The sequence below is a fragment of the Carettochelys insculpta genome, chromosome 1 (assembly GCF_033958435.1).
Source record: "Carettochelys insculpta isolate YL-2023 chromosome 1, ASM3395843v1, whole genome shotgun sequence".
Lineage (NCBI taxonomy): Eukaryota > Metazoa > Chordata > Testudines > Carettochelyidae > Carettochelys > Carettochelys insculpta.
This window is the reverse complement of record NC_134137.1, coordinates 33,159,823-33,403,615: the sequence shown is the minus strand read 5'-3', so window position 1 is coordinate 33,403,615 and position 243,793 is coordinate 33,159,823. Positions and strand designations below refer to the sequence as shown.

The following is a 243,793-nucleotide window of genomic DNA, read 5'->3' as shown; positions in this document are numbered from 1 at the left end:
GCGGCGTACGGTGTGGGGGGGGGACTCCTCCTTTCCCCTGCTCTGTCCCTTCGCACTTTGGGCTGGGGGAGGTCTGGCTCCGCACCGCGCTGGCGCCGCAGCCCCCCTGCCCCCATCTCCCGGGCCGCTCAGCAGCTGCGGTCCCCGGGCTCTCCAGCCTAGCCCGCAGGTACCCCCCATCCCCCTCCTCCTCAAGGATCGCCCCGCCCCTCGCCCGGGCCCGGGCGGGCGGCCCAGCTGCAGCGTGGCCGGCTGGTCCCAGCCTCCTAGCGGCCCGGCTGGCCCTGTTTCTCCTCCCCTTGCCCGCGGCGTTGCGGGGTCGGTGGGCTGGCTCTTCCCCCGCCCCCTCGCGCTGCACGCCGGGCGGACATGGCAGCCGCCCGGCCCCACCTCCGCAGCCCGCAGGCAGCCGGCCGGCCCCGGGCCCCGAGCGCGAGCGGCCGCCAGCGAGGCTCGCCCCTCGCGGCCCCCACGATGGAGAAGAGCTCCAGCTGCGAGAGCCTCGGGCCCGACCCGCCAGCCGCCCGCCAGCCCAGCGTGGACTCGCTCTCCAGGTACCGCGGGGCGGGGCGGGGCGGGGCGGGGCTGGGCTGGGCTATGCCTTAGCTGAGCAAAGCTGCGTGATCCCCCGCCCTTCCTGCCCTGCTTGGCGGCGGGCTCCCGCACTCCCAGCCCTGAGGCGGGGCTGCGGGGGAAATGGGTGTCTGGCTCCAGCGGTGGTCCGGGGTATTCCCCCGAAAGAGATGTGGGTCCGCGGAAATCCCATCCAAATAAACCTGTTGCCACCAAAGCACAGAAAGAGTGTGGGAGAGCGGTGTAAGCGTGCAGCTTCTACCCAGCAGGGGAGAGAGACTGAGGTCCCCTGGCGGGCAGGGCGCCGTGATCCTTGGCGGAGGCTGAAGCCCTCAGTCATCGGGTTTGGGTTGCTGGCTCCTGCTGAACCGGAATATGAGGATCAGGCGCAGCAGCTGTTTTTTATCTGTTCATTTGCAGTTGCACCTGTATTGGCCTTTTTGAAATGGACAAATGAAAAACCTAATTAGTAACTTGAAAAATTCCGGTTTGTTGTGATTACTTGAAATTTTGTACAGGTTATTGCAAATGCTTAATTACTTATTGTCCTAAATAGAACTTTAGCTTGAAAATCAGTAAGAGCTCTAAGAATATTGTGTGACGATCCAATTCAGAACTTCTTAAAAATCTAGGTGGTTTATCCATTGGATCACTAAAGAAGTGATGATGGTGTGGGGGTGTTTTTATGTTTGGAAAATTGCACTCCCATTGAATTTTTATCAATAATTATGCTTCTGGGATATGTTGATAATGGTCATTGACAATAATGTGTGACTATTTATATTGTAGCTGTTCTTCACTTCAAATGCTTGACTTTATGTGCTTATTTATTTGCTTATGTCTAGCTGTGTTGGTCCCCAAATATTAGCAAGTCAAAGTGGTTGAGGTAGTATCTTTTTTGATCAACTTCATTCACTTTTATTGGAAATTAGCCCAATAAAAGATATTAGCTCACCCACTTGTCCCTGTTACTAGCTAAATAATGTTCTTTTATTGTCATTTCAGTGTAATTTACAAGGTTCTCAAAAAAGCAAAAGAAGTTCTATCACATGACATCATATTTATACTCATCAGCAAAAGTTGGAACCTTTAAATTCCCTGACAAGGACCTCTGCAACTTGAGCTGAGTTACTGAGGGAAGTAGTACGTTGTCATCCTCTAGTATGGGCCAGCACTAAAAGGGAATGGGGCACTTAGCTAGTGGGTTTTACAGATGTTTGGTGACCACAGAGGAACAGTGAGAATCAGGAATGTTAGGGTCCACTCAAAGCTCTGGAAGGGCATGAAGGTCTCATCTTGCTGAAGTCTTCTGTCCACCCACTCTTGTTGCCCAGCCATTCCTAGTTCTCTCCTCCCAAGCCCTCATCCATGGCCTGAAGTGGATCCCGTTGCTGAATCTCAGACCTTCACTCCCCACATGGCAAACACTCTGACTCCTTGTCAAATCTGTCTCCGTCCACCCTACTGGTTCTCAGTCTCCTTGCCCAACCAGTCCCGGTTGCTTCAGCTTGTCATCGAATTTCATTTTCTGCTCCTGCCCAGCTCCCATTCTATCCCTTTTCTCTTCTTTGATCCCAGTCACTTCCCCCACTGAATTCATAGTTTCTTTCTGTCTCTATCTTCCCCCTCACCGCCCCCCACCTCCAGTGCCACTTTTGGGCTGCCTGTCCCAGTCTACTCCCCTTCCTCTCTCACACGTCCAACTCTTGACTACTCTTCATTAAAATCAAGACACTCTCTCTCCCATGCTGTCTTGGTCCTGCAGAGGGGTGTTTGTGTATCACTGTGGTATGGCTCTGCTTTGAGCTAGGAATTTGATTCCCACCTCAAAGAGGCATACCCGTCCAAGGGCTGATGGTTTAGGCCAGATCTACAGTAAAGGGAAAAATCGATTTAAGATACACAATTCCAGCTGCTGTCCCCAGAGTGAGAGGTCAACAAGAGAAACTTTCCTGTCGACTTCCCTTACTCCTCGCGACTGAAAGGAGTACCAGGCTTGACAGTTGAGCCCTCATCATTTGACTTAGCGTGGCCCCACCAGGCTTGCTGAATGGAACCCTGGAAGATAGAGGGCCACTGAGTTGATCTTCTGGTAAGTGTAGATGTACCCATAGAAAAAGGTTTCTAACCTTCAGAGCAACAAAGTTCTGAAACCACCTTCCCAGGAGACTGGGGGAGCAAATAAACTGAACTGGCTTCAAGACTGAGCTTGATGAGTTAATGGCAAGATGGTCCAAAGGCAAGATGCCTGCCATGGCCTATAGCTGAGGTGCAGCTGCTCACAGCAAATATCTCCAGTAGTTGGTGATGAGACGCTAGGTGGGGTAACTGAGTTACTACAGCAAAGTCCTTCCCCGTTTTCTGGCTGGTGGGTCTTGCCCACCTGCTCAGGGTCTAACTGATTGCCATGGAATGGGTTGGAGAGGAATTTCCCTGCAGGTCAAATTGGAAGACTTTGTTATTTCCATCTTCCTTCTCAGCATGGAGCCTACGTCACACGTAGGCTTAAATGGTGGATGAAGTTTTTAAACAGTGATCTGAGGGCTTCCATAATTAAGCCAGAGGTTGAGGGGTCTGTTTCAGCAGAGCCTGAAATATGCAGGAGATCAAATTACATGATGATCCTGTGTGGTCTAATTGAGCTAGCATTCTAAAACTAGCCTGTTGTTGCAGCAGCTTGAGTAGCAGTTGGTGCTATCCCTCCCAAGTTTGTACCCATCCGAGAGGCTAAGCTTGTGTGCAAGGCGGCTTGCCTCTTCCACTGATGGCGAATCCACGACTGAAGTCTATAGTCATCTGGCCAGCTCAGGCAAACCTAGTGTTGGTATGTCTCCTTGAGCTGGGACTCACACCCACAGTTCACAGGGTACACAAACACTGATTGCTAGGAGAGATGGCAGGGTGCCATTTGATTTAAAGGGGAGAGGGGTGTGAGAACATGGGGTCAGACTGAGGAGAGCGGTTTCAGCAGTGTTACCGAGCATGCTCAGTACAAGCCAAGGAGCAAATTGCAGGGGACCGACCCCATCTACCCTCCCTGCCCACACATCATGTCTTTCCGGGGGCTACCAAGGCACTGGAAAACTCTAGTTTTTTGTCAGGTAACTTAGCAGATCACAGAAGCACTGTATCTAATTCAGAAGGAAAGAACAGAAAAAGCAATCCTCATGACCCATCCCCTGTTGCCTATTCCCAGCTTCTCGTAACCAGAAGCTAGGGACATCACCCCTGCCTATTCTGTCTTGTAGCCATTCATAGACCTATCCTCCCTAAACTCATTTGTTCTTATGGCAACCCTCTGATAGTTTGGGCCTTTCCACCATCCCATGGCAAAGAGATCCACAGGTTGACTGTCAAGAAGTAATTTATTTTGTTTGTTTTAAATCTGCTGCCCATAAATTTCCTTGGGTGACCTTCTTGTGTTATGTTAATTAAGGAATAAATGACATTTCATTATTCTATTTTTCCACACCATTTGCGATTTTCTAGACATCTAACATTCTCCCTCACCCTGTAGTCATTTTTTTTCCAAGCTGAAAAGTCCTAGTCTTGTTAATTTCTCTTATGCGGAAGCTGTTCCTTACCCCTAATCATTCCTGTTGTCCTTTCAGGACCTTTTCCAAATCAAATATATCTTTCTTTTAGATGGGGTGACCAGACCTGCATACAGAATTCAAGATATGGGCATACCATGATTTTATATAGAGGCAATATGACATTTTCTGGCTTACTATCTGTTCCTTTCCAAATGATTCCCAATATTCTGTTAGCTTTTTAGCTTTTAGACTGCCACTGCATATTGAGCAGATGTTTTCAGGGAACTATCCACAATGATTCCAAGATCTCTTTCTTTAGTGGCAACAGCTCTTTTAGACCCCATCATGTTTGTATGTACAGTTGGGGTTGTATTTTTCCATGTGCATTACTTCACAGTTATCAAAACTGAATACCTTCTGCCCTTAATGTTGCCCAGTCACCCAGTTTTGTGAGATCTCTGTAGTCAGCTTTGAACTTAACTATTTTGAGTAGTTTTATATCATTGGCAAATTTTGCCACCTCACTGTTTATCCCCTTTTAAAGGACATTTACGAGAAATGGTCCAAATGCAAATCCTAGCAGCACACCTCTCATTTCTGCTCTTTCCCCTCTCTGTCTTTAAAGTGGAGTACAGTAAACCTTTGAGATATGCAGGGATTGTGTTCCTGCAACCCCCGTGTAACTCAAATTTTTGCACAAGTTGAGGGGAGATGGGAACCAGGCTGGTGGGCTGGTCAGTTTCCTGGCTCCCAGAGTGGCCTGCATCAGTTTCCTGGCTCTGCAAGGGGAGGGGAGCTGCGAGCCAGGCTGCTGCCTGGTTTCAAGCTCCCTGCCACTCCTGAGACCGGGAAACTGCTCCTGACAGGAGTGGCAGCCAAGAGTCAGGCTGCTGCCTCTGATAGGAGTGGCTTACCCGCTCCTGTCAGAGACAGCAGCCTGACTCTTGGCTGCTGCTCCTGACAGGAGCGGTTTCCCGCTCCTGTCAGGGGCAGTAGTTGCATTAACCCGAGACATGTGCAACTTGGTTGTGCTTATCTTGAGGGTTTACTGTACCCAGCAATGTTTACATGATGATCTAACCATCCTTCAGTTACTTGAATGACAAGCCTTTTGCTGTTATCTTAATCACCCTGCCTCCCTCTGTTTATAAACAAGCTCCCAGACCCAAAGACTATACCACCCTATCCTGTAAACCTACTGACTTCTGTATTTACCAACATACTGCCAGCTTTCATCCAGAACACAGTATGATCCTTTGTCTACAGCCAAACCCTGAGAGAGAGCCATCTTTGCTCCAGGTCCTCAAACAAACACCTACAGGATCTCTATCAGGCATTTTTAAAATTACAGTACCCAAATGAGGAACTGAAGAAACAGGTTGACAGTCAGGTAGGTACCTAGAAGTTACCTAATAGAGGATAGACCCAACAAAGAAAGCAACAGAACACCACAGGCCATTACCTTCAGCACCCAGCTAAAAACTCTCCTATACATCATCAAGGATCTACAACCTATCTTGGATGACAGCCCCTCATTCTTACAGACCTTGTGAGGCAGGCCAGTCCTCGCTTACAGACTTGACTTAGGCTACCTCGACACTTACCAGGAATGTCGATGACTGCTACGCAATTTTTGGTGCAGCAGTTGTGTACCTAAAATCGATTTTGCAGCCATCGACTTTGGTCCCTGTTCTCACTGCAGAATGTCAATGGGAGCGCTCCTCCTGTCGGCATTCCTTACCCTTGTGGCTCACAAGGAGTTCTGGGGTTGACATTAACCCTGGAACGTGCCGCAAAATGGGTCCCCAGAAGATTGTTCCTAAGAGTTCAATCTTCCGCAGCCACTGTAGACCTGGCCCTACTTAACTTAAAACTTTGTACTCTGGATGGAGTGTAGGTCCTCTATGAGTCTCCTCCAGTTCACTCTGAGACCTGTGCCAGCGGGAGCTACAGCTCCTGGTAAGGTCACCCAAACTGGACAGGTCAAAGGGTAGAAACCAGACAAATTTGGACTACCTCTCCCCCATGTAAAAGGGGTTGCCTTAAGGTTAACAACTCTATCCATAAAAACCAAAAGTTACAGAAACATCTACCAAGAAACCTACTCGCTTACAGACGGTCCCCTCAAATACTACCGACCACACACCCTACAATAGAGACCTAAACCAAGAACCTATCCCTGCAACAAACCACACTGCCAACTCTGTCCACATATCTACCGTTGTGACACCATAATAGGACCTAATCACATCAGACATGCCATCAGGGGTTTGTTCTCCTGCACATTTACTAATGTGACATATGGCATCACATGCCAGCAATGCCCTCTACCATGTACATTGGACAGACTAGGCTGGCTATACGCAATACAATAAATGACCACAAATCAAACGTCAAGAATGGCAGCATACAAAAACCAGCAGATGAGTACTTTAACATCCCTAGACACATAGTAACAGACTTGAAAATTACCGTACTTGGTGGGGGGGGGGAAAAACCTTCAAAAACAGACGGCAGTATGAAACTGCTGAGCTGGGATTCATATGCAAATTTGACACCATCAGAATGGGTCTGAATAGAGACTGGGAAATGGCTCTGTCATTCCAATAAGTAAATTTCGCCTTTAGGTAGTCTCACCTTCTTATCACTGTTGAAAGTGAGTCATATCCACCCTGATTGAATTAGTCTCATTAACGCTGATATAACACTCATATCTCTGCATGTATGTGGATATCCCTATCATGTGATTCTTTTCATGCATCTGGTGAAGAGAGCTGCAGCCCACAAAAGCTTATGCCCTAATAAATGGGTTAGTCTTTAAGGTGCCAGGGGACTCCTTGTTTTTGTGAAATAGCCTAACCCAGCTACCTCTTTGAAATATAAGAACCAGTTTGCTCTCTGTTGTATGCAAAAGGCAAGGAAGATCTTGACCAGGAAAGCTGATCCTGTCCTGAAGTGCTTCAGTCAAAAAAGAAACTTGGCCTAAGGCACAAGCGCCTTTGAAAAATTTACCTGTGGTAAACTATTGCTGGGTTTCTGTTTATAGGATTTTGTTAAAAGTAACTACCTGTTTGAAAACCAGGCATGTATAACAGAGCTTGGACTTCCTCCAGTCATTAACAACGTCTGACAAAGAATGGAGAGAAAGGAATAAGAATCATATATATCTGGTTTATTACACTGTGACTGGAGTTCCAGGGGAGCCTGTTGAAGTCTCTCAATTAGGGTGAACTGCAAGGAATCACAGAATCAAAAAATACTAGGACTGGAAGGGACCTCGAGAGGCCATCGAGTCCAGCCGCTGCCCTCATGGCAGGACCAGGTACCGTCTAAACCATTCCTGATAGACATCTATCTATCCTGTTCTTAAATATCTCCAGTGATGGAGATTCCACAACCTCCCTTGGCAATTTATTCCACTGTTTGACCACCCTGACAGTTAGGAACTTTTTCCTAATGTCCAACCTAAACCTCCCTTGCTGCAGTTTAAGTCCATTGCCTCTTGTTCTTTTTGGCCTCTGAGGATAGAATAAGTTTTCCCCCTCATCCTTATGACACCCTTTTAGATACCTGAATACCGCTATCATGTCACCCCTCAATCTTCTCTTTTCCAAACTAAACAAGCCCAATTTTCTGCCTTTCTTCATAGGTCACATTGTCTAGACTTTTAATCATTCTTGTCGCTCTTTTTTGGACCCTCTCTAATTTCTCCACATCTTTCTTGAACTGCGGTGCCCAGAATTGGACACAATACTCCAGCTGAGGCCTGACCAGTGCAGAGTAGTAGTAGTAGACGACATCCTTCAGTCTACGTAGACTATGGATTGCGCCCTTCATAGTTCCATTTGGGATCATCATTTGCAGCATCGTCTGTGACTGTGAAGGCCCACATGAGAGTGACAGTCCTTGCTGCATCTGTTGCATGTGTAATGGGTGTCTGGCAGGTCCTTCCTGTGCTTTCTGTGGGCTCGCTTCTCCTCTGCTAGCTGTCTGATCCTCATCTCACCCTTCTGAAGGCCCTTGTGTAGTTCCTTCCTCCATCTGCTGTGATTGTCTGCCAGCTCCTTCCAGCTGTCCAGCTCAATGTCTGCCCCCCGAGGTCCCTCTTGCAAACATCTTTGTAGCACAACTGGGGGCATCCGGAAGGTCTTTTCCCAGAGGCTAGCTCTCCATACAGGATGTCTTTTGGGATCCTTCCATCATTCATCCTGTGGATGTGGCCAAGCCAGCGGAGCCGCCGCTGCCTGAGGAGGGTGTGCATGGTTGGGATTCCAGCTTGCTTAAGGATGGCAGTGTTGGACACTCTGTCCTTCCATGATATTCCAAGGATGTGCCTGAGGCAGCGCAAGTGGAAGATGTTCAGCCTCTTTTCCTGGAGGGTGTACAAGGTCCAGGACTCACTGCTGTAAAGGAGGGTGCTGAGGATGCAGGCTCTGTAGTCTTGCATTTTGGTGTGGGTGTACAACTTGATGTTATTCCACACTCTCTCGCTGAGTCTGGACAGAGTTGTGGCTGCTTTTCCGATCCTCCTATGTAGCTCAGTCTCCAGTGACAGGTGTCAGTGATGGTGGACCCGAGGAAACGAACTCGTGGACGACCTCTAACGTATAGTTGTCAATACTGATTGATGGAGGTTCAGCAATGTCCTGACCAAGTACATTTGTCTTCTTTAGGCTGATGGAAAGCCTGAAGTCCTTGCGTGCTTTGGAGAACTGATCCAGCAATTTCTGAAGCTGGTCTTCTGTGTGTGACACTATAGCAGCGTCATCTGCCAACAGCATATTTCTGATGAGAACTTCCCGCGCCTTAGATTTAGCTGTCAGCCTTGCAAGATTAAACAGTTTCCCATCAGATCTTGTGTGCAAAAAGATGCCCTCTGTTGAAGATCCAAAGGCATGCTTCAGGAGGAGTGCGAAGAAGATCCTGAACAATGTCGGAGCAAAGCGCAGAGTAGAGCGGAAGAATCACTTCTCATGTCTTGTTCACAACACACCTGTTAATGCATCCCAGAATCATGTTTGTTTTTTTTGCAGCAGCGTCACACTGTTGACTCATATTTAGCTTGTGGTCCGCTATAACTCCTAGATCCCTTTTTGCTGTAGGCATTCCTAGACAGTCTCTCCCCATTCTGTATGTGTGAAACTGGTTGTTCCTTCCCAAGTGGAGCACTTTGCATTTGTCCTTATTAAACTTCATCCTGTTTACCTCAGACCAACTCTCCAATTTATCCAGATCATTTTGAATTATGACCCTATTCTCCAAAGCAGTTGCAACCCCTCCCAGCTTGGTATCATCTGCAAACATAATAAGAGTACTTTCTATGCCAATATCTAAATTGTTGATGAAGATATTGCACAGAAGTGGTCCTAAAACAGACCCCTGCAGAACCCCACTTGTCATACTCTTCCAGCAGGATTGAGAACCATTAAGAACTACTCTCTGAGTATGGTTATCCATCCAGTTATGCACCCACCTTATAGTAGCCTCATCTAAATTGTATTTGCCTTGCTTTTTATAAGAATGTCATGTGAGACCATATCAAGTGCTTTACTAAAGTCTAGGTATACCACATCTACCCTATCCACAAGGCTCATTATCCGATCAAAGGAAGCTATCAGATTGGTTTCACATGATTTGTTCTTTGCAAATCCATGCTGGCTGTTCACTATCACCTTACCACCTTCCAAGTGCTTGCAGATGATTTCTTTAATTACCTGCTCCATTATCTTTCCTGGCACAGAAGTTAAGCTGACTGTCCTGTAGTTCCCTGGGTTATTCTTCTTCCCCTTTTTATACATGGGCACTATATTTGCCCTTTTCCAGTCTTCTGGAATCTCTCCTGTCTCCCATGATTTTCCAAAGATGATAAATAAAGGCTCAGATACCTCCTCTATCAGCTCCTTGAGTATTCTAGGATGCATTTCAACAGGCCCTGGTGACTTGCAGACATCTAATTTTTCTAAGTGATTTTTAACTTTGTTCTTTTTTTATTTCAACTTCTAACCCTACCCCTTTCCCACTAGGATTCACTATGTTAGGCATTCCTTCATCAAACTTCTCATTAAGTCATTCAGCATCTCTGCCATTTCCAAGTTTCCTGTTACTGTTTCTCCCTCCTTACTGAGCACTGGCCCTACCCTGTCCCTGGTCTTCCTCTTGTTTCTGATGTATTTATAAAAAGCCTTCTTGTTTTTCCCTTTATGCCTGTAGCTAGTTTGAGCTCATTTTGTGCCTTAGCCTTTCTAATCTTGGTCCTGCATTCTTGTGTTGTTTGCCTATATTCATCCTTTGTAATTTGTCCTTGTTTCCATTTTTATATGATTCCTTTTTTATTTTGAGATCATGCAAGATCTCCTGGTTAAGTCAAGGTGGTCTTTTGCCATATTTTCTATCTTTCCTACTCAGCAGGATAGCTTGCTTTTGGGCCCTTAATAATGTCCCTTTGAAAAACTGCCAACTCTCCTCAGCTGTTTTTCCCTTCAGTTTTGCTTCCCATGGGACCTTACCTACCAGCTCTCTGAGTTTACCAAAATCTGCCCTCCTGAAATCCATTTTCTCTATTTTGCTGTTTTCCCTTCTACCCTTCCTTAGAATTGTGAACTCTATGATTTCATGATCACTTTCACCCAAGCTGCCTTCCACTTTCAAGTTCTCTACCAATTCCTCTCTATTTGTTAAAATCAAATCTACAACAGCTTCCCCCCAGTAGCTTTTTCAACCTTTTGTAATAAAAAATTGTCTCCAATGCAATCCAAGAACTTACTGGATAGTCTGTGCCCCACTGTATTGGTTTCCCAACATATATCTGGATAGTTGAAGTCCCCCATCACCACCAAATCCGGGGCCCAGCATGACAATGTTAGTTGTTTAAAAAAAGCCTCATCCACCTCTTCCACCTGGGTAGGCGGCCTGTAGTATACTCCTAGCAGGACATCACCCTTGTTTTTTACCTCTTTTAGTCTAACCCAGAGACTCAACATGTCCATCTCCTACGTCCATCTCCACCTCAGTCCAAGTGTGTACATTTTTAATATACAAAGCAACACCTCCCCCCTTTCTTCCCTGTCTGTCCTTCCTAAGCAGGCTGTGCCCTTCAATACCAACATACCAATCATATGTATTATCCCACCAAATTTCCGTGATGCCAACGATGTCATAGTTGTATTTATTTATTAGCTCTTGCAGTTCTCCCTGCTTATTACCCATATTTCTTGCATTTGTATATAGGCATCTGAGATATTGATTTGATCTTGCCTCCCTTTTTTGCCCTGACCCTCTTTTCACTCTGACATTGTTGCCCATGCTGCCTCCCATTTCTGACCCATCTCCCAGGTTTCCATGTTCTCCACTTACCGGTGGGCTTTGCTCCCCTGCCCCCGTCGAACCTAGTTTAAAGTCCTCCTCACTAGATTAGCCAGTCTGTGTCCAAATGCTGTCTTTCCCCTCCTCAAAAGGTGAACGCCGTCTCTGCCTAGCAGTCCTTCCTGGAATAGCATCCCATGGTCGAAGAAGCCAAAGCCCTCCTGGTGACACCATCTTCAAAGCCAGGCATTCACCTCTTGGATGCGCCTGTCTCTGCCTGGGCCCCTACCACTGACAGGCAGGATTGAGGAGAATACCACCTGCACCCCAAACTCCCTCATCCCTGCCCTCAGAGCCCTGAAGTCACTCTTGACCTGCTCAGTGTCACACCTCGCAGTATCATTAGTGCCCAGATGGATGAGAAGGATGGGATAGTAGTCAGAGGGCCGGATAATCCTTGACAATGCCTCCATAACATCTCGGATACGGGCCCCCGGCAGACAACATACCTCCTGAGATGAAATGTCAGGGCGACAGATGGGCGCTTCCGTCCCCCTCGAAAGAGAGTCTCAGACCACCACTACGCTACGTTTTCTCCTCACAGTGGTGGCAGCAGACTTCCCAGCCTTGGGGGTACGAGGCTTCTCCTGTGCCATACGGGGTGATTCTTTGTCTTCTGTATCAAGTACAGCGTAATGGTTTCCTAGTACCACAGTGGGAGGGTTCTGAGCAGGGGTGGAACACTGCCTACTGCCAGAAGTAACAAGCTGCCAGCATCCACCCTGATCTATCTCCTCCTCCACCAGTGGTTTATCAGCCGTCTTGTGTACTGGGAGAGTTACCTGAGCTGTCTCCACATGAATACTATCCAGGAACTGCTCATGGAGTTGGATACTCCTCAAGGAAGGAAGGGGGCATCCACTCCCCAAAGCTGATGGTTCTTCTCATGTTTAGATTTTACTAAGCCAGCACAAAACAGCCTCTATGATACCTTACTTATTACTCTAAAGCAGGGTGGATTGAGTTACATCAAGATTATTTAAATAATTTATTTAAATTACCAAGAGAAAATCATCAATTTAAATCAAGTTTCCCACTGAGATTTTTTTGTATATTTCATAAACAGTAGAGCAAATCTCATTACAAAAACATGTTAATTTGCAACTTAGTACAACATTTTACAATATCTAGGAGGGTATACTTCATGTAATTTTTTAAGATATCTTGATTTGTATTAATTTAGAAAATAATACTTGTTACCTGTCTCAAGCTGCAGGTGCAGCAGGAGTACATTAGAAAGGATAAGAACTAAATCTCTCACAAACACAATAGCACTTTTATTAAATGAAATCTTAAATGTTAGTTATGTTTCACATTGGCAATTGCAGCAGTCTCCAGTGTTGCTAGCTGACGGTTGTCCTTAAAATTTTTTTAAATAAAATTTTATTAACTGTAATGGATGAATCATCACATCACTAAATGTATGATGTCTCTGAAACATCTACAAGTAGCTCTCATCTTTCCCACTCCCACTGAAACAGAAATACATGTTTTTCTGCTACTTCAACTCCAGATTGATTTCTTATCCTGGAGTGAATAATACTGAAAGATGAAAATAGTCTGTGCCTCCAAAGAAAGCTAGTGATGTGAAAAGTTGGCTTAGCGACCAGTGGAACTCTGTTTCTGGATGACTTTGTAATGATTTCCATCAATATAGGAGAATAACTTTTGTTCACAACATTATCAGTAAATAGGTACTGATTCAATAGTTTCTTTCCAGCCTTGAACTTGCTTATGACTGGCATAGTTGAGGCATTTTCCTTATGATGTTTCATTCTTGCAGCTAGGCCCTGCATCTCTTGCTTGCTCTACTTACGCTTGACACATTTTCCTTTTTTAACTAAGCAAGGAATTTCTTCAAAATATTCCCCGATAGGGTCTCTCTTATGACCAGAAAGCAGCACAGTTTTTCTGTTGTAAAAGTCACGCGTGGGGTGTGTATGTATGTATGTATGTAGGAAGTTGTGTGTACTTCCTCCCATTCCACTCCACTGTTCCTTTGTATTCTGCCTTTGTTCTGTCCTATATATTGTCATTGTCTTTAAAACAGCATCTTAACTAACTCCTCTGCCTTGCTTAGCCCAGCTCCACCACCACATGTGCACAGAACCACATGGCTAACATCTAACAAGATACATAAGTAAACACACATTAATAGGTTTGCATTAATAAGTTCTAGCCCAGGAGTCTGCAAACAAAATAGGGAGAAGAGCCATTTTTTCAAATTCAGTTTCAAAATCAATACATCAAGGGCCGCAATGCATGTCAATGAGACAGTCCTTAATAAATAACGTCAAACTGTGCATTTTGTCACCCTATTTTAAGAACAGTGCGCACACAATGATTTGTACCAGTTAGAAAGTTAAGTTACCCCCATCTGGCTAACCTGCCCCGCATCCCCAGGTTTAACTCCTCTCAGCCCCAAACCTGTGCTCCCCATCCCAGAGAGGTGTGACCCCTCTCATCCCCAGACACGCCCTCCCATCCCCAGGCTTAACCTACCTCAGCTTCCACTTGCCCACCTGCTCTTCCCCCCTGCACACTCTCTGGGGCTCCCTGCCCCCGCTCCAACTTCTCAGGCGAGAAAGTGCCTTCAGCTTTCCCACCCACTCCCCACCCAGCTGCGCCAGCACCAGAATCACTGGTTCCCGGGGCTGGGCAGGGAGCTGGGCTGGGTCCTGGGGGAGCTGAGCTTGCACCAGGAAAGAGCTCCAGGCTCTGGCGGCTGCCAGTGGAGATGGGGAGGGGCTGTGACTGTGGAGCAAGGAGGAGCTGTGGGGCTCTGTGCTGCCCCAGAGGAATCACTGGCTCCATGGGGAGGGAAGCTGCACTTGGCTCCCAAGTGGCCTCCTCCCAGCCTCTTTCTCATCCTCAATGGGCTCCTTAGCCCTGGCAGGGACATATGCGGCTGCTCCTCCCCCCAGCTCTCCTGCTCAGTTCCCCCATGTGCGGCACCGGCAGCTCCCTGCCCTGCTGCACTGAAATAATGGAACTCAGTTTAATTGGTTTAATGGTCAGATTCCTCCTACCGCCTTGCTGGCTGTTAAACCAATTAAATTGAATGCCGTTATTTCCGTGGGGGCAGGGCAGGGAGCTGCAAGAGGAGTCAGTAGCGGCAGCATCTGGAGCTGCAAGTAGCTTCTCAAAGAGTTGAGTGCGGCTCCTGAGTCACAGGTTGCTGACCCCTGTTCTAGCCTATCTAGCATTGGATGGCCCTGATTACCATTTACACGTCAGAAAAGTATGTTGCTACAAGTTGACTCTGGGCCTGTTAACTTGTAAGATGCTCAACCCCTTCTGGCTCTGTGTCATACCTGACATAAGATTTGTTGCATATATAAAACAGTGGTATCAACAGTGGTTTTTACAGTAACACTATAATCAGTTAATCTCACACACTATTTTCACAAGGCAGTTGGAATGATCTCCAGAACTGGGCTCTGTTCTTGCGTCAGAGAGCTGTGAGTGAGACTAGTAGTTAATGAAAGGGGGTGTATGGAGAGGGAAGTGTTAAATTATCTCCCACCAAAGAGTGTTTGCATTCCTTGAGGAAATCATACCAGCTAGCAACCTCCACCAGTTACTTTTTTAGAGTTCTCAATCTACAGTTTTGTTGTTCTTTGCTTACTTCTTGGAAGTAACACTTTAAATTCTTAGCTCTTTCACTTTGGTGTTTCTGCTTTCTTTTCATGTCGCTCTGCATGAGGATAACTTTAGAACTCTGAATCTCTCTTTTTTGTTCATGTTGTCTGCAAAACTGGATAGTTTTCATTTCACCTTTAAAATGTATCTGGCTCCTTCTACAAGTCCATTTTGTTGTAATAAAAGTCCTGTAAGGCACAGTCCAAAAATGCTGGATGGCTCAGCACAGGTGGAAAGGTTTATTGCTCACTCAAGAAGCTGGATTGTCTTAATCTTATTGAAATGTATTTATCATCTGAGAAAGTTGGGCCTCATGCTTCAGGACCCTAGAATTTGGAGTTCATAGTGACCCCATTTCTGAAGTTTTGACATCAGGAGAATTATTTAATTACTTCAACTCAGAAATAAACTTCTGAATTTGGCTTAACCATTGTTAAAACATATTGGCTGTGTCTACATTACACTACAAAAATAACTTTGCGGTTACTTACTTCCAAGTACAACTTCAAAGTAAGCATCTTCAAAGTTGAGCGTCTACACACACCCTACGTCAAAGTTAAATGTCAAAGTAGGGCACAGCTCCATTCCTGAGAAAGTAGTAAGGACTTCAAATTTGGGCTCTCTACTTTGAAGTAAGGGAAAATGCGTGTAGACTCTTTGCTGGCTACTTCGATGTAGTGCCTAACTTGGAAGTTAGTTCCTAGTGTAGACACACACATTGTGTATAAAATTAGACAGAGAGCTCTCAGTGAGTTATGTTCATTTTTAAATCAAGCTATATAACCACATACAAGTGACATGAATGTATTCCAGCTAGAATTTTAAAAAGTCTATTATCCTATTGAGCAGCAGTTGTCCAATGAGATACAGCAACAGCCTGTTCTATCAACTGAGAAACAGGGTCGTAAGGCCTATGTGGAGTTTTGGAGGCAGCCGAATATAAACAAATCATGTTATGGGAGAAGGGGTGGCAATTAATCTTCTAACCCTGTTTTATGAAGAATACAAATTGCTCTAACAGCAATAGTTTAGAGCAGAGGTTCCTAATGTGAGTATTTGCAACCGCTGGGGAGTCATTCTCTCATTTCTTCCCTCTCTTAAAATAGTTACACTATTTTACTCCTATGGTTGCACTGTAATTTTGATAACTTGGATTGAGTGTAAACAGATGCAGCGATCCCTGCTTACTCTGCAGACTGGCTGACACAATCACTTTCAATGGTGGGAAGGGCCCCATTTGTCTTGATTATAGCCCTGTGGACACCTGCTCTGATGGCAATTTAAGGTCCTATTTGAAGAATTTTCCCCCGAGGATGAGGCTAACGTTGGAAAGAGATGGATTTGTAATCCATATGGGGCTTTTTCTCAGAATTTTAGACACCAAAGCCACATTGCTGCCAGATGTGTCACACTGGTTGATTGAGTTGCTGTTCAATGACTCATTGAAGTTATAAGTTAAAAGTGAACTTTTTTGGCCAGTTTTAGTATTCAGTAAAGCACAACTATTCATCACTTTCTTCACAGGCTCTGAGAAGGCTTCTTCCATTTGATTCCTTCTCTGTGCGTGAGGCAGGATTTTCAAGAATGGATAAAATTAGAAATAAGTATAGTCACTGCCTGGATATTGAGAAAAAAGACACTTTTGTTTCTGAGAAATTTCATGCTGGGTCTGCAACCTGTTAATGATTCCAGACAGGCACATCCATTCTTATTAATCATCAATGTTAATCAATGAAAGAAATTTATTATGCTTAATTAAAAATATGTTTTGGGTGCAAATTTGTACAACTACTACACACAATTTGTGTGTATTGCTAACATAATGATTGGATTATAAATTCTTATAATTCACTTGTGTCATAGGGAAGGTCCATTATCAAGGACTGATGATTTGTGAAAATACTGCTACCCTAAAACGGGGTGCCGGTTTTGAAAAGTGTGAGAATCACTGACTGAGAAATAATATAATCGTCCAGGTGCACTCAGACTAGAAGTCTTCATCCTATTTAGGTAATGTCTGCTTTCATGTACATTCAAAACACCCTTGAATCTGAGGTTCCTACCTTCTGCCCTGAACTTGTCTTCTGTTAGGTACATGCAAATCTCTTTCTTCATGCAACTATTATTGAAAAGATGAATGTCTCCAAGGGACAATGTTATGAAAACTGCTGTGTTTGACCATTTAAAAATAAAAAACTGTTGGCACTCATGTTTCTTTAGTTCTTGTTTTTAAAGCGTTTGGGGCTCTGTTTTAATATATATTTTTGCAGAAATGTTAGATATGTACCTGGTGTTTTTTTTTCCAGGAGTGCCTGGGTGCCTGACTGCTATTGATTAGACACCCAACTCCCTTTAGATGTGGCCTGTCAAGTCTAAAAAGACAAGGGAGACAGAAGATGAGAAGGGGGAATAGAGTCACAGAGAGATGCAGTGACTTGCCTAAAGGCACACAGCCACACAGCCATTTAGAGGTAGAGCTAGGACTGGAATGCAAGTCCCTGACTCTCAGTCCAGTGCCTGTTTGCTTGACTGTGCTGCCATTTTTAGAGATGGTTACTGATGTTTCATGTAATAATCTGTTGCCTTATCTAGAGGTTATTGAAAATTAAAAAATAATTCTCCAGCCTGCTTATGCTTCAGAATTACCTGTTTTATTGACGAACTACATAATATGGTACTACTTCCTAGCACCATAGAAGTCCTTGGCTGCAGTCACAACTTGCCGGGGCTTCTTTTTTTCAAGGGCACGTTTCGTCCATTGATGGTAACTCATGCTAAGAACTATTGGGTCTTGCTCAATATTATCCTTCCCTCTGCTGTTTAGTCAGACACAAGTTTGGACACAATAAGGTTATCTCTTTTCCATCATCTCAACTGTATGTCCTGCTCACAGAAGTTGTTGGTTACACGATTTCCTCCCTTTAAATCAATGTCCCCTTAGCTATGCTCCTGTAATTACCTATAACTCTTATTTCTGTTGTTTTCTTAACGCTGTCCTTTTTTTCTTTTTCATTTGTAGCTTCTGTACAAAGATGGGAATTGATTCTGAAAACATAAAGAAAAGTCAAACCCACCTTCTCAAGCTATGCAACAGTGTCTATATCTATACTGGCTCCAGCTTCTCCTTTCTGATTCTTTTCTTCTTGACCTACTTTGCTGCCACTTTGTTTGTTTAGCGCTTACGTTGCGTCGGGTGCTGTAGAAAGAGACTTGAAAAAGATTAGAGGGGTCGTGGCGGATAACCAGTTGACCATGAGTTCCCAGAGCAACACTTTGGCCAAAAGAGCGGTGCTTGGATGTATAAAAATCTCAGGTAGGAGTAAGTGGTTTAGGAAGAGCACGGAAGGTGAGAGGGGAAGTGGGAAGAAATGAAACGAGGAGTTCTGTTACAATTAAATTTCACTCGTAGTAATCAGTCATGCTTTTTAAGACTGTTAAAGGCAGACCCAACATTCACTTTTAAGAGCAGTAACCATCAGTATATTTCTGTAAGGGTTGATTGAAAAGAAATCAAGAAGACCCAGAAGAAAAATCAATGGAACTTTTTGTGTTCTTTTCCCCACCCTTTTTCTGTCATCTCTATTTTCTTTTGGCACACAGTTTCAATTATCTAGCCATGTAACAGTGGGACTTCCTCCTACTTTTCTCTAATCTGTTACATTCTGTTACGTATTTTTTTTCTATTACTTTCCGACCTCCTACCTACCTTTTGGAGTGAAAGAGCTAGTGGTTCTCTAATCCTCACCCCCAGAATACAGCAAATTACATATGAAGTGCCGTACTAGTCAGTAAAGTGACTATGTAAAAAAAATCACAGTTTTCCAGATTTCTGTATGCTCAGTCATCTGTTGACTTTGATGAAGAATGTAAATGCTCCCTCCTTTTTATTCATGTTAGTCCTGGAGAGCCAACACAGCTAAGACATATGGAGCTGGATTCTACTCCATCTTGTGGCTCCAAATCAGACTTATTTATTATGTTTCAGTCAGTTACACTTGTGCAAACCAACTGAAACCAAATAGAGATTGTCCAGGTGCTGTTGAGTGCATAAGTTAAAGACTGTGGCTCCACTGAAGTAATTGGAGTCTTCTTACTTGAGATGATCTTCAGAATAGAAGGACTTTCTTTGATCCTGATGTTAGCCAGGTTAAGAGTTGCAAAAAGCAAACAAACCCAGAAGTCATCTTTGTACTTGTAAATTGAACACACTTGATCCAGAACCTGCAATCATGCCTTTTTAACAAAATCACTCTTCCGACTAAGCTGCGGTTTGAAATTCAAATTGTCCTCATAACTGAAAATACCAGACCCACTGCCTTATTGAGAAGGAACAGCTGTTTTGTCCCGTTACTGGGAGAGCCTTACATCAGTGTGCGGAAGCTCAAAGGCCCAGATCCTCAAAGATATTTAGGTTCTTAACTTCCATTGATTTCAGTGGAAGAGAGAAACCTAAGTACCTCTTTGGACTTGGACCACAGTAACTGTATAAATGTAAGCTTTAATAAAGATGTGTCCCCAGAGAGTATCTCAGTAGCCTCTGAAAGTCATGACCAAGCATGCAGTGTCCGGGTAAAACCTGAGAAGACTTTTCTGAGAAGGGAGTCCCACAATGGGAGGGGCAGACAATCTCTTCTATGGTTCTTCCAAAGCCCCAGTCAGGAATTTGGAGGGGATGTCTCCAGGACAATGTAGTGCTGGATGAGCCCTTCTTGGGAGGAGGAAAATGTAGTGGAGTTTCCTGCTGGATGCCATCAGTTATGGGCTTATATCTGCTATCAAGCAGGTGATCACATGTGACTCATCACTTGTTATGTAATTACATAAGAACTTCCATGCTGGGTCAAACCAAAGGTCCATCTAGCCCAGTATTCTGTCTTCCAACATTGGCCAGTGCCAGGTGCCCCATATGGAATGAACAGAATAGGTGATCCATCCTCTGTTGTCTGTTGCCAACTTCAGCCTATGGACAGCTAGTGACATCAGGATAGCTTCTGGTGATCTGTTTGGAGGCAGGATCGTAACCATCTTCTCCATTGGTTGTGATAGAACAGCTATACTCCATTGCAGCAGATAGGTATATTTTTAAGTTTAAGATGTTTTGATTCCAGCCCATAACTCGAAGTGGTCTTAGGTAAGGAAAGATGGATACCCTATTGCTGCATTGCTTAAGAAGGTACCTCCAACTCAGCAGAAGAGGTACCCTGGCCTTGGATTTTTTTTCTCCTCTTTTAGGAGGGGAGGTGCTTTTAAAATGATGTTCTTATTTAGGCATGTATATCTATTGGCAGCTCAGGAAAGAAAAGTACCTATATTCTTTAGTAGAATAAATTCTTTTGGGGATGGGGCAAATATGATGTTCATTATTTATGGAGATAACCTTTTCTGTTAGGTGAACACAGTTTTGCAAGACTTTCCCTGGCACATAGATGAGGCAGTTGATATATGGAGAGGGTTAGGACTCACCTTTTTGAAAAATGTTCACTTATTTTGTGTCTCTGTTTTTGAGTGCCCATCTTGAGAGATACAGAACCAGCATTTCCAGCCACAATTTAGACACCTTCAGAGGTGGCCGGTATGTTGAGTGTTAAGCGCTTTTGAAATCCTGCTGGTTTTTGAGCTCTTTTTGTTTTTTTGTTTTAGGAAAAACTTTATTTTGGTACCTATGGAAGACAGGCTTATTAAAAATCTGGTCCAGGTTGTGGGTGCTGAACACTTGGAAATATGGACAATGGGGCCTGATTTTTTTCAGAAATGTGGAGCACCCAGATATTGATTTAGCTAGGGACACATAACAGTTCAGTGGCTGACCTGCGATTAGAATGTAGACGTCTGATCCCTCTTCCATGCTTCAGCTTCAGTCAGAGCACCCTGCATCTCAACATCTAACTGCAGTAGCTGGAGAATGTCTAGCACTTTAGGGGGCACCCACCTTTATCTGTTTCTAGGGGTCCGCCGTCATTCTTTCAGTTTAGACACATATGCTCATCCTCACACTTTGTGGGTTTGCGAGGTCTTTTACCAGTGAAAGGGCCTTACACAGCAGTATTCTACTTACCCTCTACTTATTAACAGCCACCAGAAACAGAGTGCACGTGCTAAGCATGCAATGCTCACCGCTCCCAATAAGACAGGTGAACTTTTCTTGATCTGTCTGGGTAACTCTAGTTTCTGTATGGTGTCACTGACAGAGTGTTGAGGCCTAGTGGTTGTGATCTTAAAACTGTTTCCTGGAGTTGATTCCCAAAGAATTTCCTTATGATCCTCATTTTGTGTAGCGAAACTTGAGTCTTGTTTAGCTATTGCTTAACCAATCATTATACTAAAATTTTACTAACCAATCCTATCATAATGTGATCTAATTCACTTGCCACTTATACATCACCACCTTAATTAATTTACACCAAGCAAAATTAAGGATACACAGACAGAAACAATTAAAGAACCAGACCAAAATCATGCGGACAGAAGTACAGACGTGGACATCCAAATGTTAGAACAATAAAGAAATGAGAGTTTTGCATCCCCAACTATTGACAAGTGGTTTCTTCTGTTTCTTTATTCTGGTGATATTGGGTGCCATTAAGACAAGGTTTCCATAAAAGGCTGATATTACACTATTTTAATGTAATTTGGTAAAACATGAGGATGTGACTTCCTGGTTCTCAGCTAATGGCTGCTGCTTTTTCTGGCTGATTGGCTGGCTGCAAAGGCCTTAGACTTTAGGCCTTACAATAGGGCTACAGGCCTCATGGTGTCAGAAGAAGGTCTTATCTTTACACTTACCATATACTATTGGAGGGTTTCTACTGCATGAAGTGGGACTCTCCAGATAGAGATGTATTTGAATTGTGTTCAAAAATACATGTTCTTCTTTCTTTTAATTAATCCCATTCTGGGGTTACAAATGTCAGTGATTAGTCATTTGCTGGTATTTTAGTGACTAATATTTTAAAAAAAAAAGATTAACAGCATGTTTGACAGGACTGCTCACAAGGGGTAGGGCAAAGGGGGCCGTTGCTCAGGGGCCTGCACAATTTAAAAAAGCCAGGGGGCACCCGGCTGCCAGAAGCACAGGGGACTACGGCAAGCTTCCTGTCTGCCTTCACTCTGTGCTGCTTCTGGAAGCAGCTGGCATCACATCCCTATGGTCTCTGCAGAGGGCACGGGGTCTCTTTGTGCTGCCCCTTTCCTGAATGCTGACTCCACAGCTTCCATTGACCGGTAACTGGAGCCAATGGGGACTGCGAGTGGGGTGCCTGCAGGCAGTGGCACATGGAGAGCCCCTGGCTCTCCACCCTAGGAGCTGCTGCCAGAGGGGCGTGCTGGTTGCTTTCAGGAGTCACCTGAGGTAAGCGCAACCCTCCTCACTCACTCCCCACACCTCAATCCCTTGCTCCAGCCTAGCACCTGCACCCAAATCCCCTCCCAGCAAAACAAGCAAAATGAAGTGTTTCTTCGCATAATACACAGTCAAACTGTGGAGCTTGTTGCTAGGGGATGTGGTGAAGGCCAAAAATAAACTGGTTCAAAAATGGTTAGATACATTCATGGAGGATCCATGGCTAATAACCAAAGTGGTCAGAGACGCACCCCTTGGGTTTGGGTGTACCTGTCTGCCCCACTCAGAAACTAAGAATGGACAACAAAAAATGGATTGATAGTTGCTCTGTTATGTTTATTCCTCTGAAGCACTTGACATTGGTTACTGTTGGAAGACGGGATACCGGGCTAGATGGACCATTGCTCTAACCCAGCATGGCCATTCTCTATGCACTGAATGTATGGAAGAACTTGGAATAAAACACAATTTTCTTAATTCTTAAGCTTGTGCTCTGATCACTGGACCATGCTGCTTTGCTATAAAAGAGCTTGCGTGAATTTGAGTTTTGCAGTGTGGTCTAACGGACTGGTGGCGTAGAGGTAGCTTCAGTCACTTTTCAAAATGGGCCTAAGTTACCTGGGTCATACAGGGCTACGCAGAACAGTTCCCTAAATAACATTACAAACCAAAGTCTGAGTGACTTGCTGGAGGTCGTATAGGAGGTTTGTGGCAGAACAAGGAATTGAACTTGGGTCTCTTAAATACTAGGTGAGTGCCTTAACTATCCAACAGTCTGTTTCACTCTCACTTGTTGGGAGAAGTGGTTCATTTGCCCTACTCATTATTCATCGTAATTGCTGCTATGTTTGCAATCAAAATAACTAGTGATGAGGGTGGGTTTTGCAAAGCTGACACTGATCCACAAGGAACTGGATCAAGACCAATGAAGTTACTTCACATGGGTTATCCATTTACTTTCAGATCATAACAAATTTTGATCCTTCCTGATGTGGGCTGAATTTCAACTGTTGATGCAGAGGGAAAATGTAGTATATTTCCAGTATCCATCTAAAATTGTTTGCATCAAAATGTCGTTTTGGCTCTTCCCTTGCAGCTGAGTGCCATCCTCCACCAGCCAGGACCCTGTTACTAGTCTGACTCCTCTTTTGTTTCTCTCGTGAATGCAGATCACAATGTCGTCATCTTCCATGTGGTACTTCTGATTTGGGTCTACGTCATCCGTATTCTTCTGTTTTTACCTTCTGAGCTGTAAGACTCATGAAAGCATGATACGGAGGGCTGCTTGTTGTTAATTATGTGCTGCGTTTCAGTTTGGCTTTGGGTGTTGGCTTTCTATCTTTGGAACTTTGTTAATATTTCAGACAATTGGCATGTTGTTTAGCAAGTGCTGCAGGCCTTTTGTGAAATTTGTTAAAAAAAATAAAAGAATGACTAATTGAGCATGAACAGTGCTGGTAAGACTGTAGTCCATTGTGTAACTACTGAGAGCAAAATTTGCATTCCTAGAAAAGCTTGTTCGCGGTCAAAATATAGGGCACTCTCTTTATTGCTCATGGGAGAACATGTACTATATATTCAGCTCAGGATGCTGCTTAAAAGGATCGACTTTGTAGAAAGTGACATTTTCTTTCCTTGAATCACTGAAGTCAGATTGAAACCCTGGTGTACTTGGCAACAGAAGTGAATCTTTCTCATTCAGGCAAGTATTGTGGGGGCTATTTTAAGTCTGTCACACACACGCACAATGATTTGTTTGCTGAAATGGCTTCTTTTAAGATCATGTTTAGTACTGACGCAGCCAAATCTTTTGAAGGGAAAGGCTACAGTCCTATGTTATCCAACTGTCTGCCTCTTTCCTGGGCCAGAGGGCACCCAGCAATTGGCTCTTTCTTATTTCACAAATATATTTGTGGCTTTTTTTCCCTGAGACATGTACATCCAGCAGAATGTAAAGAAGGTGTCGAACAACATTCAGAGAAATCGTGACTTCTGCATAGCTCTTAATGCAGCCAGTTGTATGTTGAGTACATGTATCGCATAAATACCATATGTGGGGCTTTTGTATGCGTGCACTTTATATGTAAATATGGACTAGTGCGGTCTGTATGTGCATTTGGTTGTGGGTCGGGTAATTTCTTTTTCTGGTCCATTTTGCTGTGCAGAATGAAAGTCTGACTCATCAATGAATGGAAGATAGTGCTTCCTTTGTCCCTCTGCTCTGTTTAGGGATTTTTTTTTGGGATCCAGGCGGTCTGTTGCACTGTGAACATACAGTGCCTGCTACAGTGGGGCTCCAGTCTCCCTTCTGGCTGTTAGGTGTTTGTGTACACATGTCACTTAAAATAGTCATCTTTGTCTGTTGTAGCTTGGGATCCTGTTCTTCAGACCTTACACACCCAAGTACTCCTTACTCCTGCTAATAGACAAAGCAACTAGCTGCTTTAGAACTCTGCAGAACCATGCCATTAAGGAGCTATTGAGTAGTCCCTGTCATTCTTGCGTGACTGGGGATTTACGCCCATCACGAGCTGCTAAATGGGAAACCTGGAACTAGAGCAGGGTGGACTTCATGTCTTTAGGATAGCATTGGCTGCGTGAAGCAAAGCTGCGCTATCTCAGAAGAATGTATTCTGTTCTAATAAGACCCAAATTTTTTTTTCAACATTTCTTTTCCCTTCTGTGAGGGAGAGAGAAGTAGGGAAGGGTATTGAAAGGGAAGTGTTGCCATCTTGGAAGCTGAAAATGAGTTGTAAGTGCTTGGTAACTGTGTTTATGCTTTAAAAGAAAATACACAAGGTACTAGAAGTACTCCTACGCATGGCCCAACTACAAAATTCAAACCAAGTTGGGTACTAGTTTTCTGGCATCTGAAGTTTCCAAATTAAATTGTTTTTACCACTAGTTCTGATTAATTTGCAGTTTTCACCTTGCATTTTCAGGAATTCATGTAAAGAGAAACTTTGAGAAAAACAGGAAGAGGGAAAATGGAAAGTGTTTTCTGCGGTGCTTCTGTCCTGTATGACCTCTGTAGCTGAAACGGCATAACACAGCGTGGCCTTTTATCACCTGTTTTCCGTATCTGTGCCACGGTTGTAGACACAAAATACACCGTTTGTTACAGTGAAAATGTGTTAGCTTCTATCAACTGTTTTCCGTATCTGTGCTATGGTTGTAGACACAAAATACGCCATTTGATACAGTGAAAACGTGTTAGCAGGCTATGCTATTAGTGTCAGAGCAGCTGACACACTTCTGCAAGCAAACAGCAGCTACTTGTTGCAGCAGCCGCAGCAGCCTGGGACATTCATAAAGAAAGCACTGGCAAGACAATCTGGCATCATGTGACGTTAGTTTGCTTGTGTTCCTCATGAAAATGAGCCTGGCCAAGATTTTCACCCTTGGGTACCAAATTTGGTTTCTTGACACATTATTCAGATACTCTAAATGACTGTGGCCCTATTTGCAGGTGTTCTGATTTTATATTTAGGTGCATAAATAAGGCTTTAGGACACTAGTATTAGGGCATCTGTTTGAAAATCCTGGCCATTATTTTTTTCCCAGAGAGGCAGAGGCATCTGTCCTACTCTCTCATCCTTCTGAAGCTGAACAAATGTAACAAGATTTTCAGCCCATCCCAAGCTGCGCAGGATTGGTTGAGGCCAGATGTATGCTTTCTTCTGTCTTTGTTGGTTAAGGTACAGAAACAGCCAAGATGGTGCTTAGGAAATTACCACTGCAGTGATCACAGGTCCTGCGGGTTGATTCATCTCACACAGTCTCTCACAGGGACAAAACAGTGTTCTTATAAATTCTTACCAGAGTTGTCACAATGGTTGAGCTTCACATAAATCACTAAACTGTGTTGCTACAACTTTATTTTCAAGCCTGTGACCTACGAGGAGAAGTTATGTTACACATTTGGGCTTTAATGTCACAGAATAACCCTTCCTGGAATTCCCTTATGTTATCTGTTTTCTGCTGGGAAAAATCTAAATTTCAAATTATTTCAGTGCAAAAGATATCCAGGACAATCAGTTTTTCTGCAGCAGGAGAAATCTAGGCACTATATGGAGTGAGATTTCATTACTGATTAAACACTGTAGCAATCTTCATCAACTTTAAATTTTCTCTTTCCAACTTCAGGCTCCTTCGTAATTTGGCTGACTTCAGTTTCTGTGCCCTTCCTTACTTACCTGCTCTTATTCCAGTTTATTGTGTCACTTGCATGTCCTCACACTGCCAGATTGTTTGCTTCTTCCAAGACAGAATCCATGCTTTCTTCTACACATGGAATACCCTTACTGGATGAATCTGGAGGGCCAAACTGTACTCTTTCCAATCTCTTGTACAAGAATGTGAACTAACAATGGGTAAATAAATGGGCAAGGACTGATCATCCTTTCTTTTTAAACGATATATGTTTTATTTCTCTGCTTCACCCGTTGTATGCAGCTTGCATTTTTAGAACGTGAGCGCTTTGGAGCAAGAATGCAACTTCTGATGTTTGGAAAGCATCTAGCCTCTTGTGGGTAATCCTAGTAATGATCAGCACTCTACCAACAGCTGCACCACTGAATTTAGCTCTCATTATAATTCCCTCATTAGCTGCATATATATCTGCTTCTTGTAACCCAGGGCTCAATAATGAGAGTAAATATTAAAGAGGGGCACTGCTGACTCTATCTGCTGGACAAATCTTGGTCAAATTTATCATTTGAAACCTGGTTTTTAGAAATGCATTTCATAGAATCATAGAATCACAAAGCTGGAAGGGACCTCAGGAGGTCATCTAGTCCAGCCCCCTGCTTCGAGCAGGACCAACCCCCACTAAGTCATCCCAGCCAGGACCTTGTCAAGCTGGGACTTAAAAACCTCGAGGGACGGAGAATCCACCACCTTTTGTGGGCAACACGTTCCAGTGCTTCACCACCCTCCTGGTGAAATAGTTTTTCCTAATATCCGACCTACATCTCTCCGTCTTTAACTTCAGACCATTGCTCCTTGTTCTGCCATCTGACACTAGTGAGAACAATTTTTCACCCTCCTCTTTAGAGCTCCCCTTCAGGAAGTTGAAGGCTGCTGTTAAATCACCCCTAAATCTTCTCTTCTGTAAACGAAAGAAGCCCAAATCCCTCAGCCTTTCCTCGTGGGTCTTGTGCTCCTTAACCATTTTTGTTGCCTTCTGCTGAACCTGCTCCAGCACATCCACATCTTTTTATACCGGGGGGCCCAAAACTGGACACAGTATTCCAGATGTGGCCTCACCAGTGCCAAATAGAGGGGAACAACCACTTCCCTAGATCTGCTCGAAATCCTCCTCCTAATTCACCCTAGTCTGCCGTTGGTCTTCTTGGCTACAAGGGCACACTGTTTATTCATATCCAGCCTTTCATCCACCATAACCCCTAGGTCCCTTTCCACTGTCCTGCTGCTTAGCCAGTCGGTCCCCCACCTATAACAATGCTTGGTAGTCTTCCGCCCCAGGTGCAGGACTCTATGCTTCTCCTTGTTAAACCGCATCAGATTTCTTTTGGCCCAATCCTCCAATTTATCCAGGTCACTCTAGATTTTCTCTCTACCCTCCAACGTATTTACCTCTCCCCCTAGTTTTGTGTCATCCGCAAACTTGCTGAGGGTGCAATCCAGTCCCTCTCCAGATCATTAATAAACATGTTGAACAACACCGGCCCCAGAACTGAGCCTTGTGGCACTCCACTTGAAACCGACCACCATCCAGATATTGAGCCATTGACCACTATGCGCTGGGGCCGACCGTCAAGCCAGCTTTCTATCTGTCTTATAGTCCAAGGCTCCAATCCCTATATCCTTAACTTATGGACAAGAATGTTGTGGAAGACTGTATCAAAAGCTTTGCTGAAGTCAAGGTGTATCACATCCACTTCCCCCTGTCCACAGAGCCTATTACCTCGTCTTAGAAGCTAATCAGATTTGTCAGTCAGGACTTGTCCCTGGTAAATCCATGTTGGCTACTTGTGATCACTTTCCCCTCTTGCAGGTGCTCCAAATGGATTTCTTGAGGATCCCTTCCATTATTTTCCCAGGGATTGAGGTAAGGCTGACTGGTCTATAGTTCACTGGATTGTCCCTCTTTCCTTTTTTAAAGGTGGGCCCTATGTTTGCCTTTTTCCAGTCATCCGGTATCTCTCCCAATCTCCAAGAGTCTTCCAAGATAATGGCCAAAGGTTCGGCAATGATTTCTGCCAATTCCCTCAGTACCCTTGGGTGCGTTAAATCCAGACCCATGAATTTGTGTGCATTTAGTAGATAACTCAGAACTTGTTCCTTCCCCACAGATGGCTGTCCTCCACCTTCCCATATGACATTGTCTAGGACCATAGTGTGGGAGTTGACTTTGTCGGTGAAGACTGAGGCAAAAAAAGCATTGAGTACTTCAGCTTTTCTTACATCATCTGTCAGTAGGTAACCTCTTTCATGCAGTAACAGCCCCACACCTTCTCTGATAACCTGTTTTTTGTTAATGTGCCTGTAGAAACCCTTCTTGTTACCCTTCACATCCCTTGCCAGCTGCAGTTCCAATTGTGCTTTCTCCTTCCTGATTACTCCCCAGCATTCTCCACCTGTGTGTTTATGCTCCTCTTTAGTCAACTGTCCACATTTCCATTTCTTATATGCATCCTTTTTGAGTTTAAGCTGACTAAGGATTTCCCTGTTAAGCCAAGCTGGTTGCCTACCATGTTTGCATTTCCTACTATGCAGTGGGATGGTTTGTTCCTGTGCCTTCAGTAAGACTTCTTTAAAATACTGCCAGTTCTCTTGAACTCTTTTCCCCTTCATCTTTGTTTCCCAAGGGATCCTGCTCATCAGTTCTCTCAGGGAGTCGGTCTGCTCTTTTGAAATCAAGGGTCTGTATGTTACTGCTCACCTTTCTTACTTTTGTCCAGATCCTGAAATCTACAATCTCATGGTCACTGAGATCCCACCCACTTCTATTTCTTCTACTAGTTCTTTCCTGTTTGTGAGCAGCAGGTCAAGTTGCACATGACCCCTGGTCGGTTCCTTCAGCACTTGTACCAAGAAGTTATCCCCAACGTTCTCCAAAAACTTCCTGGATTGTCTGTGTGCTGCTGTATTGGTCTCCCAACAAAACTCTGGAGGATTAAAGTCTCCCATGAGAACCAGGGCCTGTGATTTGGAAGCTTCACTTAGCTGTCTGAAGAAATCCTCATCTACCTCATCTCCCTCATCTGGCGGTCTATATCAGACACCAACTACAACATCACCTCTGTCGCTTCCGCCTCTAAGCTTAACCTAAAGACACTCAACTGGATTTTCTCCCTCCTTATACTGGAGCTCTGATCAGTCATGCTGCTCCCTCACATAGAGCACAACTCCTCCTCCTTTTCTCCCCGTCTGTCCTCCCTAAACGGTTTATAACCTTCCATGATCATGCTCCAGTTATGCGAATCATCCCACCAAGTCTCTGTTATAACAACCACCTCATACTTTTCTGACTGTGCCAGGGCCTCTAATTCTTCCTGTTTGTTCCCCATTTAACTACTCTGTCAATATAAAATATAATTATCAGGGTGAGGTGTATGAACATACATAGGATGACAAGAGTCCAGTTTTCAAAGGGACACTCCCATATTGAAGCCCTCCTGAGGTTGTCCGCACTTTTCTGGAAAAAAAAAAATCAGGACAATTTGCCCATCTCCCTCCCCTGACTCCCAGATCACTACTGGTGGAGCCTGTTGCTATCCAGTTCCTTGCTCGCCAGCCACCGCCCCCCAGAGGTGGGTGGGGAGGTTCAGTGGACAATGATGGGGGAGGGAGATATGCAAACCTGGTGGCAGAGTGAAGATGCCTTAGGTGAGGTCAGCCACTCCCCCTGCTGGTCCATCAGTGAAATCTCTGCTGTGTGCTAGCTCTTAGCAAGCAGGTCTCTGTCCCTTGTCCCATCTCTGCCCAGAACGGGCTGTCCCCTGTCGTGAGTGTGGGCGGGCGTCAGGCAGCAGTCAGGTACGCGTTGCCTCTGTTGCCTACCTGCAGGACCCCCTCATGTCTCCTTGCACCCCTCAGTCCCACTGCTCCTCCATATATTCATCAGTGGGGCGTATCCTGTTCCTAGCACTGTGCAAAGAACCAGCCTCTGGACAGACACACAGCTCACCAACAGCCTGGCTGGCACGCTCCTTCTGGGCAGTGGGTTTTGGGGAATGCAAAAATACTGCGGGCAGGAAGGGCAGGGGGTCAGCAGCCAGTGGGGCCAGAGTGTCTTGGGGGAGGGTTAACGGGGGTGGCAGCTGGAACCCACAGTAGGGCTCAGGCCCCACTGCATTCACCAGTAGCGGAATAGGGAATGATGTGATCCCAGCCTGCTTGGCACCACCAGGTTGTTGAGGGGAGGGAGTAGGACCACCCTCACACTCACTGGCGGGAAGCAGAGTGGAATTCAGCAGGACAGGGCCCCATTGCTCTATTCCCCCCACCACTACTGTGGGGAGGCGGTCAGCTCCTGCTGCCAGTGCCAGACTTCCATGAGTCTTCCAGGCCATGTTGCTTAGGGTAGGGAGCTGGGAAAAGGGATGGAGTGGGGGTTGCCAGGGCCGGAGGTGGAATTAGTTAAACCTTTGTAAACCCCTGTGTGGATACTTGCAAGGGACAAGCCAAACTGATTTAACCTGGTTTAAGCTGATTGAAGAAGGGAGGGCCCACAGAGGGGTTTGCACTAGTTTAACTAAACTGGTATAACCAAAACCAACGCACACTGCACACACAAGGCTTTGCACAAGTTAAGCCTTGCCTAAGTGAGGGAGTGTTCTGGGATTCTGCTTGACATTACTTTGTTCCAGGACTTGCTTCATTTACTGTCCATGAAGCCCTGGATGTACAAGTGATTCTATGATAAGATCCAAAATACAGCACTGCATTAGCATGTGTTAATTCCTGGAATGAAGTGGTTTGGAAATGAAGTGATAGGCAGTTTTACCGTGTACCGTAAACGAACCACAGTGAATTGTTTCTTAATGTTTTGTTTTAAATAATTTATTTTTGAATCCATTTCTGAAAGTTCACATGGAAATAACTGTTCATCAGTTGGCAGTAGGATAAAATGTTACCATAGCACTTCTATCCTTGTAGCCAAAATGTTTACTCCTAGCTGTAGCCACATTGTGCTGTAATCCTTTTTTTAAAATGTCACCAGTGCAGTATTTCCACAAACTTGAAAACAGGGAAGTGGAATGTTCTTGTAATTCAGTGTTTGTTTCTTTTACATGTTTAACCGAAGAAAGAGTCATGTAGCAGGGAGTAAAAAAACCCCAAAACAAAAAACGAAACCTGTGAGACAACTAATAGGTCTCCAGACTATGGAAGAACCTACACTTAGGCTATGTCTACACAACGAAATAAAATCAACTTGTAATAAATTTGACTTTTTAACCTCGATCTTATAAATTCAAAGTTAATTGTGCACAGATGTTCTGGAAGGTCGACCTACCATTTCTCATGTCTCCATTGCCTTATCCAAGTTAGATTGCTTAAGCAATGCATTGTGGGCTCCTATCCCACAGTGCCTTAGCTCTGTTGCCTTCTGGTGAAAGGGGGTTTAACCACTGGGTTGTGGAGGGGAAAAAAATTCCCGCAGTTGCTTCTGGGTGTTCAATGTCACTATCCCAGAATGCAAAACACTGTCCCAGAACTCAGAGCACCTGCTAGCTGAAAAATGAATGGGAGATCTCACCATTCTTTGACACAGTGCTGGCGGAAGCATGGATCCTCAAATGTTTTAAGTTATTGCAGATTGTGGCAACTTCACATAATGTCATGCAGTTTGTCTTTCGACTACAAAGGCACTGGGCTCAGATGATGATGAAGATGTTGGAGAAGAAGTTGCTCAACTGCGGACCAAGAACTTAGAATTTTTGGCCACCCTGAATTCAGTGCTTACAGTGGAGTGGCAGTTTTGAATTTGTGAAACCAGCACACACTGGTGGGACTACATTGTTTTGGAGTCCTGAGATGACCAGCAGTGGGTGCAGAACTTTCACATGTGGAAGTCCACTTTTACAGAACTTTGTGGCCTTGTGGCTGGGTGGGGCCAGGAGAGGGGAGGCAGGAGTAAAAAGAGCTGATGCAGAGCTAGCAACCAAAGTGGAAACAGCTGAGGAGTAGGCTGCCCTAAATCAATCAGGAACAGCTGATCCTACTCGGGGCTACCTTTATAAGCTCTTCTCCACGCAAGGCAAGGGGAGGAGGGTGAAGGAGAGTTTGGGAGACTAGTGAGGAGCAGGAAGGAGACGGAGAGAAACAGTCAGGGCTGTGAAAGAGGAGAGGAGCCTCAGCATCCCAGGGGACTGTGCTGCCCCAACCCGGGGAGTGCCTGGAGCCTCACTGGAGACTGGAGGAACTGGTCAGCTGAAGAAGCCAAACTAAGGAGGAGACCAGCTGCCACGACTACCCCTTGAGGAAGGGAATACCAGGGAGAAGCGTCTGGGGGAAGTGACCCAGGGAGAGAAGCTGCAGGGGCCAGGGCGAAGTAAGGCAGCCCTCCCAGGTAGCAGGTGTCCAGGGTCCCTGGGTCGGAACCCGGAGCAAGTGGGTGGGGACCGGGTTCCCCCCCAGACTGCCCCCTGCCCTAGCCCCAGCAAAGATAACATGGTGCAGGCGGTGGGGCCAGTGGACTAAACAGAGGGCCTGGGGCCCAGGAATGAGACCGACCACACCACAGGCCCCCATCCTGAAGCACAGCAATACAAAAATGAGACCAACTGCAATGGTTCAGAAGTGAGTGGCAAGCGCTCTGTGGAAGTTTGCAATGCGTGACAGTTACCAGTCAGTGGCAAATCAGTTTGGGATGGGCAGATCTACAGTGGGGGCCACGGTGGTGTAGGTCGCCTATACAATCTGTTGATGTCTCCTGAGGAACACTGTGACCCTGGGAGATGTACAGGCCATAGTGGATGGCTTTGCTGCCAGGGGGTTTCCTAACTGCAGTGGGGCAATAGATGGCACACACATTCTCATCATGGCCCCGGACTATCTGGCCACTGAGTATATAAACAGAAAGGGATACTTCTTGATAGTGTTGCTGGTTTTGGTAGATCATGAAGGTTGTCTCACTGAAATCAGCATGGGATGGTCGGGACGGGTTCGTGATTTACACATCTTCAGAAATTCTGGGCTGTACAGAAAACTCCTGGATGGGACTTCTTTCCCAGACTGGAAGATCAAGATTGGAGATGTGGAAATGCCTATAGTAATACTGGTTGACCCTGCTTACCCCCTTCTTCCTTACCTCATGAAGCCATACACAAGCACCCTGAACTGCAGCAATGATTACTTCAGTTTCAGACTCAGCAAGTGCAGAATGGTGGTGGAATGCATCTTTGGCTGTTTATAAGTGAAGCTGAGGTCCCTGTTGACCCATGTGGACCTTTCAGAAAGTAATGTCCCCATTATGGTTGCAGCATGCTGTATTCTGCATAATCTTTGTGAATCTAGGGAGGAGAATTTCACAAGTGCCTGGAGTGCAGAGGCTGATGCCATAAGCAGGGCTTATTTGCAGCTACCCACAAAGGCATTCTCCAAAGCAAATGCAGAGGCAGTGGCAGTCAGAGAGGCAAACAGAGGCTAGGAACACCCTCCATGACTATCCTGATTAATAGCCATTGATGGACCTATCTTCCATGAATGTAGCTAGCTCTTTTTTAAATTCTACTGTAGTCTTGGCTTTCACAGCATCCTCCGGCAAGGAGTTCCACATGTTACCCATGCATTGTGTGAAAAAATATTTCCTACTGTTTGTTTTGAACCTGCTGCCTATTAATTTCACTTGGTGACCCCCCTAGTTCTTGTGTTGTGAGAAGGAGTAAATAACATTTCCTTATTTACTTTCTTCACACCAGTCGTGGAGCATTGTTGGATACATATGGGACACCTCTGGAGGCTAATAAAGTCAATTAAAAGACATGACATTTGCACACTAGCCTTAATTCGAACTTTTAAATTCAAACTTGGTGCTACGTTGACTCACTTCTCACAATATCGACCTTACCACTCCCTAAAATCAACTTAATGGTATTTGCAGCAAAGACAGTGACTTTGTAAGATCAAGCTAACTGCTTTAAATTCGACTTTACCATGTAGTGTAGACACACCCTAAGGCTGGACTTTGGCCCTTGGCCAAAGGTGGGGTTGGCCTCTGCAAGTTATGGGTGCAGGTTCTTTCTTCCTACACAGAGCCCCGCTGACTTCACTCTGCCCATACAGAGGTCATAGCTGCGTTGCAGCCTTGGTGAGCACCTTGGGAGAAAGAGAGATCTGTTGTCAGGCTGGGGTGTCTAGCATTCAGGATACTTTGTTTTTATCCTGTAGTCACCTAGTAAGATCTCCTATATAGGTTTGAAATGAGACTTTTAGTTTTAGTTAGACTCAGAAATGCACAGTTCTGACACACGTTTGTTGTTTCTTTGTAGTGCTTCCACCTCTCATTCGGACCATTCCATGCATACAAAATCGGCTTCAGCTGTGTCATCTGATTCAGTCTCCACCTCCACAGAAAACTTTTCTCCTGATCTGAGGGTATGTATTCCTCTTTGTGGGGCTACAGTGAGATCTCAAGTACATCATTTGGTGGCAGATTAAGTGTAGAAATAGAAAAAAGACTCCAGCCTCCACATTAACAGCATGTTTTATTTAGCAGAAGCTTGGGAAAGGTACAGAATCTGATGGCTGAAATAGGAGTTAATTTAATCTCTACACCATTGCTTCCTTTTACTGGAGAAACAGTCTGCTAGAGCAGTGTTTCCAAAGTTTTCTTCAATAAAGTACCCCTTCAAAAAAACTGTAAGTACCCCTAGACATCTCTTGTATGCTGGTAATGGTACGTGTACCCCTGGTTGACAAACACAGTCCTAAGGTAATATGAGGCCTTGAAACAATTGCCATTCAACCTTGCCAGATTACTGTACCCTTTTCAGGAGACAGATTTGTTTTGCATACCACCAAGTTTATACCTCACTTAAAAACTGCTTATGTGCAAATGCATGCAAAGATATCATAGAAAGCTAGTACTGAAAGCATGCTGGCTTTTTACTATCTTTCATATCCGGGAGCCCCGGGACCGGGAGATTGCTGGATATTCAAATATTCTGGATAACAGAGAAGTATGCCTAGCAATGCATAACACTAAACAAAAACAAGATTAGATAATAAGGAACAAAGAAAAATGTGTGCAGAGTACTTTATGTATCAACAACAGTAGTATTGTACACTGTAAATTCATACTGTATTTATTTGTATTTACTTTCACTATACTGTACTTATGGAAAACATAACTAAAATTTACTTATGGTTAAAATGCTGTTTATTTGAGCGTTCAGGATAATAGAATGCTGGATATGAAAGAGTTTACTGTATTATCAAATAAGTAAATTGGAATAGAAATATTGTACTTGCATTTCACCGTAAGACCTATAAAGCAGCAGAAACAAGTCATTGTCTGAATGAACATTTATACTGTACTGACTTTACGAGTGCTTTTATGTAGCTTTTTGTAAAACTAGGCAAATATCTTGTTGACTTGATGTATCCCCTGGAAGACCGCAGTGCAACCCCAATGGGACATGTACCCCTGGTTGAGAAACACTGTACTAGAGCCATGTTTTCAAAGACTAAACAACCCACATTGGGCATCTGATTTTCAAAAGAGTTCAGCTTCCAAGAGTTCAGCCCACCTAAATAATGTTTAGATTCAGTGCCCAGCTGCTCCCCAGGCATCTATTTTTTTTTTGGTGCCTCAAGAGAAGCTGGTCCTCTTTGAAAATATGGCCCTGTTTGTCGGCATGGACCTCTTGAAGTATCTGGCGTCCTAACATCTGTCTTAAAATAGCTTGTACTTCAATGCTCACTGGCAGATACGAGCTGGTATACTCCCAATAAAACAGACCTTTCCTCCAATAAGTAGTAGTAGTAGGCATCCTTCAGTCTAATTAGACTATGGATCTCACCCTTCATAGTTCCATTTAGGATCATCATTTGCAGCGTCGACTGTGACTGTGAAGGCCCACATGAGAGTGACAGTCCTTGCTGCATCTGTTGCATGTGTAATGAGTGTCTGGCAGGTCCTTCCTGTGCTTTCTGTGGGCTCGCTTCTCCTCTGCTAGCTGTCTGATCCTCATGTCACCCTTCTGAAGGCCCTTGTGTAGTTCCTTCCTCCATCTGCTGCGATCGTCTGCCAGCTCCTCCCAGCTGTCCGGCTCAATGTCTACCTCCCTGAGGTCCCTCTTGCAGACATCTTTGTAGCGCAATTGGGGGCATCCGGAAGGTCTTTTCCCAGAGGCTAGCTCGCCATACAGGATGTCGTTTGGAATCCTTCCATCATTCATCCTGTGGACGTGGCCAAGCCAGCGGAGCCGCCGCTGCCTGAGGAGGGTGTGCATGGTTGGAATTCCAGCTTGCTCAAGGACAGTGGTGTTGGATACTCTGTCCTTCCATGATATTCCAAGGATGCGCCTGAGGCAGCACAAGTGGAAGACGTTCAGTCTCTTTTCCTGGCGGGCGTACAGGGTCCAAGACTCACTGCCGTAAAGGAGGGTGCTGAGGATGCAGGCTCTGTAGACTTGCATTTTAGAGTGGGTGTACAACTTGATGTTGTTCCACGCTCTCTTGCTGAGTCTGGACAGAGTTGTGGCTGCTTTTCTGATCCTCCTATTTAGCTCAGTCGCCAATGACAGGGTGTCAGTGATGAGCTAAATAGGAGGATCCTCCAATAAAGATCTCTTAAATTGAAAAATCAAACTTGAGTACCTAGAGACAAGCAATTACATCCAGAACTGGACACCTAAATAAGTGGTCTGATGGTCAGGATGCTGAAAAGTACCTGCAGCTCACAATGAAGCCAGTGGGATTTGTAGACCAGTGAGGGGCTGTGTCACCACATGCCCTGCAACTTGGTGTGCAATGCTTTGCTGCTGTAGCTGCTGGACTGAGCTGCTCACAAACAGCCTGACAGCATACAGGCCAGACCCAAGTGACTGTATAGCTGCAGCCTTGGTCCAGCAACTCTGACCCTGTCAACGTGACGTAAAATACCAGCCATACTCTGGCTTTTGCCAGACTTGATTACTATTTACAGGGTGATCCTGACATACTCCCAGGCTCAATTTTTTCCCTCAAAATGTGCATTCTGTACTGCTCCTCCTGGACAATCCAGACATATTAGGTTTGTTGCCTCTTTAAGGGGATCAGCATACAACAGGCTGTTTCCTGAAATGAAATTAACCAAACAATTCAAATTCACAACACTGGATTACTTTTAATAAAAGAAAAAAACAAATGTATTTAACTACCAGGAGATGTATTTTAATTGAGTACAGGTATAAGCCATAAAGTCAAAAGTGACTACAAAAGAAATAAAGATAAAATGCTTCCTAGTAGTAAACTTAAGAAATTAGACTTGATTCAAGGTGAACTCCCTTACCACGTTTCCCATTAACATTGCTGACCCAACAGGCCAAGATCTGCTCCCAAAATCCAAAGTCACTTGTGATGTTAGGTGAAAAAGAGAGATGACAGGGAGACAGAACTTGGTGTGATTTTGCTTCTCCCTCTTATCATTCAGTTACCCTTTGAAATGCATTTTCCTGAGGGTTACCTTACCCCTTCTTAAAGTTAATTCAGACAGTGTAATAAGGCGATGTGCTAGCCGGTGGTGAAAGAAGATGCACACTCTTTCTTCTCACCTGTCTGCTAATATGCAGATTTTTCTTGTCTCCTGTCTTCCCCTTCTTACTGTCTGAGGGCTCCATCTATAACTTATATGTCACTTAAATTATAACTTATATGTCACTTAAATTTTGTCACTACCTCAGGAGGATTGCTAACCTCTGATGTAAACTGAGGCAACACACACTTCTTTGGCTGCCTAATTGGGGCAATGTGGGTATGTGTTACCACATTATTCAGGGTCAAATTCCTAACTTTACAAAAATGGTGTTACATGCATTTGACCATCATCTTTTTGGCCTGTCAGCTATTAGTTTTCAAACATTATCTCACGAGGCTTATTTTGTAAAAGATGATTGCAATGGGATGGAGAGTGTAAAGAAAGGAGTGTATTCCATCATAGGGTGGCTTAGCACTTTTGAAAATCAGACAATTTATTTAGGTACTTAAAATTGATTACACAATTGTGTAATGTGTATACTGGCTTGAGAGAGATTTTCATGTACAGGTTGAACCTCTCTTGTGTCCAGCACCCTTGGGTCCTGACCAGTGCCAGACAAGAGAATTTTGCAGATGATGGGAGGTCAATATTTTCTATCTCATTACCAACACTTCTACTGCTTACTGGGTTCCTAGAAGACATTCAGGGATAAATTACATCTGAATAACAGCACAAGAACACTGAGAGCCAGGGTTGGTGGCTGTAAACAAACTTATGGGACCAAGGGAAACTTGGCCATATCCATGAATATTAAATATTGAGTCTGTTCTGGTCTGGCTATGATCTGAAGAAGTGGGTCTGTCCCACAAAAGCTCACCTAATAAACCATTTTGCTAGTCTTTAAAGTGCTACTTGACTGCTTTTTGTTTTGATAATGTATGGACTAGCACGGCTTCCTCTTTGTTACTAGAAAATCCCCTAGTTTTACAGTTACAAGGACCTGATTGTTTCCATTTGAAGGAGGAAGCCTTTCAGGCTTCTGAGCCATTTGTGCTTAAATGTAAGACTGCAGTTTGAAAATGAAATATATGCTCCTGTTTTCCGATTCCTGGTCTTGTAGCTTAGACCATGCGAAAGACTAGAGTCTCCGTTACAATTTTAATTGCACTCACATCAAATTTTCATTCTTTCCCTCACTTCAGAGCATGTAACTCTAAGTTAAATTGACCAAGGTATCATTTGTACGTGTCCATATGTGCGCATATATATGTATTTATTCTTGGGCTACAACTCCACAAATGATTGAGAGAAGAGTGGAAAAACAGCAATGAACATAAAAAATGAATTTCTATTAGACCTCATTTACTCAACTGAAAGAATTCTCTTTAAACTGTAACTCCTACTTTTCAGTGGTCAGGCACAAGTCTAATAGAAATCCATAAGTACTGTTACCATTGAAAATGCTGTGAACACCTTAAGATTATCTTCCACAAATGGAAAATCAAGTACCACTTAACAAATTACTAAATATTGCTCTTTTAGGGTTCAGTGCTCTGTGCTGCGGTGCACTGGTGTCCTGCGAGGATTGTCAGAGTGCCTTGGAAATTTCCTCAATTTCCATTCCCCCCAGGCTCTTTGCAGAACAAAGTGTGTGTGTGTGTGTGTGGTGGTGGGGGGGGATTGATGAAATTTCACATCACACTCAAATGACCCCAAGCCAGATGGGGGCTCAATCAGCAAGGCTGCCTGAGTCCCTGCTGGTGTGAGGTCATCAATTTCCCTCCCACAGCCACTTTGCAAAGCCCCCAAGAGGGGAAAATGATGACCCTGTGCCAGCTGGTAATGAAGAAGCTATGCTGCATCAGTTCCCCCATGACTCTGCAAAGAGCTGAGTGGAGGAGAAATTGATCAGCCCTGCACTGGGTGGGAGCGCTAGCAGCAAGGCTGCCTGATTCCCAGCTGGCTCAGAGTGGGTCAGTTCTACCCTTGCAGAGGCATTGCAAAAGCTGCTGCTGGGGGGAAATTAGCCAACCCTGCACCCTGTGACAAGGTGTCTCCATCTTCTGTAACCATAGAAAACATAAGTCAACGTGACATTCATGAGCAATCTATTCAGCTGGAAAAGGTGGGTTGCTGTGGAATTGTTTGTCTCATCCAAGTGTGCGGTGCTACTGAAAAGGGTTGGAGCCACTGCTCTAAATTGCCTGGGATTTTCACCTTCCTTTCACTGAACTGGATGTTGGGCTTACTCAGCATTGTAGAGGAGGTCTGTCAGTGATATGGCTTTAACAAAGCCCATGTCAGGAAAGGAAGAATTTATCAGTAAGTACATCAAACAACCAATCTTATTTTTATTAATACCACGTTCGATCCCCTGGGTTTTGATTGCACCAGAGAGTGTGTTTTGCTAGTGTTTCACTCTCAAGCAGTTATTATTATAATGGAAGGAATTCTGCGCCTTTGTCTAAATCTTTGATTGCAAAATCTGGTTTATATCCTGGACTTTTCCACTTCCTGTACTTTGCTCACTGACCTTTTGCTTTCCTGCTTCACAGCTTGCCAGAAGTGGTGTGGTTTTACTTTATTTTAGCGACAACTTTGACAGCTGCCTTGGCAGATATGTGATTTCAAATTTCATACACTTGTAGGTTTGTTTGTTTTATAATGTAGGGGTTCTTAACCTTTTTTACACCTCCCATCATTCCCCAAATGAATCAATGAACTAATCAAGACAATGAGAAAGCAATTGCGATAAATTTTGTGGGAGGCACCTCACACCTCTCCTGTATCCCCTCTGCACTTCCCCTGGGGAGGTGCACCCCACAGGTTAAGAACCCCTGTTTTAATGCAGTCTTGGCTTTTTTTTCTTTGTTTGCTGCCTACAAAAATCAGAGGAGTTTGCTTAATGGCTCTTCATTAGGGTTAAGTATGCCTTCCCTACTTAAACGGCATGTTTTTGTGTTACTATAAAATAATAGACTTGCCTCTCCCCACCCCTAAAATGCAACACTAGGGATGGGAATTTAAACACGTACATTCAAAAATAATTGTAAACAATCTCAACAGTCCTCATACCAACTGTACCACACATACACTTCAATTCCTAATTTCCCCCAAATGCCACTTCCCCTACTGTAGCCCACGGTCAGGGAGTAAGAGAGTTAAGTTTTGTCTACACTGCAGAGTTTTGTCGACAAAACTCAGCTGTTGTTGACAAAACAGAACAGATATATGGTAAACTCCTTCATATCCAGCATTCTGTTATTTGGACCTCTCAAATAAGCAGCTTTGAACCATAGGTAAATTTTAGTTACATTTTCCATAAGTACAGAAGTGAAAGTAAATACAAATAAAAACTGCAAATACAGTACAAGTTTGCAGTGTACAATACAACTGTTGTTGGTAAATAAAGTACTCTACGTACTTTTTTGGTGTTTCTTAATATCTAATTTTGATTTTCTGTAGTGTTGTGCAAGGCTAGGTATACCTCTCTCTTATCCAGAATATTTGAATATCTGGCCACCAGGGGCTGGTGGATATGACAATGTTTACTGTACATACTATAATGCTCCTCTTGACGAGAAACTTTCGGGCTTTGCTGACAAAATATAATCTCAACAAGAGGCAGGGAGCTTTTTGTGGCACGGTTATTTCAACTAAGTGTCAGTGTAGACACTGCAGAGAGTTATGTTGCTGTAAACGATCCAGAGTGGATCGAAATCAATGTCCATCTCACCTGGTATGTTGTCTGTCACAGCGACCACTGACAGATGCTGTAAGCAGTCATTTTCAAACTTTCTCTATTGGTGACCCTTTTCACATAGCAATCCTCTGTGTGATCCTTCCCCCCTTATAAATTAAAGATGATAATGGTGGTATTTTACTGGGGGCTTGGTGTGTTCAGCCCCCCCAGAGCTGGCTGACTGTGATCCACATGTAATCGACTTCTGACCCCCAAGGGGTCATGACCCCTAGTTTGAGGACTCTGTAGAGAAAGGTGTAAGGATGGGAGTGGATTACTACACAGTAGGCAGAGGAGGGATAATCTGCTGCCATCCTTATTGTCAGTAGTTAGAGATTGACCTAAGCCCTAAAGCAGGAGGTTTCACATCCCTCCCGCAATATTTGTTATCCTTGTTAATTCTGGATGTTCTTAATACCCACATAAATGCCCAATGCCGTATGGAATCTTGTTATGTGCCTGGCCTCTGACTTCCTGTAGTATGAATTTACTCACATGTTGTGTGTGTGAGGCTGTGGGCAATGGAAGTATTTCCTTTTAGTGGTTTCAGGTTTCCCATTTTTTAATTTTACTGAGTGTCCCCTTGCTCTTGTGTTAAGGGACTGAGAGAAGCTCCTAATCTCCCTTTTCTAGACCTCTGCGTATAGTTATGTTATGTCCCCTTTTGTTCTTCTTCTTCCTAAAGCCAGTCTTTTCCATCTGTGTTCTCAAGAGAATTTTTCTTGGCCCCCCAGTGTAGAAAGCATGTTGTTGCATTGGAGAGCGTTCACCGGAGGGCAATGAAAATGATTAGAGGGTTGAAGCACGTGACCTATGAGGAGAGGCTGAGGGATTTCGGCTCATTCAGTTAGCAGACTGAAGGGCGATTTGAAAGCAGTCTTCAGCTTCCTGAAAGGGGGCTCTAAAGAGGCTGGAGAGAGACTGTTCTCAATGGTGACAGATGGCAGAACAAGGGTCAAAGGTCTGAAGTTACAGAGGGAGAGGTATAGGTTGGATATTAGGAAAAACTGTTTCACCAGGAGGGTGGTGAAGGACTGGAATGTGTTCCCAAGATAGGTGGTGGAATCTCTATTCCTAGAGGTTTTTAAGTCCCGGCTTGACATAGTCATGGCTGGGACAATTTAGTTGGGGTTGATCCTGCTTTAGGCAGGGGACTGGACTAGATGACCTCCTGAGGTCCGTTCCAGTCCTAGAATTCTATGGTTCTATGATACTTGTCATCCTCTGAACTCCCTGTAGTTCTGTTATGCCTTTATGACATGGGGAACCAATGCTACACATAGTATTCCAGGTCAGGCTGCACTGTTGACTTGTATAAAGGCATTCCAAAATTGTCCATCCCATTTTTTTTAGGTATCCTGGCATCTTATTTGCTGTTTGGTCCACAGCTGAGCACTGTCACACAAGCCACCTTAGATGTGTGGGGCCTCTGGGTAGATGGTTCTGAAATCTGAACAGAACTTAAGGGAGCATCTTATTTTGGAATCTGAACATCCTGGCTCTTTGGGGAGCTGGAAGAGGGTAAATTTCACCTTCCCCTTGACATATTCTTAGGAGATTCAGTGGGATATTAAGATCTTCTGTTTCTGTGTGGGAATAGTATATGTGGGAGACAGTAAACACAAAATGTTTGGGGCTTATGATGCTCTTATAAAGAGAGTGCCTTGTAGGAGGATTAAAGAAAAGCATCTTTCAGCTTTTGAAGTGATTCTGTCAGTCACTGAAAATACACTTGGGGTGTGTGGAAGCTGCTACGTTGATCTGTCACTCCTACCTCTGCTTGATCTGTTGCTCTGTGTCTGAGTCAGTTTAATTCTAGAAATTAAATTTCTGAGACAGTGTAAGAAGCATCTTTTGTAACCTCCACAAAACAAATTGCACTAGTGCTTTCAGTGGTGATTTTTCAGCAAAATTGTTAAAGTCCACAGGGGGAAAATACAAATCTTTTCTCCAGTGTTCATGCCTGCAGACTTCTCTGGGCAACAATTTAATGCTCTATGTGTGTGTGATGAAGGTGGAAGGGACGAGAGTCTACGAGTGATTCCTACAATATGCATCTGCAGTATTCTTAAGTCTTTGACGCATCTCATAATAACTCATAGAAAGCTTCTTATAGCAAACATTCTGATACCTGGATCTAAGATTAAATCCACTCTTTGCTGCAATTTACAGATTTTTTCCACTTGATAAATCTGACATTAAGCAATATTTAGCTGCTAGAATCAGCAGTATAAGCTGCAAGCAGTGTTGGATTTTTCTTCTGACTAAAGAAGCTTAGAATATGATGTAGGGACTGTACTTTTTCCCTTTACACATGTATTAGCATAAGATATCGACCTGCTGCCAGACAGGAACAGAATTAATTCAAAGTGAAAAATCCCATGATGTTTTGTGTAGTTAGGGTGAGGTTTTAGAAAGCATCTAAGGGACTTAGGAGCACGTAAATCACTCAGATGCTTTGGAAAATCCCACCTTAAAGTCTTACAATCAAGTACGTTTAGCTCCTGCGCATTTCACTAGTCATTTTATACCTAGTGCCCTGTCACCCTTATGGGACACATCCTTGGGGATTGCCACATTGATTTAGCTCTTCACTTACAAGGAATAGTAACAGAGAGGAAGCCGTGCTAGTCTATACACTATCAAAACAAAAAGCAGTCAAGTAGCACTTTAAAGACTAGCAAAATAGTTTATTAGGTGAGCTTTCGTGGGACAGACCCACTTCTTCAGACCATAGCCAGACCAGAACAGACTCAATATTTAAGGCACAGAGAACCAAAAACAGTAAGCAAGGAGGAGAAATCAGAAAAAGATAATCAAGGTGAGCAAATCAGAGAGTGGAGGGGTGGGGGGGAAGGTCAAGAATTAGATTGAGCCAAGTATGCAGACGAGCCCCTGTAGTGACTCAGAAAGTTCCCATCACGATTTAAACCATGTGTTAATGTGCCGAATTTGAATATAAAAGCCAGCTCGGCTGCTTCCCTTTCCAGAATGATCGCTATACTTATCTACACCCTTCTAGTTTCCATCCTGCACACGTGACTAGATCCATTGTTTACAGTCAAGCTCTTAGGTACAAACGCGTTTGCTCTGATCCAACTGACAGAGACCAAAAACTACAAGAACTTTACCAAATATTCATAAACCTGAATTACCCACCAGGAGAAGTAAAGAAACAAATTGACAGGGCCAGACGAATACCCAGAGACCAGCTACTCCAAGATCGGCCCAAAAAGCCAAGAACAGAACACCACTGGTCATCACCTACAGCCCCCAACTCAGACCACTGCAATGAATTATTAAAGACCTACAACCTATTCTTAATCAGGATGCTACACTCCAGAAGGCCCTGGGTGACATGCCTGTTCTCTCCTACAGACAACCTCCCAACCTCATGAGGATCCTCACTAACAGCCACAGCCTATACCCCAGGAACACCAGTCCTGGAACCTTTCCCTGCAACAAAGCCTGCTGCCAGCTTTGTCCACATATCTTCTCTGGAAATACCATCACTGGACCTAACCAGATTACTCACAGAATCACGGGCACTTTCTCATGCTCCTCTACTGACATCACATATGCCATCATGTGCCAACAATGCCCAGATGCTTTGTATATTGGACAGACTTCTAACTCCCTTAGACAAAGGGTCAAATGGGCACAAAACAGACATCAAAACACTCCAGATCCACAAACCATTTAGTCAACATTTTAATGGAATGGGGCATTCTGTCAATGACCTCAAGGTATGTGTGTTACTGAAGAAGAATTATCGCACCGTTCTGGAAAGGGAAGCAGCCGAGCTGGCTTTTATATTCAAATTCGGCACATTAACACATGGTTTAAATCGTGATGGGAACTTTCTGAGTCACTATAGGGGCTCGTCTGCATACTTGGCTCAATCTAATTCTTGACCTTTCCCCCCCCACTCCTCCACTCTCTGATTTGCTCACCTTGATTATCTTTCTCTGATTTGTCCTCCTTGCTTACTGTTTTTGGTTCTCTGTGCCTTAAATATTGAGTCTGTTCTGGTCTGGCTATGGTCTGAAGAAGTGGGTCTGTCCCACAGAAGTTCACCTAATAAACTATTTTGCTAGTCTTTAAAGTGCTACTTGACTGCTTTTTACTTACAAGGAGGTGCCTGAAATTCCCTACATTTAAACTTTGGAGTAGTTCTTGATAAAAGGTTTAAATTCACTCCCAAGATCTCACCTGCAGGTAGAAAGCAGTGGATAAGGTGGTATGGAAATTGTCAGCCAGTTCCTATGTACATCCTTAATCTCCATTTAAGGCCTGTGTTTCCCTTTATGAACAATAAAACTGGGAAGAGCAGAGCTGCTTTTTGTGGGCAGAGGGTAGAACCAATAACAATGCTCCAGGGAAGTGGAAAGGGGAGTGGTTTAGTGGTGGTATGGCTCCCAGGAAACCTCCACCACAGCAGCCCTGGTGGGACACACTGCTTGTGTAACTTCTTTGAAATGAAAGGCAGATAAAACTAGTTAGGAACTGTCTGTACACAGTAGCCATTACGTAAGCCTGTTAAAGATGGCACTTGTAAGATACCTGTGAGTAAAGTTGCCTTACACTTTCTGTAAGAATACTTGTTTCCATTGGTTTATGATTTGCTGTTCAGATTGAGTTTTTCCATGCTGGCATTATTGTCCAGGCTATTTTTTTGTTATTTTAAGCATAGGCTGCTTCGAACTGTTTCTGAGAATTAGGGTTTGGGAGTTTAGCAGGGAAGTTGTCCTAGAGGTCAGGGGAGGTGCCTTTTCCTGTCCTGATTTGACATAATCCTTTGCTTGTCAGGAAATGTCACGCCAGAGGCCCACTGACAAGGCAGTGGAAGGAAGCCTGTCCTGCCACTGCCCATGCTACATCTGTTTTGTGGGTATACCAAGGATGTTGCTGTCCTGAGCTCTCAAGGTGGCAACCTTCACAAACACTCAGTTCCCTTCAGTAAAAGCAAGGCTGGTGAAGTGCATATTTAAATGAAACCATATGCTTTTACATTGCTTCAGCTCTTGTCAAACATGTGCTGCACATATCCAAAGCCGTGTACACTTCCTGCATTGGCAAGGAGACTCATCGAATGATCTTTGCCATCATAAATATTATGGATTTATAACAATGAGATAGGGAAAGAGATGTCTTCAATATGTTTTCCAAACATATCTTATGTCACAATGTATCACACAACACTGTTATGTTATTGCAGACTAGTACTATGGTAGAAGAGTGCTAAGATTATGAAGTCATGGTCTTTGTGCTGCAACAGTCTTGGCCAATGTCACAGAGGAAATCTCTGGATGACTGCTGGGCCCCACTTCGAGTGCCTGAAAAAGAAGGAAGGACATTTTTTTTTCCCCTTAGAAACCGCTAAATCTATCCTCTGCCCTAACAGAGGTAGGAGCCCTATACAATATATTATATGTGATTACCATAATGCATACGTAGAAGGTGTGGAATTATGCTTGCATGGGCAACTTTGATTTTGGCATTTCCTGACTTCCAAGGGCTTGACTTTGCAACCTTAACATTCTTTTGGTGTAGTGTTTTCTATGTAAATCCACAGAAAACTTCCTTTTCCACTTGAACTAAAATAATAATTAGCAATGGAGTAACCTGTTGTCCTCTATGTGAACCAACCAATAGAAAGAAATGGGATGTATAATTTGCCTGCGGCTTACATAGCTTGCTAGACATCAGAGGAATGTTGTGAATCAGGAATCTTGAAACCTGTTCATGCCTCTGGAGGGGAGTGTGGCTGAGAGGTTGCAGACAGCAGAACCAAGTACACCATTTTGGTACATTCCTTTTGAAAGAGGTATAGCAGCTTAGTGGGTAAGACACAGAACTACCATACTAGCGGTCTCCTGCCTGATTCTACCCCTGCTAGAGCCCCTGTACGCCGCTACAGCTTCTGCAGATGCTCTAAGTTATTCCAGGAGTCATCCTGGCCTCCAGATGAGCCCAGAATCAGGGAGGCGCAGAGGAAAACATTGCCGGAGACTACTTTGTGCAACCTCTCAGTTAACCTATGTGTAAAATATGGAGAATGATATTTGCCTGAAGTAGTCAAGGTAGGATGCCTGAAGAATATGGGTTGGGAGAGTCACTGAATTATTAAAACATTAGTTAATGCAGGAGCTGAGATGAAAAGTCTTAGGTCTGGGTTACAATTTGATCTCTGTTCCAAAGCTCCTTATTTGAAGTGAAGGACATACCTCAGGCATCTGTTTATGAATGTCTGTAGCTTGTGATTTGAAGACTTTTTAGTACACCAGGTCTCGCATCCATACAGGAGCACACTCTTCACATTTGTGTTGAAGATCTGCAGTTTCGTCTTCACAGAGATTTGTGAGCTCCATATGGGATGAATGGAGCTGTTTCTTTCCCTATCCTGACATCGATATCCTTGCCTGTTCCTCCATCTCTGCCCATAATACTCCCCAAGTGGGTGAACTGCTCCACAGCTCAGGGAGCTACAGCTCCTGGAAGGGTTGTCATCGTCGTTCTCATCGTCGTCATCATCACCATCATAATTAATGTCTCTGGAGCTGTGGAATGTACAAGGTTGCCTAGCTCCTGGTGGGAAGCAGGTGGCCAATGTCTGAGAATCCAAGGCAGCTGCACCCTCTTCCCAGGAGTAAAAAGCCACGTGCAGCTTCCTCTGTTCCCGATCCTCCTCTTGGTGGAGAACTGGGAGGTGAGAAGCCCTGGGCAGCTACCCCTCACAGTGAGGAATGAGGTGCCAGGAGCTGGGGCAGGGAGACAGTCCTCCAAGAGCCTGTTGGACAAGAGGGAGCTGCCAGTGGATCTGAGACTGGACTGGAAGCTTTCCCACACTTCCTCTGTTAGGTCACTGGAAGCACGCTTGCTGAGGTCAGGGTCCACGGACCCAAGTAGGGTAGTATGGACATCAGGCACTGCAGTCAATGTGGCAGCTATAAGTTTGGCTAACACAGGTCAACTTCCTTAGTTGTATAGGTGTAATTTGACTAATGAAGTGGCACTTAAATTCATTTCTGGTGTATTATAACAACCTGCAACCCACCAATCATCTCCTTTTGTTCCCTGATTGCAGATGTGTTAACAGGCCACTCTACCTTAAGTGATCCCTTACGGTATGTGCTTACTATTTATTGTTAAAGAAATGGTTTTACCTTCCACTTAGTTGTAATAGCTTTCCCAGACCTAAGTCAAAAAACTACAAGGGACCTCTGGACGTCATCAGATTCAGTCCCTGAACTCACAGCTGGACCAAGCACCTTCTAGACCCTTGGCTTGTGTACACTGCCACTTATGTCAGTATGGCTACGTCTACACGTGCAGCCAACATCGAAATAGCTTATTTTGATGTTGCGACATCGAAATAGTCTATTTCGATGAATAACGTCTACACGTCCGCCAGGGCCGGCAACGTCGATGTTCAACTTCGACGTTGCTCAGCCCAACATCGAAATAGGCGCAGCGAGGGAACGTCTACACGTCAAAGTAGCACACATCGAAATAGGGATGCCAGGCACAGCTGCAGACAGGGTCACAGGGCGGACTTAACAGCCAGGCGCTCCCTTAAAGGGCCCCTCCCAGACACAGTTGCACTAAACAACACAAGATACACAGAGCTGACAACTGGTTGCAGACCCTGTGCCTGCAGCATAGATCCCCAGCTGCCGCAGAAGCAGCCAGAAGCCCTGGGCTAAGGGCTGCTGCCCACGGTGACCATAGAGCCCCGCAGGGGCTGGAGAGAGAGCATCTCTCAACCCCCCCAGCTGATGGCCGCCATGGAGGACCCAGCAATTTCGACGTTGCGGGACGCGGATCGTCTACACGGTCCCTACTTCGACGTTGAACGTCGAAGTAGGGCGCTATTCCTATCTCCTCATGAGGTTAGCGACTTCGACGTCTCGCCGCCTAACGTCGAAGTTAACTTCGAAATAGCGCCTGACGTGTGTAGACGCGACGGGCGCTATTTCGAAGTTGGTGCCGCTACTTCGAAGTAGCGTGCACGTGTAGACGCAGCTTATAACTTACATCACTCTATGGTGTGAATAATGCACATCTCTAAGGCTATGTCTACACTAGAGCATAAAGTCAATTTTAAGGCACTTAGCTTGATTTTACAATGTGACTGTCTTCACTGCAAATGCCATTAGGTTGATTTTAAATGGTGCTAAAGTCATCTTTTCACCCTACTGCTCCCAGGAGGTGTAACACCAAGTTCGAATTTAAAAGGTCAAATTAATGCTAGTAGAGGTATTCCATATTGCCCCACACATGTCCATTCTGGTCGTTTTCACCTCTGCTGGTCTCCAGGCATGCAGGAAGTAGGTAACAGGAAGCCCGGGAATTTGAATTCATTTTCTTTTCTGGCTAGCACACATCAGGAGCACATCTCAGGAGCAATTGTATCTAGCCATCATGAATTCTCAGGATTCTAGTTCTGATCAGAGTTCTCGGGGTCACAAAAGAGCCCCAGCATTGAGCCATCAGGAGATGCAGGATTCATTTCTATGGGGGCAGAGGGGGGCAGGGCAGGAATGAATCTGTGCTGAGCAGACTGCAAACAAGCAAAAGAAATGCGGATATTTATGGGAAGATTTCCCAGGGCATGATGGAGAAAGGTTACACCAGGGACACTCAGCAATTCCAGACCAAAATCGTGCTCAGGCAGGTGTATCAAAAGGTTAAAGAAGCCAATGGGCGATCTGTGTCATCTCCCAAAACGTGCCACTTCATGAGCAGCTTGATGCCATTCTTGGAAGGGACTGAACCACACTCCCTGAGGGTAGCATGGACTCCTCAGGAGACCATGCTCAGCTCTCTGGTGAGAGCAGCAAGGGTGAGGAGACGGAGGCCAAGGAAGAGGAAAATGCCAGTCAGCAAGGAATTCAGCAGACAGCTGAGGAAGCTGATCCTGCCAGCAGCCAGGAACTCTTTGTCACCCTGAAGGCAGTCCCCTCCTCGCAGGATGCTCCAGAGTCCGTCAGTTCTGGAGAGGGCTCTTCTGGTGAGTATGTTGTTTAAACTGCTACAAGCAGATTGCATTTGGATTGGGGTAGTTGCTTCTGTTGAGCATATTTTTTAAGCTGCTACAACAGTGTTGTGGGTGGGGTGAGGTGGATCTGTGCATCCTGGGTCCCTAGAACAGCTTGTTAATATTTCTGTGGATGGAGCACTTATACTTTTTGGAGATCTCCATGAAAGTCTCAGCCAGGTACTCCTTTATTTTTCTCACGAGGTTTTTGGAGAGGCCTGGTTTATTCTGGTGTCCACAATAGCACACCTTGCCATGCCAAGCCAGCAGTAAGTAATCTGGCATCATGGCATCACACAGCATTCTGGAAAATTTTCCAACTCAGTGCTCACACAGTATGAGTATATTTTCTTTTTCACTCTCTGTTTTTCTTAGGAGGCTGAGGTCTCTTTTTGTAACCTAGAAGAAGCACAGGAAGTTTCATTAAAGTTTGTCCCTTTAACATGATCTCACTGCTCCCTGGCCATTTAAATTTCCCAGGACTGCCCTGCTGCACCACATGGCTGGTGGGCTCTCCATCTCCCTCCTCCATCTAGCTGACAGGCTCTCCTGGCCCTCTCCCACCACACTGCTGGAGGGCTCCCTGGCTTTCCCTCGCCCCCAACCACACAGCTGCACAGGATTTAGGAGAAGGTACCAAGACAGTTTTCTTTTTTTCTGGCTTTACATTTTACAGTACTGCCCCCCCGCCACTAGCCTCCCTTCACCCAGCCACGTGGCTGCTGGGCTGTGTGGACCGTACTTCCAGACACCAGCATGTCCAATGCGAGCTTTCCCTGCTTTAAATGGCTTTTTCCCTGCATGAGAAAAAGGCTCCAAGGAAGTTTTTTTCTGCACTTTACATTTTACAAGGCTTTGTTTCAACCTCCTACCCCAATCCCACTTAGCTGTCAGAATCTTACCATGTCCCTAGTGAAATGGTCTGGAGAACTAATAGCATCTATTCTGCTCAGGTTGATTCATTGTCATCTTTACGAAGCCAAAAGTGGCCTTGGAAAACAAAAGTTGCAGGGATTGTCAAACATTGAATGGCTCAGTGTGTTGTGTCACATTTAAAAATTGTATCTAAACTTTAAGCTTGACTGTTTTCAAGAGGAGGCAGTATGAGTGGAAGAAATAGAGTTGTTGTGATGCGTCACAGGAAAAGATCAAAGCTGGACCTCATCCTGCTGCAGCTGCGAGAGACACAGAGGGAGCAAACCCAAGCCGCTGCTGGCAGAAAGTGGACCCAGGATTGGCAGCAAAGCATGCTCCAAGGAAGGAACAAGGACTCAGCAGAGCTCCTGATGGCTGTCAAGGAGCAAACTGACATCCTGCAGTCCATGCTGGACTTGCTGGGGGCCACCTACCACAGAACTCACAATTGTGCGGCCTCCTCACCCTGTTCCCTGACCTCCCCTTGTTGGGAGACCTGACGTGTCTCATGGTCCACCTCCAGGACCACTGTCCACTGAAAAAGGCTCACATTCCCCCACACATAATGGCAGGATTCCCTTTCTTTTTCCCACCCCTTAACCCTCACCCCCCTAAATAAAAAAGAAAATGCCGTTGTGAAAACCACAGTCTTTTATTGGTTAATGTGGAGTTGGGTGCAGTTGAAGGTTCTTTCGTAAAGGTCAAGAACACATCATTGTCAGGGTGGAGGTGGTATCACAATAGTTAAATACAGCAGATTCATGTGGCTGTCTACTCAGTCATAAAGCTATTTTTCAAAGCATACCTGATTTTCATTGCATCTGTACGTGAATTGCTGATTGCCCTTGTGTCTAGCTGTTCATAAACATTACCCAGACCATCTGCCTTTGCCACCCAGGCTGACATGAAAATTTCCTCCATTACTTAACAAATAATATGGAGAATACAGCAAGCTGAAATCACAGTGAAGATGTTTGCTTTGCAGAGGTCCAAATGGTTCAAAAGGCACCTGAATCTGGCTTTTAAATGGACAAAGGCACATTCTGCATTTACTCAGCCTATAGTTGAAGTGATCCTTGCTGCAGTCCAGGGTACCTGTGTCTGGCTTCATGAGCCAAGGGAGCAGAGAGTAAGCAGGGTCACCCAGTATCACTGTGGGCACCTCCACAGCTCTAATTTTGATTTTCTGGTCTGGGAAGAAAGTCCCATCCTGGAGCTTTCTTTTCACACCTGAACTTCTAAAGATGTGTTCATTGTGCACCTTTCCCAACCATCCCACATAAATGTTGGTGAAACAACCTTTGTGGTCCACCAACTTCTGCATCACCAACGAGAAGTACCCCTTGGGGTTTAAGTATTGTGAGGCTGTGTGGTCCAGGGCCAGGATGGGGATGTGCATTCCATCTATCCTCACCCCAGTTAGGAAACCACATGGCAGCAAAACTGACCCCTATGTCCTGCACGTTTCCCAGAGTCACACTCTTTTGCAAAAGAAGGGCATTAATTGGATTGGCTGTCTGAATCACTGTTGTCCCCACTATAGAGCTGCCCACCCCAAATTGATTTTCCACTGACAGAAAGCTGTCGACAAACTTCCACAGAGCAGTTGCCACTTGATTGTGAACTATCAAAGCAGATCTCATTTTGGTATCTCAGTGCTTCAGAGCAGTGGGACAGCAAATCACAAAGTTCCATGAAAGTGGCCTTGTGCATGTGGAAGTTCTGCAGCCACTGCTGTTTGTCCCCTACCTACAAAATGATGCAGTCCCGTCAGTGTGTGCTGGTTTTATGCCTCCAGAACTTGTGTTCCACTGCATGCAACGCATCCAGGGCAGCCAGCAGCTCTGCATTCCTTGTTTCCAGTGCTTCAGTGTGATCCGAATCCTCCTTATCCTCCTGCTCACTTTGTCTAATAAAATATTTCATGACCCTTTGGTAAGTGGCCATAACACACCATGCAAAGGCTCTAAGCTGTTCAGGAGCCATGCTAGCACCATGCAGCAGTGTGATCCATGGGTAGGCTTTGGAAAAATGGTGTGAAGTTCTTTAGGCTGTTTGTTTTCCAGCTGCAGGAGAGGGGGAGCAATGCACTCTGCAATTATGACATTAGACACCTACAAGCACTTGTGGCACATTTTTTCCCAAAAACCCAAAATGCATCAGGGCTGCAAGCACTATGGGATAGGTATCCACAGTGCATTGCTGACACAGTCAATTCTAGCAAAGGCAGTGGAGATACACTTTGTTGACTTTCTGGACATGTGTGGACACTCATCTTTGACTTTATAAAACCTAGTGGTAAAATGTCAACTTCAATAAATTTGACTTTATTTCATAGTGTAGATGTGGCCTAAGCAATAGAAGTTACATCAATATAAGCCCCAGTGTGGACAGCTCAGTGTCACCAGGAGAGCTTCTTATGGGGATGGAATAATAGTATTTCTAGTGTAGACTAGTCATCTGTGTGGCTTGAAAGCTTCTCTCAGTCCCCAACAGAAGCTGGTGCAATAAAAGATATTACCTCAACCCCTTTGCTTCTTCATTGTAAGGAAGGCCTTTGGGAAGCATCCAGATATGGCAATTATTTTGTTTTTCTTTTGCTCCTCTTTTTCTGTTTTCTAAATAGAAGATGAGGTTGGTCAAACGGGAAGGGCATTTCCCCACCACCAGATTACATCCAGCAGGTGTCAGGAGAACAGGCTATGATGGGAACTGGAACTGCTTTCTTCTATAGAACAGTAGGCTATTGAGGCACAGAGGTGCATAGGACTGAATGGTCACAGACTGACCTATGCCTTTCCTGTCAGCACACACGTTTCTGGAATGTCACAATCATGGTGAGTGAGCAGCCCATGTGCCCACCTGTGCGACAGTGTTTTTTGTTGTTATTTGTTTTGTTTGTTTGTATTTTGGCCAGAAGGAATGGAAAACTAAAGATTTTGCTCAACTGCTGTCTTTTCATAGCTGCAGAGTTCCTGAATTTTCCTTTCTGCTAAACAGAATCAGTGGAAAAGGCTATATTTTTTCCAGCTAAACATTCAGTAGGCTGGAACAAGAAGCCCTCCAGGAGGGCAGTACTCTAATCAGAGTCTTCATAAGGGCGACTGCATTCCGTGCTTTGGCTAGATTTGATGTTCCATAGGTTTAGTTGTCATTGCACTAGGAGAGTGATTTTTTTAATTTTAATTTTTTTATTTTTATTTTGTGACTGGTGTGTGATAGTAGACAAATAGTTGTCATTACACATCTGGGATTTCTGCTTTATTCAGCATTATGTGATATTAGTAATGTAATGTAAAAGCCAGTTTTTATAGATTGGTGTGTTTGTCACATTTGTTGTCCAGCGCGCTGATTTTTTTACCTTTAATTTTATGTTACTTACCAGTTCATTCACAGAAGTTAAACTTGGTCTGCCTCAGATTGGAACTTTGAGTTTCATTAATGTGCATTTTTAGGATTTGTTTTTTTCTTTCATGGGGAGCTTAACCTTTCCCTCTAGGAGTCTGTAACCAATGGAAAATAATAAGTGGATGCAGAAAGGCCACTGCATTGTCAAAACATCTTGGAGAGCCATCATTCAATAACAGAACATTAGTCTCCCAAGACACCATTAGAGCTGAAGAAAGCTCTGTATTTAAAATGTTGGACTTGTTTGAATAGATATTTTCTGTGACCTCCTGTGCACAGGGAGGCTGATGTGCTCAGCAGATAGATGATGGCTTGCTGCAGGAGGCTGTTGAGACCATTTTGGGGCACCAAACCACATACATTTGAAGAGAGAGAGGACACGATGGGGCTCCCATTTAGTGAGCCTCAGCAGTGAATTGCTTTGAATTTCTAACCCTCAGCTCACATTCCCATGCCAGTTTGAAGGGGTCAGCAGTCACTGCAGCCCAAGGGACTGTGGAGGTGGAGGGGAGGTTAGTCAAGAAAAACCAAACAAAAATAACCAGGAAAACACTGCTTGTGAGACTACACTCCCCTCCAGTGGAAACTATCTTCATGTCCTTGGTGGCCATATTTATTTAAAAAGAACCTAATCGTCTGGCCATAAACCTTTAAAAAGCTCTCCGAGCCAGTGGGAAGCAGGTAAGTGGCTTTTTCAAGCCTTTGTTATACTTACATGAAACATACCAGATGCAGCGGTGAGTGAATTTTATTTAGTTTGCTTGCTTGTGTTTGTTCAAGGCTTGGAAATCTATCACTGAAAGACAGTTGCATTGTACATTTTGTCACGATGGTCCCCCAGCATAGAGAAAACCACAGCCTGATATTCTTTATCTTAATTATAATTGGTATGAGGGTTTTATTCCCTAACACCAAGTTGAGAGACTGTCTTCAGCCTCACATTCTGTTCCAAACTGAATGGAACACTGTGAGATAATTCCTATGGGCTGATTTGCCATTGTACAGAAAGCTGGATGTACTATTTTGAAATGATCCATATGCCATTGGTGTTTTGTTCTTTTCCCATTTTTACTTTGTAATAGCCAAAAGATTAAGATGCAGGCATTTCCATGGGATTAATGGCATGCTGGGCCGAATGGTTGTATTCAGCCCATCTGTTCAGTAATCCCCAGAAAAGTCCTTACAGCTTAGTCCTGCAGTTGTCCTGCTATTTGGGCTATAGATAGTCTGCTCATGGTGTTCCCCAGTGATTCTAAAATACTCAACAAAAGCCAATATTCTTCCTCAGTTTATAGTTTCTTACATTTCCAGTAAAACAAACAAACACATAAATACTTCCAAAGTGCCACTGAATAGTTCTAAGTGAAAGCTGAAAATCTCTTCAAAGACGTACAATATTTGCAGTGCACTGTGGGATTTACCTAATAAACTTAATTTCTCCTTTATGGTTGATCTAATTTAGCATTAAGGAAACAGAAGCATCTCACTAACAAACCTGCAGAAAAAAGAATGCCCTCAAAATCTGCTGTGTCTATGCAAGACAGTGAGGTATTATTTTGTTCTCAAATAAGCTTCTAGGGCTTGATTCTGCAGCTGTTCAAATGAAGCTATGTCTATCAGAACAATTTGTCAACAGAAGTTTTTGTCGGAAGATATCTTCTGACAAAACTTCTGTTGACAGATCATGGCCAAACTGCCAAGTGGATCTCAAGAGCTTTCCGCTCTGTCGACAGAGAGTAGCTGGAATGTTTGGCCGCTCTATCGGCAAAATAACCAACTAGAAGCACAGCGGACAGGGTTGCACAGTGTCCTGGAAGCCCCGTCTGTCAACAGAAGGCCCCCGGAATGTCCAGACTGGCTTTTTGTTGACAGATCTCTGTCAACAGAGGTGTTCTTCCTTGCAGCGAGCAGGGTACAGCTGTCGACAAAAGTGGTGTGTTCTGGTGACTTACTGTCGACAGAATGGCCATTTTGCTGACAAAACCCCCTAGTCTAGTCATAGCCTAAGTGAAGAACTCCCATTGACTTCAGTGATGGAGAATTGGGCCTCTGGTATTTCCTGTAGCAAATACAATAAGATTCCTGCTTCCATTTTTCCCCTAAGATCTTTTAGTTCCCATTTTACAGTATCCTGGGTTATTAATAGATTTTAACACATACATCATGGTAACATTGCCTTACCTAGAGTTTCACTGGAAAGAATAAGTGCCATGGGAAAACTACACATGGCCACAGAGAACAGTAGAATCAGGAGGAAAGAATGATTTTGTCCAAAGGCAGCTGATAGTCCAAGGAGGGGAGATAGGGAAGGAGGCTGTAACTCTTTATTTGGAGTGCTCAGAACTGTAAGCCACTGTGTTATCCCCTGCCTCATCAAGAGAGAGATTTGTGGAATTAAAACTGTATGTGTCAGTCCCTGCTACACCAGTTTGTCCACTGCCCCAGCAAACTCCTTGAGACTCTGCCATTCTTAACCTTGTCTTGCAGGTAACATGCTGTGAACCCCAGTTCCCAAACACTCTGGAAGAGTGTTCCTCTGCAGTACCCAGCCCCTGTCTTAGAATGTGCCAAGGCCACAGACCCTGAAGAGAAAGGATACACTATGCAGAAGATGCATTCCTTACTTAAATGTAGCAGCACTAAATCAAGAGTAAGATTATTGGGAAAGAAGAGCAAAGTGACGCTAAGCAGAGACAATAGAAACAGAAAATAGTTACATCTAAAATGCTTCCTAATGTCTAAAACGTAACAGGTTACAATCCTGGTTCAGGTAGTTTTGCACCTACCGTCGTTTCTCAGCATCCCCAGTCCCACATGGTTGGGGGATTCTCTTGTCACATATTCCAAGACCACAGCCCCTTTTGCCCCTTAAGTGATGGACAACAAAGGAGTTCCCTTTCTTTCCTTTATAGCCCCAAAAATCTTTTAATTGTATCCTTCGAAACGTAAACACAGACTGAGTTCCTCTCCCTATTCTGCTTCTTCTGTGGGGTGCAGGCACCTTGCCTCTCCTTCATCCCCAAGTCAGTGTGCTTTCTCTGTTAGCTTGACCAGTTCGTTTACCTTCAATGCAAATATACTTTCTTTGCCCTTCACTTGTAATCAGGCCGAGCTATTTTTCATGCGCCTGTTAGCTTGATCCGTGCAGACATGTAAATCCACATGCCGTTGTCTAGGGCAGGCTTGTGTATCAGCTACATTCAAACCTATTTCCAGACCACATACACAACTGTGACTACACAACCCATACATGTATCCCTCAGTCATAGTTGTGACCGGCCTGTCACCAGTTTTTATATGCTACCTTACAAAACATCGTTTAGCTAGATATCCTCAGTGTGTTTTGTGCACCCTTTGTCAACTGGCATGCAGGAGCTCTTAAGACTCTATGAGGAGAATCTTGGGATACCTTGCTAGAAGAGCATGCTGCTTATTGCGTTCTGGGGGTGTTAAACAATGTCATATATGCAAAAAGAAAACCCTAATTGTGGTTATGTACACTACTGTAGTGCCCAGAGAATTGGGGCCCTGGGTTGCCAGGCACTGCACAGACACACAGTAAGAGACAGTCTCTGTCCTGAGAGTTTACAGTACAAGGCCCTGATTCAGGAAAGAATTGAAGTGTGCACGTACCCTCAGAAGAACTGTGTTTTTAAAAATCATTCTAGATAGAATAATTGGGAATGTTTCCTTGCATAACCCATGAAAGCAATCCATTAGATAAATAGTTTAGTGAGAGAGCTTAAAGGATTACGACCCTTTTGGTACTGAATTTTGAATCCATTGATATTTTATCAGCAAATAAATTGTTAGCTGGAAGATTAATTTTTAAATCCATTTTAGATCACACCCTTCTCTGTTACTCTCTCCCCCTGGGCGCACACACATACAGTCCCAGGTGTCAGTGTCAAACTGGCCTGTGCAAAATTGACAAGGTAACTTTGAAAAGTGAATGAATGAGAGCCAGAGTTTGGGAATGCAAAAGGTATTACTATTTATAATGTTTGTTCCAGTGTGCTGAGGGACCAGCTGAGACTGGTAGCCGCCAAGTGCAAGAAATAGGTATAAACTCTAAGCAGAGCGAATAGAGTAGTGGTTTGCAAAAGTCATGTTTGTGTCACCATGTTGGCCCTTTTAGAAGTGTGGTCTTTTTGGTGGTGGTTGTTTAAAATCTTTAGAGTGTGGGGCTTAGTGAAGAGAGGATTAGTTGGATGGGGAAGCCAACAAAAAGGCCAAGTTTGGCTTGGTGAAAGGAGGCTGTTAATCCTGACCATAATGTTGGCAGTAGCCATTAAATAGCAGTTTCATTAGGGAACTGTAGCATCCCCTTAAGTTGCATAAAAGGAGGACGTGACTTCTCCCTGTTGGTAGAGTCTCAACTCACGCATAGCCCAGATTAGATCACGTGGCCTTGGCTATCATTTCTTGATGGCTTACTGTGCAGAACTGTCTGCGCAGATGTCAGATAGAAACAACAAAAAAGAAGTTCAGACAAGTGCAAGTAAATTGTGTATATTAAACAACTGAGATTTCCTCCCTTTGTCTCCTCCCTCTGCCAGCTTAGTAACTGTACTTCAGCTCCAGTGCTTGGGGCAGGCTCTCCTTTTCCTTGCATACTAAGCCCCTTTCCATGTCCTGTTTAACTTCCACTTATTTTGGGAGACCTCCTTTGGGGTTCATTTCCAATTCCTCTCTGTGTGAGGGGTTGTGAAGTACTTCGTTTTTGGTTTTGTCTGTATTACATTCCAGTTCTGCAAATGCTTACAGCTGACTGTCCTGTTAATGTCAGTAAACTGGCTTCGGTAGATAGTTAGTTTCTATCAAACTCCTCATAAAGCAGACAGCTTGTTATGTTTGTGCTTACTGCTAGTAAAAGCGTTCTTTTCCAGGAAAGGGAGTGCAACCGTTTCCATCCACTCTCCTGTGCATTTCCAGTACGGCTGCTCACTAACTTTCCCCATATGTCCTCTCTTGCCTGCTAATGATCCTCACTTGTGCTAAAGTTTACTAACCCATAGGGTGTTGCATAGACATGTCAGCCAGCCCTCACTCTGCAGTGGTGAGCTTTAGTGCATCTGGTTTTAATAGAACTTTTCAGATGATAAGAATTTTCCGGGTTCAGATGCTACAAATGTCAGTAAGTGATGGTGGCATCACACAAAGCCAAGTGTCCTTTTTTCTGTTGAAAGAGAAATCTGTTCCAAAGGATGCACGCCCCCCATCTGCTGGAAAATAAAGGAAGGTTGGGCCAGGTTCTCAGTTCACTCTGTTCCCTTTGTGCTGCTTCAGCAACTCCCAAAGGGACAGACAGGCACTGGTAGGGTAGATGAGGATCCACCTATGAAGGGGGAATGCCCAGGTGATACAAGGTGAAGTAGATGGTTCTCTGCTGTTCTCTCATGGGGCCCTAGCCCCTTGACATAAGAAGGACTGGGTGTTGCAAACTCTGACTTCAGTCTGGTGTGTAACCTAGTTTTGACCTAATGACCGGACCTTCTTATCAGAGTGCTGTGGGTGTTACTGTCCATGCTATTTACCAATCATATGCTCATCAAAGGGTTAAGGTTTTGATATATGAAAATTTAATTTAATTCTTTTCTTTTTCTGTGTCTTTTTGTGTAGGTCCTGAGGGAATCTAATAAATTAGCTGAAATGGAAGAACCTCCTTTGTTGCCAGGAGAGACCATTAAAGACATGGGTATGTGAACTAGCGCTAATTTTGTTTTTGTTTTTTATGATTAGACAGAATTCCCATAATCCTTAGTTTGTGTCAAATTGATTCATTGTCTCCCCTGGCCTGTGCAACGCTAATTAACCACAGTCTGTCCACTAGCCAAGTTTGCCCTGCAAATCAACATTGCCTTTAACTGAGAAAAAAGGAGAATAGGTAAGCTTAGGGTTCTTGAGTTTGGTATTGTTCTGTGGTTTTTGCATTCAGATTCTCTGATGTGACTGAGGACTATAACTTTGCTGGTGAATCCTGCGGAATTAAATTCTGGTCACATCTCTCATGCTTTGATTTGTCTTGGGGGGTTCTAAAATGGTATGTCTTCTAAATAACAGCATTGGATAGTAGACATGGCAGGTCTCTTACCCCAGCCTCTTCTTTTCCCCCTAAAAATAACCATGAGTAGTCTTAGAAGAATAGGCCATGACTGATAAGCTGCGCTAACACTCATGTCCTTCCCCAGAAATCTCCAAGCATCGAGTAATAATCAGTGGTTGGAGATACTCTTTTAAACCATCCTATGCCACATGGGTGCGTGTTATTTTTCACATGAGGGTAGCTGTTAAATATCTTCAGTTTTTGAGAGAGTGGAGACATTTTCAAGGAAATCTAAGGAGAGCAACTTCACTTTCTTGGCTGAGTAGACATACTCTGGAGAGCTCCTGGGGAGCTATTTAAATATATAGGTAAACTAGTATTCAGGTCTGTAAAAGAGATTTCAGAATATATAGATATTATAAGCAAAATACAGGAAGATAACAAGCGCTGTGGAATATAATAGGGAATTAGAGAATTTTTAAACCAGTTGATAGGATTCCATAACTGAAATACCATTTTTGACTCAATGCTGTTGTTTTTAGAGTCCTTCCTATTGTATAGGACTTTTCCATAAGGGTAGATTTTAATGTACTTTAATTTTTTTTTTCCACGTAAATGATTTAGGCTGTATCTACACTACCACCCTCCTTCAAAGGAAGGGTGGTAATTAGGGTGTTGGGAGTTTACTAATGAAGTGCTGCGCTGCATACTTTTGAGGAGTAAAGAGACTTTGAAGTTGTCCCAGGACTTAAATGTACCGGTGGGTGAGCCACAGCTAGACACGAGCTGCTACGTCGAAGTTTAGAAGTGGGGGGGGAGGGGTTGCTTAATGAAGTTCTGCGTATACAGCTCAGCACTTCATAAGTAAACTCCGAACACCCTAATTACCCTCTCCATTGTTTGGTTTCCAGTATTTCCTTTTCATTGTAAAATTCCTTGGGATTGCTCCATGAAAAACACTCTAAGAACTAATTAGAACTGGTCAAAAAGATTAAAAATTCACACACTGAACAAAATGGTTGATCAAAGTTTCAGTGAGAAAACAGGTTGCGATTGTCAACATTTTTCCCGCCATAAAAAATTCCCTGCTCCCTCAGTTACTCCAGTTCCCCACCTCCACCACCTCTCCGATAACAAGAGCGCTGAAGTAACCAATCAGGGCTCTGTGTACTCTACCAGGGTAGGAGCCTGCCATTGTAATTCCTGACTTGCCTCAAGGGGTCATTGATGAGCAACACAAATTGCTTCAGATCATGTCCCCATCCTGTCCCGACGATCCCAGAGCTGACTGTATTGATTCCCCATGCAATGCGGGCAACTCAGTGGCAGCCACACTCTGTCACCGAACTGCCCAACAAGCTGTCCTGCTGACTTCACTGGCGAGTCACCCGTCTCGGGCCCTAAACAACCCATGACGAATGGCTCCCTTAGGGTTTGGAAGCTGGAGTTTCTAAAGGAGGTCTGGTCTTTGTGGGCTGCTTGGATTTGGCAGCTGTAGTGAATACGTCTTTTCTGAAAGGATTGTTTGTGTCTCAGGTGGCGAGGGAGTGCTGGTACCCATCACTGCAGAGCACTAGAAAGAGTTGCCATTGTACAGAGCCTTCAGAGCGCTTTGGTGACACAAGGTGTGGTGGGGCATTAATTGGAGTGGGGGTAAAAAAGCCACTTGACGGTTGGCGTTTTCATTTGACACGAAGTAGCAGGGTTGGCAGGGGAAGTGTTCCCAGCAGAGGGCCAGTGGCACCACTTGCCTGGAACGAATGAGAAGCATTGACAGCCTTTTCAGAAGGGGACTGTTTTGAGTCCTCACCACTGAAACCAAAAAAAAATCATTTGTGGTGGATTGATTAATGCCTAATTGAACATTAAAATCATTGGCAATTGGCAAATAAACGCCTTCAGTCAGATCCACAGCTGGTATAAATTGGTGTAGCTGCCTTGACTTCAGCAGAGCTATGATTTATTTGAAGTCCTTACCCTGCAATGGACTTGATGCAGGCAGACACACTGAGGCCAATCCGATGCAGAAATGACTCACTGACTCAGAGTTAATTGAAAGATCAGCACCTAAGCATGCTAAAAGCAGCGCTGGGGAAAGTGGCTTCTGGTATTTGTGACGGTATCTGAACTGATATCATGGCCTGATCATGATCAATGTTTAATTTGATGCTGATTTTTACAAAATGTTAGCTCTTTGCCCGTCAGGGCAGCGATGCTCTCTTTTCTATGGTTGTGTAGCATCCAGCACAATGGGGTCCTCCCTGACCTCATTAGGGTGTTTAATAAATAGGAATCGCTTTATTTTTATGAATCAGCTGAGCAACTTCTGGTTCTTTGGTTTTGTGAACTGTTGTTTTCTTTTGTTTTACCCCCTTCTTTTTTCTAGTTACAAAATTGAGAACACATTTCATCCATCTCATCGTGTACACCCATGCAGAGATCAAAGGATTGATTTTGTGTGTGTGCGTGTTAGCAGCAAAAAAAAAAGGGGGGGGGTGCTCAAAAGGCTCTTAAAATTACACAGGTGTACTACAAGATTTCTGTAGGTGTTAAGTGTGGTGCATGTTTTATGATAACACTTCAAGGCCCTTTCCTTTGCAAACTTCTGCCTTATTCCTGGATGATTATTGCCTAAACTGTGATACTAAAAGCAATGTGTGTAACCTAGAGATGTGTTAATGTAGTGGTATTTGTATACAGGTTCAGGTTCGTACCTGAGCACAGATAACCTTTCCTTTGCACCCTTACATTAACAGTAATAGAAATTGAACTCAAAATTCTCAGCAGGACCATGCAAATCTTGATCACACCTGCAAGCACTTGCTCATGCAAGTAGTGTTATTGATTTCGTTGGGCCTGCCCAGTTGAGGCTATGTCTACACTGCAGGGTTTTTCAGCAATAACTTGTTTTGAGGTTCTGACTTCAAAATAAGATTTTTCTGGAAAGAACATTCACACTGCAAGAACATTCTGAAATGGAGTGTTCAAACTAGAGAATCCAATTTCAAAAGAGCAATGATGGGATGCCTCCCTGGAGGCCTATTAATTGTAATTACCTCTGCTTAGTGCACACTGAGTTAATTTCGAAATTGAAAGAGGGGGTTGGCGAAAGTTGTTCATTTTGGAGGAGTTACTATTTCAAGTTAACTAGCCTGTTATTCTAGCATAACAAGCTTGCAGTGTGGACACAAGAGTTTTTTTCTGGAAACAAAGGGGTTTTTCAGCAAAAAGCAAAAACAAAAAACAGTGTAGACAAGCGTTGAAAGTCATAAGCTGTAAATGTAAGTTACTATAGTCAGGTTTTTGCTCTCATTGATTAAACTTAAATGTGCACTGGCTGCTTTTCTCTTTCTTTCACTTCTAAGCCAAAGATGTGACTTACATCTGCCCATTCACTGGTGCTGTGAGAGGAACCCTGACGGTTACAAATTACAGATTATATTTCAAAAGCATGGAAAGGGTAAGCTTGGTAACCATTTCATTCCTGTCTCCTGTATGTTCCGTAGCCCTGGGCCCTGTTATGACTCTGTATAAACAGCAGTTATATGTTTTGTTGGCTGGTTTGGGGTGACCCCCCCCATTTAAATTAATAAATGTCAATGGTCTCCAGGACCCTCCGTTTGTCCTAGATGCTCCTTTAGGTGTGATCAACAGAGTGGAGAAAATTGGCGGCGCTTCCAGCCGTGGTGAGAATTCGTATGGACTGGAGATCGTATGCAAGGTAAATGAGCTATGGGAGAAGGGTTTTGGTTTTGTTTTTTTTAAAGGAAGTTGTCACTGTCTGGTAGGTAACACAACTAAGAGGTCCAGCTCAGGTCAGACTGCCAGAAAATGGGGCCTACTCACCAAATGGGGGGTACACACTGTCATAAGATTTCAGCAAGCTAGTAACAAATGTAGGCTTCCAAAATACTGTGCTGGTTGTTATGGAGCCCAGACAGTTCCCTTCAGGCCCTTGTGCACCATCTAGACTAACCAGACTTCTGTGCTAAATTGTCATTAAAACCAGAAGCAATCACATAGATTGGGTTCATCCAATTTCAATGAACCAGACCCACGCCCTTGGTCAAAATATACTTCATCTCTTACTTAAAACCCACGCTGGTAGCCAATTCTTCAGTAAACTAAAATCTGAAAATTATTTTTAAAAAAGGGAAGGAAGTTACTAAGTGTTTAAAGTGAATCAAATACATTACAGTTGATTTTAGAGTTTGTAGACCAGGATAATAGCAAGGATGTTAAACCTGCTGTAAGTCTCACAGAATCACTGAAAAGACTGGCTGTGGGAACTGGGGTGTATTTTCAGTCTATTGTTCAAAGCTTCCCCCTTTGTTAGAAATTGCAATCCAGATGTGTGGAGCAGGAAAGAGGCAAAGAAATGATCTCACAGTCTCCTTTTATATCCTCAGCCAATGTGCATGGAAAGTTACTGTCCCAAACACGGCGTCAGGGATCACATGTTCCATGTGCCCTGCTGAATCACTGGGCCTTCACTGTCTATTGATCTCTGAGGCATCCTTAGGAGGGGCCCACTGGAGCAGCTCCAACAGGAGAGGTTGTGTGTGTGTGTGTGTGTGTGTGTGTGTGTGTGTGTGTGTGTGTGTGTGTGTGTGTGTGTGTGTGTGTGTGTGTGTGTGTGTGTGTGTGAGAGACAGACAGACAGACACTCTATACCTTGGCAGTGAGGCAAATCTTGTGGCATTTGGGAGATCCTAGTTCAAGTGCCAGCTCTGAATCAGGATATTGCGGGATGGGTTTTCACCAGAAATTCCATCCTGGACCTGAAAAACTTTCCAGATGAAAGGTTTAGGAAAAATAATATATTTTCTTGCAAAGTTTTGAAAAGTGTTGGTGTCAGTGACTCAGTATTTCCCAACCAAAAAAGATTATTTGAAAAATTCCCTGCCAGCTCTAGAGAGCACACAAATCTCCCTCCAGTTTATTAACCAGTCTTCCCCTCTTATATATAATGGTGGTGAAGGAAGGATATGAAAACAATACCTGTCCAGTCATCTTGGCATTACTTAACCATCCAATCTTAATACCACCAGCATATCATTGCCTAAAATCTAACCACTGCTTAGTCAATGAATATATAAAACTCCTGCCTATTGTGGGTCACAGCAAGGAGTTTCGGGTTTGATGTTGATCCAGGAACATGTCATTTTGCATATGCACGAAATGGCGCCCTGGGAGATCGAACTTAAGCGTTCAGTCTCCCATGGCTAGGGTAGACCTTGCCAAAATGCAGTCTTCTCTGGTCATCATGTCCCCTGAAAGTTCCTCTGCAGATACAGTCAGGGCAGACATCTATTTTCGTTTGCTCTTTCTCTGATTTTTGTGTTTTAAATCTAGCTCCTCTTACATGAAGAGGTATATTCATGTATATGAAGCCTGTAGTCTCACCACCATTTTCCACTGGTTACTGAAGGCTCTTAAATTGTTCATTGCAAATCTCTGTGTTTTAAGTGAGGAATTGCTCCCCTTTGGGTGAAACTTAGGAACCTGGCTTTGTCTAGCTTCAGAAGTTTGGTTTTGTAGGAGAGTAAAGTATGTTGGTCTTGGTGGTATAGCTGTGCCATTTACTGTATTCATAGGAACTATTTAGCTTTAGAAACTAGGGTTGTAATTCTGTATTTCAGTTCTTTTTGGATTCCTCAGAATCATTGTGCACATGCACATTGTTTTTAAAGTTTGCTAACAGTGTAATGTGATGCTTTGCTTAACTTTTCTAGGACATTCGAAACCTACGGTTTGCTCATAAACCTGTGGGACGAACTAGGCGGTCCATATTTGAGAACCTAATGAAATACGCCTTTCCGGTATCCAATAATTTGGTAGGCTACTTCTCCTGCATTTATGGGTAGATGAAGAATGTTGGTGCACAGTTTCATTCAGATAGTGCACTGTTTTTATGGGGTGGTTTTAGTTGAGTGGGGAAAAGGTGATCTGAAGTCATTTCTGGGTATGTCTACACTGCAGTTAAAATCCCAGGGCTGGCGTATGTTGGTTGGCTTGGGCTCATGGGGCTCAGGCTAAAGGGCTGTTTAATTGCAGAGTAGATGTTTGGGTTCAGTTTGCATCCAGATCTTTCAGACCCTGCCACCTCTCGGGGTCTTAGACCCAGGCTCCAGCCTGAACCTGAACATCTACACAGCAGTTTAATGGCCTCTTAGCCTGAGCCCTGCAAGCCCAAGTCAGCTGGCCTGGGCCAACCTCAGGTTTGAGTTGTAGCATGGACATACCCTTTGTGGACAAAATTCTGCTTAGACTGAGGTGTTCTGTTCAGGTGATTAAAACACTAGGCCAGGGGTGGCCAAACCCTGGCTTGTTGAGCCATTAAATGTGGCTTCTCCTCAGAGCTGCACACCTGGAGTGCCATCCACCACTTACGCGCACACCCCAGCACTTGGCAGGAGAAGCACTCAGTGGCAGCAGCAGTGGTGGCTCTGGTGAGTCACTGGCATAGAGTCAGAGTGTGGGTGGGGTAGGGTCTAAAGAGGGTGACTGGCTCTGGGGGAGGGCATTGAGTTGGGTGGGGGTCTGGCTGTGGGGGAGGGCATTGAGTTGGGCGGGGGCCTGGCTGTGGGGGAGGGCATTGAGTTGGGCGGGGGTCTGGCTCTTGGGGAGGGCATTGTGTTGGGCGGGGGTCTGGCTCTTGGGGAGGGCATTGTGTTGGGCGGGGGTCTGGCTGTGGGGGAGGGCATTGAGTTGGGCGGGGGTCTGGCTCTTGGGTGGGAGTCTGGCTCTGGGGGAGGGCATTGAGTTGGGCGGGGGTCTGGCTCTTGGGGAGGGCATTGAGTTGGGCGGGGGTCTGGCTCTTGGGGAGGGCATTGAGTTGGGCGGGGTCTGGCTCTTGGGTGGGAGTCTGGCTCTGGGGGAGGGCATTGAGTTGGGCGGGGGTCTGGCTCTTGGGGAGGGCATTGAGCTGGGCGGGGGTCTGGCTCTGGGGGAGGGCACTGAGTTGGGCGGGGGTCTGGCTCTTGGGGAGAGTTGGGGGATTGGATTATAGTGGTGATATGGGGTGCCTGATTCTGGTGAAGTGGGGGGTTGGGTTAGAGTGGGGTGGTTTGGGGGTGCATGGCTCTGGAGGAGGGAGAGGGCATTGAGCCCCATATTATATTTATGTTTATCTATCTACAGATATATATTATATCTATAGATAGATAGATAAACATAAATTTATAATATGTGGCTCTTCGCACTCTCTCTGTGGCTCTTCGTCCCTAACTGGGTCAAGAGTCCTGAGGTTGGACTGTATTCATGTATCAGTCATGCGCTTCCAGGGTGATCTTCGCTTAGCCACCTTTTTGTCTTTCTTCCCCATTTCTAAAATAATAATAAATTTCCTGCTCTTCAGGAGTGCTACGATTTTATTGATTAGTATCTGTAAAGCACCGAGATTGCCAATGGAAAGTGTTATGTAAGTGTAAATCGTTATTGTTATTATTAAATGCCTGTATGACCTCAGAGCCTCATCCAGCTTCTGTTGAAGTTAATGGGGAGTCTTGTCATTGGCTTCACAGGAGTTACAGCAGCAGTTTATCCCGTTTTATATGAAATTGTTGGAGCAGGGAATGATAGCTCGGTGGTTAGACCATTGACCTTACAAACACAGGGTTGTGAGTTCAGCCCTGGAGGGGGCCTTCCCGGGGTAGGTCAGATTTAATTTAAAAAAAACAAAAAATCTGTCCAGGATGGTGATGAGTGAGGTCCTGTTGTGAGTGCAAGGGACTGGACTCGATGATCTCTCAGGGTCCTTCCAGCTCTGAAATGTGTGTATCTCCCAGTTCTGCAACTTTGTGTGTGCATTCTGTGCCTGCACCCTCAAGACCTGCTGTTGTGAGAGAGCCCCCCTGGGACCTCCCTTGAGTGAGACCTATCTACTTCAGTGGGGCTCTGTGCAGACAGATTGTTGTGTTCACAGGCAACAAGTTGCAGGATCATGCCATGTTGTGTAACAAAAATACAGGATATTCTTCATGTGTTAAGGAAATGCAACTCCTCTATGGCACTGCACAATTAGTCACAATGTATTTGAGACACCCAGGTGTGGACTTTTCTCACTGATGCACACATGCTTGTAATGGATCAAATTTTCGGGAAACAATGAAATCTGTCAGAGGCTCAGTCAGTACTTGGCTGACTGCCCTTACACCTGCAGAAGAGCTGGTCCATTCAAGGATGTGATGATCATGCAGTTGTTGCTTCAGATGCTGGGTAAAGGATGTACCTCTGCAGAATGTGAGAGGGGAGTCTTCTTGCCACACAAGTGATCTTCCTTTAATAATAAACATCTTTTGTCCCAGTGACGTAGGAGATAATAGATCAGTGTGATAGCGAACACGGAGGGCTGTGCATTGGTGTGTTAATTACACTGTACAATGGGAGTGTCAATTACTTTACAAAGCCATAAAGGAAAGCAGTGTTGTAGAAATAAAAGAGGAATCACAGGTTATTGTCTGAGATGTCAAATAACATGGAAAATGAACATTGAGCATTTAATGGTAAATGTTCTTTCTCTCAGCCCCTTTTTGCATTGGAATACAAAGAGATTTTCCCAGAAAACGGCTGGAAGGTGTATGACCCTATTTTGGAATACAGAAGACAGGTAAGTGTTTGTTTAACATTCTTGCTCCTATACATTATTTTTCAGAATTAAAGGTCTTTTTTGTGTTATAATTACTCATTGTATGTAAGGAGGAATAATCCTACCATGAAATGTCTGCAGGGTCAAGGTATTGGTATTCCAAGCAACTGGCAGCAGAAGTAAAGCTGCACAGCCCTAACAATGCCTGAAACACTGCTGCAAATGGGATTTAGCTTGCACTAAACAGATTTTCATGATCGTGTGATAAAAACATCTTTGGCCCTGCCTAACTGTTGGTTACACCAGCTAATATGTCCCCGGAACACTTCTGAGCTTGGAATATATTGATGGAACACACAGACGCTGGTCGGGGGTGAGGAGGTGGAGGGTTTCATATCGAAAAACTTGCACATGTAATGCTCAAAAGTTGATTTAAAGGAGTTAGTTTTTTAGATGTCTTTTATTTTACAAAGATCAAAAAATAACAAGAGAGAATCATCTGAATGAACAACTAATGTCCTTCTCATAGGAAGACAGTTAGCAACCCTATAATTAAGTATAAAAATTAAAAATTAAGTACAAACGCAAAACAAAGCATCAGTATAACAGCTGAAAGAAAGATGGTTAGTGTTGTTCTTTTGTACAAAAATAGAACGGACAATATTATTCAAAAAGGACTGTCCTTCCTTAAAGCTTAAAGAACATTTTTATGAAAAAGAAACGCAAAGCAAGTTAGGTATGGAAGAATATTCTTATATTTTGTGTTTTTATAAATTTGTTATTTTTACAGAAAGCTACTGGAAAATAAAAATAAGTAACCTTTGAAATTTTTTTTAATGGGAAGAGAGTTTTTGCATCTTTTGGTCACAAATCTGCTTAATATTAGGAACAATGCTGGAAGGATGGATCCTCATATTAGGTGCATCATCACGTGATTTCTCTGAACGCAACTCGCACTGAAACAATCCAAATCAACTCTGATTGTTTCAGCACAAGTCACATAATAACTCTACTATTATGAATGCATTATAAATACTGATATACCTATGAACTAAATACTATTCAAATACCTAAGTATTTTTGATACACACATAATTTTATATTTCATATTTTAGAAGGCAAAATATTGCCAGCATCAATTTTTTTTCACGGAACACCAGTATTTGGTGGAACACGATTTGGGAAATGCTGGGCCACACCATTTCTGGCAGTTGCTGAAACAAGTACTAATTTAGCTAGTGTAAACTGAACTCCATTGAGCTTTCTATAGTATCTCTAGATTTAAAACCACTACCTTGGTTCACCCATCCCTGTATGTAAGTCACTTCCCCAAGAACCAGTTGCTAGGTTGATGGGAGAATTCTTCTTTTAGTGTAGAACAGTCTACACTAGCAGTAAGGATTTTTCACATCCCTGAGGAACATAGCTATACCGATGTAAGTTTTCCGTGTAGATCAGCCCCTATTTAGTGATGAGTGTTAAGGTTTTTCCCTCATTCTTAAATTGGTTTTAACTTACAGTTTTCTAAGGGCCTTTGCTTTTTTCCTTTTAAAATTAAAGCACTTTTAAAACAATTTTTGAAAACTCTTTGAAGTAGGAAGTTGGAAAGCGAAAAATTACATAAGTGTTAAAATATATGCATCAATACAGTGCTTTTTTTGAGCTATTACTTAGCAGCACCTTCGCATGCCCAGCCGTGGGATTGGCTGTGCTGGTGGGGTAGGTGGGAGCTGGCTGAGTACGGGCTTCTCTTTTTTACAAAAAAAGGCACAACATCAATATATTAAAAATATGTCTTGCTGGCTATTTTAAGGGCTCAGCCTACACAGGGTGAGTTACAAATGTCTATAGTCTGGAGCAAAATTTGGGCTGTATCCAGACTGGCTTTTACAAATGTATTAACTACTTTGAGTTAACTGGGAGCCGGTTAACATGAAATTAAAAAAAAACAAAAAAACTTTACAGGTACATTTACATGGAAGTAAAAGACCCAGGGCATGGCCAGACTGGCCTGGATTAGCTGACTTGGTCTCACAAGGCTTGGGCTGCCAGGCTAGAAAATTCCAGTGTAGATGTTCAGGGCTCAGGGTGGGGGAACCGTACCAACTTCTTCCTAGTGTAAATACTGCCCAGGATTATGTCTCCTCTGCAGGAAAAGTGGGTTATTTCTATCGAGACAGATCTCTCTGTGTAAAATCAGAAGGGAGACAATACATAGGTGTTTATTTACTAGAAAATTTAGCCAGTGTTGCTGGGGCCCTTAACTCAGTTCATTTTTGTTTTTTGTTATTTAAATCATTGTTCTGGGGTGGGGCTGGGAAGGAGGGGTTCATCATGTGGGCAGCTTGGAGCCAGGTGAGACGCTTCTTTCTATGGGGACAGCTGGGGGAAGGGGAGCATGTCCGTCAACTGGTGGGGACACAGACAGGCAAGCTCTCTCAAATATAAAGTAGGCAGGAGTGTCTTTCTCCAACCCTGCCCCCTGCTGTCCCAGTGACGTTATAACTGTTCTACTCCCCATCTCTGGCCCCTTGCTGCCTTCCTGTGGTCAGTATAAATTATACCTGTCCCTGCTTTCCATCCCATAACCCCTGCTACCCCCGTGAGAAACAGTGCATTCCAGGCACTTCCCATTGTCCTGGCGTAATCAAACCCTGACCCGGTTATAAGTATGGTAAGAGGAAGCTGCATACTGAATTTGGTGGTCCTAGATCTAACTGCTTAGGAGGATTTCTTAAACAAACGAACAGACACAGGCAGATACACACACTCACAGACAGATCAATGCTCCCAAATATATGGAGATGTCAGAGACTTTCTGATCGTCGGTATCTTGAAGAAGGGCAACAAGGCAGACTGTGAAAATTGTCATGGCATTTCCCTTCTGGCAATGGCAGGGAAAAATCTTAGCTCAGATCCTGCAAACTGACTCCTGCCACTCTCAGAAGAAATTCTCCCAGAATCCCAGTGTGGTTTCCAACCATTCCAAGGAACAGCGGACATGACGTCCACCACCCGGCAACTGCAAGAAAAATTTTATGAGCAAAACCAAGCCTTATATATGAGTTTCAACAACCTCACCAAAGCATTCAGCTCAGTCATAGTGCCCTGTGGACCATCCTCTCAAAGACTGGCTGCCCCAAAAAATTCATTGGCATCTTGAGGCTGCTTTGCAATAATATGACTGCCCCAGTATTGAGCAACAATGGATCCCAAAGTGACCTCTTAGAGGCCAAAACAGAAGTCCAACAAGGCTGCGTCATTGCCCCATGACTGTTCTGCATCTTCATCTCCATGACCTTTCACCTCATCAATGGCAAGCTTCCAGGTGACGTGAAGACTGTCTATGGAATGAATGGGAAATTTTTCAATCTTCGGAGGCTGAAGGCTAAAAGCAAGACTCCACAACCTCAAACGCGGAGCACTAGTGTGCGGATGACAATGTGGTTGTTGCTCTTTCTCCCACAGCCCTTCAGACAATCATAAGTGTCTTTACTGAAGCATATAAAAATCTCAGCTTCGTGCTATACATCAAAAAGACCAAGGTTCTCCATCAACTCTTGCTGATGGGACCATCTCATGCACTTCCTATTAAAGTCAGTGGAGAACCGCTGAAAATGTAGAGCACTTCCCATACCTTGGAAGTTATCTTTCTGCTAAAGTCAACATTGATGTGCAAATCCAGCATCATCTGAGCTGTGCAAGCTCTGCTTTTGCCCACCTGAGATAAAGGGCCTTTGAGAACTGGGACATTTATCCCAAGAAAAAGTTCCTTGTATACCATGCAGTGGTTGTTCCAACTCTACTATATACATGTGTAACTAGGACAACATACAAGCATCATTTGAAGGCACTTGAACAATATCACCAATGCTGCCTCAGGAGAATCCTAAATATCTCTTAGGAGGATAGGTGCACGAACACTAGCATCCTGGAAGAGTTGAACATGACCAGCATTGAAGTCATTGTCATACACCAGCAACTTTGTTAAAAACTGCCCCACAGCCCTCCAACAGCTACCAATACCTGCCCTTTCTTCTTCGAGTGTCCCCATGGGTGCTCCACAATAGGTGTCGGGCTTGCCCGGTGCCGCAGATCGGATCTTCCAAGCAGTTTCTGCCGGACCGCGCATGCGCCAGTGCGCGCCGCTCCCTTACGCGCTCCTGGCCATGTGCGCGATCCGGTCCCCGCCAGTTCCTCTTAACCGCCGTCGGCTGCAGATGGAATCCGAACTAGGCTAAGGCCAAGTAGCGTATTCAATGACTTTAACTGTTTTTCTTTAAAGTTTTTTTCAAGTACTTAGGCTACTGCAAGTTAGCCGGTTGTTATTTTTCAAAAAAAAAAAACAAAAAAAAAACAACAAACAAACTACAAGCGGGACAGCTTCAATCCAGTCCCAGTAACAAGCGCCGGAGGCCAGGAGCATAGGGCCATCAGCCCTCCTGCTGCGGCAGGCCATCAGAAGGGGAAAACAGCACAGAGAAGGTGCTAAGTACCCGTTTAACAACTGAAAGACTCACCAACAATGTCCTCTTCAGGATATAAAAAATGTGAGTCCTGCCGAGAGCCAATGCCAGCGTCTGATGGGCACAGTCTATGCATAAGGTGCCTTGGGGAGTCCCACGTTGCACAGAAATGCTCCTTCTGTGCTAAATTAACAGCCAGAGCAAGGAGAGACAGGGAGATGCGGCTTAAAATGCTGCTTTTCGACAAGGCCCTCCAGCCAGACGTGCCGGAGCGGCCGCAGCAGGAGGGACCCTCTGGGGCCCATAAAAGGAAAGCTGCCTCCCTCACCCCATCAGCGCAAAAACGGAGGAAAGTCTCCTCAGCCCGATCCCTGCCGGCAGCAACAGCGAGCGGGACAGGAGGAGCGAGCAGCCCCCAGCCGCAGCAACAGCTGATCGGCGGCGGCACGGAGAGCCACATGGAAGCGGCTCAGCCTCCAATAATCAGCCAGCTGCCCCACACCGCAGGCAGGGCGGCGGCTAAACAAGCGCCGGTACCGGCGGCACTGCAGGCAGCGGCACCGACCCCCGGGGAACCGGCGGTGCAGAGAGCGCAGGCACGCAGCCTGCAGGCACCGGAGGACACCGCACGTGCGGCACCGCCCTCGAGCGTGCTGAGCACGGTGCGGACGGGGCCGGGATCCCCTGTACGTCAGGGGGCGGAGTTACCTCCTCAAGGGAGGGGGAAGGCTGCACACAAGAGGAGGCATTGCAGCCCCTCCCTGCACAAGGCTGTGGAGTTGCTTTCTCACAGCCCTCCGCTTATGTTGCAGACTCCAACCAGAAGGCAGGGGTCCCCCCTAGCCTACCCGGAGCCCCCTTCTCTGTTTTTGCAACCAGCCTCACCCTGGCTGGGACCACCTTCACCCTTCCTGGGGTTTGAACCGCTGGACTATTATGCAAAATCGCTCTCTCCAGTGTCTCGACGATCTCCCTCCCCCAGACGCAGAGGGTATGCACCAAGGGAGTGGTCTAGGTCACCTTCCCAAGAACAGTGCCTATACTGCCATGGTCACCCCTACCACGCGGGGCATAGACACCATCGGCAATCTACTAGGGAAAGATCCCCGCAGACGATCTCGTACCCCCGAGGGCAATCGCGACCAGGGACAGAGACTCAAGCATCTCAGGGGGGACTGGTTATGGAACCCCGAGATTTTCCCTCGCAAACCTCTAGTGAGAGGGTGTTCCAGCAGGAACCGGAAGGGTCCAGAGAGACGTACCCCAGCGGTTCCTCGCTCTCCTTCCCGGACGAGGCTACGGCCCCGGGGGACGTCCATCCTCTGGACGATCTCAAACAGTTTCAAGAGCTGTTTAAGAGGGTGGCCTTCACGCAAGGCATCCAGACAGCAGAGGTGCAAGAGAAACACCATAAGCTCCTCAAAAATTTGAGACCTCCGGCCTCCTCCAGAGTAGCAATACCGCTTGATGAAGCGATCTTAGAGTCCGCCACTACGATATGGCAGACCCCTGCGACTATTCCGCCTGTCCAAAAGAGAGCGGATAAGAAATACTTCGTGCCGGCGAAGGGCATGGAGTTCCTGTTCAGCCACCCACAGCCAAATTCCTTGGTGGTGGAGTCGTCGCAACAAAGATCAAAGACATCTCAATTCAGGACAGGGGGAACAGACAAAGATGCCAAGAAGCTAGAGCTGTTCGGCAGAAAGGTCTACTCCTCCTCCACCTTAACGTTGCGAATGGCAAATTACGCAACGCACTTAGCGAACCATAATTTCGACAACTATTCCAGGTTAATCTCCCTCATGGACTCGCTTCCAGAGGACAAAAAGCCGGTGCTCAAGGCCATAGTGCAAGAAGGCTACGCGGCCTCGAGGACGGGAGTTCAGATTGCCCTGGACGTTGCGGACACAGCAGCACATTCCACAGCAACGGCAGTGGTGATGCGAAGGGAGTCCTGGCTCCAGACCTCGGGTATACCGAGAGATCTGCAGGCAAAGATAGTTGACCTTCCCTTTGACTCGCAGAAGCTGTTTGCTGAATCAACTGACTCGGTCCTTCATTCCAGTAAAGATTCAAGAGCCACACTCAGGACCCTGGGGATTTACACCCCTCCATACACAAAGAAAAGGTACTACCCTCAACAAAGACGGTACCAGTACCAGCAACAGCGCCCCCAGTACCACAGGGGTTACGAGCAAGGGCGACATCAACAGCACCAGCAGTACAGAACTCCCAGACGACGTTCACAACAGAGCCGTGCGTCCTCGGGGCGGGGCCAAAGGCCACAAGTTTGACATACAGATCCAGGGTTGCGCCATCACTACCATCGCACAAGGTCATCCAAAGCGACTATTCCACCATCGCCTCCGACCATTCTACGACCAGTGGCAAAGGATCACCACAGACAAATGGGTGCTGGAGATCATAGCCACGGGGTACGCCATCCCCTTCCAGTCGCTCCCACCGTCACGACCTCCACCCAAGCCCCGCCTCCAGGAGGCCTCCCAGGTAGCGAGGCTCAGGCAGGAGGTGGACCATCTCATGCTCATAGGGGCAGTGGAAAGAGTGCCGGAGCAACTGCAAGGGAAAGGGTTCTACTCCAGGTACTTCCTCACGGAGAAAAAGACAGGAGGCTGGAGGCCCATCTTAGACCTTCGCGGCCTCAACCGGTACCTGCGCAAGCAACGTTTTCGGATGATCACAATCGCCTCCATCCTTACAGCACTGGACGATGGAGACTGGTTCGCAGCCCTCAATTTACAAGACGCGTACTTCCACATAACTATCCATCCGGCTCACCGGCGATTCCTCCGGTTCATGGTAGGCAACGAACACTTCCAATACAAGGTCCTACCGTTTGGCCTCTCCTCGGCCCCCAGAGTCTTCACCAAGACCTTGGCAGTGGTGTCAGCCTACCTGCACAGACAGGGGGTATTTATTTTCCCGTATCTGGACGACTGCCTGCTCAAAGGGGCCTCGAAGGGGGAGGTTCTGCGCATGATACGCGTCACAGCAAACACGTTCTCTTCACTCGGCCTGGTTATCAATCTGGCAAAATCAAAAATAGACCCCACACAGGACATAGAGTTCATAGGGGCTCGCATGAACTCGGTTACAGCGAGAGTATATCTACCAGAGGCTCGCTTTCGGGCCATCGGCTCCCTCGTGCAGGTCATCACCTTCAGCCCTACGGTGCCGGTCTTGACGTGCTTACAGCTGCTGGGCCACATGGCAGCGGCGACGTTCGTAGTACAGAATGCCAGGTTACACATGCGCAGCATGCAGCACTGGCTGGCGAGTGTATACAAACCGGCAGTACACACCGTTCACAGGGTGGTGTCGCCCACAGCGGGGGTGCGCAAATCCCTGCAATGGTGGGTAAACCCCAGGAACCTGCTAACAGGGGTACCCTTCCACCAGCCGCAAATATCGGTTTTTCTCACTACAGATGCCTCCCTCATAGGGTGGGGAGCGCACATGGGCGAAGAGGTGACTCAAGGACTGTGGTCACCCACGGAACAGTCACTACACATAAATATACTGGAGCTCAGAGCAGCGTTTAACGCCTGCAGACACTTTCGAGACCATATACAAGGCAAAGTCGTCGGGATCAGTACAGACAATACCTCCACCATGTTTTATATAAACAGGCAAGGAGGAGCTCGATCCCGTGCCTTATGCGCGGAAGCAATCCGCTTATGGAACTGGTGCATTGCCAACAATATACTCTTGAAAGCCTCATACTTGCCAGGTGCGCACAATGTGAAGGCAGACCAGCTGAGCAGGCGTTTTGCACTCACACACGAGTGGCAGATCCGTCCCGATCTGCTACGGCCGATCTTCCACGCATGGGGTTTTCCCCAGATAGACCTGTTTGCCACTCAGCACAACAAGAAGTGCCCACGATTCTGCTCCAGGGCAGGACTGGGATGGGGGTCCCTGGGGCACGCGTTCGCGATCCCGTGGAGGGGCCCCCTGCTTAATGCGTTTCCTCCCACAGTGATGATCCACAAAGTCTTGCAGAAAGCCAGGAGGGAAAGGGCCCGGATGATCCTGATAGTCCCAACGTGGGATTGACAACAATGGTTCCCCCTACTCCTGCGCATGTCGGACCGTCCACCGATGCCTCTTCCGGTGGCGCCGGATCTGCTCACGCAAGCCCAGGGGTCCGTAGTGCATCCGCACCCCCAAAGCCTGCGACTGCAAGCGTGGTTAATCCATGGCTCAGCTCCCTAGATAGCACGTGCACAGTGGAAGTACAGCAAGTCCTAGAAAGTAGCAGGAGGACTTCCACCAGGAAGACCTACAAGCAGAAATGGACTCGCTTCACGGCTTGGTGTTCTACCAAACAGCTGGCCCCCCTTTTGGTGCCTATACATACAATACTAGAGTATTTACTGGACCTCAAGAGAGGAGGACTCTCGCTATCCTCGTTGAAGGTCCACCTTGCCGCCATCTCGGCGTTCAGACACGAGGAGGAAGGGCACACGGTGTTCGCCCACCCTATGGTTACCAGGTTCCTCAAAGGGTTGGTAAACCTATACCCCCCTTGGAAACCGATTCCACCTTTGTGGAACTTGGACCTGGTGCTTACCACGCTAATGGGACCACCGTTTGAGCCCTTGGCCACGGTCCCCCTCCGCCTCCTTACAATAAAGACGACCTTTCTTCTTGCAATTACGTCAGCTCGTAGGGTGAGCGAGCTCGCGGCAGTCATGGCAACGCCACCCTGCACTGTTTTTTCCAAGGAGGCGGTAACCATACGGCTGCATCCAGCCTTTGTTCCCAAAGTTTCTTCCGAGTTTCACATTAACGAACCTATTGTTCTACCCTCGTTTTATCCAAAGCCTCATAACTCCAACGAAGAGGCGCGCCTACACCTCCTGGACGTGAGGAGGGCGCTAGCCTTCTACGTAGACAGGACCAAGTCCTTCCGGAAAACGGATAGACTCCTAGTCTCCCTCGCTCCCAAGTCGAAAGGAGAAGGTCTCTCCTCGCAGAGAATCTCAAAGCACATTGTATCCTGCATAAAAATGTGCTACGAGCTCAAAAAGACTCCTTTATCGGCCACTCCCAGGGCTCATTCCACTAGGGCAGTGGCGGCATCAACAGCCTTTTTCAAGGGCGTTGCGTTAAAAGACATTTGCAGAGCGGCGACCTGGTCATCCTACGACACCTTCGCCAAACATTACGCCCTTCACAGGGTATTCCAAGAGGATACCCGTCTCTCTACAGCGGTCCTCTCAGGGACAAGCTGCACATCATCCGATTACCCACCTCCTATCTTGGGTTACTGCTGGGTAGTCACCTATTGTGGAGCACCCACGGGGACACTCGAAGAAGAAAGAGAAGTTACTCACCGTAGTAACGGTGGTTCTTCGAGATGTGTCCCCGTGGGTGCTCCACTACCCGCCCATCCTCCCCGCTTCGGATCTCTGTTAGTGTTTTGCAGGGGCACCCGAGGCGGTTGGTTGAGGAACTGGCGGGGACCGGATCGCGCACATGGCCAAGAGCACGCAAGGGAGCGGTGCACACCGGCGCATGCGCGGTCCGGCAGAAACTGCTTGGAAGATCCGATCTGCGGCGCCGGGCAAGCCCGACACCTATTGTGGAGCACCCACGGGGACACATCTCGAAGAACCACCGTTACTACGGTGAGTAACTTCTCTTTCTCTGTGGTAAGATCTGCAGCTCCAGAATCAGGCTGATCAGCCATCAGTGGACTCACAAATAAGACAATGACATTATTGAGTGACCATCATTATTGAGTGACCATCAAGAGACAATAGATTTGAGATCAACCATCTTCCTCCACCCCTAATTCCCTCAAACCTAGGGCTTAATTCACTAAGTAAAATATTCCAAAGCCTTTTCTCCTTTAGGACATGACATCTAATTAGGTATTTTAGTGTGAAAACAGCTGGGTTTTGCAGTGAAGACAAGGCATGAGCTGAATTCTGACTGTCCTAGAACATAGTCCTTACTATAACAGATTAGACCCAACATCCATCTTGTCTTGAAAACTGATTGGTACTAGCTGCTAAAGAGCAAGATGCAAGTGACCCTTTAACAAGCAGTTTTGGTATGAATCCAGTCCCCTTTGTAAGCTCTTTGATCTGGTAATTGCAGCTCTTTGATCTGGCAATTTCCAGCTTTAGCAAAACAAGATTTGTACTTGACAGAAGCAGGAGTTGAGAAGGATCCTTGCAATTCATAGCCTCCCTTCTCCCTTCTGCTCTTCCAAGTGTATACTAGGATGGTCTCATCTGGGAAGCCATTGGGTTGTCTTTCTGCTCAGCCCCCATTGCATTCAAACATTTCAAGCTCCTGATGTAAGTTACATCAGTCCAATCAAAATAGAAATTCTGATAACCCATCATATTCATACAGTAACTGCACCTAGCTGACCAGGTCTCATACAGTGTTCAAAACATCTTTATATCTTGGTATTCTGCCATTATTACATACTGGTTCCACAGCTGCCACACTGGGCACTATTGGGATAAAAACAAAAAAGTAGTCAAGTAGCACTTTAAAGACTAACAAAATAATTTTTGTTATTAAACAAAATATAAACAAATATATAAACAAAATATAAAAAATAATAATTTCCACACCTTGATAATTGTTTTTTTCCTGATTTGTCAACTTTGATTACTGTTTTGGTTCTCTATGCCTTAAATATTGAGTCTGTTCTGGTCTGGCTATGGACTGAAGAAGTGGGTCTGTCCCACGAAAGCTCACCTAATAAATTATTTTGTTAGTCTTTAAAGTGCTACTTGACTGCTTTTTTGTTTTGATACTATATAGACTAACATGGGTCCTTCTCTGTTACTATTGGGATAAAAGTGCTTCTGGATCCCAGAATTCATGGGTGTAGCCAGATGCCAAAACAGTTGTACCAGAACAGCACAGCTGTGTGTTCCCCCTAAACCAAACATTCTCAGTTCCTCATGAGTACCAAATTCACAGCCATGAAAAGCATGTCACAGACTAAGAAATCTGGTCTTCTGGTTGCTTTTATCCTGTGCTATACAGATTTCTTGGGGGAGACCAGTGTTTGTTCAATTGAGGGTTTTGAACCAAAAAGGAGTCATGAGTTTATTTGGGGAGGGGGGGAGCTGAAATATTGCCACCCTTACTTCTGTACTGCCTTCAGAGCTAGATGACTGGAGAGCAGCAGCTATTAGCTGAGTACCCAACTCTGAAGGCAGTGTTTTGCAGCAGCCATGTAGAAGTAACAGTAGCAGAACCACATCCCCCTTATACAATAACCTTGTGGCACCCTCCCCCTCCTGTCCTCCTTGGGTGAGGACCTCTACAATCCCAACACCTTGTCATTTCAGATTTCAATAGCTGACATCCCGAAATTTATGATTTTTAAAATCCTATGACTGAAATTGATCAAATGGACAATGAATTTGCTAGGGCCCTGCTTATGAGAAACCCTCGCTGGTATGGGGGACTAGTTGATGGGAAACTCATGTCCCTTGAACCATGTCCTGACACAGCTACTAACACTGCCCCTTTATTTTCTCTCTCCTTTTTCCATTCTCTGTTCTTTCCCACACCACCACCTTCTCTTTTCCACATGCTTTACTGGCTGTTCTCCCTTCTGGCCTCCCCTCCATTCCATCTAGTGGCTCCCATCCCCACACTCACACTCATCAAGGAGATGGATGCTTTGTGAGCATCACTGGGGGTGCCATCTGAGGTTGAGCTGAGCAACAGAGAAGAGGAGAAATGTGGACTGGCTGGCTTTGGACCTGTGCTCTGCATTCACAAGCTGTGCCTGCAGCCTATTACATTAGAGGACACAGTGGGAGCCAGGAGAAATTTGCTCTCCATGCCTTGCCTCATCTGCTTCCCAAAAGAATTTCTATGTGTGTGATGTGGATTTGGGGTCTTGCATCTTTACGCACCTGCACTGACATTATCCAGGGCTCTGCATCTGTGAACTGAACCACTGCCCCTCTCGCAGGGGAGCACTTTTCCTTGTCTTTGTGATGGGTTGGTAGAGAACTGGCTGTTTTAGATATTCTGCATTGCTGCCATAAATTTCCTTTCTTAATAGAGACACACTTGTGTATGTCCTTGCATTTAAATTCTTCGACTGGGTCTACACTACCCTGGAAGATCGATGCCCTCAGGGTGGATCTTGCCGGATTTGGTTTCGCTCGTCTGGTAGGATGCATGAAATTGATCTCTCAGGGGTCACAGTTGATCCCTGTACTCCTTGTGAGACACGAGGGGTAAGGGAGGTCGATGGGAGAAACTCTCCTGTCTACCTTCTGCAGTAGGGATGGCCACGTTAGCTGAGACGTTAGCTGAGCATAAGTACATCAATTGTAGCTACATAATCACCATGGCTAGAGTTGTGTATCTGTGGTTGACTTCCTTTGCCTAGTGTAGAGGTAGCCTTAGAAGTGAAAGCAAAGTCTGCAGGTCACTTTCTCTTGGGCAGGGGACCCTGCCGTAGGTTATTTTCTGAATTGTTGTTTTGTATACAGGGAATTCCCAACGAAAGCTGGAGAATCACTAAGATAAATGAGCGCTATGAACTGTGTGATACGTACCCTGCCATTCTAGTTGTGCCTGTAAATATTCCAGATGAAGAATTAAAGAAAGTGGCATCTTTCAGATCAAGAGGTCGCTTACCAGTGAGTATGACCAAGGAAGACCCTTGGATGTGTTTTTTATAAAGACCTTTGCACCATAAGTAATGCCAGGAGCAGTCAGAGAGGACACCAGGAAGCAAACCCAAATGGTTGATGGATAATAAAAGCAATTGTGAGAATTCTGCAAGGAGTTTAAAGACAGCATTGTCCGCTAGAACTAATGTTAGGAAAGAGACATAGACGAAAGTAAAGTGCAATGTAAGAAAATTAAACTAAATCCAAACTGCAGGACAACTTAATTTTCTAGGATACAAAATTAGCTTGGTTAAATATTCACTATTTTCTGCCTCTTCTAATGTTTTGTTTTTGTTTTTTTGCCCGGGGGAGGGGGACTGAACACTTTTTTTCTGTCATATATTGCTGTTGATGAAGCTCTTAACAGCAGGTTATAAATAAGGAATGGCATAACTATTACCTTTATTATTTCTATAGCAGCTAATGTTAGCCTGTTTTATTCACAGATATATAAAAAGATAAGTCCCTGCTCAAAGGAGCTTACAGTTTAAATGGGGAACATTAAACAAGACTCAGCACAATGGGCATGGATGAAAAGGGGGTCTGTTTCACTCAACGCATCACTGAATGGCAGGAGAATTAAGCTGGACTCCATTTAAAAGCCAGCTTTAAGCATGTTCATTCATTTGTAAGTTGTTTCCAGCTTTAGGAACATACTACCTAGGAATAAAAGAACAAAACAGAGGATAGTGCTGTCACTTTAATTCAGACATGACTTAATTTGATCCAGCTCTCTGTAACCAAACCAAATGCACAAACTGATCCTAAGGAATCAGGTTCAGGTAGATCATTTTACTATCCTATTGAATTCCTGTCTCCATTTTTTTCTATGTATTATGAAAGGTTTTGTCATGGATTCATCCAGAAAGCCAAGCTACAATCACTCGTTGTAGCCAGCCAACGGTGGGAGTGAGTGGAAAGCGAAGCAAAGAAGATGAAAAGTATCTTCAGTCCATCATGGATTCCAATGCTCAGTCCCATAAAATCTTCATCTTTGATGCAAGGCCTAGCGTTAATGCGGTAGCCAATAAGGTGAGATGTTCTCTGCCCTCTCAAGAGCAGGAGATGCTGCAGTTCAGAGCTAGCCTACAACCTTCCTTTAGTATCTTCCATAAGGATGGGGCAGGGTAGGGTTGCTGTGGTGGAACTGGTGAATTGACACTGGCTCCAATTGCACAGATAGATCTGTGCTGGCAGACCCTTACACCTGCACAGAGTCCTGCTGATGGCAATGGAACTGTGTAGGTGGAAGGGCCCATCTGCATGAATCCAGCTTCAGGATCTGGGCCTCAAACCATGGAGGAAGAAAAGATGACTTTTGTTCAGCAGTTGCGATTACAGATTCTTGCATCCTGAATGCTTCCATATTTCTGCACCCAATGGCTTGGGGCTGATTCTGAAGGTGGTGAGCACCCTGTGCGTCGACTTGAACAGGACCTGTGGGTGTTCAAGGCCACTGAAAACCAGGCATCAGATGCCTCTAGCTGGGCTTCTGCACTCTATGGCCACTTTTAAACATTTGAGAGCCTGTCCTGTGATTTTTCAGCATCACCCTGTCAGTGAAATGACTAGGAAGGCAGCCCAGAACCAGACCCACGTTCTAATGTTATGTAGCATACAGGAGATATTGATCTTTGCTTACATGTAAGAATGCCATTGCTGCCTGGGCTCTGGATTTTCTCTGTGTTTATCACCCCAAAAGGGTAATTCCCTGTGGGGGAAAAATACAGTCCTTTCCATATGATCCCCAAGTGGGACTGCCAGACAGTAATGTAATGAGTCTAATGAATGTATTACTTCAACCTTGGTAACCAATAATTATTAGACAGAAAAATCAGCAGTTTAATGTTGATAACAATTACAGTACTAAGAAAAACCATGCCTGCAGGAAAAAAAATACGTTAAGATTATGTGCAAGAAACAGCCTTGTCTCAGTTTGTAAAATGAATATGATATTTAGGTCTATTCCCCTGTTTTTACATCAGGATTTTGATAGCTTATTTGTAATTATTGTGGTAATACACATCAAATAGCATTTGTCTTGTGAAAGCTACTGAATTGAAAGACAAAATATTTTTGTTAATGATGGCCTATGGGTTTGTTTATATTTCCTAGGCTAAAGGAGGGGGCTATGAAAGTGAGGATGCTTACCAGAATGCAGAATTAGTTTTTTTGGACATTCACAATATTCATGTGATGAGAGAATCCTTGAGAAAATTGAAGGAGATTGTATATCCTAACATCGAGGAGACTCACTGGCTGTCCAATTTGGAGTCAACTCATTGGCTGGAACATATCAAGGTGTGCATGTGTGTTAGTATCTGTGATGTATTTATCTAACTGAAACATTCTGGTTTCTGTGTACTTACATCTATGGAAGTAGAAGTGTCTGTGTAATCCTGGAACAGCTGCAACGCAGCTGCTACTTTGTTTCATTTCATGTTGAGAATAGTACCAAATAAGACTGATCCTGCAGATAGGTACATGGGTACTTAATTTTGTGCACTGTTAGGGTTTCATTATAGTCAATGGAAATGCACTGGGACTCATCGTAGTGCATAAAGTTAAGCACATTTGCAAGTCTTTGTGGGATTGGGTGTAAATCCATGTTTTCTTTCTATCTATACACAGAAGAGTTAATTACACTGAAAATGCATGTTTTCCACTTTGTACAGGGAAAAATATAATGCATGAGATGAATTATTAAATAATTTTCATCCCCCAGAGAGAAATCTTTTTAAATAAGATGCTCTATAATCCTGAGAAACCAAAAGAAGTAAATATTCATGTAAAGTGCTGAATACCATCCTCAGGTAGGTACTTCGAGTTCCCAGCAACAAACCGCCCTAGAGAGCGAGGGAAAGAAGCCATTTACTCATAATGTAGTGGCTGGAAACTTCTAGTTTAACACAGGCGTCCAAGATGAAGTCAGCAATTTCAGGTCTAAAAGTGGAAGATTGCAAGCCAACGTCTTTGGGAGGAGCAGTTGACTGTTTTATTTGTCCTTGACTGTTCCTTGTAGTTAGTGGTTTGATGTCAGCTGTTCACAACTGGAAGAAAATATTTCGACAAAGTAAATCAGTGTTCTGTGAGTGGAACTGAATCCAAGCTCCAAAGGCGCGGGGGAGGGAGGGAGGGAGAGAGGTGTGTGTGTGTGTGTGTGTGTGTGTTTTTAGAATGTTTTGGGATGAATAACCTGTCTATTAACGTAACAATGTCTGATGCACTAACACTTGGAAACCAGGGCTTGTCTACACAGGGAAGTAGACCAACATGGATTGAAACAGAGAGGTAGCCGTGTTAGTCTGTTTTCTAACAAAACAAACCACCAGTCACATAGCACTTTAAAAAAACTAAACAAGTGAATTATTAGTTGATGAGCTGTTGTGGGACAGACCCACTTCTTCAGATCTATAGAATTTCCAGTCCAGACCCAGATATATAGTACAGAGATCCAAAAAAAATTGCAATAAAAATTGACAAATCAAATACATGAACTGAAGGAGCACGGATTACAGTGGGAATTCCTTTACAGCTGTACCAAGCAGTTTCCCCATGCAGACAAGCCCCAAGTGTCACTCATCTGACAAAATTAGACTACCTGTAATTGCAGGGTTAGCACATAAAGCTCAGCTCCCGGAATCTGTGCAACTACAGTAAACAGAGGGCGGTACAGAGCTGTTCTTGGAAAGGCAGGGTTGCCAGTTTCTTCCTTCAGCAAAATACAACCCATCTAATTTTGACATGGACACAACCGCCACAGCTGAGACAAGTGACTTGGCTACAGCAGTGCTGTTCTCTGACATGGTTAATACAGGATTAAAGTTGTAGTGCAGATGATATTTAATTGTGACCAGGTAACTGGTTTAAATCCTGGACTGTCTGAGTATTTAATCTGGGTACAAGGTGCTTCCAGAGTCATGCCTATGACTTGTACCTTCACTGGGGCATCACTGTCCCATAACCAAGCTCCTGTCTCATTTATAAGTATAAAGCAGACATCGCCCTTGTCTTGTTTAGAGGTGTCACAAGAAAGTCCCCTTGCCATTCATGTTCTATGGAGAGGCTTCACTAATGCCCTGTCTGTGTTGCAGCTAATTCTTGCTGGCGCACTTCGGATTGCGGATAAGGTGGAGTCGGGGAAAACCTCTGTGGTCGTGCACTGCAGTGATGGCTGGGACCGAACAGCTCAGCTAACTTCTCTGTCCATGCTCATTCTGGATGGCTATTATCGAACAATAAGGGGGTTCGAGGTGCTTGTGGAGAAGGAATGGGTGAGCTTTGGGCACAGATTTCAGCTGGTGAGTCAACTACCTTTTGAGGGTATTCAGTTGCTAGTGTGTTAAATGAAGAGTTTCTCACCTAATTAGTTACACTATTAGTTACAGACACTCCTTTTGATCACTGTTGAGTTTGCAGAGTGAAGGTGCATGTCACACATTTATTCTGGCACATTAGAGCCTTCACTGAGTTTTGCTCATTGTCCTTAGACTGCAATCAGTTGATATTGGTTAAGGTTACCTAATCCAGTACTGTATCTAATGCTTATTATGGCACTGATTTCATTATGTGGCCTTAGGTGGTCACCTAACAGTTTTCCCATCTGCATATTTAAACGTTATCCCCCATTTTATATATGGGAATACTGAAATACTTGAGCGATTGAGGGCCTGATCCAGCAAAATAATAAACAAGGTGCTTAAACTGTAAGGAAATGACTAGTCCCATCTATAAAACAGAGATAACGATGCTGATCTTCTTTGTAAAGCATTTGAGAGCTATGGGTGAAAAGAATTCTGTGAAGGAGAGAGAGATTATTACCACCTACATGGTGGTAATCAGAAGAACTGCCATGCTGGGTCAGACCACTGGTCCATCTGGCCCACTGTCCTGTTTTCCAGCAGTGTTCAATGTCGGGTGCTTCCGAGGGAATGAACAGAACAAGGCAGTTATTGAGTGATCCAGCCTCTGTCCTCCAGTCCTTGCTTCTGGCACACAGATTTAGGGACACCCAAACCATGGAGTTTTTTTTTTTAACCCTAATTACATTTCCCCTTCACAGTATCTCTTGGCTGTGGGGGTGGGCTGAAACAATTTGTAAAGTGAAGGTGCGTAGAGCCATTGAACCAAACTGTAAACCCTGTGTATGATGGAAATCACTTCAAGCCAGGGAGTGTGGCCGCACCCCTCGGTCCAGAACCTGTGGCTGGGCAGCAAGTTCCATAGAGTCACTGTGCTGTGTGAAGAAGTACTTCCTTTTGCTTGGTTTACACCTTAAATTTCATTGTGTGCCAGCTGGTTGCATAATGGGAGGGGGTAAATAACACTTGGATTTTCACTCCATACCATTCATGACGTTACAGACCTCGGCAGACCCCCTTCCTGCCCCCCCCCACCGCTGGTCCTGTGCACCTCTTGCATGCTGGGGCACCAGAGCCTCCCACTTCCTACTCTCCACCTCCCTCCCTGCACTTCTGGAGCACGGCACAGCCACTGATTTGCACTGTCCCTGCTCCTCCCTCTCCCTCCCAGAGCTGGGATGCTGTGAATGAGCTGGGATGGAGGAGTAGGAATAGGAAGAGTGGGGCTCTGGTGCCCCAGTCAGCAAGAGGCACCCAGGGGCGAAGGGCAGACAGGGGGTCTGTGGGCTGCAGGTTGAGCCATACAGCCCGCGGCCAGCAGGTTGCCCACCACTGATATAAAGTAACCCTTCAATAAACACACCCCTGAGGAATGTCTCCATCCAAACCCCATGCTCCTCTTCACCTCTCAGCCTTCCCCTAGCTGTTAATTTAAAAACCACTTCTACAACTTCTGCAGTTTCAATGCTTTGCTGAATTGGCACTTAAATGATTTGCCCAAGGCCACGCCTAATGGGCAGTGTCAGAGGCTTACTTCTTTGGGACACTTTCATAAATATTTATCAGTGGCTGGCAGCTGAGAAGTGCTGTCTAATTATCATTAGGTGCTGAGTTTCCGTGCAGCTTTAAGATCAATTCTATTGCACTACTGCATGATGAACACATATAGTTATACATAATTGAAATGAGCAAAATTGTAAATGTTTTCTAGTCTTTTGAATGCTAACTGTTACATGAAGTCAGATGCCTCTGGAATGTCTGTTTGGATCACTTATTTTTAACTCTTACATGCATATAACATGTCCCTGAGAAAGGATCTCACTTCAAAGACTGGAGGAATAGCTGTCCAGAACTTCTGCACTTACTAATATAAACACAGACACATCAGGAGACTTTGTGACCGTCTTACAGCTATTGCAGTCTGCTGCGCTGGTAACCCAGGTACATCGAATCCAAGCTATTTCTTCGTGAAGTACTATTGTAGCTCATGCCCTTTTGTTTTGTTATTTTGTCTCAGAGAGTTGGCCATGGAGATAAGAACCATGCAGATGCAGACCGCTCTCCTGTTTTTCTCCAGTTCATTGACTGTGTCTGGCAAATGACAAGACAGGTAAATTTCTAAGCTGCATGCATGCTTCATGTGGGACTTGGGTGCATCTGCCCAGTGATCTGCTGCTCAATTTTTAAATTAAAATGCAGCATCCTCTAAGTGGCTTTTTTTGTTCTGCTCTGCTTTTGCTTGGGTACAAATGTCAAAAAGGGACTAACTGAGTTACGAGCCTACTTACTTGAAAGTCTGTGGAATTTAGGTGCCTAAGCACTTAACACGTTTTGAAAATAGGACTTTGTTTTCTTAGTCATTTAGCTGCTGTTGAAAAACTTATCCAGTGAAATTTTCCAGATAAACATTAATTGTGTGAGCAGAGAAGGGATTAATTTCACTTTAACTTCTAAAAATGAATGCATGGCTCCTAGATTGTGCATGATTATCAACACTGGAGGCTCCTTTACCCACGCATCAGATACGGTGTAGAAGCAGAGACCCTCAAACTTCTCCTGCTCTTGAGTGGATCTAGTGGCGTAGGGTAAGAGCCATGCCACTGTGCCCACTTTGCATTTGGCCTCTGCACAAGGGTGTTTAGGTTGTATTTTCATCCTTTTGACAAAGGTATATGTGCAGAAAAAAAAAAACAGGCCCGATAAAACAGTGAACAGGGATGTCATTCTGATGGTGTTTTTTCAGTATCCAAACAGAATTGGCAGAATGGCCCTTTCTTGAATATTGCTAAAGCATTCTTTCTCAGAGATCTTCTTAATCCTTCTCTCATCAGTTTCCTCCTGAAGAGTAGGTGTTTGGGACTGACTGAACAGCAGCTAAAGACATATACTCAAAGGCATCAGAGCTGGGAAAAACCACGATATCATTTAGCATCAGGAATGGGGCTCAGAAGCCAGAGAGAACAGGATAGTAAGGTTTGCAGATGAAGAATTTCTGCTATCCCCTCGTGGTCTTCTCCAATCACTTCAAACTATCCCACTCCCACAACTCCATATTCGACCATATTCCTTACTGTGTAGCTGTCCCCCAACACACACAAAAAAATGGGATACATTTTTCATAACCTCCTCCAGGTTTTCCAGCAGCAATAGAGTCAATTAGAATTATTTAATTTTCAGACAAGTTCTGATGACATTCGGAAAAATAATTTTTAAAACAAAAGGGAAGATATATTGTGATTTTGTACCTGTTTCCCAAGCAGGTCAGGTTGTTGGCCTACATTTATATTATAGTAGCATCTTGAGCTTTCAGCCAATGTTAAGGCCTTACATGTGGTGGCAATTCCTAGGTTCCCACAACCTATTCCCAACATTGGAATTGGTTTTATGGGTTCCTGCTGCTATCCCATGGAAAACTCTCAATTGGATGTGTGAATTGTTTCCATTTAAACAAATGGAGCTATTGTTGCTGTGTAGAGTTTATTTTATACCTCCTGCACCCCTTTGTTCATAGCCTCATTAAAATCCTGCATAAAACAAAAGCTCCAGGTTAAGCAGTTCTGGGTATCTATAAATACAGTCATCAGAGCTTCAGGCCTCTGGCTTTTGGTCAGAATTCCTCACTGCACATATAAAGCAGATCTTTGAGAGAAGCATTTGCTTTCAGAAAATAGCAATGTGATTTTGGAGATGGAGGCACTCAAATAACAAATCCTGCATTAGAAATGCAGAGGGGGCACATTTGGCCCATTAACTGGCTGTCACAGTGGTATGTCTGTTCATTAGCAACAAGCACCGTACTAACAAAAATAAACAAGCAATCTACCTGGTTGTGTTTGAAGTTTCCTACAGCATTTGAATTCAATGACTGTTTCCTGATAATAATTCTGGACCACCTGTACAGCTGTTTGTTCGGGACATTCCTGTGTAGCAGTGAGCAGCAGCAAGTGAAGGAGGTAAGGCCTTGCCTTTTTTCCAAGGTGAATGCAATAAATTGATGTTCCTAAAACAGGCGAACGATGCTGATGGAATTGTTTCCTCTCCCACTGACTCCAGTGGGAGCAATGTTTGCCCCAACAGATCTTCCAGCTCAACTGCTGCCATTCAGGGTTTTTTCCCCTCCTGTAAACTGGTATGAACTATTCAGATAGCTGAATTTCTATACTTCAGACCTGTATATAACTGATAACTGTTTCTTCCTAATCCTTTAATAGCCATTTAAGATCTCCTGTGACATGGTGTAAACTAAAAATCTGTGAACAAACCATACTTCCAGCTGTCAGCAAGGTGCCAGATATGCTCTTCTTCCTGGTGAGGACGGAGCTGCTAGTTATTCAGAGTAATGCGTCTGCAGCTCATTTCAGCTGATAGTTCTGTACTCCAGCCTGGCCTACCTCAGCAGAGCTTAACGCAGTTACAAAATCCAAACTGCGAATGGAGGAATGTTGGGTACATTCGCATGACTTAAACCACTTATCCAAAGTTATACTTACAACCCCAACCAGAGTTCAAAAGGAGAATGAATGACGTCAATCTCAGCTTGCTGAAGCTGTAAGCACCGTTTAACTACAAAAAGGCTGCATCTAGGCTAAGAAAATTGGCATCTGTCATTTTGAAAACTCTAGCCCTGACTACTGCCTCAGGCACTAGCTGAGTCAGGGCTAGGGTGTTTAATCACTGTATTGCATAGACCTGTAGTGAGCTGGATTTGACAGCAGAGAGGTCAAAATCACTATTAACACCACATTGCTAGTGAATGGTATGTCCCAGTTTTCCAAGTATACATGAGGCTTGAATATTTGCCATGCCAAAGCAGACAGCAGACGCTCTGTTCACTGTCTCTTTAAAGTCCATCAATCTAGCGAAGTACTTAAGCACACATGTAATCCCAGTGATTTCAGTAAGACTACTCTCATATGCTGTTTTGCTAGATTGAGGCCAAAAACTCATGCTTCCTCCTTGCTATTAAATATATTGGGCCCTTCTCTGGGACCATCTGAAAGGTGGGAAGCATAATGACAGTAATGGTCATGTTCCAGCCCTCCTCTTGTCCTTCAGAGAACCTTATCTCCTCCCTGGGTAGGTTTCCCCTTTGTGTGCCAATGGTGATTCCTTTGACTGTGTTGCAGGCTGAGTTGGGAATGAGGGATGTTTGCATGCCAGGGTGCCTGCATGTGTTTATATCACAGAAACCACTTCAGAAAAGTATGAAGTGTATTTTTTAGCAAGGAGAAGCAGAGTTTTTTTATTAATAGTAAACATATGTATATGCTGGTATAAATATTCTTAGAACTGTGCAGATCAATGTTCACGTGGCTGGGTATGTAAAACAGCTTTTATTTTTCCCTTAAAGAGCCTTCCAAAAAAGACTATATCACTGTGGTCTTACATCAATAGCCAACTTGAAGACTTTACTAATCCCTTCTACGTGTGCTACTCCAACCATGTCCTGTATCCTGTGGCCAGTCTGCGCCACCTAGAGCTTTGGGTGGGATATTACATCAGATGGAATCCAAGGATGAAACCACAGGTGACCATTTTGTTTCTAAAACTGCTAATATGTCAAAAATACTGGCATAGATGCTCCTACAATACGAGTCACCTTGGCACCTGGGAGCTGTACAACAGGCAACAGTACAATCCTGCCCCAACTGCCACAATTTAAGTTTAAAAACAAAACAGTTCAACATACCTACACCACTTGTGATGTGCTGAACTGGGTGCCTAACTTAGTTTTAAAACTATCAGCCAGGATTTTAAAAACAGTGTTGAGTTTAAACTCCCCAGTATGTGGATTGGCAGTCACGGGGAGTGAAGTGTAGGCACTCAGTGCTTTGAGAAATCAAATTGCATTTTCAAAAGCACCAGGTCCCACTTCCCAGAAGGACTCAGATGCCTCAGCCTTACTGAACATCAGGACTTAGCCTAGAAAATCATTATGCATTTATGAAATGTTTACCCTAGAGGCCTAATTTCAGACTTGGGGCCTAACTTTAGGTAGCCACTTTTGAAAATCTTGGCCAGGCCCGTAGTATCCGTGTTGTTGAACATTTAAGACAAGGTCATGGTACTATGAAGAATCTCCGAAGTGCCTTATTCTATTTCTACTTAATTAGCAGCAGCATTGGGATGCCAATGGGATAGGTGACTAAGAGATCTGCAGGTCTCTGTTTTCACATTTCACACTTTATTTTATTCACTCGTTTGTTGTCTCATGCCCAGATCAGCTTTGTAAATAAAATATAGCCACAGAGGCCAATAAAGCGTCAGGGCCCTGGAATGAGCAGGTCCTGAGAGTGCAAATGACATTGAAGTGGAAATGTATGTGCAAAGCAGAACAGTTAATTTGATTATAGGCTGTGGCTCACAGGAGAGGCTGGCATAACCCTTATACCCTATCACTGAAAAAAAATGGATCAAGAGCAAACGAGCCAGTGATGACACCGAGTGGTTTAGCAGCCTTGGCCTGTGCTGCCTTTTGTCATCACTCAGCTGCTTGTCCTTTTGTGTTGCAGGAGCCCATCCACAGCCGCTACAAGGAACTTCTTGCCAAACGAGCTGAGCTGCAGAAGAAAGTGGAGGAGCTCCAGCGGGAAATTACCAACCAATCAACCTCATCCTCAGAGAGAGTTGGCTCTCCGGCACAGTGTGTTGCTCCTGTACAGACAGTTGTATAATGCAGACTTCTATTAGCTATTTCCCAGGACCACCTTATGGGCAGCCTTTCTAGTAGGAAACCCCTCAAATTTAGATCTTATTTATTGCATTTCTCTCCGGGGTAATTAGTACTATAGCAACAGAGGAAGCTTAAGCAAAAAAAAGTGGGGGGAACAGACCCCTATGCAATAGCACTTGCCCCCTAAAAGCAAAAACTAGAACTCTCACTGACTTAATTGTTGGAAATTATTTCCCTTTGAATAAGAGATGGTTCCACTGGGAGGAAGTATTCTGCAAGGAAAGCAGCACCAGAGGAGCAGCAGCAGCTTGAAAATTCCCTACTTGTTGAAAGGAAACAAAGACTGAAGCAGGAAATCAATCTACAGAATTTACGTCTGACTCAGCTGTTTAGAACATAGCCACTGAATAGTTTGACTTATCAGTGTCAGTTTACATCTATAACTTGCCAGTTGAATTGCTTTGCCAGTATATCACTGAAAGACAAATGCTGCAGGAACTTAATAATAGAATGCTGTTTGCTGTTGCTCTTTCCCATTGCTTTAATATACATCAGAGGAAGCTAGGCCAAATTCTGCAATTTTATTTCAGTCAGGGAGGTGGAACTTACACAGTGAAGTCTGTTTCTCTTAGGTATGTACCCACTACTGTACAGCGATGCCTTATTTAGAGGAAGGGCTGCTTCTTCCCATAGGATCCAGTAGTGAATGAGCCCTCACCTGCCAAGGCCTTAGCTTGTCTTTTCTGGGACAAAGTTTACCTTCTGCTCCCTCACCTGGACTCAGGTATTTTCATTGCTTCAGAGGACTGAATCAAACAATGACTGAGGGGGTGGGAAACAGGTCCCCCACTAGTTTGCCACCCCCTTTTTTCCACCCCCCGCGCTTCTACTGCAAGAGGTGGCAAAATAAATTATATAAAATGGGGCAAGGCCAACAGTTGCAGGGATCAATCAACTCACTTTAGTTTTGCTTAGGTAAGTGTAAACTGCTCTCTCCCTGTTTCAGTATGGGACTGCTATTCAACATTCATATCAACTGTTTCATTTCTCTTCTGTTACCAGGAAGTGGGCTGACCAGAGAAAACTTTCTGCAGGTGTTAAAATCGTCCTGTAACAGTAGTGGTCAGTTGATGGAGTTGTGTGGTCTGCTAGTGTAACATATCAGCACTAGTTAAATACCTTTTACTCTGTTAAGGGAAGAGGACTTGGAGCAAAGAATCATTGTCACTGGCCGACTCAATTAAACTTTGTCTAAACTCACTTTCAACGTCTTTGTTGTAGAAGTTGGTGAAAACAAGTCAATTTTGTTGAACTGAATTTTTCCCCCCCCACTCTTTCCAAGTATGTGAAACAGTCAGTATAGTTGTAATGGCTTTTTACCTTTGCCTCATTCTCATTTCCAGCTGGAGCTGTGCTCTGGGCAGAATAGGGTGGGTTCCGCTAAAAGCTACTTGTGTTCTGCTGTGTACATCCCCACTTAATCTTGCTCCTATGTCAATCCCTTAGCTTGAAGCACGCTCTCTCTTGTGGAGTGCCTAGCATTAATCTGAAGTGTAAATATCACTGCCTTTGTTTGTTATGGTGCCAGGATCCTTAATGAGACTTAAAAATCATTTAAGGGAGAGTACAACTTGCTTTAAGCTCGTGTGAGAATAAGAGACAGGCCAACAGTCTCTCAGTCACTATATAAAATGGGTCTCAGGTAGGTTCCTGGGTACTAGAGGGCAGTATAAGAACCTAGATGGACTAGGCCTTTTACCTCTTTGCCCTCACTTGGGCAGTTCCACCAGGCAGGCGTTTCTCTTTAGACTACAGCAGTGGTGTCTAAAAGGAAGACACGCAATTGCCACATTCCTCCCGTCAAGCCTAAGCACTGCGTGGCTGGTTTGTGGGCTGCAGGGTAGGGTGGCACCTTGGGCACTGCACTGCTCTCAGGGCTGGGCGGCTCTAGCAGTGCCTGAGGAGCTGCTGTGCTGCCATGTGGCACCTGAGCTTCCACACAAGCCCCAGTGCTGCCCTGCCACTGCCCAAGCAACCACGCCAGCCCACCTGACCCACATTTGTCACATCATGCTTCCCCATTCCCCACAAGTGAATGGGGAGCGTATTGGACACTGTGGGACTAAAGTAATAGTTTTCTTAGGGTTGTGGTTTTTCCTCCTTGGGCCCTGCTTCCACTAAAACAAATGACCAGAACGTTGACCTGTTAGGCATATCACAGAAAAGAAACAAACCAGAATTTAAAGTAAAGCGGAGGTAAAATGAGACCTATCTGTGGCATTCTGAGTGAACAGTGGTTTAAACCAAGAGTGATAGTCAAGCTTGGGCATATACAACTAGAGAAACTTCCTGCTCAAAGGGAGTATTTTCCTTTGGCCACTGTCCCAGAACATTTATCAGCATTTTATGCATTTATTTCCAGCTACTTGTGAGTGGTAGTTTTCCCATTATTGTCAATTTTGAGAGGGCAAATATTCAATCTGAGCACCTCCTAGTTTGTTAGTTTCTCCACCTCTGATGCGTGTTGTGAGGCTGAGACACTAAACACGAATAAGCTGTCTGAGGTTACACAGGGATAGCTAGGGCAGAGCAGGAAATTTAACCCAGGTCTTCCAAAGTGCCAGGCTTCCATCTTAACTACTTACCTGTTTTTCCTCTTCTGCTAGGGCCACTTTGCTCAGGTAGCTCTTGAGGTGACTTAATGCAATAGGGTTTTCAGTCTGATTTTCAATTCAAAGAGCAAAATTGTTACTCATAAAACACTGATACAAGTGACAGCTGGACAGAAGGTTAGTAGAGAAATTTCAGCTTACCTCATTCAGATTTGAAAGTTAACTTTATTGGTTTCCAATCATAATGTAACAAACAAGTAATTTGAGTTGGTCTTCTGTACACTCCGAGTATGAAATTCTTTACATTATTAATATAATAAATAACATTCACTTAGGCATGCAAGTCATTTAGCACTCATACCTGCACCACTGCAAAAGCAGATAGCCAATTCAAAGTGAATATTTCAAGTTAAAATTAAGCAAGCTGCCAGGATTGAACGGCATGATTGAGGCACTTGCCATTTAAAAATACCTGCACTTTATCACACCAGCCAAAGTGCACTAGTAAAATGCTAGACTTTATATCAGTGTTCCAAACCACACTTACGTGAAAAGTCTTCTGAAGGCACGCTGCTCTCTTCTGTTTTAAGAGACATTGTAACTATTAAATAAGAGTCAGTTGGTAAGGAAAACTAGTCCACAAGACTTTGTTGTTTCCTTGCGAGTGAGCTGAAGTGTCTATCCCACTACTATCGGTATTGGATAATGGAAGGTAGCAGACCAGGAACTGGATAGTTAATTAAAATACTTAGGAGGTTATCCTGCCTTTCCTTATGTTCTCAAAGACTGTGCTCACGGCAACAGATATGCCTTTAAGCAACCCCATGCTGAAAAGTTCAACAGCACAAATTGTGAAACCACACGTACCTTTTAGACAAGCCATCTCATGTGAACAATGAAATAAAGCATCCTGCCTCTGACACCAAGGAAGGAGGCTAGAAGGGAAAACTTGGAGAAAGGGCACAGCAGATACAGGGAGATAATGGAGGGCTGAACATAGACTCAGTAGTTAGATTAATTAAAAATGAAGCTTACTTTGTGTTGTTCCTGGGATTAAAACCATAATAAAAATCAGACCTACAGGTGCAAAATGGGAGGTTTCATTTAAAAAGTGCACTTCATATACAGTAGTCTTTCACAGAGTGGGAAAGGCGTCTCTTTTAAACCTGGATTAGGAGAAGGAAGTTCAGACTAATGGAGTTTAAGAAAAATATCAACCAGTACAGAAATCAGTAATCCCAGCTGATATCATCTTTCTGAAGCGAAGTCTGTATACTCTGCATGTCCCGCAACAACTGAAGGTTTCTCCGGCTTTTCTCTCCAGGTTTCACTTTAATGGGACCAGCATCTTTTCCCCTGGTCGTCACAGTGGTGGTTACTTTCACCTCACTAACTCCACTCCCTCTGTCTCGTGTTTCTTCAGCACGAGACTTCTTGGACCTGCATTCTTTCTTGAGTTTTTCTAACTGAAAAGAAAGTCCAGAGAGAAATATTAAGAGCACCCTGGCTTCAGCTTACTTATTTCTCCCAATGAAATTAAAATCTCCCCTTTCAGTCCTGCCTGTGACTGACAGAAAGCTGAGACTATTACCAAGACAGCCAATCTCCTGAAATACTTAGGAAAATGTCACCTAAACAGAATGTATATATTTTATTATATATACACACACACCCAAACACTCCACTATAGCTCTGTGCACAATCTCATGTACCTTTAGAAACTAGATGTAAAATCCGATTTAATTAGTTAAGTGGTTAAATAAATACCCAGTTAACTGAGTAAATGGGGGCAGAAGGGGCAGCTAGAGAGGCTGCTCCAGCGTAGATGAGCTAGAGAGTCTCTGCCTCTGATGCACATGGGTCCTGCTCCACCCTGGCTGTAAAGACCTCACCTGCAGCACTTCCGGGGCTGCTGTGGATCAGAACTGCTCAAGGCTGCAGCAAGCCGTTGCTCACAGATTCAGCCCCCACCAGTTAACCAGTAAGCTTCATCCTGTTAAGGTGAGGTGTACCAATTAAACGGTAACATCCTTACAAGGAACACGGAGATAAAATCTGATTCCAGGTCAGTTTGTGTTCTGAATTACTGTTAGATTTGTGATTTCCAAAATAGGTAACAGATTCTAGGACTATTTCCCAATCCTGAGGGCATATGGGTAAAAACTGAGCTATAACTGACTTAAAATCTCCAATCTACATAGCCGCTGCTCAACTTTTTCCAAAGATTATTGAAAAGTTAAAAAGTTTCCCACTTATCTGTTATAGGTTCTATCAAACAGTTGGGCTACGGTTACACTAGTGGGTTTTGCCGACAAAATCCCGGTTTACACACACAATGGGATTTAATCAACAGCATCAGAACAAAACACAGCACTTTCGCTGTCAGCCTTCCCTCTCAAAGCTTTGAGGCATAACGCTGCTGTCAATAGATGGCCGACAAAAACACTGTTTGTCTGCTCTGGGGGGCCTTCTCTTGACAGACAGGGCACCCACAAAAACAGGCAGCCCTGTCTGCTGTGCTTCCCGGTGCCTCTTTTGTTAAGAGAGCACCCAGGCAGTCCAGCTGCTTTGTCAACAGAGCTGCATGCTCTCCTGATTGCATGGGGCCGCACTCTCCCAACAGTGACTTCTGCTGGCAGAGTGCTGTAGTGTAACTGTAGCCTTGAACTTTCGGCATATAAATTCTCTAGAAACATGGTGTCCAACCAGTTCTGAAGCAGCTGCCAACTATAGCGACTAGCCATGTTACTCTGAACATATATTAATTGTTCAAGCCAACTAGCCACACTCAACCAGCCAAACAGCTACATGTGGCTAGCAGCTCGTGTGCTGGACACCACAGCTCTAGAACAGCGTCAAAACTGGTGATACTAAAAAATCTCATAGTAACGTAAATCGAATAGGCTTCATCTGAACTTTAGGGCACAACGAAACGTCAGTAAGATGAAGGAAGACTGGAAAAAGAAGAATCAGATATGGGATTAAGTCTTTGATCAAGTATCTATTTTTAATTTTCCCTCCGGTATGCATGAAAATGTGAATTATAAAACAAAACCAGATAGATCAGCACATGCAAAGCAAAGGAGGGTGGTCCAAAAGTTTAGTTTAACAATGAAAAGAGACCCTGGGTAACCCAAACCTCTTCCTGAGTAAAGTTTGGTTGACCAAAAACAAAACAAAAATCCCACAACTAACTTATTTTCCTTAATGTATGTTGACGGCTTCTGACAAACTTACACATAATGGCATTGAGGGATTTCCCCACATACAAATGGTTCTCTCTCCTGCAAGCTCAAAAGGAGAGTTACGCTGGCTTCTCCAATAGTCGGCTATTTCAGCATTTCAGACAGGGAAAAGTTCTACACCAGTCATTTGACAGAAGCACAACAACTGGGCACCTGACTTACCCTTATCCGATGTTTCCGGACTTTACTTATTTGGTCCGCCTTTGCCTCCATTCTTCTCACCAATGCCTCGAGTTCTCGCTCCAGGTCTTCCCTCAGGGCAACAGTTGGTGCTTCTTGGATTAGCTTTCCTAACTGCTGGTGATCACTTACACATAAAGACAGAAAAAAGCTTGGGCATGATTTTCCCAACTTTACATTGTGTATCCATTTGCCTGAGAAATGGTAGCTCTAGGGAGGAATACTAGCAACTGGAAATGGTCTCAACATATTGAATTTATTATTGCATAACAGGAGTCTGTAAAGTTCTTGCTGGTGAGCACTGTCAATGTGGCATGCATACATGGGCCACAGATACTGCTCTTAACTGATAAATAATATTTAGGCCTAACTAATGGTAAGATTACATGTGTGGCCTCCTACAGGCATAGTCTAAGAGGAGAGAGTCCTATTTCCTATTCCACATTTCCTTGGTTAATTTACACCAGCTGCTATTTCAGGTCTGTGCTCCTACTATGGTGACACTGATAACTAGATGACTTTTTCTTAAACAGAAACAGCAGCAAAGCATCCCTCATAGAAAAGTGTAGTCGCATTTCCCCACTTGTCTGTTTTATGAACTCAGAGTGTGCCCTTTGGAACTGCTGTTCATAAATATAAAGCCATGCAATTTATGGAGTATGTAGTAACTGAAGTTGAAAGTTAATCAACATCACGGGGGGTGGGGGGGGAAGAGGCTGCCCTGATTGGATAGAATAAATTCTGATTCATCCGAGCCCACAAACATGCACCATCATCTTTGAATAAAGGGCTGTACAATCCACCTCCCCATCCCCCACAACCAAAATCTCCACTCCAGACCAAAAGCACTAGCAGTATAACACAGTCATAATTTAATCACAGGACTCACAAACTCATCTGCCCAAATTCATCCTGCAAAGTCAACAGCACTTCAGAAAGTTCTTCCTGGGATGTAGAGGAGTCTGTCGAAAGAGACGACTTTCTGCCTTTGCTGGTGTGAGAAGAGTTGCCATTTGGCTTAGGTGGTGGAACATCATTGATCACACGATTGTTGCACAGAGCTTTAGAATGTTGTTTCATTAGATGCAACACATTTTGAACATTGGCTCCAACAGAATGGCTGGGACTAGTAGACTGAAGGGCAAAAATGAAATCTATGTAAATAGATCTCTTAACCTAGAGCCAGAGAAATACTGAAGGACGTTTTATTTAGAAGCAATTCTAATTATGTGGATTCTCATTTGACTTGTTACTAGTGACTTATTTTAAGAGATTTGTGTGTGAGTGAATTAGTGCTTGTGAAAAGTGCTTGACTAGCAGTCAGAGCAGGGGACCCCAATTAAGATTCTGGGCATGCCAGCTAAGCATTAGGGAAAAACAGAAGAAAACACTGCAAGGAAGTCTGGAGGGAAAATTGAGGCTATGTCTATACTACATTTTAAAATTGAATTTGAGGCAGTTAGCTTGATTTTACAGCACCACTGTCTTCACTGTAAATACCAGTTTGGCACCAGGAAGCCCATGGCTATGGGGTTATGCTTGTATGAGAGTCTGAGAAACTTCTTCGCTGTCAGCGCACTGAGCACATCTACCTATTAAAAATAGCCTCAACACAGAGTTCATGGTTCTGTCTCTACCTCTGCAAGCTGAGCACTTGGATTTCCCCCTGCCCCCCTCAATCGCTGCTGCCAGCCCCTGCCCCACTACATCACATGGCAGCTAGGCTGTTGGGAGGGTCGTGCTTGTATGAGAGGCCAGAAAACTTCTTTCCCGAGGTCTACATTTGTACAGGGGCAGCCCCTCCTCCCGCACAGGCGCCATGCAGTCAGGGTCTTTCCTGTGCCCAACCACATCAAATGGCTAGCACCTGACCTAATAAAAGGATGTGCCTGCTGCTCAGTGCGGACCATGCTGCCAGGCAGCACCACGTCTTGGTCTGCAGATGGTGAGGACTTCAAAAGGTGGGAAAGATTTTTGGGTGCTTACTGCTGCTGTGGGGGTCCTCCCCCAGCAGCTAAGGTTTTTGGGGGCTTGTCCCCAACTCCACCTGAGCAACACTGAAGAAGCCATCTTAATTGGCCCTTAACTGGCCCCAAGGCCCACCCCCAGAGGCCAACGCTCGCATCCCGTAACAGTCAAACAGAGTTGGCCCCCTGCCTGAGCACCACTGCTTGCTGAAATTTTGCAAGTCCCATCCCCCATGTTGGACAATTCTGTGTAGTTAGTGGGAAGCTAAAAATCTTTTTCCTAACCTTTTCTATCCTTCTGTCTTCAAGCTTTGGCAAATTCCTTATCAAATGGCCCCCTTAAGACTGGCAAAAAGTGACTGGAGGGCCAGTTGAGATGGCACAGTCCCTGGGTGATCTAAGGGCAGTATGACAGTCCCCTGGCTGGTGCACTATACCTTCTGAAGCCAGCCTATTTGGTTTTCTCTGCCTGGGATTCCCTACTTTTCCTTCTTTCCTCCTGAAAAAATGTCCGTTTGCCTGCATTCCCCTCTCCTGGAAAGCAATGCAATGTGGGAACATGACGTGACATAACCACAACCACTTGCAGGGCATTTTTCCCACCCCCATATTACACCAGCAGAAAAAACCCAGAATGTTATGGGGCAGAGGGAACTGTGAGATAGGTTCCCACAATGCACTGCTGCAACAGTCGATGTTTGGCACTTTAGCGTGGCAGCAATAAGTCAACTTTGTGGGGAGGTGCTGACAGCCAAATTCAAAATTATAAAATCCAGCGCTGTAAAATCAATTTTAAATCATAGTGTAGATGTTGCAGCTGATGAAGTGGGTCTTTGGCCACGAAAGCTTATGCCCCAAAATATCTGTTAGTCTATAAGATGCCACAGGGCTTCTTGTTTAGTGTAGATGTAGCTTAAGTCAGAGGAAAATAGAACTGTTAAGTAGCCTGACCACTGGGTGTCAGGAGAGCACCGAACAAGAGCCCTATTTTCTGAACTAATTTTGTACAGCAAATGTAAAATGCTGTAAAGCGTGCTATTTATAGGCATTCAGAATTAATCCCACTCACCTTTCCAGCTACAAATGGCACATCACCCAGACGCAGCCTATAGTGGGGTTGTGCATGGAAATGGCTTGTAACAGGACGTTTCTAATGAGAGAGAAACAGTCATTAGAAATGATGCTCCAAACCATCCTCCTCTGCTGTTTAGTAAGGACTAGCCAGCTACACTCCCTCTCTCCCACCCATCGGTGTCTTTCTGCATTCTTCACCACTGCCCTTCCCTCCCCACACTATTTACAACAACAGGCTACCTTGTCTGGCTGCTTGGCTTTCTTCTTTGATTTCCTTGGCTTTGGAGGAACTGATGGTGTTCCTGCCTGCAGGAGTATTCGGTTAGTCTCCAGTCCTGTCTGAAGCTGTGAATGGAGTTAATGGTGGGAATTAGGATTATTTTAAAAATAAAGATTTAAAATCAGATCTAGACAGCTACCATGGATTCTGGCCCAATGAAGAATAACCAGTCATAATGAGACTGACAGCTACCTCCATGAAAACAAATCTGAAACAACATTACAGTCAGACTTCCTTTACATCACTGCTGACTACAATAATTATCCCCACCCATTCAGTTAGTGATGCCACACCTCTGTGGACATCACTGCTCATTCCACTGTGCTTGACTTGTGTTGAATAAATTCCACATTTTAATGGAAAAGTTGAAGTTTGGAGCAATCACTGTGCAAACAGATCCATGTAAAAGGTTTAATTCTTTCCCTTGAAGGTTCTAAGATGTGGACTTCAATTATTTCTAGCCACCCTTCCCCATCTGCTAGCATCCACAAAGGGTTAATTTGGCACACCCTCAGCTTCTAAATCTCCCCAACAAGCACCAGCATTGGCATTTAGCAATACTTTCCTACTCCTTTAGCACAGAGGACTATTTATTATAGTGCAGAAGATGCATTTGGCACCTAAGAATTTCTTTGGCCAGAGAGGGTTTATAGCCTCCTCAGGTAGGCAGTATTGGTTTTTGTCCTCTACACATTCGTAGTTATTGTAAAGTGTTGACTCAGTCCCCCCCCCCCCGATCTACTTAAAGCATTGTTCTTCTTTCAAGAGATTTTAACTTAGAATTGTGGAATTCTGTTAACTGTGCCAACATAAATTGCCAGCCCTGCAAGCTTAACCTGAGCTGAAAGGCCACTCTGGATCTTCCCCTCACACCACATCACCATTAACAAGTTCCAGTACTAAGAGGCAGGCCAAATCATGTTTTTAGTTATAACCACCCAATTGTAATAGCCTTCAAATATACCAATATTCATGTCATGGATGCTTATGGCCTGCAAGGATGCATGAAAAGGAAAGAATCCAGCTTTACTTTGAGTAACCTGCTAGTCAAGTGTGTAAGGTTAGATGTAAAAATATAGCTCACTCTTGAACACTGAGCAAATGCAGTGTGGATTCTGACACAAACATGTTACCTGCAACTAGGTCATTTTTACAATCATCCTTAATGGAGGAGTCTATAGAATTTAACTGTCAAGGAACTAAAACAGAAAAAAACTGGAATTCAATAAAAAAAATTTCTATCCATCCTAAGACAGGCCTACATTTCTCTCCTAAATGATTGAGAATGGGCCAAAAGACCTCAAGGAAGGTCAAGGAAGGCAACCATTTTCTTTTCAACTTTTCTGAAAAGATCCAAACAGCCAACTCAGTGGACTCCTGGGCTGTGGTCTCTACCAAACACATGTGTTTTGGGACTTGTGCTTTAGGAACAATGGGAATGGAAGGCTGGTTATAAAAAAAAGCCTGTTTTCCTCAGTCTGTGGAGGAGAGGAGATGATGTGGGCCTGCAGGAAGGCCAGCAGTCCTGATCTTTCCAAGGGGAAAAGGCTTGAGAAAGAAGCATGTAAGGAAGCCTTGGAACAGAACTGGATAGTAGACCTGCTGGAAGCCTTGAATGAATAGAAGCTTAGGGTGAGGGAACTAGAAACAAACACTTATCAGGGATGATCTAAGATGGTGTTTGGTCCTACCAAGAGGGCAGGGAACTGGACTCGATGACCTCTTGAGGTCTCTACCAGTTCTAGTGTTGTATGATTCTTTGAAAACTCCCTGGGCAATAATCAGCTGGAGTTGAAAGCCATCCAATTAACTGGGGGCACTGGCCAGATCTGATAATAGCAAGTTGCATCCTCATCATCCTACCTGGAAATCCCTCTAAAGGAAACATGCCTTTTGGTAAATTTTATTTTATTACAAAAACCGGACAAGTTCTTGACAAGAATGAGGAAATTAATAAGTTTCCCCCTTCTCCAGTTCCAGGCCCTACCATAGAAAGTCTCCCACCTTTTCATGCTAAAGAATAGAGGGAAGAGAAAGTGTTGAATTTGGTATCTGATTCCACCTATAACCAAACTGCAATGAGTTCTTCATTACACTGAACATTAGAGACCCCACCGTTGAGCTTAGCTGACAGGTAATGGAGAGGGCAAGCCAAAGATTACTTGCCGATTACCTCAGCTGCCTTCTCCTGCACAAGCTTCCTTGCATGTTCCTCCTCTTGGAGCTTCTGTTCCAGTTCTTTCATTTTTTTCTAATTGAAGTTTAATAAGAAAAATATTACTGGTAGTTTCTTTTTCTAAAATCTTAAATATGTCCTAGAGCAAAAGTAAAACTAATAGTTAAATGCATTGTTTTAGATAGAGTGAAAACTCCCTTCAGATTCAGAACTGATTAGTCTAATTTGCCTTTTACAAGTACTGTGAAGCAGACCTCAGTGTTTAGAATTGAAAACACTGGATTTTCCCATTCATTTCAGTAAAACGCTAATTACTGTTTGTCCTGAGCAAGTGACTGATGGGTGAAACCTACAAAAGGAAAACAAACATGAGGTGACTGCCTTTCTTTAAAAATACACAAAAGACCTAAAAATGGTTCATCTTTGGTTTTATATATTAAGTATAAGTTCTTGTCCAATGTCTCAGCCAAAGAGACACCTAAGGAACCAGCACATTTTTTGTGTCAGATAACATACAAACTAGAATGGAGACCTGAGTTTTATTCTTATATCTGAAACTCAAATAATAATCTACAAGACTGGAAGTCTTTGAACACCCTGACAAGTTAATGACAGGAAGTCAAAAATCCCATAAGACACATCCAAGGGATCTTCCAGCAAAGCCAAAGACCACCAGGCTACACATTTCTGATATTTCTAAGGATAAAAATCCAGGGGAAAGAACAACTCTTAAAAAAATCCTTCCAGAGATTCTTTAAATGCAAAGAAGCAACAAACAAAGCACATTTTCCTCTTTGCAGATTACCCCTAAAATGAAATAGTCACGGATTCTATGAGCCTGACACATAACATAAAAAAAATCAGACCTTATGGTGAATGGTAAAAATGGCCCAACAGTTCTAGAATGCGGCCTAACCCTTCAAACTGAAGATCACACGCTGCATTCTCATATAATCCAAAAATCAAACTTTAGTCTTGAAAAAAACCACCACTGTATTTCAATTTCTGAGTATATACATCAAAGCATATTTCTTAGGGCTTTTTTTAATATTACAAATTTGCACTAACATTTATGTACGTTACTGTGCCTGCACTATTGGTGTAGCCAGGATACTAGAAAGACAAGTGAGATTCTCACTCAGTGTGAGTGAGACTCTTTTACTGGACCAAGTTCTGCTGGTGAGAGATAAGCCTTTGAGACATACAGCTCTTCTTCAGGTTTAGGCCAGGTACTCCCAGCATCACAGAAAAAGACAAAAGGAGGAATGCTGGCAAAGCCCCATTATATGGTATGTCTATACCACAGCCTTATTCTGAAATAACTTATTTCAAAATATGGCCACTACACACAAAATGCCATTTCAAAATAGCAATTAACTATATCAAAACACAGGGGAAAAAGGGATAGCTCATTGGTCTGAGCATTGGCCTGCTAAACCCAGGACTGTGAGCTCAGTTCTTGAGGGGGCTATTTAGGGTTGTGGACAAATAAATTTAAAAAAAAAAAAAGTATCAGGGATGGTGATAGGTCCTGCTGTGAGTTCAGAGGACTGGATTTACTGACCTCTGAAGGTTCCTTCCAGTTCTGTAAGTTATATCTCCATATATAGGAGCCTACGAATTTCAAAATAGTGCCATTGGACACACTATCACATTTCAAAATAGGCTCTATTCCCTTCCAACATCACCTATTTCAAAATAGGCACTAGCCCTCATGAAATGAAGTTTACCAATTTCAAAATAAGTCAACCACTATTTTGAATTTATTTTGAAATAGTTGCATCATGTAGATGCTACGATAGTTATTTCAAAATAGCTGTGCTGTGTAGACCTACCCTTAGGTGTAACAACCATAGAATTATGGGACTGGAAGGAACCCTTTGGGGTCCCTTCCAGTCCTGTCCCCTGCACTTATGGCAGGACTAAGTATTATCTAGACCGTCCCTGACAGGTAAGTGTTTGTCTAACTTGCCCTTAAAATAAATCATCTTCATAGAAAGAAGGTCACTGTCAACTTCACTAGTGCTGTTTACGGATGTGAAGTGATTCTGGCAAAAGAACTGTTGTCTGAAAAAAGCATCTCCCTCAAGGGACCATACTATACTACCAAGGGCTCTGTAGCGTAGACAAAGGTCTTAAGAGTTGATTAGAACTTCCTGGCAATGATTTGCCAATGGAAAAAAACACAGTAGTAGTAGTAGAAGCATCTTCCACTGCTACATCTTGCAGCATTGGAAAATGCACTTGCTATAAGAACTCAGATTTTTCCACAGAGGGGGGGAAAAATATCTGATTTTGCCCCAGAATATCCAAGTTCATCAAGAAAACACATTTCACTTCTGGTCTCCTGGACTTGAATCAGAATGTGTTGTACTGACCGGACCCAAAATGTTTATTTTCAAATAGCTCCATGAAATAAATGGTTTCCCTATTTGCGTATTGCCTTCTAGACACTGTAGTTCAAGCCTCAATTCTCTCGTGTGCCAAAATCCTGACAGGACTACATCTTCTATAATGCAATGAAGATTTGCCTCTGTCAGAGATGCATGCAGTCATCATCTTTCAAACACAAAAAACCAGACAGCTCCCCAAGTTTATCCCACTGTAACCCCAATCTAAAGGCAACTCCCAAACATCCCCCGCTTCTTCCACTTCTAGGGTGCAGAGAGAACACAGAGCTAAGATAGCATTACACAATCTCTTTCTCCTTTCTTGCTTGACACAAACCCTCTCTCTCTCTCATGCACAGGGTGCGCTTGCCTACTGGTGCGACAACACATGCTTTATTTTCAACTGTTTTGATTGGTTATCACCTAAACTACAGAAGTGGGAACACTGCAGCATCTTTAGCAACATGCAGACTTGTAACATTAGATATCCTACTGTTTTGTGACAATAACGCAACTATTTACAACCATGTAAAAAAAATCCCTAACATATTTTTCTGGCAAATCCATTAAAAAACCAGACCAGCCAGTCAAATACCAGCCAGATGGTAACCATAGTGGTGCATCACAGTACATGTAGTGTTGGAAGTAAGCATATCCATCTGCTCACTGACTAGACCCAACCAAATTTGCAGTCTATTCAGGTCAGTTTCACAGATGTAGGATTTTAAAGTTGTGAAGTTCATTCTGTCAGCTTTTCCGATCTGAAATTTCATGACCCTCAAAAGGTTACTTCTATGCTGTTTATGATGGAGTTACCTTCAGAGCAGCTGGAGATGCAGTTGCTGGCCAGGAGCCCCAGCTCTGAAGGCACAGTCACCACCACAACAGCACAGGAGTGTGGCTACCATGGTATGATATTGCCAGTTACTTCTGAAGGCAGTGCCCCACCAGCAGCAGCACAGAACTGGCTGCCTGACCTCCAGCCACTGCTCTCTGGCCACCCAGCTCTGAAGGCAGCATATAAGTAAGGATGGCAATAACACAGCTCACCTAAATTCTTGCTATCTCTACCCTGCAACTCCCTTTTGGGTCAGAACCCCCAGTTTGAGAAATACTGGTTTCCCCTGCAATATCTTTATAGCTCAAGGTAATAGCACACAAGAGACCAGATTTCATGGCCTGTGAATGTTTTTTGTGACCATGAACTTGATACCACCCTACTTATAAAGCAACATTTACCAATGGGAAAATATTGAAATGACTATAAATGCAGAGTTTGAAGTTTTTTTTAAACACACTGGAGTAAAGCCTCTCAATTTTGGACATGTTAATTTTTTTTCATTTAGATAGAAAAATGTTGCAATAAATTTCCAGAACTTGTTCTTTTAAGAAAGAAAAATGTTGTCCTATATGGGACAAAAATGTTAATACCAGAATTTCCTACAGGAAGCATGTTCAAGTATTAGTCATCTTTGGACAGATGACAAAAGCATGCTCAAGACTCAAGAGCAAGACAAATCTGACGCAGTGTGCAAGAGGAATGACAGACCTCTGCTAGAGACTGCATTGCTGTTAGTCTGGTGTACTCCTGTTCCAGCATATCCAGCTTTTCCAATTTAGACTGAACATGAGATTGACCTAGGAGTCGGTCTCTCTCTAACGTGACCTACAAAGAGAAAAGCAAAAAAACCTGGTAGAAATGCACCACACACCAAAGCCCCCACAAACATCCAAACCTTAAGTATGAGAACATGCAGACACAGCATATTGTGTGAGGAAGCCAGATTAAATCTCAGCAATTATTTGAACAATGTAAACATCTAAGAAGAGGAATGAATTCTTTATAAAGTGCATGTGGCGGCATGGCATTCCCTTGGTTAATTAGTTTCCCCCAGATCACTGTTTCTCACCCAGGGCTCATGGGAGATATGAGGGAGTGGCAGGTTTGCAGACAGGGCCAAGCATTGCTCTAGATCAGCGTTTCCCAGATTAATTTGTCCACGGAGCACTTTTGGGCTTGGAATATATTGACAGAACACATTCATGCTGGTCCAGGGCAGGGGGAGGTTTTATACCGAAAAATTGATGCACATAATGCTCAAAAGGTGATTTAAAAGAGATTTTTTAGATATTTTATCTTACAAAGAACAAATGAGAGAAAAAGCATCTGAATGACCAACTAATGTCCTTCTGAAAGGAGGACAGTTAGCACCCTAAAAGTAAAAAAAAATTAAAAATTAAGCACAAACACCAAACAAATATAACAGAAGAAAGTTGGTTAGTGTCATTCTTTTGTAGAAAAGCAGAAAGATAATATTGTTCAAAAAAGTACTGTCCTCCCTTAGAGCTTAAAAGCATTTTTATTAAAAAAAAGAAACACAAAAGCCAAATTAGGTGTGGAAAAACATATTTTGTGGTTTTATAAACTTGTTATTTTTATAGAAATCTACTGGAAAATAAAAATAAGTAACATTTGATAGTTTTTATATTTAAATGGGAAGAGTATTTTTGTATCTCTGTTTTGGCACAAGTCACCTAACTATACTATTATGATGGTGTTATAAATATCTACAACCTCATAATTAACAGTCTAATAGTATTTTGATACACAATTTCTTATTTAATATTTTAGAAAGAAAAATATTGCTAGCATTGAAAGTTTTTCATGGAACACCTGTTCACATGTGGAACAACAGCGTTGCATGGAACAGAGTTTGGGAAACATTGCTCCGTTCCCATCTGTTATGAGCGAGAATTAACATATTCAAGATGCATTGGTTCAGCATTGTACAATGGGAACACATCTACTGACCTCAGTAAGAGCAAGTCTTAAGTGTTGAACTAAAACTGGCAGATATGAGCTGAGAAGGCTATTCTTTAAAGACCAGTTAAAGCAGCATAAAGAGACACATTTCAAGGTGCCAGGATTAAAATTACTCCTCGTCATGACTTCATTCATTAACTTCTCTAATACAACCAGCAGATGAACATGAATAGCTGAACATACCTGTTTTTCCAAGACATTTGTCTTTTCATTTTCTGCATGCTTTATCATATTCTTCATGTATTCCAGCTGCTTCTCTAGAAGTCTGCAACGAGATTCAGCTGCTGCAAGCTGAGAAGCCATTTCTAAGATGTTAGAGAAAGTGGCAATGTGAAATCAGTCATTCATTTCCTCTAGCATTGCCAATATGCTAGGTGCTGCTCCAAAACAAAGTAGCAGTCTCTGCTGCTCCAAACAGCTCAGTTTAAAAATCCTTCCACACCAATCATTCACCTGAACAGCCAGGAGTTTCAGCAAAGACTGTGACCCCAATGGCCTCTTCCAGTTCCTCTCTGGATGAGACAGTGGCAGGTACCTCCTTTTTGGGTCCCCAATCCATGGAGTTCTGGGTACTCTAGGACCTCCTTAATTGGGTGGCTACCAGCCTCAACCTTTCCGTGGAGGTCACCGAATCAGATGCCCCCACAGTAGTCATCCTCATATCAGAGGATCCTTTGCATATGGCCCTCCCATTTAACAAGGCCACTTTGTCGTCCCCCGCCCCCGCACCACTTGGCAAACTCCGGCGTCCATCCCTCCCACTGCTTGGGGTGGAAGCTCCAACCCTGCAATCCAAGGATGCTAAGCTCCTGGACCTATTTGGGAGAAAGGTGTATTCAATGGGGAGCATGGTGCACAGGGTGGCTAATCAGCTGGCTATCCTGAGCCATTACAACTATGACTATTGGGCCTCTCTCCTTAAATTTTAGGACTCACTCCCCAAGGACTTGCAGGAGTGTTATGCCATCCTGCGAGAAGGTAAAAGTGTCCTACACCTGTCTTCAGGCTTCTTTAGACATAGCTATTGCTATTGCTTCAGGCACTGCCATGCATCCAGTGGCCTAGTTACAGGTATCTGGTCTCCCACTAGAAGTCCAACAAACTATCCAAGACCTCACTTTCAATGGCACGTGGCTGTTCGTGGAACAGACCAGGTCCTGCCTGCATAACCTCAAGGACTCCAGGAATAGCATGTCATCCTTGGGCATGCACTCACCAGCTACACAGCAAAAGACATTTTAAGCCACAGCCCTAACCAAGGCCCTTCTGACCTCGTGAGCACCCAGACTTCTACAACCACAAGTCCTGCTACTCCCACCATAAGCCCTTCCGTCTGCAGCATGGGGTCAACCGGAGCCAGTCCAAGCCCGGCTCTGAGGCTAAGCATTCCTGTTAATGGCACACTCGAGATCAGAGTACAAATGCTAATGGATCTTTCCCTCCCGTTCCTCAACAGGCTCTGCCCATTCCTCTCAGACTGGCTGGCTGTCTTGAGGACCCACTGGTCCAAAATAACGGTCACGTGGGGCTAATGCCATCCCTTTTTGTTCTTCTCCGCCTTCCTGCCTCTCCCCACCACACCCCAGCCCATCCTCTTCAGGAAACCCTCTCACAAGCAGTTCCTCCTCTAAGAGGTACAATTGCTCTTAGCACTGGGGATAGCAGAAGAGGCTCCTCCTCAGTACAAGGAGCTGAGTGTTTTATTTCCTAGTCCAAAGGCAAGGGGATAGGGGGCGGCTGTGGCCTATCCTGGACCCCAAGGAAGTCAATAAGTTCATTGTTTCCCCAAGTTCCATATGGTTTTCCTAGATATCATCGTTCCTTCCCTGGAGCTGGGGACTGGTAACCCCTCTCAGTGTAAAGGTTGTACATTTATATATTGCAATCCAGCCTTCCTATCGGTGCTATCTCCACATTACTATAGGCCACCTGCAACTTTAGTTTACAGCCCTTCGTTTGGGCTCTCCATGGCCCCGAGGGTGTTCACCAAATGCATGGTGGTGGTGGTGGTGGTGGTGGCAGCCTCTCTCTCCCACAGTGGCTTTCAAGTCTCCCTGTATACAGGTAACTGATTCCTGGGGAGCTGTTCGTTCCTCCAGGTGGAGGGGCAAGTGGCTTTCAGAGAAACTCTGGACAGGCTGGAACTCTTGCTCAATCAGGCAGAGTCCTCATGGATCCTGACTATGCAGAGAGTTCATTGGAGTGGTTCTCGCTGCTCTCTGGGTGAGGGCAATTCTTCCTCACCATTGCTTGCATGCTCTCACCCAGCTTCTACACTCCCTGTCTGAATTTCCAGTCATCATGGACAGGATGTGCCTCTGCGGGCTGGGCCACATGGCAGCATGCACATATGTGGTCCTGTTTGCCAGGCTGCACCTAAGTCCCTTCCAGGCATGGTACATCTGTGTACTGCCCCAGCTGGGATGGCATGGACATAGTCATCATGTTGCCACAACATGTTTCCAGTGCCCTCCATTGGTGCCTAAATCCCCAGAACATGATGGTCCACATTCCCTTCCCCACACACAGCAATCTACTAGATCTCTGGTTATAGATGTGTCCACCTTGGGCTGGGGAGCCCATCTGGGGCATCCTGTCAGTCAGGCAACGTGGTCAGCAGAGGAATTCTATCCCACATTGAGAGCACCCAGTGCTTCTGTCCATTTGGCTTCCCCTGCTTCTGAACCTCATCACATAGGACCATCGTCACCTCTGTCCCCTTTGACCTTTGCTCCCTTCACGTCCTGGCAGGTCCTGCTCAGCAGCTGCAAGCCATCTACATGGCACTCACACTTAGCTAAGTGAACGTGCTTCTCCTGTTGGTGTCATCAGCACCACTTCTTACCTGGGTCTACCTCTGCCTTGCAGGTGCTGGACTACCTTGTTTCCCTGAAGTTGCAGGATCTTGCCTCTTTCCTCAAGGCTCAACTGGTGGCCATCTTGTCTTCCATGCAGGAGGGGTGGGTGCTCTGTTTTTGCACACCTTGTGGTAGGGTGCTCTCTCAAGAGCATCCACCACCTCCACCCGCTGGCCCAGCCACCAGTTCTAATGCTCCAGGTGCTTATGCCACCCCACTCCTCGAACCTTTGGCCACATGCTTCCTCCTTTACCTCTCCTGGAAAGTGGCCTTCCTGGGGGCCATCACCTCTGCTACAAGGGTGTCTGAGCTCTGACCCCTCATGTCGGAGCTCCCACACATGGTATTCCATAAGGACAAGGTCCAACTCTGCCCTCACCCACCTTTCCTCCTGAAAGTGGTCTCTGGCCTTCATACTAGCCAGGACATTTTCCTTCCTCTTTTCTACCCTAAAGCTCACAGCTCCCCATGACAGCAGCAACTACACTCTCTAGATATAAAGGCAGGTGCTTGCCTTCTATATTGAACACCCTAAGCCCTTCCACAAGATCTTGCAGCTCTTGTGGCTGTTGCTAATCATATGTAAGAGCTTCCAGTTTCATTGCAGCACATTGTTTTCTTGGTCATATCATACACACAAACATTCTATGACCTCGCTAAGGCTACCCCGCTGTCTTTTACAGCAACTCTATGGGAGCTCAGGCCTCTTCAACAGCCTTCTTGGCTCATGTTCCTCTCCAGGGGATCTGCTGAGCTGCAACATTGTCTTTTGTACACACCTTTGTGTCTCACTATTGCTATTGTGTAGCAATCCAGACAGGACACAGCCTTCAGGGCCATTGTCCTTAAGTCAGCCATGCATTGACTCTGACCCCTCCCTCCTGAGTTGGGCTTGTGAATTGCCTAAATATGGGCAAACACTCAAAGGAGGAAAAAAAAAGGGTGGGGGGGGGAGAGATACTCACTGTTGCAACTGTCGTTCTTCGAGATGAGTTGTTTATATCTCTTCAGAACCCACCCTCCTTCTCCCCCCCCCCCGCCCCCGCCAGAGTAGTCAGCAAGAAGGAACTAAGATACATTTGGTTCAGCAGGGTCACATACAGCGCTTCACATCGGCACCAATCCAGGAGGCTTCACAGTTGACCCGACAGGTAACAGCTAGGGTTAAACTTTCTGACAATCGTGCATGCAGCATGCACACATCTAACATGACTAGATATGAGCAACATGTCTCGAAGAACAGTTTCAATGGTGAGTAACCTTTTCTTTTCTAGCCAGAAAGAAATCTCTCTCTCTTGCAAGATCTAAGCCTCCTTCACACGGAAAAGGGATAAAAATTAAGAAACAATACAAGAGCTGGTGGAAGTGAGGGGGTACAGCAAAGTGATATGGGAATGAGATTGTAAAAAACAGTTCCACTCAGGGCTCTACCAGAGACTAAAGTCTTCAGGAAGCTTTTGTGCAAACTAATCTGTCACTCCCTCCTCTGCAGCATGGCAGAAAAAGTAAGCAGTGATTTTAAAAATAAAGGAAAAACAACCCAACAACAAGTATATTCAAAACAACTATAATTCAGTGATGCAACTAGCAGATCTATTCCAACTCTGAGGAAATCAGTCTGGTCACTTCACCTGAAAAATCCTGCTGCTAATTGCTCAAAAGGCTATGAATTCTCATTCATAATGTACAGTCTCTACAACTAGTCAAGTAATCAGAAGCACACAAATCCTGCTCAATGACAAATAAGACAGAAGAACTGTTGCTTAATATCACAGACCACTAGCTTTATTTGGGTGCACCTGGAATTATTCCATTTATTTTCCAGGGAGTGCTTCACCCCTTCACCCCCAATTGCATCAGGGCTCACTCCAATCCTGCTGAACATTGTACAAGGCTACACTCAAAACAAAATGAAAACATTCTGAAGCATTTCTCACTCTGCATTGTAACTTCCATCGTTGGCAGTCTTTGCACATCTCTAATAGTGCATTAAAAGGTCTGCAACTTTTCCCAGCATAGTCAAGATCTAATCTAAGGGGATGTCTACATAGGGTGTAAATTTAAAGTTCAATAGCTATTCTAGAGTAACTCCTTATATGGACACATTCTAGAATCAGTGTCAACATAGGGAGCTATTCCAGGTAATTCATTTAGCAATAGCTGTTTCAGTCAGTTTCCTTGTATGGAAAATCTTTAAAGCGTGGTCTACACTAGAAAAGTAAGTCAGTGGGAGTGTGAAAAATCTGCATTCCTGAGCAACACAGTTAAGATTACTTAAATCCCCGAGCAGACAGCACTAGGGAAATGGAAGAATTCATCCATCTACGTAGCTACCACTTCTAGGGGAAGTGGGTACCTATGTGGGAAAACCCCTCCCGTCAGGGTACGTAGGACATGCCTATGAAGTTGTAGTGTTGCAGCAGTGCTTCCATTGCATTTTAAGTGCAGACAAGGCCTAAAGTTTCTATTGGCACAAAACAGTGAATTCTTGGTAGAACGTTCCCACATAATATATTAAAGCGAATCAGCCAACTTAGGTACAGGTGGTATTGTTATCACACTATGAAAACGCAAAGACTTCACGTGACCAAACCTTGGTTTTGCTTGGACATTGCAGTCTTGGAGAGCTCCCTCTGCTGTATTTGCTCATTTAGTACTTTCTTATAGTCAGACGTTTCTTTACTCAAGTGTTCCACATTTTCCTCTGCCTGAATCCGTTCCAGCTCTAGCTTGCGAATCTTCTCCTGAAGATTCTTCAGAGCAGAAAATATTGCTGTGATTGAACAAAATGCAATTAGATATCTTTGGTACATGCCCCTAGGAGATGGTGTCTCAGATTGGCACTTGTTAACACATTTAAAAAGAAACCACTGAATACTTGTGGCAACCACTCCATCCTCCCACACCCCTGCCACATGCTATGGCTATGCAACAACTCTTGTCTTGCGAGTCTGGTCGACAGAGGGGAAATTCCTTCACCCCACCCCCACCACCCCAGTCCTAACCGATTTTAAAATTGTTTCAGCTGAAGAGAGTTTTAAATTGCCTGAGACACTAGGGAAACCAGACTGTTGGTATGAACCGAGATATTTCAGTCAATCAGTTTTAAAGCCAATTAGAGGTTTGGGGCAACTTCCACAAGCACCCCCGCCCCTACAGCTGAGCCCTTTTGCCCGCAAGCTGATTTTGTACCTGAACAAAATTACAAGAGTCACTAGCTATTTTTGCTGAGCCATGTTGGTCCCCCCTCCCTCCTTCAGCTCCAACTGCCCTTAACACAAACTGGACAAGCAGAGCTAGCACTCAGCCACAATAGTTACATGCCTTTAAAACATGATCAGTAACAGGCTTGCCCACTGCATCTCAAACTCTGTCAGGCAGGCAGAAGAAGGCTGGCACTAAAGCAGTAATAAGGTGCTAAACAGAATATACACACAATTACCTACTACCATTTCTGTTTGGCTACAGATTTAACCAGAGTATCAGTTTACTCTGTGAATCCTCACAAAAAGCTGGGAGGCTTACAGGACCTCTTCTCCAGTGTTGTTCTACTGTCTTCCTAAACTGCCCTTCTTTGGGCCACTTTGGTATCTCTCTGTATCTGTACCATTTCTGATTTGCCTCCTTTTTCCCCCCCCTTTTGTCCCTTGCATTTGTAACTCCTGTCCCATTTCACTTATACTTTTTTCTTAGCTCAAATGCCTCTTTAACAACCAATAATTCTACACGATCTTTAGATGTTAACTACTACAAAAAAGAAATCACATCGTTTTCAGATTAACTCATATGCTAATCATCTGAGGTATTGGGAATCTCCACTGTATTGTGTGATCAAGGCTCCAATTCTGCAAAAGGTATCCACATCTTTTCTCCCATTAAAGGAGCACATATTTATACAGAAACCACCTGAGATTACTTCTGTTGAATTTATGTTAATTTGATACCTCCATATTAAAACCCACACTGAAAGAAAACAAAAAAAGTGTGTTTATTGAAAAGATTAATGCATGCAAGGGTAAGTACTGACATTTTGTTATAAGATCACAAAAAGGAAAGAACAAATACTGCAGTATAGGGGGCAAATTCTGAGGCAAAGATGTCAAACATGGAGTTGCAGTATGGTAGAAGGATCAAAACCTGCGACCCTTAATGTGGCTAGTTCATAATATAAAAAAGAACATTATTAAGTGCATGGGTGTATATTTTTATCTATTACTGCTATAGAAACCATAGCATTTGAAAGTAGAGTAAAACCTCAATTTTACAGACCCTGATTTAGCAGACTTTGGGAACAATGGACATCCACCAGCCCACCATTGTTCCCGCCCCACAAACAGAAGCATGTTAAGGGATTTACTGCTGCTGCAGATGAGGGGCGGCTCTGGCAGATGGGGAGCAGCCATGTGCTCCTCCCATCAGGGGTGAGGCGCGTAGGTGGGCAGACCGCACTTGCGCACGCACCCCATCGCTGGTGGGAGGAGTGCATGGCAGCTCCAGTGCCTCCTCCAGGCCATACGTGGCGGCTCTGGTGAGTTGCCATTGGATGGGGTTGGGAGAGTCTTTCGGGGGTGGGTGTGCAGTAAACCCTCACATTTAATGGGTATTAGGGAATAAACAAACACACCTCCACCCATTAAGCCATTAAATCAAGGGTTCACTGTATGGATACAAACAGCCAGTGGAAAGTAGCTAAATACTCAGATGAGCTCCTAGGCAGGTAGACAGGATTTCAAACAATATGGCTCCATTCCCATGACAACAGGATTTCTGTTTGTTTTAAATTATTGTACAGATCACACTTACCGCGTGGTTTTTGAATTAAGAACACTCTCACAGCTGTGCCAAATTACTAGAGTATTTTCCATGTCAATGTTTTGGAGTTAACGGATCTTTGGCATTGGAGAATGAAAACCAGAAAGGATTACTATGAGATGCATACTGTGGCTTCTGTTTACCACTACACAATGTATGACAACCAAGAACAAATACAACTTCAATATTAGCAGGGGCGCTCTTCCTGCACCACCAAATAGTCCTCTTTCAGCCACAGTTAATTGTGCATCAACAGCACTATCAGAACAGAGAACAGTTTATGTGACAGAGTGCATGCTATGTTGAAGAGGTACTCTTAGGATTTTGGGAGGAGGAATAGCTCAGTGGCTTGCACATTGGCCTACTAAACCCAGGGTTGTAAACTCAATCTTGAGGAGGCCATTTAGGGGGTCTACAACAAATAGATCTGAAAAAGAAAGAATCAGGGAGGGTGCTTGGCCCTGCCAAAAGGACAGGGGACTGGACTTGATGACCCCGAGGTCCCTTCCAGTTCTATGAGATGTGTATCTCCATATATACGATGTTTACGATATGGGCCATTAAAGACAGCCTTCCCCCAGACAGACTACATTACAACAGCCACTCCAAACACATATGCCCTTTATAATCTAGAGGAGAGGTCAGCAACCCCTAACACAGGTGTCAAGAGTGGCCACATGAGCCAATTTTAATCAGCACATGAGGCAGGAGCTCAGCCTTGCCCCTCTTCCCCCATGCACCTAGGAGGTTGTTTAAAGCCACGCTGCCTGTGGATTAACAGAAGAGCAGCTAGTGCTACCAACCACCACCACCTAAACGGTATTTGTAAGTGGGGCTACTCGTGACTTCAAAAACTATCAATGGCACTCAGGCCGTATCAGAGGTCAAAAGGTCAAATTTCAGCACTCCACCTCAGAAAGGTTGCTGAACCCTGATCTGGAGCCGGAATCCCATGGTTGAGGTTCAGATTAATCCTTCCCTTTCCTCCAGTCTTCCCCCCAGGATGCTCAAGTGCTCCATAAATCCACCCTCCACACAACTCTGCTCTCATTTTATATCCTGATCCCTCATGTACAGTGTTTTTCTGGGTCCTCTAAATGGTCCCTTGGCAATTCTACCCCTTCTACCTTTTGTACACTGCTCCATCCCCCACACTGAGCACCTCCCCTCTCCTTCAAACTCACTTCTGAGCTTAAATTAAAGCCTCAGTCACTGCGGAAATTGGGGAGGAAGGAACATGTCATGCTACTTCAGAAGGTCATTAGCCAGCTCCCCATCCATCTATGGAATCACACACCTCATTCTCAGTGCAGCTTGACTGGTCAAGATCAGACTTTTAAGCACAGAGGTAGAGCGCTCTTGGCTATGGAACTCCAGCTATGGTGTGAATATTGATCTGAGCTGAACTAAATAGCATTTAGAGCCAAATAAAAGGACCTCTTTGATTAGACCTTTCCCCAGGAGCAGGAATACCCTCGGACAGATCCATAATGGAACTGTTAGGAGGGAAGGAACTAAGGGAAGAGGAACAACCTGAAACAGAGATTAGAAAGGCAGGGGAGACAATGAGATTACAGCCCTCTGTGGGCATATTCTATACCTAAAACCCATGGCAAAAGATGCTGTAGAAATTTGTAAGCTTGCCAGGCTTTATCTGGCTGGAAATATTACCTCTGCTGTTACTTTCCGGATATGGAATTACTGGTTTCTCAGGGGAGCGCTGCAAATCAGAATTAATGAAGGGCTTGTACTTTGGATAATCTACAAATGACACTGTAGAGAGTCCATCTGTGACTGATGCTGACTTGCAACTTCCTCGTAGCGCATCCTGAAAAATGAAACAATTTTTACTCACAACCCTCATTTTCCAGTCACTAATTGCAACAAGCAGGGAGAATCAGATATACATGGTACTTATTATGTCATCAGGCTCTGCTACACATGTATGGGGAGAGGCTAACAGGTGTCCTTGGAAGAGCCTGGGAAGGGAGCTGGTAAATTACTCCAGCTATAGCACACATTTGTCCTCCCCAGCTCCTCCTAATTACTGATGGAGTACTCAGATGCCTGTTGATTTTCATAAGCATGGCAAGAGGTTAATAATATAATTCACATTGCAGAGGCCACATTTCCTACCCCACAATCTCAAGCTTCACTCTTCCTGTTAAAAACAACAAGAAGTCCTCTGGCACCTTATAGACTAACAGATGTTTTGGCACATAAGCTTTTGTGGACAAAGACCCACTTCGTCAGTTGCATCTACGAGACTGACATGGCTACCCCTCTGATACTATAAAAATAGTATCTTATGTAAATGGAAAAAAGTTATTTTGTTCTTCTCCCTTGTGGTCAACATCCAGGCTTAAATTGTTCCTTAAAAGAACACCACTTTGTTTGATAAGGAGGAGAGCCCTCTAGGAGTTGTGCAGGTAATCTTGTAATCCTTCAGGAAGGCAAACTGTATAAATACCTCTACTGTATAAGAGAAGACAAACTATATAAATACCTCTACAATGGCCTATGCTAGGCTCATAGCTTGTGCTCTGTTTTTGTGTAAATGTCTTTAAAAATGTAGTTTTCTTTCTTTTATGAGACAAAAATAGTTGTATTTATAACTGGTGTACCCTGCAGTAAATATTACCACCACAGAATTTAAAATTAACAGAAGCGTGACTTGTCCGAATATCAGATAAATTTAGTGCTTTGGCTCCTATAATTTTCCACTGAATGTTTATTTTACAAATGATGTAACAAATGGGAAGGGAAAAAAAAAAAAGCCACTTGCCAGTCCTGGTATTTCAGTTTTGCAAATGCCAAACCCTTGTTGGTTTTCTGATGTTTGTTCAGAGAAGAGGAGGTAGAGGGTAGCAGAAAAGATTAAATATAGGAACTTGACAGCTTTCTCTGTGTCACAGCATCAGACATGCACCAAGGGTGAAAATTCCATTCAAAGAGCAGAAAATCAGAACAGAAAGATTTAAAGAAGTCCACAAGTGAATGAACAGATAATACTCCAGTGCCACACAGAATCCCATCCCACTTTAAAAACAAAGTGTTTCAACATGGATAATAAAGGGTGTAGAGCAAAGACTTATTTAGTACCTTGATTCCAGCTGAATATTTAAAAAAAAAATTTTTTTTAAACTACAAAAGTGTTACTATTTAAATAATCCTTAAGGCTTGAGAGCAACATCTCACTGAGGTGAACAGGTGGACCAGTTGAAGTTTACGGATAACTGGGTGATGCTAGGAACAATTTTGAAAAGCTTCCCCATACAGCCAATACAGGTTCAGAACCATCCGTGTGAGCAATATTGGGCTCCCTCGCATAAACTGCAACCATTGCGCTAAGCACTGATTACATGGAGTATAATTTTCAGACCACATATCAAGACTTCTCCTTTCGACCAGTTAGGTAAGTGTTTAACTATTTTATGCAGATCAGTAATTTGGACACAGATTCTGCAAAAACAGACATCGTCTACACTATAAAGGATTCACTGGTCTAGCTATACCAGCAAACCATACTAGTGCAACCACAGATTCGATTCCCAACTGAAACAAGATACATTGGCAAAAAGTTACTAGAATAGATCAGACTGTATACACAGCCTTGACTTTATACACTTGACTTACAAAATCAAAGGTATGTAAAGCTGAGGGATGTGTAAGGCCTGGTCTACATTAGAAACTTTGGCTGATACAGTAATGTTATCCAAGGGTGTGATTTTCCTCTACCCCATAGGAACAATGCTTTGCTTAGGATTACAAATTAGTGGCTTCACATAAGGTTAAAACTGGCTGTGGGCTGGGCAAATAGAATCAAATAATGAAACAAATATGAAGCATACAGAAACATGCCTTTGACCAACATTTACAGCAGCAAGACTGATCTCAGACCAAAGACAATAGCCAATTTTTATTTGCCACTGGGAAGGTGCTCAGCAATCCACCCAAAAGCAGCGGCTTACTCTAAAATACAAATCAGAATTCCATTCACTATACTGCCCTAGCACTGCAGCATTCAAACTTCTATCACTTTACTCCCCCAAATGAAGGGAAGAATCTGGGTGCCTACAGGCAGCCAGAATATATTTAAAATGTTTTCAGGATTCAGAAAAACATGTCTGCATGAAAAGCCTATGGACATATAATTAACTGCAGTTTTCTTTATTTGCTGAAGTGACAGCCACCAATATGCATAATTTTTCTTTGCAAACAGTCTGTTTAGACACTTTGAGACTAAAGTCCACAAAACAAAATAAATATTTGCACCCTTCACTTATTTGTGTTTCCCTTGAGAACAATCTGTCTACAAGTCGTGCTCATTCAGAATATCTGTTTGAATATTGCAATGGAGAGTTAATACAGCCATCCACTTCGGATCAATGTTGACAACACCCAGCTTGAGGTATTCACCACTGTATAGTTCAGATAAACATTTCTTGCCACAGCCTAACTAACATCATGCTGTCAAGCACATTTTACTTATGAATGTGACCAAGGAACAGTTTCATATGCTACTCCACAGACAGGACTGAACTGTTCCAGATGTTCTATAATTTACTGAAAAATAAGGAGCTTCACAAAGACTTGTATATTTGAATTTTAAAAGGTTCAAGAACAGCTTATACAGCAGAACTAAGACATTACCCCAATAAATCGCAGCATGGCCAACCTCACCAAATCAAACACCATGACAACTTCTGGCCCCCTACCCCACACAAAGCACCATGAGATTGAAAAATATTTTTATGAAAAGAATTAAACCAATTTTTGTTTCTGATTTTGGAACTTTTATGAGAAGAACCCTCTGTGCATGTAACATTTCAGGAAAAGCAGCCTGAAATGTACAAAAGTGACCATGAAAACCCTAATCCAATTGAACTAATGGATCATATTCATCCACCACCTCTTCTGCTCCCTTTTCTGGTTATTGCCCTCCTGGGCAACTAAGGCTCATCTGCATGTCTGCAAAGATCTTCCAGAGTTCAATTTTGCACGTATGGTAAAGATGTGTAAAGTTGATCAACCCCTGTATTCCTTGCTATGGAGAGTAAGGGAGGTTGACAGGAGAAATAAGTCAGTTTCTACTATAGCAATTTCTGTAACTAGAATTGCAAATCTGAAATCGACTTTCGGGTCTAGTAGAGACCTGCTCTAAGTTTCACCAACAAAATTCTGGGTGTGGACAGCATTATGTCAACAGGAGATCATCACTCACTGGGAGTGGTTTAAATATATCGGTATTAGAACATAAAGCAGCTACACAGGGGATCCTACAAGGGTGCAAAAGGAGACAGTGGTCTAGAACACTCAAAGCATACATAATACACTCTTAGACTTAACAGGAGAAAAAGAACCCATCTAGTGCGGCACCCTTGGGATGTGATTGGTGCCAAATGAAAGAATTTGCGATACTATGGGAGGTCAGTATTGTCTAGCAGCATTACCAACACTTTCACTGCTTATTGGGCTCTTAGCAGACATTCATGGGTAAATTACAGCTAAAGAACTGCACACACTACTGAGAGCCAAGACTGGTAGCTGTAAACAAACTACATGGGACCACAGGAAACTTGGCCACAACTCACGATACGTGGACATTCAGGTAATTAAAATCATGCCAGCTTACCTATGTTGCCAGACGAGAGTGTACCTCACTAGGGAGGTTCAACACAAATAAGCAAGGGAAAGTCTGCTTATAATCTAAACCTTTTTTAGATTAGATCTGCACAGGATGTACAAAAGTTAGAAGAGTTTATAAAGAAAGGAGAACATACAAGACAGGCAAAGAGGGTCCTTTCAGATAGTAAGCATATTAAGCTGTCATAAAAGCAGCAAGAGAAGAAAGGTGCTGGAAAAAGAGAAAGGAGGGAAGTGGAGTCAGAGATGATTCATGACATTTTGAATTTGGATCCCGGCATGAATGTGAAAAGTTGGTGGAGTCTGATGTTGCAGATGACAACAGCCTAGATATCAACACAAACAACATCAAACTATCCTAGACAGACCACTGCCTCATTAAACCAATGGTTCAGGCAATGAAAAAGACCAGCCATCCTGATTTGACCATAAAGTCTCATGAACACCAAAGCCTGCTAAATGGCAGCAGAATCCCAAGTCATGGGACCAGGAGTCAAGGACATGGGCATAACCACCGTTCTGCACTGGCCTCTGCCATTGACATGCTCTTACAAATGGATCCTTGCTCCCCTTATGTGAACCACCTTAATTTTCTGACACCTTGTGTCAGACTAAGAGAGACAGCAACACAAGCACCGATGCAGAAGACAAAGGCAGGCTCAGATAGGAAGAACAACAAATTCCTCAAAGACCATATGAGGCTGTATTACAGGACAACCTGGCCTTCCTCCACTGAGTCTGCCAAATCCCTCCCCAGGGAGCTTTCCAGGTCAGTAGATCACTTCATGGCTCCTGAATGTTTACAACCCACCCTGGAGCAGAGTACCAAGCCCTGCATAGAACTATCATTCTAGGCTGCTGAAAACATTATGCATATTTGAGTAACTGTCTCAAACAGCACAGATCCACTCTCGCTGCATCTACCAATCAACAGCCCGTTTGCATTTCCAACAGTTCAGTACATTCACTCAAGAAGTTCTTGACATCATAAAGCCATGGTGTCCAACAAGTTTTGAAGCACAGCAAACTGGCCACATTATTCTGAAAATATATTTATTGTTCAAGCCAATTAGCCATGCTCAACAGGCCAAATAGCTGCAGGTGGCTAGTAGTTAGCATGTTGGACACCACAGCCATAAAGTAATCCTGATGCAAGACCTGTAAATCCAACTCATGACCTTCCAGGGTAGTGGAAGAGACGAATGAACAACTGGTGCCACTCCAATCAAAATTTGCTAACACCTCATGCAGAGACTAAATCTTCATGCACACATGTCCTAATAACAATGAAGAAATCCACCCTCAATACTTCAGCCTTAACCATCTATTGTCCAATGTGCAACCTGAGCAGGCTCATAGGAGAAGTCGGCCAAAGATTACCTAGCAAGTTCATGCAACTGAAGCCAACATTCTGCTCCCAGTATAATCAGGATACAGAAGCTAATCTGCCTTAATGTGGTACTGAAAGATTATCTCTTCCTGTCAGACACAGGACAAACATCTGTTCTCGTCCTCCTGGCCTACTCTGTAACATTTGATACTGACCATGAGACGCTCCTGTTTCACCTGAGAACAGTGGCAGGAATCCAGGGTAACACGATTTAAAAATAAAATATTAAAAGATTATCAACCTTCCTGAAGAGACATATGGAAAGAATAATTATGGGAACCTGCACCTCTACCACTAGAGCCCCTCATCTTGTAGGATTCCACAAAGGCTGGAGGGAGAATTGATCTATGTGCTGTCCTAACACGACTTGAACTCAAGGTGGTATACTACTCAGCCTATCCTTCCCACTCAACTACTACTAAACATGGGTCATGGATTAGCTCACAGATAAACAGCTGGCTGATGCTCAACCCAGGCAAAGCAGAGGTAATACTGAAAGACAGAGGAAAGTATTTAGAAAGAGTTTTCAGAAACGGTTCAATCCTTTGACTGAAGGTTCATCAACAACTGGTCAGTTCAGTCCAGAGTTTGTTCTATCTTGGATTCCTTGCTGATGCTGAGCTCACAGGCAACAGCTTTAAGTGATGCTGTTTGCCATCTCTGGCAAACATCCAAAACTCCATCCCACCCTGGCAGATGAAGATCTGGCCTCAGTTATTCATGCCTTTGTCATCTCTCACCTGGAGATGAGCAATGCAGTTATGAAACCTTGGCACTTCCAAGACTCCAATACAAAATGCTGCAGTGTGTCTCTCAGCCAACATAGGCTACTGTGAACACATCACAGCTCAGCACCAGTGTAGTAACCTTAAATAGATAGGTATATTTTAACAGAACCTTTGCATTACCATGTATCTTTTACTAGGAGCTTTATACCACCTTGTATCTAACGCCATGCTCTTCTGTGTTAGCCTGCAAACCTTGTGTTGTCTGTGTGAGAGATGCATCTGACAGTGTGAATGTGGATGCTTAGAAAGTTACCCTCTGGAGCCAGTCAGTCTGGACAACAAAGACTTGATGGCTGAAGAACAATGAGAACTGGAGTCTACAACAGTGACCCACCCAGAGAGGAAAATTAAATCCCATCTGAAGGTGATGAGTCCCACAGAGACCTGGGGGAGTGGATCAAACTCATCTGCCATTGACTCATAGTGCCTGGGGCAGTGGGATAGAACCAGGACTATGGACTAAAAGCTATAAAAGATGTGTGCACCACTACAGGGTTGGGTTCTTCTTCTCATTTTGTCAACATCGGAGCATTGATCTGAATCAACAGAACCTGGCTCCACCCTCACAGCTAATCCATCTGGCTAATGGATTAGAGTGACCAACCTTTGGCAGCTATAAGGAATCACAAGATGGTGTGTGCATGAGTGTGTATGCCTTTAAGTGAATTATGTATATTATATGCATATAATATAATAGTACTGTGTTCTCAACAAATGCAGCATTCTTGCTTTAACCCTCTAAAAAGATCCTGTGTACTTCTTATAAGCATAATACCATCATTAGGCACCACAGCTTCTACACCAGGTTCCCACTGAATTTCCAGTCAAGTTTAAACTCTTGTCCCTTAATTTCCAAGTGTTCCATGGCTTGGGCCCAAGATACTTCAGAGATCATTTAAAGCTCTAGGATGAAGACTGTGATTGACAATTTTGCTCCTCTGGCACAGATGGTCAACAATAAAGTAAAGACGTGAATGTGGCCACTGCAGGGGCCATGTCTGAAGATGTTCAAAGAAAACAAAATGGCTCATGAACTGATGGGCTGCATGCCAATGTTTGTCAACTCTTGCTCTGTTGGAAAGTGCTCAGTATGGTATAAAAACCTGTAAAGAACAAAATTATCCTACAATCCCCTTATTAGCCACAGCTGTAAATAGGCCTGCATCCAAGTCAGTCGAAGCACCTATTCACAGTGAAAGAGCAGTGACTAAATATGCTCCTATTTTTCAGGAAGGAGTGAAATGAGCACATGCATGAACCTGTCTCACAAAGATCCCAGGAGTGACTTCCTGCCTCCCTCCCTCAGCATGGATCCTCAGGGGTATCCCCCTATTTCACCTGCTGCAGCATGGATTCTCCGGAGGAATCCCCACTCCCCTTCACCCGCTCCAGCAGGGATCCCTGGGCTATCCCTGGTTGATATACTCCATGCATCTGGCAAAGTGGGTTTTTGCTCATGAAAGCTTATGCCCAAATAAGTCTGTTAGTCTTTAAGGGGCCACAGTACTCCTTGGTTTTATGAGCACATAGTGCTTATAATACAGTGCATAACTAATTTAGTTTAGAATGCATCAAAAGGTAGTTTATTCCTAAATCCACTTAGCTGTACTGCTATGAATGAGCAACTAGTAGTGACTTCAACTGAGCTCCCAAGAGAAAAAGGCATTAGTGCTGAGGAGTCCTGCTGAGTTGATGAATGCCTGGCCTATGCTACACAGTTAAATCGATGCAAGGCAATCTTGCTGATTTCACTGTCTTGCTGGGCTGGTTTACCACTACCTTCCTCTATGATGTGTAGCATCGAGGTTGACATGGTTAGACTGATGCAGCATCTCAGTGGACACTATTACTAATCCACGGGAGCCATCCCACCATGCCCACACTCAGCTCTGCCTTGATATGAGCACTCATGGTGGGAACGTGCACTGCCAACACAAGGAGTGCATCAAACACATGCACAAGCAGTGTAATAAAGCAGCAGCTTTCTGCTGCTGTAACTTAGGTCAATATAATTTTGTAGCACAGACATTCTGAGGATGAACTTCCCTAAATCCAGACAATTGCTATTCCGAAATAGAAAGAGCTGGCATTGTCACATCTCCCTACACAAATACTGAGAATTTTAACCAAGTACAGTAAAATTCCTTTAATCCGGCACTGGACAGGTATCAGATTATCACATTTTCTGGACTAGTAGATGTCACCATAACCCCCACACTCTAGTTCAAACCTCCCTGTCACGTCTCCCCACTCCTGCACATCGCCAGCTTTTTCTCTACCCCACACTCCTGCAGCTTCTTCACCTGCCCCGTGCTCCTGCAGCTTCTTCATCGCCCCTCTATGCCCCCCTGCTCCAACCCCTGTGCTCTGCAGCTTGACTCCACCCCTCAGTCTGCTTGCAGCCCTAACGCACCCAAGGCTTAACCCCCCCACATCCCCAACCCACCCCCCAAATTATGTGACTTTCAAGGAATGCGTATCTCGGGGGATGCCAGACCATCAGAGGCTGGATTAAAGGAATTTTACTTTAGATACATAAGCCACAAACTAAGGATGGGCTTTACTTTTAAAACTCCACATTTTGTCAGTACATTTGAGATTAAACTTACTGTTCAAGCAATGCCTGTCTAAGGACTACACGCGTGAGCCTACAAGCACTGCTACATCCCAGTTCCCTTCCCTTATAAATTCTCACACCTGCAGGTGGAGAGCTGGAGCTCCAAGGCATGGAGCAAGGCTATTGAAACAAAAACCTGAGGAAGCTGAGCAGAGTTAGGCCATCTCTATACTACTGACACTAAAAGAGCACAACTAGAATGCTGTAGCCACACTCCAGTAGCAGCAATATAGAAGTTTCCTCCAGCGACAGAAGTGGTTTGTCTGTCACTTTAGGGAACACACCACCTCCATCAACAACAGCTAGGAAGAAAGATGTCATTAAGTCAAGGGAGGAATGCACCTGCTTCATGGGTTAGAGCAGCATAGCTCTGGCATTCAGCTTGTGGATTTTTCACTCCTGAGCACTAGCTTTTAAGCTTAGCCCAGGCTTCAGTCATATCTGGTAGCGGATTCCAACTTGTGGCCCAGGAAGTGTGAACTGTGTTTTCCATCTAATGGTTTATGGCCCACTGCCAAAAGTTCTCAGAAATCAGGCTCATGCACCACACCCTTCACCAGCTACACCTCTTTTCACAAGTGCAGCGGCTAATAAAACAGCAGACTTCACTTCCGAGAGCCACAGATGTGAGGTGAAGGTAACAGATCAGGAACTCACAGGGCACCACATTTTCATGGCAATTATAGTTTCATTGTCCAGGCAATTCTCTAGGATGATTTGACTGGTAATTTATGGCCCCATGCAGCATGGTCAGAGTTCTGTCCGATTCTGTACCCCTCAACAATCACGCTTTCTTCTCTTCCCTTCTTATGGAACTCAGAGTAGGGAGAAGGCGGGTCCTACTTTGTTTCCTTGAGTTCGGATTCTTGCAAGAGATGCACACGAGAACATTTCAGGTATATCTCCACTGCAGCCTCCCAGACTAACTAAACCAAGGTTTCCCAAACTGGGGAGCACGAAGAAATTCCAGGCAGGGCATGAGGCAACGCAGCCCCCCCACCCCCACCCCCACCCCATCATTCCCTCCACCCAAAGAAAGAGCCAGCCTTTACTTCAGGCTCTCAGCCTTTGCCATTTTCCATGGGTGACCCGGTGCAGCCACTATAAAAAGCAGGCAGCCGGCAAAGACCCACATGCAAAAGTGAGTGAGTGTGGGTTTTTTTTTTTTGGTTTTTTTTTGGGGGGGGGTGGGAGAGAAGGATGAGGATGGGGTTAGATGGGAGGGCTGGGGGTGCCTGGCTCAGGTAAGGGGGATGGCGTAAGAGCCCAGGCCTGGTGGTGCCTGGCTTTCTGGGAGCAGAGGGGCTCAAACGGGCAGCTCATGGGGCTTGGGTAGCCAGCCAGCTTGCAGAATTCATGAGGCTTGGGCAGCTGGCTGAGGCAGCTCAGGCTGGTTGGCGAGCAGCTGGCTCCAGTAGCACGGGGCTCGGGCTGGCAGGTGGGTGGCTGGCCCTGGCAGTGTGGGGCTTGGGTGGGTGGCTCAGGTGACTGGCCCACAGCTGGAGCAGGTAACTGGTGGGTGAGTGGGTGGCTGGCCCTGGCAGTGTGGGGCTCTGACAGGTGGCTCTGGCAGCGTAGGTCTCAGGCGGGAGGGCAGCTGGTACAGGCAGCTGGCCAGACAGGGCTGCACCAGGCACCCACAAGGAGCCAAGGAAAAGTATTTGTGCTTATCTTTAATTTTAAATAACATTTTTATATCAAGTTTTTGTGTTTATTGTAAATTACAAACCAAATATTTTGTTAAAAGGGGGGTTGGATGATGGAAAAGATATGGGGGAGTGAAAGTTTCTCAAAAATCAAAAGGGGGGAGCACGATGCCAAAAAGTTTGGGAACCATTGACCTAGACTCAAACTAGCACAATAAATACAGCAGTGTAAACACTGCACCTCAGCCTGGCCCCCAACCTCGGAGCCAGAGAGCCAGGAGAGTTTGAGAACTGGAGCTGCAATGCCTACACAGCTGTTTTTAGTGCTCCAGTGAGCTGAGCTAGCATAAGTCCACTTACACAACCTAGAATACTCACTCTCTGCTGCAGTGAAGACATACCCTTTGGTTCCCAGATTATGATTTTTTTGGCTTTTAGGCCTTGAAATTAGACATTTGCTAAACAATGCTGAATCAAGTCCGAGTAGTGCTGACCTGAGCCTTTATGAGTCCTAGAGAAACCCTCATCTAACCAACAACCCTGGCTCACATCAGAAAGAGCTGGAAAATACAAATTAAATCTAAAATAAAATTACTACAAACAGCCTATGTCTTTAAATATAGGTCCTTTAGATGGGAAATTTTCCCACCTACTATGCAAGAGTCTGAGGTAGCAACCTTTTAACATTTGAAGCATTATTTGCTTTGCCACACAAATGCACTGCTAGAATGAAGACATCTAGGATTCAAAATTTCACTTACTGTGACAAACATGTTTTTAGAGATCCAATGACTTTAGTAATTTATTCTGCTTGGACTGATTTTTGACTTCAGCTTCTATCCATGTAAACATCATCTACTCAAACTGTATTGGTCTCCACAACTTCTCTGATGACCACAGATATCTGGCTGTGCTGGGCAACAGAGACTCCCACTCCCAGTTATACCAGAGAGGTTTCCACTCAGAAAGTTGCATATTTTTCTACATTACCCTTGCAGCCTTTGTAAATAAACACATCCCTTTAGCTTACATGCAGCAACATCACATTACCCACCTAGAATTCTTCAGCCAGCTCCAAACTAGCTGTTCTCACTATCCCTCAGCAAAGGCCTAGAGATGTATAAAAGCTATGGCCTTTTTTTTTTGGGGAGCAGGGGAGAGGGAAGGAAAGGAGGTTGTCTGGTTTATGCGTGTCACCGTAGTGCCCACAAGTATCGAGGTACCAAGGAGCAACTTCTTCCACCACCAAGCAACCCAGGTCTCTGCTCAGGAAGTGTGTGGGGGATTCACACCAGGATCCAGACTGGAAGGAGGAAAGGATTAATCCTGTGTGGTTTTCCCCCTCAGGTCCATGCTTGGAGGGAACGTTAGCCATTCCTACCAGGAGCAATGCTGGTTTCTGTTGGAGATGGATTCTAGCTGTCTTTCTCAGCCAGGTTTCTGCAGGGAATGGCAGATTCCCAACAGGATTCCTGCTGGAAAGTGTGAGCTGGATGGATCTTTGCTGGAAAAGGAAAGATACTCCCCCGGGTGCATGCTGCCGGGGGGGGGGGGTGAGCTGGTATGGGGTTTTGCTGGAAGATTGGGGGTGGGGGAATCCCCCAGGATGTGTGCTGGGGGAGTGGGCTAGATAAGGTTTTGCTGGAAGAGGGATGATCCTCTGGGATGCGTGCTGGGGGTGGGGGGGGAAGTGAGCTGGAGGAGGTTTTGCTGGAAGAGGGTGGATCCCCAGGATGCATACGGGTAGGGGTGAGCTGGAGGGGAAGAGAGGGGAACCCCCGGGACGCGTGGTGGGAACGGGGGAGTGAGCTGGAGAAGGGTTTTGCTGGAAGAGGGGCTCGCTCTAGGATCCGGGCTGATGGATGCTCGGGGGCGTCTTCCCGAGCTAGGTCCGTGCTCGTCCCTGCTCCGGGAGGAGATCCGGCAGATCTTTCCTACCTAGGTGCATGCTAGCATATGGGGGGCCGCTAGGTCCCTCTCCCTCAGGTGACAGGAACAAGCCCCACCCACCACCCAGGCCCGAGAGACCAGCCCCTCGCTGCCTCATAGCGACAGGCAGAAAAGCACCTCCCCCCCCATGGCTCACCAAGTTCGGAGGGTCACCAGCCGCTGCCGCCATATCCCCAAAGGGCAGCCACAGGTGGTGCAGGCTCCTTTAAGGCCGCTCCGCCCATGCAGCCACCACCCCCACTCCACCTCAGGGACGCCACTGCACCAACAAGGAGCTGCTTGACTGACATGACAACTGACCAATGAAGAGGAACAGTGTGAGGTGGCTGCTTCGGGAAGGAACCACCCCTTTATGCGAGGCGACATGTGTGCGTCACAGACCAATAGTTGATTGATATTTCAGCCACCCAATGAGATTATAAGGAAAGCAATTTGTCCAATAGTAGGCGAAGATTTGACGGAAGAGGTGCAGCCTCGTTCTCATTCGCTTGCTTTGACCAACCGCATCGAGGACGAGTAATGATATCAAGGTTTGTTGTTGAAACAAGATATCTCTTGCTCAGGCGCAGATGGCGGGCGGAGGAAGAGGACGGTCGTTATCGAGATGCGTTCGTCTTCTGTTAGCCAATGACAAAGCAGAACAGGCTTAGAACTGGCCAATCGGAGCAGCGAGTGAGAAAGGGAGAAAGCGATCCAATCAATAGCAATCGCAGGGAGCGAATCTGAGCTCTGATTGGTTACTGCAGGAGCGGCTGGCATGGCCATTGGTTTAGGCGGTTTGAAGGTAGGCTTGGCGCGTGGCGTTGATTGGTTGGATTGTGTGTGGGTGGAGCCGGGCGCGGAGGTGACGCTAATGCAGACACAAGGAAGCGGCTCCACGGCCCAGGCTCTGTGCTGGGCCTAGGGGTGCGGCGCGGCGGGTTGGCCTCGGGGCCGCGGGTGGAGCGTTATTGGCGCGCTCGAGTCGTTGACGTCGGTCCCGCCTTCGTCCCGCGCTTTCTTCCGGCTCCCGCCCCGCCCCTCTCCGGAGCTCGCGCCCTCCCTGTGGGCGGTGGCCCGGATGGCGGCGGCGGTGGCGGCGGCGGCCCCGGCTCTGTACGCCTGCACCAAGTGCAACCAGCGTTACCCCTTCGAGGAGCTCTCCCAGGGCCAGCAGCTCTGCAAGGTCCGCCAGGGCGGGGCCGCGGCCAGCGCGCTCCACCCGCCCGGGGGTCTGAGGCGGGGCGGGGAAAGAGCCCGGCAGTTGTGGGCTGAGCGTGCGGGGAGCCCGGGAGGGGAAGAGGATGTGGGAGGGGGAAGCAGGGGGTATGAGGGGGACTGTTACCGGGCAGGGGGTTGCTGTGTCTCCCCCCCGGACCGCGGCCCCTCCCGACTCGCCTCTTTCCAGCGCTGAGACTGCACCTGGTGCAGGACGGGGACTGCCCCACTTTCGTATGATGCCCCTCGGGGCCTTTGTCCCCTGGTGAAGGGATGAATCGATTCGAGCTGTTGCACCGCGTTCAAAAGCAGTTGCATCCTCGGGATCTGGCTCTGCTCCTGAGACTTGCCCAGAGTACGCCCTGAGTGAGCCTGCTCCAGTGCTTTTGGGGGCTGTCCACGGAGTAGGGTCTCTGTGTTCAACCATACACCAGCGTTGACTAGTCCTCTTTTAGTTTTGCCTGGAAGAAAATGATCATAGTGGATTTTAAACATTCCTCCTTAGAAAATATTCCAACCCCCTTTTACTGTTTTATGATTTGTTTCATACCTGCCTTCATACTTTCTGCATATTGTTGAGTGTGAAAAAGGGCTTTGTTCTTTATTGTCGCATCTCTTACCTCTCATGTGGGGACAGTTGCTGCAAAGCTAGACGGAGGAGAGTAAGTGGTAAGAAAAAATGGATGTTAAAAATAAATATATAAAGCATGTAAACATAACTATATAAGCATATAAAGCAGTTGGATGAGATTAATGTATAATCTCACGGCTCTTGGCTTTGGTAATAGAGTTACTGTTATTTTTCTTTCAGGAATGTCGAATTGCACATCCCATTGTAAAATGTACTTATTGCCGATCAGAATTCCAACAAGAGAGGTATGTATGCATTTTGAAATTATTTCAGCCTTCAGGAGGGACTTTTAAATTGATCACAAACACTTCCTGCATGTCAGTGGCTAAATCCAAAATTCACAAACATTGCTGTGGATTATAAACAGTGTTTGCAAATGAAAGCTGCATCATAGATCATGCGTTACAATAGTGCAAATCATTATCCATGAAAATGTTTGGCTTCTTGAATTTACTTGTATGAATTAGCCTTAAACACACACCCACTGTCATGCCTCACTAAGCTGTTAGATTTCTTTAAGGGTATCCACAAGCATGTGACCAGGAGAATCCAGTGTATAATAGTGTGTTTGAATTCCAGAGCGACTTTGACAAAGCCCCCACCAAAGACTCTTATGCAAAATAAGTTGTTATGGTATAAGAGGGAAGGTCCTCTCACAGATTAACTGGTTGAAAATAGGAAACAAAGGGCAGGAGTAAATGGACAGTTTTCAGAATGGAGAGACATAACTAATGCTGTAGAAACAGAGGCCCATATAGGGACCAGTTCTGTTTAACATATTCATAAGTGATCTGGAGAATGGGATAAACAGATGAGCAGTTTTGTATCCTCTACAAATTTTGCCAAGATTAAGTCCAAAGCAGACAATGAAGAGTTTTTAAAAGGGATCTCATAAAACTAGGTGACTGGGCAACAGAATGACAGATAATTTTTAATGTTCTCTGAACACACCCACTCAGTGTTCAGCAGCAGTCAAAAAACCAAAACCGGAATGTTAAGAATCATAAAGGGTTAGAAAATAAGACTGAATATTTTTTGCTGGTATAATATAAATCCATCGTATACCCACATCTTGAATACTGCGTGCAGATGATGTCACCTCGTCTCAAAAAAGATACCTTGGTATTGGAAAAAGTTGAGATTAGGGATATGAAATAGCTACCATATGAGGAGAAATTGACCAAGCTGGGACTTCGATGTTGGAAAATGACAACCAAAGGGAAGAGATGTGATAGAGGTTTATAAAATCATGATTGATGTGGGAAAAGTTCTTCCCATAACATGAGAACTATGGGGTGATTGAATGAAATTAAGAGGTAGGTTTAAAAGGGAGTTTTTCACACAATGCACAGTCAACCTGTGGAAATTCAAAAAAGAGCTAGATAAATTCATGGAAGATAGGTCCATCAATGGTTATTGGTCAAGATGGGAGGAATGGTGTCCCTAGCCTTCGCCAGATGGGAATGGCCAACGGGACGGATCATTTGATGATTAGCTGCTCCTTTGCTGTGGGGCAGCTGACATTGTATACTGTGAGAAGAGAGTATACTGGACTAGATGGATCTTTGGTCTTGACCCAGTGTGGTCATTCTTATGTTCACAATAACTTGCTTTCTGTAGTGCTGCAGGTGTACTATATAAATACACAAGAAGTCGGGCCCCCTCCGTACTTATTTTTGCTTTCATTAACCATTGCATGCATATCTTATGGAAATTGCACAGGGGAAATAATATACAAATCTATGCTTATTGTTAAATTCAACTTTGCAAAATCTTCTCTTTAGCAAAACTAACACAATATGCAAGAAGTGTGCCCAAAACGTGAAGCAGTTTGGAACGGTGAGTTGACAGTTCTTTGTCAAAAATGCATACAAATTTCAGTTAGTCACCAAATGCAATAGATGTTGCAAAGAGCAGCATATGTCTTCATTTTACAAGCTTATTTAGATTGCTATTAGTTAAGTGTATAAAATATTTTCAGTGATACACTTTTTACACACACAACTTCCTGAAAAATTAAACTCCGAGTGAAATTTTCAGTACTTACTGTGACCTAAGAAAAATTTTAAACAGTTAAGGAAAAACCTATAGCTGATCCTTGTTTTTGCCCCCCTTCCTCTCCCTCCCGCACACACGCTTATAAAAATAATATACTTTTTCACAAAATTATAAAAGTGGTTCAGTTTGAAACTCTTTTAGGGAAATTCACAGCCAAGTTAGATAGTTATGAATCACTGAAACTTGTTCAACCTGCACATGTAGTACAAATTTAAGTCTATGTACATGTGAATGCAGTAACTTCCTGAATGCTTTCAGAAATGTTCGCTTGCCAAAATATGCTGATAGGTATCTGAGAGGCTTGGTATTTTTTAATGTGTCTAAATGAGAGAATCTTCCTGCAGTACGAAAGCCCTTTTGTTAATATAAAGCAAAAATTAAGGTTCTCGAAGGAATGTTGATTCTGCTATGTTCTCAAATGTACCTTCAAATTCTACTTATGATGTGGCATGGTTACTTTTAAATGCCCTTATCTTCAATTGTAACTTAGTTCTGTGTTAGAAAAGGTTTGTAATAGTTGAGTTCACATTTGCTAACGGTATTTACATTAAGTTCCACTGTGTGCATTTAGGGAAGGCTCTGTTGGTATTGCCTAGCAATTTCTCTTGTGAACAGAAGCACTTACACCTTGTAACCTATGCCCCTGACTAACACATTTTTACATGAGATTCAATTTAATTAGTTCAGTGCAAAAATTGCTGGCATATAATCTATTCAGCTCTTTGTTTGCAAACTGGATAAACTAGGATTTCTTTTGAAGATTCTAAAGGATTGTAGTATTTTCTGCCAAGCATAATACCGATGCATCAGTACTTGAGGCAATACTTTATCAAAAAAAAAAAAAAGAAACTTTCTCAAAGCAAAATAAGGTCATCTATGAACTAAAAGAGAACTTTTTTAGAAACTGATTAGTTTTATTTTATTAGTTTGTGTTCTTATTGGCTTCGTTTTATAGTAAAGATTAAATGCAATTAACTGCCCTTTAGTTAGCTGATGTCTTGTTTTATTCCCCTGCGATTACAGAAACATTCATTAGACCTGAAATCTGCTTGTAGTGCTCCGAAGTTCTGCAGTGCTCATATCCCTTGGATAGTTGAAGGGCTTTCATTGTTTTCAGACACCTTCAGAGAAGTGCAAATGATATAATTCTTTTTAGATTTAAGTAGATTCTCAATGATAGAAAAATGTTTTACTTGGTAATTTGGAGAAGGTAGCATTCAAAACACTTGTGCATTTCTTTCACAGAATTTATATGCAAGTTTATGTGCAGAACACTGTTTTTTGTCTCAGTTGAGCTATCATCATATCAAAACAACAAAAGGGCCATAACCGAAGATAAAAGTAGGAAAATTTAAATCAAATTCTAAAAACGAGTTTAGAAGCATGATCATTTTTAAAAATTGTAGTGCTAATTTAAGTGTTTGTGTGCTAATTTCTAGTTCTCTATTTTTCAGCCCAAGCCGTGTCAGTACTGTAATATTATTGCAGCATTTATTGGCACAAAATGCCAGCGTTGCACAAATTCAGAAAAGAAATATGGACCACCTCAGACATGTGAACAGTGCAAGCAGCAGTGTGCTTTTGATCGCAAAGAGGAGGGCAGAAGGAAGGTATGCATTGTGGTGGTGGTACTGTAGAAGCTGGGTCTGAAAATAAAAGGTAGATACAATTTGAAATATTTTCCTCCTGAAGAAAAAAGTTAATTTCACAAGTAGCAATGTGATATAAAAAGAATTTGGTTAGGCTTTGTAGTATAAAGATCTGGCATAGCATTTTGGATTACGCTTTTTAATCATGAACATTGGATGCTTCTCCTGACTTATTCTGGAATAAATTCATTATTTTACAAGCTAAAAAAATATGAACGTGGCGGTTGAGTAGTCTGTTTTTCCTCCTTGCCCTAACTTTTGACACTACAAATGTCCTTAGGTTAGATCTGGCACTTCCACCTTGTCCAATCCTTCAGTTGTTAAGAGTTCCTTTTAACAGAATGTGGCTGAAGAGAGGAAAGAGACTGCTCTCTGCAGACCTTGGGTGTTTTAATTTTTAGGTGGGCACTTCCTAAAACCACTTGTCCACAAAGTGGTAGTGAAATGTCATTGGCAATTATGCTTTTTGATTGAGTTCCAGAACAGTGCTGTCAACAATAGACTTTTTTTTTTTAACAATTGAGGGGAGAAAAAAGAGATTTACTTTGTATTGTCAGTCTCGTGCTGCACTGTGTTAAGAAGATTTGAGTGTCTACACTATGCCTAAACTAAAAGTTTACTTAGGAAAGCGATTTTCCTCTTCTTTTAAAGGATTGCATAGTTACTGTGTGTGCATTTTATTTATTTATTTATTCATTCATTAAAGAACAGAATCTATGTTCTGGAGTCCCAAAAGTGGTATTTGGTTATGGAAGTTTACCCAAAAGAAATTTAATCTAAACCTTGATTTGCATGGGGATAATACATAAAATAAGTTTTTTCCTCTTGAAAAAGAGGTGTCTTTTTCCTAGAACTAAGTATAATTGACCACTTTTTCTGACCAACTCCCTCCAAAAGGTTGATGGGAAGTTATTGTGTTGGCTTTGCACACTATCCTACAAGAGGGTCCTGCAGAAGACAAAGGACCAACGAAAGAGCTTAGGGCCTTCGCACTCTAATTCATCATCCTCTTCTCTTGCTGAGAAAGACCAGCATCATTCGAAACACCACCACCACCACCACCATCATCACCGTCACAGCAGCAGCCATCATAAGTAAGTATTCTGAAACTTTATGGAACTTGACAAATCTTGTTACTGTTATGTGACAGGATTAGGCATGAAATGAAAGGAGGTGTTTAATTACTGAATTTAAAATAGGGATAAAATTTTGTGTTAATTACCAACTGATGTTGCAACTGCCCTTTAATCTAGAAGTGCAAACAGGGATTCTTATCTGAGGAGCAGATAAATGATGATATAACACCATCTTTAGTTCAGAAGTAGTTCTCTCTTATTTTCCCCAATTGTGATTCTTGCAGGGTATTTATTTGCTGACTGGCAGTTCATGGTGTTATGCGTCCTTTCTGAAGAACCCCACATTACCTTTTCCATGGGCTCAAGGCATAACCCAGTTAATTTAGGACCACCACCATTCCTAGGGCTCTGGATGAAAACCCAATTCCTAGGATTCACTGTGTAATCTTATGCAGGTTTGCTGGGCGTGTTATCAGTGAAAGATTTATATAATAATAGTCTTAATTTTTTTATTAACTATTAACAGAACAATACACATACAAACGATATGGTGCTCTCCACTCCCAATAAGGCAGATGAACTTTTCCTGGTGGTCAGTCAGTCATTGTGTAGAAGTTGGAGAAGCCCCATACAGCATGGTTTGTAAGGTTTGAGATTTGACAGCTCTGATCTTGGGCTTTGACCTGGAGTTAGGTTCCAAAGAACTTCCTTTTGGAACACAGTTCAACTTAAGTCTTGCTTAGCTATATATGGAGCCCTACCAAATTCGCAGCCATGAAAAGCATATCATGGACTGTGAAATCTATGGTACTGTGAAATGTTACCCCCATGAAATTCCTGTATTGTAAGGTAGAGGCACAGAAGATTATACAAATTCAAAAGGGAATCACTGATTCTCAAATTGGGGGGTCCTAACCCAAAATGTGGGGGTTGGCAGCAAGACTACTTTAGGGTGGTTGCAGTGTTGCCATCCTTCTGTGCAGCCTTCAGACCTGAGCAGTGGCAGTTGCTCTGAAGGTGGCAGCACAGAAGAGCTGCAATACCATACTGTCCTTATGTTCTGCTGCTGATGGTGGTCCTGACTTTCGAGGCTGGGCATCTGACCAGCATCCACTGTTCTCTAATGCAGCTTTGAAGGCAGCATCTCCACTAACAGTAGTGCAGATGTAAGGGTAGCAGTACTGCAATCTTCATAAATAACCTTGTGATTTTTTTTCTCTTTCCCCGCACACAACCCCTTTTTGAGTCAGGACCCAATGACAATACCACAACATTTCAGATTTAAGTACAGGTTGAACCTGTCTAATCCAGCATTCTCTCATGTGGCAACTTCTGTAATCCAGCATGATTTTAGTTAGCCAGATGGCCATGCCCATAAGAGGTCAAGTTTCCTGTGGTCCCATAAAGTCTGTTGACAGCCACCAGTCCTGGTTCTCAGTGTTCTTTGCTGCTGTTTAGCTGTAATTTAACCCTCAACGTCTTTTGAGAGCCCAGTATAAAGTGCAAGTGTCGTTAATGGTGCTAGACAATGTTAACATATGATGGTTCTGCAAATTCTCTCCTTCAGCACTCGTCAGCTCTGCACGATACCCGACTAGAGCCATTCAGACTATAGCTGAAATCATGACACGTTTGTGAAATCACGTGATTGTAAAATTAATCAAAATGGTTGGTGCATTTGGTAGGGCCCTTAACTATACGTTAACCAACCAATCATTTTAAACTCAAGTGCATCAAAATAATTTTTACCAATCCTAACATACTGCAGAACAGTTCTTTGGCCAATCATGCTTCACCACCTTACTTGTTTTAAATCTTGCAACAATTAAATAACCAACGGGAAGAAGTAAGGGCCAGAAAGGCAAAGCAATGAAGAAATAGAGGTTTAACAATTAAACTGTTAAGTAATTCCTTGCCAGACAGAATGCTATCAAGTGAAGTATAATTTAAACATCTTAAGTGCTATTTATTTATCTGGTGGTGGTGAGTACTATTAGGGCAGGTTCTCCACCTTATCAGTCAAATACATCATTGTTTTAAAGTATTTTAAATGAAATATGGGTGTGATTTTTTTTCTGCCTTTTTTAGCTCGTGTGTGCTTCTGTTTTAATGTGGTTGCAGTTTAAAAAAAAAAAAAAACTGACCTTACAAATGGATGAACTGTCATGCCATGCAATGCTATGTCTTTTTAATTTAATTTACTGTGATCATTCTCTAGTGCGTATGCTGCTGTCTAACTGTGGCTTAAAGTGTGCCTACTTCTGTCATGTATCTCTCCAGTTGTGCCCACTTGTAAACAATAGTTAATCTTAGTAGGCCTCTTCTTCTAGCGCTTTTGTGTTTATTTTACTATACTATAACAGGACACTGGTGTAAGAACCATACAGATATTATCTGTAAACTCTGAAGAGTTTTACTTTAGAACTTTTTTTTTATTATTTCTCAGATTGAAAATGAAAACTTAGATCTGGAGTCTACAAGTTCCTATAGTTAAGGCCATCCTAAACATTTTCATTATTACAGTAAGGTTTCAGAGTACGCAAGGGTTCTGTTCCATGCACCCTCGCGTAACCTGGATTTTGCGTAAGTGGGGGTCTGGCTTTTTCCCCAGCAGAACACATGTTCTGCAGCCAGGGAGGCAGCAGAAGGGTAAGTCTGGGGCTGGGGGTGGCAGTTGGGGAGGGTTAAGCCTGGCGTGGGTTAGGGCTGCAGGAGGGGTGAGGGGTAGAGTTGAGTGCGGGGGGTGAGCTGGGCTGCAGGGGGGCGGGGAGTTGAGCCAGAACCAGAGCCATATGTGGGTGGTGAGCTGGCAGGGGGTTGCATCGGAGCCACACGAGGCAGAGGTGGCTGGCTGGCTGGCTGGGCTGAGCCGAGGACTTGCACTGGAGCTGCGGGGGTGGGAAGGCAGGCGGGCGGCTTGTGAGCTGGCAACGGGGTTGGAGCAAGCGAGCGGCTTGTGAGCCAGGGTGGTTTGTCGTAGCAGAGCTATGCGGGGTGTGGGGGGCAAGCGAGTGGGTTGCGAGCCAAGGGATTCCACTGGAGCCACAGGGGAAGGGAGTCAGGCAGGCAGCTTGTGAGCCAACAAGGGGGTTGCTCCGGAGCCGCGGGGGATGAGTGGGTGGCTTGTGAGCCAAGGGGGTTGGACTGGAGCCACGGGGAGGAGGGAGGCGGGCAGCTTATGAGCTGTCAGGGAGGTTGTACCAAGGGGTGGGGGGCAGCGGCTTGAATCAGAGCTGCTTGCAGGCAGTTGAAACCGGGCTGGGGGGATGAGCCGGAGCCATGCTAGAGTGGTGGTAAGCCAGAGCCAGGCATGGGCATGCAGGCTGAGCTGGAGCTGCGTGCGGATGGTGAGTGGAGCTGTGGGGAGAGCTGCCCTGGGGCCGTGCGGAGCTGAGGGAGGTTAAGTCAGGGCAGGGGGAGCCACTTAAGCAGAACTGGAAATCACGGTACACGGTTTACAGTAGGAATTGGGGTTGGACGCATGAGAGAGAGGTCGCACACTCTGAGACGTTACTGTATCTTCATTTTTCAGCTGATCAAAACATGAGTATTTTCTTTTAAGCTGAAACTTTTGCGGATCTGATCTAACTAAAGACTTTTTGTTTAGAAGTGTCAGGGAAAAATTTGTTCAACTGCTTATAAAAATAGACTGAGAAGGGGAAAGTAAACTGTAGTTTTCCCATTATTTCCCTTTAATCAGAGGACAAAGGAAGTGAGTTTTGATAAGCAGATAATATTAGGGAGAGGAGGTGTCTTGTAACATCTTGTTAAAATCCGTTTTGATTTACCCATGGTGTAACTGATGAAGTCTTATTTCATGAGAGCGTGGCAAATAACTAGTAAAATATTTTCAGATCGCTTTCACATTTCTTGAAGAAAAGAGATTCAGTTGGTATGCATGCCTAATTCCAAAGCTAAACAGAGTTGATAGCTCTGCTGGACAGGCACCTTGTGTAAACCACTCTAGTGGTTTCCCATCAACAGCCCCATCAAATTTTATTAGTATTGTTTTTAGAACAGTGCAAATACAGGTTTCAAGTGTGTAATGGATTACAGGAGGAGTTCAGTTGCATCCAGTACAGCCTTCCAAGTTGCGCATGTTGGGGCATAACCATTTCATTTGTGGTTTTTCGTCAGCTTACTTTAAAAATGAATGAAGGTGCAACTCCTCTTTAAAAAAGCTCTATTCATTGTTATCAGGTATTAATATTAAGTTTGTAGAAGTCAGGAAATACTAAAATGAAGCTGAATAATCAACCTGAACTCTGTCCTTTGTGCCTTATGACAGTATATAATAAAGACTGTTTTCAGGAGGAGTCTGGCCTTGATAGTGTAATTCAAATGTGCTTACTAGGTGCCTTGCTAATAACTACAGATTTGTAAACTGATCTTTTCTGTAAAAACTGGAGATTTTTGTCAAGCACTAAGTACTGTCTGCTGCACAAAACTTAGAAATGGATGGTTTTTCAGTTACAGGCAATGGAGGTTGAATGTGTATCAATTACATGTATTTCAGAATCAGCAATCTGAGTCCAGAACAAGATCAGGGACTGTGGAAACAGAGGTAATGAAACTGCTCGTTTCTGATTTTTAGCAAATGAATCTTATATTCTTTATTTGAAAGGTAATTTTTTTAATATCTACATCTCTGTTCCAGGCTGAGCTGTGTGTTTGAGAGTTAATTTATATGTAAATAGAAGTAAGTTGCTCAGCTCTGCAATATGAGACCCTTTTACTGCTTTTGATTGATGTTTGGTTTTTGATTCCAGCCATAAATCCTCTGCAGCTATTCAGAATGAAACTCCAAAGAAAAAACCCAAACTGGAATCCAAGCCATCCAATGGAGACAGGTAATGTTTATATTACAGCTGAGATAGTTGAACCAAATAGGTCATTCATTGGTTTGCTGCCAGTTGTTGTTTATTTGGCAGATTAGAAAGATGAAAATTCACCCTTTCATCTTAATATCTTCTAAGAGTGCTCTCAGGTGAATATTTTTAATCTGTAGAAAGCTGGTCCTCCCTATTTTTATAGTTGCTTTGGGAAAAGGGAAATAAAAGTAGAGCCTAAAGCCATAGTTATCCAGCAGATAATATTCTCTGATATCAGTGGTTTTTTTCAGCAGGACACAGATTTGAATCTGGTGCTTTAAACTGGTGCAGAATCTAGAAAACATGTTTGAACTTAAATGTGTGAGACTGAACAACTTATTCTGTCTCTGATCAACAGTTAGAATAAATGTAAAAAGCCGCTGCTTCACGTAAGAAGTATTTGACCCCCTCAAAGCTAATACTCAATTATATTTCTGCAGGTGTATGTAATGTGTGCCATTAGTAAGGTAATTTGCCAGTTGCATCCATTTCTGTCAGGTACATACTTTTTTTGCATTAGTCCTTAAGGATGTTTGTGGAATTGTTAATTAAGCAATTTGAACTTTGAAAAACGTGTTATTCTGTTGGTGTTACAAGTAACAGTTTGCTTCTTTTTAATTTTAGTAGCTCTATAAATCAGTCAACAGACAGTGGGGGAACTGACAACTTTGTCCTCATAAGTCAGTTGAAAGAAGAAGTGATGTCTCTCAAACGACTTTTGCAACAAAGAGATCAGACTATCTTAGAAAAAGATAAAAAGGTAAAGGCTATAGGTGCTTAATAAAATCTTACTAATTTTCTTCTTGTATCTTGCAGGCTCAAGGAGCTGTGTTTTACATGTTAAAACAAAATTAATATCAAAAATGTGTTTTGTAAATAGAGATGACATATTAACCCTTTTAAAAAGTTGAGTAGCAGATTTTTACAGCTTGGATGTATTTTATCTGTAAGGCAACTCTGCCTGAACATGACTGTTATGAAATATGAGACCCACCTTTCAGGAAGCATACTGTGTTAAAAAGAGCCCTAAATATTTTCCTTTTGCTAAATCTTTATTAGAAGCACATCTCTAAGCAACTGATTTGTTGGTTCATGTAAAGTTGCGTCCCTGATGTAAATGGGTGCTGCTGGGACTGCAATGTTGGTTTCTTGTATTGATAACTGGATCACTGAAATTAAACCTATGTAATGTAGACTATTTTAGAAAACTTAAAGTCCATATTTCTAACCATTCACTGGCTAATGTGAAGTGAATTGAACAGTGTAATTCAGAATACAAAAGCTACCATTTCCTTTTCTGGTAGTCTCTTAATGGTTGCTCTTTGGGACCTTCACTAGATTCTTTGTTGAAGTCAGTGGGAGGCCTTAAAACAATATGGAAACAATCTCATTTTTGATTCTTTAAATTTCATCTGTGTGAAACAGAAAAAGGGCAGTCTGAGGAAGCTTGTACTGTTGTTGTTAGTCTAAAGTAGAAGCACAGTCAAGTTCATGTGTGCCCTTTTAACAAGCAAAAAATCGAAATTAAATTTGTTGTTAGAATTAAGAGTTCTGTTTTCATATTGCGGAGCCATTGGTCTTTGTACATAGCTCCTCCCTGCAATATAACTTGTATTAAATAACAGTTCCAATGAAAGCAAATGCAGTACTTAATCTGACTGCTCCCGTTTATTAAGAGTGTTGTTAATACCCCCTCCTTTGATTTCAGTTTGTAAACTCTTAACTTGTTGCTGATTGAGATCCAAGCATTTATCAGAATACTGATCTTTAATTCTAGAATAGTAATTGTTCATGCAATTAGCCCTTTTACATAAGCCCTACAATCAAATAATGAACAGGATACCAGGGAGTAGGTATGGTGGTTAAATGTTTACAGTGTGTGTATGTATTCTGTCGGTTGTTCTAATGTAGTTCTTCACTGGTCCAACTTTCTTCTCAACTATCAAATATCCTCTGGGTGAGAACTGATGTTTTGCTAATACTATGAGTTCGAATGTCTGGTTATGGTGTAGATTAGAACAGATAAAATGCTTTTCACAGTTTGAAAGATTAAAAAGGCAGAGGATGATATTTGCGTTTAGAGGCGATCATTAACCTTATACTACATTTTATTTGTCACTTTAGGTTCTTGTTTCAGAATTGTTAGCTGTAGCAAGTAGTAGAACACACAGTCCTCAGCTAGTGGGGCTGTAATATCCTGTGTTTTAACCACTACTCAGAACCTTCCAGTTTTTTTGACCTTATGAGGCTCTTCATAAGAGTTGCATCTCTTAGCACTCACTAGCTAACTGTTATGAATGTAGCCACTGTTTCTCTAAGAACATTGATAGGGTTGCCAGCCTCTGGGGATTGTGAAGAAACTTCTGTTTGGCCTGAGTTTTTGTTCTGGCGACTTGTGCGTCAGTGCTTTGGTATTACTGTTAGAAATCCTTTCTCTTGGCATCTCATTGTTCTCTGAGCTTCAGAGATTTTTCACATGTTAATTTCTTCCGAACAAGATTCATTTTCTCAGCAACTGGGGGGCAAGGTAACTAGTTGTACCTCCATACAACATCTGTATGGCTGAAAGATTCATTATAAATGATCACATTCACAGAATTCTCAGCCCGAGAGTTGTCAGTTAAAACAAGTGGGACAATATATGCAGAGCCTTCAGAGACTTGCCTTGTGCCCCCAAGGAGTGTGAGAAATTTATTTAAGTCCTCCTTAAGGGGCTCCCTTAAATCCAACCTGTGGCCAGCCTGGTTAGTTCTGAAGAAAAAACTATTGAAATGCAAGCCTAAATCAGCTTCTGACCACCTGGACTCCATGCCTGCAATGCCCATGTCACACAGACCTTGTTTGCTGAGCTTAGAGGTAAACTAATTCCCTTGGGGAGGATAGGGGAGAATTTCATCCCATTCAAGGACTCTATCCCAAGTCAAGCCCTCAATGCTTGATGTCTATAATAGTGACTTATTTCATTAGTCTAGGGATTTATATCAAACAAATAGTTATGAGGAGATATTGGGAAGAGCCACATGTCACCCAACTCATTACTTCCAAAGGCTTTTGGCAGTTTCAGATCATCTTGTCTTCACACTTATTTGAGGAGCCTCTGTAGTGTGTTCAGCAGCCTATTCTTGTCTCTCCTGGTGATTTCATACAGTGTTGTGTCTCACTAATGCTTGCCTCTGTTTCTTCATCAAGATAAGCTTGAGTCTGATACCTGTACCTCAGGATTGGCTCCTTCAGTGCATGGTGTACGGGTCTTTAATACTATTACACAAATTTCATAGGCCCTGTGTTGAGGGTCTGGGTACAGCAGTTCATGATACCTTTTTAAATAGCACTCCAAGGTGCACCTTTGGCTCACTACTTTGTTTTGTTAGTAGAAGTAGGTTGGTGGTCGAGGATAGTTGTTCTGCATCCAGGAAGCAGACGTTTTTGTGACCTGAAGGAAGTAACAAGACATGCTCTGTAGAGACAATCAAATCTTTTACACACAAGGTCGGTGGGATCTGTAAAAGCATCATTCCATGAATTTACAAGAAGCACAATTAGTACCTACTAGGACCAAGAGTGTCCATCCAATAGTGTGGCTATGCCCTTGCACCCTATTTTGGACCACTTGGCAAAGGTGTGTCAGACTGCTCACATCACTTCTTTTGCTTCAAACGTTGCTGAGAAGTACATATTGCTCAGGACTACTAGCAGCATCAACCCAATGCAAAGTTTGATGGTCAAGTTGGCCATGGTTAGAGAGGATACCAGGCGGTTATCCTTCACATCAGAAACTGCGCCCACCAGCGTATTAAATGCTGAGAAAGAAATTAAGTGTAGTCTACAGGACCAATACCAGAAACTCGGAAATCGTGGATAAGTGTGAGTCTGAGCCAATACTTGGTACAGGAGTTTTTTTATTTGCAAGTGAAAAGGTACCAAAAGCAGCTGCCTCAGGAATGTCTGTAGGTCTGTTTTCCTGCAAACATCTGAGCTCCACAAGGAGATTTAGAAAAGCTTCTGTTCTGAGAACACCCTACATAGCTGGTATGTCAGAAGAGGAGGAATTACTTGTAGTTTTGCATCCCTGAAGATCTTATCTTGCAGGATTTTCACTTTCCCAGCTCCATTCAGAGTTTGGAGGGGAATTTTTGTAAAGTGACTGCTTTTTCAACCCTTTTGTTATGACTAGCTTATTTGTCTCTGGGAGAGTTCACTTCCTGATAAATCAGACTTGATTAGAAGGCTCTAAGTGTGGCACTGTAGGTCTTAGCTCATACTTCTGCCTGCTGCCTTTGGAGAAAAATAGGCATTTATTTCTTTCTTTCCCTGTTTTATACTTGGTAACTGAGACCCAGGGCAAGAAATCTGTAAATTAGTCTTCAGTGGCAAATAAAAAGATAGGTATCTTTCCTATATAAACATCACATGATTTAATTCTCCAATTGATGTAACGTTTGCAGTAGCCATTACAGATCTGCTCGAATATGCACTCAGTTTAGGAGGTAGGTATGATAGAATCATAGGACAATAGAGCTGGAAGAGACCTAAAAAGCCATCAAGTCCAGCCCCCTGCCCAAGGCATGACCAAACCCATTAGATCAGCCCAGCCAGGGCTTTGTCAAGGCAGGACTTAAACACCTCCAGGGATGGAGATTCCACAACTTTCCCGGGTAGACCATTCCAATGCTTCACCACCCTCCTAGTAAACAAATTTTTCCCAATGTTCAACCTGGACCTTCCCAACCACAACTTGAGACCATTTTTCCATGTTCTGCCATCTGTGACCACTGTGAACAGCTTCTCTCCAGCCTCTTTACAACCTCCCTTCAGTAAGTTGAGGGCTGTTATCAAGTCCCCCCTCGGTCTTCCCTTCTGCAGACTAAACAGTCCCAGTTCCCTCATCCTTTCTTCATAGGCCTTGTGCTCCAGCCCCTTAACTATTTTGGTTGTCCTCCGCTGGACCCCCTCTCCAGTGTGTCCACATCTTTCCTATAATTGGGGGCCCAGAACTGGACACACTACTCCAGATGCGACCTCACCAAAGCCGAATAAAGAGGAATAATCACTTCTCTGGATCTACTGCCAACACTCCTCTTGATGCAACCTAATATGCCATTAGCCTTCTTGGCTGCAATGGCACACTGTTGACTCATGTCCATCATCTCGTCCGCTACAACTCCCAGGTCGTTTTCTGCAGAACTACTGCTGAGACAGTCAGACCCCAGCCTGTAACAATGCTCGGGATTCTTCCAGCCCAAGTGCAGGACTCTGCACTTGTCCTTATTGAACCTCATCAGATTTCATGTGGCCCAGTCTTCCAATTTGTCTGTCACTCTGGACCCTATCTCTACCCTCCAGCATATCTACCTCTTCCCCCTAGCTTAGTGTCATCCACAAACTTGCTGAGGGTGCAATCTAACCCCTCATCCAGGTCATTGATAAATATGTTGAACATAACAGGACCCAGAACTGAACCTTAGGGCACTCCACTAGAAACCGACTGTCATCCTGACATTGAGCCGCTGATTGCTACCCTCTGGGCCCTAGCTTCTAGCCACCTTTCTATCCATCTTACCATCCATTTATCGAATCCACATTCCTTTAACTTGCTGACAATGATATTGTGGGAGACCGTATCAAAAGCTTTGCTAGAGTCAAGATAAATCATGTCCATTGATTTTTCCCCTATCCACAGGGCCACTTATCTCATCGTAGAAACTAATCGGATTGGTCAGGCATGACTTGCCCTTCATGAATCCATGCTGACTATTCCTGATCACCCTCCTCCAAGTGTCTCAAACTGACTCCCTTGAGGAACCCCTCCATGATTTTTCCAGGGACTGATGTAAGACTGACTCCCTATAGTTCCCTGGATCATCCTTCTTCCCTTCTTTAAAGATGGACACTACATTTGCCTTTTTCCAATCATCTGGGATCTCTCCTGATCTCCATGACTTTTCAAAGATAATGTCCAAGGGCTCGTCAACGACATACACCAACCCCCTCAGAACCCTAGGATGAATTAGGTCTGGGCCCATGGATTTATGTACGTTTAGCTTTTTTAGATAGCTCCTAACCTGTTCTTTCCCCACCCAAGGCTGTCCACCTTTCATCCCACAGTGCATCGCTTATCGCACTAGTCTGGGGGCTGTCCTTGTCCATGAAGACAGAGGCAAAGAAAGCATTAAGTACTTCACCTTTCCCTACCTTATCTGTCAGTGGGTTACCTCTCTGATCCAGTAGGGGCCCCACGTCCTCTCTGATCACCACCTTCTTGCTAACATGCCTGTAGAAACTTTTGTTATCCTTTACATTCCTCACAAGTCGCAATTCCAGTTGCACTTTCACCTTCCTGAATAACTGCCCTGCATTGTCAAGCTGTATATTTATATCCCTCCCTAGACATCTGTCCAAGTTTCTCTTGCCGCTCATCAGAGCGGTTTCTTTTTGTGCCTTCAGTAGGGCTTCCTTAAAATACTGCCAGTTTTCCTGGACTCCTTTTCCCTTCATGGTAGCATCCCAGGGGATTCTGCTCATCAGGTTCCTGAAGGAGTCAGTCTGCTTTTCTGAAGTCCCAGGTGTGTAATTTACTGCTTTCTTTCCTTCCTTTGGTCAGGATCCTGAAGTCTACCATCTCATGATCACTGCTTCCCAGGTTGTCACCCACCCCTACCTTCCCTATTGGTTCCTTCCTGTTTGTAAGCAGTAGCTAGAGCTGCGTACAACCTCTGTTTGGGTCCTTCAGCACTTGTACCAAGAAGTGATCCCCAGCATTCTCCAGAAACTTCCTGGAGTGCTTGTGTACTGCTGTATTGGTCTCTCAACAGATGTGAGGGTAATTAAAGTCCCCTATGATAACGAGAGCCTGTGATCCAGAAACTTCTCTCAGTTGTCCAAAAAAAGCCTCATCTACCTCATCATCCTGATTTGGCGGCCTGTAGCAGACACCAACCACCACATCTCCAGTGTTGCCTACACCACTAAGCTTGACCCACGGATTCTCAACAGGCTTTTCTCCCTCTATGTACTGGAGTTCCAAGCAACCATAGTGCTCTCTTACATACAGTGCAGCTCCCCCTCCTTCTCTCCCTTTCCTGTTCTTCCCAAACAGTTTATATCCTTTCATGACATCACTCAAGTCATGTGAGTCATCCAGCCAAGTCTCTGTCATCCCAATCAAGTCATAGTTCTTGGACCGGTCCAGGGCTTCTAGTTCTCTGTGCTTGTTACCCAGGCTTCTGGCATTGGTATACAAGCGCCTTAGATAACCAGTCAATCTTCCTGCCCTCTCTACTCAAACCAGGGGTCCACTTTTGTTGTACATTCCCCTTTGCATTTCTTCCCAGCCTCCAAGTTCCTTTCTCCCCTCAGGGTTTTGGTCACTGTCCCCCAACAAACCTAGTTTAAAGCCCTTCTCACTAAGTTTGCAAACCTACTAGCGAAAATGCTCCTTCCTCTCTTGGCTAGGTGGACCCCATCTCTTCCCAATGATCCTTCTGCCCGGAACAGTGTCCCATGGTCGAAGAATCCAAAGCCCTCTCTCCGACACCACCTGTGTAACCATGCATTTACTTCCTCAATTTGACGATCTCTATCTAGCCTTTTCCCTTCAACAGGAAGGATGGACAAGGACACCACTTGTGCTTCAAAATCTTTGACCCTTCTTCCCAGCACCACATAATCTGCAGTAACCCGCTCAAGGTCATTCTTGGTGGTATTGTTAGATCCCACATGCAGAAGTAGGAAGGGGTGGTATTCTGAAGGCTTGAGCAGTTTTGTAAGGCTCTCAGTCACATCCTGAATTCGAGTTCCTGGTAAACAGCATACTCACAAGATTCCAGGTCCAGTTGGCAGATGGATGGTTCAGTCCCTCTTAGGAAGAAGTCCCCAGCCACCACCACCCGTCTTTTTCTTATGGGGGTGGTGCTCACTGAACTCCCCCCAGGACTACACGTCCCATGTCTTGCAGTAGAAGCGGTTCTCTTCCGATTTTTAACTGGTGGAGAGAGCCTGAAAACGATTACCTATCTCTATATCAATGGGGGACTTGTGTACCAGCCTTCTTTTTCTACTAGAAATTACATGCTGCCAGTTCTCTTTTTCATCCCTTATCGCCTTCCCCAGTTCTTTCACCTGTCATGCTTGCAAGATTAAATGCTCCCTTCTGTCAAGGAAATCATCTTCCCTGATGGAGTGGAGGGTCAACACTTGAGCCTCCAGTCCCCTAATTTTTTCTTCTGAAATGGAGACCAGCTTGCACTTAGTGCAGAAGAAACTCCTTCTTTCTTCGGGGAGGAAGACAAACATGGCATATCCCAAGCAGGTAACAACAGCAGACCTGTCACTATCCATGCCTGCCATCCTAGAAAAGGGATTTAAAAGAAAGGAAGGGTCCCTGGCCCCTTTCTCTCCCTTTCCAAACTCCCTCTTTGTTTGCAGCCCCCTGTTCACTTGTACCCTGAACTGCCTCAAAGTCCCTCCCCTTACTGAGGCTCTGCCAATCAGCAGAGGCTTCTAGATCTCAAGCTTATTTAAAAGCCAACAGTTTCCAGCTGCCAGTCCCAGTCCACCTTCTGTTGTGGGCGGGGGGGGGGGAACCACACACACCACAGAGCAAAAAAAACACCACAGCCAGAAAGCCCCAAACACAACACACACTGCAGACAGCCTCTTACTTACAAGTCCTGTATTTGCTTCTCCTTTGCCTGGAGAACTCCCTCTCTAAACTCCCTGTTGGCAGTGATGTACTTATTCTTCTGTGGATATTTGCCATGCAAATTGCAGCCTTATATTGATTATCATAGTCCGCCTTGATTGGCATCCACAACAATCATCCACAATGGCCTATAGTAGGACTTCAGGGGAAGTGTGCAGGACAGAGTAATTATGCAGTGATTCACTGCTCTTCCACACCAGCTTCTGGAAGTCCTCTTGAGGGTCAGCCAGAGCATGGGATTGTGCTGTGACCGTCTTGGCTAATAGCCATTGGATAGATCTGTGCCCCATGAGATTATCCATTTCTTTTTTGAGCCCTCTTACACCTTTTGACCATTGCAACAAGTTCTACAAGTTATTTATGCACTGTGTGGAATAAGCAGTTCCACTTGTTTATGTTAAAGCTGTTATCGAATAATTTTATTAGGTGATCCTTGGTTTTTGTATTGTGAAAAAGTGAATAGCACTTTTCTCTATTCCCCTTTCCAAAACTTTCTTGATTTTTATAAACCAGTCATCTTTTCCAAGATCTGTCTTAATCATTAGTCTTGCCTTATGGAAGCAATACCATACCATTGGTTGTCTCTGTTGTACGTATTTGAACTTAATATTGTGTCCTTTCTTGCAATGGGCTAACCAGATCTGGACAGAGTATTTAAGTTAAGGGCACATCATAGATTTATTTAGTAGCATGGCATCATGGTATTTTATTTGTCCCTTTCCTTAGAAGTTCCTGACCTATGTTAGCCTTTTTGGCTGCTGCTGTGCAGAAGTTTTCAGTTAGCTGTATCCAGTGGCTCCAGATTTCTCTTGTGTGGTAACAGTTAATTTAGACCCCATCATTATATGTGTGTAGTAAGGATTATTTTTTTCCAGTGTTCATTACCTTGCAAGAGGCAGTGCAAATGTTGTGTGTTTTGTTGCCCAGACATCAGATCGTAGAATTGTAGGACTGGAAGAGACCTCAAGAGGTCATCTAGTCCAGTGTTTTGCAGTCATAGAAGGATTAAGTACAAAGTCAGCCAGATTTGTGACATTCCTCTAACTTCTCATAGTCTGCTTTGGACTTCAGTAACGTGTCATGTGCTAACTTTGCCACTTCACTATTTATTCTTTTGTCCAGATCATTAATGAATCTGTTGAACAGCATGGCTCCCTGTGCAGATCTTGGGGGATCGTGCTTGCCTCTACATTTGTGAAAACTGACCATTTGTTCGTATCATGTTTCCTGTCCTTCAATTGCTTACTGATCCATGAGAGGACCTGTCTTCTTATCCCTTTAGAGTCTTTGGTTACAGACCTCATCAAAAGCATTCTGAAAATCAGTTTCCACTGTATCAACAGCATTACCCTTATGAACATACTTGTTGACTCCCTTTGAAAATTTTAGATTAGTGAGGTGTGGTTTCCCTTTACAATAGCCGTGTTGGCTCTACAACCGCTAAATCCTGTTCAGTTGTGTCTAATAATTCTGTTCTTTTATTATAATTTCTGCCAGGTTTCTGGTATTGAAATTAGGTTCCCTGACTTGAAAATGCCAGGATCTTCCTCTAGAGCCCCTTTTTAAGAATTGGTGTAATAGTAGATACCTTCCAGTTATCTGGGAGACTGGTTTCAGTGACAGGTTCTATACAACAGCAGTTCTTCAATTTCGTATTTCAGTTCCTTCAGAACTCTTGAGCGAATACCTCCTGACCATGGTGACTTGCAACTGTTTAAATTACCATTGTTCTAAAACCTCTTTTACTGGCACGTCAGTTTTTAGACGGTACATCAGATTTATTGCTCCAGAAAGAGTTCTGGGCTGCTGTCACTGTGCCAGTGTCCTAACTACAGCCTATCAGGTGAATATCATGGCTAAAAATAAAGCTGAGTATTGTAAATCGGTGTGATCCAATGTGTGAAAATGTTTTTAAGATTTAGTTTTCCATACCTGGTTGGTAGGTCAGACTTACACATATTAAAAGAAATATTTGACTTGTGCTGTGAAGTATTTTTAACCATGCTAAGCTGTTAGCACAAAAAGCAGTGATTGAAGAAAATAGACAGTGCCCCTCTAAGACTTTCATCCTCAAAAATCTTGTTTTATGGATCTGGCTGTTAAAAATACATATGAAGTGTCATTGTAAAACATCCTCATAGAAGCTACTTTTCTTAGTTGACAGAGTTGAAGGCAGACTTTCAATACCAAGAGTCTAATTTAAGAACAAAAATGAACAGTATGGAAAAAGCGCACAAGGAAACAGTAGAACAACTGCAGGTAAATACTTCAAAATAATTTTAATGGAATGGGTATAAGCTACTTGGTGTATTTGCTTTGGGAAATAGTTTAAATATAACTATTGTGAACTGTCATCTTGCCTGGAGTGTTGGCAGTTATTGAAATGAATGAGTCAGGTCCCCTGTCTGAGCTGTTTCTGGGTCTCTGCACTCTCGGGGGTCTCAGTGTCTTTGCCTGAGTCACACCTGAATTATCCTTAGTTTTCTTTTCATGCGTAACCACTCGATACTTTTTTTGAGTAATTGAGGCACAACCACTCCCCCAGGTGGTTCCTCATGCCCTGCTTCTCATGGGCCATACATTCATATTTAAAGAAACTACTAGTATACATCTTTGGGGTGATATAATGACCTAGCATAACTGCACAAATGGATTAGTAATGTGTAGATATATATACGTATATCTCATAGAAGTGGAAGGGACCTGGAGAAGTCAGAGTCCAGTCCCCTCCACTCACAGCAGGACCTATCCCCGTCCCCGACCTGCCTCAGACCTTTGACAGGCCCCTTCAAGGACTGAATGCTCAATCCTACGTTTATAAAGCTAATGCTCTAACCACTAGGCTATCCTTCCCCCTATATTGCAGTCCACGAGGCTATTCAGTGTGTACTTTCAATGTGGGTTATGACTGTTTGAGCAGCAGGAAAACCTGAATAATTATCTACTACACTGTAGATGGATATGTTGGCTTTGCAAATTCATGTGAGGTCTTTGGCTTTATATGTTCAATGGAAAATGTGCATCTTGAATATTGGCACTGTGCTGAAAACTTCTTTATAACTTCAAGACAGTTGCACGTGGCATTGTTGAGTAACTGCTTTCAAAAGTTTGTTCTCTTTATTGGAATGTCACTGGTGGATATAATACTGGAATTAAGAGCAACTATTAGGATTTCTCAAAAGAGTAATGTTTAAACAAAGGAGAAAATGTTTCTATAATTATTTTTTTTTAATCTGTATTACAGGCCAAAAACAGAGAACTGCTCAAACAGGTTGCGGCATTGTCAAAGGGTAAAAAGTTTGATAAAAGTGGAAATATACTAACATCTCCATGAGGAATTGGTTACTCACGTGAGGATTACTACTCAGTGTAAATTTGAGTAATTCTGTGAAGCCCTTAAAATTCGATGTAGTGGAAAAATATTTTTGCACACAAGATTAATCGGCATGTTTCGTACACATTTTTATAACTAATGTGCAGCTTTTTAGTTAAACTGTTCAGATAACCTACTTCAACTGGCTTGAAGAATTTTTTTATTTTTTTTATATTTGGAACTTTTTTGCCAGCAATAGTATTAACCAATTGCAGAGGGGTAATACAGCAAAGCTCTTTTTAAAACACATCATGCAATAACAAAGTAGGAGTACTTTTCCCCAAGTTCAAAGCAGCAATTGAATTCCTTCTACTGTGCTAACTTTGGCCAAAAGTTCAGATTCAGGTTTGTAAATCTGCAAGGACAACTTTTTTTTGGAATAGAAATATGGACACTGGTTTCTGGCAACTGTTCTTCTGCTTTATATTAAAATATAATACATTTAGGTTGGAAATCGTGGTGCTCTTAAATGAAACTCAAAAGCTGTATACATGTGTAAATACAATTGTAACAGTTTTATTCTTAGTGATAACAAGTAACTAGTGTTTTACATTCTTGTGATAGGAATTTATTGAAAGATTATCTATTGTACAGAACAGAGGCAAGTGCAGTTTTTTGTAACATTACTGTAGATTTTTTTTTTTTCTTGCAAGTGCCTTTCTCCAACGGTTTATTTATAGGAATGTTGGTATTTTGTACATAATGTTTTAAGATCATGTTTAATAAATGTTTCTGTGCGTGTAAATATAAATGTGTGTACAGAGAAATCAGAAACAAAGGTCAAAGTTTCTAGTACAGTGCTTGAAGCAGAATTAAGAGCTAGCTAATTGATGGACAGTGTATTGACTTTTAACCTTATTAGATTGCATCTGTGGGGTTTGTTGGGTCTGGTTAGTGCTTATTACGACAAACACTTCCCAAATAAACAATATTGCATGTTTTTGCCACACTAGACTATGATGCTTTATGCATCTTTTTCTCTGTTGGCCCAATGCCAAATTATTAATTCCATAGCCTGCGTTGTACTCCCAATGTTATGTCTTGAATTAGCAGAATAGTTAGTACAACTTCATTTTTAAAACATGCCTATTCACTTTGTCTTGGTTTTAAGTGAACTTAGTTGTGACAGTCACTTAAAAAGTAACTAGATCAGCACATATATTGCTAAATAAAAAATACAGTGAGAGAACAATAGCCAAAAGTGTAACAGTCATTATGTTCACAAAAGGAATGGATCTGGTGTCAAATGAAAGCTTATTGTTTAACCCCTCAAATGGAATCTTCTGGTTATAATTCTATTCAGTATAGTTCAGTTTTAGCTCTGCTCCTAATGGACATCAGTACAAGTGTCTTGGCAGGGTGAAACAGCTTCTCATAACTGGAGGTACACTGTTTAGGAAGGTAGATTCCAAACCAGCATAACTTGGAATAGCCACCTGTCAGATGGTAGCTCTAGTTCAGATGCAGATATTGAGTTAATGTCTCGGGAATTGCTCGCACTTCAGTTAGCTTATTGTCTGTGATATCTTGCTGCTTGGAGGACTGAAAAGTTATAGTCCTCTGGCTAGGTATCCAGGTGCTGCTGAACTGTGAACAACTTCAGTGGTTTAGACAAGACTTAGACTAATGAGTAGTTGCAATTTGAAAAATCAAGCTCTGGTTTCATATAGTGAAGATGTATTTGGGTTTTTAAATGAAAATCAGGTTTGTAAGTTTATAAAAAAAAAAATTGTTTAAACTTACTAATACAGCTAAGATTCAAAATGGCTGCTGCTATTCCATTGGGATGTTAGTATATAGATTTTTTTTAAATTATTTTCCTGACTTCCATTTGTTCAAAATAATATTTTGATACCATGTGTTTTTTCTGCAGTTTACTGGACACCAGTACATGGTGCATGTGGTTTTAAAACCAAACTCAGAATCATGCTCATCAAATTGATATATTATCCCATTAAGTAATTTTTATTCAAACCTGCTTGAGCTGCAGTGTAGGTTCTTTTTTTTAAGACTCATATTAAAGTTCAATATTTATAAGTATTTGAGCTTTATAGATCCCAGTGCTAAAAACATTTAGGGGCTTCACAGTATTTAATTGATACCTGATCTCTTTATTCTGTAACCTAACTTTAACTTTAAAAATGTAAAGGAGCTAATTGAATCCCAGTCCTGATGAATGCTGTCCTGGAGCTGTTGAGTATACATAATGAACTGATGTTCTCTAAATGTGGATCTTCAAGGAGATATGTTGTACTGTAATGTGCTTTTTAGCCTGTTTTCAGTTGTCAGTTAGCATTGACAGGTGATTGCCATTTTGGCCCAAGTTATTTATGTTTTTTAAGTCTGTGAATATTGCAGTCCCTTTTTAGATACTATGTCTAAATATGCATTCTGCAGTGAAGCTATTCAGCTGTCCACATGTATAGACTGTTGAAATACTGTATTGACACACATTTGACTGACATTTTGTACCTTTTTCTAAATCCAATATTTCACAATAAAAGCACATCAAAACATTTAATTGACCATTTTATATTGCACAGAAAGTCATAACATGTTTTAAACACCTGTAGTTCCAAACATTAACTGGATTTCAAGATCAGTCCCACACTTAAGGGGAGCTGTGAAGGGTGTGTTCAAAGAAGAAAAATGCTACAGAAATTTGTATATGGGGCACTCTTCACATTGCAATAAGTAGTAGTTTTGGAATAATTATCTACTTTAGGGACACATGTAAAATTATTTCTATTCTGTTAGAACGTATGGAGTGCTATGCCTGAAACAGCCTCAAGGGAGTGACTAAATGTGTAACTCAACAGACATAGGCCTTGTCTAGACCTATAATTTGAGCCAGCTTAGCTGCATTGCTCAGGACTGTGAAAATTTTCACATCTGTGTAATGTAGTTAAGCTGCCTTAACCCGAATAGTTGGTGCAGTTCTGTTTACAGAAAAAGTCTTCCTTTTGTCCTAACTACTATCTCTCTAGGGGGTGTGGAGGGGAGGGCTACCACAGCAATGGGGAACACCCCATTTGTTGCTATAGTACAAGGGTGGGCAAACTTAAGGGCCACATCTGGCCCATCAGAGATTTTATTCTGCCCTCCGACTGCTGCTGAGGGGTGGGGGCTGCCCCACGCTGGTGCTGGAGGTCGGAATTTGTCCTGCTCTGCATGTGCTGTGTCTCCAATTAGCTTCTAGAAGCAGGGGTAACCAGGAGACTCTACATGCAGTCCCTGCTGGTTCTGTAGCTTCCATTGGCTGGGGACTGCTGGTGTGATGCTGCAGACAGAGTGGTGCACAGAGCTTTGTGATTATGTCTCCATATAAGAGACAGAGGGGACAAGCTTCTATTTCTGGGAGCTGCTTGAAGTAAGTGCTGCCTGGAGCCTGACCTGCCCCACCTCCCTGTTTTCCAAACCCCTAATCTCCCACTCAGAGCATCTTCTACGCTCCAAACCCCTCATCCTTGTCTCCATCTTACAGTTACACTTCCAGCCAGAGTCCTCACCCACTCCTGCATCTCATCCCCTATCCCAGCCTGGCATCTCTCACATCCTGAACTCTCATTTCTTCCCCCACTTTGGAGCCCACACCTCATCCCCAGATTTCATCAGTATTCATGGTATGCCATACAGTTCCCATACAGAGATGTAGCCCTCATCAAAAGATTTGCTGCCTATCACCTTTAGTGTCTAAGTTACTTGAGCATTCAATTAAAATGTAGAGATGCTGTAAAACTGGGAGTCTACAGAAAGATTCCTTCAGATTGATGGAATTTCCTCATACGTTGTTAGTTAAACTGTTGGTTATTTGTGTGTTGCACCTGCTTTGCCTTCAAAATATGGTTACTTCATTTTGTCTTATGTTCTCTCTGAGGAGAAAGTAGTTTTATTTTTTTTTCCTTGCCATTTACTTTGCCCTTAACATCAGCTTTCCAAAATAGCATCTCCCTGTTTTTTTTAGTCTGCTCTACACTCAGGGAAACTCTGATTATATGAACCATCCACATCCCCACGCTATGAAATGAGTTGGATAGGTGTATGAACATATAGTGCCTTGGAGCTAATGTCAGGTCTTCTGTGAATTTAGAATCAATTTAACCTGACCTGCATTCCATTGTAGGGTGGGCTCTGATACAGTAAACTTTCATATCCAGCAGCCCCAGGACCGGGAGATTATCAGATAATCAAATATTCTGGATAATAGAGAGGTATACCTAGCCATGCATAACACTAAAGAAAAAATAATTAGATATTAAGAAACAGACAGATGTATGCAGAGTGCTTTATTTACTGACAGTAGTATTGTACATTGCAAACTATACTGTGCTTACTGTATTTTCACTATTCTACTTAATGGAAGACAACTAAAATTACTTATGGTTATAATGCCAATTATTTGAGAGTCACAGATAATACAATGCTGGATATGAATTTACTGTATTAATCTTTCAATCTTCAGTATGTTTAGTCAAATGTGAACATAATAAATGATTGCTGCTTCGGTTGACTTAGCTAGGAACCAAACACTGCTATTACAAATCCTGTCATCGTTACAATGAAACCATTCTCAACAGAGCAATGCGTTTGGGTCAGGCCTGGAGCTGAAGAAGAGCTCTGCATAGCTCTCAAACTTCACTCTCACCAACAGAAGTTGGTCCAATGAGCTTTCATGTCCCCCACCTTGTGTCTCCGGTTAACTGCAATTTTTAAAGCTAAATCAGTTGCGTATGTGATCGTGATACATTTTAAATCTGGCTTATATCTGTAGGGCCTGTGTAAGTAATCTTGAGACACAAACTGAACTAACAAATCCAGTTAAGAATGCATGCACAGGGTTTTGCATTGTTTAATGAAATCTGACTTTTTTTTAAACTGGCACAAGTTACGTATACACGAGATTGCTGTTCTTGGCGGACTGATGTGTGCTGAATTTACCTTAATTTTTTAAACAAGTTGTACTGAATACAGTGTGTCAGATCAGTTATCTTTAGCAGAGTAAAAAGTTTACTACAGCATCTTTTACTATACATGTCCCGTTATAGAAACAACAAGTCCTGTGGCACTTTATAGACAAACCGATATTTTGGAGCATAAGCCATCATGGGCAAAGACCTCCTTTCTGTAGAGTTCTTGAAATGTGCCAGGTCTCTGTTTCATTGTATTACACTAGCATTAGCGAATGCAGCATTTTACTTTTAAGCTTTCCTATGGCAGAATTCTACATTTGATAGTTGTTGACAGCATAAATGTGGCTTGTATGTATTAAAGAGCAAATGTTGTTGCTGAGGTGCATCATGCGAAAGGAGTATTTTTAAACAAGTATTTCTTTGGTGTGTATGTGCAGGAAAAAACTGGGTGAAAACAAATACTCACTTGAAAAGAGATCACTCTATCCCGCTGACACACTTGAGGCAGGATAAATGTTTTTATTTACCTTACAAGTAACTTGACTCCCACTCCCCACTGCTTTCCTCCATCTAGCCTGCTCTAGCCTTTCAATAACTCTCCTTCCTTTTGGTTAGCTAACAGACATAGAATTGGCTCCTGGTATTGTGTTTAGTGTGAGATCAAAGATACGAATTAAGCTGGGTGAGTAACTGGTTTCTTAGGACTAGGTAAAACCTGAATATTATTGTGATTTTTGTTGTTGTTGTTGTAAATTGCCATTGATCCCATTGGCTGGGTGGAAAATGGACTGTTCGTGACTTCATTATAAGACTAACAGGACTTTGGACATTTTCATTTACTAATTGGTGGGGGAAATCTAGTTGCATTTACCACTAATTTTGAGGTGTTTTTGACATGTGGCCTTGCATAGGCAGAGTTGTGAGCCACTTCAGACACTGTGATGAGTGCCTGTCAACATGTAGTTTTGTCTTTTTAGCAAACTCTCCCTTAAATGTTGATGACAAAGCATATTGTGGAGTTTGCCCAAGTGCTTGTCCTTATTAGCTAAACGCTATTTTAAAAAGGAGCCTTGAGCTGAATGTGAATGGCTGCTTGTTTGGTATTAGCCACTAGGTGTTGCTTAAACCACATACTTTTCTCAGAAGCATATTTCTGTAAAATGTATTGCTGCACACATCCAGCAGCAACACAAGAGATTTCCTTGGAGAGCTAGGAATTTTCCATCCTTCTAAAGTCACCAAAATTAAAATACCTTGACTGCTTACATATCCTTTAGATCTGTGGTTGAAATTCTGTAAAGTATAATATGGAAGTTATTTTGGGTAATTAAATCATCTAAATAATGACCTTTTTTGAACGACAGATCTTCAATCATCATACTCTGAGAAAAATATGTCCTCATTTTATGAGGTCCAGAGAGAACTTGTCCACTGTCAAGCAGCTTTCTTCTTGCCGGTCGCTCGATAACAAGTAGGACATTTTTATAGTACCCAACTACTTGAGTCCATTGATGGCTGATCTGCCGGATTCTGGATCTGTAGGTTTTATCACAGAAGCAGCAGGTGTTGGTAGCTACTGGAGGGGTGGTGGGCAGTTTTTGCCAGTCTTTTTCTCCACCTCTCCTCTGCATTGCGGTGGGACCTCTCAAATTGTGCCACTACCCCAAATTACCAGTCTGTACTGGGGATAGTACTGGGCTAGGGTTCTCCCAAATGACAACACTGATGCTACACTTCATGTGTCAAGCAGCAAAGCAATGGTAGAACTGGCAAAAAGGGTACTTCTCTGGATGCCCAGGCTTTGGCATTAGCCAATGGATAGTGCTGTCAATTTCTATGCAAGAGGGAAATAAATAAATTTGGAATTTAAATGTTTATATTCCCAGATTCAGTATATGCAGGTGAAAGCAATAGCTGTGTGGCACTAAATCTATTTAGGCTTGTCTGTTTTCCTCTCTCCCTCCCTCTCCCCCTGCCTTCATTTGACATAATTCTGATCCTCACAGAAATATTTGAGATCATCTAAACTTGCCAACAAAGGATACAGTTCAGGCCTCATTTAAAAAGTCAGGGGTCTACTTCAGTTAAGTCCCAAGAAGCTTTAAGTGCATAATAACTTCAATTCTGACAATCATATTATTAAACAACCAAGCCTTTTCATCAGCAGCACCACATGCTATGCAAGGTATTTATGTATGCTATGTGTATGTTTTGTGAGCAGTAAGACCTGAGCCTGGAATCTGTACATGGTAAATGTAAAACAAATAGTGTCAGCTAATGCGGACTATTAGATATGTGCTTGTATCATGGAAGAATTGCTGTCTAAGGTCAATTTATCACATTTCTGATTGAGTATTATCAGCAGTTATTGCCATAGTCGTACAATTCTGAGCCTTCTGCTGCTTGTTTTCAGTTCTGTTATGTGAAAAAGTCAAGAGGCATTAATTTTTCATTAACAATCTAATTTGTAAGCAAAACACAATGTAGGGGTTAGTTTTAAATTTGAAATAGGGATTACTTTGCAAATATAACTATAGTGCACTGAGCTTGTAATCAATGTTATCTGCATGGAGACACATTTTCAAGAGCTATTTTGGGAAGAAAGCTTCAAGCATGTGGGGCATGAAACAGTGACCTCTCACCTATTTCTCCCTTGCTAATCTGTTCATTAATGTGACATAATTTTGTACTGTGAAAATAACAGCAAGAAGTTTGAGTGTCTGTTTTGCCTTTCATTGTCTTTAATACAGTTGTTGGGGATCTCCAGCCTTCTGAGAATTTTCTCATTTTTAAAAGTGATTTAAACCTGGATGCACAAATTGTCTTAAATCTAGCACCCTGGAACGCTTAACTTTTAGGCACCTAGAAACCTACAGCAACAACACTGCCATCCATAGAGCCTGTGTTAAATGCCTTGGCTCCTCCCATGAAAGAAGAGAGACAAGACCCTTAAAATAGGGTCCCTGAAACGTACATGCTAGGCAGGGACAAGGAGGAGAGTGTATCTTTAAATCCTTTCCCTCTCAGGGAGGTAGGCAGGCACCTAAGTTCTTCACTGCACCCTGGACTTAGCTCTGCTAGCTATCCACAACTGTGCACCCCTCTTCCAGAGTCAGGTGCCTTAGGCACTTAAGTTGTTTGAGAGAGAGTAGGGCTCTAACCACTGAACTGGCATATTCTCAAGTGGTCCCTTAGTCTCTCCTATTAAAGCTGTTGCATAAATACTTCAGGAGGCATTGGGCCAGTAAGAGAATAACACTTATCTACTACTCCGTATTGAGCAAAGAAAATTAATCTGTCTACAGAGTGGTCTGTGTAGAGGCTAATACAAATGTTTAGCATGACACTCTACCCACGATTCTTCAAGTGGAGCTATAATTATGTATTGACATACACGAGTTGTGTAAGACACTAAATAGAAATTAATGTGTAACCCTTCTGCCAGAAGCAGTCGGCAGCAACCAGGGCCAGGTTCAATGGACAGGGGTTCCTTTTCATCCATGTCGCATAGAACTGGCTTAACTACCCCACCACCCAGAAGCCTGGGGAATTCAAACACCCCAGGTGCCGCGGAGAGGCGATGTTTCTCTGCTCACAAGCACAGCGTTTGAGTGTAGAAAAGAAACTTTTAATGAAAGAAGCAGAGAAGTCACATGGCCTTACCTTGGGAAAATACCACACCCAATGTTCATCACTAATCCCCAAGTAACTGTCCCAGCTCAAATGGACTGAGGGGTGTCCTTTTTCTCTCAGGCTTGCCAGTCCAACACAGTAAGTGTCCCATTCACATATCCAAATTTCTCCATACCCCCTCCGCCCCTTCAAATGTCCCACATACAACTCTGTCCAGTCTGTGCAGGCCCTGACACATCACCCTGATGTATTCCCTCATTGAGCCTGAGGAAATGGTATCTTCATGCTGGTCCTGTGTTCTGCTTGCTCCTGCCAGCTGCCCTACTGGCTGCTTGCCGGTCGCTCCTGCCAGCCGCCTACAGCTTCTTCTACCGGTCACCCGCTCCTGCCAGCGACCTGCCACTCACCTGTCTACTTGCCCGCTGTATTGTGATTCCAGTTCTCCATGGCTTCAACTGCCAGTGATTTGAGTTTATAATGCTTTCAGCTCTAGGCCTAGCATCAGTATCTCAGTATCCACCAAGGTAGGTTCTCACAAAATAACTCTAGACCCTAGCTTTAGATCTATCTTTGAACTGGGGTGAGGGGCAGAACTAGTCAAATCAGTTTTACAGCTGTATAGCTAAAAGGCTCCTAGCCAGCTGGTTCAATCACTATCCTTCCTCTCAGTGCCTACAGTGCTCAGAGGCGGAGAGACGTGTGTGATCTGTATCTTACACAGTGATGATGATTACCCTGGACCTCCTTCCCCCAACCCCGCAACAACTTCAAGCATTGGTGAGACTGCAATTCTTACACTGGGTGATAACATAAATTGTGACTTCATAACAACATGGTTACAATAGACACATCCCACTGCTTCACCTGCTACCCATCAGGCTTTGTTTGGAAGTCATTACATATGTGCACCTTTGTATTTTCATTTGAATTATGTTTAAAGGACACATTCTCCAAATCCTTCAGCAGTATTGAGCTCCTGCTGGCATTTTCCTTACATATGAATATGGAGGAGCATTGCATTTTGCGAAGTTTCCAAACTAAGCTGGAATTAGAAATAAAGCGGTTGCCGTCCTGGTTCAGACCAATAGCCTAAATATTTCTAATAGTGTCCTGAGTCTGCTATTTCAGTGAAAGGTATAAAAGGCCCTGCAGTAGGCAGTTACGAAATTACATGTCCGCAGGGAGGTTACTTCCTAAGCCCCATTACTTGGAAGTTGTTTCATACCCTAAAGCCTGGTGATTTATATTCCTCATTACTACAATAGTAGCTTGTGGTGACGAGTCCCAAAGACTAATTGTTGTTTTTATAGTATTAAACATAGCTATTCATTTAATCCAATGTTTGTCTTAGACTTTATAGGCTTAGCTGCGGCCTCCAGGATTATATTATTCAAATAGGAAGAAAATATTTTGTTCAGCTAAACTACATTACATTTGTATGTACTTCTTGGCCTTATAATGCCATTCTTAACGAAAGAGCTGTCCCTATACAAATAAATCATATGCGTTTCCCCTGAGTTGTTAGGTACAGTTTTTTCTGCGTATAAAACCAAAGTGCTTGTCATTGCTCCAGTGTAAGTTAATTCTTTTATCTGCCTGAGCACTGGGAACTTTGTGACACTTCTCACTGTTTTTCCATCTGAGCAGGCCAGTGGTGATCAGCCAGGCCCCGTATTTGATAGGAGTATTGGTTATTAACCACTGGTGATGTATCTAATGAAGCAGAAATGTTGTTGCCCTGTCACTGCTGTAACCTACTCAGGAGATGACTTAGCTCTGGTAGCTGCCACCCAGTGATCTGGGTTGATTGTCAGGGTCCACTCTGCTTTCACACAAAATGGGCTAAATTCTACTCTTCAGACCCATTCACACAGTTCCCACTCAGGCCTATTGCAGTGACACACATTTGTGGGAGGGTAGATTTACACACACGCGCACCTCCCAGTTCCATTCCATTGGGGTGTTTCAGACACGCCCTACCTGGTGTTTTAAAAGACAGTAACTAATTATTATGAAATACAAGAAAAGAGTGCATGCTTGCCCATTCATCCTGTTTCCCATGAGGACGGAGGGGCAGGCAGGGGTGTAGTTTCATCACTCAAGTAGTTATTGTGAGTGACACTGTTCTAGAGAGAGTGGTCTAGTCAAATGAGCACAGAATTGGGAACTGCTAGATTCTAGAACTTGCACAGGTGCAGACTCTGGGGAGTTCTGGAGATGGAGCACCCAAGGGGAAAAGTTAGGAGGTTCTCATCCTCCACTGGCAGCTAAGCTACCTCTTCTGCCCTTCTCCCTCCAGTGCCTTTCCCCTGCCAGCAGCCCTCTACTCCTCCACCAAACCTCCCAGTTCCTCCCACTGCTGCAAACCCGCTGTTTCATGGTGTTTGGAGACTTCAGGAGAGAGTGGGAGGAGTGAGGACACAGTTCACTCAGGGAAAGGGATGGGGGCAGGGGTGGAGGCTTAAGGAAGTGGGATGGGGGTTGGAGGAAGATGTGGTGTGGAGTCAGGGCCGAGATGGAGTGGAGAGTTAAGCACCCCTGTGTTAGAGCAAAAATCAGCACTTACAAACCCTACTACTTACTTGGACATTCTGTATGGTCTTGGCCATATCACCTAGCTGAAAATGTTCAAAGCTGACTTTGGATTTGGATGCCTGAGTTATTAGGTGGAGGCTTGAGACACCTGTTGGTGGCTAGAAGGCCCAAGAACCCCACTTACAGAGCAGACTTTTTCCCCCCAGCTAACCAACAAGCTGGTTCTGCAGAGTATGTGTCCTGGCCATATGACTTTCCCTACATAGAGACTGATTAACCCTTGGAGGTCAGGAGTCAGTTCTCCATTTATCTCCTCCTCTGATCAGACAATAAAGAGTTGCAGGATTTCTCTTACAGCTTGAAACAAATGTCACTATATTTTTTCCTTGCTTTGACATACCAATCAGATAATGTTTTCTCTCCATACCCATTTAACAGTGGGATTTTTTCCAGTTACAATCTCCCCTCCCAGAGAGGTGTCAATGTTCTTCCAATCAAGTATGGTCAGCTCTCTATTTTCGCATGAATGGCATCAGCCATGCAACCATTCCACAAAAGTCCCCATGAGAGCCCTTCACTGGGTATTATGTTAATTGGCCATAACTGTAGACCTGATTTCTCAACGCTTAGAGTGACAGATTATTTGACTGAAGGCTAAAGTCATGTACAGAAGAGATACAGGATAGGAATAGAAACTCCACAAGCTGGGTTTCTTTACCAGTCAATTGTAATTTCAATAAGTATCAGCCAAGCTTGGAGTAGTACATAACACAAAGTGAGCCAGTCCTTTCCCTAAATAACTTGTGGTCTCAAAGGTGTGCCACCACGGATAACCACTTGGGAACATACTTAAGCTTCTTTTTCTGTGTAACAAAAGTAGCTTGTTTTTTAACCAGCTCTTGAATTCTTTGCTTTTAACAGAATGTTTACAGAATGTGGTTTATTGAACTGTTTTTTCCCCTTGTCTGGTTCCCCTTTTAGTTCTGCAAACTCTCTGTGGTCCTAATTCTTAATATAATCTCTTCCTTTTTAAGAAAGAATGGAAAATTTTGTTATGTGGGGAAGGGTTGCAGCACTTCTGAAGATACGTGACTCAGCATCACAATCAATAACTAGCAACTGAACTGCTGTATTTTAGACAATTTCTGCTTTCTGCTCCAGGCTACCAAACATCATATGTGTTTAGCAGTAGTAGCATATTTCCAGCCATCTGCATTTGCCTCCCACTCACATACACTTAGTCACTGCATACAAACATACACCTTCTGCTGAACTTTAGAATTATGTTTTTCTCTACTAAAACTCATTAAGTTTGTAGCAGTGTGATATTCTACAAAGCCTTTTTTGGCAATCTGTAGAGCCCAATAATCTGGATTTTATTGCGAAGGCTTGCAAAGTACATAATTTAACCTAGCCATTATTATGACTGTGCTTTCTCATGCATTCAATAATGCTGATGAAGTTTTGCTGTACGACCTCTTGTATCATTGGTTAAGTTGCACCAGGGGAAGATATATATGACACTGGGGAAAAAGTCCTATAGAATATAATTAATAGGGATGGACCCAGTATAGTTTTACAGAAAACACTCTAAAAACAACAGAATGCTGTCCATCCCAAAGGATTTTTCATTCTACCACATTGCAGATTTATACAGCACTGTGCCATCAGAGTGACTCTCAAAATCATAGAGAACACAAGGAACTGGATGTAGTCAATTTGTTTATTTGTCAGTGAGGATTTATGATGGGAAGACTCAACACCGTGGAAAGTGGGATTTGTACTTTGCAAGTATTATTCTGGCCTCTTGGGAGAGTGAGTTCCAGATTTGTGGGTCAGGTTGCTGTCCTTGCACTTTTCACTCTTCAGTTTGATGATTCCAGTCCAGTGTAGCTCTCCTGGGAGGTCACAACGTTTGAGGGAGAGGCCATCTCTCAGGCAATTTGGGTTAATGGTAGGAAGGGCTTTGCAGATGAGGACCAAAACCTTGACATCTCACCTTATGTTTCACAGAGAACTGGTAAGGAGTATGAAGTATAGGAGTGATGTGCCCTTGACAGCCTGGTGCTGCAAAGTAGATGGGTTGCTGGGATCTGGGATTTTTTAGAGCTGGTGATTTCATTCCTAAGCAGAGAGAATTGTAATAATCAAGGTTGAGTATCCTGGATCATCTGTGGGTAAGTCTGAATCCAAGAGAAGGAGGCACAATACCCGCTGGAGATGGTAAAGGGCATTTTTCATGGCTTTCTGAATGCAGCAGAAGTGGACATTGTTGTCAGATGCTACCAGTGTGGTGCTCTGCTCTCTCCAATGTTGGTATCACTCAGCTGCGTGCATGTGTTCCCTCTGTGCGCTGCCCCAGCTCTGCAGATAGCCGACACAGCAGACCCGAAGAGAAGCCCCAATGACCACAGAGTCTAGTAAGGTGCAAAGGCACGTCGGCCAGGTTTATTGCCGTATTGGACACAATAGTAGTTCCCTGTAGACTTCTTAGTCTAAGTCAGGGCATACTACAAATATGCACCCACGATCAATGGACTCAGCTCAGTTAGTGGCAGGACTTTCCACTGCCCCCTTGGCCAGACCCAGACCACACCCCAGGAGTACATTCTTATACACAGGCACAAACAATTTACACATCACTCCTGGTGTATTGAGGTACAACCCTTCTACATAGTCTGGTGCCGCCTCTCACCTTGTACATGTTGGTTCGAAGAAAACAACTGTATCCATCATATTACCCTTTTGCCCTTGTCATTGGGATGGGTCAACCTGTTCTTTCTTATCTGTGGAATGTTCCACGGTAGGGTGTTCTGGTACCATGCTATACTTTAATATGCTAGGTAGATATGTTTATGCAACATCAACCCTCTTCTTGCCAACTTCTGTGAGCAATGCATTCCTTTAGCTCACAGCTGAACTTTGCTTTCTGTTAGCAAAGTGTTGACCATTACTTTAGTTCGGGCCTAAGGCCTCATACTGTGCCTGTACTTACTACATTCATGAAGAAGGTAGGTGGACAGCAAGGCTATTAAGCTGGTCTGCAATCTGAGGACCCTCTGCTTTGGTGGACGGTAATACCATGGAAGTGGTAAATTCTTCAAAGCACAAGGAAGATGGGATTCATTCAAAAAAAAACCCTTTTTTGAAAGAACCCTTATTCCTGAAAGAAATGAGGTTTACAGGGTTCTATTGAAAAAGGGGGTTTTTTTGAGTGAATCCCACTGCTTTTTTTCTCAAAACCTCTTCCAAAAAAGCAATCGGACGAGAGTATACAAATGAAATTTGAGTTTTGTAAATCAGTGCTTTATCTGCATTTTCAATTTCCCTCATTTGCATTCCTCTTTTGAAAGAGGAATGTAGTGTAGATGTAGCTTGTGTGTAGCAGCATTATTTTGAAATAAGGCTGTTCTGTAGACACACCCTGGCTATGTCTACACTAGCCCCAAACTTCGAAATGGCCATATAAATGGCCATTTCAAAGTTTACTACTGAAGCACTGAAATACATATTCAGCGCCTCATTAGCATGCGGGCGGCCACGGCACTTCGAAATTGACATGGCTCACCGCCGCGCAGCTCGTCCCGACGGGGCTCCTTTTCGAAAGGACCTCACCTACTTCGAAGTCCCCTTATTCCTGTGAGCAGATGGGAATAAGGGGACTTCAGCGTAGGAGGAGTCCTTTCAAAAAGGAGCCCCGTCGGGACTAGCCGTGCTGCGGCGAGCTGCGTCAATTTCGAAGTGCCGTGGCCGTCCGCATGCTAATGAGGCGCTGAATATGTATTTCAGCGCTTCATTAGTAAACTTCGAAATGGCCATTTCCATGGCCATTTTGAAGTTTGGGGCCAGTGTAGACACGGCCCCTGAGTTACTACAGAAAATTCTTTCCCTGGTGCCCAGCTAGTGGGTCTCACCCACATGCTTAGGGTCTAGCTGTGGGGTTTGGAAGGAGGTTTCTCCTAGGTCTGATTGTTCTTTTTGTTATTATTGCTATTACTGGGCTTTTTTGCCTCCTCTTCAGTGTGGCCCATGGTCACTTGTTGGCCTAAGCAGGAGTAAATGGTGGGTGTAACTTTGAAGTCTCTAAATCAAGATTTGAGGGCTTCAGTAGGTCAGCCAGGAGTCTGCAGTTTGCAGGTCAGATTAAATTATCATGGTGGTGCCTTCTGGCATTAAGTCTATGGGTAGAAGAAGATGGGAGAGAAGAAAGAAGGAATTTCAGAGTTAGATATTTCTCTTGCCCTGTTGTTATTTAAATATGCTCACAATGGATGGTTCTCCAGAGTTGTGAGATTTGAGCTCATGCTTGTACACCAGAGAGCAAGTCTGATCAAAATGCTGACTGTGTTTAATTGTTGCACAGGTCATTGTTTAGACCACTAAAAATAAACAGGTCTTCCTGCCTAATATGCTTGGTATGATTTTAGGAGATCTTGGGTTCAGTTCCCAACTTTACTATTGACTTCCACAGGACTGAACATCAACCACACCATCAGGAGCTCCTTTACCTGCACATCTACTAATATAATATATGTCATCATGTGCCAGCAATTCCCCACTTCAATTTACATAGGCCAAACTGGACAGTCTCTATGTCAAAGAATAAATGGACATCAATCAGACATCAGGAACTGTAATGTACAGAAACCTGTGGGAGAGCATTTCAATCTCCCTGGACACTCAGTAACATTTAAAAGTAGCAGTCCTACAACAAAGAAATTTCAAAAATCAAATGGAGAGAGAAATCTCTGAGCTGCAATTTATTTGCAAATTTGACTCCATCAACCAAGGATTAAACAGAGACTGGGAGTGGCTGGCCCCTTACAAAAGCAGCTTCTCTGCCCTAGGTGTTAATATCTCCCCATTAGACTCTGACAATGGGCCCACATCCCCCTGTCTGATCTGACTTGTTTTTTCCTCTTTTGATACATACTAATGATACTGGGCCATTTCCACCTTGCTGAATAGACCTTGTCAGATCTGGCCCTCCCTCTTACTGGGACCCCACTCTTTAAATACCCCTCTGAAACCACCCCCCCATTCATGCATCTGATGAAGTGGGTCATTGCCCACGAAAGCTTTATGCTCCAAAATATCTGTTAGTCTATAAGGTGCCACAAGACTTCTTCTTGTTCTCGATTCCTTGTATTAATTCTAGCCAAGATCAGGTCCTCAATAATAGCTTGCAGCGTTCAGCATTTCCAAGTGTGTTCCTCAGGACCATTTTTTTTTAAGAAGCTGTAGGTCTGAGTGCTTCTGGGCACGTAAGGCACTGGTGGCTTTGGTGTGCATCCTGGAAAAATATAGGTTATTTTCTCCTTCAATAAGGCAAGGTAAAAGACAGAAAATAATCTAAAGCCCATGAGAATGTGTAGGAGACCTATGACCCAGCAACCAATCACAGTGCTTGATTATTTGAACACTATTCTTTCTGTTCCCAGGCCTGACTTCTCTTCCTAGCATTGCGTTAAGTGCTCTGGGTGAAAGATGTCCTGTGTAAAGAGGGCATCACGCGACCTGTGTAGTATCTCAGAATAGGCCCTTTGAACAGTGGTAAATTAGACCTGGTAATGACTCATGCTCCCTCTTACTGTGAGCCAATAAATCCCGCATGCAGACAGATCCCTATACAGATATTTATAAACTTTCACATCCACCCTTTCAGTCAGGGTAATGGTTTGTTCTCCCAGCCCTTCCTTATTGATGGTCATTTTCCACACTTGAGCTGTGGAAGTCTGAAGAAATTGCCGTACGCATTTCAGTGGCGCAACGGGGCAGATACTGACAGCCATTGAATTTGTAGACGTGTCAGGTGTTTGTCCAAATGCTGCCTTCCTGCTTGGCAAGTATGTTAGCTTTGGCCTTTGTGAGGAATGGGTGGAGCAACTCCACCCAGAATAGCGTTTGCTCTTCAGTTCCATTTCCAATAGCTGTCTGGAAGTTCAGGGTTATATTTAGTCTTTAGCTCTTTCTTGATTTTGAACTTGGCATTTGGCTAGTGTCTTGTAATCTGTTTTGAATCATATTAACGAGAGCAGAAGCTTGCAGCAGTTTCTGGTGCTGGACTTTTGAGTCATGCACTTTTTTTTTTTTTTAACATTTAGGCTGTTGCTCATTTCCTGTTTTTATTAGAATTACAAGCTAACCTTAAGTTTTCCAAAATTCTTTTCATTTCCCAGTCAACACAACTGGCAATTAGTCATTACATTATTAATCTAATACAGATTTGGATATGTGTTTTAATACACACTTAATGGCACTATCTGGTAATGGAAGCATCTTCTATTTTCCCAGTATACAGCAATGCTTGGAACCTGTTCTGATCTCAGTCACAACCTCAATTACGGAAATTAAACATAAGAACATAAGAATGGCCATACTGGGTCAGACCAAAGGTCCATCGAGCCCAGCATCCCATCTGTCGACAGTGGCCAATGCCAGGTGCCCCAGAGAAGGAGAACAGAAGACAATGATCAAGTGATTTATCTCCTGCCATCCATCTCCTGCCCTTGTTCTGAAGGCTAGGGCACCATACTTTATCCCTGGCTAATAGCCATTTATGGACCTAACCTGCAAAAATTTATCAAGCTCTTTTTTAAACCCTAATAGAGTCCTGGCCTTCACAGCCTCCTCGGGCAAGGAGTTCCACAGGTTGACTGTGCGCTGTGTGAAGAAAAATTTCCTTTTATTAGTTTTGAACCTACTACCCATCAATTTCATTTGGTGTCCCCTAGTTCTTGTATTATGGGAAAAGGTAAATAATTTTTCTATATTCACTTTCTCCACACCATTCATGATTTTATATACCTCTATCATATCGCCCCTCAATCGCCTCTTTTCCAAACTGAAAAGTCCCAGTCTCTCTAGCCTCTCCCCATATGGGACCCTTTCCAAGCCCCTAATCATCTTAGTCGCCCTTTTCTGAACCTTTTCTAATGCCAATATATCTTTTTTGAGGTGAGGAGACCACATCTGCACGCAGTACTCGAGATGTGGGCGTACCATAGTTTTATATAGGGGAAGTATGATATCTTTTGTCTTATTATCGATCCCTTTTTTAATAATTCCTAACATCCTATTTGCCTTACTAACTGCCGCTGCACACTGCGTGGATGTCTTCAGAGAACTATCCACTATAACTCCGAGTTATAAAAACGAGTTATAAAAAACGAGTTACTCTTTTTCTACATTTTTGTATCTGGGACCAGCTCCTGGCCCAACTGACTACAATGGTATCCTCTATTCTTTGGCACTGTGAAATTTACTTCCTCGCACAACTGATCATAATCATGAGTTCATATGTCCAATAACAGCAACCACATTTGAAGAAAAACAGCTTTGCCCCTTTTGCCATGAAATTTTCCAGAGGTGACAGTCTCTAAAATTCTTGCTGTCTTCAGAAAGCAAAACTTCAAAAGGGAGCCTATCATAGCAGAAACTTTGTTAGTGAAAAATGCATAATTGGAAATATTTACTCAACACGGTATGTTATGGCAGCTTATTGAGAGTCTTCACAGTGTGCAGTCGAACATGAACAAACTGGATATAGATTAGCTGTGGAAAGTTGTAAGTAAAGAAATAATTCCTTCCACAGAAAAGTAAAGATAAAAACAAATAGTTTCTGATTTCATTAGTGCTTTTCTTACGACTGTCCACCAGAGAAATAAAGGGACCTATGTACATCCCCATTATTACTCATGAGGGACCATCACTGTTGTATCTGAATGTGTGACGCTCCAGGGAATTACAGCCATTTCCCTGCCAAATGGAAGTACTGCAAGTTAGCCTTCCTTGGAATACTTTCAGCTGTGTCAGTGCCTGAATTCCAATATTTTTTCTTTTTTGAAATGCTGCAAAAAGCACTTTGAAAAACAATGTTTTGAGGCAGGTGGGTAGAGGGCTAAGGAGCCTAGTTTGGAGCAGTCTGTGGATGGCTCAGCATGAGGGGGAAAGCTGGAAAGTAGGAGAAAGCACTCAGTTGCAAAAAGCAAAATAGCAAGGAGTGAAGCAGAGTTGAAGAGGGGATGGTGGGATGGACCTGAGCCACATTCTTCTGTCTCTCTGTTTACTTTAGAATATATACATTGATTCTTATGTATCGCAGATCAAGTCTATAGAGTTACACCAGGCATGCATGCATGTGGATCAACGTCCTAGTTCTTCAGTATTTCACATTCTTCTTCTCTGCTGCTTCAGGTTTCTTGGCTTTGCCTTCAAGGTCTTGCCTCAGGGGTGCCGGAACGATTTTTATAGTGGGGGAGACACTGAACCAATCTGTAAATCATCTGTAACTAATATACCTTCCACTGCCCTGTCCTTCCAGGTCTTCTCATGTTCCCTCCACTTTGCTAATCCAGTCAGTCTTGATATGTCATCTGTCTGCTTTTCTCACAACACACCTCTGCCTTCCTTTCCACAACTCCCCCTATATCTTGCCAACCGCATCTACACAACTTCTACCCTTTCCTTTTTTCTAACTATTCTGGAAGAGCTGCTCCTACCATGACACCTACAAGTTGATACAGATTAGGAGGTAGGTTAACCTGCGACAGCCTGTACAACTGTTCTTTAGGAGACCTCCAGCAAAATCCATAAAGCATCATACAAGTTAGATTTTGTGTTATCAGAATAGAGCCATTAGCATGTGGTCACCTTCGTTTGTTGTTAAATCCCAAATGACGCTCTCCTCTGATTATTTGGTGTAGGTATGTATTTATTTGTTCAGCTAAGTGATGTTTTCTTTTTATCAGACTTTTCGTATGGCAGCTTTTTATGGACTTTCATAATAGGCCTTCATTTGTCATGGAGAATAGCAGTGTAGGCGGTGAGTTAGTAATTCTATCTGTATCAGAGAGGTAGCCGTGTTAGTCTGTATCTTTGAGAACAACAAGAAGTCCTGTGGCAGCTTATAGACTAACAGGTATTTTGGAGCATAAGCTTTCATGGGCAAAGACCCAGTTCGATGATTTCTTGAATAACTGATGGGTTTCCAATTATTTCAAAAGGAAATAAGAATAAATTGGGGAAAGGGGGGAACAACCAAACAAGGACCAATAACAATACTGAGTCTCCTCTCATATGGGCTGTGTCTACACTACAAAATTACTTTGAAGTTAGATTCGAAATAAGGGACTCCTTTGAAGTAGCCTGCAGAGCATCTACATGCACTTTCCTTACTTCAAAGTTAACTTCAAAGTAAGGAAGGCTCACTTCAGAGTCACCCCTCCATTCTTGGGAATGAAGTAGTGCCCTTCTTCGAAGTTTAACTTTAAAGTAGGATGGGTGAAGATGCTCTGCACTCACTGCTTCAAAGTAAGGGGCCACCGTGGCGGCGGCCCTCCTTGGAGAATGGAGACATTCCGGGCAGCCCAGGCAGGGCTCTATGGTCCCTGCCGACCACCTGACAGGAACCAGCTCCCTGGCAACCCCAAGCAGGAAGCTGAGTGTGTACCACAAGCAGGGGCAGCATGAGCTCCCACTTGGACTGCCCCTGCTAGATGAACCACTTAACATCTGCATCTCCTGCCCACCATGGCAGCACAGCAGGACCCTGTGCACCGTCGCCACTACAGGGAGCTGCACAGGTTCCTGGGGCCGAGGGAGGTGGCTGCCCCAGAGCACCTCATGGACGCTGCCAATTCTGAGCAGCAAGGATGAGGTGGGCCTCTCCAGCACCACCAGCCCCCTGCATGGGGACCGACCCGCTGAGACCCAGGGCAATGACAAGGGCTCCAGCGATGGAACCCTTGTCATCACCCTCCCCTCCAGGACACCCAGCAGAGCCTCATCAAGCCGAGCCTCACCCAAGCCCTGGGAGGTCACAGCCAGTACATGTGGATTGAGCAGGATGTCACAAAGGCCAGGAATGGGCCCCCCCTCCCCCCCATCCCCCATGCTTGGGGATGTGGGAGTGGGGAGCAAATATGGCCTGATCCTTGCCAGGCAGGAACCTCTCGGCACCCAGGATCCCATGGGGCTCATAGGGCATTGGGTGGCAGGGGAGCAGCGTGGGGGCCAGCGGAGCAGGGGCCCCCACTCCTCCGGGGTTGGAACCCAGCACTCATGGGCCATCCCCCCCATCCTCTTCTGTCTCCACAGGTCTGTTATTGGGCAGCTGCCACAGCCCTTTGGAGCAAGCCACAGCTGCAGGGGGCTGAGAGGCTACCCCATCGCCCCAGTGTGCATTCCCCCATGGCTGCAGCTGGGCCTCCCGGAGACAGCGCTGGAGGGATGAGGAGGCAGCCTCCAACTGGGCAGTCATGCGAGAGATGACTGGGATGCTCCAGGACTGGTTGGCAATGGAGCAAGAGGTGTGGGTGCAGCTGGCCAGCAGTCTGGACACTGTATCCCAGGCCTTGGCCGCCCATCTCGCCCCACCTCCTGCCCCCTTGCCACCCTGAACTTCAGCTGCCCTCCCCGGCAGCCGCTCCTCCAGCCACCTTCACCAGTGAAGGCACCACCGCGTGGCAGACCTCTCTTCTGACTGGGGGAGGTGCATCTGGCCCAGCCCCAGTGGTCCCCCCTGCACACCCTGTGGAGGCCGGGCCCATGGCCTCCCCCTCCCCACCCATACCTCCCCATGGTCCTGGCCCCTTTGCAGCCCCTCAGGGGGCCCCGGGCCCAGGGCATTAGGGGCAACCGGGGCATCCATGTCTACCAGCCCCCCACACTGCTGGGTGACTGAGCCTTCTCCCATGCCAGTCCCCCTCCAAGTTCAGTCTCCACACCGAGCCCTGCTCCTCCCCTCTCTGGACCATTCCCCCTGTGCACTGTAAATAGTTTGACACATTCTGATTTGTTTTCTCAAATACATTTATTCCCCAAAAGATATATGTGGTGTTTCCACCCTAACACCGACTCCCTGGTGTGTGGTGGGAGGGCAGCGGGGAGCGGGGGGGGCCTGTGATGCAGAGTGTGGCTGGGAGGGTCAGGGCAGGTCCTGTGCAAAGGCCTGGCACAAGGCCTTCCAGAACCTGACCCCATCTCTCTGTACATTGTGGCATGGGACAGTGGGCAGCTGTTCATACCCAGCCCCTGGGTCCACATCCCAGCCCTGGATGAAGGGCTCCCACCTGACCTCCACAGAATTGTAGAGGGCACAGCAGGCGGCAGTCACCACAGGGACATTTGTGAGGCTGACATCCAGCCTCCGGAGAAGGCTGTGAGACATCCCCTTCAGCCTCCCAAACACCCGCTCTACTGTGCCCCTGGAGTGGTTGAGGCAGCCATTGAAGGTGTCCTGGGCAGGCGTGGTGCATCTGGTATAGGGCTGCATGAGGCACGGGTGCAATAGGTACACTCTGATGGTGTCTGACGGACTGGTGGCTATTGGGGTTGCCAGCCTCTATAGTGCGATGGCCACTCTCTTCTGCACCAGGAGCGCTGGCCACATCTGGGTGTCCCGGTGCTGGAGGACTAGGGAAAGCCAGTGGCAGAAGTCCTCGAATGTCTGGCAGGTCGTTCTGAATTTCCTCAGCCACCGCTCATCATGCCAGTCCTTCAGTACTAGCCAGTCTCACCACTCCATTCTGGTGGCAAAGGCCCATTGGTGCCAGATCATGGGGGCCCAGGGAAGGGGCAGCAGGGCTGTGGCCAAGGCCTAGAGGGTGGGTCCCATGCAGGTAACCCGGCCACGCTGCTGAAATAGCATGGTGACCAGCATGGCCAGCAGGTTAGCCAGGGTAGAGAGGAGATCCTCCTCAGGGAGCATCTGGGGAGGTATGTTCTCCATCTCTTCTCCCTGGCACGTGATCTGCCCTGCTGGTGGGGTTGTTGGGAGGGTCCCTTTAAGGGGTCTGCTGGCTGTGAGCCTGGAAGGGCTTGTCGGCCATGGGACCCCCTACCTGCATCATTTCCTGACCCCTGACTTCAAAGTTGGGGCTATTGTGCGTAGACTCTTTACTTCGAAGTAGTGGGAAGTCTACTTTGAAGTAAGGGAGGGCGCTTTCTTTGTGTAGGTGCTCTACTTCGAAGTCATACGTGAAAGGAAGCAACTTCGAAGCTATTTTGTAGTGTAGATGTGGCCATGGACTGATGTAAATCAGCAGCACCTCCACTTCAGGCCATGGCTTTACAGCTGTGTAAAACCAATAGAACTCGGGAGAATCAGGCCCTGTGCTATCAACAAAAGCTTATGTAATCCCCAAAGGCACTGAGATGGCTTACTAGGATGAGTGAAGTCACTCCTCTACAGCCTTAGCTGAGTGCTGGTTGGTCTTTAGCTCAAGTGGTAGAGCACAGGGTTTTAGCTTCTATGTTTACAGATTCAATCCCTTGCACTGGCAACCTGGGTCTATAGGTATCATATTTGCATTTCTTGATCTGTTGTGATGCAGAGTTAGTTACAGCATGTCCCATTACCTGCTGTGACTGGTTTGATCAGCGGGGTCCCCTCTGGGATTGTCACCCAGTGCACTGAGCCAACCTGCCTACCTACTTAACCTCTGTGTGTCCTGCTGAGCCAGAAGCTCTGGTCTCTCCCAGTCAAGGTACAGAGCTGGGTAACAGCTGCTGAGAACACAGCCTCAAAGAGGGCCAAAAACCCCAAATAAATCCATCTTACTCTGTATAAAGTTTTTCGCAAAGAAAGATTGGAAGTTTGCCATCTTTATCAATGAAAGAGAGATATGCACAGCGGTTGCTCCCCTCCAGGTAATAGTTATTTACACTGAACTTGATAATAAAAGTGTTTTATTAAATCTAAAAAATAGCAGTTAAGTCATTGCAAGTGAAAACTGGCAGATTAAGTTATTAAGACAAAACAAATTTGTGACATGCAAAGTACATTCCTCCCCCGTTTTCCCTGTTTCAGGTAAAATACTTCAAGTGTGTGTTTCCTCAGGCCTAGGTCTGCAGCTCTCTGTGTCTTTAGAGTTCTTTGTTTTCAGGTTTCTACAGCTGGGTCTACGTGGAGCGGTATAGCCGGCAGCTTCATGTTAATGAACAGTCTCACAATTACAAATGTCCTTTCATTAGCATAATCACATGGCTAATTAGCCAAGCCACGCAAGCTCTCACTGTGGGCTGTAAACAGGCCAGATAGACATGCTTCTGCTGGCAAAAAAACCTCTGTTGCCAGCCCCTTATGCCTGTTCAAAATTCAAGCATAAGCAGCTGGCAACAGGGAGGTTTTTGCCAGCAGAGGCACATTTACACGGCCTGCTTACTACCGGCAGCAGCTTCTGCTGGCAGTGAGATCTTGCATGGCTATGCTAATTAGGTGTGTGATTATGTTAATGAGCAGCCATTTGCAATTGCAAGACAACTCGTTAGCATGAAGCTGCCAGCAATAGACCCATGTAGACCCAGCCTTCATGTGTATCCTCTTAAAGTAGGGAGGCAATTTCAAAAGCTAGCTGAAGATGTAAGCTGATTGCTTTCCATTCCTTTCCCCATGATAGGAGCCCTTATTTTAGTCTCCCTATTCCCATGGAAAAATACCAGATTCAAGAAGGATTCCAGTACCAGGCGGCATGGACACATGTCTTTCTAGGTCCAACAACACGTTGGACTTACAGGAGAAACAAAGCCATTTACAAATTGTTATTTTGAGTACCAAGGCATTATGTTTCCTGAGTATGAGTAATGGTCCACATTAGCACATTTAGAATTATAAACTGAGCTGCACTTCATATTTCTACCTGCACATACAAGAATGGCATGTACCCAAAGGTAGAATACACATATTCAGCAGATTGTAACTTTAAAAACAACGCATTTTGTTCCGAGGCACCTTTGAGTTATGCATAGTCATATTTATATTTATTCATATTTATTCACCTTTGAGTTATGCATATTCATATTTATAAGCCAGTTTCCATAAAGCATGGGGGCCCATGACACTTGATATGACAAGATTTTGGCAAGTACTAAAGCCTGTGAAACTGTCTGCTACAAGGTTGATCTTGTTGTCTGCAAAGGAAAGGACTGGGTAAGAACCCCCTCTTTTCTTCTATGGTTACCCAGATTTTAGCATGTGGCACACAGGAGTAATTTGCTCACCCATTATGCCTCCCATTGAACAGGTCAGTGAGGAAATGGGTGAAATCGTGGCCATAAACCGATGTGCCAGCTTGAAGAGGACCAGAAGCTGTGGGAGTGGTAAGCCACAATGTAGCCTGAAGTTGTGTTTTTCAACCAGTGACATTCCTTCTAAGGAGTACTGGCAGGCCCACTGCGTGGGTTTCATGCAAAAATCCTGTTCTGAGACACTGTGCCTATTAACATGTCTTGGTGCAGAGAGTGGTAGAAGGATAAACATAGGTCAGTAAGAGTATTTGATTCCTCTGAAATAATTGCTTGAACTATGAAGCTATTGAACATACAGGATTGGGGAGCCAAAGGCTAAATGCAAAAACAAAACAAAACAAAAAAACCCTGCAGTCCATTAAATAGTTTGTATGCTCATCCAAGCAGCTACTTGCTTTGAGGAAAGCTTTCTGTGGTGGTTGTAAGAGCTCTGTGCAGTGAGGTAGTGATAGTGGTGCTTAGTTACCCATTTGCGAAAGGTGATGGGATGAGTCACTCGGTACATCAGTGCAGAAAAACCCCAAAGGGAGCACGTAGGCAGAAAATTAACTCTGGACGTCTGCATGAAATCCCCACAGAGCACCATTTGTCTAACATGTTCTTTCAATTGGGTTTGGTGAAAATTGTGAGACAATTCAGAAACAAATCATCTTGCACCAGAGAAACTAACCAGCCAGCTGCTCTCAGGCACTTTGACAAGGATCCTAGGGAGAGGCAGGTGTACCGGAGTCAGCATTTGAGTCTGGGAGGGAGAGAATTTCTGCATGTAGCAAGACCTAATGTGCTAACTCTTGAATGCTCCCACTGAACACCCAGCCCTGGGCTACAGTGCTTTGCTGAACAGGGGAGGATTAAACCGGTGCTAAAACGTCTGATCGAACAAGCCAGCACCTCTTGTAACCCTAGAAACCCTTGTAACCCTCAGTCCATGGCCATATACTTTGTATAACCTCAACTTCTACCACATTTGTGTACTGAAAAGACCTACAAAGGCTAACTATAAACTTTAACCCGAGTGTAGGGTAAGCTTATCTCAGCCGGAACCAGCTGAAGTTTAGAGTGGCCGCATAAGGAAGTGGGTCTTACCCATGAAAGCTCATGACCTAATAACTTTGTTCATCTCTCGGGTGCTACAGGACTGCTTGTTATTTGTGAAGCTGTGGACTAACATGGATCCCCCTCTGAGTCAGGTCAGTGAGAATTTTTCCATTGATTTCCATCACCTTTGGATCAGTCCTCACAGGAGGGAGGGTCGTATCTGTTACTAAGCCCCTTGTGAGCTTTGGATGAGGATCATACATGAGCCCATGCCAGACATTCCCCTTTCCTGCTTACACCCCATCTCCTTTTTTTCCTGATGTTCTCCTAGGTGCGGGATTGAGCATGGGAAGCTCACACTACATCTTACCTAACCTCACACATGGCCTCCAATTGACCCGCAGCACAATAGACTTGCACATCTTGCAGGATCCAAGTCCTTATGGGTGGCCCCAATGCATAGTGGAAGAGACAGTGATGAAGAAACATTTCCTGTAGACACTTCTCCCACAGGTTGCTGAAGTGGAAAGATGGAGCTAAATCCCTTTAGTCACACAGTCACCAGAAAAAAATCCTTGCTGCTGACCCTTGCTGTGTAAATGTATTTGAAGGTGGAAACAATATAGCAGATAGGAAACCATTTATTTTTTCCCCTTGCTCAGCACAGCTCTTAGAAGCTGAAACCCAGCATTTCCAAGTGAGTCACTGGAAGCCTTGGATTTCAAAGGAGCCACTGTGAAGTTTGCAGCAGGTGGAAAAAGCCTGGCAAGATATGGGTGAGGGAGATCAAGGCATCTTTTACAACATAATACTTCCAGCAATTTTCAAGCCATTCACAAGTGGTTAGACAAGGGAATTGGAAACCAGGCAACTCGAGACCTATATCCCTCTATCCCAAGGGGCAGCAACAATCGGCACAGGTGCCAGGAGTGGCACACAAGCCGATTTTCTTTGGTATGTGAGGTGGAAGCCTAGCCCTGCCCTTCCTCCCCTGTGCAGCTGGGAGCTTGCTCAAAGCCACGCTCCCTGTGGGTCAGCAAAAGACCAGCTAATGCTACCAACCAGCACCTAAATGGTAAAGCGCTGCTTCTTATTTATTAATAAAACTGTTGCAAGTAGGACTGTTAAAGGTATCACCGGCTCTTGGACCATGCATAGAGGTCAAAAGGTCACATTTCAGCACTCTGCCTCAGAACGTCTGCTGACCCCTGCTCTATTTTTTCCTCATTCCTGTCCCATTTTTAAACTTAAATTTTATCCTTTGAAGGCTTCAGCTATAGATAGGTTTGCAAGGAGCAGATTTTTTCAGTAAATGTTGGTAAACATCAATTGCCCCGTATGCACTCAACCCAATGGAAAACCTGTTTCTATTGATAATTAACTTGCCCATATGTAAATCTTTAACATAAAGTTCTCATGAGCATTTTTCTTAGACTTTGATTTAAACTATTTACTTGGTCTGTTTTGACAGGTGATGTTGACAATTTGTGCTTCAACTGTTACAAAATTTTAACTTCTTGAATCTTCAAGTCTTCTAGAATTTAAGTAATTATCATCTGACCTGCCCATAATTTCCCAAAACTGTGAACATTTTAATAGATAAGTATTGATAAAAATACTTTAAAATAAACATCATTATTATCTGCAGAAATTCTATTAAAAATGAATTTTGTCAAGTCTTGGTATAACCTGCTCGGTTGTAGCTCAGTGGTTTGAGTATTGGCCTGCTAAACCCAGGGCTGTGAGCTCAGTCCTTGAGGAGGCCATTAAGGGACTGGGGTAAGTAGATGCCTGGGATGGTGCTTGGTCCTGCTAAGAAGGCAGGGGACTGGACTAAATGACTGCTGGAGGCCCCTCCCAGTTCTAGGAGATATGCATATCTCCCCCTTTCGAAGCTGCAGGGTGAATCTCTCTTGTCCAGCATCCTCACAACCTGACCAGTGCTGGATGAGAGAATTTGCTGGACCCCTGGAGATCAATATTGTGTAGCACAGTATTTCCTAGCTTCTTCCAGGCAGGGACCCATCTTGACAATTCAGGAAGACTTGGTGACCAAAGGCAATTCAAAACCAGCAATGTGCTGGGGAAAGCCATGCTGTAACTAGCTAATTTTGCACCTGAGGCAAGAATATAAAATTGCACCCCCTCATGTTTATATGTTCATAGTAGTTATTTCACAGAAAAAATGAAAATACATTAATAATAAAATAAAAACACTGCACTTATAGTTAATTATTATATTATTATAGTTGATCTGATTTGTGGTGGGGGAAAGACCCTCATCCCCAAACTGCTCCCTGCATGTCCCCCAGCTTAAACCCCACACTCAGAGGCTGGAGGGGCTGGGGGGAGTTACACTCAGGGGCAGGAGAAAGCACAGTCAAGGGCTGTAGGGGTTGGAGACTGGAGGGCATTACTCTCAAGGGCTGGGATGTTGGGGCCTGGGGGAGACACACTCGGGTTGGGGGTCACACTCAAGGTCTGGGGGCTGAGAGGTTCACACTCAGAGGCTGGAGGGGCTGGGGTTCACAGTCGGGTGCTGGGGGAGTCACACAAAGGCTGGAGGGTCACATTCAAGGACTTGGGGGTTGTGAGCTGGAGGAGTCACACTCAGGCTGGAGGGCTGGGAGGGTCACGCTCAGAGGCTGGAGGGGCTCGGGGGAGGCACACTCAGGGGCTGGCGGCCTGGGGTTCACACTCAGAGGCTGGAGGGAGATACAAACAAAAAATGAAAACTGACAAATCAGCTACAAAGAACAGAAGTGGGGCAATGAGGGGAAACAAAAATTACTTACTGCAAGAGTCTATTAAGTGGCTTGCCTGGGATGGCTACTAATATCAAAGGTGGGGAAGCTGTCTTTGTAATGAGTAATTGCTTTGCTATTGATAGAGATAGCTGCTGGATGTGGCAGCATTAAGGAGCTGCAAATGCATTCTTTAAGAGCCACATGCAACTCTGAGCTGACAAATCTAATCGCAACCCATGTTTGGGCCCTGACCCATAGGTTGGGAATCCCTGGTCCAGCAACATTATCACTCCCACTGCTTACTGGGCTCTTAGAAGACATTTGGGGTAAATTGCAGGTAAATAACAGCACAAAACACTGAGAGAGCCAGGACTGGTGGCTGTAAATAGACTTTATGGGACCATGGGAAACATGGCCACACCCATGAGAAATGGTCATCCAGCTAACTAAAATGATGCCAGACTGCAGATGTTGCTGAACAAGAGAGTTCCAGATTAGAGAGGTTCAACCTGTAGACAAATGTAAATTGGAAACAAGCTGCCTTTTTTTCAATAGTAAAGTCATTGGTGGCAAGGTGCACCACCCCTCTGTGCTCCCACCAATATTTTAATTGCTAAATGGGGTGCCCCCTTAGGTCCCTTCCCTGTTTGTCTGGGTGGCCCTGCCTACATACTCTCCTCCCACCAGCCCCAGTCTACTATGAGAGATGTTAAATAATCATTGGACCAGATCATCCAGGGATGAAGTGGATCCCCCTCAGCCTTTACCTCCAAACTGAATGTCTTCCTAGAAGGCTGAACTCACTGGGTATAATCCTGCTGGAAAAGTATAACAAGTGGGGTTCCTCAGGGGTCTGTTTTAGGACCGGTTCTGTTCAATATCTTCATCAGCAATTTAGATATTGGCATAGAAAGTACGCTTGTTATGTTTGCAGATGATACCAAGCTAAATATGAGTCAACAGTGTGATGCTGTTGCAAAAAAAGCAAACATGATTCTGGAATGCATGAACAGATGTGTTGTGAACAAGACACGAGAAGTCATTCTTCCGCTCTACTCTGCACTCGTTAGGCCTCAGCTGGAGTATTGTGTCCAGTTCTGGGCACCGCAGTTCAAGAAAGATGTGGAGAAATTAGAGAGGGTCCAGAAAAGAGAGACAAGAATGATTAAAGGTCTAGAGAATGTGACCTATGAAGAAAGGCTGAAAGAACTGGGCTTGTTTAGTTTGGAAAAGAGAAGACTGAGGGGGGACATGATAGCAGTTTTCAGGTGTCATAAGGAGGAGGGAGAAAACTTGTTCTTTTTGGCCTCTGAGGGTAGAACAAGAGACAATGGACTTAAACTGCAGCAAGGGAGGTTTAGGTTGGACATTAAGAAAAAGTTCTTAACTGTCAGGGTGGTCAGGCAGTGGAATAAATTGCCAAGGAAGGTTGTGGAATCTCCATCGCTGGAAATATTTAAGAACAGGTAAGATAGATGTCTATCAGGGATGGTTTAGACAGTACTTGGTCCTGCCATTAGGGCAGGGGGCTGGACTCGATGGCCTCTCGAGGTCCCTTCCAGTCCTAGTATTCTATAATTCTATGATTCTATGAAATAAAGCCCTGTGCCATACTGCCACTCAGACTAGATGATACTAATGGTTCTTTCTGGCATTGAACTCTAAGGATCCATACATTAGAACTTGGTTTTAATTGTCATCCCATCTGAGACCTGATCCGCCACTCAGAGAAATCAACGGGAGAGAGGCCAATAACTTCAACAGGCTTTGGACCTATCCCTAAGACTATAAACGCCTGGGGCCATGTCTTCTTCTGTGTCCTTTAAAGTGCCAAGCACAACATCAGTGTATTACAATAGCAAACCACAGCAGTAATATACCCAGCTCTAACTTCAGCTGAGTTGGTGTGCTGGGAAGGTCACAGACTCTGTATCTCAGTTTGCCCATCTGTGAAATGGAGCTAGGAATACCCACCTTTGTAATGTGCATTGACAGCCTCAGTGAAAGGTACTATTATTTTTATAGTGACTGTTATTAAAAGCTTACACACAGAGTTATGGCAGTGAAGCTGATTGCTGTTCATCTTGAGGCATCTGGTATGAAGAGAGCCAAAGATGGCCTCATTCGTGGATACTGCCAGCCCTGGAAGTGATCATGAACAGAAATACCCATGGGGGTATACTGACGAGAGCTTTGGAAAGGCCAGCTATTATGTCACCTGAACACTAAAAGGAACCAAGGTTTATACTAGCTACCCAAAAGGCCAGCAAGAGTTCACAGATTATTCTTTATACAGATAAGATGGAACTTGTATAAACACTCATCACTGGAAAGTATGTGCTGTTTGCTTTCCAAACTGGAAATGTGGTTAGCACCAGCAAAAAGAATGAAATAAGATAGCTTGTTAACTATGGACAATAGTGGGGTTTTCGAAAGTCGGAGGGTTTAAAACAATCCTTGCTATTTAAACTAGGCAGTGAAGGAGCCAGTATAGTTACAGTAGAGGCAAAAGCTAGATGTGCTTCAGAAACATTCAGGAATTGCAGGTTTGTTTAATGGGATGGAAAAGGATATGCGGAGACATAAAGCTGCAATCCCTGGATGTTTCTGAAGCACGTCTAGCTTATGCCTCAACTGTAACTATACTGACTAGCTTTTTGAAAAGTGTCCATTGAATGCCCCATTGATGGCCATCTTTTGTCCTGCTCATAATCCAGTGCATTGTGATCAAGAGCATGAAAATAAGCTTCATAAAAACATCACCAAAACTGCCTACTTTCATCAGAGGTGTTTAAATGCCTTTAAAAATTTAGTGCTTCATTTCTCAACCCAGGAATGATTACTGTTAATTTGGAGACATCCATTGTATTTGTGTTGTTACAACCAATGAATATCACCGAACATTGGTCTACATTAAATAATCTGTCATCATGTTGTCTGCTTCCCTGTCTTTGTTATGTCTTTCTCAAGCTGTTTCACATCCTCCTGACTAACCTGAACAATTTTGCAAACTTAAGACAGAACGAAACTCACCAAAGCTAAGTGTGACTCCATTGTTAATAGCCATGCCTGGGCACGTCAGAGACATCAGGAAAGACACTGTTTTGCTGAAGAGAATAGCTATCATTGTACATTGCATGTCAGTGTTTTGTTTCTTTTTTGCATTCTGGTGCTTTGACATGGTTAAGGAGAACTTGGCACTGGAACAGCAAGAGAAGAGCTGACCTATGAGGCTCATCCTCTCTTCATGCCCATGAGGACATCGGGTTCCGTAACAACTTGACAGCATGATTTATTGCAGCAATCAGAGAAACAGCTGTGGATCTTCCATTCAACTTTACCTCCATGAGCTATTTGTTGATGTTAAAAGGATTCCTTGGCTTCTGGAGAACCACATCACTTGCACATCCAAATGCAAGATTTCAAGGAGTGGCATTGTGGCTAGCAAGACTCCTTCCCACTTTGAAGAAGCATGAGGAATCGGGCACACACACTCACACACAGATACACAAAGTGCTCTTCTAAACTTCACCATGATTCAGACGGGTGGTGATTCTATTCTGTCCTGGTTGTCAGTCCATGCCCACTGCTGTGCTGCTGGGGATATTATCTGCGGTCATCACAGAAGCATAACAAGAGACAGAACTTTCCTATGCTGGATTCATCCCACCACTATCTTCGAGTGCCTTGTGGGACAAGTGTTTTCACGTGAGCATTATGGGAGGCAGTAAGTTTCCACCCAAATGTGGTACAGGATGTCATATCATGACCATTGCATGGGGTGTGTCTACATTGGGAACTAACTTTGAAGTTAGGCACTACATTGAAGTAGCCAGCAGAGAGTCTACACACATTTTTTTTGGCTGGGAAATTAACTTCGCAGCAGGGAGCCCAACTTTGAAGTTCTTACTCCATTCCTGGGAATATAGTAGTGCTCTACTTCAAAGTTTAACTTCAAAGTAGGGTGTGTGTAGATGCTCTACTTCACATTCTCTTACTGTGAAGTTGTACTTCGAAGTAAGCAACTTCGAAGTTATTTTTGTAGCGTAGACACAGCCATGGTGTGGCATTTTCTTTCTATTTGTGCCAGTTACCATGTTATCTCGGTACCACATACAAGCCTTGTAGCATCCCAGCCTCCTCCTGATGAGGTGGCCACCTGAGCTCTTCTCTTATTGCATGGTTCTTCTTTAAATAGACATCTATGGGAGGAAGAATTTCTGGTTGTCACTGAAGATGTGTCTTGTGTAAGTGCCCTTTAAAGCAAGATAAGAAGCAAGATAAGAACTGAAGCTGCTTTCCTGGGACAGGGAATTTCATTGCCCTTCTGAGTGTGAGTATGGGAATGGGTTCTCTTGGGGGTGTCTCTGAATAGTGGGAGTCTGATGTACAGAGTAGGTGTATTAGAAGAAAAGATGCTTTCACTCCCTACGCTTGCCGTGGAAGCTCACTGCCTGAGATATGTCCTACAGCCCGGCTGAAGCCCAAGGAAACACTCTGCAAGAGCCGATGCTGCTGGCAGAGGGGATTCAGCTGTGACACAGCTGCACTTTTTCAGATTTCATTTGTGTGATTCCCTGAACATTTAGGCTACTTTGTTTTCCCTTCACAGTGCACTAGGGATTGTGGCTGGGAATTCTGAAGCGAGAGAAGACCCCAACTCCCTTAGTCTTCTGCAAAAATGCCAGCTTGTCGGTACAGATTCCAATGGGTGCGGGGGGTCAGGTTTCTATTCTCTTATGGCCCAATAAACTGAGCACAGGCACAGAATCTGAATCCCCCTGCGTTGCAATCCTGACTGCCATGGACACATGGTCAGTGGAAACTGGCTGCTTAGCACCACTGAATCAGCCCATTTTCACAGTGTGGGAAATGGGAAATACAGGACTTCCCCTGCTCTGAAAATCATGCCACAGCTGCCTCACTCTGTAGTTACATCCCTCCAGGGAGGCAGCCCTATTTGAAACTTTTTATTTTAACCTCGTTGGCCCATTTTCCTATCTGTGAAATGGAGACAATAAAGCTGCCCTTCTTGTTGGTAGCCTACCTGAGCAGGGGGATATCAAGGTGTCGATACCACCAGCATGGGGCAGAGAAACCTCTTGGATCCTGTCACAATCTCAAAGCACTTTAAAAAGCTTAGTGAGCGTCCCATTTTTCCCAGAGAGAAAACTGTGTGACCTTGGACAATCTCCTTCTCTGGACTCTCAAACAGTGGTTTGCGTAACACCTAAAAGATGTACTGCAAAGATATGTAAGGACTAAGTCCTTATTGAAAGCCATTCAGCACTAAATTCTGATTTCTTTAACAGAGCTCAATCAACAACTTCAGCGGAGTTATCACTGATTTATGGTGATGTAAGTAAGGTCAACCTAAAGCTGAATTTCTGAATGCCCTAAAACAGCTCTAGCATTAAAAGCAGACTCTTTTCAGAGCAAATACTGTAATTTTGTAGGTAAACAATAAGTAACATTATTGGCTAGACATGTAACATTTGGGATAACTATGTGAGGAATTTATCCTTCCACCTCACTGAGGGTGGAATCAATTATGGCTCAGCGTTGTTTGTTCTGTATTTCATTTGCCACCAACTGTTATTCTTTAAGGCTCTTTTGTGGTGTGTACTGCTGGAATATATTTGCAAAGCAAAATTAGCAAATAGAACACAGATGTTCCTCTGCATCCCCATTTTAGCCATACAAATTATAAACTGTGTCTCTCTATGTCAAGATAGTGTTTTCAGACTAATATTGGTCTCAGAGCTGAGTCTTTCAGTATGTCTACTGTTTATAGAAGCCCATCTTGGTTAAATATCCCCACAGGTATACTTACTGGGAGATGTAATATAGGTCATCTTCAAGTTCTGATCCTGTATATATGTATTCAACTGGAACAAGACTAGATGGGGCTTAGTAATTTAATACACACGCAGAGGTTACCAGCTCAAATGTGACCAAGTACTGAAGTACTTTACTAACAAAAGTTGTTAGCAGCCAGATGGTGGCTTATGCAGATTGAGTTAGGAGGCAGCTATCTGCAACCCCAAGTACAGTCACCACTGAGACCTAGCCGGTAGTTTCAATGGGAAGTCCAAGGACTGATGATCGTGGACACTAGATTACATTTGCACTAAACTTTGTTACAAAGAGTTTTCCAAACAGCTCAACTGCTGAGTAGCAGCAGTGTGGCCAGCAGTTTTCTGTTCATGTCCAAAAGAAAGTTGTCCACTAGTGCTGGTAGCACCATCTTCTTGCCATGTTCTGGTCTGAAGGCGTGTCTTCCTGAGGGTTTGTCTATGTCCTACCTGTTTTAGTGGGGGTGATGATCTGCTGGTTAGAAGGTTCTATTTAGGTGCAATGATCACACTACTGAAAGCTAAAACTGAATAATCTTCGTGGAGATGTGTTTTGAAGGTTGTGAAATGCTCCCCCAAAAGTACATTCTTAAAAAATGCTTGAGCGTCACTGCTGGCAGCATCTGCCTCAATAGCACATTTCTCTGACTCCTCCCATTCTGAGAAAGAAAGCTTCTCCTCCCACCCCCCCCTCACATAATCTTGCATTGGCAGGCGTTTATCGTGACGTATTGAACACACATTTTTGTGCAAAGTCCAAATTGGGCAACATCTACACTCTTTTAGTTCTCTCTTCACTCCAAACATTGTCCATTAGTTCTGTTGGACTGTTAGTTCCTGTAAAATGTGGACAAGTATCCATGGGGTAGCTGTGTTAGCCTGGATCCGCAAAAACAGCAAGAAGTCATGTGGCACCTTATAGAGTAACAGATTTATCGGACCATTAGCTTTCGTGGGCAAAGACCTACTTCCTCAGAATGCATCTGACAAAGTAGGTCTTTGCACATGAAAGCTTATGCTCCAATAAAGCTGATGGTCTAAAAGGTGCCACAGGACTTCTCATTGTTTTTGTAAATGCGAAGCTAATTTTTCAAAATATGTCTTACAGAAATGATAGCTATTTTAAAAACCTAGCAAAGGGCCTGATTGTTGAAATTAAAAGATGGGACATTTCAGGTGTCCTGGAAGAAGTTCTTGAGATGTTGGGCCTTAGATGAAATACTGAGATTACTCTGGTTGGTCATTTCATATTTTGGGAACAGGGTACTGTCGTGGGTTTTAATTCAGATTTTCAAGCAATTTGTATGTTGCATTTCTAGCTTATTGTCTACAGATTTAAGTAACGTTTGGATTTTTCTGGAGGGGAGGGAAAAGTTTGGCTCTGTTCTAATGAAGTTTAGCTTTGCTGAGTCTGAACATGCTGCCGTTGAATGGCAGAGTCACCTGGGGCTTGTTTCCTTTTGTGTTTGGTTCTTTAGCGGAAAATGATACTGCACCATATGTATTGTGTTATGGTACTTCTGTGGGTAATCAGAGCCTATAGGGCCAATAATCTGACACCTTTTGTCAGCAATAAATTCACCTAATAAAATAAAGGTTTTGGGTGAGAGGTGAGGGGGATAAGGAATGCCTCAACAATTAATTGTGTGAACTGAAAGACTCGCAAAGAGTTATTTTGGAAAAGAACAAATGGTGAGTGATTCCCTTTCATACTTTCTAGTCTTGCCCCATGGAGACCAAAGCATTTGATATGGGCTGGGACTGGATCTGACAGCTCAGCAATATTTGTGTAATTCTCAGCTCCTGTGGGATGTAGAAGCAGCTCTCTCTGCTCACATGGGTCAGGGAACGGAATCCATTAGGAACAAAAACAGGCATTAAAAGGACAGGTAACTCCTGCTGTTCATAAATGGGCTTCGTTTTCTGTTCCTTACACAGGACTCTTGGGTCCAGGTGTATCTTTGTCTCCATCTGCAGTTCCAGAGAGAGGTCATCCCTGAATTTTCTTTCCCTGGGCCTGTGTCCCATCAGCCTGTTCACCTGCCCTCATGCCTATTTGGGGACCTCCCTGGGAGTGATCCAGTGACCCCCACAATGAAGAATAAGATATGCCAGATCATGATCCTTGTGACAGCTTGGCAATCCCTTTGCATACGAGAAAAGGCGGAATGAGTCCCTGAGGGCGAGCGCAAGCTTTGTCCCTCCACAGCATCCTGTGCTGGGGGATTCATTGGATAACAGTGAGTAAATGAATTCATATGCACTTTTTTAGGTGGGAGTTCAAGCAAGAGTAACTGCCTTCAGGCATTGAGCTAAAAGCCAGCTGCTTCTGACTCTCAGCTAAGGGTGTAGAGAAGACTCATTCTTCCTCTCGGAAAGTGGTCTAGGCACCACTGCGTGGAACAGTGAACCACACCTAGGTGTATGGCTTACACAAGCACAACGCTGTTACTGCAGGGAAGGCAGGCTGGAAACACAGGAAGTCTTCTGAGATGGAGCAATCCTGTCTTCCTCCCTGTGGCGCCACGGGAAGGTCTGATTCCTGCTGAATGTTCCTTCTAGACAGTTTGATACTAGCATTTAGATGGTCCCAGCTCTAGCTCTAAATAACACCTCGCTCCTCAGTCGGGCAGTGCATGCACAGCTGTTCTGTGTCCAGTGGCTGCCTGGCTGGTGACCAAGCAAAGTGAATGAGCAAAGAGCTCAACAAAATGCCGAGGGAGAAGATGAGTGTATCTGCCCTGGGGTGGGACGAAGGCTGGGCATTTGCCAAAAACATCAAGGTGGGGTATGTTAAAAATGGCAACACATTTGAGAATCTGTTCTCAAGGCCCAGTCCTGCCCCCAGCTTGCCCACAGAAGGGCTCTGACTGCCTGCAGCAGTTTGCAAGAGTAGACTCCACTTTTTTGTTTTCTGGCCATAATGTCTTTGCCCACAGTTCTTCCCCCAGGTGGTCTCATGAGGCCATGAACCTATTTTTCAAAAGTCTTTTGTTTAAAAAAAGTAAAAACAAACACTGTAGACACTTATTGCCACACTCCATAGTAGAGACAAAATGTTAGTGGAGAGGGAAGAAGAGTAAGGCCATGCTCAATTGTGTTGAAACAACAGCACTCACTAATGCTGAGGGTATGACTCGTGCTGCATGGTGTGTTGCATAACAAAGAACCACTAACTGCTTCCTAAACACAAAATAGCTTCTGAATTGGATTAAAAGTCAAAAAGAGTTATATTTGATTACTGCCTGCATCCCAGTCCACTTGTTCATCTTATCAACCCTGTATCCAAGGGATCTGCTGGACCACTTGGGGGTGGGACTGAGAGCCATTGAACCAAAGTGTAAACGGCTTCCAGCCCAGGTGCAGCTGCATGGAGAGTTACCTCACTTATTCTGCTATGTGTTTGTCTTTTAGATCCATCTAAAGTAGAACCTACTGAGAAGGGTGCAGGAGGCTGGGGCTCCATTCCCTGCTCCTCCCCAGCCTTTTTGTGTGACCTGGAGGAAGTCACTTAGTTTCTGGGTGCTTCAGTTCCCATATGTCTACTGAGAACAGTAAGATGTCCCTACCCCACATGGGTGTTGTGAGGATGGATATATTCTAGGTTGCAAGGTTCTCACATAGTATGAAAGTGGCAGGGGCGGGGCGGGGCACATGTCTACATAACATGGCTGCTTAATGATTAAGAAAACCAGCCTAATAACCGAGCGCCAGGAGATGGCCATCCACTTGAGCTGGAACCATCAGCTACTGTGTGTTTGTAAACAACAAGAAGTCCTGTGGCACCTTCTAGACTAACACATATTTTCTTTCATGGGCAAAGACCCGCGTCGACAGATGCATGAAAAGCAGGTCTTTGCCCACAAAAGCCTATGCTCCACAATGTCTGTTAATCTGTAAGGTGCCACAGGACTTCTTGTTTTTGAAGATACAGACTAACTCGCCTCCCCCTCTGATATATGTTTGTACTGAATCGAGCATCATGGGGGCCTCCCTCTTGTTGGCCTCTAGCTGCAGTGGAATATATAATTCGTAAAACCATTGATCCCTCTTTCCTTTATGGAAATCTGCCTGCCGCTTTGATTCTGTCACATTGTTGACACAAATCCACCCAGCCAGGGAGCCAACTAATAGTGCTCTCCACTAATAACTTGATTAACCTGGGATATAGTGAGAGGCACAACAACAAAGTACCCAGGACCCTCCTGCATGTGCCGGTACAGGATTATTTTCCCAGCATGCCTTTCTGGGACTGGCTCTTTAAATCTGGCTGAGCCCAACAGCTGCAGTCGAAAAGTGGCCATTTTGCAAGTGGCAGATGCATCTCTCTTCCAGCTGGGGAGTAATTCTTTAATTTCATCTACTCACTCAACACATTTCACAGCCCCCTGGGGGCAGCATCTTCCATCCACTGCTTCAATCTGAAGTGGCGGTGTAAGATTCATGCCGTTACTAGTCCCCCTTTAAAGCCATCTGTAAAAATCCTTATTCCGGCAACAACTTTTCAGCTTGCTTGTATAAAGCGCCATTTGATTTAGCTCTCTTTAAACATTATGGGGCAGAGGTTGGAAGGATTCCAAGTGTCTTATCTTTCCTGTAGTTAATCCTTCTCCAATCTCCATTTGTATCATCCCCTTCCTCCTTCACTTCTAGTTGCTTTTTGTCTTTCCTGCTAGCTGTTGTGCCCTCACTGACCAAACACTAGCACTAGCACTAGCAAGGGAATGGGCTGGTAGAAGATGACACCAATAGCAGCAGAGCAGCAAAGAGCTTTTCAGCTCTTCTTCATATTACTTGAACCAGAAAGGTGGGCAGTCATCATGCGATGCTGTTTGCCAGTTTAGATCAGGCGCTCGAGGGAACCAGTAGTTGCACTGTATTTCTGTCCAATAGTGCCACCATTTCATTCAGTCAGATGTGTAGTACAGTTTTTTCGTGTGAGGGGTTGTTAAAACGTACCTAGAGCAATCGTGGCCTTGTGGAGAAGGCACGGAAGCGGAACTCTGGGTTCAGGTCCTTGTGCTATCATAAACTTCTCACGTGTCCTTGCGAGAGGCAAAAAGGGATCTGATCCAAATCCCAAAAGGGGTCTGATCCAAAGCCCATCGGGGTCTTTAATGGCTTTGGTGAGATTTGAACTGGGCATTTAGGGTGAACTCCCGGACTGCTGAAGTGAATGGCAAAACTTCCATTGACTTTGATGGGGGCCGGATTTCACTCTCTATTAATATGTGCCTCAGTGCTCCATCTCCAAAACAGGGACTCTCTTTTCCCATCCTTGCTTTGTGTGGTTAAATTATAAGCTCTTCAGAGTAGAGACAGTCCATTACTACCCCGATGCTCAGCACCTACGCAATGAGGCCCTCATCTCACATGGGGCCCCTTAGGAGCCCTACAGTAATCTTCATCTAGATAGCATGGAGAAGGGCACCCCATAGACATGTAATAATAATGAATGTGTAAGAATGGACGGGCTGATATTTGGATTGGTTAGTTGGCTTGTATAACTCAGCTGTCATTTTTAAAATGGTCGCTCTTTTATGCACTCATTTTCTACATCAAGTGTATAAAGAAAAATTGTAAGCAGAATCCCTCCTTTCTATGTGTGTGGGTATATGTGCATGTGCACACACACACACACACACACACAGAGTTTGGGAAGCTGCTGGCATTCCAGTATAAATGAAGCAACCTTTTGGAATTGAGATCCAGGTCCTGCAGGGAAATACCGACTCAGCTTTTTTCCAGTCTTCTGAGAGGGGACACTTGTGAGTCTAAGTGATGAGAAGGGAACCCCTTGGCTGAAACCCGTGTCTGCTGGAGGATGGAATTATCTGAGAGGGGGTGAAATCACCTAAGATTTAATGGCTTCATATGCAGTGCTGAGCCGTGAGCGGAAAAGATCATTGCACAGACTCACCTGTGGACCCCACAGGGCATTGCAGGAGGAGGCAGCAGCACATGTCAGGGAGCTATCCAGTGATGACTCTTGTACACCACGAAAACTAGCAGCTCATTTGTTAGGTTGCCGCTGCCTACCTGGTCCCCTTTGAGATCAGTTCCATTTTAAATCAATGGAAGCGCTTTTGCAGTCCTTTCTTTCTCCACCATATGGCTTCATAATTATAGCCTGTTCAATATCCTGTAGTCTCAGTTACACAGTCAGGAATGGAGTCTTCCCCCACGTATGCAGGTGTGCATCGAAAGTACCTCTGCTGATGCGTAAAACCAGAGTACCTGAGCAGATAATGAGGGATTTAGTCTTATCTGTACCTGCAGTGCCTCATTTCTAATCATCCCCTATGGTTCCCCAGCAAGACCCAGAAACAACATTAGAGTAATCTGAGGTTATTCTGGCTTGTGGCTGAATGATCTTTTTAAGCAATCGTTACTGAAGCTGTACAACACCCCTTCGGACAAGCAAGGACTTGCCTGCCACTGAAACGCAGCCACTTCTTGGTGTAATTACACTATCACCCTTCAGCACAAGAAGAAAAGAAAATTATAGCCAATTGAAACCATGGAGAGACAGTGAGGCAGGAAGAATGAATGGCTTTGGGTCTTGGCCGGAACAGCTAACATAACAACTCTCCTCTTACAGGGAAGTCCTATGGGATCTTAAATATATACAGCTTGTCCAGGCCTCGATTTTAATATTAGCAGAAAGACAATAAGTTCTGTACCAGCTAATGTAACTCACATAATTTCTGGGTGTGGTTCTGGCCCATCTAGTAGCACCACGACTACTTAGAGAGGTTAATGTGTCTGCTTCACAGCCTTAGGCTATGTCTACACTACAAAATAAAGTCGAATTTATTAAAGTCAGCTCTTTACCACTAGATTGAGTGTCCACACTTGCTCTCAAAGTAGACTTAGTGAATTGCCAAAATTCAACTGCTGCAGCAGTGCATTGTGGGCATCTATCCCACAGTACCTCCAGCCCTGTTGCATTTCGGGTTTTTTGACGGTACTTTATGGGAAAAAGAATGAGCCACAAGTGTTTGTGGGTGTGTGATGTCACCTTCCCAGACTGCATTGCCCTCATTCCCCCCGGCCATTGAAAACAAATGGTCATTTTTCAGAAGTCTCTTTCCCCGATGAGACAAATTGTTTGAGTTGTCCTCATCACAGAACAAGGCAGTTTTTACAAAAGAGCTTTTCCTAAAGACTTTAAACTGACATTAAATACAAGTGAAGAGAGAGGCTGAAGGAGCCGGGTTTGAACTGGAGCATTACTATTACTCAAAAGAAGAAGAGAAGGAAAGGCAGAGGACTTTGGTTTCTAGTGGTTAGTGTCTCTTTCCCCAGTTAAAATACACCAACAAGAATCCATGCAACTAGTGACAGACTTCATATTATCTGCAAGGAAAGAAAATAAAATGAAAAAGTGGTAGGTAGTGGTAGTGTATCTGGCTGAAAAAGCCAGGTTTGAAGTACAGAAAGAGAAAGAGAGAAATTTGTGAGTCATCACCACACAGAAGTGAAGAACACTCTAGGGAGGTCATTGCACTGATGTCTCCAACACGAGGTGAGGAGACCATTAGAAGAAACAGCTCCAGACTCATTATGAATCCCTAAGACTAAGTAGAAGAAAAGAATCCCAGGGAATCTTGGTGTCCAGTGGCTGCTGGAAGGAGCCATTACCCTGTCAGAAGTAGTAGTAGCTTGAGAAGAGAAGGAAAAGTTAAGGCAGCATTACAAGATAGAAAAGTTGGGGACAGAATGAAGGGATTCCCTTCCCTCTTCTGGTAAAGAAGCCCTGGTGACAGCAACTGCCTGTGTGCAAGAGGGAAGGGAGAGAGAGCCCACAAGCAACTTTCCATCATAGGAAATCCTCCTCCGAGCCACACAATTTGAGAAGGGAAAATACTCCATATGTCTCCCAGTCACATTCTGCTTCCATCCCAATGAGGGTAAGCCCTCTCAAGCAGGGAAGCCCCACGCAGGGTACGACATGGCATTGTCTTCAGGCTGGTCCACACTGCCCAGTCGCCACGTGGCGGGGTGGGGTAGGGGCTCTCTACCAGGTGGTGTGGTGGGGGCTAGCCTGCCAGCTGCATGGTGTCTTGGAGGGGTGGGGGCAACCCTGTAACATGTGAAGCACAGAAAACAAACTGAACAACCTGTTGAAATGGTTCAGTCAGATGGGTGTTCCCAGAACTCATTTGGTAACAAGGTTATTGTTCTTTAAAAAGCAAACTCCATTCCTTCCTATGAGACCCTCTCCTGAGACACATGTACTCCATGTGTCTCCCAGTCACATTCTGCTGCCACCCCGATAATTCTTGAGCCAGGCTCAGAAGGGTATGTTTAAAAGTCACTGTTCTTTAAAAAGGGACAGAATGAAGCACAGGCCCAGCAGTGACCGCTTAAAAATGTAATTGCCGCGTGGCAGCTGTGGGGGCATCCCTGTAAAACGGGAAGTGGAGAAAAGTTTCTCAACCTCTCTTGCTAAAACCTGTGCAGGGAGGAAGTCTTCACCCTGCGCAGGACAGACACACCCCTGTCTTTAGGGATGGGCTGCACAGCCCAGCAGCCATATGGGTGTGTGAGGGAGCTTGATTTTCACTAGGCACTGCAAGCAGCCCTGATATTTATTCAGAACAGATTCATCCACCCACGCAGAAATGAGAGCCTGGCTCTTCTGATGGCTCTATGCTGGGGCTCTTTTGCAGCCCTGAGAAATCACGGCTAGATGACATCACCATGCTAGCCAGAAAGAAAATAAATTCAAATTGCTGGGCTTCCTGTTTCCTACTTCCTTCTCACCTGGAGAGCAGTGGAGGTGAAAGCAGTCGGAATGGACACATTCAGGGCATTGTGGGATACCTCTGGAGGCCAGTAAAATCAATGTAAAGTAATGCTGTTTCCACACTCGCGTTACTTCGACTTCTAGAAATCGAATTTGGTTTTACAGTGCCTGAGAGGGGTGAGGCAAGAAAGTCAACCTTAGTGCCCCTTAAAATCGATCTCATGGTGTTTGCAGTGAAGACAGTCACATTGTAAAATCGAGCTAAGTGCCTTAAAATTGACTTTATGCTCTAGTGTAGACATAGCCTTTCTCCACACTTACCTGATTAAAACACTGCATCTCATGACAGCATGGTTGTGCTCTCCTAGCACTTAACTAAAACTACCTTGATGAGGAGTGTAGCTCCCAGACCCTATCTACACTGGTGTTTTATAGGGGTACAATTTGCTGTGCATGGAGGGAGTTGATTTTTCACACCCCGAGCGAGAAAGTTTCAGCACAGACAAGTACATTACCTAACAGGGCTATGTTTTTTTAGCTCATGCAGCAGAAGCTCATACATTTAGCTCCAGAGGTTCCTGGTTTGATGCTGCCTGCCAACAACTGGGGTCTGTCAACTTCACGTTAACACCGCAGCGGGACACTGGGATTTGTTAGGACCAGAGGACAGAGCACCAGCTACTGAATCCTCAACACCTGCTCTGCTGTATTCAGATATGCATGCTTGGAGATCTCTCACTCTGGTGCACATTCAGCGCAATGTATGCTCATTTATGGGAGCTAAAACATTCCCAGCATAAGCAGTCAGCAATTAACAATACACCCTTTAAGCCGGAGCTAGAAAGACACTCATAAGACTCTAGTTCTCATCCTTGCCCATGTTCTACTGGACATTGTTCTGGACTAGTTTGAAAGATGCCCAAAGTGACCGGAGCATCAGCCATATCCAATAGGAGTCTCCTCCACAGACTGGCACATTACACTGTGAGGCAGCTCTTCTCAGTCGCCTGCACGCTGCCTTTCATGCCATTGTTCCTCACGTTAGAAGCAGCGTGCTGCTCCCTGCTCTCGCAGGTAAGCTTTGGCTAGCTCCCTGAAGCATGCTAGGAGAAAGATCAGCCCCAAATCATGTCAGAACATGACAGATGCTGCAGCTCTGAGTGTCTGTGGCTGGCTGAGTTTGATTACAAGAAGGCATTGTGCTTGATGTGTCCAAATTTACACTAGGGTAATGGCCGGCCCACAGTCTGATTCCAGATTATGGCTTGCATGGATCCAGACCCCTAGGCTCCCCTGCACAGTATCCACAGTGGTATGGGAGGTGGGGAGCCCTGAGCCTTGCGGGCTGGATCAGGCAAGCTGGGGGATGGGAGGGGGAGGAAGTGCCACTGGGCCCTACACACAACCACCACCGCTCCTCCTGCCCTTCCCTGGTTGGAGGAATGGCGGGTGCTACCTGCAGAGCTTCCTGCTGCTCCAATTGGCCAGAATTCCAGCCAATCAGAACATCAGGGGAGATGGGAGAATACCCGGAAGCAGCAAAGCAAAAGCTCCCTGGAGAGGCTTCTGCTGCCATTTCCCCGCTGGGGAAAGGGGTGGCAGCAGAGGTGGTAACATGTGGAGATAGGTGCCTCCTACCCCAGCCCACTCCCCACTTCTCCTGCATCCCCTCCCACACAGACCCCTACCTTCAGCCTGTTCCTGCACCCTCCCTCCTGCCCAGAGCCCTCACCTTCTGTCTGCTCCTGAATCGCCACCTCTGCTGCCCCCAGCCCACTCCTGCAGCCTCCCTCCCATCCAGACCCCCCAACCCCAGCCTGCTCCTGCAGCACCCATCCCATCCAGACCTCCCACTTAACAGTTCCCTTCCACACACTGAACCTCCGAATATGAGGCTCATCCTATTCCCCCAGAAGAGTTAATTTGGCCCAGGGGAAGCCACCTCAGTAAGGGTGGATTTTTTTTGCTTTCTTTTTTCTCTCTTTTTTTTTTGTCTTCTCACTTTTATGTGGCTCCTGACTGATTTTTTTGTGGGTCACTGGCCCCTAACTCACAAAAGTTTCTCCACCCCTGACTTGCACATGCAGTTGGCACTGCAGGGCTTTTCTTGCCTCTTTCAGACATAGTAGCAGAGAGGTTACTTTCAGACATGCCATCCTTACCAAAGTGGTATCATCAAGGAATAACCTGGTAGGATCATAAATACAGATTGACTAAGTTTGTGATTGTGATGGACCCCCACAACCCATCCTTTTATGAAAATTGGCTTATAAATATGCATAACTTGGAGATGCTGTGAACAAAATACCTCATGTTATCTACAAATTTTAATGTTACAATTTGCTGGATCTGTATATTCCATTGTGGCACATGTATCATTCTTCTATGTGAAGTTTGAAATATGAAATGTAAGTCTGTTTACAGTTTTAAATGTGCTAATGAGGGTCATTACTGGTGCCCCTGGAGCCCTAATGACTGGGGGATCGGCTGAATGGCTTTAAATCTAGAAAGTGGTTGGTGCTAGAAAGATACGTGACCATCTCATTTAGTGCTGAAAGCCACTTTGATCCAGTGTTTTTCCACAGTTTTCTAAGGTTTCCTGCCCTACGAAAAAGTCCTGAAAAAGTGACGCTGTATTCCGATTGTTCTATGATATAGTGAGAACAGTTTGGGTCAGTCCATTCAGGTAAGACCAAATCACGTGATAACATCTTAAAGACACCACCACGTTTATGCTCAGTGATAGAACATGTAAGGTAGTGAGGACTAAGAAATGGTGCCCCAGTGCTGTGCTGGCTGGTTTTCTGTTTTAGCGTGACAGAAGGGTGTGTTTATTACACGAGAAAACAGCTGTGTGCAGAGCTTCTGTAGCTTCTTTCTCCCCAGTAGAAGTTGGCCCTGTAAAAGATGTTACCTCACCCACCTTGGCTCTCCAGAAAGAGTGGTAGGCAGGGATGTCAGCACAGCTGTTCTCAATGTCTGTTACAAGAAGAAATGCCTCCTTCCATCGGGGGCCCAGCACCTGTATGGGACAGGTACTGAAAATGGTTGGCTGGGAGCTTCTGCTATCCAGGCCAGTGGTGGGGTGACGTAGTTGACACCTGTTGTCAAGCACAGGTCACATTCCTTATGCAGACAGAGCTGCTGATGCTGCTGGTATAGCAGGCACTCAGCAGAGAGGGTTGATGGCTTCTTGTGGCAATCAGAGCTGAAGGACTTCAGAAAATCCCAGGGGAGTTGTTATGTTTTTCCCTACACAAAGATTAGCCATGTCCTTCAGGCCACATCAAAGACTGGTGTAAATTGGCGTTGCCCCACAGGCTACAATAGAGGGTGATCTGCACAGAGAGAGATGCCAAACTGGTCTGAAGAGAGCCAGCAGACACAGTAGAATGAATGTAAAAGCTACGCAAGAGAGAGAGCACAATGTGAATGTTTTCCGAAAGAGGCTCCCTCAGAATGGGACACAAAATGGAAGCTGTCTCCAGCAGATTCCTTGAAATGTAAAGGCATAGTTAACCTGACAACAAAATCTTAAAGACACAGACTCCAAGGAGATCTCTGGGAGTCTTTTCCTACCTTCCAAAGGCTGCAGGACATGGTACAGAGACAGACAATGCATGTGTGCATCTTAGGAAGTGGGCTCCAGCCCACAAAAGCTTATACCCAAATAAATTTTAGTCCTTATGGTGCCACAGGACTTCTAAATGCTTGTGCTGAAACAGACTAATACTGCTACCTCTCTGAAATGTTCTTCTGCTGTCTGAACCCCCCAGGCCATTTTTGCTTCAGCAATCATCTGTACATCAAATTTGTTTACCATAGTCCCGGTCCCAGCTCATGTTGGTGGGAACAGTCATGTTGGAGGTATATATAAGGAGAAGGGAAAACAGGTCTTCAAAACATGGACAGGGTATTCTAAAGTTCAATAAACACTTTCAATTAAAAGTGATGTGGACTGCATTTGTTTTGGCTCAGCTATTGTGTTGGTAAAGTAATTACTGTATTACCTCAGCCTTGGCTCTCAGCCGTGTGCTGAGCAAGTCTTTAGGAACATCTTTAGCAGGCTAACTGGTTACTGCTTTGCGGTAGTCATTAACTGAAATAGTTGCTGAAAAATTATTTTATATGTTTGAGAATCCTCTTTTGTTCCTCAGCTTGTATCTGTTGAGCCAGGAAACTGCCATGGAGGATTTTTCTTTGGGAAAGAAAAGAAAAAGTCTGAGCTGGCTATGCACTGTATAGAAAGAGATTGTTCCTGGGGAGATAGAATGCATATTAGAGGAGGATTAATATGCCGTAGAAGATGCATTAATGTAAATATGTCTTTTGGTGCATGCATAAGTAACACATTTGTTTTTTGCTATAAGCTAAATCATTTTAATTATGTTTACTGCTTCTTGGGACATAGTGTACAGTTTTGCACAGCGTGGCTTTGCTGTCATTTTAAATCTCTCACTATCTTCTAGTTTGAAAACAACTCTACAACCTGCCTCTTTGTTCTCCTTCCTGGAAAGATGCCGAGCACAGTGTTTGTGCTGCCCATTAGTGTCTTTCGAGACCACAAGGCTGGCTCCCTGCTCAACACAAACAAAGTTTTAAGTGAACCCCAAGCAGATGGTGGAGTCCCATGAGCCTCATAGAGAAGATTTTGCAGGGTAAAATAACCTCTGGCGCTGACATCCCATGTTCCTTGTTAGTTTTCCTTCATAGCCAGGCATAGAGGATTGTTTGTTTACACCAGTGAGACCATGCTGTTCAGCAAAGGAAGGCATGTTGTGAAGAACACAGCACTTGCTCATAAACTGGAGTTTCATACTGCCAGAACATGACATCAGAGCTCCAAGCTCTGCACTGGATGCCTGACATGTGATCAGGTGATATCGATCTATGAAGCCCTAAGTTGGCTAGCATTTACCTATCAGAGAGAGAGCATTTCCCCTTGCCATCCTGCTGCAACTGACATGACCAGAGAAGCCTGAGTGAGATACCTCTTTGAAGAAAGGGTCCTACCCTGCCGCGATGTTCTCCATGGAGAGGTTACCAGATTTTTAGAATACTTATGTGTGACATTTAAAAATGTTTTTAAAAAGTTTTAAAACAATTAACTCACCAGAATTATTCATATTTTTCACTGCTTTTGACATTTTTCAAAACTGAAGCTCTAGTCTCAGACTTCAAATATGACTGAACTTCATCACAAGTCATAGCAAAGTTTTGTTTACTCATAAGTTCAGCTTCCAAATTTTCAGGGAGCAATCTGTTTCTCTCAGTGTTTGATACCTGACACTATCTCAATGGCTGGCTTCTCACTTTAATGTGGGTAAGTGTGAGATAATGCACATTGGGAAAAATAACCCTACTTATACATATAATATGATGGGGGCAAATTTAGCTACAACAGATCAAGAAAGGGATCTTGGAATTATAGTGGATAGTTCTCTGAAAACATCCACGCAGTGTGCAGCAGCAGTCAGTAAAGCAAATAGGATGTTAGGAATAATTAAAAAAGGGATAGAAAATAAGACAAAGAATATCTTACTTCCCCTATATAAAACTATGGTACGCCCACATCTTGAGTACTGCACGCAGATGTGGTCTCCTCACCTCAAAAAAGATATATTGGCATTAGAAAAGGTTCAGAAAAGGGCAACTAAAATGATTAAGGGTTTGGAACGGGTCCCATATGAGGAGAGGCTAGAGAGACTGGGACTTTTCAGTCTAGAAAAGAGGAGACGGAGGGGCAATATGATAGAGGTATATAAAATCATGAATGGTGTGGAGAAAGTGAATACAGAAAAGTTATTTACTTTTTCCCATAATATAAGAACTAGAGGACACCAAATGAAATTAATGGGTAGCAGATTCAAAACTAATAAAAGAAAGTTTTTCTTCACACAGCGCACAGTCAACTTGTGGAACTCCTTATCAGAGGACGCTGTGAAGGCCAGGACTCTAACAGAGTTTTAAAAAGAGCTCGATAAATATTTGGAGATTAGGTCCATAGATGGCTGTTAGCAAGGGGTAAGGTATGTGCTTAGCCTTTTGTCGAAGGCAGGAGATGGATGGCAGGAGACAAATCGCTTGATCATTGTCTTCGGTTCACCTCCTCTGGGGCACCAGGCGTTGGCTACTGTTGGCAGACAGGATACTGGCCTAGATGGACCTTTGGTCTGATCCAGTATGGCCGTTCTTATGTTCTTGATGGCTACCTCTTGACTACTGGATTACAGTCAGGTCGGGTGATCCCTTCTAAGCTCCCGCATCATGCTATTGCCCCTGCCCCATGGTGGACCCTGGCTCCAAGTGGCCCTGCAGCTCTATGGCCCTACTCATTGACACCCACAGCAGCACCTTCCAAAGTGACAAGGTGCTAGCCTACTACCTGCTGTGGCTGCTGTCCCCATACCAGGATGCAGTGATCATCTGGACATAGGATCCCCAGCTGCTGGCCAAGTGCGATGTGGCAGTCAACGTGGGTGGCAAATGCGATCCTCAGAAAAAACTGTATGATCATCACCAAAGGTCTTCTGCATAGTCCGTGCACTGCCTACAGCTCAACAAGCCCTGGACAACCAAGCTGAGCAGTGTGGGGCTGGTTTATTTCCATTTTGGCTCCCAGATCCAGGCCAGCCTGATGGAGCTGAAGGAGGAGGACCTGGTGGTGCAGGTGCTCTAGCAGCTGCATCACACCCAGTCAAGTAGTTCCATAGATACCAAACATTTCACAGTTCAATAATTTTATTACAGGACATTTTTGGGTAAATGCGGATGCAGGACTTTGACTGAAATGCAGAATTGTCCTGCAGATTGCTGGACATCTGGCAAGCTTAATGGTGGACCACAGCCCAGCTCTGGAATTTGCTCTCTCTTTGGTCTGAAATTGCCCTTATCTATGAGCTGGAGGGCACACTGCAAAGCCCATCTCTATCCCCAGAGTTTATGGGAGGGATGTGCTGAATACTGGGAAAGGTGGCTGGGACAGGGTTTGCTCACCCCTTTCAGGTTTTGTGGAGGCTGCTGCAATTTTCTAATAAAATTACTGTATCTTGATAACAAGGCTCAGGCCCCCGGAACCTGAGATGGGCACTTTTGTACGTCACACGTAAAATTACATACATAACTAGCAGTACAGATGGACGTTGGGCATTTTCTTCTCATGCATCTCTGTAAAATTCCCAGTAGCTAGAGCACAGCACTCTTGGCCTAATGCATGGGACTCAAAAATAAGTACAGTTCTAATCGCAGGATCATAGCAGTAAATGTGCTCTTGAGCCATGCACTGAGGTGAGATGTATACCTGAGATTACAATCTGGGCTAAAGGTAGGTTTTTGACATTACATGAACTGGCTCATCTTATCTGAACTCTATTTATATTCTGTAACAGAATCATAGAACTGGAGGGCTGGACCAGACTTCCAGAGGATATCTAGTCCAGGCTGCTGTGCTGAAAAAGGACCGAGAAGGTCTAGACTAGTCCTGCCTACTGGTGGCTTGTGGGCTGGATTCTATCCTTACAACAATTCTGTCCAGCTCTTGAATGTGTGTGGCTCTGCACCATTTTGCTCTACAAAATGGCATTCTTCATACAGTGTGTCCTCACATGCAGGATGTGTGCAGGGTCATACTGGCGCAGGGTACCGTTTTTCCCTCAGAATGGCACTCTCAGCACAGCATGACCTGGCAAACACCCTGTGAATTGGCGCAATAACATGGCCAGAGCAGCAGGCCAGGAAAATGATCTTGGAAGCCAGACGCACACCAGACCTCAGAAGAGATGAACTGAGAATAAGGAAGGTGAGAAAGGAAGAGGTTGCCGTAGCAAAGGCATGAGAAAAGCGATGAGGGCATGGGCTTGAGGCTGAGCTACGCAGATTGACAGAATAGGCAGAGCACGGCAATGTTTGGAAGAGGAACTGGAAGAATCTGGGCACAGCTTGAGTTATGTAAGGCCAGTGAGAGGATGGAGTCAAATGGCTGATTACAGGCCTGAACAACCGGGAAACAGGTGCAGGAATGTGGGACAGGAGGACGGCTACCTGCTCTTCTCTCTGAAATGAGCAATGGTAGCGCTGCTTTTGTTGCCTTAACGAGACATAATAAATTTTTCCTTTATGCTTTAAATCCATCCTAGATTCATCACAATGGGTTGGAATTGTCATGGTGCCTAGGGCAATTAGGCAGATTTTCAAAGAGAATGGGGTGTCCAGCTCTCTTAAGGTGGCTTTGAAAATCTAATCCCATATCTTTAAAAAAACCCACCACAGTTAAAATATCCCCTCCAGTGGTACAAAAGGGATCCCTGTTTAGGACTCTGGGTCAGTGCTGTCATGGAGAGACGAATGCCCCCTACTGAATCACCAGAGCCATGTCAAGAAACAACCTGGTGTTCCATGGAACCCTCCCATCCCAGCCTGGTCCTATAGTTTGTGAGAGCCAACAGGATCGCAGCTGAGACCGTGCTGACTGCAGGTATTGATCTCTGTGGATTAGTGATACAGAATGGTAAAAGGCAAAGTACTTTTCAGATATTTTATTTGGTTCTTTTTAGGTGCATTACAGGTAAAATCCAGAACAAAAATAACAAGAAAGAGACAATGCAAATATACAACAGAGGTGTTTCATGTCTCCAAAAAAGAATTGTCTATCTTCCAGAGGGATGGAGAACAGTCAAAGTGGGCAGAAAATCAGGTCATTGGGAAAAAAATCAGGACAGTTACACCATGACTGGTCCCAAAAGTGAAAAAATCCTTTCCTGATGTAGTAATTTTTTCCATACTTTTCCATGGAGACAGATATTCTCTTCACAAGCAGAGAACCTAGCTGGAAAAGTGGGTGGTGATTTACTATGCCACAGGCTGTACAACCAGCACACCACTAGAAATGTTTGCAGGAGCATAGTTTTATTACAGTAGTGTTTAGGGGCTCCAGCCAGGATCAGAGCAGCAGTGTGCATTCTGGGCACTTATGCAAATACATATGGCCTGAGACAATCCTCACCCCAAAGATCTTTCAATCTGGACAGGTACTCAGAGAGATGTGTGGTGAGATTTTCCAAAGGACTTATGTGATTTAGGAACACAAATCCCATTGATTTCCAGTGGAACTTTTATTGCCAAGCTGCTTACATAGTTTTGAACACTCCACCCCAAGTGATTTGCCTGTGGTCATAGGGTGAGGATAAAATGAATCCATGTCTCCCAGCACCAAATCCACAGCCCTATAATGCAAGTTCCATCTCCAGTGTTAATCCAGACAGGAATATGTTAAGGAGACAACAAAGGCCTTGGAAGGTTACATCTGTCTCACCGAGGAACCATCTCACCTAATTCTTGTACATCCCACCCCCACACTTCCACTGCAGTAAAACTCAGGACAGGTCCAAGAGCGTTTGGTTTCAGGTGTGTGCTCCAGCTCTGAATCTGGCACTCAGCCTCTGCTCTGTTCGTTGTCTTCATCACCGCTTAGCTAATTGATTTTAATAAAACTTGACCACCATTGCCATATCACATCTCTTTCTGGTTTGCGTCTTGCAAAAGCCTTGGCCGCCCACAATTTGAATGCGGTAGAAGTGTCGTGTGCATGCTGTAGAGACACAAGGTTAAAAAAGCAACTGAGAAACTGTCGCAGAAAACTGAGCAAAGCACTGCAAGTTCTGTGTTGTCTTGGGCTTGTCCACACATGGGCCATGGCCACACTTGCCCCTCCTTTCAGAAGGGCTATGGTAGTGTGGCACTTCAGAATATGCTAATGAGGCACTACCATGAATATGCGGTGCCTCATTAGCATAATTGTGGCCATGTGCACTTTGAAACTGCCTGTTTTCAAACACATCCCATCTGGGTAGCCGGGGGTGGGGGGCCTTTCAAAATGACCCCTGGTTTTCAAAAGCCCCTACTTCCCATTTGGTTTTGGGAAGAAGGGGCTTTTGAAATCGGGGGGGGGGTCATTTTGAAAGGCCCCCAACTACATGGGCGGCACACGATTTGAAACCAGCATTTTCGAAGCACGTGCGGCTGTCTTTATGCTAATGAGTCCCTGCATATTCCTGGTGGTGCCTCATTAGCATAGTCCAAAGTGCCGCTTTACCATAGTCCTTCCACAAGTAGGGGCTATTGTGGCCATGGCCCATGTGTGGAAAATCAGGTACAACTCCATGTGCAGACAAAAACCTGTGCACCCGTGGGAGGGGTAAGAGCGTGTGAAGCACGGGAACCAGTGGTGTAACTTTAAACTTAACATAGCCTCAGGGTATGTGCATAGCTGGAACCTGTGTAGTGTAGTATTATCACAGGCTTGATCAGCTTGGCTGTATTGAATCATGGTTTTATGCAGATGAACTCTATGTCCTAACTCAGGTCATTTCACCAGTGTGGCAGGAACAAGCAGCATTTTGGTCAGCATCATGCACTAACCTCATCTCTTTAAAAAGCATCAGTTTAGCTGACGGATTTTCGGAGGGTTTGCAGCCGTTCAGGAGTCAGCATGCAGCTCCACAGTGCAGGACCCGCGCCTAATTTGGAAACACCTTTTTGCTAGCAATCTCAGAACTTTCCTTTTCTGTAGGTTACCCATCGCTTCTGGCTTCCTCCTTAATAGAAGGATGTAGGTGCTAAGAGTTGTGCTGCTTCCCATCTGTAGTTGAAAGAAGACACTCTGTGAGTCGCTAATGTTTATTTTGAGTGTGTAAGAAAAGGGAAGATTCACATATTTTAATGGCAGATGGTATGATTATATAGTACAGCCTCAGCCCATAGGCTAACAATGCTCCCTAGTAATACCTGCACTTGCAGAATTAATTCTCACCCCTCCTACACTAGGGATCAAAGTCAAGCCCAGATACGCAGTTCTACCCGTGCCATTACCGTAACTAGAATTGCTGTATCACGATCAACTTTGTTCCCTGGTGTAGATCAGGGATCTTTGGGCTCGCACCAATGTCCCTTACTCCAGGTGTCAGCCTGGAGTGCAGTGTCGACGGCCAAGCCTAGAGAAATCGATTTTGCTGCGTCTTCATACACGCAGCAAAATCAATCCCTGGAAAATCAATCATCTGTAATCATTATAGAGCTCAATCACTTGTGGTAGAACTCCAGTATTTAATTTTAAAAAGTATCAGAGGGGTATCCAAGTTAGTCTGTAGCTTCACAAACAACAAGAAGTCCTGTGGCAGCTTGTAGACTAACAGCTATTTTGGAACACAAACAGGTCTGTGCCCACGAAAGCTTATGCTCCAAAATATCTGTTATTTTTCAAAAGACATCCTGGCTCAATTTAAAGATTCCATTATGGGCTAAATACTACCCATGTCAGTGTCAAAAATCCAGTGCCAATCTGCATATTTTGAATGTTATTGTCACTACTTGCCATGCACCTAGTGTACTGCACAGATCTGGTGATGGCAAAGGTTTGGCAATGTGCATGTAAGTCAGATGGGATGAATTAAAGCTTTCGCTGCGATAAAATGATTAGGAGTTGGAGTATGTCTAAGTATTAAAATACTGTAATATGTACATTGAAAAGAAACTCTCCTTTATACAGTCCCAGCGTGCAGCTTTGCCTGAATGTGGTGCCCTTTCTGATTATAGCTGGGATTTTTCTTTTGTTTTTATAAATGAATTTGTGAGGAATCAATCTGTACTGCCTGGCTCCACACAGCAAACTGCCCCCATTCCCCTCCGTCAGTCCACCCTGCAGCCTGCTTCTCAGAGCCCAATGCAAGTGTAGATGCAGCTCTGGGAGCAGGTGTGTATATGCATGTGGGGGGTCTGGAAGACTAGAACTCAGTCTGAACAGGAATGTCTATGGGGCTATTTTTAGTCCCAGGGAGTGAGCTCCAGGAGCCTGAGTCAGTGGACCTGGGCTCTCAGACTTGCTGCTGAGGGTTGTTTTTTTCTTGTGCAGACATAATGGATCACTGTCCCCCAGTGGTGACTTAGAATCATGGAATCCTAGGGCTGGAAGGGACCTCAGGAGGTCATCTAGTCCAGCTCCCTGCTTCAAGCAGGATCAAACCCCACTAAGTCATCCCAGCCAGGACCTTGTCAATCTGGGATTTAAAACCCTCGAGGGATGGAGAATCCACCACCACGGTAGGCAATGCATTCCAGTGCTTCACCACCCTCCTGGTGAAGTAGTTTTTCCTAATATCTAACCTACACCTCTCCCTCTTCAACTTCAGACTATTACTCCTTGTTCTGCCATCTGACTCCACTGAGAACAGTTTCTCACCCTCCTCTTTAGAGCTCCCCTTCAGGAAGTTGTAGGCTGTCAGGAAGTTGAAGACTTCATTAGGTTAATGTGTGTTTCAAGTGCAGATCTCAGAGAGGAGCTATTCACTTCTCCTGCCTCCATCTGTACTGTGAGAAGGGGCTTTTGCCATCCCACCTCCCCTACCTCCCACTATCTAGCAATTCTATTCTAAAAATTAGAAAGGGGTTAGAACAGGGGTGGCCAAACTGTGGCTCAGGGGACACCTGTGGCTCTTTTACAGGTAAAGGGTGGCATGCATAGCCCCCACCCCCATTCATCATGTACACGCAAGAGGGGGAGCTTGAGACCTCTGTCTTGCAGCAGGATGGTGGAGCAGTGGGGTGGGTGGTCTTGGAGCTTCAGCAGGGGCAGAGCTGAAGGCCTGAGCCCTGCGGTGCCTCCCATGGGGTGGAAGCCCCAGCTCTTGAACTTATTCTAAAGGTTGTCTCGGTGGGTCAGTACGTTTGGCCACCCCTGGGTTAGAGTCACAGCCAGGGAGTGGGGTGGGGTGTGTGTGAGGGCAATGCTGTGGGTGAGAGAAGCCAGCCAGCAGCTGGTGGAAGAATTGTGGGGGGGCGTTGATGCCAGCAGGAGGGGGCTGGTCCCTCTGCACTCACCAGCAGTGGCAGGGAAAGAGGAACAAGGCAGCCCTAGCGGCTTTGCTCTGCCGGCCGTGCTGCTCAGGGGGTGGGGGCAGGACGGCCCTGCACTGCTCTGTGGGAAATGGAGCAATTACTTCCTCTCCACTGCCAGTGATGCAGGGAGGGAGGAAGTGGTGAGCCCCTGCTGCCAGTGCCAGTCCCTCCAGTCCCCTGAGCTGCCTCCACTGGGGGAAGGGGAGGGGCACAGAAAGCTCGGGGGGAGGTGAAACAAGGGTGGGAAGAAGCAGGGCCTGGGGCAGAGGGGGGCATCAAGCTCCTTCCCCAGGCTGGGGGATCATATTGGCCCATGGCCCTCTGGGTCCCCACTGATCAGTCATCCTGGATTTAGAGGTTTCCCTCTTCCCCCTCCTCAGCGTCAGGATGCTGGGGTGAGGCGTTTGGAGGGGTTGCCAGGTGGTTGGGTTTTCCCAGCTGTAATCTCTTTTTTGGCCCTCTGCTCCTCTCTGGAGGGAGTTTTGAAATGTGAACAAATGTCCACCCTTTTGTCTTGCTTGTCCATTTTCTGACAGCGGCACTAGTAGAACTACAATTCCTGGAGTGCCTGAATTGCAGCATGCATATTTATGGGTTCGCCACCCTTACTGCTGAGAAGAACACAATAACCCCAGCAGCAGCACATTGACAGAATTACCGAACACCCCCCCAAAGCATACCCTTAATTAATGAGCGTACCCCAAAATGATGGGCAAATCAGGTAACACCCATATTGGTGCCGCTGGTCCCTACAGTCTCCCCAGCCCTACAATCTGAGGAACACACACACATTAACTGAGGCCATCTGAGAGGGTTGGGTTAACGTGCACTCCCAAGCTGAGCGAGGGGCCAGCAGCCCAAGGGAAAGCACAGTGACAGGATGGCTCCAGAGAGCTGTGGTGCTAGGGGAAGCATCACAACCTGAGAGCCCCAGGAAGGGGAAGGGACCCAGCGGCGTACAGGTAGCATCTTACTGAGGTGGGTATTCAGGGCAGGAGGCAGTGACATGGGGGCACCAGAAGGGCACATCTCTCCCCAGTACTGAGCAGCTCCAATATTCATCTGCCCCTTCCCAGTCCCAGGGAAGATGGGTTATTTGGGACTGAGATTAAAATGCAAATGTTCTAGGGCAACAGAGGTAGCTAGGGAAGGTGGTGGAACATTTGCTTCAGAAATATCTCCATTTGGGATGAGCAGGGAAAGGGGGAAGCCCCTGAATGCCAGGGAACTGGGCAGAGTGTGGTATGGGGAGGGGAGACGTCAGAGACCTGGGGAATATCCTGAGAACTGGAAAGAATGGAGGGGCCTTGAGAACTTGGAGGCTGGATCATAAGGAGTGGCCACCTGGGGGCTGTTGGGTGCTGGGACCAGGGTAGACAGGGAGGGGACTCATGGGAGGAGGGGCACAGGGTCAGATCCACCATAACTACTTGTTTCTTTCCCTTGCAGTTTTAGCTCCTTTCCTTTCCTTACTTGGATGAGGCTGGAAACTTCTAGCTCCCATTGGCTGGTCAAGCTGCCAGGCTCATCTTCCATTGGGTAGCATCACTTTCACTCAGGATGCCCATGGAAAGAGGAAAAGCCAGGCCGTGCCAGAGAGTGCAGGGTGAAGTGCCCACTGGCTCACAGAGCACATAGGTGGGACTAGCCAGAACTAGGAGCTAGGCTGAGAAGCCCAGTGGGGTGGCTAGCAGGGGCCCTCCGCTCAGGAGCAGGGAGTCAAGGCACTCTTGCTGCTCCCCATAGACCTCTTCATTTCAGCACCTCACTGAGAGGGTGAGCAGAGAGAGGAGGGAGGCACTGGGGAAGGTGTGGGACAGTGGGGAGCAGACAGGGCCCACAAGGAGCGGGGTTGGAATATGGCTGCACCCACTGCCCATGGTAGCATTAGGAGTCTGTCTCACCTACCTATGGTACCATTTATGGGCCATATCCAAAGCTCACTGAATTCAGTGCAAACACGCTGAGGCCAGGTCTACACTAGGCCTTAAAGTTGATTGTAGATACACAGTTCCAGCTATGGCAATGGTGTAGCTGGAACTGACTGATCGTCAGTCAACTTACCTGGCCATACTCACTGAGGGAGGTCAACAGGAGAAACTCTCCTGTCGACCTCCCTTATTCCTCGCAAGACTGAGGAGTACAGGGATTGACTGTCAACCCCTGAGAGTTCAATTTCATGTGTCCTCACACGGTGTGCGAAATCGAACCACAGAAGATCGACCTTACCTGGGTAGATCTTCTGGCTAGTGAAGACATACCCTGACACCAGTAGACTTTGCATTGGGCATGAAGTGCCTTACAGCGATCCTGGCATCATAACAAATATACAGGTTGAATGTGACCTACTTTCCTTCCTACTACCCTCAAGGCAAGATCACAGAACCATAGAATCCTAGGACTGGAAGGGACCTCAGGAGGTCATCTAGTCCAGCCCCCTGCTTCAAGCAGGATCACCCCAACTCAGTCATCCCAGCCAGGACCTTGTGAAGCTGGGACTTAAAAACCTCTAGATCCTGGGATCAGGCCCATTTCTAGTTAAATATGGACTGTGTTCCTGTAGCCCAAACCCTCCTATTAGACCTTGCAGTGATCTCATAATTACTGGCAGGATTAGGGTGTCACTGCATATAGAAGGAGGAACATTGGGGAGCGGAGGCTGCTGTCTCTCTAGCAGCACCAGTGAAAGCTGTGGCCCATAGGGTACAGCAGAATGCAAAAGAGGCAGAATCAAGTCCAAAGGCAAAAGCAAAACATTGACCAAGGGTAGTTTTTCCTTGTAATTTGTGCATAAATTTCTCGGTTTGTTTCACAATGAAAATTTTCCTTTTAAAGAGATAATTTTCATCTGAGAACAAAACCAAAATCAGCAATGACATTTCCCCTGCAATGATTGTGAATCTTTTTTTTTTAATAAGTAATTTTGCCTTTACTCTAGCCTCTGTTTCTTCTTAAGCTGGCAGTGGAGTCTTAGTCCTGTGGTAATGACATCATCATCTGCAATATGTGTGACATTACATACTACGTATAATAATGTCACTCAAGCATGTGTACTGATAAAAGCAGGCCTGAGATTTCAAAAAAAAAAAAAAAGGTCTGGGTATTTTTCACATTAGAATGAAAGCACATTGCTTTGCGAGAGGAAATGCAATTCAAATCTTGTCATTGGTCAGTAGTTTTAGGTTTGAAATAAAATAGATCCAAACGACCAGCCCGGTATGGAAGCCCCTGAATAAAGATTCCCTACCTGCAAAAGTTCTGTCAGAAGTTAAGGCTGCTGGTTCCTTACCAGTTTGGAAACCAACAGTATGGTGGCACTACAGGAAAACGTTGCCAGACTATGCAAATAAGGCTGGAGGAGGCAGATGGCTGCTGGGAAGCAGTATCTAAATAGAAAAGGGCTTTGTTGATCAAAAACAAAATTGCTTTCCCGTGTCCCCCACGCCCTTCAGTTTGGGAGACTCAACAAGTTTTTTGTTACTTTTAGGGAAACAGCAAAAATCTCAGTCATGCACCACCACATCTGCTCTAAAATGGAATAGCTGGAAAAGTTCAGCTCTCGTAAACAAGACGGATTTAGTATTGGAGTGTGTTGCATCATCGTTAGGGACTTAAAGGCAGCTCTGTGTGGTTATAATGCATTAAGCAATCCTTGGTCTGAGCTCCATTGACCTTTGAGTATTAGAAGTTAGGAATGAAAAAGACTCGTTAACTCATCTAGTCCAGTGAAGGCTTGTTCTTTGTTTATTAATGCTTCCAAAAAGTTAGTTTTAAATAGCTCGAGCAATGGGACTAGCGATATGATCACAGCACACTGGATCACATGTCGTGTATGCGAGGCTGGTGGAGGGGAAGTTGATATAAAATCTTATTTGGGGAGTTCTCTTTCTAATCACATGTTAAAAACCTTGGAATTAAATTTTGAAATTATTATTTTTACATGGGTCTAGATTGTGACTTGGGCTATGTGCCTGAACAAGGGAAGAAGAACCATCCTCTGTAGCTACCAGGAGCTTGGCACAGAAGTAATTGGGCCTGCTTAAGAGGTTAGATTTACTTAAAGAGATGAGTGGACAGAGGCAGGGGAATAGGTGGAGCTGTGGCTCCCCCACCCCCATATCCTGGCCAGTGCAGCTGAACAGGAAGAAGGATGAGCAGCAAGATAGAAATACATTGCCAATTTGGGCTGATAGCAAATTGCTTGAGGAGTAACGGTGGTGTTGGGTACCAGGAAAGAAATCGGAGGGGTAGCCGTGTTAGTCTGGATCTGTAACAGCAACGAAGGGTCCTGTGGCACCTTATAGACTAACAGAAAAGTTTTGAGCATGAGCTTTCGTGAGCACAGACTCACTTCATCTGATGCTCATGCTCAAAACTTTTCTGTTAGTCTATAAGGTGCCACAGGACCCTTCGTTGCTGTTACAGGAAAGAAATTGTGACTGAGTTCCCCATTCCTTCCCAGAGTTCCTCCTGGTGGAGTCCAGCTGTGTGTTGGCCTTTTCACAGGCCTAGCTGTAAAACCACTTTAGCTCATAGCAAGGGCCTCATCTCACAATTCCTTTCTTACTGTTACAGGGTATTATTGCAGTAGATACTCCTTGATACTAAGAGACAGTTGCAAGGGATGTCAAATGACAGATGATGAGCATCCCAAAAGAGTGGAAGCTTCACATTTCCATATCAGGAGATCCATGTAGATGGACCCAGTGGTCTCCGAGTGCACCTTGAACTAGGAAGAAGACATGCTAAGGGCTGTGGCCAGTGAGTCTACACATGGCATAGAACCTAAAGGGCTCGGTCAGAATGAGTGGAAATAGGGTGTGTTCACTCCTGCCTCCCATAAGCTCTTGGGCAGCGTTTCTCAAACTTTGTTGCATTGCCACATCTTTCTGACTATAACCTGGGGTGAGGTGACCTGAGCCCACTCGAGCCCCACTTCCCAGGGCTGAACCCTGAGCCTGAGTCACAGTACTTGGGGCCTGGCTTAATCCCTTAATCCCTAGCCTTCAGGGCTAGGCCCCAGAAAGTTTAACGCCATTCCTAGTGATCCCATTAAAATGAGGTCACAACCCACCTTGGCGCCTCGACCCACAGTTTGAGAACCACTGTTCCAATAGTACCACAGCCCGTTTGTCTACTGCATTTTTGTCTATCTATTGTAACAACGTCAGGCCAACAGACCCCAGGTGGAAGGGTGAAAGGCAACTCAGGACCCAGCCTGGGCTAGGGGAAAAGCAGAAAGAGCAAATTAAGCTCCCAGGTGGAACAGGCAGGCAATCAATTAACAAGAGTCAGCTGATCTGACTGGGGGCAGGCTTAAAAGCAGCCCAGGCAAACGGGGAGGTGGTGGAGTGTGATAGAGGAGGTGGGGGAGCTGTTGTGAGGAGAAAGGGAGAAGGCAAAAAGCAGATAAAGAGCTGAGAGGGTGCACATAAGGGAGCTGGGGAGAGAAGAGTGCCTGGGCTCCCCTTCCCCCAGCCAGGCTGATGACCCTAGCCAGGACTAGAAAAAGAGAGAAGACTGGCCAACCGACCAGATCAGTAGAGGTAGCCGCAGCCTAGATAGACCCCATAGTCAGGGGCAGAAGCAAGGGGCCCAAGCGGAACAAAGGGACACCTTGCCACACTATCTACCTTGTCTAGTTCTGTAGTGGGGTGGTGTTAGTTGATTTTTTTTTGGTTGTTATTTTTGTTTTGTTTTTTTGATGGCCTGTAGCTTTAAATTGCCAAACAGGCTGCTATTAGGCCCTCTATTTTGGGAAACTCTTCAAAGTGTCTCCTGGTGCGGAGTGACTCATGCTCACTGGGCTCTCAAATGCAGACTCAGTATTTGTTCTTTCTTGTTTTATTATAAGCATGCTCTACTGGAGCTTGGTGTTATTATTTCACACTGGGAGTATACGGCTGCTCTTTATTTCTGGAAAAACATAACTCAGATCTATGTGCAGCTCACCATGGCATCCAGCCATCATATTCAAGAGTTAAAAGTTTGGAGTTGTTCAGGCATGACCATCTCTGCTCTTCCCTCAGCGGAGGGCTTGGAGAGCTGGAGGAGTCTATTTCATTCCCATGCATCTTCGGCATGTATAGCTCATTTACTCTGCCTGCACGCTCATTTCTGGGCTTTGGTGACATGACAATGCATTAACCTCTTAAGCAGATGTGCAAGAACCTGTGTCACAAGACCCACTTAGTGATGTACAATTCCAGTAGCTATGCAATGCACACAAACATCGAACGAGCTTTCAAATGCTGTAAGCACATTTAGGATCCTCGCCATTATCTTCTTCTGATCTTTTGTGCGTATTTTGCTATATAATGGGAGTTTCTTAAGGAGCAACTGCAATATTGCCACTGGTGTAAAGAAGCTGTAAGGCTATGTCTACACTAGAGGGTTTTGTCGACAAATCCTGGGCAGCATCCAGATTCGCAAGATGTTCTGTTGACAGTAAATCAACAGATGCATCACTTTTGTCAACAGTTTTATCCCACTCCCCATGAGGCAGAATGCCTCTGTCAATAGAGATCTGCCAACAGAAAGCCAGTCTGGACATTCCAGGGGGTCCTCTGTCAACAAACAGGGCTTCCAGGACATCAGTCAGCCCTGTCTGCTGAGCTTCTGGTTGGCCATTTTACCAAAAGAGCAGCTGGGTGGTCCGGCCACTCACTGTTGACGGAGCACATTGCTCTCGCAATCTGCTTGGCAGTTTGCTGCCATCTGACAAAATAAGTTTTGTCAGAAGATATCTTCTGACAAAAACTTCTGTCAACAAATCGCTGTAATCCAGACGTAGCCTAACAGTTTGTGTACTTTGCAGGTGTCTGGTACACTCATGTAATACGTATTTGGCATCCACCTACATTTTAAAGATATAAAACAACTATGTGCTTATACTATAGTTGCTGATTTTCATTTGTGAATGGGTTGTATGATAATTTATCACCAAAAAGGCTCCCCTAACAAAGTTTAAAAGACAGGCTTACATGTTGTACCCGCATATTTGCATGTGTGACTAGGCAGTCAGTTCTCCCCAGGCATCTGTGAATATAGATAGCCAGTTAAATGTGCTGTGATCTGATCTCAGTCACTTGTTTGTATGACTGCTTAAGGACTGGGACAAGTTCAGGTGGTGAGTTCTCTTTTTATCTGTGCCATTTACAGTAGGGTCTTGACCTTTGCTAGGGTTTCATGTTGGGAACCCTCTCAAATGCTGAATTTTGTGAATATGGCAGCACCCGCCTGCCGGCGCTCCTGCCGGGGGGCCAGGAAAGCAGCAGCTGCCAGTGTTCCATGCCCCAGCGCCACAGGGAAGCAACGGCTGCTGGTGCCCCATGTCCTGGAGCCCCAGGGAAGTGGCTGCTCCGTCGACTTGTGAATAATTGAATTTGTGAACCACAGGCTAACAAATATTGAGATTCTACTATACTTGTTTTGTGAACTTAAACAAGTCACTTACACACTGCTCCCACTATCAAATGGGGAAATTAATACTTCGTTATCACAGAGGGGCTGTAATTGATTTATGAACTACATTGATCTCTTTCGTTGATCAGACCCAATTCTATCTAGTCTAGCGTCCTGTCTCGAGCAAGGTGCAGTACAACCTGTTCCCAGAGAAAGTTCCTTCTGAATTCTCATAAATCAGAAGTTACGTTAAACCGGTGGTGGCCAATAGGAATTCAAAGTTCACCACACTTAGGTTGTCGTCTTTCCATATTCACCACATTATATTATACAAAACTTTATTAAATAATATTAGAAATGTAAATATCTTCTGGCCTTTGAATCTGTCCAAAACTTGAGATGATGTAATAATTACAGACACGTGTATGGCAACACGTCTCGTTGCAGCAAAGAATGACTAACCATTGAAAGGCTTTGTCCCCCGCATAGCCTGTAACACCAAACCCTGGCACAGCTGGGGGTGGTACAGCTCCAGCTGTTCCCTGTGAGTGGCACACAGAGGCTACGTCTACACGTGAAGCCTACTTCAAAGTAGCTTATTTCGATGTAGCGACATCGAAATAGCCTATTTCGATGAATAACGTCTACACGTCCTCCAGGGCTGGCAAAGTCGATGTTCAACTTCGACGTTGCGCAGCACCACATCGAAATAGGCGCTGCGAGGGAACGTCTACACGCCAAAGTAGCACACATCGAAATAAGGGTGCCAGGCACAGCTGCAGACAGGGTCACAGGGCGGACTCAACAGCCAGCCGCTCGCTTAAAGGGCCCCTCCCAGACACAGTTGCACTAAACAACACAAGATCCACAGAGCCGACAACTGGTTGCAGACCCTGCGCATGCAGCATGGATCCCCAGCTGCAGCAGCAGCAGCCAGAAGCCCTGGGCTAAGGGCTGCTGCCCACTGTGACCATAGAGCCCCGCAGGGGCTGGAGAGAGAGCGTCTCTCAACCCCTCAGCTGATGGCCGCCATGGCGGACCCCGCTATTTCGATGTTGCGGGAGGCGGATCATCTACACGTGCCCTACTTCGATGTTCAACTTCGAAGTAGGGAGCTATTCCCATCCCCTCATGGGGTTAGCGACTTTGAAGTCTCGCCACCTAACGTCGATTTCAACTTCGAAGTAGCGCCCGACATGTGTAGCTGTGACGGGCACTATTTCGAAGTTGGTGCCACTATTTCGAAGTAGCGTGCATGTGTAGACGCGGCCTTTCAGTGTAGGTGGAGTCAGTGCCCGCAGGAGTTCCCCACTGGCTGGCAGGCTGCCTCGCCTGGGTTATGCCTGTGCTAATTGTCTTGAGCATGCGTGATGAGTTCAAAGCATTATTATTTCTGATGAATAGTCACAGAGAGGCAGCAGTATAGTCTGTACCTTCACAGAAGAAAAAGTGATCCTGTAGCTCCTTAAAGACTATACAATAACTTGTATTTCTTGTGAGACTGGAATGGGGATACCCTTCTCATGGAGCTGGAAGGGACCTCATGAGGCTATTGAGTCCAATTCCCTGTCTTCTTGGAAGGATCAAGCACTCTCCCTTTTTCTATTTGTCCCGCCATCCCTAAATGGCTGCCTCAAGGATTGAGCTCACAATGAGGAGTTTAGCAGACCAATGCTCAAACCACTGAGCTATCGCTCTCCTCACATGGATGCATTTGCCACAATGCCGTGTCCTATTTGCCACATGTGGCAAGGAGTGGTTATATTGGACATCAAAAACAAGAAGAAGTCCTGTGGCACCTTATAGACTAACAGACATTTTGGAGCATAAGCTTTCAATTCAATGCCTGAGCAAAGACCCTCTTCATCAGATGAATGAGGTTGGGGGGAGGAGTTCAGAGGAGGATTTAAAGAGTGGGGTCCCAGTAAAAGGGAGGGCCAGAGCTGACAAGGTCTATTCAGTCAGGGTGGAAATGGCCCATTATCAGTTGTCTACATCAAGAGAGGAGAAAAAACAAGTCAGATCAGTCAGGGGACGTGTGGCCCATTGGACACAGCAGCTTTAAACCCTCCAGTTTCAGTTTCTCAGCTCCTGTGGGTTTGTTCTTTAAATCCTAACTACACTGTTAAAACTCTGGATACTCTTATGGGTGAGTGAGTGCTGCATAGAAGAGCGTACGTGTAAAGGAGGATTATTGTTTGCTGATTTGTGTTAAACAGCTCCGTTCATGAACTTGGAGTGCATCACACACAAGCCACTAAGAACAGTGCTATGGTGCACCTAGGAGCAAACCTCCCAGCCCAGACTCACAGACCCTGACTAATGTAGGGTTACCGTTAAGTTCCCAAATAGAGGCCACTGCTGAGGGGAGGGAGAACTGGAGGAAAAGGGATACAGTTTCGACTCTACTGTGAAATTTTTTTTTACTTTGAATTGCCAACATTTGTAAACAAGCGGAACTGCCTCACAATACATGTAAAGCAAATTTAAATGTACCTTTGTACATGCAGTCTGTCCTTTCAGACAGGGTTTTTTCCTGTTGGGCCCATGCGTATTTCTCCATGGCATGTATCTTTCTCAGCAGTGGTTGATTGCTGAAGTGGCCATGAAAGTCTTTGCAAGAGTTATACCTGAAGTAGTGCTGTACAAGCAGGATCCCCTTCAGCAACTCAGGGGTCAATACCATGCCACCCTTATTTCTACCCTGCTGCAGGTGGCAGGGCTACTTTCTGAGCTGGGCTTGTGGCCAGCAGCTGCTGCTGTCTGGCTGCCTAGCTCTGAAGACAGTGCTGCCACCAGCAGCAGTGCAGAACTAAGGGTGGCAAACCAGTAAAGTAGGGGTGGTGGGAAAGCCCCAGCTTGTGGTCCTGATCTAGACTGTAGCTTGCCTGAATCTGGACCTGAAGCTTGGGGCTCCCCTCCCCAGCATTCAGCCTGTGCCAGGGTAGGGGGTGGGATGTCCCGAGCCTCACAGGCTGGATCAGGCAACACAGGGCCAGATCCAGCCCACAGGCTCTGTGGGGGATGAGGGAGAGGTGGGGGGCAGGAAGTGGCTCTGCCTGGCACGGCTACTGCTCACTGCCGTTCCCCCAGGTGGGGAAAGGAGATGGGGAGGGGAAGCAGCAGCAGCTTCATCCTACAACTTTGATTGGCCAGAATTCTAGCCAATCAGAGCAGCAGAGGGCGATTACTGGGAGTGGTGAAGGGAGGACACAGAACCATGTGCAAGTGGGGGTACTCCCAAGGTAAGCTGAATAAGACATGAGGGCCATGTCTACACTAGCCCCAAACTTCGAAATGGCCATTTCGAAGTTTACTAATGAAGCGCTGAAATACATATTCAGCACCTCATTAACATGCGGGCGGCCGCGACACTTCGAAATTGATGCGGCTCACCGCCGTGCGGCTCGTCCTGACGGGGCTCCTTTTCGAAAGGACCCCGCCTACTTCGAAGTCCCCTTATTCCTATGAGCAGGTGGAAATAAGGGGACTTCGAAGTAGGCAGGGTCCTTTTGAAAAGGAGCCCCGTCGGGACAAGCCGCATGGCCATTTACATGGCCATTTACATGGCCATTTCGAAGTTTGGGGCTACTGTAGACACGGCCGAGAAGTCATTCTTCTGCTCTACTCAGCACTCTTTAGGCCTCAGCTGGAGTATTGTGTCCAGTTCTGAGCACCACATTTCAAGAAAGATGGGGAGAAATTGGAGAAGGTCCAGGGAAGAGCAGCACGAATGATTAGACGTCTAGGGAACATGAACTATGAGGAAAGACTGAAAGAATTGGGCTTGTTTAGTTTAGAAAATAGAAGATTGAGAGGGACATGATAGCGGTTTTCAAGTACCTAAGAGAGAATCACAAGGAGAAGGGAGTAAAATTGTTTCCTTAGCCTCTGAGGATAGGACAAGGAGAAATGGGCTTAAACTGCAGCAAGGGAGGTTTAGGTTAGACATTAGGAAAAAGTTCCTAGCTGTCAGGGCGGTTAAACACTGGAATAAATTGCCTGGGGAGGTTCTGGAATCGCCGTTCATGGGGATATTTAAGAGCAGGTTAGACAGACATCTATCAGGGATGGTCTAGATGGTGCTACATCCTGCCGTGAGGGCAGGGGACTGGACTCAATGACCTCACAAGGTCCCTTCCAGTCCTAGTGTTCTATGATTCTATGACTTTATTAACCTCGGTCGCCAAGACCCTGCACCCTTGATTGCTCCTGCACCTGCTCCCATGCAGACCATCTCCAGCAGCCTCCCTCCCACCCAGAACCCATCCCACCCACCCTGCACACTCCTTCCCATGTACATCCCTATTCTCACCCCCTTGCTGCACCCTCCCTCCCACCTGCCCTGCTCCTACCCCTCCCTCCCAGACCCCGCGCCCCCACCCTGACCCCTCCCTTCGAGACTCGGAAGCCCAAACCCTCCTGTACCCTGCCTCCCATCCAGACCCTGCAGGCCCACCCCACACCTACACTCCCTTCTCCCCAGCCCCCCACCCCACTCCTGCACCCCCTTCTGGTCAGACCCGCAGCCCCAGCCCACTCCTGCACCCCACTCCAGCCCAGATTACACCCCAAAACCCACTCCAGCTCCCTCCCAATCCTCCAATTCTCAGCTCGCTCCTGCACCCTGCCTCCCACCCACACCCCACAACCACTTCCTGGCAGCCTCTTCCCACAAAGAACCCTTCCTTTGTGGCCCCACCCCAGAGTCTACAGGACCCCAAAATGTACTAGCCCTGGCATTCCGGGGCTCTGGGGCTGGTGTGGGAGGGAAAGTGAGGGGAATGTTCTTCTGTTTTTCAGTTGGGAGACCACATCTTTTATCCCTCTGAATAATTAGTCTATGGCTCAGTGGCCCCCTGACCCATACAGGGTTCCCCACTCCTGCAGTTAACACACACACCACAATTACAGCACTGCAGGAATTACAGTGCTACCAGAGCTGATGTTGGAAAAGGAGCAAACAGGAAAAAATCATGGACATTTGTTCCCATTTCAGAAATGTGACCAGACAGAAGTCAGATGGAAGGGGAAACAAGTTCACACCCAGGAAAACCTGGATGGATAGTAACTCTCTGCTGGTGGGGCTCAGGCAAGCACTTTAAGGATGGCTGTGTAGCCATTTGTGGCTGGGCTGGAGCTCTGGCTCTGAAACGCCATGGGGCCTGGGCTTGAAAGCTGGGAGTCCAGCCTGTGCTGCAACATCAAAGCAACATCCACACAGCCAAGTTTAGTGCATTAACTAAAACCCTGCTAGCATGAGTCTATGGAGCTGGGCTTGAAGGTCTACCACAAGACGCAGTGCAGACATGACCTATGGCCCAGACCCTCATAAACAACTCACTCCCATTGAAATCAAAACAAAAAAGCAGTCCAGTAGCACTTTAAAGAGCAACAATTACTAATAAATTATTTTGTTAGTCTTTAAAGTGCTACTGGACTGCTTTTTTGTTTTGGTAGTATATAGACTAGCACGGCTTTCTCTCTGTTACCATTGAAATCAGTGAGTTCGATGCCTAAATAAATACCTTGGCAGATATAGGCCTAAGGGCTCATTCCCTAAAGCTGAACTCATTGGCTCTAACCCTGCGTCCATTCCGTGCTGAACCAGAGCCAGAGCCAAAATCCCATGATAGGTCAATTTTAAGAGTTGGGAGAGACTGTAAAATTCCGCTTGTCAGTACCCTACAGTGAGAGGTGTCCATCCATATCAATGGCTACTAACAACCAGTTTCAAAGGCTTAAGCTGTTTAAAGAAATATATAGATGTGTGTTTCCACTATCAGCAAATCCTGGCTGCTGGAGTTTCCCAGGCTTGACATGCCTTCAGCGAATGGGGACACCAAAGCCAAGAATTGGATAATTAGCTCAGAGGGGAAGAGTTCTCATCCAGCACAGGGTAAGTACGTTGCACAGCTGTCCTGGGTTGTGACGAAGTGACGGGGAAAATAGATGGAACTTAAAAGTGCAAGGGGGCTCCGGTTTTACGGGTGCCTTTTGAATTTGAAGTAGTGCTGCCTGTGGTTGTTCAGCTTCACGCAAAGTGAGGCAAGCTGAAGGATGAAAGGGCTCTTATGAAAACAAAACATACATTATGTACAAATCTGAACTTGGCCTGACCTCTAGTCCTGGATCTGGCCCAATCCCCCAGTCATGAACAGCTTGGACCAGATTCCTTGATGCCGTCTTAAATGACTTGAACAAAGCTCACAAGCTGTGTTGTCAAGATGCCTATGTTCCCATTAAAGAAATCATCTCAGGCTCTCTAAACTGAATGACTCAGAAATGTGGCTGAATGTAAACAGCTATCTGTAGTTAGAACAGGGTCCCAATATTTCTTCAGACCCATTACTAGCAATGTGTACTTAGTTTTACAGATGCATAATTTTAATTACGGCTGGTAGAATTATTCACTTTGAATAAATTATATGACACAGCCCTTTTTTGGTTCATACCACTTAATCTGAGCACCGCATCTGAGTTAGCTAGTCACTGGTATTTGCTGAATGTGTGTGAAAAAATCTCAGTCCCGTGGGTTGTCTGCAAACTCTGCACTTCAGCTATTTGCGGTGGGTGACTGCTCACATAACTTACATGGTATTGTTTCTGCTCCCTGCCTGGAGTTCTGAAGCTTTTTATGCAAGTAAGGAGTGATAATGGTGAATATTGCTGTTGGTGTTCATAACACCTTAGCCTGTGAGTCACATAAGTAGCAAGGTACCCAAATCTGGCTTTAGGGTCCAGTGCACATCACAAAACTCCTGCTCAACCCTGTAGTTGCTTAAATTCACCCGGCACCTTACCTTTTGGAGTAAAAGGTTCCCTGAGCACATATGTTTCTAACTTGTACTTGCCCTGCTGGTGCACCCTAGGCAGCCAAATGCCTAACTCCTATCTGAGCCCCAGGAGAATTCACAAACCAGGGGAAGATGGGCCTTCAGCCACCTGGCCCACATGCAGGGCCTGATCGGGCAGGTGTGTTCAGACACAGCCTGCAGATGGGGATTTGTGGGTGAGTTTACACAGAAGGGGTTGGGAGTGAAGGAAGGAGGCCATGTGAGCTGGGGACCTCCCAGAATCTAATTTCCTCCCTCATTTGGTGAGGAGATACGTTTGAATTGAGATCTTCCAACTCTCTAGTGAGCCCCTGAGCAGGCAGCAGTTCCAGGACTCCCCAGACAGCTGTAACCACTGCCTAGCTCCAGGTTCTGGCCTGATCCGGAGGCCTGGCCTCAGTGAGGGGAGGATGGGCAGTGGGTCCTTATGCCAAAGGCCAACCACAGCCCTGTTCACTACCCCTCAGACAAATGCTGATCCAGAGTCATTCAGCCCGGGACTCAAACTCTGCCTTTCAGGAGGTCCCACCCAGTTCAGGCTGGGCGGTCACCCTAGATCAGGTGCCTGGCTTAAGCGTTGTGAATTGCAGCGGGTGTTGCAGTGATTTTAAGTTAGGTATTGTGACACGCCGCCTCACGAGGCCCAAATATCCGTGTGAGTTGGGTTAGTGATCTACGGCCTAATGCTGCTCCCCTGAGTTCTCCTGGGATGTGTGTCGAACCCTGGAACCCCACTGAGCCTTGACTCTCTACTACTTGCACCTGGTACGCTCATAGACATCCCTGCAACATGGGCATGAGAGCACTCGGGGTGACTCTTTAGGGGAGCATAAGAACAGGGGAGCAGGGGGCATTAGCTGCGTGATCTCCCGCTCCCCATGTGACTCCTCCACGTACCTCAGGGGGAGGGTGGGCCTATACCTCTTTCACCCTAGGCCCTGCCCAGCCTCCTCCCCCAGACCCCTTTCCCCATGCGATGCAGCATGACAGACTAACAGAGGGCCTGGTGCCGGCAGCAGGAGAAGTGGAGGAACACAGCTCTGCTCTCCCAGCTGTGGGCCGTGTCTCTCCGCTTCCTGCCAGCGAATGCAGGGCGCAATCCTGCCTCTCCCCCGCGTGAGGTGGCTGGCAGAGGGGAAAGTGGAGCCATGTTGCTTGGTTTCTCCTGCCTCTGTTAGTGAGCATGGAGAGCCCAGCCCCTGCTGCAGGTGCCAGCCCCTGACCCCCGCTAGTCTCCCAGGATGCCCTGAGGCTCTGGTCCCTTGCCCCTTCCTCCCATGGTGTTGGGGGTGGTACATGACCCCTCAGCACTCCCTCATGCACCAGCAAATAGGTGGCTTGCACAGGGGGTTACATAGGTAGGGTTGCCCAGTACAACAAGGTCAGGGTGACCAGTGACAGGTGACATGGGGGCCCACCAGCTATGTGACACCCACCCCAGCCCCGGGGAGGGCCAGAGCAGCCCCAGGCCTTGCCTTTCTCTGTCCCCTGCTGACCCTTGCTCCACCCTCTGCCTGTCTCTTCTCCACATTTGCTCCGCCTTTTTGTCCAACCACTGCAGCCTGGGGGACTAGCAGGGCGAGCACGAGCAGCAGAGGTCCATTCCTCCTGCATTCACTGGCAGTGGCTGGGAAAGCAGGGTGACATGGCTCCAGCCCATTCTCCTCCTCAAGCTCTTCCCCCCCATAGTACGACAGGGAAGCAAAATGAGCTGGGACCCCATTGCTCTGCTCTTTCTGCTTTGGGCCCCAGACACCCACCCCCACTAGCCCTCACAGGCTCTGGCCTTGCCAGCCCCTTGCCCCAGCCCATGTCATGAGGGGCGGGGGCACACATGTCCCCTTGTACCTCCCCACACAGCACTCAGTAGCAGAGAATCAGGCTTACTGACTTTCATGGATATTAAAAGGTATGAAATACCACTTGGAAGCACTCAGCTCTCATAGAATCATAGAATCACAGGGCTGGAAGGGACCTCAGGAGGTCATCTAGTCCAGCCCCCTGCTTCAAGCAGCATCAACCCCAACCAAGTCATCCCAGCTAGGATCTTGTCAAGCCAAGACTTAAAACCGTCTAGGGATGGAGAATCCACTACCTCCCTAGGCAACACATTCCAGTGCTTCACCATCCTCCTGGTGAAGTAGTTTTTCCTAATATCCAACCTACTCCTCTCCTTCTGTAACTTCGGACCATTACTCCTTGTTCTGCCATCTGACACCACTGAGAATGGTTTCTCTCCATCTGCTTTAGAGCTCCCCTTCTGGAAGTTGAAGGCTGCTATTAAATCACCCCTAAGTCTTCTCTTCTGTAAACTAAATAAGCCCAACTCCCTCAGCCTATCCTCATAGGCCATGTGCTCCAGCCCCTTAATCATTTTTGTTGGCCTCCGTTGAACCTGCTCCAGCACATCCACATCCTTTCTATACTGGGGGGCCCAAAACTGGACACAATATTCCAGATGTGGCCTCACCAGTGCCAAACAGAAGGGAAGAAACACTTCTCCAGATCTGCTCGCAACGCTCCTCCTAATGCACCCTAATATGCCATTAGCCTTCTTGGCTACAAGGGTACACTGTTTACTCATATCCAGCCTTTCATCTGCCATAACCCCTAGATCCCTTTCTGCTGTACTGCTGCTTCCCCATCAGTCCCCAGCCTATAACAATGCTTGGGATTCTTCCATCCCAAGTGCAGGACTCTACACTTCTCGTTGAACCACATCAGGTTTCTTTTGGCCCAATCCTCCAATTTATCCAGGTCACTCTGGATCCTATCTTTATCTTCCAACATATCTAACTCACTCCCTAGTTTCGTGTCATCTGCAAACTTGCTGAGGGTGCAATCCAGTCCCTCACCCAGGTCATTATTAAAGATGTTGAACAACACCAGCCCCAGAACCGAGCCTTGGAACACTCCACTTGGAACCAACTGCCATTGACCACTACCCATTGGGCCCAACCATCAAGCCAGCTTTCTATCCATTTTATAGTCCATGGATCCAATCCCTACTTCCTCAACTTATGGTCAAGAATGTTGTGGGGAACTGTATTGAAAGCTTTGCTGAAGTCAAGGCATATCACATCCACTGACTTCCCTATGTCCACAGAGCCTGTTACCTCGTCACAGAAGCTAATAAGATTGGTCAGGCATGACTTGCAGAGAGCCAGTCCCATAAAGGAACAGCTAGTCACCACACATACATATGAACACAAACATGTAAATGCTGCCATTTCTAAACAATTCCTCTTAGGTTATTTACCTATCCTTAAGGTGCTATCACCAGCTCGTAAATGGCTTGGTCTTAACATTAAAACAGCAGTGATAATGTGAAATATTAGGTATAGAAAAACTTGGTGCCCATAACAAAACTGATTCCACACATGGATGGAAAAAAATTTGAGGGAAAATTGCTTCTCACTATTGCGCAAAGCATTTAAACATATTTTTGTTTTATGAATCAGAGCCTAAGAAAACCCCAAGTGAGGAAGGCAGAGATTGAGTGCCATAAAACCACCCACAGAATCAAACATCTGGAAAGTGACCTCCCTAATGAACAACTAGGCTATGATTGAGGCAATAACATCACCAGAAGAAAAGCATCTGCTTCATACCTCAGCCCTCCAGAGGAAGAAGGCAGTGGCAACGACAATGAAAGAAGAAACAACTAAATGGTGATAGGTGGGTGTAGACAGAATTTGGTCTCAGCTCAGGTTGTTTGCAAACTCTGGTTAGCTGAAGGGATTCTAGATGTACAAGTAATTTTTAAAAGCATAAATGGAGACTCTTTTGCAAGCTTTACACATATGAGATATTGATTAATCTTTGTGAGATTCTTTTGAATACATGCAAAACATTTCAGTGGTGAGTGGGAAGAGGGGCCATGAATCTGGGGCCACATGAATCTGGGGCCATGTCTACACATACCACTCCCTTTCAGAAGGAGCATTTAAATGACGCAGATCAGAACTGATTAATGAGGTGCTGATATGAATATTCAGTGCCTCATTAGCATAACGGCAGCCAGTCACGCTTTGAAAGTGCTGCTTTCGAAACACTAACTGGCTGTGTAGATGCAAGCGCTTTGAAATAAACCCCAGACTTGGAAATTCCCTTATTCCCCAAAACAAATTGGGAATAAGGGGATTTCGAACTCTGGGGTTTATTTTGAAGCACATGCGTCACCTTGGCCAGTTTGCGTTTCGAAAGCAGCACTTTCGAAGCATGACTGGCTGCCATTATGCCAATGAGACGCTGAATATTCATATCAGCACCTCATTAATCAGTTCTGATCTGCGTCATTTAAATGCCCCTTCCAAAAGGGAGGGGCATTTGTAGACACAGCCTGTGTGTTATATATTACAGACCGTAAAACCAAAATATAAAGTTTCTTTTGGAGAAAATTACTTGACTTTTAATAGTTGCTGGCAATGGATATAACCACAGAAATGGAATAGATATGAAAGTTTATAACCGATTTCATGTTGCATTCACCTCTCTGTCAGGGCCCAGCTGATTTAATCAGGGCTCATCTTCTCCTGTTAATATGAAACCATTTGTTGAATGCATGTGGGAAGAGAACAGCCCATTTTACAATCTCCAAGAGCAGCACAAAGATGTATTTTCATTTTTCTGTACTAACTTTCGCAGCACTTCTGCCAGGCAGAGACAGCAGCAGCCAGTGTTGGGTTTAATATCTAGGGGTTTCTTTCCATCCATACAACACAGAACTGGTTTGAGTTTCCACACAGTAGCCTGGGAAATATATACACTATCTCTGAGAGGCAATACATCCACTTGCAAGGACACAGTCCAAGTGTAGAAAAAACACTTGTAATAAAAGGAGTGACATAACATGGCCTTAATCTGGGAAAGCCCCGTAAAAAGGATTTATAAACATAAACCATGAGTAAAAATCCAATCCCAAGTAGGCTGCACTAGCCACAAGTTCTCTAGCTGACCATCAGTCACCTTCTGCTGCCACCCGCCTCTCTGCTACGACCTCTGCACATCAGTCTCTCAGTGATTTATAGAATCATAGAATTCTAGAGCTGGAAGGGACCTCAGGAGGTCATCTAGTCCAGGCCCCTGCCTAAAGCAGGATCAACTCCAACTAATTAATTGCAGGCATGACTATGTGAAACCAGGACTTGAAAACCTCTAGGGATGGAGATTCGACCACCTCTCTCAGTAACGTATTCCAGTGCTTCATCACCCTCCTGGTGAAATAGTTTTTCCTAATATACAACCTACACCTTTGCCTCTGTAACTTCAGACCATTGCTGCTTGTTCGGCCATCTGTCACCATTGAGAACAGTCTCTCCATCCTCTTTAGAGCCCCTTTCAGGAAGTTGAAGGCTGCTATCAAATCTCCCCTCAGTCTTCTCTCCTGCAAAAAGCCCAAATCTCTCAGCCCCTCCTCATTGGTCATGTGCTCCAGACCCTTAATCATTTTCATTACGTGCCACTGAACCCACTCCAATGCACCCACATTCTTTCTATAGTGGGGGCCCCAGAACTGGATGCAATACTCCAGATGTGACCTCACCATTGCCAAGTAGAGGGAAATAATAACATCTCTAAATCTGCTGGAAATACTGCTCCTAATGTACCCCAATATGCCATTAGCCTTCTTGGCTACAAGGACACACTGTTGACTCATATCCAGCCTCTCATCCACTGTAATCCCCAGGTCCTTTCTGCTGCATTGCTATTTAGACAGTTGGTCCCCAGCCTGTAACAGTGTTTGAGATTCTTCCATCCCAAGTGCAGGACTTGCAAAGTGAATAGTCCTTGTTGAACCTCATCAAATTTCTTTTGGCCCAATCCTCCAATTTCTGTAGGTCACTCTGGACCCTATCCCTACCCCCCAATGTATCTATCTGACCCCCTAGTTTAGTGTCATCTGCACATTTTCTGAGGGTGCAATCCATCCCCTCACCGAGGTCATTAATAAAGATGTTGAACAGTATTGGCCCTAGAACCGATCCTTGGGACACTCCACTTGAAATCGACTGCCAACCAGACATTGAGCCATTGATCATTACCTGTCAGGCCTGACTGTCTAGCCACCTTTCTATCCATCTTACAGTCTACGTATCCAATCCATAGTTCCTTAACTTATGGGCAAGAATGTTGTTGGAAACTATATCAAAAGCTTTGCTAAAGTCAAGGTATATCACATCCTTTGACTTCCCCATGTCCACAGAGCCAGTCACCTCATAGAAGCTAATCAGATTGTTCAGGCATGACTTGCCCTTGGTGAATCCATGTTGTCTACTCTTGATCGCTTTCCCCTCTTCCAAGTTCTCCAAAATTGATTCCTCGAGGATCCCCTCCATGATTTTTCTGCGGATTGAGGTAAGGCTGACCAGTCTATAGTTCCCTGGATTGTCCTTCTTTCCTTTTTTAAAGATCAGCTCTACATTTGCCTTTTTTCAATCATCCAGGATCTCTCCTGACCTCTATGAGTTTTCAAAGAGAACAGCCAAAGGCTCTGCAATGACATCTGCAAATGTCCTCAGTACCCTTGGATGCATTCAATCCGAACCCATGGATTTGTGTGTGTCTAGCTTTTCTAAATTACTCTTTACCTGTTCTTTCCCTGATGAGGGCTGCCCACCTCCTTCCCATACTGTATTGCCTAGTGCCGTAGTCTGGGAGCTGACTTTGTCCACGAAGACTGAGGCAAAAAAAGCATTGAGTACTTCCGCCTTTCCCACATCATCTGTCACCAGGTTACCTCCCTCAACCAGTAATGGCCCAACACCCTCTCTGATAGCTCTCTTATTGTTAACATGCCTATAGAAATCCTTCTTGTTGCCTTTCACATTCCTTGCCAGCTGCAATTCCATTTGTGCTTTTGCTTTCCTGATTCCCCCCTGGCATGCTCCAGACATGCATTTATACTCCTCCTTAGTCATCTGTCCAAGTTTCCACTTCTTACACGTGTTGTTTTTGAGTTTAAGCTCACCAATGATTTCTCTTGTGAGCCAAGCTGGTTGCCTACTATATTTGCTTTTCTTACTGCGCATCAGTATGGCTTGTTCTTGTGCCTTCAGTTAAGACTTCTTTAAAATACTGCCAGTTCTCCTGAACTCCTTTCCCCTTCTTATTAGCTTCCCGGGGGATCCTGGCCACCAGTTCTCTCAGGAAACTGAAGTCTGCTCTTCCAGCTCTAGGCAGGCAGTGTAGAAACACAGTTCCTACCACAACTGGGTTCAGCTCTGACTGAAGCACTAAAATACCAAAGAGGCTTCTAAAGAAGTCAGTTTAGCTTTATTCTTTAAAAAATGGGGAGGAACAGGTTGAACCAGCCTGAGGGTGTGTAACCAGTCTAGATTACTGTCATTTGTCGACAGAAGCTTTTGTTTGGCTATATCTTCCGACAAAACTTCGGTCAACAGATCCTGGCCAAACTGCCAAGTGGATCGCAAGAGTGATCTGCTCTGTTGACAGAGAGCAAGACAGCCAACCAGAAGCACAACAGACAGGGCTGCCCGGTGTCCCAGAAGCCCCGTCTGTCAATAGAGGGCCCCTTGGGACATCCAGACTGGTTTTCTGTCAACTGATCTCTGTCAACAGAGGCATTATTCCTCATGGGGAGCAGGGAACAGCTGTCAACAAAAGTGCTCCGTTCTGTCAACTTACTGTTGACAGTGCACCTTGGGAATCTGGACACTCTATGGGTTTTGCCAACAAAACCGTCTAGTGTAGACATAGCCTAAGATACCTTCCCCCTCCCTTACTTTCATAGGGCTCTGATATTTGAGCCCCAGACTTAAGAAGGTTCTTTCATTTGAAAGTGCTCTCTCCTCCATCAGGACTGGTTAAGCACAGTCCTGCTTCTCTGTATTACCACAATAATTACAACATTGGTAACCATATTTCACCAGCCCCGCACTCAGTACTAAGGTGCTTTGTACCTAATACCAGGCAAAGCTGATCACTTGGACACCAGCATATTCACTGAATATGTAAGCAGAGCAGGAGCAAACTGTATTTACATAGATACACCCAAGTCTCTCCCCGTCCCAGCTAGCTGTCAGGGAAGCTGTCAGCCAGACCCTCCTCATGCTTTAAAACCAGATAAACTACTTTCCCCTTTCACTGAGACAGCCCAAGTGACCTAGAAAGTTCCTGCAGCATTCAGACATCTATTGTTTTCCCTGCACTTATTAGCAAGAAAGTAAAACAAACATTCAGACTCTCATTTCTTTCTTTACTGACTTTGGCTCTGATTCACCATTGACATATTCCATTTTTATGCTGGTGTAATTCCATTGATTTCAAGGAGGAGCCAGTTTTCACCATAGATCTGGATCAGCTCCCTTCCGAGGAAAACCCTAACATTTCACTTCTAGTTTTGAGCACCTTTTGGCCCAATGATCTGACTGTGTGCCAGGGCTGTGTTTGCCTTTTGGGGACTGCAATAAGTTGTGGGGAGGTGTCTGGTGGACACTGCTGAGAGTGTCAATTCAGGGTGACCTGCTTAAGGTTGGGACTATTTACAGCCCGAGACTGGGGGTCTTTTGCTATAAGGCACACCAAAGTGGTCACAAACAGCACTTCCATTTGCTACGCTGGCTAACAAAAAGTCATACAAGCAATTCGGTCAGTGCCTCTCCTTGTACAGATGAGAGGTTATGAAAACCAACTTCATCAACTAAAATGATTCTTCTGATCCTGAAGAATCAGCTACATTCCCAGGATAATTCTTAATTTAGAGTCTTACCCAGAAAGCATGTTGTAGTCAATCCTTTAACATCTAAAATCTACAAGCTGTAACCCAAACCTCTCAGCCACAGCCACAGCCTAGAGTCCGCACTCCCAGCTGGAGCCCTCAACCCCCTCCAGCACCTCAATTTCTTGCCCATCCTGAAGCCCCCTCCCACACCCTAAACTCCTAATTTCTGGCCCCACCCTGGAACCCCCACACCCAGAGCATGAACCTCCTCCCATACCCCAACCCCTTGCCTCAGCTCAGAGCCCCACTCCCATACCCTGAACCCCGCAGTTCCGCTTCCCAACCCAGACCCCTCCCTATACCCCAAAACCTTGGCCTTGCCCCAGACCCTGCAACCCCAGCCAGTGCTCTCACCAATGCTTGCATGCCAACTCACTGCTTCAGCCCAGAGCCTCTCACACACCCTGGTCTCCTCATTTCTGGCCCCACCAGAACCTGTAACCCCATCTGGAGCCCTGACCCCCTTGTACACCTTCACCCCCAGCCAACCTGGTGAAAATGACCAAGTAAGTGAGGGTGGGGACAGCTAGTGACAGAGGGAGGGGGCATGAAGTGAGCACAAAGTGGCGTCTGGGAGAAGAAGTGGGGCAGAGAGGGGTCCTCAGAGGAGAAACAAGGAGCTTTGGTTTTGTGTGAGTAGAAAGTTGGCAACCCTAAGGACAAATCAATGCAGGCTGAACCTCTCTAGTCTGGAGCCCTCAGGACGGACTGCTGCCAGATGAGAGCATTTGCCAGACTATGGGAGGTCAATGTTGTCTAGCACGTTACCAACACTTCCACTGCTTACGGGGCTCTTAGAAGACATTTAGGAGTAAATTACAGCTAAATAAGAGCACAGAACACTGAGAGCCAGGACTGGTGGCTGTAAACAAACTTTATGGGACTGCAGGAAATTTGGCCACACCCATGGTATGTAGACCTCTGCTTAACTAAAATCATGCTGGACCATGGAAGATGCTGAACCAGAGATTGCCAGACTAGAGTTTCAACCTATATTCTCATTTAATAGGATATCATTTTATAGCTGGGACAGAAAGTGCGCTTACCCCCCACGCCCAGTGCTTCAAAACCAGCATCCCCAGAAATCAAATGGGGGTAATTGTCTTCTAGTTTGTGCACACAGTTAACCAAGGATTGTTGTTGCCAAATAAGGGTTCTTCTGGATGGTGGTTCATTTGAAAGTTAGCTGTCTATCAGTGGGGTACAGGGGACAAGTATCAAAAAAAAAAAATGGAGCAGTAGCCTTGATTAAACTACAACAAATGTGTCTTCCAGGCAGAAAGAATGCAAATAGAGAAAGTGAACTTGTCATGCTTGCTGTTGGAAGGAAAGCATATGTCTGTCAAACACGTTGGACACATTGTTCAACAACAGTTCATCCTTGTGAAAAATATTACTTCTCCATACTGTCAAGATCACTGACAGCTGGAGTTGCTGATTGCACTAGTTCCAGTTTAAGACTCTTCTGGAATCTAGTTTAAATTTGTGCATTCATGTATTTTTCTAAAGATATTCCCATTCTTTGTCCATGAATCTTTAGATTTTACTTGGCCAGCCCCAGTCTTGCTCACTCATGCAATGCACTCCATGTAGGAGGGAACCATCAGTTGCAGGCCTACAAAATAGGACGTGACTGCCTAGGAAGGAGTACAGCAGAAAGGGATGTGGAGGTCGTAGTGGAACAAAAGCAAAATATAAGTCAAGAGTGCAACACTATTGAAAAAAAATAACATTATTCTGGGATGTAGCGACAGGATTGTTGCAAGACATGAGAATCTATCTTCCTGCTCTGCTCCATGCTGCTTAGGCCTCAACTCCTCAATTCTGGGCTCACCCAGAGCCTGCAACCCCATCCAGAGCCCTGACCCTCTTGTGCACCTTAACTCCCAGCCAACCTGGTGAAAATGACCAAGTGAATGAGGGTGGGGAGAGCGAGTGACAAGAGGGAGGGAGTATGACGTGAGCAGGAGGTGGAGCCTGGGAGAAGAAGTGGGGCAGAGAGGGGTCCTTAGAGGAAGGACAAGGGGCTTTATTTTTGTGCAACTAGAAAATTAGTAGCTGTAGGGACAAATCAATTGCGGCCACTTCTAGGTGCCACATTTCAGGAAAGATCTGGACAAATTGGAGAAGGTCTAGAGAAAAGGAGCAAAAATGATTAAAGGTCTAGAAAATGTGATATCGGGGAAGATGGAAAAATCCTGTTTACTTTGAGAAAAGAAGACTGAGACATAACAGTTTTCAAGTACATAAGTAAAATTGTTATTACAAGGAGGAGGGAGAAAAATTGTTCTCAGCAACCTCTTAGGACAAGAAGCAACAGGGTTAAATTGCAACAAAGGCAGTTTAATCTGGATATTGAGAAAAACTTATTGTTCAGGAGGTTAAGCACTAAAATAAATTGTCTGGGGAGGCTGTGGAAGCTCCATCATTGGAATTTTTAAGAACAGTTTAGACAAACATCTGCACTAGATAATACTTCATCCTGCCAGGAGTACAGGAGACTGGAGTAGGTGACTTTTTGAGGTCCCTTCCAGTCATGATTCCATGATTCATCCTGGTTCTTTGCTCCTTTAAGGTTTTTTCTTGAATGATCCATTCCACAATTAACCTGTGGGACTCTTTGCCACAGAACATTGTGAAGGTCAGGACTATAACTGGGTTCAAAAAAGAACTAATTAAATTCTTGGAGGATAAGTCCATCAATGGCTTTTTCCACCTCTGCGTGTTAAATAGGCTGGGAAAGAGAACTGGGAAGCTTTTGACCTCAGAGCAGAAGGTCCATTGGAGGAGGAGAAGGAGGAGAAGGTCCATTGGAGGAGGAGGAGGAGGAGGAGAAGGTGCATCAGAGCCGTGGCCCTCACAAAGATCAGACGCCAGTAGAGTAGACTACTAGAGTAGCTCACTTTCATCATGAAGGGAAAGATCTTGTTTGCTGTTGGGGTTTATTGTAGGGGAAGCCTACTTACACACACTGGATTTCTACTCTGGCTAGTTAGGGCTCACACATGCAATCAAGAAGTCACAAAGGGTCTTAGGTGGGTCGCTTTCCTGATTCTGAATTGGCCTTCTCCAGTGCGGTGGTTCTGTTATTGTGGTTCAGTGAGGTGTCCTTGGCTCCTGGCCAGCAGCAGCAACTTCTGGTCCCAGTACAGAGCAGTCGTCATTTCCTTTTAAAGCCCCACCTGAAAGTGTGTATGTTTACAAAGTCTGTTCAGTATCATTAATCCTCCTTCCCATTCCCTTTTTTCCTATCCCTTATTCCTTGGTTAATAAAGAATCGATTGGTCTAAGTTGTGGTCTCCATGATTATTTTTAGTTAAGCTCTGATAGATGCGCTATATTGAGGGATCTTGGGAGAATCTTGTAGAGGAGCCCTGTGTGGAAGCAAAATTTGTATCCGCATCCATACCTGTATTTGCTCCCTGCAGCCGCTGACCACCTCTGGCCCTGTTCTTTTTATGCGGACCTGCTGGGCCCTGACTGGCTGCTCCTCACAGCCTCTCTCAGATTGGTTACTCCTTGCACAGCCTCCCTAGATTGCTTTTAAGCCCTTCTCTGCCAGTGTGGGACAGACACGCCAACACACTGCCACTTTTTATACCGATCCAGTGCCTATCCCCTCTGTGTGTGAATAGGGCAGTTCTTCCTTCATACTGCCTGGGCATTAACAGGAGAATAAATGAGAGCACAAGAAAGACAAAGGTCCTTGCTCTTCTTTCTTGCACTCAGCCCTAGCCCAGCCTGCAGCACCCAAGAGCTAAAATTGAAGAGGAATCCCTGCTCAGCGCTGCTCTGGAGTATACCTCCTGCAGAGGAATTTTCAAGGATTTTATCTGTGACGCTCAAGCAAGTCTTTACCGAGCATGCACAAACAGACCCTCCCCAGTTTTATATGTTGGGTGGATTTTCACAAAGATGGTAAAAGGCACAACCCTGACACAAAGCCCCTCCTCCCCCAATCACATTTCACATCCCTGCTCCACAGCTGGTGGGAGTGCTAGAACATTTCAAGGAAATGGTTGCCAACTTTTTTTCAACAGGGTCAAAACAATGTAATTTGCTGCAGCCTCATTCTCCGAACTTGCTGAACTATTTTCATATGAAATTTTAAAACAAAGCAATGAATAAATAAACAGTTTATGCAGGCAGAAAACGGGCATAGAAAGTATGAGCCTAAATGGTTAAAGTTTGGCAAAGTTATAACCAACTAAAATCAGGGTCCTATAACTGATTGTTGAGCAATCTTAATAAAAGATGGTGCTACCAACCCCGTCTGTAATAACCTCACCCAAAGCAGCTATCTGATAGATAGGAACCCAGTCGGAGCACTGTTCTCATCACAGCTACGTTGGCTTGTAGGCCAGACTGGGACCACACCTGACCTAGCAGAGCAAAGGAAGATTATGTGAGTCTTACCATGTTTGCAGGACTGATTAAAGAACAGAACAAACAGTTGCAAGAGGCTTGGCCATTTGCCTAGAGCAGGGGTGAGCAAACTTTTTATGTTGGCCCCCACTTTTCATCCCTGCACTTAGCAACCCTCACCCCCCACAACCCATCTAATGTGTAATACAAATAAATTGTAACTTTGGTGATGCTCATATGAAAAAAAACCCAAAAAACAAAAAACCTTTTGGCACGTGTAAGAAAATAAGTCTGTTGAATGTAAAAATGTTATTAATCGGTATATAAATGTGAACACACTGACATAAAAACAGTAACACATTTCAACTTTTTCAATGAGATGGATAAGCCTGAGACTCAGCAGCTGATAGTGCTGCAGCCCCCTTATGGAATGTCATGCCCCCCCAGAAAGCCTGCCTCCCACTTCGCACACCCTGGCCTAGATAACCTGTGTAAAACAATCAGTGCTAAATAGGAGTTGCTCAAAGCAATTTCATAACTTACTAGAAGCCTTGTACAGAAAGGATCATTTACTGAGCAAGTTATACGATCAGCTGAATGCTTAAGAAAAAGTAACAGCTGAGGGAGAAAAAAACTGTATGAAATTGCTATCATCCCAGGCTGGCAACTTCTGCCAAGCTGTAGCAAGGGCACTCTTTGCTGGAGAACAGTGATTCACCTCTGTAAATGTTTGCAGCATCCATCTTAGTTGATAAGTTGAATTTTAACAGGCTACATCAGCACACTTGGCATTGGGACCTTATGTGCACTCAGGGCACCTGCCTGCCCCTTTTTCTTCCACCTTTTTCCGATCATGGCAGTTTTGTGCTGTTGTATCCAGTTATTTAAAAGGGGGACGGGAGGAGGAGCAAGAAAGACTGGAAAAAGTTGCTGCGTCTGTATAACAAGACCACCCATGACACCATTACAGGGGAATTGAAAATATATGGTGCCTTGGGAGCAGGCTGATTCTTTTTTAGGCCCTTTGTGCCCTTTGGAAAATGTCAAGAAATGAAGGAAAATGTCAAGGCGCTGCAATATGCTTACACCAGAGAACTCGTGTTGGCGATGTGTTTACAATGCCTTGGGAATTTTCAGTTATGTTGTGCAAAACCTCAGCTCAAAAGGCCGGGAGCACCCTCTTACTAGGATGTCTGTCTGCTAAAAATGATCCTCCTCATTAGCATCTCCATGGGCAGCACTCGGTAGTAGGTGGCTATAGATCGAGTGAGCATGGAACATCCTGCCCCCTAGGCAGAATCCCTCTGTGGCTCAGTACATTGGCAGGGGCTTTTATGCAAGGGCACCATTTCAGAAGGGCAGAGGGACAGCAGACATGAATACCAGGACACTGTTTGCTCTTCTTCCCATGCCCCTGACTGTCAGGGAGTGAGGGGAAAGTACATGGCTTGTGTGAATACCTCTCACTCCTGCCTGGTGAGGGAGGGAGCAGAGGAGTATTTTTTAAGCTGTGTACTTGATCCTTGCTCCCTGAAAGTCAGGGGTAGGGGAAGAAGAGCAAATGGCATTCTGGTACATGAGGCTGCTGGCCCCTCCCTGCCCCACCGAAATGGCACCTGTGGGTTTATGGGGAAGCTTGTTGTGCCACTGCTGCTGCTGCTGGTACTGGGCTGTTGTGACATTACTGGATTTTTAAATTAAAAATGAAAACCATTTCTGTAACCACTATGTTAAGTTTGCACCAAATCTCATGCCAGGTGGGCCAAGTGAAGTATCTAATGAAAGATGGCAATTCACCGAATCAGTTTATGCTACTTGTATATCTGTGCCATGTTTGTATGGAAAGTTGTCGATATTGGCTTTATACCTGTATTGGAAATGTTCTAGTGCTGAGCTTCACAATGGAAGGGGTGATCACCTCCCCAGTCAGGTGACATAGGCTGAACAAAGGAATGGAGTCCCAGACATTGAATCCACATTGTCTGAGACATGGTATCTAACGCAGCGACCAATGGCAAAAGGCAACCTGATTGGGTGATCCTCCATTGCCTACATGAAGAAGAAAGAGTTTTTTCCTCCACAGGGCGAGTCTATAAATATGACCCTGTCAGTGACCATTTTCTTCTTCAGTCCTCATGAACAAAGCCTGCATGGACTGGGGGCCCATCCCTCAGAAGCATGTCTTTTCAGAGACACTCAAGAGCAGCAGCTTGTACCAGCAGTGGCCTTCATCAATAGTTTTAGTTGATCTGTGTAATGTACCACTTTAAAAATTTTTCTCTCACACCCTATTCTTTTTCTTTATTAATAAAAGTTTAAATTCTAAAGGGTTGGCACTGTTCTGTTTTGCGTAAGGTCTAAGTATAGGTTGACCTAGGAATGTAGCTAAACCAGGGGTGTCCAAGCTTTTTTTCATCAGGGGCCACACAGAATTTTTTTACATGTTCCGGGGGCTGAACACAAAATAGCCCCAAACCACCCCCCAGGCTCAACCCCTTGCACCATCAAACCTCTCCCACTCACCCCCAGCCTTAACCCCCCTCACAGCCCCAACCCTCCCCACCCCACAAACCCAGGATTAACTTACCCAGAAGATTCGCATGCCAGGGCAGCTCCATGCTCTGGCTCTGCAACAGGCCCCACACTCCTGCCGTGGCTCTGCTCCCAGGACTGGCCGCTGGGGTGCTGGTGCAGCCCCCACACCCCATCCAGGCCTCTGCCCCTGGGGCCAGCAGCAGCTCCATGGTCCAGCTCTCAAAGCAGGTTCATAGAATCATAGAACAATAGACCTGGAAGAGACCTAAAAAAGCTATCGAGTCCAGCCCCCTGCCCTAGGCAGGACCAAACCCATCAGATCAGCCCAGCCAGGGCTTTGTCGAGGTGAGACTTAAACACCTCCAGGGATGGAGACTCCACAACTTCCCTGGGTAGACCATTCCAATGCTTCACCAACCTCCTGTTGAAAAAGTTTTTCCTAATGTTCAACCTGGACCTACCCAACTGCAACTTGAGACCATTTTTCCATGTTCTGCCATCCGTGACCACGGTGAACAGCCTCTGTCCAGTGTCTTTGCAACCTCCCTTCAGCAAGTTGAAGGCTGTTATCAAGTTCCCCCTCAGTCTTCTCTTCTGCAGAATAAACAGTCCCAATTCCCTCAACCTTTCTTCATCGGTCATATACTCCAGCCCCCTAATTATTTTGGTTGCCCTCCGCTGGACCTTCTCCAGTGTGTCCACATCCTTCCTATAATTGGGAGCCCAGAACTGGACACAGTATTCCAGATGCGACCTCACCAAAGCCGAACAAAGAGGAATAATCACTTCTCTGGATCTACTGGCAACACGCCTCTTGATGCAACCTAATATGCCATTAGCCTTCTTGGCTGCAATGGCACACTGTTGACTCATGTCCAGCTTCTCATCCACTACAACTCCCAGGTCCTTTTCTGCAGAACTACGACCGAGCCAGGCGGATCCCAGCCTGTAACAATGCTTGGGATTCTTCTGGCCCAAGTGCAGGACTCTTCACTTGTCCTTATTGAACCACATCAGATATCTTGTGGTCCAGTCTTCCAATTTGTCTAAGTCACTCTGGACCCTATCCCTACCCTCCAGCCTATCTACCTCTCCCCCTTGCTTAGTGTCATCCTCAAACTTGCTGAGGGTGCAATCCAACCCCTCATCCAGGTCATTGATAAATATGTTGAAAAGAACAGGACCCAGAACCGAACCTTGGGGCACTCCACTAGAAACCAACCGCCATCCCAACATTGAGCCATTGATCACTACCCGCTGGGCCCTAGCTTCTAGCCAGCTTTCTATCCATCTTACTGTCCATTTATCCAATCCCCATTCCTTTAACTTGCCAACTTTTCAAAGATAACAGCCAAGGGCTCGTCAACAACATACGCCAACTCCCTCAGAACCCTCGGATGAATTAGGTTTGGGCCCATGGATTTATGTAGGTTTAACTTTTTTAGATAGCTCCTAACCTGTTCTTTCCCCACCAA

The 243,793-nt window shown here is 44.7% G+C and overlaps 3 protein-coding genes across 14 annotated transcripts; 2 read left to right on the top strand and 1 right to left on the bottom strand.

Moving 5' to 3' along the window:
• The first annotated feature begins 354 nt into the window (after window positions 1-354).
• MTMR2 (myotubularin related protein 2) lies at window positions 355-96,746 on the top strand. Of its 9 annotated transcripts, XM_074984387.1 has the most exons (18): window positions 459-554; window positions 16,977-17,123; window positions 18,133-18,426; window positions 23,622-23,703; window positions 34,914-35,019; window positions 60,832-60,907; window positions 64,621-64,715; window positions 64,866-64,976; window positions 66,991-67,092; window positions 69,783-69,866; window positions 82,822-82,971; window positions 83,848-84,036; window positions 85,120-85,305; window positions 87,099-87,305; window positions 89,383-89,475; window positions 91,205-91,318; window positions 92,716-92,892; window positions 93,878-96,746. In XM_074984387.1, the coding sequence occupies exons 3-18, from the start codon at window positions 18,366-18,368 to the stop codon at window positions 94,037-94,039; spliced, it is 1,995 nt and encodes a 664-aa protein (XP_074840488.1). In that variant the 5' UTR covers window positions 459-554; window positions 16,977-17,123; window positions 18,133-18,365; the 3' UTR covers window positions 94,040-96,746. The 9 variants fall into 9 exon arrangements, with proteins under 9 accessions (XP_074840486.1, XP_074840495.1, XP_074840489.1 ...); XM_074984386.1 differs by lacking the exon at window positions 16,977-17,123 and having other exon boundaries at window positions 416-554; XM_074984389.1 differs by lacking the exons at window positions 459-554; window positions 16,977-17,123 and adding an exon at window positions 24,102-24,154 and having other exon boundaries at window positions 18,327-18,426; window positions 23,549-23,703.
• Window positions 96,747-96,855: 109 nt separating this feature from the next.
• Window positions 96,856-132,772, bottom strand: CEP57 (centrosomal protein 57). Of its 2 annotated transcripts, XM_074984395.1 has the most exons (11): window positions 132,630-132,772; window positions 120,128-120,284; window positions 116,238-116,417; window positions 110,970-111,091; window positions 109,512-109,628; window positions 105,570-105,647; window positions 103,357-103,461; window positions 103,112-103,192; window positions 100,965-101,209; window positions 100,058-100,202; window positions 96,856-98,116 (listed from the first exon to the last, which is right to left on the bottom strand). In XM_074984395.1, exons 1-11 carry the CDS (start codon window positions 132,660-132,662, stop codon window positions 97,880-97,882), a joined length of 1,500 nt encoding a protein of 499 aa, XP_074840496.1. In that variant the 5' UTR covers window positions 132,663-132,772; the 3' UTR covers window positions 96,856-97,879. The 2 variants fall into 2 exon arrangements, with proteins under 2 accessions (XP_074840496.1, XP_074840497.1); XM_074984396.1 differs by lacking the exon at window positions 105,570-105,647.
• A 320-nt stretch (window positions 132,773-133,092) lies between these two features.
• On the top strand, window positions 133,093-177,415 carry FAM76B (family with sequence similarity 76 member B). Of its 3 annotated transcripts, none has more exons than XM_074984384.1 (11): window positions 133,093-133,277; window positions 134,502-134,566; window positions 136,106-136,160; window positions 137,834-137,989; window positions 138,926-139,122; window positions 143,621-143,668; window positions 143,874-143,954; window positions 144,600-144,735; window positions 154,834-154,935; window positions 155,921-155,966; window positions 177,226-177,415. In XM_074984384.1, the coding sequence occupies exons 1-11, from the start codon at window positions 133,251-133,253 to the stop codon at window positions 177,282-177,284; spliced, it is 972 nt and encodes a 323-aa protein (XP_074840485.1). In that variant the 5' UTR covers window positions 133,093-133,250; the 3' UTR covers window positions 177,285-177,415. The 3 variants fall into 3 exon arrangements, with proteins under 3 accessions (XP_074840485.1, XP_074840483.1, XP_074840484.1); XM_074984382.1 differs by lacking the exon at window positions 133,093-133,277 and adding an exon at window positions 133,350-133,658; XM_074984383.1 differs by lacking the exons at window positions 133,093-133,277; window positions 177,226-177,415 and adding an exon at window positions 133,350-133,658 and having other exon boundaries at window positions 155,921-158,559.
• The last annotated feature ends 66,378 nt before the right edge of the window (window positions 177,416-243,793 follow it).

Bases quoted from the DNA above. Each gene is read 5' to 3' on its own strand.
- CEP57 (XM_074984395.1), bottom strand. From the start codon at position 132,662: ATGGCGGCAGCGGCTGGTGACCCTCCGAACTTG. The intron at 105,648-109,511 runs GTCTGTCATTCC...AACTTCAATTAG, and splicing joins CAATGCAGTCTCTAGCAGAG to AAAAAAATGAAAGAACTGGA. The intron at 100,203-100,964 runs GTGAGTCCTGTG...TTTATGTGTAAG, and splicing joins GAATTTGGGCAGATGAGTTT to TGATCACCAGCAGTTAGGAA.
- MTMR2 (XM_074984385.1), top strand. From the start codon at position 370: ATGGCAGCCGCCCGGCCCCACCTCCGCAGCCCGCAGGCAGCCGGCCGG. The intron at 60,908-64,620 runs GTATGTGAACTA...TTCACTTCTAAG, and splicing joins AGAGACCATTAAAGACATGG to CCAAAGATGTGACTTACATC. The intron at 84,037-85,119 runs GTGAGATGTTCT...TATATTTCCTAG, and splicing joins TTAATGCGGTAGCCAATAAG to GCTAAAGGAGGGGGCTATGA.
- FAM76B (XM_074984382.1), top strand. From the start codon at position 133,554: ATGGCGGCGGCGGTGGCGGCGGCGGCCCCGGCTCTGTACGCCTGCACC. The intron at 136,161-137,833 runs GTGAGTTGACAG...TCTATTTTTCAG, and splicing joins ACGTGAAGCAGTTTGGAACG to CCCAAGCCGTGTCAGTACTG. The intron at 144,736-154,833 runs GTAAAGGCTATA...TACTTTTCTTAG, and splicing joins TCTTAGAAAAAGATAAAAAG to TTGACAGAGTTGAAGGCAGA.